This window comes from Lithobates pipiens, unplaced genomic scaffold (genome assembly GCF_037356315.1).
Source record: "Lithobates pipiens isolate NorthernLeopardFrog02 unplaced genomic scaffold, aLitPip1_a1.2 Scaffold_16, whole genome shotgun sequence".
In the NCBI taxonomy this organism is placed as follows: Eukaryota; Metazoa; Chordata; class Amphibia; order Anura; family Ranidae; genus Lithobates; species Lithobates pipiens.
In genome coordinates, this window is record NW_027507748.1 from 320,061,405 (window position 1) to 320,349,762 (window position 288,358).

At 43.5% G+C, this 288,358-nt stretch overlaps 1 protein-coding gene across 1 annotated transcript; it reads right to left on the reverse strand.

Moving 5' to 3' along the window:
* Window positions 1–32,824: 32,824 nt before the first annotated feature.
* SH3D21 (SH3 domain containing 21) lies at window positions 32,825–205,834 on the reverse strand. Its single transcript, XM_077481693.1, has 18 exons — window positions 205,631–205,834; window positions 175,809–175,969; window positions 173,970–174,036; window positions 160,719–160,831; window positions 151,026–151,116; window positions 150,778–150,860; window positions 149,399–149,462; window positions 129,685–129,791; window positions 109,344–109,442; window positions 103,388–103,433; window positions 97,857–97,937; window positions 66,718–66,826; window positions 61,274–61,335; window positions 57,422–57,537; window positions 53,248–53,313; window positions 52,114–52,283; window positions 43,464–43,527; window positions 32,825–36,492 (listed from the first exon to the last, which is right to left on the reverse strand). The coding sequence occupies exons 1-18, from the start codon at window positions 205,641–205,643 to the stop codon at window positions 36,454–36,456; spliced, it is 1,551 nt and encodes a 516-aa protein (XP_077337819.1). The 5' UTR covers window positions 205,644–205,834; the 3' UTR covers window positions 32,825–36,453.
* Window positions 205,835–288,358: the final 82,524 nt, after the last annotated feature.

Consider the following 288,358-nt stretch of genomic DNA (forward strand, 5'->3'; position numbering starts at 1 on the left):
CCATCTTGGCATTTTATGGCCTTCAAAACTGTAACGCCCTTAGAAAGCCTGAAGGCGGTGCTTGGTTTTCGGGGCCCCGTACGCGGCTAGGCTCCCAAAAAGTCCCACATATGTGGTATCCCCGTACTCAGGAGAAGCAGCAGAATTTATTTTGGGGTGTCATTTCACATATGCCCATGGCATGCATGAGCAATATATCATTTAGTGACAACTTTGTTAAAAAAAAAAAAAAAGAAAAGTTTGTAATTTTCCCGCAACTTGTGGCAAAATATAAAATATTCCATGAACTCAACATGCCTCTCAGCAAATAGCTTGGGGTGTCTACTTTCTAAAATGGGGTCATTTGTGGGGGTTTTGTGCCATCTTGGCATTTTATGGCCTTCAAAACTGTAATAGGTAGTGAGAAGTGAACTCAAAAATTTACGCCCTTAGAAAGCCTGAAGGCGGTGCTTGGTTTTCGGGGCCCCGTACGCGGCTAGGCTCCCAAAAAGTCCCACATATGTGGTATCCCCATACTCAGGAGAAGCAGCAGAATTTATTTTGGGGTGTCATTTCACATACGCCCATAGCATGTGTGAGCAATATATCATTTAGTGACAACTTTGTGTAAAAAAAAAAAAAAATTTTTTTTTTTGTCATTATTCAATCGCTTGAGGCAAAAAAATAAAATATTCAATGGGCTCAACATGCCTCTTATCAATTTCCTTAGGGGGTCTACTTTCCAAAATGGGGTCATTTGGGGGGGTTTTGTACTGCCCTGCCATTTTAGCACCTCAAGAATTGAGATAGGCAGTCGTAAACTAAAAGCTGCGTAAATTCCAGAAAACGTACCTTAGTTTGTAGATGTGACAACTTTTGCGCAAACCAATAAATATACAATTATTGACTTTTTTTTTACCAAAGACATGTGGCTGAATACATTTTGGCCTAAATGTATGACTAAAATTGAGTTTATTGGATTTTTCTAATAACAAAGTAGAAAATATCATTTTTTTTCAAAATTTGCGGTCTTTTTACGTTTATATCGCAAAAAATAAAAATCGCAGAGGCAATCAAATACCATCAAAAGAAAGCTCTATTTGTGGGAAGAAAAGGACGCAAATTTTGTTTGGGTACAACATTGCATGACCGCGCAATTACCAGTTAAAGCAGCGCAGTGCCAAAGTGTAAAAAGACCTCTGGTCATTTACCAGCAAAATGGTCCGGTCTGAAAGTGGTTAAAAAGGGGAATTTAGCCCTTTACATTGAATGGAGAAACCTTAAGGAAAGACATGCTTTACACTGGTAAAAACAGTAATGCCCCATACACACAATTGGACTTTCTGACAACAAAAGCGTGGATTTTTTTGTTCAAAGGATGTTGTCTCCAACTTGTCTTGCACACAAACGGTCACACAAATGTTGGCCAACATTTACAAACGTGGGGACGTGGTGACGTACAAGATGTACGATGAGCCGATAAAATGGAAGTTCAATAGCCAGTGTGCCACCCTTTGGGCTCCTTCTGCTAATCTCGAGTTAATTTCATGTTAGAAGTTTGTGGAGACGATTCGTACTTTTCAGCCTCGTGCTTTTCAGTTCGTTTCTGCTTTTCAGTTTGTGCTTGTGGGTTCATATGTGTTCTTCGGTGTGTGTTGTCAGTTCATTCCTGTCTTTCAGTGCATTCTATTTATAGATTGCTTCTGATTTTCAGTGTGTTCTTGTCTGCTAGTTTCAGATTTTCAGCTCATTCTTCTCACGTCCTTTCTGATTTTCAGTGCTTTCTGTCAGTTTGTTCTGAGCAGCAGTTTGTTTTCTAGCCATGTTGCGGTTATGTACTTGTCGTAGAGTTCATGCTGTTGTTGGGCTTGGTGTTGGAGTTATTGCTTTGCCCCAAGTGCAGTCCATGAACAGGGGGAGGAGGAGTTTTTGGACCAATATTTGGTTGCTTAATTGTGACCAATTCTCTCATATGCCCTTGAGCTCCAGGAGAATAATCCTGACCCCGTCTTTCACGGTCTGTTGGCTTTGCTGTCCCCTTATATTACGAAGCAGGATACCTGCATGCGGCTTAGCCATCACTCCAGAACAAAGGCTCGTCGCCACCTTGCGGTACTTGGCGATGGGGAGAAGTCTCCAGGATATCAAGTTCACGATTGGGATCTCCCCCCAGGTTCTGGGAATAATTATTCCAGAGACCTGTTCTGCCATCCTTCAGGTCCTGCAGAAGGACTATATTAAGCAAGTTTTAACCCTTAAATTACATTCTGTGTATTTAATGTTTGCTAATGTATTTTATTGATTTCATCATTCCATAATTACCATGCCTGTAATATGCTGTGAATGTCCTTTGTCCTCATGCATGCTCTAAGCTTTTAATGCTCCTTTTTTGTTCTTCATGCATATTTGCCTTAACTAACCTCCCCAGCATGCTGTCCTGGACCCATACACACCTAGCCTAGTCACTTAACAATGTATTTTGTCGGCTCCATTGTAGTGCTTACCCTAAACACCCCATAAAATGTGGGCAAATCTTATTGTTGTCCTTAAACTCAGACAAGTGCAAGAGGTTTTTTTGGGGGGCCAAAACTCATTTTAAACCCTCCCTCCCCCCAACCGCGAAGTCAACCGATACCAATATTCTATCTGCTGACTTTGCCAAACCCATACACACTATACCTACCTCTTTTGTGGTCAGATTTATGGATGAATTCGCCAAAGCATGTGGTGCAAGTGCCTGCCTGAATACTTTCAAATGGTACTGTTTAAAGTTTTGTTCTCCTATTATCTTGATAGGTCATTGCAGAATGTCAAAATGTGCTTTCATTTAGACAGTGTGTATTCATATTTTTGGATTATGATACTTCTTACCTGTCCAGTGGGCTGCCAGTAGTGTAAGTAAGGAGGGGCCACACATTGTTGAGTATAAAACATTTTACTCCAAGCACATTCACATGTGCATTATAGAAGAGTTTTTTAACAAACCAACATCTTGGTGTATAACATGTCTGAAATGATGGGAAGCTCTGCTCATTTTATCATCCAATCATGTACAAGCAAAAATGCTGTTTTTTATTTTCCTTGCATGTCTCCCTCGGATCTACAGTAACTGCACTTTCAGTGCACTTGTAGTGCAAAGTGGATTTGCCTTTAGTAAATAACCCCCAGTGTGTCAACATTTTTCATATCTGCCATCATGGGATATCAATGTATGCGTTTTGTGCGTTTTTAAAAAATGTACAATAACGAGAAAATTTGAATTTGGTTTATATTTTGCCTAAAACATCAATGATGTTGCTCAGTATTTTTTGAACATCATTGATATTTTGCTTGACCTTTTCTAAATCCCGATTGCACACCATAATCTCACTGATGAGTACTTGTGCACTTGCGAGTTTCTTCTTCCATAACATCCACATCACCTAAAAAAAAACAAAAAAAAAAACACACCAGGTATTATAAATATGCAGGCATCCATCTATTACCTGAAGCTGTGGTCTCAGACATTGACCAGTTGTCGACACAGTTTCAACCACTTCCTGAACTTTTGCATCCACATTCTCAGTTTGTGTGCTGAGTTCCCCTTCTTTAGGAGGTGTGGGGTTACTGATGTCCTCAGATGTCAATTCTTTTTTCCCGTATGTGAATACAAAAAGGTATGCTTAGCAGACAGATATTTATCCCACACTAGTGCTCCTGAGTCCAGGTGTGTAAACAGCCACTGAGTGTCCTCTCCTTACACCAAATGAAGTTGTCATTTCATTATAGTTTCAAACACATCTAGACAACAATGTAATAAACTTCTTTTAAGCAAAATAGGCATGAACAAATAGTTAACCTGCATCTGCCAAAAATGTTGTATTAGTAGTCGAACGAACTAGGTTTAATATGAACGATTCCTGTGCCCATGAACCTCAAACTTGGCACATGTACCAGTGTGAAAATACTAATAATAGGAACACACAACAAATACTTTTTTGCAGCACTTTCCTGATCCTTCTATACTGATCCTGCTCCCTCAATTTCAGATCTGACCAGCGTTTCCTCAATTGCTCCTTGGATCGTCGTAACCCAAAAGTCCTGTGCAGATTTCTCACAACTTTAGTCATGAATTTGGCCTTTCTCACATTAGGGTTTCTGTACGGTCCATGACTCCCATCATAGTCTGTCCTCTTTAAGATGTCCACCATCTCCACCATCTCTTCAAAGGACATATTTGAGGGCTTATATCTCCTCCTGGATCTGGAACTGCCTTGCTCCGGGGTTTTCCTCGTCATTGCTGTTCTCTGCAGGCAACTTCTGTGTCTCCGCCGTGTGCTCGCCCTCTGCCCCGAAAGAGAAGAGGCGGGGAATACACTAGAAAGAAGGACAGGGGTGGAGTTTCACACATGTGCAGTTTATATAAAGCAGAACACGCTGGCGATGTATGTTTGATCTGTGAGTGGAGGACAGAGGATCTTTAGCGCTGATCGTTCAAACTAAAGTACAATTGTAACTTCAGGCATCAGTGGTTAGTGGCCTATACTGCTTATCGAATGAGACCTATATTGGAACAAGGTTAGGAGAGTTTAACCTGACATTAGGGTTTGTCTTGTGTTGTGTCCTGCAGATAAAATGGTGGATATATTCACAGCCCCTGACATGTCTCTGGCAAGTCCAATGCAGGGACTCTTCGAACAAGCAAAAGAGGAAGGCAGTGCTGGCTAAACTGTTGGAATTGGTGAAGCCTGTGTATCCCATGGCAGACATCGACTATTTCAAAGGCCAAAATTGGTAGCCCGAGGAGCGCATATAATAGGGAGAGCAAGAGGGTCCAGGATTCCATGAGATCCGGAGCAGCAGCAGATGACGTATATGTCCCCAGGCTGTGGTACTATGACAGCCTGCGTTTTTTGTCCGACCAGACGGAACCCAGGTCATCGCAATCAACACTTTAACATTTCCTTCCACATCAGCTGAGGCTCCTGAAGTCCAACCTGGGCCTTCCACCCAGGAACAAGATGTGGAGGAGCCCAGCTTGGTATAGCATTGTTGAACATATTTCTTGTCAAAAATCGAATGATGTTATTGATCACAAATTTTAGATTTAACAAAGTGGTTTACACATCAATAGACAGTAGTAGCTAAAAATTATTGGGACAAGAATGAAAAATGCTGGGGTCAGAATGATAGTCTTTTCTATTTGTTAACATTCAATTTGCAACAGTTATGAGCTCAAAATTGTGTGTGATGACCAAAAACCTAAAACTATGTACCATTTAAATATACAGGAAAGTCTGAGCCAGGAGGAGGCTGTGGAATGCAGCCTGACAGAATCCCAGGTTCCTCCCCTCTGCCCTCCAACCAAAAGGACCAGGAAGGCAAGGAATCTTGAGGCTGCTTTCTTAAAACATGCTAATGCGGCACTTAACATGACCCCTAGTGGCCACGAGGCATTTGGATGCATCACTGCAAGCAAACTAAAACACATGGAGGGGCAACGCACGATCTGTGAAGAACTTATTCTGAAGGCCCTAAACAAGGGGATGAGGGGTGAACTCACTACTCAAACCCACCTCTGTGAGTTGGACAATTCTCCTCTACCACCTCCAGCAACACCACCAACACCAAAGCCACCCAACCCACCAGAGCAGCATGGAAGGAAGCATGGAAGAAAGTGTTGAGAGTGATGACCTGGGTTTGGTGTGGTCTGGCAAAAAATGCAGGCTGTTTTAAGACCACAGCCTCGGGACATATGTCATCTGCTGCTGCTCCCGATCTCTCGGAATCCTGGACCGTATTGTGCTCCCTATTAAATGGACTCCTCAGGTTACCAATGTTGACAGGCAAATAATTGATGTCTGCCCTGGGTTACAAAGGCTTCACCAATTACAACTGTTTCTCCAGCTTTGCCTTCCTCTTTCTTTTGTTCTGACCTTGTGCTCCCTATTAAATTTCAAATTTTGGTTTGGACAAATACTTGGCTAAGTGTTTTACTTCAAAAATGACAGTTTGTTTGTGAGTAGGCAGGTACATTTAAAAAATACAATGTCAAATTAACAAGGGGCACCAACATAGTTGTATCTTTGAGGTTAAAAAATACAACATAATAATGGTTTTGTGGTAACTTGACACACAAAACGAAAATTTTAATTATGGAGATAGGAAAAAAAAAGTAGTCTGGAGATCACAAGAAAAAAAAAATGTATTCTGGAGATCATGAGAAAATAAAAAGCATCAAAAACAATTATTCAGGAGATCACTAGAAATAATAAAAAAGTTTGTCAGAACTCTGAATATCAGCAGCAAAGCAACTCCATTATTATAGCATTATAAAGAAGAGAATGCGCTGCATTTCTAGATTCCATAATTTGCCGCATGATATCTCCATTATGAACGCTAGTGCTTTCAGCTCGTACTTGATTCCGAGTATGCGTGAACTTTTGAGCGACAAACTTGCGTACACACAAATCGGAAAGTCCGACAACAAAGTTTCGTTGGTGAAAAATTTGAGAACCTGCTAGCCAACATTTGTTGGCGGAAAGTCCGACAACAAATGTTTGATAGATCATACACAGTCGGACTTTCAGCCAACAAGCTCACAACCAACATTTCCCATTGGAAAATCTGACCGTGTGTACGGGGCATGAGATTTAAAGATGAGCTTTTGGCCAAGATAGAGGCGGTGCGTGGGAAGATAGGTGCTGAAAAGGGGCCCCTGCCCCCCCCCCCGTCCTCTGGGGAAAGCTCTGACGCAGACTCGGGTCCTGCTGAGGCCGGTGAACCCTGATCTGTCTTGTCAGATGACGCTGACCAGGACCGTTCGGACAGTGAGGATGAGTCCCTGTCCGGGTCCATGCACTACAAATCGCTTGTTGGGGCACTTATCACAGCTGTGAGTGATACCCTGAAGATTCAGGAGCCAGCGGATCCTTCTGCTGATGTACCGGTCCCTTTTGGGTCCCGCAAGCCAGCACGTTCACCTAAGGTATTCCCGTATCTGACTTATTTTGACAAGTTCATTTACAAGGAATGGGGTCGCCCGCAACTGACCTTTTCGGTCCCCAAATACATGGCGGTGTGTTACCCCTTTGAGGAAAGCCTTCTCAAGAAATGGTCGGCTCCTCCGGTCGTGGACCCCCCAGTATCCAGGTTAAATAAAGTAACCACGGTTGAGGGGACTCCTGCATTCAAGGATCCCACGGACAGGAAGGCCGAGGCGGTGGCTCGTTCCTTGTTTATGGTTGTAGGGTCAGCCGTGCCAACTGTACTGGCATCCGCACTGGTGTCACAGACACTGACTGAGTGAGCAAAACTTTTGCACTGCGATTTGGGAGAGCAACAGGCTTTCCCTGTCTGCGTGGAACTAGCAGACCAACTAGTGCAAGGCCTTAAGTAAGTCTGTGGTGCTGAGGCGCCCGATTTGGCTAAAATGCTGGTCTGCTGACCAGGCATCCAAAAAAGCTCTGATGGACCTGCCTTTCCTTGGCGACCGGATTTTTGGAGCCTCGTTAGATGACATTATTAAAAATTGTGATGTTCCCTCCACCATACTACTTCAGTTGGGATGAGGTTTTGATGTTGGCAAGCTGTGCCCTTTTTGTGTCATACAGTGATGAGTAGTCTTTCTGAACAATTCAACTTTTGTTTCATCGGTCCACAAAACATTTTCCCCAATAGCGTTGCACTTTGTTAATAAGCTTTTGTCTGGTGCTAATGCTTCACAAAAAAAGAATGCCTACATTTTTTATGCCAACTTTTTTTTTTTGGAGCATATATACGGTTTATGTAATTCTGCAAAACATTTGATCTTGGCCGCCAAACAGATTCTTCCCCTTCAACATACCCATATCCCCGGTTCGCCGGGAGGCCCTGTTGGGGGTGGTAAGGGATTTGCTGAATCGCGAGGTGATTGTACCAGTTCTGGAATCGGAACGCTTCCAGGGATTCTACTCAAATATGTTTGTGGTTCCCAAGAAGGAAGGGGTACGTCCGATCTTGGACCTAAAGGCCCTCAATCACCTTGTAAAAGTGTAGTGGTTCAGAATGGAATCAGTTCGCTCAGTAGTCGCTGCACTCCATCAAGGTGACTCCCTGCCATCCTTAAACATCCAGGATGCGTACCTGCACATACCCATATGCCTTCGGCATCAAATATTTCTGTGGTTTTCAGTCGGGGAAACCCATTACCAATTTGTGGCTCTTCCCTTTAGTTTGGCATCAGCCCTCCGGGTCTTTACCAAAGTACTGGCATTGCTGAGACAACGTGGGAGCACGATCGTGGGCTACCTAGACTATCTCTTCCTGAGAGCATCTTCCACGTCAGAATTAGAGGAGGATGTGGCGATCACCATGCAGACCCTGCAAGAATTTGGATGGCTGCTGAACCTAAAGAAGTCGGTGATTGTACCGACCCAGCGTCTGGAGTACCTAGGTTTGCTGTTGGACTCCAGGGAAGTGAGAGTTTTTCTCCCTTCAGACAAATTGCAGACTCTCAGATCCGTGGTCAAACTACTGATGAACCGCAAGTGGTTGACGCTCCGGTTTTGCATGCGAGTACTGGGACTCATGGTAGCCTCCTTCGAGGCAGTACCCTACGCCCAGTTCCACACTGGAGTGCTGCAGAAGGAGATCTTGCTAAAATGGGACAAATCTCAGCTATCCCTAGATTGACAGATCCAGGTGAGCCAGCCAGTCAGGGACTCTCTGATCTGGTGGTTGAGGTCCCTCGTGATTCAGTCCAGAAAATCGTTCCTTCCTCTGAAATGGACGGTGATCACTACGAACGCCAGTCTATCCGGCTGGGGTGAAGTAATGGGGGTTCAGTCGGCTCAGGGCCTCTGGTCGACCAAGGAATCTGAGTCAATCTGCTCGAATTGAGAGCAATCAGGCTATGTCTCCACACATGGTCGGTGTGTCTTCAGGGCGTCCGATCAGGATACAGTCGGACAAAGCCACGGCTGTAGCGCACGTAAATCACCAAGGGGGAACAAGAAGCTCAGCTGCTGCTCGGGAGGTCGCTCACATACTTCGGTGGGCAGAGCAACACGTACCGGCCCTGTCAGCCATTTACATCCTGGGAGTGGAGAACTGGCAGGCGGACTATCTGAATCGACAGATCCTGGACCCAGGAGAATGGGCATTGCATCCAGAGACTTTCAGGCTGCTGTGCCTGAAGTGGGGAACACCAGATGTGGATCTACTGGCCTCCCGTCTCAATCAGAAGGTGCCAAGATTCGTGTCCAGGACAAGAGATCCATGGGCAGACGCATTGGTGGCTCCGTGGGATCAGTACCAGCTGATCTATGCCTTTCCCTCACTGAAACTGTTGCCACGTCTGCATCGCAGAGTGGAAGCCGAGAGGATCCCAGTGATTCTGGTTGCCCCAGACTGGCCTCAGCGTCCTTGGTACGCAGACCTGGTGCGTCTGGTGGCAGACGCTCCCTGGCAACTGCCGTTGCGAGAGGACCTCCTATCTCAAGGTCCAATTTTTCATCCTGCTTTACCATCGCTGGCTTTAACAGCATGGCTATTGAGAGCCAGGTGTTGAGGAACCGAGGTCTGTCGGACTTGGTGATTCTGACTAGGTTAAGGGCATGGAAATCTTCTTCTTGGAAGATATACCATCGTACCTGGAAGGCCTACATCTCCATGTGTGAGGAGAAAGGATGGCATCCGCAAACCTTTTCCATATCCAGGATTCTGCTGTTTCTCCAGCAGGGAGTGGACCAGAGGTTGGCATTAAGCACCATCAAAGGGCAAATCTCAGCCATAGCTGTCTTTTTTTTCCAACGACCCCCGGCATCACACTCTTTAGTGAGTACCTTCGTTCAGGGGGTACAACACGTAGTCCCTCCGGTGCGTCCTCCGTTACCTCCATTGGATTTCAACCTGGTGTTGTCGGCGCTTCAGAAACTGCCATTTGAGAATATCAGGGAGATTCCCCTGTTGACTGTTTCCCAGAAAGTGGTCTTTCTAGTGGCCATCACATCGGCCAGGAGGGTTTCGGAACTGCGGCCTTGTCCTGCAAGTCACCCTTTCTGGTTATCCACAAGAATAAGGTGGTGTTGCGTCCGCAACTGTCCTTTCTGCCGAAAGTGGTCTCGGCTTTTCATATCAATGAGGACATTGTATTACCATCGCTGTGTCCTAAGCCGAAACACCCCAAGGAGATGGCCCTTCACGCTCTGGACGTGTCTAGGGACCTGAAGGTGTATTTGGCTGCCACGGCTCCCTTTCAGAAGTTAGACTCACTGTTTGTTTCGGTGGCTGGTCCAAAGAAGGGCATGGTGGTGTCGGCCACCATTTCTAGGTGGATCAGACAGATTGTAGTACAAGCCTACGCCCTGAAGGGGCAGGTGCCCCCCTTTCCGGTCACGGCCCACTCCACAAGGGCAATCGGAACATCTTGGGCCTTTCGACACCAAGCGTCGGTTGCTCAGTTGTGTCTGTCCATACGTTTACCAAGTTCTACAAGGTAGACGTCAGTGCATCAGTGGATGCCTGTTTTGGCCGCAAAGTTTTGCAGGCGGCCGTGTAGTTGCAATTGAATATGCAATCAATATTTTTTCCTGGGTTTTCAAAAAAAACGCAGCATTGTTATGTTGATGCACTGTTGCATTACTTCCGCAGTTGGTTGCGGTATTGGGGATCACTCCTGTTGAGGTGGTGGTTTTTCCACTCACTGCTGTTTTTTTGTGGGTTTAGTTTCACTAGTTCCCACTTGCCATGGTGGATGAAGTTTTTTTATGCTGTTTTTACCACCCCCCGTTTGGCACTGCTTGGGGACGTCCCATTTTGTTAGAGAGGAGCTGTGTCGGTCGGTGAATATAAGAGAAAATAGGATTATTTGTACTCACCGTAAAATCCTTTTCTCTGTAATTCACCGACCGACACAGCACCCACCCCTCCTCCTTTTTTTTCTCTTTACTTTATACTGCTTGTTTATGTACTGAGTCTGCTAGGGCAGACTGTGGGGATTGTAGCTTAGGATCCGCCCCCTGGGCGGAACTAAAAATCCTGAAGTGTTGTATTACAAGTTTGCCTAGTAATCTCCAGTGATAGGGCTAACAACCCATTTTGTTACAGAGAGGAGCTGTGTCGGTCGGTGAATTACAGAGAAAAGGATTTTACGGTGAGTAGAAAAAAAATCCTAATTTTTCTTTCATGTGACTTTCTTATTCATAACTTACCTGCTAAGTTATATTATAGAACCCATGTTATGTATTGCATATGTATTTATAGCTATTTTGCTTGATGCATAGAATGTAACATTGTTTGGCTTTGTGCTAAATTGGTCCCTTAAGCACTGTATAACATTTGTCTCCCTGAAAACTTAAGGTGTAACAGCAGGATAATTTCTAAGTAAACATCTTGTGTAAACCACAGGCAGGAACATGATGTACAATTTGCTTGGCTGTCTAGCATATGCCATTCTCTGCTGTCTAAAGATAATGTCTTTAAAGTGCTCAAGTATTAGATAAATGAGGATCCTGTACCAATGTTCTGCTTTTTTCCAGGTTAAGAAGAGGAAGTGGTGTGAGGCAATGATTGTGTTTCCCTCAAACAAGTTGCAAAAGAAACACCAATGTTGCTCATCTGGCTGGATCCTTCAGAAAGTCACAGAAATGAAAATCTCACACGTGAATGTATAGCTACTGTCAATTATTGTCATATGCACTTCTAGGGTATGAAGAGTAATTCCACTTTTTTTTATTTTCCCATTGCCATTTTCTGTTAGCCAATGATTTGTCCACACCTTTATGATTCTCCAATTCCACAACTGGAATGGTAGATCATTTACCTTGCTTGGCCTTAAAGCCTAACCCATGATTCTAAAATGAATAATAAATCTATTGCTAGGTAGATCTGAAATGAAAAAAATACTAAAACCCAGTATCATCCAACCTTGTGAGCCGAGGGCATCAAAGCCCTACCGTTTATTTTCTTCATCAAACCGGCTTGGAATCATAAGTCTCATGGACATCAAAGTGCTAACAAGTCATTCCTGTGTCCCTGTAGAGCTGTTGGAACTGTACATGGTGCTTCCATTTGTCTTCAAATCCAGATTAAAGTAGAACACACAGGGGGCGCTTAGTGCATTACCCAAGGTTTATTAAAGGAAACCAAACAGCCAAATAAATACACACAAACAGAAGCAATGCACACGACACTCTCTGATGGTCAATCTACTTTGCAACAGATCACCGAGCAATTGTGTTCTTTTGCAGTTCTTAATTGGATTCCCCTGTCTGAGGAGGGCTGCACCGCTGTAGCATTGTCCTTGAGATTACATACACCTATCCCTATCTGTCTATCACCTGTCTATCCCTGACTGGTGATTGTCCTTTTTGAGCGTTTGTTTTACGTAAGGGATCATAACCCCATGTCAGTTTCTTTTTTGACATCCGTATCCTGTTGGAGCAATTTTCTTTCATTTCCTGTCCCACAGCCTAAACAGGAAGTGAGGGAATCCTTCCAAAATGAAGGAATCCCTGGTTGTCACCATGGTCACTAGTTTCCACATTGGAAGACTTCCCCTCTATGCCTGTTCTGGTGTCAACCCAAAATCTGGCATTTTCTTTTACTTTCACTCCATCTAATCCGTGGTACTGAAAAGAATAAAGACGATGGAGGTCAACATTATTTCTTGCTGTGAGCAAAATATTGAAGTAGATTAACCACTTCAGCTCTCCCCCCCCCCCCCCCCCCCTCTTCATGAGCAGGCTGTTTTTTGCGATACGGCACTGTGTCACTTCAACTGACAATTGCGCAGTCATGCGGTGCTGTACCTAAACAAGATTTATGTCCTTTTTTTCCACACAAATAAAGCTTACTTTTGGTGGTATTTGATCACCTTTGCAGGGTTTTTTTGTGCTATAAACAAAAAAAATGTCAGTTTTGGAAAAAATATATATTTTTTACTTTCTGCTATATATACCCAATAAAAAAAAAATGTAAAGAAATCAAATTTCTTCACAAATTTAGGCCAATATGTATTCTGCTGCATAATATATAAATATATTTTTTTACTTTCTGCTATATATACACCCAATACATTTATTTTTTTTTTTTAAATATAATTTCTTCACAAATTTAGGCCAATATGTATTCTGCTACATATTTTTGGTAAACAAAATCCCAATAAGCATATATTGATTGGTTTGTGCAAAAGTTATAGCATTTACAAATTATAGGATATATTTATGTATTTTTTAAATTTTCTTTTACAAATAGTGGCGATCAGTGACTTATAGTGGGACTGCAACATCAGACACTAAGGGGGTTATTTACGAAAGCCAAATCCACTTTGCGCTACAAGTACAAACTACAATTGCAAAGTGCACTTGAAATTGCACTGAAAGTGAACTTGGAAGTGCAGTCGCTGTAAATCTGAGGAGTAGATCTGAAGTGAGTGGAAGCTCTGCTGATTTTATTATCCAGTCACGTGCAAGCTAAAATACTGTTTTTTTATTTCCCTTGCATGTCCCCCTCAGATTTAGTGTCTGCACTTCCAGGTGCACTTTCAGTGCAATTTCAATTGCACTTTGCACTTGTAGTGCAAAGTAGATCTGCCTTTAGTAAATAACCACCATGTGACACTTTTAAAACTTTTTGGGGAACCAGTGGCACTAATACAGTGATCGATGCTATATATATGCACTGTCACTGGAGTAATGACACTGGCTGGGAAGGGGTTAACATTAGGGACGATCAAAGGGTTAACTGTATGCCTAAACTGTGCTTGGTTACTATGTGGGGGGTGCTTGGACTATGGGAAGGAAGAGATCTGTGTTCCTGCTTTGCAGAAACACAGGATCGATACCTTTCCTACTGACAGAACGACAGTCTGCCTTGTTTACATAGACAGACTGTTTTACTTGTGTCCTATACGGCCTGCTGATGTCCAATCCAAATGTTCAATCACAGTGGGAGTGGGTCGCCGGTGGCACACGTGCGTGCCCCAGACATGGAATTGCAGGATCACGTACTAGATACGTGATCCTGTGCAGGATTGGTTGGCAAGCGATTAAAATGGACCTTGCAAAATCTGCTGCTTGTGTTGTCTCTCCTCCTTGCTAAAATGCCCAGAAAAAATGTTTAGAAACCACCTGTAGGGGAAAAAAAGATTAAGCTGGCCTTTTCTTTTAGCTTCCGTAGTGCAGAGGGTGATGTTATCTCTTGAAGAGATCCCGGGGGAAAGAAGAGTACTTCAGATTTGATGAGAAAATGCTGCAGAACAGTGCTGGGAGTGTCACACTCACCTCATGTCCATCATGGGGGCGGACTGTCAAGGGAAAGGCAAATATACTAACTTTTTTCTTTTACAGGTATCAGTTCAGCAAAGGGGAAGATAATCTTGGGCTCTGCATTTTAGGTGCCAGGGTATTTTTTTTTTTTTTTTTTTTTACAAAGAAAGCCATTTGGGATAAGGTGTGTGCCACAGTTAATCCTAGAAAATGTACTAAAGAACAACTAATCACAATGACAATCAGATGTGCGGTGTAATTGTTGCAACCTTTTCTAACTAAGCAGGTATGCATGTTTGTAAAGAAATTATAAAGTATAACTTAAAGCGGAGTTCCACCCTAAAGTGGATCTTCCACTCATCGGAACCCCCCCCTTCGGTGCCACAGTTGGCACCTTTCAGGGGAAGGGGGGTGCACATACCTGTATAAGACAGGTATTTGCAACCACTTCAGGGCATAGACTCCCAAGGGAGTCTATGCCTCTTCCTGTCCCGACACACTGTCTGCTGGGACACACATGGGTCCCAGAGACAGCGCAGAGCATTTTCCATTGCGCTGCGCGACTTACGCATGCGCAGTAGGGAACTGGAAAGTGAAGCCGCTTCCTGATCCCCTCACCGAGAATGGCAGCGGCAGCAGTCGAGAGCCGAGCGATAGATTGGCCTCGGCTGCCGACATCGCTGGACTCCAGGAAAGATAAGTGTCCATTTATTAAAAGTCAGCAGCTGTAGTATTTGTAGCTGCTGGCTTTTAATATTTTTTTTTCGGGTGGACTTCCCTCTTTAACCACTTCAGCCCTGGAAGGATTTACCCCCTTCCTGACCAGAGCACTTTTTGCGATTCGGCACTGCGTTGCTTTAACTAACAATTGAGCGGCCGTTGTTGTACCCAAACAAAATTGACGTTCTTTTTTTCCCACAAATAGAGCTTTCTTTTGGTAGTATTTGATCACTCCTGCAGTTTTTATTTTTTGTGCTATAAACAAAAAAAAGTGACAATTTTGAAAAAAAAACATTATTTTTTACTTTTTGCTGTAATAAATATCCCCCAAAAAGATATAAAAAAACATATTTTTTTGGTAAAAAAAAAAAAAATGCAGTAAGCGTTTATTGATTGGTTTGCGCAAAAGTTATAGCGTCTACAAAATGGGGGATAGTTTTATGGCAATTTTATTAATAATAATTTTTTACTAGTAATGGCAGCAATCAGCGATTTTTATCGCGACTGCAACATTATGGAGGACACATCGGACAATTTTGACAAATTTTTAGGACCATTGGCATTAATACAGAGATCAATGCTATGAAATTGCATTGATTACTGTAAAAATGTCACTGACAGTGAAGGGGTTAACCACTAGGGGGCGGGGAGGGGTTAAATGTGTCCTGGGGGATTTTTTCTAACTATCTGGGGGACAATCAGCAGACAATCTGTGTCCTGTCACTAGGCAGAACGGGGAGATGCTGTTTACATCTGCATCTCCCCATTCTTCTGCTCCGTGACGCGATCGCGGGTATCCCCACGGACATCGAGTCACGGAGCTCGCGGCAGGCGCGCGTGAGAAATTCAAAGTAACGTATGGGTATGTTACTTTGCCCAGTCGCGTCATTCTGCGAACGTAAAAGTACAGGAGTCGGTCGGTTAAGGAAAAACTTTTTTTTGTTTTGGCTAGAGAGGAGAGGCTTTAGAACACCTGTCATGTTTTTATTGCTGTCAAATTCTCCCTTTCGGTTTGTCCTGTTTACTGTTATCCCCAAAGTGAAAAAAAAAAAAATCAAATTTTGAGTTGTCACCAGAACAGATACAGAAAGGAAATCTTCCAATGGGGACATGGTTCTGGTGAAACCCGGGGATTTCCTTACTACTTGTTTTAAATATGGGACAGGAAGTGAAGATAAATATCCCCAATGGGACACAGATGGTAAAAAAACAGGAGTTATACCCTCTCTTACTCTATACAAAAAACAAAAAATCCTTTCGTTTTTCTTTACCTATAATGTGAACACAAAATACAGGGATATTGGAAGTGGGAGAGACAATAAATATAAATATATATATATATATATATATATATATATATATATATATATATATATATATATATATATATATATATATATATATATATATATATATATATATATATATATATATATATGGACTGAAGGCTTTATTCAACCTTATCCACTATGAAACTATGATTTCTCTCCTCACAGTAAGGAATATGTGAAGATGCATAGGAAATGCACCACAGCCAAGCTTTAGCTCACCAACTATGGGCCTCAGAGGTTTGAAACTCTGATTGGCAAAGTACAATATCTTAAAGCGGAAGTAAACCCATCGATCTAACAGTTTGCCGGAAATGCTAACTGTCACATTGGTTGTGCTCTCAACCAAACTGTCAAACTATCCAATGGCTGGTGTCATAACTGATCACATGTGCAGCTTCATGGCAGTTAAAGATTAAACGGAGGAGGTTATTTATAAAAGGGGTTCGGCGCCACTGTAAATTTGCTCAAATGGGGTGTGTACATAAAATAGAGGTACGCCTCCACCATTAGCCTATCACAAAGCCACAAGAGGTGTCGTATAGATATCAGATCCTATCCAGAGGAGTGTATATATGAATTACACAGGAGGAGAGAGGGAAGGGAAGTACATATATAACCCCCCTAAAGCTAACTACTACTAATATGCAGAATATAGAAAATAGAGACACACTGCCAACAATATTATACAACAATTCCTGAACACAGCCAATCAGGTACCACAAAAGATGGCTATAAATTAGGCCAAGCTTGACTACGTAGACACAAAACTAGGCAACTACGTAAGCAGCAGGAATTAGTAATATGGTAAATAACATATGCATAGCGTGCAGCAGTGATAAATACGTGGTAAATAATAAGATATTAATATGCCACTAAATTGATAAGTGTGAAAAATTAACACAGTGAGGTTAATTGCATGAATAAAAATAAGTAAAGTGAAAATACGGTGACCATACAGTGTAATATACCCTCAAATAAATATGTGATAATACCAGGAATGTAAATCCATAAAATAGGAGATATTACATAAATAAATAAATAAATATTAAATAAATCAATGTGATAATTATTACCCAAGAAAATGCATATAAATCTCAAAGTTAGCCCCAGATAATCTATTAAGAGCTATAAATGCAGTCCAAAAAGTGAAAAAATATATTACTAGAAAAAATTAAAAAATTTGTAATTAATAAGTCCACAAAATCTTCACAGCAAAAAGAGTGCAGTAGGTGGAAAAGTGACTGGTGCCCAGGAACAGATTTTCAGGTGACTTTCGTGCTCGCCCCCTTTAGCTCCCCACTCACCGAAACTATGAGCCCACACAGGGCAGTCAGGCCCGTAGATATCATACTGCTGACGTAGGTGCGCTGATAGATTATTTGCAGAGATTGTAGTCCACTCAAGTCCTGATGAGCAGGTGAGACTGATATTTGTATTCAGAGTTTCCTCAAGGAAAAAAGAAGGGGGGAGGATTCCATAGTGTAGTAATTCCAACAAAGGTGTGTAGTTTTAAAAAACCATAAACTTTTATTCACACATCGGTATTCAGACAGAGATGTGTTTAGCAAAAATAAAAATATAATAACAAAAAATGTAATAACAGAAGGTAAATATATAAAATGAGCTAAACTACAAATTTTTTTTTTTATGGCATTCACAGAAAATACCACACAGAAACCCCTTTGGGGGGGGGGGGGAGTATATAATGTACCACCCCAGTATGACACAAAGGGTAAGTATCGGTACCAAAGGAATAAAAAATATATATGATTAAAAAAAAACTAAAATCTATATAATAAATTTGAAAAATAAAGCGGAAAATAAAAGTCAAAAATGCAGAAAAAATGCAAAATGTAAAATATAAGTCTATATATATAAAAGACTCATACTGTGCAGAGTGTAGGTGGCTAAACGTATATGCACCTCTCCAAAACCATAAGCCCTATAGCGAGCCCTGGTGAGAAGCTTTTTAAAGCGCTGATATTAGAGGATGTTAAATATAATACTAGGCAGCAGGGTTGGATGGACAGGGGGATTCAGTGCATCCGACCAGTCCCCAAGTCAACAGTCCACTCCGTTCAAACAGGCTAACAACTGGGGGGATGGAGATAGCTCTGCCGTCGGTCCTCACACGGGGGTGTAGCGCTACCACCTGTATGAAGGCTCACAATGCCCAGCTTTAGCACGGGAGCAAGCACGTAGGCAACCGTACCTAGCGTGCGTTCCGTCCTGCGTTCCACCTAACACACGTGACAATGCGGAAGTGGCGTGCGTGATTGCGTCATACGCGTTTCATCATAAGACGTCCTCAGTGACGATAACACGCACCCACACAGCCACACTTTATGAATCCTAGAACAGACCCGCCTATAGATTACGATAGGGCACTCTATTTTGTAGTCCCGCCTCCCTCAGGTGTTCCATCCTACAGTGCCATTAATGAACAGTGTTTGTCAGTTAGCCGCTCGGGTGGGAGACCAGACGGCATATTGACTCCCTATACCCTGCTTCTGTAACCAAGTACTACACAGGGACGGGAAAGGCTGGAGAGGAGAAAGTGAAATCAAAGAATATATATATATATATATATATATATATAGAGACACCAAAAAGATATATATATAACAGTAAAATAAAAATAAAAATGAAAATAATTGGGATTAAAACATGCTTTCCTCGGGACACGTGTTATTATAGCTGATTTAAATTGCTAAATACATGCAAGATATCCTAGCCCGCTGAGGCAGCCATCTAGTGGCTAAACCCCAGAGTACAGGTACAAAGGTTAAAACCAATGCAAACCCAGTTAGTACCTGGTAAAACTATTCAACTACACAGAAAATGGGCAGAACCCTATTATAGAGGGGTCTCTATGATCATATAATCTTCACAAGGAATCTGAACCAGGACTTTTCAGACTGGATAACTAGAAGTTTATATCGGAGAACCTTATTTAGAAAAACAGGGAGAAAAGGAAAAAGGAATTTACTAGGAACGAGATAGTTAGTTAGAAAAACCAGACATACCAGAAGAGAAGGCCATAATTGTATATATACACAGATTTGTCTTATACAACAACACCAACTCCACCTCCTAATAATTTAAGAGAAGGATGAGTATCGGTGCATCCAATAGGTCCTATTTGCATGTTAACTTGAAAAGGGCCACCAGAGGGTCAGGTGGGTTACACGTAGTGGGGCAAACAAAGGGGATAGAGGCAGCTTGTCCCACCTTTTTATCTGAAAAGATTTTTTGGGGGTTTTATTTAGAAAGAGAGGTTCCTGTAACCAGGGAGCCCCTATTTACCGAGAAAGACCCCTGTGATTGAACTAATTAAGGATTAGCTATGAAACAGTTTAGATCAATATCTAAATTCAACCCCTTAGGGGCTATAGTGTCAAGGCAATATATCCAGGCTGTTTCGTTTTGGGATATAAGTGTAGTATTATTGCCGCCCCTCAAATTGTTCATAACACAGTCTATCCCATAAAAGATAAGTTGTGATGGGTCTCTGTGGTGGAACTGGTCAAAATGTCGGGAAAGGTTATGGTTAGGGAAGCCTTTTTTGATGTTATTAATATGTTCCCTTATCCGGACAAACAAGGGGCGAGTAGTTCTCCCCACGTATTGTAGTTTGCATGGACATTCGATCACGTATGTGACATGTGTACTTCTACATGTGATGAGCTTACGTATTTTATGCTCTATTTGATTCGTCCGGGATTTAAATAGGTCCCGTTTGCGGGGTTGGGCCTTGCTGACTCTGCACGGAAGACACCTGTTACACCTATAAAAGCCCTTCAAGTCATCGAAAATTTTAATGGGCTTAGGGGGGTCAATGACATTGTGTACCAACAGATTACGCAAATTCGGCGCTCTTCTGTATATAAAGGAAGGTCTCTTAGGAAGGATATTGGCCAAGGTTTTATCTTCTTGCAATATGGGCCAGTACTTTTTTACGATTTTCTCCACATCACGGTATTGTGTATTGAAACCAGTGATGAAAGATAAATCTTTTGTTTGTTCTTTTTTATTTTTAATAAAGAGATTTCCTGTCCATAGTTGCAATTTTATCTTTAAGTTTGGTCAATGTCCTTCGGTCATACCCCTTTTCTATGAATTGTGCAATTAACCTATCTGCCTGTGCATTAAAGTCCACCAAAGAACTGCAGTTCCTACGAATCCTTTAAGTTGACCCTTGGGGACATTTTCTTTCCATTTTGGATGATGGCAGCTTGATTTAGGGATATAGCCATTTCGATCCGTACTTTTAAAATAAGTTTTAGTACTCAGTGTCTCCTTCTTTAAAAATTTCAAGGTCGAGAAACTCAATTTTTTGTATATCGGACTTTCCACTAAAAGTTAGCCCATACTTGTTCTGATCCAGACTCTGGAGGAATTGATTAAAGGACTCAATGGTGCCCTCCCAAAGCACAATCAGGCCATCTATATATCTTCTCAGGTATTTCAATTCCGGTATGTTTCGGGTATAGATATATTCCTCCTCCCATAGATCCATGAGCAGGTTTGCCACACTTGGGGCATACCGTGCTCCCATGGCAACCCCCTTTGATTGCACATAGTATTGTTGCTTGTACCAAAAATAGTTACATTCCATGGCTAAACGTAGGCCCTCAATTATAAAATGTACTTGGTCTTGTTTCATGTCAGTACGTTCGTGCAGAGCTTTTTCCACACCAAGTAGCCCATCCCGTTGTACAATACTCGTATACAGGGAATTCACATCAATGGTTGCTAGTAAATAGTTCTGGGTCCCGGAAATAGTCTGGAGGTCTTCAATGAGTTGGGAACTGTCCCTAAGATGTGATCTCCCCATAGGCACCATCGGTTTCAAGAATTTATCCAGGTATTCACCTAGCCGTGAGAACACGGAATTGATTCCACTTATAATTGGCCTGCCAGGGGGTTTTATCAAGCTCTTGTGGATTTTGGGGGTATGATATATGACGGGGGTCTTAGTTGAATTAGATACTAGATATTCCGCTTCCTGGGAGCTAAGAATACCAGCATCTTTACCCTTTTGTACAAACACCCTCAATTTCTGCTCATACTCCCATTTAGGCCGCGTACACACGCGGGGACTGTTCGCCCAACTTTGTCCGTCAAACAGTTTCGGCAAACAGTCCGCTCAAAATTAGCATGGACGGACATGGCCACACACGACGGACGAACAGTTTGCTGAAACCGTGCGCGATGACGTGAACGGCACGTACGACGGGACGAAAAATACGACGTCCTATACACTGCATTATAACTTTCGGCGTGTAAATCCTTTCTGAGCATGCGCGGAACTTAGTTTGACGAACAAGCCTACACACGAGGGGACTGTTCGCTGAAACAAGGTTTCAGCGGACAGTTTTTCGGAATTTCCGAAAAACCTTGTTCAGCGGACTGTTCGCTGAAACTGTCCGCTGAAAGCCCACACACGAGCGGACTGTTTGCCGAAACACTGTTCAGCGGACAAAGTTGGGCGAACAGTCCCCGCGTGTGTACGCGGCCTTAGGGTTTTTCTTCAGTACCCTATAGGTATCCTTGACACTCAGAAGGTTCTCCATTTCCTCTTGGTATTCTCGTTTGCCCAAAATGACAAGGCCTCCCCCCTTATCAGCTGGTCTAATGACCACGTCCTTTTTCTTCCCTAGTTCTTTAATTGTCTTCCACACTGCTTTTTCCTTCTTTTCTCCCTTCTTTTCAAGCTTCCTCAAATCGTTTTCCACCATTTTGGAGAAAGCTCCCATACATTGGTTCCCTGGGGTGTTTGGGTTGAAAGTGGAGTTATTTTTCAAACTGGTTTGAGCATAATACGTAGTAGAAGGTTCCCTAGTATCTATGTTAAGCGAAAAATGTTTTTTGAGGTTAATTTTCCTCAGGAATTTTTTAAGGTCAATATAGGTTTCAAATTTGTCCAATTCTTTTGTAGGGGCATATTTCAGCCCTAAATCTAAAATCTTCATTTCCTCTGTGGAAAATTGGGCTTGGCTGAGATTATATATGCGCCTTGTCCCAATTTTGAACGGAGTGGACTGTTGACTTGGGGACTGGTCGGATGCACTGAATCCCCCTGTCCATCCAACCCTGCTGCCTAGTATTATATTTAACATCCTCTAATATCAGCGCCTTAAAAAGCTTCTCACCAGGGCTCGCTATAGGGCTTATGGTTTTGGAGAGGTGCATATACGTTTAGCCACCTACACTCTGTGCACAGTATGAGTCTTTTATATATATATATAGACTTATATTTTACATTTTGCATTTTTTCTGCATTTTTGAATTTTATTTTCAGCTTTATTTTTCAAATTTATTATATAGATTTTTGGGTTTTTTAATCATATATATTTTTTATTCCTTGGTACCGATACTTACCCTTTGTGTCATACTGGGGTGGTACATTATATACCCCCCAAAGGGTTTTCTGTGTGGTATTTTCTGTGAATGCCATAAAAAAAAATTTTTGTAGTTTAGCTCATTTTATATATTTACCTTCTGTTGTTACATTTTTTTATTATTATATTTTTATTTTTGCTAAACACATCTCTGTCTGAATACCAATGTGTGAATAAAAGTTTATTGTTTTTGTAAAACTACACACCTTTGTTGGAATTACTACACTATGGAATCCTCCCCCCTTCTTTTTTCCTTGAGGAAACTCTGAATACCAATATCAGTCTCACCTGCTCATCAGGACTTGAGTGGACTACAATCTCTGCAAATAATCTCTCATCAGCGCATCTACGTCAGCAGTGTGATATCTACGGGCCTGACTGCCCTGTGTGGGCTCATAGTTTCGGTGAGTGGGGAGCTAAAGGGGGCGAGCACGAAAGTTACCTGAAAATCTGTTCCTGGGCACCAGTCACTTTTCCACCTACTGCACTCTTTTTGCTGTGAAGATTTTGTGGACTTATTAATTACAAATTTTTTAATTTTTTCTAGTAATATATTTTTTCACTTTTTGGACTGCATTTATAGCTCTTAATAGATTATCTGGGGCTAACTTTGAGATTTATATGCATTTTCTTGGGTAATAATTATCACATTGATTTATTTAATATTTATTTATTTATTTGAGGGTATATTACACTGTATGGTCACCGTATTTTCACTTTACTTATTTTTATTCATGCAATTAACCTCACTGTGTTAATTTTTCAACACACTTATCAATTTAGTGGCATATTAATATCTTATTATTTACCACGTATTTATCACTGCTGCACGCTATGCATATGTTATTTACCATATTACTAATTCCCGCTGCTTACGTAGTTGCCTAGTTTTGTGTCTACGTAGTCAAGCTTGGTCTAATTTATAGCCATCTTTTGTGGTACCTGATTGGCTGTGTTCAGGAATTGTTGTATAATATTGTTGGCAGTGTGTCTCTATTTTCTATATTCTGCATATTAGTAGTAGTTAGCTTTAGGGGGGTTATATATGTACTTCCCTTCCCTCTCTCCTCCTGTGTAATTCATATATACACTCCTCTGGATAGGATCTGATATCTATATGACACCTCTTGTGGCTTTGTGATAGGCTAATGGTGGAGGCGTACCTCTATTTTATGTACACACCCCATTTGAGCAAATTTACAGTGGCGCCGAACCCCTTTTATAAATAACCTCCTCTGATTCTGGTTGCATCCCCTTAGGGGGTAGTAACTTCTAGGGTTGGCGACATTGGTTGTGAGTCCTTCTATTCACGCCTACATCTCATTTGAGCCTCCGTAGCGCGGCTTGGGATCTGTAAGGTCTGAGCACACATTCTTTTAAAGATTAAACGGAGGCCAAGATGGCAGCTTCCTTGGCTGAAAACGATAGGAGGGTTTACTTCCACTTTAAGTACCTGGAATGAGGAACAGAATGCCCAAATAACAGGTAATACATGATAACAATTATGTTTAGAGGAAACTTTAGGGCTAAATAGCTTATCTCTCATCTGCAGAAAGTGAGGTCCGGAACGGTGGAGAGTGAAAAGATACTTAGTGCAGGGGCGGGCATGACAGTGAGTCTAGTGAGAAACAAAGATTTAAATGGAAGTGAGGAAGGGGAGCAAGGAGAGGGGAGGAGGCAGCAGGAGAGAAGTTTGGGGGAGTGGCACTATGAAGGGTGAGGCCAGGATCGAGGCAGAGTGCTGAGGGAAGAGAAAGGAGGAGGCAGTTTTTTCCCACCCTCTCTCCCTTATATATTTATATTGTTGGTGTTTTGTTGTGTGTGTGTATTTTCTTTCTTTCAGGAGCGGGGGAAGACGGTCGTCATGACAACTTGGGGTGGGCTGTGTTTTCTGTTGGTCTTTGACGGTGGCAGTAAACAGATGTGATAAAAAGGGGTGGGGGGGGGGGCTCATCGGTAGTATGTGCCAATCCGGTATATTCCAGCAAAAAAGTTGATGGAATACTGTAATGGTTGCACAATGGGAAGGGGGTTGTCTCTGAGCGGTTACAGCTGGATGCCTATCATGTTGGAAAAGGTCCCGCAATGCATTGGTGGTATATGTGGTGGAATGTGGAGCTCCGTCATTGATCAACAGATTGGGGTTGAAACAAGTTGCTTCACTGAGGTTATATTTTGTTATGTTTAATGTTATATTGGAGTTATTTATTCAGATTGTTTTAATAAAAAGGCTGTTATGGCCATTTATACTCCAAAATCAAGGTGTGGTCTCATCATTTTAGGAGGTTAAGATAATGGGTTGTTGGAGTACAAGTGGTATAGCAGTAAGAGGTAAAATGGGTACATTTGGACTACACTGGTCATGCAATCCGAATTAGGTCCCAAGAATGCTACTTTTTTCTGACTGACAAATCCTGTAAAGAAAAAAAGTTTCTTAGAACTTTATTGTTCCCATATAGTGTATATGGGCACTTTGCACATTAGTTAACAGCTTACAGTCTTTAATCCACTTCTAAGGTTAAAAGGTGGGCTGCTATTTTCCTTTCTACTCTAAAATAAAAAGATACAAATAACTTTCTCAATTTCACAACTCTTTTATGGGCTGTGCCTTCTTGCAGAACACCAATATTAACTTTTAATGGCGCCCACTTAGCCTGGCCCTCTGTGATCCCAACATTTTTTTACCTGTAGTTTGCCTCTCTAACTTGCATCATTTTACATTACCTATTACTATTTCTTCCTCCTGTATTTTCTATATTCCCTCACCAGACTTTACCTTCAGAGTTCCACAAATTACCCTACAAGGCATGAACCAAGTAAAGGGAAATTGTAGTGGAGTCAGGTGTATTATGCTTGTGTTTGAGTATGTAGGCAGGCGCAGTCTACTTTCTCCCCTGCAGGTGGCACCTTTCCACAGCTACACTGCAGTTTCAGGGAAAATCAGGATGAACATGGTTCCTCTATGGTTCCTGGGTCACTGGGGAAGCAATCCAACTTGATGCTGCTGCTTCATGTGGCTTGAGCAGCCATCGTGGGCCAGGAAGAGCCTATTTAAGTCCCTGGCTCCCAGGCTTGGTGTGCATTTTGTGAGTTGGCAGAGTAGGGAAAGGTACCCCATCTGTTAGGGACAGTACTAGCGTCAGGGAAAGGATCTTGATGAGGAGGGAAAGCATAGGGTTGCATCTCTTCTGAACACCTTTCTGAGATGGTCAGGAGGCATTCTGTCCCCTCTCAACAGACACCGTCAGTCCGGCTAGAATCTGCTTCTTTCATGTTGCTGAAAAATTGTGAGTGTACCCGGCTAGGTAGTCTTTCCACCATAAATCAATCTAAGCACTTGATGAGGCCAAATTATTATGGAAACAGGACTCATCGACAAATTAAGGTAAAAGTATTATTTTTTTAGAATGTCAATAATATATTGGAATCAAGAAGATTTAAAACCTAGAGATCATCATACTCTCTACTGTTTAAGTTTTATCCTCTTCCAAGGTTGCCAGCTGGTTACATACAATTTATTTAAGTACATAGGATTATGGCACAGCTATGTTTTTTGCCCACATGCTATTTGTTAATAGTCGTCCCTTTTTCTCAAAAAGTTGTGAAGTATGCACATCGTACCAATAATCTTCAAGTAAGGGTGAAAGCCTATCCCTACAACAGGGTATGCATGCACAGTTTTTTTTTTTTTTCTCATTCAACCAGTTATTTGAACGGAAAAAATGACATCCCTGCATACACACAAGCGATGTGAACCAATCAATATACGCTTATTGCGATTTTTTTTTTTTTTTTTTTTTTTTTTTTTTTTTTTTTTTTTTTACAAAAAATATGTAGAATACATATTGGCCTAAACTGATGAAGAAATTATTTTTTTTAATTTGGGGGATATTTATTATAGCAAAATGTTAAAAATATTGTTTTTTTTTCAAAATTGTCGCTATTTTTTTGGTCATAGCGCAAAAAATAAAAAACACAGAGGTGATCAAATACCCTCAAAAGGAAGTGCTATTTGTGGGGGAGAAAAGGATGCAAATTTTGTTTGGGTACAGCATTGCATGACCGCGCAATTGTCAGTTAAAGCGACGCAGTGCCAAATTGTAAAAAGTCCTGGTCAGGAAGGGGGTAAAAATCTTCCGGGGCTGCAGTGATTAATGGAGAGCTACAGCCTGGTCACAATGTAAGGGAAGGGAATAGTTAAGTGAAAACAAGAATGAGGTCCATGCTATGTGCTCAGTGGCATCCCATTCTGTTACTGGGAGTAAGGTAACAGAGGTGCGTTGGACTGGTGGAGGGGACTCAGGTGCAGCACCTCTCTCCTAATGCAAACATACAAGTTACAGTTGGGGGGATTTACTAAAACTGGAGAATGCAAAATCAGGTGCAGCGCTGCATAGAAACCAATCAGCCTCCAGGTTTTATTGTCAGTTTAATTGAAGAAGTTGAAGTTAGAAGCTGATTGACTAGCATGCACAGCTGCAACAGATTTTGCACTCTCCAGTTTTAGCAAATCAGCACCAGTATGTAGAGACATGAGACAAGTAGTTTTTCAGAGGAAGGCTGTATTTTATTAATGAGTGAAAGCTCATCTCCAAGTCGGGGAACACCCTTAATGTTAGATTCTTCAATGCCTGGTCCCAGGCATTGAAGAGAACTCTCTGCACAACAGGTATCTTCACGTGCATGGGCGCAGATGACCCTGCCCTCCAACAAGCACTGCAGCCATTAGCTGCAACTGCTGATCCAATGCTAGTTTTCCAGCAGGACCGTTCGACAGAAGACGGTCTAATGTTCAGCCCTTGGTATCGGCAAAGGACTTTTGAGGCACAACATTCCTTTTCTGTTAAAACAAATTTTATTAATTCATTTTTTTTAAAAGAGTATATACTCTTATTGCACAGAAGATTTGTTGTGTATCCTAATAAGATACAAAACCATCAAAAGGCCACAATTGACAGTATGATTTATCCGGATGTAGTAGTCTGTAAGGCTCAACGCATTTCCTGGACATTATACGTAGTGATGTGGCACTCAAATTTCACAAATTACGATTGGATCTAATCAGGGGTTTTTTTTCTCAGAAAATAGGTGCAGGAACTTAACCACGACATCTCAAAAAACCCTCCCCCAACCCACACAAACCCTTCAAACTGCATCAAATAGTGAGTGTGGTCAGATTTCACTAACTGTAGAAGGGGCAATAAATACCAGGAGTGCAATATGTATAGAGTGCAGAGTTCAGCCTTCTTCAGCTGGTTGCCTCTGCATCCCCTATCCTCCTCACTTTCACCACTCTTCAACTCTGCATGCATCTTCCACATGTCACACTATAGGTGGCTCTGCCTCTCTCACTTGCAAGGGGATCATTCAGTTGGGGTGTTGGGATCTGCACTTGCATCTCCCTTGTCCCCATCCTACACTCAGTGGCAGTCACTCAGGAGATCAGATCTATGGGAACCGTTGGGAGACAAACTTTTATTTGTAAACACATAAGCCGGACTTCTGCGTTTGCAGGAGATAATGATGAGCAGGGAACAGAGGGCCTGAGCCAGAGGTGGTTGAACTGAGTTCCACCAAGTTCCAGCTGAAAAAAAGCCCTGGATCTAATGTTCAGCTTCTGTTGAACAGATAGTGGTCCAGACTGAGCCAAATTCAGCAGGTCTCTTTTGTATCGACCGATTTCCGGTCCGTGTATACCAGCCCTAACTTAGTTGAAATTTTCCTGAGAACATTCAATGAGGATATGTGAAGTAAGACATATAGAAAAGAGACCAGTTGTCGAAGACCCTCTTTACAGCACTGGTTAAAGCGGGATTCCACCCTAAAGTGGAACCTCCGCTGATCGGATCCCTCCCCCCCTCCGGTGTCACAATTGACACCTTTCAGGGGGGAGGGGGGTGGAGATACCTGTCAAAGACAGGTATTTTCACCCACTTCCGGGCATAGACTCCCGTGGGAGTCTACGCCATTTCCTGCCCTGCCGCGCTGTCTGCTGGGACACACACGGGTCGCAGTGACAGCGCAGAGATTTTCTATTTGCGTGGCGCGGCTCGCGCATGCGCAGTAGGGAACCGGGAAGTGAAGCCGATTCGCTTCACTTCCTGATTCCCTCACCTAGAATGGTGACTACAGCAGCCGAGAGCCGAGCGATCGATCGGCCTCGGCTGCCGGCATCGCTGGAACCCGGGACAGATGAGTGCCCATTTATTAAAAGTCAGCAGCTGTAGTATTTATAGCTGCTGGCTTTTAATATTTTTTTTTTGGGTGGAATCCCTCTTTAAGGACAAGCAAATGGCAGTGGGATGCAGTCTGAGGACTGATGATTTTGAACATTGTTCCTTAAAAAACATCTGTTATCAGCTCTGATATCTGCTTAAAATTTTTCTTCGGCATATAAAGAGAGATCATACCTCAGAAATATATCATAGTTTCTTACTAGAATTAGATCCACATTTTTTGTAATAAAATAGATAGTGGCAAAGGGCTTTCTTCATGCTAATGATACATATTACAATCGTTTTCTGATGGAAAAAAATGAGGAAACCTTTAATTATAAAAAATAAAGACTAGTGTCTTTATTTTTTACTCTGTATCGAGCAGACATGATATACATTGCATAATTGACATGCAAACTTATGATTTGAAAAGAGACTGCAATGTTAAAAGTTTTCAGTAGGTGTCCACGCCAATGCCGTACATAGTTAATATTACTCTGTATATTATAGCTGATCTTGTCTATTTGTAATATATGTTTAGCATACTTTTTTTTTTTTTTTCTATCAGACTTTCTTAAAGCAGATTTGTGTTAAACTAAACTATAAAATCACTGTTATATTCTGTAGTTTGGTGCCATTTCCCAGTTTCACAGTATTGGGAGTGACATACATACAATATCTCCCACCTTCACACCATATAAACGTGCTCACTGCTTGATCAACCATTTGCCAGGCCCAAGGAGTCCCCTGTGGGGTTGTGTCTCAGCTAACAAAATAAAGACTTTCAGAAAGTCTGTACAATTCTTCTTACATGTATGTTCTGACACTTGTTGTCCACATAATGGTAGGTTTTTGAACAAAAATATACGTACCAAAAATGTCATCAGTATAATCAATACTCCCAACAGAGTGTTAATAAATGTTGTTTCAAAAGTACTTCATTTTTTATTTTTTTTTAACAATTGATATGGGCATGGAATTTCCTGGATGAAAATGCAATTTGCTGTTAGAAATTCATTGATTTGAGAAACATTTTCCATCCTGCTCCTTCCAATATTTTTCTTTATGGTCAAAACCGAACATCAATTTCACCTTATTAACCATTAGAAAATAAAACGAGCGTTTGAAAATTCTACTAGTGTAGTGATACTAAACTCATATTTTATATAAAATAAATTACTTTATATAAATATTTTATATATTTTATATAAAATAATATATAATATAAAACAAAATAAATGCAATATGACTATGTATAGTTAAACAAATATAAAATAAATGCAATATGTCTAAATATGTCTAAATATAGTTAAACAATACATTCTATATCTCTCTGTTCCTTTGTTTCATCTCAAATGCAGCTTACATCACAGAGCTCTGCTAGGATCTGGATGTATCCAGACAATATTGTCAGGATTCACCCAGCTGCTTGACTGACAGCTGACTTCAGCTCTCAGCACACAGAGAGCAAGAGCCAGCTGTTCCCCTCCACAGTTCGGTGCTCCAGTGATTGCTGGAGTGACAGAGTAGAGAGCGGTGACTGTCTTTGCTCAGAACCGAGTAACCAGTGGTCATGTGATTGCCCAGTTCTCAGGCTTAGAGCTGATGTGTGACAGCTGCAGCATCAGACTGATGATTTAGGTAATTGTTTGCTTTTCTATCTACCCCAAACTTCTCCTTTAATAAAGACATCATTTTTAGCAATTAAATATTTTAATATACTGCAAGACCACTATGATCCCACTAACACTAGCCTACCAAAATAATAAACCACACCTTAAAATTAGCCCCTAATATTTACCCCCCCCCCCCCCAGCATTTTTTTTTCGGGAATAATTTGTGCAACTTTTGCAGCTACAGCCATGATCCTGGTACTGGTTTAGCCAGCGATCCGCTGTTATGTAAAAGTGGTTCTTTCACCTACCCAAAGCTATCACAAGGGCCTTGTTTGCCCCCTTGTGATGGTAAAAAAGTTAAATGAGTTGAAAAATTTAAAAGTGTAAAAAAAAATGTAAATAAAATTAATTTAAAAAAATGTAAAAGCACTCCTATAAGATTTACAAGCACCTACTGCCATAATTCACATTTAATGCTAAACTGATAACCTGCAAAGGCTTTTAAAGTGTCACCTATAGACCGTTTTAGGTACCATATTTTGTCACCATTTTACAGTGCAATTTTTAACCTTGTTTTGGTATTTATTTACTTGACACAACATCATATTTTATATTTGATCAAAAGTTGAGTATTATATTGTGTTTTCGTACACTTAAATTTATTTGATTGTATTTTTTCCTGAAAATTTGCGTTTGATAAACAGCTGCAAAAACATAATTTGACTTAAAAAGTTGCAACAGCCACCATTTTATTTTCCAGTGCATCTGCTTTTAGAAAAAAATATATAATTTGTAAGAGTTCTAAATAATGTTCTGGCAAAAAAAATGCTGATTTCAACAAGTATGTGAAAATTTTTGAAATTTCCCCAGAGTGCTAGTGGTTAAGCAACACGCTTGCATGCTTTGTAAGGTTTTGTGCACACTGTGATGTTTTGGGTGGGGTCTGAAATATCCTTCAGATTTTAAATATTTTGTCATCTTAATGTGTATGTAGGGTGACAATGTTGCTCCTCCAAAGATAGATTACAGTGAGCGAGCATTGGAAGTAGGTACGGGCAGAATACCCAGGTAAAATAAAGCCCAAAAAAAAAAAGAGAAAGTGATTGCAGACAATGGACATCATGTATAAGCACTGGTAAACATTCTTGAGTTTAGATACATTTTAAAGTGTTACTAAACCCACAACAGTAAAATCAATGTGTATATGCAGTAAAGCATGCTTGTTATACTCACGGTGGAACCTAAGGGGTTAATCCTCCGCTTGTGTAAAAGGCTATTTGATCCTGTCTTCTCTGATCCTTCTCTTCTTCCACTGTCCCCTGATAATTTCCTGATAACATAAAGCCTATGGAGTCAGGCTGCACATGCTCAGTTTAGTGTGTATTGCTAGAGAGTTTTTTTGTTTTTTTCTTGGGAGGATGCATGTGATCAGCACAGGGCTAATCAGCACTGTCCAGACAGAGAGTCAGGGGTCTTGAGATCTCATAGGACAGTCAGAAAATTCCCCCTACAGGCTTTGACCAGTGCTTGGCTGGACACTGATGGAAGTCACAAGACTATATACTGCTGATGAGAAAAGGTATTTAGCAGTTTATATTTACTAAAATAATTGCATTTCCACATTCTGTGTACTGTGGGAGACCAGATATAGTGAATGCAGGGTCCTTAGTTTAGTAGCACATTAAGGTTAAAGTGGAGGTCCACATAAAAATGGATCTTCCTCTTTTCGGAACCCTTCCGCCCTCCGGTGTCACATTTGGCACCTCTCAGGGGGAGGGGGTGCAGATACCTGTATAATAAAGGTATTTGCACCCACTTCCGGGCATAGACCCCTGCGGGGGTCTACGTCACTTCCCGCCCCCCCCCCCCCCCCCCCATGCTGTCTGCTGGAAGACACACGGGTCCCGGAGACAGCAAGGACCATTGGGATTGCACTGCGCAACTCGCACATGTGCAGTAGGGAACCAGGAAGTGAAGCCGCAAGGCCTCACTTCCTGATTTCCTTACCGAAGATGGCGGCGGCAGCATTCGAGGACCGAGGGACGGGCGGCCTCAAGTGCCGACATCGCAGATGCCCTGAACAGGTAAGTGTCCTTCTTTTAAAAGTCAGCAGCTGCAATATTTGTAGCTGCTGACTTAAAAAAAAAAGAAATTTGGCGGACCTCCGCTTTAAGTTGCCCTTTGCATCTCGTTTCAAGTCCAGTAAGAACTTGAATTTGTTTTTCAGATTCAAAATATTACTCTTTTGACAAACTGTAGCAAATACATTAATGTAAGCTTACATTTAGCTTTACAATACTATTGAAACATACAAAACACTTAACCACCAAATCTAAATAAATAAATGTACATTTATTGAAAATATTGCACATTTTACATTGAATTTGTGAGGGGTCGAAATTCTCAGTTCAAATAAAAATATATATTTTTTCTTATATGGCACACTTGCAATTGCCTGCAGTCTTTGGTTACCATAATTTTAGGCATGAATGGTTTACTAGCCAATGCAGCAGCAAATTGGATATTACAAAAAAGATTACAAAAACAAAAAAACAAAACCATAAAAACCTCATTTATAAATGATTCAACATATCTTCCGGAATGTTATGCATACTCTCGAACCAACCATAAGCAAGCCAAGGCCATTGTTTTCTATGACTCAGTGTATGAATAACTTTTTAGAGGGTGGATGGGAACACTGAAAGATGTAAACCGGGGGGGTGTCCAACCTTTTGACCATCCTGGGCCATGCATAAAATACACTAACAATAAGGACAGCTGATGAGCAGAAAATGTCGGGCACATAACAATTTAACAATTACTGATATAGATAATGTACCTATCTAAGTAAAACTAATACAAAATTTGACACTGTTTTTGAGAAACTAACGCATCAATATCTGGTTTAATGGATGTAGTAGCAATTCTCAAGGTGCTCATCACATGTTTTGGTTCTAATTTTGCCCTTCGTGTGCTTCATCCTTGAAAATAGTTGCTCACAAATATAGGTGCTGCCAAAAACTGATGATATGAACAAGGCATGACTGTGAAGAGTGGAAGATTTTTCTTTGGGAACATAAAACGTATTAAATCGGAGTTCCACCCAAAAATGGAACTTCTGCTTTTCGGAATCCTCCCCCCTCTGGTGTCTCATTTGGCACCTTTCAGGGCGAAGGGGGGAGCAGATACCTGTCTAATACAGGTATTTTTCTCCCACTTTCAGGCATAGATAGCCAAGCTGCCTGCGGGTATGCACACCACTTCTGGCGCCTTCTACACCCCCCCCCCCGCGTCCGCTGCCTTCTGGAAGACACACAGGTCCCAGAAGACAGCAGGGACCAGTGGGATCGCGCAGCATGAGTCGCTAGTCGAGCCTCCACCTGAGAGCCAAGGAACGTGTTAGCTTGAAGTCATTGCGGGCGCCCTGGACAGGTAAGTGTCCTTATTTTAAAAGTCAGCAGCTACAGTATTCGTAGCTGCTGGCTTTAAAAAAAAATAATAATAATTAGGCGGAACTTTAAGCTTTAAAATCCATAACGAGACACTGTCAGATTTTTCTTTGGCCGAAAAAAGTGTTCACTAAGTGTAAAGTCATTTTTAAAGCAAGTTTACGATTTTGAGTTGGGCCACAGGTTGGACACCCACAATGTAAACACTGCTTACCACTGGGCAGATCACAGCAGTGAGAGAAGGGCAAGGAGGCAATAGGATTATCCCAGAGAGAGTAACTCTAAGCCCTTGTACACACAGTCGGAGAATCTGTCGGAATGAGTCTTATCGGACCGTGTCGTCAGATAATCCGACTGTGTGTGGTATGCATCGGACTGATTCCGTCCGACTCTCCATCCGACCCAATTTTCCAACATGTTGGAAATATTTCCCGACCAACTGGGCCGGACGGACCTAATCTAATCATGTGTAAAGCATTTCCATTGGACCAAGTGCCACGCATGCTCAGATCAAATTCCTACATCAAAGCTATTGGCTACTAGCCTGAATGTAGTCCAATCGTAACGAAATTACGTCATCACGTTCTGAAAGATCGGATTTTTCGCCAACTTGGCCCGACCGTGTGTATGCAACAGTTTCGGACACAATCCGTCGGACTAAATCCGACGGAAAAATCGGACGGATTTGGTTGGCAAAATCTCCGACCGTGTGTACGTGGGCTAAGATAAAGATGATAGACATGTGCTGTATACAACAACAACAAAAAAAGAGAGAAAAAAGCAATGTATTTTTAAAAATAGGTTATTGCAAGAGTTGCAGAAATTAAGATTAAGCGTTCATTTTTTTGATATTTTTGTACTGGAAATGTAACCAAAAAGCATACAAAATTTTATTCTATAAGGCAGTACAGAAATTAAAGATAAGATAATTGACGATAAGCAAAGTACAGTAACACAAAGCAAGCAATCAGATTTGAATTTATGGAGACAGAACAGTTCAAGATTATTCTGATAGGAACTGTAATCTGGTGCACCTCTGCATAGAAGCCACTCAGCTTTCAGGTTACTTTGTTAAAGTTTAATTGAACAAGCTGAGGTTAAGAGCTGATTGGCTGCCATGCACAGCTGCACCAGATTTTGCACTCTCCAGTTTTAATAAATCAACCCCTGTGCGCCCACTGGGGGGGAGGATTTCCACCTCCCGTCCTGTTTTGTCTGACATCTGACAAATAGGCAAGAAACAGAAAGCTTATAATTCACTTTTTTTTCTGTTAAATAGACAGGAAGGAAGGAAAATTGCTGCATACTAGCACATTATGCTTTACTTTGCAGGGAAGGGGTAATTTTTTTTTGGCAGAGTTTATTTCCTCTTTAAAGGCTGGCCTTACATTATACAATTTCCTTCTGATTTATCTTTAACAGTGTAATGGCCTGCCTGATTGCACACAAATTCAAAGTGTTTAGGTTTGACCTCAAATCATATGGTTTTGGTAAATCTAAAGGAAAATTGTACAAGAAAATTGGATCATGTATGGCCAGCCTTACTATCAGGCAGTGGGTCTAGGCAAGAGTATGCTCACAAGTGTGTATTGCATGGCATGGGTTTGCTAACTTAGATATATACATTGGAGTGGCTTAACTAAACACCTGCAAAGCATTTGTATAGCACCGGAAATCATGTGACAAGTCATGTGCAACAAATACATTAAAAATAAAGCTTCCATTTGGCCTTACAATACCAAAACATACAAAAATACTTGACATAACAACTTCACTTGAACATGCCACTTCTATATTAAGCTTTAGATATGTGACATGGCACTCCAAATGTAGTCTAATATTTAGGTGCAATGTCAATACTAACCATACATAAATAAAATGACCTTAAAACTTGCAAGAGAACACAAACAATCCATTTAGATAAAGGGAAAGCAGAACATATTTTATTTCTTTGTCGGTGGACAGTGGTTTATCTTGTGGTTGGTACTTGGTCTTGCTGTGGAGTTTGAACCAACACTTTTTAAAGTCTTGATGGGTCATGGCAGCAGGTAGAGTTGCCACCTCACCCCTTTAAAACCGAACACATATTAATTACACAGGTTCTGAGGCAGATTAAGGTGGTAATTAAACTCACTTATCCGCATTAAATTAGCCTCAGAACCTGTAATTAATATGTGTTCAGGTTTAAAGGGATGAGGTGGCAACTCTAGGAGAAGGCCAAGAACCAAAATGGGCCATTATTGACATGTGGCTTTAGGAAATACATAGAAACAATTAAATCAAATATACTAAACGACTGTAATATGTGGTAAACATTTGGGGGGCAATGCTATTCGTTTTTCATTTCTGAGGTTTCACATGTTCTGATCTCAATACGTCAAATAGTGTCATTCCTCTGAATAAAGCATACAGAAGTGCTGTATGTATCTTGTATAGTTGTATAGACCTGACACCGGTGACTGATGTCAACAGACCATTTTGTATGCTTGCGGGACCAGCCCAAGAATTCAGCTAGGATGATGATATTTTCTTCAGGTTTTCAACCTCTATCTGCAAAAACAAGACAAAAGTTACAAAAATTACACGCTTTGTTACCCTAGTCCAGGGGTGTCAAACTCACTTTTATTATGGGCCGCATCAGCATTATTGTTGCCCTCAAAGGGCCAGATGTACAGATCACCGCCATTACTAGTAAAAAAAATAAAAATGATAAAAATGCCAAACTTTTGCGCAAACCAATCAATATACAGCTTATTGTGATTTTTTTTTTACCACAAATATGTAGAAGAATACATATTAGTCTAAACTGATGAAGAAAATCATTTTTTTCAAATTTTTTCTTATATATTATAAACAAAAGGGGTATAAAGTAGGCCCACAGTACCCCACTCAGCGCCTATTTCAGCAGACCAAAAATTCAGAGAAATAGTAAAAAGATATATATAATAAATATGACCTATCGAATTAATCACAAAGGTCTATAGGGCAGCAGCTATTTAAAATTAAGAGAATCATAAAACAAATAGTACACAAATAAAAATCAGTTCATGTCCTGAAAATATCAGTACTAAAACAGCGCTAAACAATAAAAATAAAGTCCCAAATAGCAGCATATAGATCAAAAAAATTGTGCAGAAAGGGTGATAATGATGTTCATCAAAAAGTGCTGTAACTACTCCATCCACCAGGATTGCACTAGAATTTCACCGCGTGAAGCTCGTATCCCCTTAGGGGGTTAAACTCACCAGCTACAACCGTAACAAGCGCCTTTAAGGGAATAATCCCCCTTTTGTCTACCGCAATTCAAATGTCCTCCACCAGGGTTCGTCTGCCAAAAACGCTTCCAAAACGTCATAAAATATAAAGAAATTCGCACATGGCGCACATTTTTTGATCTATATGCTGCTATTTGGGACTTTATTTTTATTGTTTAGCGCTGTTTTAGTACTGATATTTTCAGGACATGAACTGATTTTTATTTGTGTACTATTTGTTTTATATTATATATTGTAGCAAAGAGTAAAAAATATTGTTTTTTCTTTTTCAAAATTGGCGCTGTTTTTTTGTTTATAGCGCAAAAACTAAAAACCACAGAGGTGTTTAAATACCACCAAAAGAAAGCTCTAGTTATGGGGAAAAAAGGACATCAATTTTGTTTGGGTACAGCGTCGCACAACCGCCCAATTACCAGTTAAAGCGTCACACTGCTGTATTGCAAAAAATGGCCTGGTCGTAAATCCTTACGGTCCTTAAGTGATTAAAGATTGGGAGTGAACAACTTCACCTCATAATCTGCCAAGTGATTTCATTTAACCACTTGACCACTGGGCACTTAAACCCCCCTTCCTAACCAGACCAATTTTCAGCTCACACTTTGAATGACAATTACTCAGTCATGCAACACTGTACCTATATGAAATTTTTGTCCTTTTTTTTTACAGAAATAGAGCTTTCTTTTGGTAGTATTTAATCACCGCTGGGTTTTTTATTTTTTAGCTTTAAATCAAAAAATACTGAAAATTCTGTAAAAAAAAAAAAGTCTTTTTCTGGTAAAATTGAGCAAATTAGTAATTTTTCTTCATAAATTTTGGCCAAAATGTATACTGCTACATATCTTTGGTAAAGAATAATCAAAATTGGTGTATATCATTTGGTCGATGAGAAAGTTATAAAGTCCGCAAACTATGGTGCTGAAAATTGATCACACCTGAAGTACTGACGGCCTATCTCATTTCTTGAGACCCTAACATGCCAGGAAAGTACAAATACCCCTCACATTACCCCTTTTTGGAAATTAGACATTCCAAGGTATTTAGAAAGAGGCACGGTGAGGTTTGAAGTTGTACATTTTCCCACAATTCTTTGCAAATTCAAGTTATTTTCTTTATTTTTTTCACAAAATTGTCCTATTATCAGGTTACCGTATATACTCGAGTATAAGCCGAGATTTTCAGCCTCTTTTTTGAGGCTGAAAGTGCCCCCCTCGGCTTATACTCGAGTCATCGCCGTCTGACTGCTCGATCAGCGTATCGAGCAGACAGACGGCGGACATACTACAATTTGAAAGCCGCGCCTCCTTCTCCGCCTCCGCCTGTGATAGGCGGAACACTGAATTTCCCAGCAGCCTGTGTTCCGCCTATCACGGACATCGTCTCATCCTCGTCCGTAGTACGAGGATGAGACGATATCGGTGATAGGCGGAACACAGGCTGCTGGGAAATTCAGTGTTCCGCCTATCACAGGCGGAGGCGGGGCTTTTGAATTTTAGAATGGCCGCCGAGGCGATCCTGGCAAGGCACGGGACGGAGGCAAGGCAAGGCACGGCACGGGACGGGACGGAGGCAAGGCACGACACGACACGGGACGGAGGCAAGGAGGCAAGGCACGGCACGGGACGGAGGCAAGGAGGCAAGGCACGGCACGGGACGGAGGCAAGGAGGCAAGGCACGGGACGGAGGCTCGGGACACAGGTAGGCTGGACACACACACACACACACACACACACACACGGACACACACACATGGACACACACACACAGGGATGGATGGATGGAGACACACACACACAGGGATGGATGGATGGATGGAGACACACACACACAGGGATGGATGGATGGATGGAGACACACACACACAGGGATGGATGGATGGAGACACACACACACAGGGATGGATGGATGGATGGACACACACACACACAGGGATGGATGGATGGATGGACACACACACACACAGGGATGGATGGATGGATGGACACACACACACACAGGGATGGACGGACACACAGGGACGGACACACACACAGGGATGGACAGGCATATCTCACCCTCGGCTTATACACGAGTCAATAAGTTTGCCAGTTTTTTTGGGGGTAAATTGGGGGCCTCGGCTTATATTCGGGTCGGCCTATACTCGAGTATATACGGTATTTTTCACACACAGCATATGCATACAAGAAATGACACCCCAAAATACATTCTGCTACTCCTCCTGAGTATGGGGATACCACATGTGTGAGACTTTTACACAGCCTGGCCACATACAGAGGCTGAACATGCAAGGAGCACCAGCAGGCATTCTAGGGGCATAAATTTCAAGTCTAAATCGACTATCTAATTACACTTTGAGGCACTGTAGTAGCATGGATGCAAACTGATGTGGCATGGATGAGCCATGGATGTGGATGGCTGGGTATGGATGGGTGGGTATGGCTGAGTGTGGGTGGGATGACTGGGTATGGCTGAGTTTAGCTGGGTATGGCTGAGTATGGATGGATGAGTATTGCAGGGTATAGATGAGTATTAAGGTGAGTAGAAAATTCTAGACAGCCGCACTCCAAATGAGACTTCTCATGCCTTTATTAGAACATCAGGATCACACTGTACATGTCACAGCAAAGTAATACAGAACCAAAAACAGCTGACGCCTTTCACGCTAAATGTAGTGCTTACTCATAGCTAATGATCACTAAAAATGCTAACAAATATATACTATTTGTGATAAAACATGTGACTGGTTGATTAATTAGTTGATTGGCTAACTCACTGGCTGAAAAAAATCAGTTCTGCCAGATGATACCAATCTTGTGAGGTCTCAGCACATGTTGCAGAACCATCAATCCCAGACTAAACCAAATTGTGATCATACAATATGTAAGCACAAAGATATAGTGAAAATATATATTTTCACTATTTATTTGGGCATAGATACTATATCTTTGTGCTTACATATTGTATGATCACAATTTGGTTTAGTTTGGGACAGCTCTTGCATACAGTATGTTTTTCACATGTGTATTTAGGCGCTCGCCAGAAGTTTAAAGCGGAGGTCCACACAAATTACTCACTTAAACTTAACCCCATTAGTACATTGAACAGATGTGCCAATGAACAAAAAATTTTTTTTGCTGCTGTATTTACCTTATAATCGGTCTTTTTAGTGGCACTTCCTGCTTGTTACCCCTCACAGGAGTAGGCGTGTCTATCCTTTTTCCCCGGCAGTGCACTGTCTCCTGGGAGCTAAGTGTCAGCCTTCCCAGGAGTCAGTGCGGATCGCCGCCGAGAGAGATCAAAAACAGGAGAGATCAAAAACAGTAAAACAGGAAGTGATGCGTGACGCTGCTCTCTCCCTGTACTGAGCTTTGCATCATCTTGTTTTTTTTTTGCCATCACAACAGGGTGGGAACTTCCGACGCCGCCGCCCATGGCAACCTGGAAGGTTATGGCGCTTCCCCCGTCAACACTGAGCATGCGCGGGAATGAGCGGTGAATGCTGGGAGCTCAGCAATCACCGCATCCAGGAAATAAATGTTTGTGGGCTTCAAAAGCCCACAAGCAAGATGGAACCAGCCATCATCAATTATTATTACTTCATTTTTTTTATGCCAAACCAGACATTGGGGGAGATATTACAGCTAGTAAGTGAGTGTAATATTGTAACTATGAAAGTGTATGAATGGCTGAAAAAAATAAATGAATGGTCGGTGGACCTCCGCTTTAAGGAGGTCACAGGTTCATGTTAAATTATTATATTATTATATTGGTTTGTGTTTTGCATAACTCCCAACTGTCCCTGATTTTGAGGGACTGTCCCTGATTTGGAGCAATGTCCCTCTGTCCCTCTTCCCCCCCCTCATTTGTCCCTCATTTTGGTCTGATCCATATAGCTGTATATAAAATGCACTTTTTAGCTTTCAAAAAGTGTTTCCCGGTGCTAAACCTTTCATCCAAATTCTAAATTGCTGCATTTGTACATTTTAAAAGCCAATATAAAGGCATAGTGGTAAAAAAAAGCCCTTGTGGATTTGATTAACTTTTTTGGGGGTTAATTCTCCTTTAAGGGGGTGTACCAGGGGGCGTGTCCCATGCCTACATACATTTGTTTGTAGATGTCCCTCATTCCCATCTCAAAATGTTGGGAGGTATGGTGTTTTGTAGTGTCCCACTGAAATGAAGGCTTTGCTTGTTGCTTCGGTGTCATTATTTCCATTCTTAGAAAGCTGGAAGGGTTGGTGTTGTGTCATGGTGACCTCCTTTGCGATGATGAAGTACAATAGAGCTGCTCAGAAAATGGCAAATACAGAATATCTGGGAGGGCTATATAGAGCCTTTAACACTGATGAAGAAACATGGATAGTTCAGAGTTACTATACTGTGTTATTTTATATGTATTTATGATATAGAAATATCTATATAGATAATCCTGCAAAAGCATGTTTGTTTGGGCACAAGGGAGATGGGATAAAGTCTGGCCTAATCTGACACACATAATGCAGAATATCAGTGAAAACTCCAATGTTACAGGAACACCATTATTCACACCAGAATGTTCCAGAAAATGTACCCATGAAGGAGCATTGCATGTAGTGGCAGATTAGGTGCACCTTCGGACCGGTCTGTTTTTAGTTCAGGACCTTTAAGTTGCACTGTTAGTTGAGTCTCTGAGCAGGGGGTGCGTACATTTTAAGTAACACCGACCAATGTATTCTGTGTTGTGCAGCCACGTGATGCTCCTGTACATTAGTAGAGAATATTTTAGCCTTTGCTGCAGCAAATAGTAATCAAAAAGTCCCCCACATACATTTTTATGTATGTTGCCTGACTGTATTATGCTAAATAATAATATACAGTGCTTCAACTGGGCTTTAAGCTACAGTTTTGACAAGTAAAAGATAAGTGGAGATCACGTACAAATTCGGTATAAAATACAAGAAAAAAGTGAACACTTGCTTTGTTTGGCCCTCAACATCATAGTTCTTTTATATCCCTGTATACCTTGACGTGGATTTTCTCATTCCAAACCTTGAAAATTAAAAACAGGGCAGTGTTGCCAACTGGCAGTATTTTTACTGGCAGTCAGTAAAAAATGGGCACGTTTCTTCTGCCAGTAAATGCCAGTAAGAGGAAAAGTTTGGCAGTAAAAAATATGGCTGTGATGCTTGGCTCGAAACTGGGCATGCGCAGCTTGGGTCCAAAGCCAGCAGAGACCATCAAAGTGTCTGCTACAGTGTGTTCTGGTGGTACCGGTGTGGGGCTGGTCTGGCAGAGACGCTGCCTGAGCGTTTGTAGTGATGTCATGATGCAAGGGAGCCGAGCGGCCAGAGCCTCATGTGCTGGGCTGTGGGACTGGAGCAAGGCAAGCCAGGAGCCGGACTTTCAGTGCTGTTTGGACTGGAGGGGACTGAAGGGACCACATGGCGTTAAGAGAGACTTTCCCTGTGACTCAGGAGGGACGCATTGTGTCTGATCTGTGCTGCTGCACACTGCTGTCAGTGTCACTATGAGAGTCAATTTCATGTGTGTGTGGCCATTCTAATTTCCTGTCCCTGAGACACTTATTTACTATATTGAAAATGAAATAAGAATTATGCTTTTTGCGTGAATTACCTTAAATCACATTGCTAATTGCATATTATACTTATTTGTGGCCCAAATACTGAAATTTGCACTTAAAACTGTAATTTTGGAACTTTTGGAAATGCCAGCAAAAACTTGGCTGTGCCAATAAATGTTGGTTGTCGTGTCAGTAAATTTCAGTCTGGTAGGTTGGCAACACTGTAACAGGGTGATTTGGAAGCAGTTTTTGGAAAGCATTTACCATCATCAAACATATGCAAATGCTAAATCTGCTCAAAATTCATTATTGAGTTTGACTCTGTGTGCCAGTTGCCTTATTCTTGTTTGGGATCCTAGCGACAAGTCGCCCACATGAGTTTTCAGACTGCCCAGGCCACTCATTGGGAAGCTAATAATGTCACAATAACCAATATCAGTGGGGTCCTTTTCAGATTATGTAATCTCATCTTCATAACACAATAACATAAACACACCTGATGGTCAGTTTACCACATGGTTTTGGAAAGTGTCACAAAATTAGAGCATTAGCTGGCCTGGAAACCACTATAACTGCCTGCAGAGCAGCTTCCTGTTAAAATTAAAATGAAGTAGCTGGCCACTATAAGGAAGGAGTAGTAAACACTACCCTGTCCGTGACATAGCAAAATACAGCATCTTATCACTTACCTGCAGTGCTAGTCGCTTCACTCTCTCTTCACTTATTTCTGATCTAATCTCTTGCATATCTGACCTGTAAAAAAGCAGGAACAACAACAGTGGTCATTTCTGGCATAATATAATAGCTGAAAGTCAATACTATTGTGTTTTTTTTTCTAGATGTTCAAAAAAAAATAAACTCCTGGATATAGGTGTGCACAGGGGGTGTACCCTAATCACTGCATGTGGTGCAGATTCCCCCTATTGCCTGGGCTCCCCCCCCCTGTGTTGCGCCCCCCCCCTGAAGTGCTGCTGGCTTCCCTCCTCTCCTCTCCCCCTGGCTGCTTCGAGGGATGTTTCAGAATGGGGAGTGGGGGAAGGGGCTAGTAAATATGTATTTACTGGCCCCTTCCTTTTCTAAATGAAAACAGTAAATCCACACTCACTCACTGTGTTAATTCATAGCTGAAGCATAGTAAAATGTGTTTACTATACTTCCATTTGTGAATGAACAGGAAGCCGCTCAGCACAGAGCACTTCCCATTCATTTATTGTCCAGAGCTGAAGCTGCAGAGAAAGGCGTGTGTGTTTGAGCTTTGGAGTGCACGCGCTAATGCAATAGGCTGCGCACACCTATGCTCCTGGAACAAATAACAGTGGTCAGACGCTCACATTCAGCATAGTAAGGCCCTTTCACACTGCAGGGTTTTTCAGGCGCTAAAAATAGCACCTATATAGCGCCTGAAAATATCCGGCCCCTTTCACTCCAGTGTGAAAGCCGGAGGGCTTTCACACTGGAGAGGTGCGCTGGCAGGACGGTAAAAAAAGTCCTGCTAGCCACATCTTTGGAGCGGTGAAGTAGCTGTGTATTCACCGCTCCTAAATCGCTCCAACCCATTGAAATCAATGGGGCATCGCGGCTATACCGCCGGAAAAGTGCCGCTGCAGCGGCGCTTTGCGGGCAGTTTTAACCCTTTTTCAGCCGATAGCAGGTGGGTTAAAACTGCCCTGCTAGTGGCCAAATACCGCCGCTAAAGTGACGGTAAAACGCCGCTATTTTTAGCGCCGCTTTACCGCTGACGCCGCCCCCACCCCAGTGTGAAGGGGGCCTTAATGTGGATTGAAAAACTGTGCTTTATCTCTTTTATTGTGAGATCATGTGCATCTGGTAAGAAGCTTGGATGTGGGGAAGCACTTTGGCGCACTGAAGCACTTTAATGGTTTTAGTCATCACTGAGCACTTTAAGGCACTTGGAGATTAAGGAGCGTCTGGATTATGTATGGACATTATTGTTTCACCTATGACAATTGTTTTTTTTTTGGTATGAATATTGATTTTATACTTAGATTGCACAAGTATATTAGAGTTGATTATTCATTTTTGTTTCTACTGCACAAGTATATCTGTATTTGTATATGTTTAGCATTTAAAGAGGCCTGCACACATTTTTTTTGTACATTTTTAATGTTGTAGTCATAGTTTAGTGTAAGCATTCGATCAAGTAACGCTCAAGGGGCTATAGCAGCATAACACTGAAAAATGTCTGCAAAAATTGTCAGAATAATAATATTAAAGGATTAGTTAATTTTACTTACTTTTCCCAAATCTTCCCTATGCATTAGGCTTCATGAACACAGGATGTAAATAATGCAGCTTTTACAGGCTTTGCTTTTTTTTTCAACCTCTAAATGCACCTCTAAGTTTGCCTATTTTGCTGTGCACATTTAGGCTCTGTTCACACCTGAGCATATTGTTTTCAGGCAGAAAGTTGCGTGATTTTTACCGCAATTTTGGTCAGAAGGTCTTTAACCTCCCTGGCGGTACGATTATTTCGGATTTTAGGTGCTAAAAGCGGTACCATTATTTTGCATGAAAATTTGGCGTTTTATATTGTAGTCCTGTAATTCTTAGGAATAACTCTCTTAAATCTGTCCAAACCAGAGTCTAGCAGACATCCCGGGTATGATAACATTTGAAAAATGAAATCATAAATTATAATATAATAAATAACTATAAATAATTGTACCAAATAATAATCTAACAATAATAAAAATTATTCAATAATATAATCAAATCAAAAACACTGAAATTTTCTCAGTTGCAGAATTGTCACTGTCATTACTTTTCAGTATTTGATGACGGATCTCCCCACAAATCGCTATCGCTCAATTCTGCGAGTGATTACAATTTATTATCGCTGTTTTCTAGCTGATCTAAAACCATTTTTGATGTAAAGTGACAGTTTGGTTGCTGTGGACAATCTCCAGTTTCCAGGCAGAAAGAACAGTTTTTATTATATAAAACTGCATGCAGGACACTGTGCAGACCACTAGGGACAAAGGGGATGTGAAATATTTACATACAGCAATGTAATCTGTAAGATTACATTATACTGTATGTATACTGTGTGTTTCACTTTTTTGAATTTGGCACCAATCTCCGTCCCCGTGCGTCGCAACGCTCGCTCGTACAGCGGGGAGACAACGCTGGATCCGAGTGAGAAGGTAAGTAAACATCCTCCTGGATCCACCGATGCGGTCCCGAGTCTGGCTCGGGGATACCGCTTTTGGTATAAAAATTCCACCCCGAGCCAGACCCGGGAATACCGTCAGGGGGGTTAATGTAAAAGAATGAAAAATGCCCGTAATCAGCCAAAAAAGAAGCTTCTGTACTTTTTTGAGCAACAGGCGAATTGCTTAAGGTGACAGAACGCTCAGATGTGAACAGGGGCCATTGAAATGAATGGGATTTGCCTTGTTGGGCGTTTTTAGAGCTGAGGCTTAGAGCAGAAAAACACCCAAAAACACCTAGGTGTGCACAGAGCCTTAGGTACACACGGGCGGATTGTCTGTCCAACTTAGTCCGCTGAACAGTGTTTCAGCGGACAATCCGCTCGTGTGTGGGCTTCAGCGGACTTTTTCAGCGGACAGTCTGACGAACAAAGTCTTATGGAATTTCCGTAAGACAGTCCGTTCAAACTTGGTTTTGTCCGTCCAAACTTGGTTTCAGCGGACAGTCCGCTCGTGTGTAGGCAAGTTGGACGGACTAAGTATGGCGCATGCTCAGAAAGGGTTTACACGGCCGAAGGTTGCATTGCAGTGTATAGGACATCGTTTTTCTAGTCCCGTCGTACGTGCTGTACACGTCATCACGCACGCTTTCAGCGGACTGTCTGCTCATCGTGTGTGGTCAAGTCCGTTCATGCAAATTTTGAACGGACTGTCTGTCGGATTGTCTGCCGAACTTAGTTGGGCAGACAATCCGCCCGTGTGTACGCGGCCTTAGGCATTCATAGGTGTATTAGAAGAGCAGCATTTAGGAGCTGGAAAAAAAAAAAACTGGCACTAGCGTGTTCAGGAGAGGAACGTTTGGGCAGAAAAAATGCTGAACACGCCTAAATAGACCTAAATTGTATGTACAGTGGTGTGAAAAAGTGTTTGCCCCCTTCCTCATTTCCTGTTCCTTTGCATGTTTGTCACACTTAAGTGTTTCGGAACATCAAACCAATTTAAACAATAGTCAAGGACAAGACAAGTAAACACAAAATGCAATTTGTAAATGAAGGTGTTTATTATTAAAGGTGAAAAAAAATCCAAACCATCATGGCCCTGTGTGAAAAAATTATTGCCCCCTAAACCTAATAACTGGTTGGGCCACCCTTAGCAGCAACAACTGCAACCAAGCGTTTGCGATAACGTGCAATGAGGCTTTTACAGCGTCCTGGAGGAATTTTGGCCCACTCATCTTTGCAGAATTGTCCTAATTCAGTTACATTAGAGGGCTTTCGAGCATGAACGGCCTTTTTAAGGTCATACCACAACATCTCAATAGGATTCAGGTCAGGACTTTGGCTAGGCCACTCCAAAGTCTTCATTTTGTTTTTCTTCAGCCATTCGGTGGTGGACTTGCTGGTGTGTTTAGGATCATTGTCCTGCTGCAGAACCCAAGTTCGTTTCAGCTTGAGTACACGAACAGATGGTCGGACATTCTCCTTCAGGATCTCTTGGTAGACAGCAGAATTCATAGTTCCTTTTATCACGGCAAGTCTTCCAGGTCCTGAAGCAGCAAAACAGCCCCAGACCATCACACTACCACCACCATATTTTACTGTTGGTTTAATGTTCTTTTTATGAAATGCAGTGTTCCTTCTACGCCAGATATACTTGGACACACACCTTCCAAAGAGTTCCACTTTTGTCTCATCGGTCCACAGAATGTTGTCCCAAAAGTCTTGGGGATCATCAAGATGTGTTGTGGAGAAATTGAGACGAGCTTTGATGTTCTTTTTGCTCAGCAGTGGTTTTCTCCTTGGAACTCTGCCATGCAGGCCATTTTTGCCCAGTCTTTTCCTGATGGTGGAGGCATGAACGCTGACCTTAACTGAGGCAAGTGAGGCCTGCAGTTCCTTGGACGTTGTTGTGGGGTCTTTTGTGACCTCTTGGATGAGTCGTTGCTGCGCTCTTGGGGTAATTTTGGGCGGCCGGCCACTCCTGGGAAGGTTCACCACTGTTCCATGTCTTCGCCATTTGTGGATAATGGCTCTCACTGTGGTTCGCTGGATTCCCAAAGCTTTGGAAATGGCTTTATAACCCTTTCCAGACTGATAGATCTCAATTACTTTCTTTCTCAATTGTTCCTGAATTTCTTTGGGTCTCGGCATGATGTGTAGCTTTTAAGTATCTTCTGGTGGACCTTACTGTGTCAAGCAGCTCCTATTTAAGTGATGCCTTGATTGTGAACAGGTGTGGCAATAATCAGGCCTGGGTGTGGCTAGAGAAATTGAACTCAGGTGTGGACAACCACAGTTATAGTATGTTTTAACAAGCGGGGCAATCACTTTTTCACACAGGGCCATGATGGTTTGGATTTTTTTTCACCTTTAATAATAAACACCTTCATTTACAAATTGCATTTTGTGTTTACTTGTGTTGTCCTTGACTATTGTTTAAATTGGTTTGATGTTCCGAAACACTTAAGTGTGACAAACATGCAAAGGAACAGGAAATGAGGAAGGGGGCAAACACTTTTTCACACCACTGTAAATGCAACTAAACTCCAAGTATGTTTAGCCCTTGAGCATTCATTTATTTTAAAGGCCAGAATTAATATTCTGCCCAAATTAATGAATGAATGCCCAATCAGACATTGAGCCTTACAGTGTCCTTAACCTCACTAGCGGTAATCCCGAGTTTTTTTCACCACCAAAAGCAGTAACCCCAAGCCACACTCAGGATTGCATCGCAGGATCCAGGCAAAGCTACTTACCTTGTCCCCAGGATCCTGCAATGTCTCCCCGCTGTGTGTGCGGGGAGACATTCTCCACTTGACCTATTACTGTGCTGGGCACCGTTCCTTGTGAGCGTTGCGACGCACAGGGATGGAGAACGGCGCCAAATTTAAAAAGTACAAAACACATAACACATACAGTAAACTGTAATCTGTAAGATTACATTACTGTATGAAATTATTTCACACCCCTTTTGTCCAAAGTGCTTTGTCCAGTGCCCTGCATGCAGTTTTATATTATATATACTGTTCCTTGTGCCTGGAAACTGGAGATTGTCAACAGCGGTTTTAGACCAGCTTGAAAACAGCGATAATAAATCAGAATCACTTGCAGAACTGAGTGATAGTGATTTGTGGGGAAATTCGTCATCAAACACTGAAAGTAATAACAGCGACTATTCTGCAACTGAGAAAATGTCAGTGTTTTTGATTTGACTACATTATTGAATACATTTTATTATTATTAAATTATTTTTTGTTATAATTATTTATAGTTATTTATTATATTATAACTTATGATTTCGTGTTTCAAACTTTATCATACCCGGGATGTCTACTAGACTCTTATTTGGACAGATCTAAGTGAGTTATTCCAAAGAATTACAGGCCTACAATATAAAATAGAAAAATTTCAAAAGCTGCGCCAACAAAGAAACAATTATTAAAATATAAAAAATTGTGAAAGTTATAAATAACCCTCTTAGTCTGAACACATGAGGGGAGCCACTGATAGCATTTTTGGGATCGCTGAACGAGATATACATTTATGCGAACGCTGCCTTTCACTGTGGTTAGCTGATCTATGAACACAAGTTGTAAGGAGGAGGATACTGAGGATTTGCATACAAGGCTTTGATTAAGCTTCCATCTGGTAAGCGCACTCACTTCTTGGTGACGGGCACTTGTGTGCAATTTTTTGAGTGGAATCACCGTGGTGTTCTGATAAGGATCGCAACTGATGATTTCTTATGGACTTTTGATGAACTTTGTTTGTTCCTTACTCTTTAGTTGAGGAATCACAATATTCGTTATTCTTTTTCATTGAATGTATAGTGAATGTGATATTTATTTATAACTTTCATAATTTTTTATATTTTATTGGGGTAGCTAATATAAATTGTTTTTGTTGGCGCAGCTTTTGTAATTTTTCTATTGCTTTTGGGTGTGTGTATCTCACCCAAGCTGCGGCCTTCATTTTAGATTATTGTGCATTTTTTATTGTTTCACTCAAGCGCGGTTTATTTTCTTTCTACAATATAAAATGCCGCTTACAGCATCAAAAATCTGACATAATCATACTGACAGGGAGGTTAAAGAAGAAGTAAGTCCTACTTTTCCTGTGGGTCACAGGTGATCATTTGGGTCTGAACTTCTGTGACCCATATTCAGCCCACAGTGTGCCACTGGGAGTCTGAGCCAGCCCCTCCCTCATCGACACTTCAATGGGCATGCAGAGCAGAGAGGGCCAATGAAGGGCAGAGCAGGGTGATTGACAATAACTGGCTCTCTTCTCACTAAAGACCAAGAACCAAGAGACCAGCAGTCAAGTGATCACTCAGTTCTCGAGCCGAAAGGGTGGTTATAAATCTTTGTTTTTTTTTTTCATTCCTATACTTCTCTTTTAATACATTAAAATGCTGTGCTCAGTTTTGGGGGAAAAAAACGCTTACTTTTTTAGATGCACATATTATTGCTCTCCCCTCTCCATCATGCAGATGGCAGGACATACAGGGGTTGCTTAACCTCCCTGGCGGTATGATTATTTCGGATTTTAGGTGCTAAAAGCGGTACCATTATTTTGCATGAAAATTTGGCGTTTTATATTGTAGTCCTGCAATTCTTAGGAATAACTCTCTTAAATCTGTCCAAACCAGAGTCTAGCAGACATCCCGGGTATGATAAAGTTTGAAAAATTAAATCATAAATTATAATATAATAAATAATTATAAATAATTGTACCAAATAATAATATAACAATAATAAAAATTATTCAATAATGTAATCAAATCAAAAACACTGAAATTTGCTCAGTTGCAGAATTGTCACTGTCATTACTTTTCAGTATTTGATGACGGATCTCCCCACAAATCACTATCGCTCAATTCTGCGAGTGATTCTAATTTATTATCGCTGTTTTCTAGCTGGTCTAAAATCATTTTTGATGTACAGTGACAGTTTTGGTTGCTGTGGACAATCTCCAGTTTCCAGGCATAAAGAACAGTTTTTATTATATAAAACTGCATGCAGGGCACTGGGCAGACCACTAGGGACAACGGGGATGTGAAATATTTACATACAGCAATGTAATCTGTAAGATTACATTATACTGTATGTTTACTGTTTGTTTCACTTTTTGAATTTGGCGCCGATCTCCGTGCCCGTGCGTCGCAACGCTCGCAGGGCACGGAGATCGGCGGTGTGATGCATCGAGCGAGACACGGCTCGCTCGTACAGCGGGGAGACATCGCTGGATCCGAAGGAGAAGGTAAGTAAACCTCCTCCTGGATCCAGCGACGCTGTCCCGAGTCTGACTCGGGGATACCGCTCTTGGTATAAAAAATCCACCCCGAGTCAGACTCGGGAATACCGTCAGGGGGGTTAATAAAGGCAACTAGACTCTGCAAGTACAATTTCTCCAGAGCTTAGTAAATGAGGTAAAGCTTCACTTTTGCAAAATGCAGAGTCAATTTGCCTTTAGTAATTCAATCGCAAAGAGTGTTGGATGCGTGGCCCTAGAAACTCACAAATGAGCACACCCAGCTGCCTTCCCTACCAATGCATGGGCATGTGCAGTCTGCTATCTCCCGCATTTCAGTGCTCTGGAAGAGTGAAAGAGAGTGGACTGAGCATCTGTGGGTAAAGTACAAAGCCAGGAGTGCTTGTTCACAAGGTTTTTTAGCGTCCCTTTAGCATTCAGAACCTGCGCAATGCTTGAGGACATGTGACATTATGATACCAGAGAGAATAATCATGGAGAAAAGGGTATACATATTAAAATGTTTTAAATAATAAGGGGCATGGGGAGTGCTTTGTGAGAACCTTACCCTGGTGCCGGGCTTTACACTGTAGGTTAACTTTGAAGATTAGGTTCAGATAAAAGGTTATAATGATGGTTTTTTGTTTTACTTTAAAGGTAAAGTTTTTAAGGGTTTATAAGTTATTTTCAGGTTGACGGTCAAGAAATTACTTTTTTTTTTTTGGTATGTTCTAGATTTTTGTGTGTGTTTGTTTGTTTGTTTTTTTTTTTTCATATTGTTTGCACAAGTTAACTGTATAACACATATTGTAAGATGTGTTTGTATGATAAGGTTCCGCAGTAAAAAGTATATAAATATATTAATTACTATTGCAACTATAACTTAAGAATAAAGATAATAAAGAAAAATAACTCACGTGTGCTTGTTTTTAAGTATTTCCAGCATAATTTTAAGTGTTTTGATTTCCTCTGTAAGCGCTTCTACTTGAGCATTCTGTGCAGGTTCTGGGCTCTTCTTGGATATTTGAGCATATGTACTGCTCTTTGTAGTTGGAGTGGCTGATTTAATAGTGATTTTTGGGGTACTCTGTGGATGAAAACACAAGTGACTGCATTTACTGTGAAAAAAATAAAAGGTGGACATTTATCAAGCAAATCAGCGACACAAAAGCAATTGAGGCTGTTTCTTATTTAGCATAGTGTGTGTATATATATATATATATATATATATATATATGTGTGTGTGTGTGTGTGTGTGTGTGTGTGTGTGTATATGTGTTACCCTAACAACTAGAATCCTGGGCATCAAACTGAGACAAAGTTTGCTATGGTCTGATAGATTTACCAGTGAATGTGAATCAGATTTTATTCTAAACAGACACAAAATGAAAACGTGGTCAGGGGTAAGGGCGGGCTTTACTCTGTTGGAACTACTTAAAGTGGTTGTAAACCCTTTTTGGTGACTTTTACCTATAGGTAAGCCTAGAATAAGGCTTACCTATAGATATTTCCACTATCTCCTAAACGTTCGCCGTTTAGGAGATATTTCACTTGTAGTGCGCCAATGCCATCAGCATGTGCCATTACTGATGGCTCCCGCGTGCATTCGCAGGAATGACGTCATGCTGCTCCGGCCAGACACAGAGCCGGAGTTCGTGGTTCCAGAAGGAACGTGGGACGTGGCCTGCTCGGGACAGCGTGGGCTTCATTTGCAGGTAAGTGTCGTATAATGAGCTAGTATGCGATGCATACTAGCCCATTATGCTTTTCATTTCCAGGCCTTGCAGAGCCAGAGCAAAAGAGGAAGTATAACCCATTGGGGTTTACTTCCTCTTTAAGAGCAGTAGAGGGAAGAATATATGAAATCTGTCTCGATGCTCCTGTTTAGCATTGTTTCCTGTTGGACAGAGTTGATAACTGTCCCTCAAGGCCGTTTAAGGACATACATCCAACAGGTGTTACCTGTATGTATGCCCTAAAGGTAATGTTATATCATGTCTATTTTCAATACAGGTGTATACAGGTTAGAGCAGGCATATATAAGGCTGTACCTTAGCTGGAGGGCTTTTAATGTGGGAATTCAACTGATCTTCTTCTTTACTGCTTACAGAGTCAGTCTACAAAAAATAGAAGATTCCAAAAAGTAAACGACTTCTAATAATGTCAAACAATTTCCTAATTTCTATATATACAGAATTTTACAGTTTTCCCAAAAAAGGTGATTTAAATTAAGAGGTGTATCACTCTGAATGTATATGGGTTAAAAAAGATCCCAACATACGCACATTATCATATGAGGCAGGTTTTCAAAAAGTCTAGCAAAACAAACTGACTCCTAAAGCCCCGTACACACGAGAGGACTTATGTCCGACAGACTTCCGAAGGAGTCCTGCCGGAGTCCTGCCGGAGTTCTGCTGGAGTTCCGACAGAGTTCTGATGGACTTTTCGACTGAGCGGACTTGGCCACACACAATCACACCAAACTCCGACGGATTCAAACGTGATGACGTACGACTGGACTCGAATAAGGAAGTTCATAGCCAGTAGCCAATAGCTGCCCTAGCGTCGATTTTAGTCCGTCGGAATAGCATACACACGAGCGAATTTTTCGAAGGGACCGGGTCCGGCGGAGTTCCGTCGGAAAAATTTGAAGCATGTTCCATTTTCTAAAGTCCGTCAGACTTTTGCGAATCAAAAGTCCGTTGCAGCCCACACACGATCGAATAGTCTGACGGAATCATTCCGTCGGACTTTGGATGTTGAAAAGTCCGCTCGTGTGTACGCGGCATAAGAGTTCTTCTTAAACACAAACACATGGCAAGCTTTATTAGCCTATAATGGAGGTGTAGGGACCCTACCTTAAAGCCCAACTCTGGACACATGAAAAAAATCCTTGCGGTGGACTCCTATGAATGCCAATGGTGAGATGCTCATTTAGTTTAGAGGGTTGAAGAAAAGGCCGTATTACTCATCTAACTCCCTGCTCATCTCCTTTCTCTTAAAGCGGAGGTCCACCCTAAGGTGGAGCTTCCGCTCATTGGAACCCCCCCCCCCTCCGGCGCCACAATTGGCACCTTTCAGGGGGGAGGGGGGTGCAGATACCTGTACAGTACAGGTATCTGCACCCACTTCCGGCATAGATATCTGCAGAAGGTACGCCCCTTTCCGCAGAATCTACGCCCCTTTCCGAAGGTCCCCCGCTGTCTGCTGGGAAACACACGGATCCCAGAGACAGCGGGGACCATCCTTATTGCGCAGCACGACTCGCGCATGCACAGTAGGGAACCGGGAAATGAAGCCGCAAGGCTCCACTTCCTGATTCCCATACCCAAGATGGCGGCAGCAGCACCCAAGAGACGATCGAGAGATCGGCTTCGGGTGCCGACATCGAGGGCGCGCTGGGTGGGTAAGTGTCATTATTTTAAAAGTCAGCAGCTGCAGTATTTGTAGCTGCTGGCTTTAAAAAAAAAAAAAAAACGGCGGACTCCCGCTTTAAGCTCCCATCTGTAGGTGGGGCCTTTGCATCCTCACATACAGTGTAGGGCTATTATATAACCCTATATTGAATGTGGTAGAGGCCGGAGTGCTTGCAGAGTAGACATCTGAACTCTGCACAGATCAAGGGAGCCGGCTGGAGTGGGGAGTAAGATAAGTTATTCACACTGTTCTGCGACCCCCTAGAAATTTTTAACCCTTGCAGTGTGTGTGTGTGTGTGGGGCCACCCAACTGCAGGGGTGTGTTTTTTTTTTGTGCCTGCAGTTTAAGCTTGCGTGTCAATATCTAAATGTAATGTTTTCAGCTAGGCTATAGCAAAGCAGAGCTTTGTTTATGTTATCAGTATTCGTTGGTTTTTAGCCCTTTCTAAACAGGGCTCTTACCCTGGGGTATGAGCATTGGTGGCGCTGGATTTGGGCTCCTCTTCCCAGTATATGACCCCTCTGGAAGGGGACATTGGTGTGATGGGCCCTTGGGTGATCATCCCCTTTGTTTCTTGGGGGACTTTCTCCCATGTTGACTTGCTGTTGCCCCCTGGGTACACATCAGCACACCTCCCTGATGAAGCTTTACAGTGAAACGTGTTGAGAATTCATATCTGGATCAATATGTTATGACTACAATTTATCTGTATTTTCTAGTATTGACGATTTCTAACATTTAACTGATTTATTAATCAGTAATGAGTAATCATTGGATGTGACATGGTGCCTGATAAATATTAAGCAGGTTTTGAGGCAGTAATGCTCTTTTTATACCTTTTTTTTTTTTAAACATTCAGGGCCAGTTTACATCACATGCAGTGCATAAAAATTGCAAGGAAAGTAGATTATATGGTTTTCAGTGGCATAGTTTACACCAGTGCTTGCAGTTCCAGGAAAAAAAAGTAGAACCTGCTGCATTTTCCTGCACTGGAACACTGTAAAACGCATCAAAAATGCACCGGAACGCACTGAAATGCACCAAAAACGCAATGGAACACACATGTTCTTATTTAAAGTTAAGAACAAAGAGGGGAAAAATTCACTGGACTGCATCAAAAATGTGTCATAAACGTGATGCAGAAAAGCATCTGGAACGCATCTGGACTGCTTTTCTATGGTGTGAACTGGCCCTTATACTCAATAAATAATGTTTTTATATTGTGAATCTGGTCTGTTCCTGAGATTTGCACCTTAAAATTCCCATCTTTTTGCTATATTTCTCTCCTACAATGCAAATTAAGGCAAACATACAAAATTATCAATATTTATCAGTTACCCATGAAAAGTTTTCAATAGTATGAGCTGAAGTATTAAAAGTATCCCAGATATTGTCAAAGCTGTTTACACAACTAGATGCCAAACAAACGAATTTGTAGAGGAAATATATAAAACAATGTTAACAAATTCCAAAAAGGTGACGTGGAATGCTTCCTATATGGAAAATTTGTTATGTTTATTGTAAATTCTATGCACCAAAATTGAATTCCCAAGTTTTTCCTTCCATAACCTTATCCACTTATGTTTAGTTGTGTTAAGAGTAAGACCTATAAATCCTAAACTTCTAGTGGGCTGCTTTGGCCTATCTAGCTTTAATTTTCACCAAACTAAAACTATTTACTAAAGTTATAAACATGCTGGACTAAAAGCATACAAAAGAATACATTGTTTACACCACTTCATTACTTAAAAACAGTGGCGTAACTAGAACCTTCAGGGCCCCGATGCAAGAAACCATGAAGGGCCCTTCCCTCTGAGTCCTTGGTGGAACTCCAGGGCGTGGTCACAGGTATAACCTTTGTGAGCCCTGTAGTTCCACCACTGGCATCAGTAGTTTTTTTTATTTTTTTTTGGTGCCCCATTGGGGGACTGTCCCTAGGCATGGTGGGGTCCCCGTCCCCAGAAGAGATGATGTCCTTTTCTCCAGGGCAGATGAAGTTACCGCCCCTAGGTGAGAAGGAGTCCCTGTCCCCAGGGGAGATGGGGGTCCCTGTCCCCAGGTGAGAAGGGACCCCTGTCCCCAGGGGGAGATGGAGGGGGTAAGTAATGGTGTGTGGGGGATGGGGTCCTCTCACTCACTATGACCAAGCTGCAGGCCGTGCACTCATCCATGTTGGCCTGGGCTCCATCCAGTGTGCTGGACGGGTGATCAGCATATCTCCCAGAAAGACCTTTCATCATCTGTGTATGACGGGGGAGGAGGGGGGCTGGCAGACAAGCCTGCAGTGTCCTCCGGGGAGCCAGCTCTCATAGGGCTGCACTGCATCTGTGTGCTTAAAGTTTGTTTACCCGGGAGAAGTATGCAATGCAGTGTGGGCCGGACTCGTGGGGGGGGGGGGGGGGGCGGGACTCTGGCTGGGGAGAACAGACATCAGACTGAGCGGCAATGCATGGAGCAGGAGAGAGGTACTCTGTGGAGCCAGCCGAGGATACAGGTCATGCGGAGAATGCACAACTAAAGAGCAGCCAGTGCGATAGTCGAGCATGGAGCTCTGCTAGTCACCCTCCACCTCCAGCCACCCGTGTGCATGGTGCTCTGGTACCCCTAGCTGCCTATGCTGCTGCCGGCCATATGTAGAGGGAGCTGCATGGGCCCCCTGCAGCACAGGGCCCAGTTGCGGTCGCAACTGCTGCACCCCCTATAGTTACGCCCCTGTTTAAAAACATCATGTGTATCATGTATATTAAGAACAGATTGTATATACTTTACAGGGAATTTAAATACACTCTAAAACTATTAAAGTTCACCTCTGAAGACATGACCTTGGTCTTTGGTGGTCGTTTACCCTGCATTTTTGGTCTGTCTGCTGTGGGATGTGCCAGTTTCATTGATGACACTTTAAGTCCATCTAAGGTAGAGGTGTCTACAGGGTATGGAAAAAAAAAAGATCAAAAGAATGGTCGGCCTAAGTTAGAACTAGTTATTACGTTATAAGTTACACTGACATTAACCAATGACCCATGTAAAAGACGGGCGGCCTTTGCTCAGGACTATCTTGATGGCCAGTTTGATGTAAAATCGAATATAAATCAAATAAATCAAGGACATGCAAAATTGGAAAGCGAAACCAGATAACAGACTAACCAGCACGGATTCAAATATTTAAACAGTCATTCTCTTGTCTAAGAGGGTTCTTAAAAAATGGAGCAATAGCAATGCAGCATTCTAGGAGGTGAAGGAGTTAAAGTGTTACTAAACCCACAACAGTAAAATCAGTCTGTATATGCAGTAAATCATGCTTGTTAAGCCTCATACACACGATAGGATTTTGTACAAACTTCCCCGTGGAAGAGATCAGACTTTTTCAGCCAACTTTCACCAAATGCTGTTTACCGCCACCTTTGGTCAACTTCTGTATTGTTGTCTGATCTTTTGCATTGGTTCTGAGCATGCGTGTTTGTAAAGTCCGATGGTATTCTGTACACACGATCGACCTTTGCTCCATTGGACTTATGTTGTCAAAAAGTTTGTCCGTTCGCACAGCCAACAAAAGTCCAATAAAAGCTGAAAAAGTTTGTCCGATGGATTGTACACCCGGTCGGATGTTGCCTTAAAAAAGCTAATTTGCATGTTTGTTTTCAAAAAGTCTGATCGTGTGTATGGGCCTTTATACTCATTGTGGAACCTAATTAATCCTCCACATTGTGTAAAAAGGCTATTTGATCCTGTCTTCTCTGAGTTCATCCTTCTTCCGTAGTCCCCAATATATCTCCTTATACAGTACAGAGGCTAAGGGACAAGCTGCACACACTCAGTTTGGTGTGTATTGCTAGAGGGTTTTTTACTTTTTTTAGGGGCGTACATGTGATCAGCACAGGGCCAATCAGCACTGTCTGGACAGAGGTGCAGGGGTCCTGCAGCCTCATAGGACAGTCAAAGTAGAAAGAAAACTCCTCCTACAAGCTTTAACCAGACATTGATAGAAGTCACAAGACTGCTCTAACTACTGATGAGAATAGGTACAATCCCCCCGTGTGTAGCCTCCGGCGGACTTTTTTTACCCGAGAGTACGGCGAAAGTACGGCGGACTTGGAAAGTAGTTTTGCACTCCAATCTTCCCGCCGGACTTGCATTTCGGTGGACAATCTGGCCGTGCGTATGCCAGTCCGCCGTACTTTTGAAATGAACTGACTTTTCCCGCCCGGAGAAAAGTCAGCTCATTTTGAGCACGTCTCCAGGTAGGATGGAAGGATGCGCCGCTGGCCCCGCCACCTGGTATGGACTTGGTATGGCTCCGCCACCTTGTATGGACTTAAAGGGGAACCCCAACGCCCAAAAAATCGGCGTGGGGGTCCCCCCAGGTCCACATCAGACCCTTATCTGAGCACGTTACCTGGCCGGCCAGGAAAGGGGGGGGACGAGCTGAGCTGTACCAGGCCGTGTGCCCTCAACATGGGGGGTGCCTTGGGGAAGGGGGGGCCGCGCGCCCCCCCCACCCCAAAGCACCTTGTCTCTATGTTGATGAGGACAAGGGCCTCTTCCCGAGAACCCTGGCCGTTGGTTGTCGGGGTCTGCGGGCGGGGGGCTTATCGGAATCCGGGAGCCCCCTTTAATAAGGGGGCCCCCGGATACCGGCCCCCCACCCTATGTAAATGAGTATGGGGTACAATGTACCCCTACCCATTCACCTGTAAAATAAAGTACAAAAAAACACAACACACAAGGGTTAAAATAGTTTATTGCACAGCTCCGGGGGTCTTCTGTCTTCGGGGGTCTTCTCGCCGGACTCCTCCGCTATCTTCTTCTAGCTCTTTTACTAGCGGAGAAGCCCAGCTTTCTTCCTCGCCGCTGCCCTCTTCTTCCGACTTCGGGGGTCTTGCCCCCCTCTTCGGTTCTTCTGCCGGGCCACCGCGCCTTCTTCTAGCTCTTTTACAGGCGGTGGCCCGGTCTTCCGTCGCTGCTGTCGCCACCTTCTGTTCTTCTCTTTTTCTCTTCAGATGTTGCCTCAGGAGGGGGGGCGGCTGCTCGCTCGTCCCCCCCCTTTCCTGGCCGGTCGGTTAGCGTGCTCGGACAAGGGTCTGATGTGGACCTGGGGGGACCCCCACGCCGATTCTTTTCGGCGTTGGGGTTCCCCTTTAAGTCCATACCATCCTTCGCTGGCCCCGCCTACCTGGAGACGCGCTCAAAATGAGCGGACTTTCCTCCGCGTGTGTGGGCGAGTCCGTTCATTTCAAAAGTACGGCGGATAGTCCGGCGGACTTAGTACGCTGTATTAGTCTGCTGAAAAAGTGCCGTGTGGGCAAGTAGCCCATTCGGAAAGTCCGGCGGACAGCCCGGCGGGAAGTCCGCCGGATAGTCCGCTACGTGTGTATGCGGCATTAGGCTGGCCATGCATTAGACAATTTCCTTTAGATTTACTTTCCACTATGTAGTGTAAGGACCTGCTTGATTGCAAACAAATTGAAAGTGTTTAGGTTTGACCTAATGTTATATGGCAGTGATGGTGAACCTTGGCACCCCAGATGTTTTGGAACTATATTTCCCATGATGCTCCACTATACTGCAGAATGCATGAACATCATGGGAAATGTAGTTCCAAAACATCTTGGGTGACAAGGTTCGCCATCACTGTTATATGGTATTGGTAAATCTAAAGGAAAACTGTATAAGACAATTGTAAAATTTATGGCCAGCCTAAGCCCCTGTACACACGGTCGGAGATTCTGCCAACCAAATCCGTCGGATTTTGTCTGTCGGATTTAGTCCGAAACTGTTGCATACACACGGTCGGACTAAATTGTCGAAAAATCCGATCTTTCAGAACGTGATGACGTAATTTCGTTACGATGGGACTACATTCAGGCTAGTAGCCAATAGCTTTGATGTAGGAATTTGATCTGAGCATGCGTGGCACTTGGTCCGATCAAAATTCGCTGCACATGATCGGATTACGTCCGATCGAACCAGTTGGTTCGGGAAATATTTCCAACATGTTGGAAAATTGGGTTCGACGGATATTCGGACGGAATCAGTCCGATGCATACCACACACAGTCGGATTATCCGACGACACGGTCAATAGGACACATTCCGACGGATTCTCCGACCATGTGTACAAGGGCTAAGAGGCGGACTCTCAGATGTAAAAAATAGTACTATTTACATTTATGATCACTATGATTGGTCATCACAGCAATCACACTGTACAGGGTTGCTCAGATTGAGTCTATTGAGTTTAATACTCCGAAGCTTAACAATTCTTAGATATTTTGGCTGCACTCATTTTCTTTTTTTAGGCCTTCTTGACTTTATTTTCAGCTGGTGATCTAGCCAGTAAGTCTGTTATTTTTGACAGAAAAAAAAACTGTCCTGTAGATGTAGAAGTTTGAAGGTTGAGACAAACCATTTACCACTGACCCCAAAAGGGATACAACTGTTGCTGTAACTGCTTATAAAGTATTAGCTGGAGTTTGGCTTCAGTTTGCCAGTGCATTTAAATCTTCTAGTGCAGCTACAGAAACAGGTGGAAAAAATAGAGGGGAAAAAGCTTAAAAAAAGGGAGAAAAATGCAGGCACCACATCCAAGGATTGATAAAATGCAATGTATTACAATTTGATTTTGGGATAACGCTTTAATGTACATTGGACATTTTAACTTACTTAATTCTTTGCTCTTTTCTTTCTTTTCCTCTGTTAACTTTGTCTGGGATTCTGTAGTGGACCTGCGGAATATTGATAAAGCATTGACAGTAAAGTAATCTACATTTATCAAAGCGTTATTCAAGAGAATTGTGGGCATTTCCCCATAGTTAGCAATCAGAATCAAACTTCAATTTCTCCTGCCACTATCCAATGTGGGCTAAAGGTTATATGTTTCTGTTAGTCTACAAAACAGGTTTTAGCATTCTCATAAAAAGTATGCCTTGAAAATTAGCTACATACAGAGACAGTATCTGTATTGTTAACAAGCTGTGTGTGTTATATGTCGACCAAGGTGGAAGGCTTCTGTTTTTATCATATAAATGGTGAAAGGCCTTAAAATGCACTATACAGGGTTGCCACTTGCCTGGGATTCACCCGGACAGTCTGGGTTTTGAATCATGTGTGCAAGTTTTCAGTCCACCTGAAACCTGGACACATTATTCAGACAGGAATTTAACTCGGAACAGGGCCTGACACAGGAGGGTGAGGGGGCACTATGTGTGCCGCATTACTATTCTCTTTAGAGTGCCCAAAAGTGCCCCAGGTCTGTTACAATCCTATAGTGTATATTAAAAATAGGAAAAGATTGCTGGGCAGCCTAAAGTGTTCGGGTTTGGCTTGAAAAAAAAGTGCCAACCCTAACTTTACATAAATAATGTTTAGGTAAAAGGAGGATATAACACGATTCATATATTATGCACAAGAACTTTTAGAACATCTGTTTAAAGTGGTTGTAAACCTCAGACATGAAATATGAAAAAAGGATATCCCTCAGTAGTGTGTACTTATCTCATTCCAGACCACTAAGCTCTGTCCCTATGTGCTGTGTAAAGGAAGGGTGTCCCTTCCCTCCAATCAGGACTCAAAGCTCCCCTCACTGAGCTCTGCAGAGTGTAACTTCAGTTCCCCACCCCCTGCTTTTCAGAGCTGAGAGATTCTGTGTAAATTCTGCACTTTAAACAGATGTAGAGAAAAGAGGGCTGCAGATAAACGGGTACAACTTTTGTGGGAGGATAATTGGTTTCATCTCTATACATCATCTCTATAAGGGTTTACAACCACTTTTTAAAAGATCAACACCAGGCAGATATTTCAAAAACAACAATAAGTGCAGATATAGTGTTTAGGTGTATTTAACCACTTAAGTCAATTACGCGGTCGGGAGACGTGGCTCCCAAACAAAATTGGCGTACTTTTTTTTCCCACAAATAGAGCTTTCTTTTGGTGGTATTTGATCACCTCTGCGTTTTTTATTTTTTGCGCTATAAACAAAAATAGAGCGGTAATTTTGAACAAAATGCAATATTTTTTACTTTTTTCTATAATAAATATCCCCAATATATATATATAAAAAACATTTTTTTCCTCAGTTTAGGCCGATACTTATTCTTCTACATACTTTTGGTAAAAAAAATTGCAATTAGCAATTATTGATTGGTTTGCGCAAAAGTTATAGCGTTTACAAAATAGGGGATAGTTTTATAGCATTTTTATTAATATATTTTTTTACTAGTAATGGCGGCGATCAGCGATTTTTATTGTGACTGCGACATTATGGCAGACACATCGGACATTTTTGACACATTTTTGGGACCATTGTCATTTATACAGTAATCAGTGCTATTTAAAGTGGAGGGCCACCCTGAAAACAAAAAAAATATAAAAAAAAAAAAAAAATATATAAAAAAAAAAAAATGAAAAACATTTTTTTTTTTTACTTACCAGAAATGCCTGTTGCTAGGCACTTTCTCCTAATCTTCCTCTTCCTCCTCCGCGGAGATCTTCTGTCTTCTGTCTTCGTCGCGGCGTCTCCTGGGTAATGAGTCGCGCTGTGTTCTGGGAACTGTGTGTTCCAGAACACAGCGCGTCCCATTCAGAAAGCGCTGCGGGACTCGCACATGCGCAGTAGCTACGGGACTCGCGCATGCGCAGTAGGAAACGGGCAGTGAAGCCGAAAGACTCCACTGCCTGTTTCCCTTACAAGGAATGGCAGCACCGGGACCCGAGAGCCGAGGGACGGGTCGGCCTCGGGCGGCCGACATTGCGGGCACCCTGGACAGGTGAGTGTGTTGATTAAGTCAGCAGCTGCAGTGTTTGCAGCTGCTGACTTTTTTTTTTTTTTGTATAACCGGCCCTCCTCTTTAAATGCACTGATTCCTGTGTAAATGACACTGGCAGCAAAAGAGTTAACCACTAGGGGGCAGTGTAGGTGTTATGTATGACGTTATGTGTTTTTTTTATTGTAGGGGGCGTGGTCTGGCTTGTGACGTCACTGATCGTCTTTCCCTATAAAAGGGAACAGACAATCGGTGACAGCCACAGTAGGAAGCACGGGGAGAGGTTTGTTAACACAGACCTCTCCTCGTTCTTCAGCTCTGTGACCCGATCGCGGGACACCAGCGGCGTCGGTTCCGCTGGTCCCGCGGCCATGGTCACGGAGCTCAGGACCAGGTTGGGAGCGCGGCGGCGTGCTCCTGACCCACGGCTGGGCACTTAAAAAGCAACGTACAGGTACGTGCTTGTGCCCAGCCGTGCCATTCTGCCAACATACATCGGCGTGAGGCGGTCCTTAAGTGGTTAAACGCATTGAGGCAGACCTAGCGTTTTTTCTGCCAATTCTGCTTAGGTGTGCAAGGACACATAGGTTAACAAAGATGGGCATTTAGAGGCCGAAACCCCCCCCCCCCCCCCCATCAAAGCATCAGAGTGATGGTGTGCATTCCAGTCACTGCTACAACTATAACACAACAGCCTCCTGGGAGATGGCCCGACCCCCACCAGGTAATTCATAGGGCTTGATTTACTAAAGGCAAATAGACTATGCACTTTTGAAAGTGCAGTTTCACTCTGCAAGGGCAGTTGCCCCGAAGCTTAGTAAACGAGGGAGAACTCTACTGACTTTCACCATCCAATCAAGTGCAAGAAAAAATGCTGCTCTTTTAATTTTCCTTGCATGTGATTTGGTGTTTTGTGTAAAGTGAAGTTTTACCCCATTTACTAAGCTCTGGAGCAAATGCACTTACAGAGTGCAACTGCACATTCAAAAGTGCACAGTCTATTTGCCTTTTCAGCTGCATAGACGTGGATTTAAGCAAAGCTACAGTATCTCACAAAAGTGAGTACACCCTCACATTTTTGTAAATATAATATTATATCTTTTCATGTGACAACACTGAAGAAATTGCACTTTGCTACAATGTAAAGTAGTGAGTGTACAGCTTGTATAACAGTGTAAATTTGCTGTCCCCTCAATATATTTCAACACACAGCCATTAATGTCTAAACCGATGGCAACAAAAGTGAGTACACCCCCAAGTAAAAATGTCCAAATTGGGCCCAAAGTGTCAATATTTTGTATGGCCACCATTATTTTCCAGCACTGCCTTAATCCTCTTGGGCATGGAGTTCACCAGAGCTTCACAGGTTGCCACTGGAGTCCTCTTCCACTCCTCCATGACTACATCACAGTTAGAAACCTTGCGCTCCTCCACCTTCCATTTGAGGATGCCCCACAGATGCTCAACAGGGTTTAGGTCTGAAGACATGCTTGGTCAGTCCATCTCCTTTACCCTCAGCTTCTTTAGCAAGGCAGTAGTCGTCTTGGAGGTGTGTTTGGGGTCGTTATCACATTAAAATACTGCCTTGCGGCCCAGTCACCGAAGTGAGGGGGATCATGCTCTGCTTCATTATGTCACAGGACATGTTGGCATTCATGGTTTCCTGAATGAACTGTAGCTTCCCAGTGTTAGCGGCACTCATGCAGCCCCAGACCATGACACTCCCACCACCATGCTTGACTGTAGGCAAGACACACTTGTCTTTGTACTCCTCACCTGGTTGCCATCACACACACTTGACACCATCTGAACTGAATAAGTTTATCCTGGTCTCATCAGAGATTATTAGTATATTAGTATGCTTGTCTTCAGCAAACTGGTCAGCAAACTGGTTGTGGGCTTTCTTGTGCATCATCTTTAGAAGAGGCTTCCTTCTGGGATGACAGCCATGCAGACCAATTTGATGCAGTGTGTGGTGTATGGTCTGACCACTGACAGGTTGCCCCCCCCCCCCCCACCCCTGGCAGCACTCATGCGTCTAATTCCCAAAGACAACCTCTGGATATGACGCTGAGCACGTGCACTCAACTTCTTTGGTTGACCATAGCAAGGCCTGTTCTAAGTGGAACCTGTCCTATTAAACTGCTCTGTGGCAACCATGCTGCAGCTCAGTTTCAGGATCTTGGCCATCTTTTTATAACCTAGGCCATCTTTTTTTTTTTTTTTTTTTTCTTTATGTAGGAGCAACAGTTATTTTTTTCAGATCCTCAGAGAGTTCTTTGCCATGAGGTGCCATGTTGAACTTCCAGTGACCAGTATGAGAGAGTGAGAGCGATAACATCAAATTTAACACACCGCCTCCCCATTTACACCTGAGATCTTGTAACACTAACGAGTCACATGATGACCAGGGAGGGAAAATGGTTAATTGGGCCCAATTTGGACATTTTCACTTGGAGTGTACTCACTTTTGTTGCCAGCGGTTTAGACATTATTGGCTATGTGTTGAGTTATTTTGAGTGGACTGAAAATTTACACTGTTATACAAGCTGTACACTCACTACTTTACATTGTAGCAAAGTGTCATTTCTTATGTGTTGTCACATGAAAAGATATAATAAAATATTTACAAAAATGTGAGGGGTGTACTCACTTTTGTGAGATACTGTAGGTCAGACACCGTTAGGATACAGTAATCATTGAGGGGCATTGATCAATTCTGTCGCACAGCTAGGTATTGCTAAACAGGAGCAGTGAGGCAAATTTGAGACAGATTTATTATACTTATTATACTTAGGCAGCAACAAATGCCCTATCAGCTGCTCTAAAATAGCACTGCCACAAAATAAAACTTACCCCTGACCATTTCTTCATTTTGCAAAACTGCATGTTACAGTCATAAATATTGTTAAAGTATAATTTTACAAAACCTTTTTTTTTTGGTTTAGGATAGAATAGAGAAATGCAAGAAACCCTATCAAGCTAAAAGTACTGTGACCTATTTTGAGACCTTTACTACGTACTTATCTCGGTGACAACATTGTTGCCTTGACAGGAAGTGATGGTAAATTTCTCTGTCAATGGCACAACAGTAGTTTAACACTTCAAAACAGTCCAAAAGGGCCATCAGCATTTTTATTCTAAATGTGTCTAAAGTTGGAGATGACCGCTCACTTTTAGACCTGGTCACAGCATACTCACAGGAAGTGAGGTGAAATCTTCTCAACAGTTCCACCGAACCGAATGTAGGTTCACCATTCCCTATGCTATCCAAAACAAGCAAAAACAAAGGTTTTGGTTGCAATTGTACTTATTACTACTGCTGACATATAAAGCACATCTCACTTGCTGGCATTAGGTTTGCTCTTGACTGGCACTGGCGGAGGAGGTGCTGGCTTCCTTGCAGGTTGATGGGTCACTTTACTGGTTGGCTCTGCTTTGGTCTCTTTTGGCTCTAAAACAGATGGACATTACATTATCAACACAGCAGAATTTCTCCATATGATAATTTCAGGAGATTATACTGTTTATAATAGGACTTATTTTTTTTAATTAAAAAATGCTATTTAACAAATAGTTAACCCAATGAACTTTATGTCACCTTCAGGATCATGGCCATGTTTTTCATTATTTACAGATTGATCAAAACCAGATAGTTTTGAAACCGTAAAACTCTTGCTATACTTCAGGTGGTGGGACCATTAAAGTTGCAGCTCTCATACACTAAAGCCATACTGTTGTTTATCGGCCCCCTCCTCTCCCTATATCCATTCACAGGAAGCCTTGCAGTCTATGAACCTAATATAAGTTCTGTGAACAGACAAGGGGAGAGGACAGTAGATCTTCTGTGTATGAGAGCGGCAGCCCTCATATTTGCAGAGCTGACACTATAATGCAAGCTATACTACCTGGCATCATTGAACCTGTAGGGGGTCATGCACACAAAGTTAAATGCAGGGGTATGAGTGTACTGTATAAAGTACACCTGTATTTACAGTGCCAGCTGCTGTTCCAGTTGCTGTGTATTTCTGTCCATATTACTATAATACAAAATACACAGCGCTCCTGTAATCCCAAGTAAACACACATGCTCACTATTACACATGCATATCTACCGTGAGAGTGGGGTGCCATGGAAAATACTGTCATGCGCATGTAATTGCAAGCTCCCATGTATTACGTATTTTGTAAAACAGTAGTATGGACAGAAAATAAACCCCAGCTGCGGCTCCCAGGCGCTGAAAATATAGCTGTATTTTATGCTGTGTGGCCATATGTCTGCATTTACATTCGTGAGCATGAGCGCTAAATAACAAACAAAGGGTTAAAACATAGCGACAAGGTCTAATCTATACAAACTTATATATCCTTGAAATCTCTGCTAATCAACATTTTTTTGATAAGTTGTAAAAAATGATGTGCCAAATATTGAGTCAATCCAAGTCTGACTGAAGTTTTAAAATAAAAGTGCAGTAGCCAATAGCAACCAAGTCCAAATAACCTCTTAAATAAAAGCAATTGTAGCCTAAAATCTGGATGGTATGGGCAGTTGTTTTTTTTTTCATCCACAATGCTTTTTACAGTGTCTTATCAGATATACCAAAAGAGCCGATTGCTAACATGAGCTTAGACCCTAAAAAAACAATTGGCGAAAAAGAGAGCATGTAGATATTCATTCATATAGTTTTGGTTTGACTTTATTTTTGTCAGCATTGACATTCCTGTATCTCTTATGCAATTACACCAAATATGCAAATTTGTACTAAAGCAAAGTCGGCCACAAGAAAAATATTTGGTGCCCATTGTTATCCTCCTTTTGAAAATGCAAGTTTACTGGCATCCAGACAAGTAGTATTTTTGTTAGAATATCAGTAATGTTTCTCTCACAACTCTCAAGTTACCTTGAACTACTGCTCATCTCACAGATTATCCGCGCATATTTCACAATACAAGTCCATGACTCAACTCATAACTGTTGTGTACGTGAGCAATCACCTAGAGTCTCTCTCTACCATGCTGACTTCCTGTTGGTAATTTCATGGAAACCTCAGAAAATAACTGCAGTTTTTTTTCATCATATCATGTATTTGGTTTTCCCTTCATGAAGATGTTATGTAATTTTTGTAAATGGGGTCCCTAATCACTGATCAGAAAAGAAGATATAAAAGTTACCGTATGTCCTATTTGCGTGGGGCTATAATGTTTTTCTTTTTTGCAAACAGGACTGCTTTAAATCAGCTGTCACAACTTTCCTCAAAATGCATGTGCCATGATAAAAATATGGGGCTACCATTGTTGACCTTCAACTAGTTTGCCTGGTTGCCATACTGACCCTTTTGCTTTAATACTTTCCAAATCATGCACTCAGGAAAAAGATACAGATCAATAAAGTCAAAACTTCTGATCTGTATACTTGTTCCTAGCCAGGATGTACTGAAGCCCAAGGACAAGGAGAATCAAGTAACTAGCATTTTTGGGTGTTTTTTTTCTTCTGCATTCTGAAGATTTTACAAAGGTTAACAAAATATACAAAATGTGATCACAAAAAGTAAGGACAAAAAAGATATACAAAAATTCAGGCTGGCCTGTAGACTGAATCTCATCAGATGGGGCATGCCAAGAAAGGGTTACATAATTGCATATAATACATGTCCAGAACACATTCATTATACTTTGTAAAACAGCAACTGATATGGACTCTATAATAGTGCAATAGATACCTTATACCAGAATTCCCTGAACTTAAAGCATCCCCACCCACTCCGTCCCCTGTATTCCACTAGCTTCCACCCACAGTGTAAGGAGTATTTAGCTCAGCATCACAGGCCAGAGTATACAGTAGAGGTCGACCGATATGGGTTTTTCTCTGGCCGATGCCGATGCCGATATTTAGAAATCATGGCGGCCGATAGCCGATATATGATGCCGATTTTTTTTGGGCCGATATGTTAGGCCGATTTTATTTTATTTATTTATTTTTTTCCTTTTTTATTTTTTATTTTATTTTTTAATCCCCCTTGATCTAACACACCTTTCCCACTGGGGCGTTTTTCAGGCGCTTTTGAGCTAAAAATAGCGCCTGTAAAATGGCTCCCCTGCAGTCTGTGTGAAAGACAGAGTGCTTTCACACTGAGGCAATGCGCTGGCAGGATCTTAAAAAAAAAGTCCTGCAAGCAGCACGTTTGGAGTGGTGTATACTGCTCATCCACCACTCCTGCCCATTGATATGAATGGGCACCACTGCCGAAGCGCATGCAATGCGATTTGGCAGCAGTGCTTCATGGGCGCATTTAACCTCTTCCTTGGCCGCTAGCTGGGTTATATGTGCCCCACTAGCCAAATAGCACCGCTAAAATGATGGTAAAGAGCCGCTAAAACTTGCGTTTTACCATCAACGCCTGCCCGCTCCAGTGTGAAAGCAACTTCATAAGTGATACAGAAAATTTCTTACATTTAAACATTTATTAAACAAAACAAAACCCCCAATCAGTTTACTTGTATGTATGATTTAGATAAAAAAAAAAAAAAAAAAAAAAAAACCTATATATTAAATAAAAACAGGTAGTCAAAACTTTTGGACGAAAAAAAAAAATGGGCTAACTTTACTGTTTTTATTTTATTTTTATTTTTTAAATAGTGTATTTTTTTCCTAAAAAAATGCATTTGAAAGACCTCTGTGCAAATGCCGTGTGACATAAAATATTGCAACAACCGCTATTTTATTCCCTAGGATCTCTGCTAAAAAAATATATATCATTTTTGGGGGGTCTAAGTGATTTTCTGGCAGAAAATACAAGATTTTTACTTGTAAGCAACAAGTGTCAGAAAAGATTTAGTCTTTAAATGGTTAAACTGAGAACTTCTACACACAGAGATGACTTCATTCATTGAAGTGTAAACATTGTATCATTTAGTTCTTTTCTTGGCAGCCTGCCCAGAGAGGAGGAAAGGGTTGCTATGATGACTCAGGCAACTTACACTGACTGAAATGACTTCTGTAATAGAAAAGTCCCACTGTAGTTCTAAATCGGCTTTTTATCAGCTCAAATCGGCCGATGCCGATTATTTAAAAAACGGCAAATATCGGCCGATATATCGGTCGACCTCTAGTATACAGCCCCAGAATCACAGAACAGGAGTATACAGCCCCAGCAGCACAGGACAGAGTATACAGCCCCAACACCACAGGACAGAATATACAGCCCCAGCACCACAGGACAGAGTATACAGGCACAGCATCACAGGACAGAGTATACAGCCCCAGCATCACAGGACAGAGTATACAGCCCAAGCATCACAGGACAGAGTATATTGCCCCAGCACCACAGGACAGAGTATACAGCGCCAGCACCACAGGACAGAGTATACAGCCCCAGCATCACAAGACAGAGTATACAGTCTCAGCATCCCAGGACAGAGTATACAGCCCCAGCACCACAGGACAGAGTATACAGTCTCAGCATCCCAGGACAGATTATACAGCCCCAGCATCACAGGACAGAGTATACAGTCTCAGCATCCCAGGACAGAGTATACAGCCCCAGCACCACAGGACAGAGTATACAGTCTCAGCATCCCAGGACAGAGTATACCGCCCTAGCACCACAGGACAGAGTATACAGCCCCAGCACCACAGGACAGAGTATACAGCCCCAACATCCCAGGACAGAGTATACAGCCCCAGCACTGACTGATGATTATCGATCTATATCCACTTCCCCCATGGTGTCTTTTGGTATGGGTCTGTGGAGAGGATGCAGTCAGTGCAGAGCTTGCTAATAAAGGTACCAAACATAAACATATATTTTTCTCTAACATTGCTCTAGAACAGAAGGGGGACAGACTCCTCAGTTGATATTTCAGTTGGTTTTAGCAAACAAATCGTAATGCAGCATAAACAACTTTACTTTTCCTAAGAGTCTACCAATTCTGGATTCTGTAAAAATGCACCGCTCGGGCCGTGTGTTCCATCCACAGAGCCGTGGTGTCACTTCCGATTTTTCACTGGCACAGAGAAGCCGGAAGTGGTGCGTGGCTCTGAGCTAAAGCACCGCCCATGTCTTACGGTGGTACCAATCAAAAAAAGACATCGACATGAATGAAGGAGTGTTCAGGCACATAGCATTGTGCCACAATGCAGCAAAAAAAAAACAGGCAAATGAAGCGTCTTGCCTGCAATCACGTGATTGCATAGACGTCACGCTTCCCATAGAGCACTGTGTCCGGCGACCGAACACAGTGCACTTAAAAGGGCCTTTTTTTTTTTTTAAGGGACTTTTTTTTGTTTTTTGTGATTAGCTTTGGAGGGATGGCTCCCATGTGCGTACGGGAGGCAGCCAAGGCATATTTACGAGCTCAACTTATTAGAGAAATTTCACATATCAAAACTAAAGAATGGGAAAATCTAGTTCTAGCTGAAGAACAGAGGTCAGGGACACTCTATGTAACAGACCGTACTGATGACACAAAGAGAAAATGGCTTGCTGCCCAGTCCATGCGCAAACATCTATTCCTACAGAAAGCAGAAAACAATAGATTCTTTTTACAGCAGAAACATTTCGAATAAGGGGAAAACACGGGTCATATGTTGGTCCTACTAGCGAAGTCTCAACAAGGCCCCTCGCACATAGTGGCAGTGGCAGACGCGGGGGGCATACCCTGTTATTCCACAAAGTCCATTATAGACGTCTTTAAAAATTTTGTTCAAAATGTCTATACATCCAAATTCCACCCTCCATCTGAAAACATCTACTCCTTACTAGATAAATAAACTATACCCTGCTTGTCCACTACAGATGCAGAGCAATTGAATGCCCCACTGACTGAGGAGGAGCTCCTGGAGGTGCTGGCTCATGCAGAAAATGGAAAAGAGTCTGGTGTCGATGGCTTGCCAGTGGAAGTTTATAAACACTATGCAGCACAATTAATTCCAATACTCCTGCAAGTCTATAACAAGGCATTTGAAACTGGGAGGCTACCCCCTCTATGAGTGAGGCACTTTTTGTGGTGCTCCTAAAACCTGGTAAGGGCGCCCTATATCTAGATGCATACAGACCTCCTTGCTCACATTTGATATTAAACTGTTGGCCAGAGTTCTGGCTTACAGATTGGCCAAATGTATTCAAACTGTGATCCATAGCGATCAGTCGGGCTTTATACCAACCAGATCCACGTCTCAAAACCTATGCAGACTATTTCTCAATCTACAACTCCCTACGGATAACCCAGGTAATGGGGCCATCTTCTCTTTGGATGCTGCTAAAGGGTTTGATAGTGTTGAATGGCCATATTTGTGAGAAACACTGACAAAATTTGGGGTAGGACCCTTTTTTTTAAATGAGTACAACTGTTGTACAATAATCCGACAACGAGAATGCATCTCAATGGTGGTGAGTCATTCAGACATCAAATTGCGATGGACAGCAATTCCTCCATCCAGGTGATGTAAACCTCAGCTATGCCAATACACCATCCAATCTCAGGGTATCCAATCCGGGATGTTTTTTGGGGCAGTTGAAGCAAGTTTATTGCGAAACATGTCGGGTACATAGCCTGCAGACTTTCTACGATTTTTTTTATTGATATCTGTATTTTTGTACCCTTCTTCATTGAGGGTTTGTACATACATGTATCTTGTTTTTTTAGATTTGTTTTAATAAAACATTTCCTATCGGATTAATAAGAGGCTTTTTGTTTTTTCCCTCTTTTTCTGTTTGCATTTTTTACGCACCTATTTGGGGTGTGATTGTCCTTTTTACCATCTTGGAGCCGAAAAAACTTCCCGGATTGGATACCCCGAGATTGGATGGTGTATTGGCATAGCTGAGGATTACATCACCTGGATGGAGGAATTGCTGTCCATCGCAATTTGATGTCTGAATGACTCACCACCAAGGTGTGTGGGTCCACATCTTCGGGTAAGCGTATCCATTACCTTTCCTGTTTATAACGTGGTATCTGTATGAAGGATGACATCCAGCTGCTGTCTTCACCTCTGGGGTATTTTGACGTGTGGCATTGCAACAGATCCTGATTACTCTCTACCATGAAGTGATCATCTAGGATTATAGAGACTATTGTCTTTTCTTATGTAGGGTCTTGTTATAGTCCCAGGCCACTTGGTACATCCATTATTTGAAATGTTTTCATTTTTTCATGTCACGAGTCACAAAGACTTTTTCACACTTGTGTAGTTATATTAAGTGCACTTGCCTTTATTTAGTGTAGCTGGGCTACGCTATCTATTACATTTATATTTTTTGTGTGTTATAATAACACTTCTCTCCAGGAGGTGTTTTCTATTTTAAGCGCTACATTTTTTGGTTTTTATGTTTTATGCAATTGTACTATTGTTAATGTTGGCTGCTTGTATTGTGTTTTGAATTTCTGGTAGCGCAGTTATATTTTATTTTAGTCTCACAAAGTTGTCGGAAAATCCAATCGTTCAGAACAAGGTGACGTACAACACGTACAACTGGATTAGAAAGAGGGCAGTAGCCAATAGTTTTCGTCTCGTAATTTATTCTGAGCATGCGTAGCACTTTGTCCATCGGAATTGTCTACACACGATCGGAATTTAAATGATCTGATTTTGTTGTCAGAAAATGTTAGATCCAGCTCTCAAATTGTGTGTGTTGGAAATTCCGACGGAAAAAGCCCGATGGAGCCCACACACGAACGGATTTTCCGACAACACGATCCGATTGCACATTTCCTGTCGGAAAGTCCGACCGTGTGTACAGTGCATAAGTTTAATGTCAAATGTTGATGTGAAATTATGCTTCATCGTCGAAACCATCAGTATTATATTTGTACAGTGAGTTGTTTACATATGTCTATTTATATTTAGAAGCAGTATGATAATGCTAACAATTACAATTACCGGTAACTGGTGTAAATGTATTGAACCTGACTGTATGTCTATTTGTTTTTGCACAATAAACCTTTACCTGATTTAAAAGAAAACTAAAAAAATATCCCAGGTGGTGCAGGGAGAAACAATGATATCCTTTACAGGAATGATAGAGTAAAGTTATGTGTTTAGATATATGCAGCTTGCCCATACTCTTTTTGCCCAATTTCCTCAAGGTTTTCCGCAATTGACAGAATCAGGTTTAGAACAAATAACTAGAAGGAGATGGGAAAATAAATCAATATCAACTTTATATACTTATTTAGTGAAAACTGTATTATTAGATATAAGTAATTTAAAAGTATGTTGGATGAGAAATGTCCCAAAATTAGAGGAGAACTGGGAGGAGATATAGGGATTCTCTTTACATATATTAGTCTCACTTCGAGACAAGGTTATACAATTCAAGATAACACATAGAATATATTATACACCTTATAGATTAGAAAGAATGTGCCCATTCAACCCTCAGAATGGTTGAAGATGTGGATATACTCCAGGAGATTTTATCCATATATTCTGGTTTTGTCCCGCTATAGCGCTATTTTCAAGAGAGGTTATAAGGTAATCACTACAGTTGCATCAGTGGCTTTAGAACAGGATGCAGAGATTTGTCTTTTGGGTTTGGTAGGAAATAATATCCCCACTAGGGAAAAGACAGCACAAGTATGTCTGTTGCTTTTCTACATGAGAAAGGCAATAGTACTGAATTTGAAAAAAAACAGAAGCTCCCTCATCAGCCTTTTGGAAATATTTAGCAAATCACAACTTCCTGCTGTATAGAGAAATATATTGTAATAGAGGATGGAAAAATATGAGAGAGTTTGGGCAAGCTGGATAGTGGAACCCACAATGGCTTCTGGGAAACCCAAAGAGTGAACAGCTAGAATAATAAAAAGAAAGTAATGTGAAGTTGGATCAACACAAAGGTTTAGGAGGGAGAATTAATGTCTTTATTTGTTGTAATTAATATTAAGAAAAGTTATCTGAAAGCTCCTGCCGGAGTGGGAAAATTGAAGATTGAAAGTATATGTTGTAACATGTTTTTCTATTGGAAAATGAATAAAGAGTTTTAAAAAAAAATAAAAAAAAGCTTGTACAGCCCACTTCCTGTTTCTTGTCTGGTCATTAGCCTAGGCTTACCACATCACGCACAGCTCACTCTCGTGAGAGTTTGCCAGGGTGGGGTGGTGGATGAGTCATAAGAGGGCCAATAAAAGTTGCAGGGCTGCAGAGCTGGAGGTGTGCCTCAATCTGTGCAAACCCAGGAAGTGAACAGGCAGCAGCTTCAGATGCCCACAGTTAAAATGGATACAGCCAGGCTTAGTGGAGGGAGATTTCTGCAGCATATTTGGCAAGTACAGATACACAATATATATATAAAAAATATGCAAAGTGGTTGGAGGGAAGCTTCAAATGGGCAAAGATGTTTTTATTACAGATTATGTTAGCAGACTGCATTTCCTCTTAAAAATAGAGGTGGGTGGGGGATAAGGGAAGGGGAGGGGGGTTGCTCTCCACCCTTTGCTTGGCACCGGACATGAGGAACACTATAGGGTTGATTTACTAAAGGCAAATAGACTGTGCACTCTGCAAAGTACAGTTGCTCCAGGACTTAGTAAATAAGGTAAAGCTTCACTTTGAAAGGAATATCCAATCACATGGAAAAAAAAACAGCTTTTTTACTTGCACATGATTTGATGATGGAGGTCAGCAGAGCTTCTGCTCAATTACTAAGCTCTGGAGCAATTGCTCTTTCAGAGTGCAACTGCACTTTGCAAGGTGCACAGTCTATTTGCCTTTAGTAAATCAACCCCTATAAATCTGACTTAGCATAGGGAATAGCTATCTTGCTTCAGAGTGTGTTGCAACTTCACAAGCATCAAGTGCAGGCCTCCAAGCCACCAATCACTTCACAGGGCAAAACAAGAACCTCAATACAAATTCAGCCTGCATAGATTTGCTAAAATTTTGTAGTGTGAGAATATACTGTCAATTGAAACCACATTTTATGGGTTTTCTCCTCTGTACCTTTCAAGACATTCATCAGATGCTAAATTGTCGGTATGTCCTCAATCTTGCACAACCAAAATGACAGCGAGGCTGAAGTAGATTTCCATAGTGTAGGGATACAGGAGTAGACAGTGTTAATCAGATATCAAACAATTGATCATTTGTATACTTCCTGTGGAAGGTTATAGTGGTGTAAAATGTGTCCATAGGTGTTGCCTATGTCTCCACCACATTACCAGCAGGTGTCCAGCACAGAAGAATACATACGGTGAAGGACAACTGGGGTGTGGTACCATTGCATTACAATTTTATAGCCAGTTTATTGATATTTACTGAAAATAGAAGACTCGTAGGAGAGGGTTAACATTTTTGTCCAGTCTGGTCGTCAAGGGGTCGTCAAGGGGTGAGGGAACCCCTTACGCCCCTGGAACCTAAGGGGTGGAAGGGTGGACTCTATTGGCAAAAGTTTATGGGTGAAAGACAAGGCGTGTCTAGTTGGGCATTCAATTTCAAATAACATCAAGGAACAGGAAAACAAAGATGCAGTTGGTAAAGATTTTAGGGTTTTTACAAGGTCAGCATTGGCAGCCTTTTCATAATTTTCTTTTTTCGGTTCACTTTAGATGTTATCACTTAACCACTTGACCACTGGGCACTTAAACACCCTTTAATAACCAGACCAATTTTCAGCTTTCGGTGCTCTCACATTTTGAATGACAATTACTCAGTCATGCAACACTGGACCTATATGAAATTTTTGTCCTTTTTTTCACACAAATAGAGCTTTCTTTAAGTGGTATTTAATCGCCGCTGGGTTTTTTATTTTTTGTGCTATAAGGCTGGGTTCACACTGCTGCGGGGGGAGATCCAGATGTGATTCGCACCGCAAATCACATCCGATCTCCGTAGCGATGCGAGTTCAGCCATACAGATAGTATGGCTGAATTCGCAGCGCTCCCGCAGCAAACTCGCACGGGACCCTTTTTTTGGTCCGCAACAGAATCGGATCGCATGGGGGTTCACACCATGCGATCCGATTCCTGTGCGAGTCGGCAGATCGCACTGCGATATGCGGACGGATCTGGGGGTGTCATTAACATAACATTGACACTCCCAGCCGTCCGCATAGGGCAGTGTGAACTGCCGGCGGGAGTAATGCGATGCGGGAAAACGCCGCGGATTCGCGGCGTTCCCGCATGGCAGCGGTGTGAACCCGGCCTAAAAGGAAAAAGACCGAAAATTCTGTAAAAAAATGAATTTTTCTTCGTTTCTGTTATAAAATTTAGCAGATTTGTAATTTGTCTTTATACATTTTGGCCAAAATTTATATTACTACATATCTTTGGTAAAAATAAGTACAAATTGGTGGATATTATTTGGTCTTTGTGAAAGTTATAGAGTCCACAAGCTATGGTGCCAATATCTGAAAATTGATCACACCTGAAGGACTGACGGCCTATCTCATTTCTAACAAGCCAGAAAAGTACAAATACCCCCCAAATGACCCCTTTTTGTAAAGAAGACGTTGACGTTGTCATTTTTTCCTACAATTCTTTGCAAAATCAAGATTTTTTTTTCCTTTTTTTTTTCTTCACAAAATTGTCATATTATCAGGTTATTTCTCACACACAGCATATGCATACCACAAATTACACCCCAAAACACATTCTGCAATTACTCCCAAGTATAGCGATACCACATGTGTGAGATTTTTACACAGCGTGGCCACATACAGAGGCCCAACATGCAGGCAGCACCATCAGGCGTTCTGGAGCACCCAAGCCAATTCTGACATTTCTCTCCTACATGTAAAAATCATCATTTATTTGCTAGAAAATTACATAGAACTCCAAAACATTATATATGTTTGTTTAGCAAAGACCCTAGAGAATACAATGGTGGTTGTTGCAACTTTTTATCACGCACGGTATTTGTGCAGCAATATTTCTAACGCTTTTTTTTTGGAAAAAAACTAACTGTTTTGTGCTTAAAAAAACAAAACAGTAAATTTAGCCCAATGTTTTTGCATAATGTGAAAGATGAAGTTACACTGAGTAAATAGATACCTAACATGTCACTCTTCAAAAATGCACACGCTCGTGGAATGGCGCCAAACGTCGCTACTTAAAAATCCCCATAGGCGACGCTTTAATTTTTTTTTAAAGGAGGAGGAGGTATAGGGCCAACGTTCGCAGCCATACCTCACATGTGTGGTTTGAACACCGTTTTCATATGTGGGCGGGACTTGCATATGTGTTCGCTTCTGCATGCGAGCACATGGGCACAGGGGCGCTTTACATTTTTTATTTTTTTTTTATTGTTCATTTTACTTTATTTATTTAGTTTGACATTTTTTCCCCCAAAAATAAATTTTTTGATCACTTTTATTCCTATTACAAGGAATGTAAACATCCCTTGTAATAGGAATATGGCATAACAGGTCCTATTTACAGTGAGATATGGGGTCAATAAGACCCCGCATCTCACCTTTAGACTGGGAAGCCTGAAATAAAAAGCAAAAAATGGCAGAGTATTGGCAGGGTAATGCAGAGTGTTGGCAGGGTAATGCAGAGTATTGGCAGGGTAATGCAGAGTATTGGCAGGGTAATGCAGAGTATTGGCAGGGTATTGCAGGCTATTGCAAAGTATTAGCAGGGTATTGCAGGGTATTGCAGAGTATTGGCAGGGTATTGGGTATTGCAGAGTATTGGCAGGGTATTGCAGAGTATTGCAGGGTATTGCAGAGTATTGGCAGGGTATTGGAGAGTATTGGCAGGGTATTGGGTATTGCAGAGTATTGCATGGTATTGCAGAGTATTGGCAGGGTATTGGGTATTGCAGAGTATTGGCAGGGTATTGCAGAGTATTGGCAGGGTATTGCAGAGTATTGGCAGGGTATTGGGTATTGCAGAGTATTGCAGGGTATTGCAGAGTATTGGCAGGGTATTGGGTATTGCAGAGTATTGCAGGGTATTGCAGAGTACTGGCAGGGAATTGAGGGGTTAATTTTTGGTGAGCAGTGATGTGGGCACTGCAGATGCAGCCCACAGCGCTGTTGACACCGATCTCTTTCCCCTTCGCTGTACCGATTGGTACAGAGAGGGGAGGGAGGAACCGGTGTCATAACATTTGACCGAGCGATCACGTGTTAAACGGCCACGATGAGGACCCGGCGGGCATGGATGCTCTCGAGTGCATGCCCCATGGGGCGCGCGAGAGCGGAATTCTGGGAGGACGTCATATGACGGCCTCTCAGAGTTAAACAACCGCCCTGTAGTTGTCATTCGGCTATGGGCCGGTTGTTAAGTGGTTAAAGGGTAACTCCAATTTTGTGGGGAAAAAATAATATAGTGCATATAATTGAATGTTATCAAAAATTACCTTTCTTTTTCAATATGCAGCCATTGTAACTTTGCATTGCAATATGGCTACCTGGAGTTGTTCAGTACACAGTGTGTGTACTGACCACTCTCCACAAACATAATTTCCTGCTCGTGTGATTGGCTCACCAATTTTCCCAGAAGTCTGCCTAAGATAAAAGTCATATTTCAGGTATCCCCTGTAACAAAAAAATTATTTTTGGATAGGAACATATCTAAAGGGATGCAGGCCCAGCACATTTCCTCATTAGTGCTCTGCAGTTGCACACCTGACAGTTAATTATGAAACCTCTCCCATTAGATCCACTCAGAACAGAGGCACAGAGAAACACAGAGAGATTTCTTCAAACAACAAAAGGTAGGAATCTGCAAGAAAGTTTGTTATAATCCTTGCAATGTACATTGATCAATGGAGAATGTTTTTTTTTTTTTGTTCAACAAAAGTGGAGTTACGCTTTAAATACATTTTTTTATTTTATTTTAAAATCACTTGAAGGAATTACTTAAAAATGCAATTTTGCATCTTTAAAATCATTGGTATTCAAGACAGGAGTGTTCAGCTACTTTGTGCTCTCCAAAGCAGCACTTAAAGAGACCATCATAATGGAAACACGGAGCTGGATTTGTTTTAAAATGTGTCACATAAATATGGAATATTGGATTTATTTGAGCTAGCTTTTCACACTTTTCAGCCTCGCCTGCTACTGTTTACAGACTTCAATAACTCAAACTAAAATTCACACACATACACACAAATATTTGACTCATCCCTTATTAGACCTCTCAGTTCAAAGATTGTGCCTCAACACAGACAGTACTGTTGCAAAGTTAAAGCGGGAGTAAACCCAGTTTCAAAAAACACTTACATTCCCGGCATGCTAGAAATGCTAACTTTCACATTGGTTGTGCTCTCTTTTTTTTTTCTTTTTTTTTTTTTTTTCTGTTTTTTTTCTTCCTTTTCCTTGCCCACTCCCACCCCCCCCCCCCCCCTCCCTGTCTTGCAGAGGGTTTGGAGAAATATCCTGCCTCGTCAACCCTATATTTATCTTACCCAGACTTATTTTACCATTTCTACCACATACCTCCAGGATTTTTTAAACTTTATCCATGCTACCCATTTATCCTTACGCCCCTCCCCAACTACCCAATCTTCCTCCTCTCCCTCTGTACATTCTATGTTCTGTATTTCATTTACCTTAAGTATCCAGTCCCGTATTTTGGGACTGTCCGTCTCCCCCCATTCTTTAGGGATTAAACTTTTTGCGGAACTGAGCAGTATGGGAATTAAAGAAGACGTATACTGTCTCACAGAGCCTTCGGTCCCGTGAAACAGTACCGTCCAGGGGTCTTCTACTAGTTCTTTATTTGTCACAACTTTTATTAGCTCTAACACCTCCTTCCAATACTTTTTAATTTTCGGGCAGTCCCACCAGATGTGAGCCATGGTCCCTATTGTCTTACACCCTCGCCAACACTCTGAGGATTGCGCGGTTACAAATTTACCTAATTTGTCTGGGGTCGCATACCACCTTGCGAGGCACTTATAGTTTAATTCGATCAGCTTGTGGTTAACCGTCGCACTATGTGTTAGTTTCATTATTTTCTCCAATGTCTGAGTGCCACATCGAGTCCCCAGTTCTCTTTCCCATTTTTTAATGTAAGGCGGGCCCTCCCGTTCTACCCCCGCAGATAAGATTTTGTATATTTGACCTATGTTATTTTTTGATTTCTCTCTACGGCAAAGCCGCTCGAGAGGTCTATAGTCTTCCTCGCTTCTAATTGGATGGGGCAATTTTAATATAAAGTGTCTTAATTGAAGATACCTCCAAGTGTCTATACTCATAAGTTCCGTGTTCATTCTTAGTGCTGGAAACGTGTTTATTTTACCTCTATAAATAATATCTTTTACTTGTGCATTGTTGTTTATTATCCAGTTTCCCCCCACCTCCTGTTTCCCCGGCATAAAAAAATCATTGTTTTTTAAAATAATCAAAGGTGAATTATAACTCCATTTATTTTGTGCATGTGTCCTGTCCCATAATCTAAGAGCAATCCGTGTTATTACGTGTGTATTTGGCCCTATTGACCTATATTGAGGGGGGTTCCAAATAATTCGTCCTAACTGTGCTTGACTCATTGCCTTTTCTACTTTTACCCACCTTTTATTGTTTACCTCTTTTCCCCATTCTACCACTCGAGTAAGTACTACCGCGTTGTAGTATTTTTTGAAATCCGGGACGGCCAGGCCCCCCTTTTTTTTTTCTCTACTCAATACCGCGAAGGCTATCCTTGGTTTTTTATGTTGCCAAATATACCTTGAAATCAGTCCCTTTAAGGTCCTGAAGAAAGCTGGGGGGAGCGATATAGGCAGCATTTGAAATTTATATAGAATCTTTGGGGTCAAGACCATTTTGACCGCATTGATCCGCCCTAACCAGGAGAGGTGGCTAATTGTGATTTTTTTTAATTCTCTCTTCATTTCCTCTAATAGGGGTATATAGTTATTAACATATATTTTCTTAATAGTATTGGAGAGGTAGACTCCTAGATATTTAATCTCCTTTCGCCATGGAAATCTAAATTCCTCCTGGAGTCTAATCTTTTCCTGTCCTTCAATATTGATACTTAGGACTTCGGACTTGTTGAGGTTTATTTTTAAATTCGAGACTTCCCCATATTTTTCCAGTAGCCTCAACATGTTCGGAATCGTGATCCTTGGGTTGGAGACATAGAACAGCACATCGTCCGCATAAGCTGCGAGTTTGTGCTCTTCCTCCCCAACCGTGACCCCTTTTATGTCTGGGTTCTCTCGGATAGAGGCCAGTAATGGTTCCATAGACAGGACAAATAAAAGAGGGGACAACGGACACCCCTGTCTGGTGCCATTCTCCATTTGAAAAAGGGAGGAAGACAGCCCATTCACTTTCACTGAAGCCTGAGGGTGATTATATAGCGCCTTGATCCATTGGATCAGCCTTGGGCCCAGGCCCATCACTCTTAGAGTTTCAAACATGAATCCCCAGTCTACCCTGTCGAATGCTTTTTCAGCATCTATCGACAGGAGTAGTCCTGGGGACCCATTCGTTTTTAAGGCCTGTAGCAGGAGCAGCGAGCGTATTCCGTTGTCCCTACCTTCCCTCTCAGGGATAAATCCGACCTGGTCCGGGTGCACCAGGTCGGGCATCTTATCCTTCAGCCTCGATGCTAAAACTTTGGCGAATAATTTGGTGTCAGCGTTTAGTAAGGCTATTGGCCTATAACTAGAACACAATGTACTGTCCTTACCCTCCTTTAACAGTACCGTGATTGAAGCCCGCAGGGCCTCACCTCCCAGCGCAAAATCTTTACCTATACCATTCATGTAATTACAAAGCTTAGGGACCAGCGTCTCTTTGTATTTTTTCAGATAAGAAATCGTGAAACCATCTGGTCCCGGGCTTTTCCCAGTGGCAGTATCTTTCAACGCCTTGTAAATCTCTTCTTCTGTAATGGGTCTGTCTAGGTTGCTTCTATCATTCTCGTCTAAAGTCGGTAATTTCACTTTGTTCAAAAATTCCTTGGTTTTATCTTTTTTCCCTACATCTTTTGCCCCTTTCTGGCTTATATTGTACAGAGCATCGTAGTATTGCTTAAACACTTCCGATATCTCCCTGGATGTGTGGGTCATCTTACCGTCCTTATCTTGAATTTTATCTATAAAATTATTCCCACTCTTCCTATTCAACTGCCTAGCTAGATATCTACTTATTTTATTTCCCTGATAGTACCTCTCTCTGATTCTCCTATCCAATGTCCTTTTTGAGTCCTGTTCCATCATATCTTTAAGTTCCTCTCGTTTAGTCACCAGGGGATGGAAATATTTCTGCTGTTGCCCCCCTGTTTTTTTATGGGCCTGTTCTAGATTGTAGACCTCTTCTTTTAGACTTTCGATTTTTTCTAGTCTTTCTTTTTTTTTTCTTGTGCCCATGGAGATGAGGATACCCCTAATATATACTTTGTGTGCCTCCCATAGAGAGGCACCCGATATTTCTTCTGTATCATTAACAGAGAAATAAAATTCAATTTCCCTTAGTACTGCCTCCGCAATTTTCTCGTCCTGCAAAAGGCTCTCGTTCAAGCGCCACGTGAACGGAAGCCTCTGCATATCGAGTATCCTCATCCTCACTGACACCGGAGCATGATCTGACAGTGTAACTATTCCAATCTTGGATTCTATTACAAGATCCATCAATCTGTGGTCGACTAGTATGTGGTCCAACCGGGAGTACGTCCCGTGTACGTGGGAAAAAAAGGTGTAATCTTTTTTTTTTTCGTGTTGCAACCTCCATACATCCATCATTTGGTGTTGTTTCAGGCAGAGTTTAATCATCTTCCGAGCCTTCATGTTTAACCCCCTAGCACAGGACGTACTATCCCAAGATGGATCCATACAAAAGTTGAAGTCTCCTGCAAGGACCACATCCCCCATCTTAAATTCCTCTAACTTCCCCAGCACTATCTTCAGATATCTTATAGGGTTTTTGTTGGGGCAATATACATTTGCTAGGGTAAGAATCTTGTCCCCTAATTTTCCCTTTACAAACATATAACGGCCATCGGGGTCTGTCTTCCTGTCAATCACTGCAAACTTTATGCCTTTCTCGAACCCGATTGCCACTCCCTTAGCCCTTTTTATCGGTGAGTCCCCATATAACCAATTTGGATAGTTAGCCGAGTATAGTTTAATGTTTGTATCTTGCGACAGGTGAGTCTCCTGTAAAAATACCACCTCTGCTCTGTACAGCTGTAGTTCCTTTAACAATTTGTGCCTCTTACCCGCAGAATTCAGACCCTTTACGTTATACGACAAAAAATTTACATCCGCCATTTAAAGTTTTCCAGATAAGATGAGAAAAGAGAGAGGCATGATCTATAACTCCTTGGTTGACCCTTGCAAGACACCTCCCCCCCCCCCTAGCCTCCCCCCATCCCTACCTTCCCTCATCCCTCCCTCCCAACCTCCTCCCCTCCCATCCCCTGGCCAATTTCTGGCTTCTTTTCTGCAGCTGTGGATCTCCTCCATTCTGCAGACTTCTCCCGCTAGGGTGTGACTCCGACTAAGGCCCCCCGTGTCTGGGTCCCCCCTGCCTCCTTCCCCTAAGGGGGCAGGGGGTCCCCCCGCAGGTGGGTTATGATATCCCGGGGTCCCACATGATCCTTCCACCACCCTCACCTCCCACCCCTCTCACCCCCCTCCCCCTTCCACCCCACAAAAGAATAACCATCCAAAAGTCATACTCCCCCGTCAAAGACCCCCATGTAAGTCCTCTAGGGAACTTTGATATTCGTTGGGACAGGGATCCCTAGGTTATTACAGAAAACCTCCAACTCATCAAGAAATTTTAATCTAAATGTTCGTCCATCTCTTTGAACCAATAGGGCCGTAGGAAATCCCCAGCTGTATCTAATATTTGCCGCTCTCAATAGTTCTAATAACGGTTTTAGAAGTCTCCTCCGGGCCAGTGTACCCGCCGACAGGTCAGAGAAAATCTGTATAGGGACCCCTTCGTATATTAACGGGGGCGACCCCTTGAGCCTGCTCCATATCTTAACTTTGTCATCATAGTGACTGAATTTGATGATTACGTCTCTCGGGACCTCTTCCCTCAGTCCTGGGGGTTTCCTCACCCTATGAACCCGATCGATCTTTAGGACCTCTCCTATTGCTTTTCCCAAAATGGGGTTAAAAATTTTTCCCATCTTAGCCTCTAGATCCTCCCCTTGTTGTTCAGGCAATGCTCTGACCCTCAGGTTTTGCCGTCTGTTCTGATTTTCTTGTTCATCCAATTTGTATAGGGTATCCCGCTGATCTGTTTGCAATTTCTTTACTTGCGTTTGCAATTCTAATATTTCGTGGGCCTGTTTTCCTGTTAATTCCTCTGCCTCTTCCACTCTCCTCAGCAAATGGCCCATGTCCATCCTGACATTTGAGATTTCAACTTTGATGGAATTTTCAAGTTTAGCGAACATTTCCAACATTTCACTTTTAGTGGGGATTTGGGCGATATCCCCCTGTCCCCGCAAATTACCATCTGTTTCCAGATCCGAGTCTTCCCCTGAATTAACTCCCGGGGCCCCTGCTGTCTTGGATCCTTCTCTCTTTTTCTCCTTTACCCCCTGCTGTTTTTTTTCTATACCGGGGCTTTTTGAACTGGTTTCCTTCAGGTATTTCTGAATCGTGCTTGTATTCAGGTTCTCTTTTGGATCGTTCGCCTTTTGATTCCTTCCCCTCATGTTTACCCCCTTTGTCTTTTGCCTCCCCAGGTTTATAAGGGCAGAGAGACCAACTCACAAAAACAGGTAAGCCACAATTCTTTGTATAGTCTCTCCTTAGTTGTAGCGCCTATCCTGTGCAAAAGGCTCCAACCTCGATTCCGCTTTCACCTGCTCAGTGAATTTAGGCGGGGAGAGCTCTCCTATGTAGCTTTTGCTGCGATTTCACCCGCTCTCAAGATAAAAATTGCGGTGTAATTCCACGGCAAGTGCCACACAATATCCCGCTTAGCCTTCCGGCAATTAGCCACTGTACTATGTGCTCAAAACAGTCACGTCAATTTTTAGGTAAATTACCTCTTGCACATCATTTGTAGTAACATTCCGTTTGATCCTGTTTTACATTTTGCTCTTTAATATGTGCTCCTCTGGCCTCAGTTCACTGCACCCCTGCTGATCCTCTCCTCATTCCCCAGAGTCTCACCAGCCCAAGTACCGCAGGCATTCAGCAGATTTAAAACTATCAGGAGCAGGATCAGGTAAAGTTCAGCAAGTATTCAGCAACTAAAAATCATACTGGGTAGAAATCCGAAAAGTAAATACCTGGGGAGACAGGGGGGATCTTGTCCAAAAGGAGACACGCCGCATGTGTCCACTCGGGGCTCCGCTGTCTTCCGCCGCTTCAGGGTAAACTTGAGGCTTAGGTTTAATTTACTTTACCATCTGGTCCTGGGGCATGGCAAATCTCTTTTCCTCTTCATGTGTGTGCAGCGCACGCTTTACGGGGAAGAGGAGGGGGAGATCGGCGGTTTCCTGTCGGTCCGTGGCTGAGATCCTCTGCTCATGCCCGCCGTGTGCTTCGGGATGCGGTAGGGATGGGGTGGAACGGCCCGGGCGGCTTCATGCATGGAGCTCGGCGACCTTTCCCCTCGCGCCGCTCCAGCTGATCGTTAGGACCGCCCCCATCTGCTCACGCTGGCGCCGTCATCGGGTCCCTCCCCTCACTCACGGACAGCACTCCATCCGGCCGCCGGTTGTGCTCTCAACCAAACTTTCAAACCATCCAATTGCTGGTTTCATAACTGATCACATGTGCAGCATTATGGCAGTTGAAGAATTATTAGAGGCCAAGATGGCAGCTTCCTTGACTGAAAATTATAGAATGGTTTATTTCCACTTTAAATTCTACTGCTTTTTTTTTACAGTAATTCCAGGCAAAAAGTCAAACCAATCACAGAGCTGCAGATATTGAAGCTGTGTACCATAAGGAAGTTCAGTAAACACCCCACAAGGTCACTGGAAGCATACTTCCTGAAGTCTTGTTGTGCAATTCACTTACCTTCTGCCTCCTATATCACCATTCCTTTTAAACTTTCTAGTCAGATTTAAATTTCAATAACTGTGAGAAAACATTGCTTACATGATGCTGTCTGTATGTGAGAGACTGCAAGGTGTTTGCTGAGTGTGTGTTTAGGAATAGCTTTCCTGACACTGCAAGCAGGGGTTCCAAAATAACAGGCAAAAGGAAATATGGTGGCGAAATGCAGTAAAACAATGCCCTAAGGAAACACGCTGGCTATAGACTAGTAGAATTTTCGTTCAAAATTTTCTATTTATTAGTGGGGTCAAATCAGCATTCATTTTTGATCATAGTGATGAGGAAATTTAAAGAGTTTAAAAAAAAATGATCTGGTTCCCCCATCCACATCAAATCCTTCCTGCTGTGTCATTATATTCTGACAGTGGGGAGCCTTCGCCGCCATCAGAATACAATAATCGGTGTTGCCAGCTATACACGACAGCACTGATCGTTTGGAAAAGGCCCAACAGGCTGGTTGAGCAGAAGTTATTTGATAGATCGACTTGCATACAACCAGCCTGTCCATACATGTATTTAAATTCAGCCGGTTCCTACTAAACCAGTTGACTTTCAATCCACGTATGGCCGGTGAATGTGGTTTTTGTTTGGGAAATTCCATTTATTCCAAAAGTAAAATATACTGATGAGAATTTTCAGATGAATGTTTGTACAAAAATCTACTAGTGTATGGAAAGCTTGTATGCAATTAAACCTAGAGTGTGAAAAACACAACTCTTGAAATCATAGAAAAATAAAATAAAAAAAAGAATATCTCAGCGCTCACATGGAACTTCCTTGTAATGCCTCTAATAATTTTACACTCTAACCACAATCACAAGCATCTGACCAATTCTGACAAATGATAAAAACTGATTTGTCACTGTTACAAAACAAATGATTGTAATGTAATGACCATTACATAAAGAGTTACATTAACCATCATAGACCACAAAATAACCGATTTTAGATATCATAACTGTAGGACAGCCTCGTAGAAAACACATGCACAAACCATTAAATAAAACAAATACATAGAAAAAAGAAATACAATATTTGGCTTCATGCAAATGGCCACATTACCATATCTGCCAACCATTCCTGATTTCGAATGGGACTGCCCCTCATTCAGAAGAATGTCCCTCTGTCCCTCTTTCTTCTTCATCTGTGCCTTATTTTGGTCTGTGCTAAACCTTTAATCCAATTTCTAATTTGATGCATTTGTAAAAAAATATATAAAGGAATAGTAGTGGTAATAAAATGCACTTGTGGGTTTAACCAATAGTTTTTTTGTACAATTCTCCTTTAACCACTTTCAGACCGGACCAATTTGCTGGTCAAAGACCAGACCACTTTTTGCGATTCGGCACTGCGTCGCTTTAACTGACAATTGCGCGGTCGTGCGACGTGGCTCCCAAACAAAATTGACGTCCTTTTTTTCCCACAAATAGAGCTTTCTTTTGGTGGTATTTGATCACCCCTGCGGTTTTTATTTTTTGCGCTATAAACAAAAATAGAGCGACAATTTTGAAAAAAACGCATTATTTTTTACTTTTTGTTATAATAAATATCCCCCAAAAATATATAAAAAAACATTTTTTTCCCTCAATTTAGGCCGATACGTATTCTTCTACATATTTTTGGTAAAAAAAATCGCAATAAGCGATTATTGATTGGTTTGCGCAAAAGTTATAGCGTTTACAAAATAGGGATAGTTTTATAGCATTTTTATTAATAATTTTTTATTATTTTTTTTTTTTACTAGTAATGGCGGCGATCTGCGATTTTTATTGTGACTGCGACATTGTCGGGGACCCATCGGACATTTTTGACACATTTTTGGGACCATTGTCATTTATACAGTAATCACTGCTATATAAATGCAGTGATTCCTGTGTAAATGACACTGGCAGTGAAAGGGTTAACCAGTGGGTGGCAGTGTAGGGGTTAAGTGTTCCTAGGGGTGTGTTACTAACTGTGGGGGGGTTGGGCTTTCATTTAGTGTACACTGATCTCTGCTCCAATCACATGGAGCAGAGATCAGCGTCACTAGTTGCTAGGCAGAATGGGAAAATGTTGTTTATACAGCATTTCCTCCATTCGGCCGCTCCGTGAGACAATCGCGGGGATGCCCACGGCGATCGAGTCCGCGGGTCTCGCGACCAGACTCACGGGGGTCCCGACCAGCGCGGGAGCGAGCCGCCGGCGGCGCGCTCCCGATGGCACGGCGGCTAACGAATATTGGACGTACATGTACGCCAATATGCCTGCCCGTGCCATTCTGTCGACGTACATCGTCGTGCGCTGGTCGGGAAGTGGTTAAGGGGGGTGTGGTAGGGAGTGTCCTATGCCTACATACTTTTGCTAATAGGTGTGCCTCATATATATCTCAGAAAGTTGGGAGGTATGGCATTAGCCTGTGCAGCATGAAGACATTGTATATTTCTGGTGCCTGAGTTGTCACGGAGCTGTGTTCAGCTGCCGATAGACATGAATGCAGAAAGTGGATCCAGCAGCGATGGCTGCAGACAATCCCTAGCTGTATGAATAGCCACAAATAGCTGCAGCCGCCGACAACCTGTCATCGAAGTGTATGGGTTTGGCGGCTTAAACCTATCAATCGCAGCAGCAGGAATTCCTGCCATTCACTTTGTGGCAAAATGCCCACGCAAATGTAACTTCAGGATGTGAGCCATGAAGTGATAGTATAAGATTTTTGGACACATAGGGGTCGATTTACTAAAACTGTAGAGTGCAAACTCTGTTGCAGCACTGCATGGTAGCCAATCAGCTTCTAACTTCAGCTTGTTCAATTAAGCTTCCATTAAAAAAAAAAAAAACTGGAAGCTGATTGGCTATTATGCAGAGCTGCACCAGATTTTTCACTCTTCAGTTTTAGTAAATCAACTCCATTTTGTCTGGTGGTGGAAGAAAAATATATCAACTTTAATATTTTTTCACAAGAATGGACTTGAGTAATTACTGGTAATTATTGGTGAATGTGTATAATAATTCTTTGAATGTATATATAATTATAATGTATATATATATATAAATATATATATATATATATATATATATATATATATATATATATATATAGCTGTGAAAATGTAAAAAAATGAAAGATTAATTCCTCAATTAATCGTTAATTTTTTTGATCGATCAAAATTCTTTTGATTGGTACTCACCTCTCCGCCGGCTTCTGGGTCTTCAAGGAGTTCCGTCGGAGATACGGTGATGTCACGGACATCGACGTCACCGGACTCCTCCCCCAAGTGCCTCCGTCTGCTAACGAAGGGAAGGGGGGAGGAGTCCGGTCATGTCGATGTCCGTGACATATGGATGTGGTTAACTGGGATAATTCAGTGAGCTAAGTGTAGGCAAATTTGATAACATCCGTTTTTAACATTGTTGTAAAAAACAAAACAAAATGTAAATACTGGTATGTCTGCGCGACTGGCTAAAGTGATGCCTACTTGCCTACTATAAAGTGACTGACAGTCAATATACTAGATACATTTTATAATTAAAGTTAAACTAACTTTCTACGTTTTTTCTTAAAGTTTAATTTAAAAAAATTACTGACGTCAGTGCTACAGTTTGAATTTAAAACGTATTTGTGTGAACTGTGAAGTTAAGTCATGGATTGTGGAAACGAACTAGTGTCGGGGGGATTGTATATAGTGTATACCACATTTACCACTGACTAATGCAGAGTTGCAATGCAAGGAGATCATCTAAAAGTAGTTGGATCTGTATGTGCGTTATAATTAATCGAAATTAGTCAATTAATCGATTAAAAAAAACAATTAATCGAATAAGAAAATTTTAATCAGTAACAGCCTTAATATATATATATATATATATATATATATATATATTCACACAATATCTCACAAAAGTGAGTACACCCCTCACATTTTTGTAAATATTTTATTATATCTTTTCATGTGACAACACTGAAGAATTGACACTTTGCTACAATGTAAAGTAGTGAGTGTAAATTTGCTGTCCCCTCAAAATAACTCAGCATACAGCCATTAATGTCTAAACTGATGGCAACAAAAGTGAGTACACCCCTAAGTGAAAATGTCCAAACTGGACCCAATTAGCCATTTTCCCTCCCTGATGTCATGTGACTTGTCGGTGTTACTGGTCACTGGAAATTTAACATGGCACCTCGTGGCAAAAAAACTCTCTGAGGATCTGAATAAAAGAATTGTTGCTCTACATAAAGATAGCTTAGGCTATAAGAAGATTGCCAAGACCCTGAAACTGAGCTGCAGCATGGTGGCCAAGACCATACAGCGGTTTCAGAACAGGCCTCGCCATGGTCGACCAAAGTAGTTGAGTGCATGTGCTCAGCGTCATATCCAAAGGTTTTCTTTGGGAAATAGACGTATGAATGCTACCAGCATTGCTGCAGAGATTTAAGGGTTGGGGGGGGGGGGTCAGCCTGTCAGTGCTTAGGCCATATGCCGCCATATGCCGCACACTGCATCAAATTGGTCTGCTTGGCTGTCATCCAAGAAGGAAGCCTCTTCTAAATATGATGCACAAGAAAGCCTGCACAGTTTGCTGAAGACAAGCAGACTAAGGATATGGATTACTGGAACCATATCCTCTGGTCTGATGAGACCAAGATAAACTTATTTGGTTCAGATGGTGTCAAGCATGTGTGGCAGCAACTAGGTGAGGAGTACAAAGACAAGTGTGTCTTGCCTACAGTCAAGCATGGTGGTGGGAGTGTCATGGTCTGGGACTACATGAGTGCTGCCGGCACTGGAGAGCTACAGTTCATTGAGGGAACCATGAATGCCGACATGTAATGTGACATACTGAAGCAGAGCATGATCCCCTCCCTTTCGGAGACTGGGCCACAGGACAGTATTCCAACATGATAACGACCCCAAACACACCTCCAAGATTACCACTGCCTTGCTAAAGAAGCTGAAGGTAAAGGTGATGGACTGATCAAGCATGTCTCTAGACCTAAACCCTATTGAGCATCTGTGGGGCATCCTCAAACGGAAAGTGGAGGAGCACAAGTTCTCTAACATCCACCAGCTCCATGATGTCTTCATTGAGGAGTGGAAGAGGACTCCAGTGGCACTGTGTGAAGCTCTGGTGAACTCCGTGCCCAAGAGAGTTAAGGCAGTGTTGGAAAATAATAGTGGCCATACAAAATATTGACACTTTGGTCCCAATTTGGACATTTTCACTCAGGGGTGTACTTACTTTTGTTGCCAGTGACTTAGACATTAATGGCTGTGTCTTAACCACTTGTCGACTGCCGCATGTACATTTTGGCAGAATGGCATGGCTGGGCAAATGGGCGTACAGGTAAGTACCTTTGAATTTGGCACGCCAGCATGCGCATGACCCTGCCGCGAGTTCCGGGAGTATGATCCTGGGTCCAACGGACTCAATGTCTGCGGGGATACCTGTGATCGTCTCACGGAGCTGAAAAATGGGGAGATGCAATGTAATGTAAACAAGCATCTCCCCGTTCTCCCTAGTGACACTGTCACTGATCATAGCTCCCTGTGATCGGGAGCGATGATCAGTGATGTGTCACTCGTAGCCACGTCCCCCATTAGAATCACTCCCTAGGACACACTTAACCCCTTCCTAGCCAGCTAGTGGTTAACCCCTTCACTGCCAGTGTAATTTTTACAGTAATCAGAACAATTTTATAGCACTGATCGCTGTACAATGCTTACAATGGTCCCAAAAATGCATCAAAATTGTCAGATGTGTCCGCCATAATGTCGCAGTCACGATAAAACTGGCAGATCCCCGCCATTACTAGTAAAAAAATGCCATAAAGCGAACCCCTATTTTGTTGACGCTATAACTTTTGCGCAAACCAAACAATAAATGCTTATTGCGATTTTTTTTTACCAAAAATATGTAGAGGAATACGTATCGGCCTAAACTCAGGAAAAAAACTTTTTTTTAGATGGGATATTTATTATTATATAAAAAGTAAAAAATAATGCATTCGCTCTATTTTTGTCTATAGCGCAAAAAATAAAAACCGCAGAGGTAATCAAATACCACCGAAAGAAATCTCTATTTGTGGGAAAAAAAGGATGTCAATTTTGTTCGGGAGCAACGTCGCACGACCGCGCAATTGTTAGTTAAATCGACGCAGTGCCGAATCCCAAAATGTGCTCTGGTCTTTGGCCAGCCAAATGGTCCGGGGCTTAAGTGGTTAAGTTATTTTGAGGTGACAGAAAAGTTACACTGTTATACAAGCTGCACACTCACTACTTTACATTGTAGCAAAATGTCATTTCTTAAGCGTTGTCACATGAAAAGATATAATAAAATATTTACAAAAATGTGAGGGGTGTACTCACTTTTGTGAGATACTGTATATGTATTTATAACTTATTGTAGGTGTTGATATATGGGATATTTTGTTCATTATTATTAGGTGTATGTATATAGGGGGAATGATTATGAATTAATTGCATGAATTATCAGATATTTTTTATTAATATTTTGATATCAGAAGTGATACACTGTGTCATGTAAACACCTTATATAATCTACAGTACAAATTGTTGAAATACACAAAATTGGATTTACAAAATAATGAGTTCAAAACATTCCTTTTTTATTTTTCACCCTTTATCCATACTTTCCAGCTCAGGTTTGTGTATTTCAGAATTTCAAGGCAAAGTGTGTGAAGTATAAATATTGAAAAAAAAGAACACTGGTTATTTAACATAAAGATCAATGACTAGAAGTTGAAAAGGTGAGTTGCTGGAGGTTTCTGAGAACCAGGCCAGGAAATAACACCCTGAGTGCAACCAAAGGAGCCATGCAGACAGGCTGGCTCAAAACCGTCACTGAAAATGCTAATATACAGATACGGTTTAAGAAAGAAGTACATTGGAGCAAAATGATGGTGCAGTGGTCAGCACTGATGTCTTACAGCACAGAAATCCTAATTCCAAATAATACCAGGGCCTATATTCATATAGCGTACAAGTTTTCTGAGGTGAGAAGGAGGTGAGGGATTAACTGGGGTTGCTTTGCTAAAGATAAATGGGCCGTGCACTTTGCAAGTGCAGTTGCAATCATTTACACCAGAGCTTAGTATATGTGGTGAAGTTCTGCTGATCTCCATCATTCAGACTAGCAAAAATCCTGTTTTTTTTTATTTATTTTTTGCACCTGATTTTGTATTCCTCACCAAGTGAAGCTTCACCACGTTCACTAAGCTCTGCGGAACATAAGCGCAACTGCACTTGCAAAGTACATAGTGTTTTTGCCTTTAGCAAATCAACCCCTGTGTCTATAGAGTCAGGATAGTCCTAGGGATTTCATAATTGGCAATGGACTTTGGACAATGGTCTTTGCGTTGAAAGAGCAAATAATTCACATTTGTGATCTGGAGAGGACAACAACCAAGTACTGACTAGACTGGTGCAATAGAAGGTGGCCAAGAAAGTTAGATGTATCTAAACCCAAAACCAAAAATGTCAAATATTGCAGATTACTTGAGCTTGGTTTGGAGGCTCCATATGTTTTCTCTTTTCAAGCTTCTTTAACCACTTAAGGACTGGAAGGATTTACCCCCTTAATGACCAGGCCCTTTTTTGCAATACGGCACTGCAGCTATTTAACTGACAATTGCGCGGTTGTGTGGCGTTGTACCCAAACACAGTTTATGTCCTTTTTTTCCTACAAATAGAACTTTCTTTTGGTGGTATTTGTTCACCTCTGCGGTTTTTATTTTTCTGCGCTATAAACAAAAAAAGATCGTCAATTTTGAAAGAAAAAAAAAACAATATTTTATCATTTTTGCTATAATAAATATCCCAAAATCAGTTTAGGTCAATATGTTTTCTTCTACATATTTTTGGTAAAAAAAAAAAAATCGCACCATGCATATATTGATTGGTTTATGCAAAAGTTATAGCATCTACAAAATAGGGGATGGATTTATGGCATTTTTATTATTTATTTATTTTTTACTAGTAATGACGGCAATGTATGATTTTTAGCTGGATTGCGGCGGACAGATCACTTTTGACACTTTTTTGGGACCATTGAAAATAGCCACTGATTACTGTATAAATGTCACTGGCAGGGAAGGGGTTAACACTAGGGGATGATCAAAAGGTTAGGTGTTCCCTGGGGAGGTGTTTCTAACTGTGGGTCAGCGCACTGGCCCTGGGCACGCACGCTCCCTATCACTCTTAAAGCACCTGATGTAAAACTACAGCGATTTGCACAGCTGTGCCAACCTGCCACAGTATAATGGCAGCGGCTGGTCAGCAAGCAGTTAATGAAGGCTTTGTTTTTAACCAGTTATTCAGCTTCCTGTCCCTGTTTGGCTATGTCACTTCCCCACTGTATCTATGGATGAAGTCATTGTTGTCACCCTAGTCTGCTCTCCCTATATGGACTATGAACATGTCCATATCTCTTAATCTCCATTACATGGGGGACATGGCAATCAGTAGTTTATAGAAGAGCAAGACTTTTTTTCTCCTTTTTGCATCTTCATTAATATTTATTTATTCATAAGAGACTTTATATTTTTGAACTTTTATATTGATTCACGAGAGACTTTATATTTGGATGATTTTTTATGTTGACACTTATTGATGAATTTGATTATTTATTGATTTTATTTATTTACGAGAGATGAATTTTTACACCTATTGATTAATTTTTTGCACGTATATATTTATATACTGTATATCAAGGTATTTTCTGAATTTACGGAAAATGTTCTTAGCATGAAATAAAACAATATAAAAATAGTGAGCCGAAAAATGTTGCAGTTTGTCCTTGGATACAGATGTTGGATTTCAGTTTTCATTAGTGCTCAAGGATGTGCATTTTACATGCACTTTAGAAGCGGTGCATTTAAAAAAACCTTCTTGCTGAATCTTTGATGCGTTTTAATCAAAATGCACATTATATAAAGTTCAATGGTAATGCAACTAAAGCCAACTCTATCCAACTACAAACTTAAAAGGTTGTTAACAAATGTTACTTTTTAATTAAATAAAAACTTGGCTGGCTTCCATCAATTCATTTATCACCTGTATGATGACTTAGGTGCTTACTGCGATATAGCAACCTGAAAGCACATCTAAACCAGAAAAGAAAAATGTAATAAAATGCGGCTTAAAAGTCCTTAGATGTAGTGGCTACATTCGATTTTTTTAGTATCTTTTTTATTTTCATACTCATTTCTCCACTGTATGTACAATAGGGGAGTGATAGCTCTCACAATAGATAGACTTCAAACAGAACAGCCTTTGTTCATTTTTTTGTATATGGTAGTTGAGTTGATGGGACTAATAGTTTACACCTGAGAGATATTATTGTTTTTGCTGTCTTTTTAGCTCACAGGAAGTGACAAGGACACAACAAGGAAAATGCTCTTGACCTGAAAAAATGTAATTAATCCAGCCACCATGTCTAAGGATTTTTACTAAAAAATATATAAAATATTGTTTTTTTTTCTTTTAGATATGCCTTAATGGTTATTTTTGGTAATTAGATATTGCTAGTTGTGTAACCAGGTCTGCATTCACAAAAAAATATCACAATGAGCTCTACTTCTAGAAGCAAAAAAATATAAAAGAATTGCAAACAACAAGTGTTTGCACGTTTACTAGCAACATTCTGGCATTTTACACTGCTGTTAAGACTAAGAAGAGTGCCGAAATGTGTAAGCATTTATGTATTTTTATTCTTCTGTACGACTGTTAATGACTAAAAGAGGGCTGATATTACATGTGCTGCGCTAGTCACACAGACATATTGTGATCAATTAGCTTTGGTGTAACAGCCCGTGGAGCGAAATGAAAAAAAAATGATAATCTCTGCATTTTTTTCATGACGCTCACATACTTTATAATGCATCATTATATACTTCTTACTACTCTGCAAGGTAAATAATTAGCAAAACCCTATATTTTTAGTAAAACTCACAAATGTTCCTTTTTTTATCCTGTTTGCGTTGCACACATAAAAATGTTGGTAATTATATGATCCATTTTTTCAGGATACATATGGTTTAATTTCTAACTTTAGAAAAATGATTTATTGTGGACAATGACAATATACTTTTTTTATTTGCACCAACATACATGGAAGAAGTCTGCAGCAAGATTAAAACTGCATGTACAAGCACAACTGTTACTGAATTTCGTTAGAACGTTCTTGCGTAAATTCTGCCATAGGTGAATCAACTAATTTTATTCAAAGGCCCTTAAAATTTTGTCCAGACTTGCTACTTAAATGGAATTCCATTGCCTAGAACATGCACATCATAATATGTACAAATATTCCCCTACAAGAACATCATTTACAGTTATAAATGTGTGTGCTTAAGAAAAAGTTTCCATCCTGCTCCTTTGAATTTTCTCATCACTATGCTTGAAAGGGAATATCAAATTGATTTGACCACTAAGCATTGGAAAGTTAAATAAACATTCTAAAAATTAATTTTTACTAGTGTATGGCCAATTTTAGAATCCCCCAAAAAAACAAACAAATAGCAACCAGAATGTCAGAACATTTGCATTACCTTTCTGTGCTGTGTCAGCAGGAGACTGCGGCCTGTTTACAGGTGACTTGAGGTCCATGTTGGGTGGATCTTTTTTAGCCACTAAAAATAAGCAGAAATAAGTTATTTGGGAATGTGTGTGAAACCTGGCTAATTAGCAGTTAGCAGTTTATAAGCTATAAAGATGACTATGTATTCTATAATGCTTCCTCCTCCCGCCATAAATAGAGCTCTATATACCTAGTAGAGGAGATAAGAAATGTTGAAAATATTCTACTGCTTCGTTGCACATGTGGGAGCTCCAACCTGTACTGCTGTATAAGTTATGAATGTTTTACTGAACATTACCACTTTAGAATCATAGTTTCTTTCCTGTGTGGGTTGAAAGTGCCTGAAGCTAATGCTCAGAGGGTATGTGTTTCCATTGATAATATCTTATGTATCATCAAAGCGTGATGAGTCTTGTCTATATATAACAAACTATATGTACACACGTTGAAAAAGTATCCATACCCCTTGAAATTTTCCACATTTTGTATTATTACAATTTTAAACATAAATGTATTTTATTGGAATTTTATGTGTTAGACCAACACAAAGTCGCACATAATTGTGAAGTGGAGGTAAAATGATAAATTGTTTGCCAATTTTTTTACAATTAAATATCCTAAAAGTGTGGCGTGCATTTGTATTCAGCCCCCACTACTCTGATACCCCTAACTAAAATCGAGTGGAACCAATGCATCTTGGTTCCACTCAGAAGTGGAAGTCCACTCAGAAGTGCCTTCAGAAGTCACCTAATTAGTAAATAGATTCCACCTGAGTGTAATTTAATCTCAGTATAAATACAACTGTTCTGTGAAGCCCTCATAGGTTTGTTAGACAACCTTATGAACAAACAGCATCCTGAAGGCCAAGGACCACACAAAACAGCTCAGGGATAAAGTTGTGGAGACGTTTAAAGCAGGGTTAGGTTATAAATAAATATCCCAAATTTTTAACATATCACAGAGCACTGTTCAATCCATCATCCAAAACTGGAAACATTATGGCACAACTGCAAATCTATCAAGACATGGCCGTCCATCTAAATTGACAGGCCGGGCAAGGAGAGCATTAATTAGAGTAGCATCCAAGAGACCCATGGTAATTCTGGAAGGGCTGCAGACATCCATAGCTCAGGTGGGAGAATCTGTTCACAGGACAACTATCAGTCGTGCACTCCACAAATCTGGCCTTTATGGGAGAGTGGCAAGAAGAAATCCATTGTTAAAAGAAAGCCAAAAGAAGTCCTGCTTTCAGTTTGCGAGAAGCAATGTGGTGGACACAGCAAACATGTGGCAGAAGATGCTCTTAACAGATGAGACCAAAATTGAACTTTTTGGCCTAAAAGCAAAATGCTATGTGTTTGGCGGAAAGTGTACACTGCACATTCCCCTTACGAACACACCATCCCTACTGTGAAACATGGTGGTGGCATCATCATGTTGTGGGAATGCTTTTCTTCAGCAGATACAGGGAAGCTGGTCAGAGTTGATGGGAAGATGGATGAAGCCAAATATAGGGCAATCTTAGAAGAAAACCTGTTAGTGTCTGCAAAAGACTTGAGTCTGGGGTTGAGGTTCACCTTCCAGCAGGACAACAATTCTAAACATACAAACATCCCTGATGTTCCATTTTTATATATAGAAGAAATCCTTCTCTTGGTGATTGTGTGGACAAAAAAGTGCTGGATCCACCTATCAGACCCCAGATGTTCTGGGACAAGGCAGGCTTCTATGCGTGCAGAAAGTGTAAGGCCTGCCAGCAGGTAAATACCCATATTATGGGTTTGATTCATTTTAGATCCACTGCAAATATTAGGGAGTTTGAAATAAAAGAGTTTATTTCATGTATGTCAACCAATGTAGTGTATGCCTTGGAATGCCCATGTGGGCTAATGTATTTTGGCAGGACCAAAATAACCTTAGGAAAACGTATTTCAGAACACATATACAATATAAGTATTGGTTATAAAGATCATAGATTGTTGCTCCATTTCAGACTTAAACACAAAAGAAACCCTGCTGGCCTGCAATTTTGGGGGATTGATAAAATCCATCCAATATGGAAGAGAGGTGCCAACCTTGTCCATGAAAAATCAAAATGTGAGACTAAATGGATTGTTCTTACTAACACATTGAAGCCCAGTGGAATGAATGGGGAGCTGGACCTAAATTGTTTTATCAGTGATTTTTAAATGTTTATGAATGTCCTACTATTTATGTAATGTTTTTGTGGTTTTATTCTATTTTAATCATATTTATTAATTTCCAATTATCTTGTGATATATGTGATATGTTTGTATGGTAAGCCAGACGTGTTTTTTCCGGGTACCAAATTTTTTATTTGAGACTTACATTTTTAATATGTAATGATTAATATGTTAATTACATTTTAAAATCAGGTATGGGTAATTTGCAGGCCAGTATGCATGCAGTGAGAAATACATTGGATAAGAGATCTCTGGTATGAGTGACATTGTCCTTAAGCCCAATGTGTCAATTAAGTGATCAGAGAGCTATGTTCCTTTTTGATCATAATTAGATTTGATCGGTGTCTCATTGCATGTATTGTCTAGTGTTAAGTTGATCACTGACAGCGGTGATTTCAACTGTTGTGACTTATGGGGGTGTCTGCGGGGTTAATGTCCTGGGATGCCTCTGTATAAAAGGATTGAGCCGTGCTGCGTGGCCATACTCTCTGTTGAAGACGTGATGATGGAACACGTTAGGGCATGACCATGCAGCTTTTTCTGACTGACAGTGGCTTGTGGCTCGTCCCGTGAATCACCGCGGGCAGGTTATCCAGGAAGCGGTGAGAGTACACAGGCTGTATTCGATCAATGCAAATTGTTATCTTTTATCTTGTAAGTGCATTTTAATCCTGGGGAAAGTTTGGAAATAAAATGTGTACAGGATTACGCTATGTGCCCTGTTCCTTTTTCTTTTATGTATTACTAGGTATGATGAGAACGATCTAGGAGATTGCTGATACATGGCTTGTCTGATTAGACCTTGTGGTGAGTATATTATCATAGGGGTGAAGTACATGCGGTGTGGTGGTGACGGCATTAGAAGAGATTCTTCCAGTTTCCTCACCCTGGAGTGAATTAACTGTTTCTTAATGTTACTACATGTATTCCCTTGTATGTTCCGTTGCTAGTGGCCACACTTACCATTATTCACGTATGGACTTGATATTTCAGTCTATGAATTTAAAGCATACAGTACTTATTTGTACTGAGAGCGCTGTTTATGCTAGATTGATTTTCAAGCATTTTTTGTGATTATAATTTTTTTTTTAACAGCTGCACTTATTTGCATAATATTAGTCTATCTTATTCCTTGAGCGCTGGGATCAGGAGCTTTAAGTTGCTAATCTTAGAAGAAAACCTGTTAGAGTCTGCAAAAGACTTGAGACTGGGGCGTAGGTTCACCTTCCAGCAGGACAACGATCCTAAACATACAGCCAGAGCTACAATGAAATGGTTTAGATTAAAACATATGTATGTGTTAGAATGGCCCAGTCAAGGTCCAGACCTAAATCCAATTGATCTGTGGCAAGACTTGAAAATTGCTGTTCACAGATGCTCTCCATCCAATCTGACAGGGCTTAAAGTGTAACTCCACATTTGTTGAGAAAAAAACATTCCCTTCTGCGTGTTCTATGTAAATTCCAAGGATTTTAACAAACTTTGTTGCAGATTCCTACCTTTTGTTATTCTGAAGTTACCCCTGTGTGATTGTATCCATGTGGGAAAGTGATTCTAATAGGAGTGGTTTTATAATTATCAATCAGCTACTGCACCTGCAGGGCTCTAATGACGAAAGCTGCTGGGCCTGCATCCCTTTAGACTCGATTTCCTATTGGAAGTATCTCACCAAATATGAAATTTTTGTTGCAGGGGATGCCTGATATCTTGCATCTTAGGGCAGACTTCTGGGAAAATTGGTGAGCCAATCACAAAAACAGGAAATTATGTTTCTGGGGGGGTGTTCTGTACACATTCGGTGTACAGAACACCTCCAGGTAGCCATATTGCATTGCATATTACATAAAATTACAGAGCTGCAAATTGATGAGGAAAGGTCATTCCATGACAATGTGATTTGTGTCACATTTATATACACTATATTAGCTATTTTTTTTCCATCATGAAAGTGGAGTTACCCTTTAAGCTATTTTGCCAAGAAGAATGGGCAAAAAGTTTACTCTCTACATGTGCAAAGCTGGTAGAGACATCCCCAAAAAAGACTTGCAGTTGTAATTGCAGCGAAAGGAATACAAATGTAAAGCCACACTTTTCACATATTTATTTGTAAAAAAATGTTGAAAACCATTTATCATTTTCCTTCCACTTCACAATTATGTGTCACTTTGTGTTGGTCTATCAAATAAAATCCCAATAAAATCCTTTCACGTTTTTGGTTGAAACAAGACAAAATGTGGAAAACTTCAAGGGGTGTGAATACTTTTTCAAGGCACTGTGTGTTTATGCATATATATATATATATGTGTGTATGTGTATATATATATATATATATATATATATATATATATATATATATATATATATATATATATATATATATATACAGTTTACTGTATGTATGTTATGTATGTAGTTAGCACTGTGGTGTATGAAGATTAATATTAATATATTGTATGCAACAATTTTGGTTTCATCAAATGCAAAGCTAATCCAGGGTCTTCCAATATGTGTCTAAATGCAATTCAACCATTCAGCAAAAAAGTGACTTGGATAAAAGCACAGGCTCTGCCAGTACCCAATGATGGGAATGGCGTACTGGATTCAACAGCAGCACCGGCAGACATATGTGGCATAGCATTTAGGTAGTATCACAGACAAGCCCAAAAAAATATCCATCACTCAATCAGAGCAAAGAGCCAAAGTAGAGAAAACAGTCAGTCAGTGAGCAGTGACAAACAGGAGAAGAAGGTATATTACAAAAAAATCAAGGGCAAATAATCTTAACCACAAAGCTAACAGATGGAGCTCAATAATTGGCAATGTAAAAAGACTGAGGGGTCTCTTTAGGACCACAGCAGCCAATCACATTAGTAAGTGCCCCCCTCCCCAATCCCACTCATACAAATTTGTTCTCACACACAATGAGATCAGTAATCATTGTGCATGTAGAGTGCCCACAGACTTGCAAAGTCAGGCAAGTACGTGTTCAATATATGACATGGGCAAAGATGTGAGTGGAGTGCTTGGAGCTGCTTAGTCTTGTTCAGTGCAATGCAGCTTCAATACAAAAATGTATTACTTATAGTGGTCCACAACACTGGCCAAATGGAGGGGCATTCAACTGCTTTACTAATACTTCTAAAAAAAATTCACAATTTAAATTAAAAATATCTATTTCAAGTACAATGGATTTATGGGTAAGCTCTGCATACCTTAATCCGACCTCAGAATACAATTCTAAAAATAAAAAAAGATATACATGTATCATGTTGATAGAAATAAGAATCATCATACAAACCTGGTCTTTTCACAGTTGCTATTCTTTGAGGAGGTTTATTTGCTTTCTAAAAGTATTTATCAGGAGAAAAAAAAAAAGACAACTATCAGAATATATTATTATGGACAAAAGAATCTTGCGTTTCTATGTGATTTAGCTATAAAAGCCAGTTGTGTCCACTGATTATGTATACTGATTGTATACTGATTCAGTGTTGAATAAAAATATATAAATACATGGAGTTGGTAGAGAATATGACAGCATTACCAAACTATATACTGTATATGTGTATATAAATATATATATATATATATATATACAGTGCATCCGGAAAGTATTCACAGCGTTTCACTTTTTCCCCGTTTTGTTATGTTACAGCCTTATTACAAAATCAGAGTAAATTAATTATTTTCCTCAAAATTCTACAAACAATACCCCATAATGTCAATATGAAAGAAGTTAGTTTGAAATCTTTGCAAATGTATTAAAAATAAAAAAGGAAAAAATCCCATGTACATAAGTATTCACAGCTAATGCTCAATACTTTGTTGAAGCACCTTTGGCACCAATTATAGCCTCAAGTCTTTTTGAGTATGATGCTACAAGCTTGGTACATCAATTTTTGGGAAGTTTCTCCCATTCTTCTTTGCAGGACCTCTCAAGCTCCATCAGGTTATAAGGAGCGTCAGTGCACAGCCATTTTAAGATCTCTCCAGAGATGTTCAATCGGGTTCAAGTCCAGGCTCTGGTTGGGCCACGCAAGGACATCCACAGAGTTGTAGCCATTCCTTTGTTATCTTGGCTGTGTGCTTAGGGTCATTGTCCTGTTGGAAGATTAACCTGTGCCCCAGTCTGTGGTCCAGAGCGCTTTGAAATAGGTTTTCATCAAGGATACCTCTGTACATTGTTGCACTCATCTTTCCCTCGATCACGACTAGTCTCCCAGTTCCTGCCACTGAAAAACATCCCCACAGCATGATGCTGGCACCACCATGCTTCACTGTAGGGATGGTATTGGCCAGGAGATGAGCGGTGTCTGGTTTCCTCCAGACAAGACGCTTGCCATTCAGGCCAAAGAGTTAAATCTTTGCTTCTTTAAACCAGAGAATATTGTTTCTCATGGTCTGAGTCCTTCAGGTGCCTTTTGGCAAACTCCAGGTGGGCTGCCATGTGCCTTTTACAGAGGAGTGGCTTCAGTCTGGCCACTCTACCATACAGGCCTGATTGGTGGAGTGCTGAAGAGATGGTTGTTCTTCTGAAAGGTTCTCCTCTCTCCACAGAGAAATTCTGGGGCTCTGTCAGAGTGACCATTGGGTTTTCCATCACCTCCCTGACTAAAGCCACTCTAGGAAGAGTCCTGGTGGTTCTAAACTTCTTTCATTTATGGGTGATGGAGGCCACTGTGCTCGTTGGGACCTTCAATGCTACAGAAGTTTTTTGTACCCTTCCCCAGATCTGTGCCTCGATACAATCTTGTCTCGGAGATCTACAGACAATTCCTTTGACTTCATGGCTTGGTTTGTGCTCTGACATGCACTGTTAACTGAGGGATCTTATATAGACAGGTGTGTGCCTTTCCGAATCATGTCCAATCAACTGAATTTACCACAAATGGACTCCGATCAAGTTGTAGAAACATCTCAAGGGTGATCAGTGGAAACAGGATGCACCTAAGCTAAATTTTGAGTGTCATGACAAAGGCTGTAAATGCTTATGTACATGTGATTATTTTGTTTTTTTTATTTTTAATAAATTTAAAGATTTCAAACTTCTTTCAAACTTCTTTCACATTGTCATTATGGGATATTGTTTATAGAATTTTGAGGAAAATAATGAATTTAATGCATTTTGGAATAAGGCTGTCACATAACAAAACGTGGAAAAATGTAAGCGCTATAAATACTTGCTGGATGCAATATATATCTTTATATATGTGAGCTTACTGGTGCTCGTGTCTCTCTCTCTCTCTCTTTCCCTCTCTCTCATAAAAACCTGCTGCTGGGCGAAAAGGAATAGCTGGATAGCCGCACTCCGAATTATTCAACTTTATTTCAAAAATGTAATTAAAATCATAGCATCTAGGCTGGAAACACCTGTTTTTAGGGAATATTTTTTGTGTGTTTTTCTCTGGTGGTTTTTTTTTGTGTGTTTTTCTCTGGTGGTTTTGACATTTAATGAGCCCCATGCATCGGCATGCAAACACATTGAGAGTTTGTTTCTTTCTCTCTTTTTTTGTGTGTCTGCCAATGCGTGTGAATATATAAAAAAAATTTACATACAAAATGAAAAATGTTTTTACTTATGTCATTTTTTATTTCTTTAGGTTACACCTATACCTCTTCACCTAAGGATAAGATTTATCATGTCATTCATTTATTACCATTATGTATGCTTTCAACGTGTCAGCTTGATTTTGGTGTTTTAGGTGAAAAAGGTTTTTTCCTTTCATCCATTTAAATGTTAATCTTCAGACTTTGGATGTTCACAGGTGTTTCCTTAATTGCTATCTTGTTATACACGTATTTTATTCATTTGTCTAATTGCTTGTGTGTGTGTATATAGCTCTGTATGTATATTCTGCTCATTAGCTATGACTAAGCACCGTGTTCGGTGTGAAACATGTCAGCGGCTGTGCAGTTAGTCTGTTTACCAGCCTAGATGCTATGATTTTAATTACATTTTTGAAATAAAGTTGAATAATTCGGAGTGCGGCTATCCAGCTACATCTTTTCTACTTCAGTTCCTGTTGCAAACAGAGCCAGCACCCTGTGGGACTGTGGAAACAGCTGTTTTGGGAGAAGTCATTACCTTAGAGCGGTAATTCTTTGTATTTATGCTGGGCGAAAAGGCTGAGTGCTGACAGAACACTAAAAATGTACAAATGTTGCTTGCTTGTTTTGAAAAACCCCTTAGCCCTTGTACACATGATCGGACATTCTGACAACCAAATCCGTTGGATTTTGTCCGACGGATTTTTTCCGAAACTGTTGCATACACACGGTTGGACAAAGTTGTCGGAAAATCCAATTGTACATAACGTGATGACGTTATTTAGTTACGGCGGGACTACTTTCAGGCTAGTAGCCAATAGCTTAGGTCTAGGAATTTGATCTGAGCATGTGTGGCACTTTGTCCGTCGGAGTAGGCTACACATGATCGGAGTATTTCCGATTAGAGCATTTTGTTGGAAAATTTTACCGGCAAGTTAGAAAAGTTGGTCCGTCGGATATTCCGGCGGAAACAGTCCGATGGAGACCACACACAGTCGGAATATCTGACAAAACGGTCCGATAGGACACATTCCGTCGGAATCTCCGACCGTGTGTACAAGGGCTTAGAGGAAAAACTGTTCAATCAGAAGTAACCTGAGTTTAGTTTGTTGCTCAGTTGTGCTCAGCTGTGCAGATTTTTTTTGTTTTTATGCTACAGACTTGCTGTACAAAGCCCTCATGCATTGAAATGATTATTTGCTGCCTTGCTGAATAAAAGTGCAGTTTTCATGGTGTAAATTCCTCCTCCTGAGAGCTGCCATTGTAAATATTTTTCTGAAATTCCGATTTCCTAGTCATTAATTCAATGGCTTTAATACTTTCTGAACCCAAAACAAGTAAACATGGTATTCATATGAGGAAATTCAGAGAAAAGTCAGAAGTCCTTATTTCCATACTTATTCTAGGATAGTGACTGGAAGTTTTGATGCCAGAGGATGAGTTTGCCAGCCAGGTAGCTAGCATTTGGAAAATGAGGAGTCAGCAGCTTTAGTTTCTATACTTTTCTTAGCAAACATTTCATTTAAAAACAATACCAGTGAAGAAATAAAAATATAAGGGAAATTGACAGCCTTGAAACGGGTTTGATTATGTACTGTACAATAAAGGTCTAGTCTAAACAAATGGTCTGTGGATCCATGGATTCACAGACAACAATGCAATCCTGATTGAGGTTCTAATGCTTCTTTTCCCTATCAAAAACGAAAAAAAAAAAAAAAAACAGTTGGGGTCTGGAGTTTCTTCAATGCCTTTTTTGCCTTATTCTGAAGTTGCATGAGGGTTTTGTTAGATGGCCAGGTTAGATGCAAATATCACTTTGTGGCACTGTTCTTCAAATTGATAGACTAAATATAATAATATGGAGACATGTAAAAAAAAAGTTATTAGCTATATTACAAGATATGTTGTTTCAAAAATTAGCCCCATATTTTAGAATTATGGAATATTATGGAAAGTATCTAAAATGACATAGGTGTGAATACCATTACTATGACTACAAAATGATTCATGTGTATATTGTAATGCACTAAATATAAATTTAAGTAAATTTTACCCTTCTGATGTCTGAAATCCGCACAGTCTGCTACACAGGAATGAATATGTAGGGCAGACAGCAGAATTGCTGTTCTTTGGTATATAACAGGAAACGTGCACTTTGATGATAATTTATTTCAGACACAGGATGTGAATTGCTGTTTCTTAGTTTTTCATAGTAGTATAAGAAAGGGTAGAGTACGAAAACCTTACGTATTTAAAGCATAATAATATGTGCATCCACTTGAATGGCAACACAGCATTTCTTAACATGTCTTTAAGCACACGTGTGGCCATTTTTAATTTATTTTATTTTATTTAAGTAAAAACTTTCTTTAAGGGGAAATTCCCAAAATTTTGTAGAAATTCCTTCTCACTTCCTGTTGCATTTCTGGGACAGGAAATAAAGGGAAATCTTACCAATTAATCCCAGGCAGCAAAAATGAATCAGAGGTTTTAACCCCTCTCTGTTACTGGAGAACTACCAGGGCTATCATCCCTGACCAATCCCTCAAAAATGTTCATTCTCTAGCTGTTTTTGCTGACCCGCTTCTCCATCATGAACTATCTCGTGCAATAAGAGAAAGTAGTGGTGCGCCTTGCACTAACACAGCAGCGTATGTGCTGAAGCCAGCCTTTTGAGAAGTTTTAACAGTCATATGTGGGCATGTGGCAGTTTACCAAGTAGACACTTATGTAGGGGAATGAGAGTCACATAGTAATTAAGGGACTGCATAAAGAGGGTTGTCTAGCTAACACCACCCCCCCCAGCCTGTATGTAATTGCAGGAAGTCACTGAATTAATTGCTTTGCTAGTTTTAATAAGGTCAGATATGACCATCCTTACATATAGAAACTATGATGGTTCCTATAGCAAGAAATCAAAATTGAAATATCTTTCTTTTAGAGCTGTTTATAATATCGGGCATTTAATTGGTGTGCGTTGAATGTTTTTTACATTTCCTTTTCTTCATATTGGAACAATTGGGGTTGATATTAAAGACAAATATGCTATTCAATTTTAAAGGGATATGTCCCAGAGCTTGGTAATGAGGTGAAGGTCTGCTAACTTCCATCATTTGATCATGCAAATAAACATGATTTATTTATTTATTTATTTCTAATTTTGTTCGCACATGAAAAAGTTGGCTTCACTCAGAGTTAGTTTTAAATACTCCATCTTGTATCAGTTATATATGAATAGTGCCTTTTTAAAGAAGTCCTTGTCCAGCTGCTTTCTCACAGGAATACAAAAACAGTGTTTTAGTCTTCCCGGGCATACAGCCAGCTAATTGACACATGATCTAACCTTATCACTTAGCTTTAGAAAAGTCTTTGTCAATTGTAGAATAAACTGAGAAGTCTTTCCGACTATGATTGATTGTATGATTTCTCCCTGTGTGCACAGTTTTCAACATATTTTGGATACATTTTTAATTTTGTATACTGAAGACAGCTTCTAACTTCACCACACTTGATTTCGTATTCTTTGCAAAGAGAATATTTAGCCTTTTTGCTTTTAGTAAATCAATAAATCTTTTGTGTGTTTTTTGCAATTATCTGGAAATTATTAGTTATAAATATCATTATCATATTTGGGTAAAGCAATCCTAAAATAGTATGCATGCTACAATCAGCACAGCCCATATGCCATTTACAATGCAGGGACTTACAATGTGTGAATTGGAAGGCAGTAATAATACAAAGTTATCTGGAAACAGGCCGGTTTTTCCATGTAGTTCTCCTTTCCACCAGCCCTCATCTTCTGTCTCCTGCATGACATAATCACAACATAGGTCAATGCTGAGGTTTCTAATACACCACTGATAAATTCATACAAAGTATTCAGCATATTTTTAAGATGCATAATACGGTGAAAACAGAGTTAAAGTAATAGAAAAGGCTGTTTTTTGTTTTGTTTTAAAATAACAAACATGTTATACTTACCTGCTTTGAGTAGTGGTCTTACACAGAGAACCCCCGATCCTCTTCTTCTTGGATTCTTGGATTCCCCACCAACACTTCTTGCTTCACCCCCCTGCTGAGTGCCCCCATAGCATACCACTTGTTATGGGGGCACTGCTTGTGCCTGAACCTCATTCTTAGACACACAGAGCGGCACTTGGCCCTGTCCCCGCTCCTGCCCCATTGGCTCTGATTGACAACAGCGGGAGTCAGTGGCTCCTGCTGCTGTATCTGCTGCTGGGACCCAAGAGAGCCTGGGCTCTCACACACATCCCTGGATCCAGATCATGCTCGGGTAAGTATTTGGGGGGGGGGGGGCTGCGGGGGAAGATGTATGCAAAAGGATATTTACCTTATTGCATAGAATGCAGATAATAATGAACATACAGGAATATGGGAAATGATTATAGACACTGACACACATACACCTACACAGGTTGAACTGGATGGACTATTGTCTTTATTCAACCTTACCTACTATAATACTATATGTAGAATTGCGGAATCAGGCGCTCAATCAGCAACTAAACAATTCTTGTTTACTTAGAAACTATGCAAAACTATAGGTAAATATTATAAAAGCTATGCTTTTACATACATCTCACTATGTAAAGCGTTATTAAAACAGTTGGCACTGCATTATAACACAAATAATAATCATCTAGTATCAAGATCTGAACCTATACTTATGTCAGCCTCCTTAGATACCCCTTACAAAAGACTGTGAAGACCTTTTAACCATTTGCAGACCATCCCCTGTATATACACTGTGGCAGGGTGTCCAGTTTGCACTGGATAACGTATCTGGTTACAGCACAAGCTGATCAGCAGGTCCCAGCCAATGATTGATCCCTGGGACCCACTGGTCGGCTCCCCCATTCACGGAAGAGAACTTTGTGTTGTTAGCAACACATAGCTTTGCACACTGACAGGTGATCTTGTTGTTTTTTTATTCCCTGCAAAGCAGGTGGAAAAAACAACAAGATCGCTAATGTAAACAAGCATTTCCCCGTTCTGCCTAGTGACAGTGTCACTGATCTCTGCTCCCTGTGATCAAGAGTCGAGATCAGTGACATGTCATACTCAGCCACGTCCCCCACAGTTAGAAACATGCCCCAGGACACACTTAACCCCTATACTGCCACCTAGTGGTTAACCCCTTCACTGCCAGTATCATTTACTCAGGAATCAGTGCATTTGTATAGCACTGATTGCTGTATAAGTGACAATGGTCCCAAAAATGTCTCAAAAATGTCCGATGTGTCAGCCATAATGTCACAGTCACAATAAAAATTGCTGATCGCAGCCATTACTAGTAAAAATAAATTATTAATAAAAAGGACATAAAACTATACCCTTTTTTGTAAACGCTATAACTTTTGCGCAAACCAATCAATAAACCAAAAATATGTAGAAGAGTATGTATCGGCCTAAACTGAGGGGAAAAAAATGTGTGTGTATATATATATATATATATATATATATTTGGGGGATATTTATTATAGCAAAATGTAAAAAATAATGAATTTTTTTCAAAATTGTCGCTCTTTTTTTGTTGATAGTGCAAAAAATAAAAACTGCAGGGGTGATCAAATACCATCAAAAGAAAGCTCTATTTGTGGGAAAAAAGGATGTCAATTTTGTTTGGGAACCACATCGCATGACCGCGCAATTGTCAGTTAAATGATGCAGTGACGAATCGCAAAAAGTGGTCTGGTCCTTGGCCAGCAAAATGGTCCGGGGCTTAAGTGGTTAAATAATTTATCTCTCTCTCCAATTGTCATGTGGAGCAAAAAATGTATCATAAAAATGCTAGCCCCTGCATGGGTGTAACTTTTGCGTGTTCACTATTTGTTAAAACAAAATAAAAACTATGGAAACAGAAAAAAATGTACCATAAAGACACGCGAGTGATTTCAATTTACCAGACTGAAAATCCAGCTTGATTCAGAGTAACAAAAACAATGGCTGAAAAAAACAGCCCATGTCCCACCACTCAAAAACCAGCTAATGTATACATTTACTGTATACACTTGCATAGGGGTCTGTATGGGACTGTGTGTAACTAAAGTGGGGCATCTTATGCATATTTAACACTAAGTTGAAGTGGATCAAGGGCTGGTGTGAACAAAGGGTGTTAACAGCAGTTGTAATAAAAATAGTACAAGAATCTGCTGCCCTCTACTGATACCTGCTAATATCACAGTGTTATTATAATGTATTAGCACTTCCTGTCTCTGGGGGAAGGTTTAAAAACCCCAGAAGAACGAAGTGGAAAGACAGAGAGAAAGAGCTGACACCACATGTTTACATACAGGAGCTGCATTACTACAATACTGTAATTTATATAGACCAGAAGCAAAAACTAGGTCATTGTTCTGGCTGTTTAACTGTAGCTACCCATAACTTATTGATCTGAATCCGAGTGACAGACAAATCTCTGTACTATTGTTATTATCTCACATGGACTGTATCAGATAGCTAGGTCTGTGCTACTGTGTGTATGTAGTAGTCACCTTCCACTATGTTGGTAATTAACCTATTTATTGCAATACATTTTATATACAGCTCCTGTTATTTTAGTTAAATATAAATGTAAAGTCAGCAGCTACAAATACTTCAGTGCTGACTTTTAATATATGGACACTTACCTGTTCAGGGAGCCTGCGATGTTGGTACCCGAGTCGATCTTCAGATCGGCTGTTGGGTGCCGCTGCTGCCATTCCTGGTAAGGGAACCTGCCAGTGAAGACTTTTGGCTTCACAGCTGGCTCCCTACTGTGCATGTGCGAAGTGTGCTGCGCTTTCTAATTGGCCCGGCGGCGGAGGAAGGAGGAGGTGGGGCCGAGCTTCTGAGAGACTGCACCACGGCGCTTTCTGCAGAAGTGGGGAATAGTACCTGTGAACAGGTATCCATTGCCCCCTCCCCCCTGAAAGGTGCCAAATGTGGCACCAGAGGGGGGGAGGAGACGGATAAGCAGAAGTTCCACTCTTGAGTTAAACTCCACTTTAACTCTGTGCTTTCTCGTCTGGGATTCTATAGCGAGTTTTAGCTTAGGGCTTGATAACCAGCATATTCTAGAGCCAGGTTAGGCATCTGATGGCCACTGGTACTTAGAGATGCGGTTGCATGTCAGATTAGAAATTACTAGGGAGGGATTAAAGTCCAGAGTAGATAGGTGACTCTGGGATCCAGTGCCACAAAATGGTTTCTGCCAGTGAGGAGCTGCATTCAAAGTTGGTTGGACAACAGCTGGAGAATCTTACCATCATCACCGTCAGTGTTTTCAGGTCTCCAATACAAAGATGAACACCACATCACGATTATTTTCCTCTGTGAGTGAACATTGGATGTATGTACTATTGTTAATCTTTTCTTATATAAAGCTTGTATTATTTCCATACTGGTGTGCATCTATATACCCCAAAACAGGTCTACAAATTAAGAGATGTTAAGGCAATTACTGTATATATTCTAAAGCAGGGGTTTCCAAACTACGGACCCACATAGCTCACTGCACTCAGATAGGGACTCCAATAAAAAAAGGGACATTGATGGTAACTCCAATTTAACCACTTGCTTACTGGGCACTTAAACCCCCCTCAGTCCCAGACCAATTTTCAGCTTTCAGCGCTGATGCACTTTGAATGACAATTGCGCGGGCATACAACACTGTACCCAAATGAAATTTTTATCATTTTTTTCCCACAAATAGAGCTTTCTTTTGGTGGTATTTAGTTACAGCTCGGAGTTTTATTTTTTGCTAAACAAACAAAAAAAGATGCAAAAAAAAAAAAAATCATGTTTTAATAGTTTGTTATAAAATTTTGCAAACGGGTCATTTTTCTCCTTCATTGAAGTGCGCTGATTAGGCGGCACTGATAGGCTGCATTGGTGGGCACTGATGGGCTGCATTGGTGGGCACTGATGGGCTGCATTGGTGGGCACTGATAGGCTGCACTGGTGGGCACTGATAGGCATAGTTAAGGCGGCACTAATAGGCACAGATAAGGCGGCACCGATGGGCACAGATAAGGCGGCACTGATGGGCAAAGATGGGCACAGATAAGATGGCACGGATGGGTGGCACGGATAAGTGGCACGGATGGGTGGCACGGATGGGCACTGATAGGTACCACAGATAGATGGGACTGATGGGCACTGATAGGTGGCACTGATAGGTGGCTCTGATAGGTGGCACTGCTGGGCACTGATGGGCGGCACTGATGGGCACTGATGGGCGGCACTGCTGGGCACTGATGGGCGGCACTGGGGTGCAGCACCTTTGAGGCAGATTTTGGGTGGCACTGTGGGTGGCACTGCTGGGTGGCACTGTGGGTGGCACTGTGGGCACTGCTGGGTGGCACTGTGGGCACTGCTGGGTGGCACTGTGGGCACTATGGGCACTGCTGGGTGGCACTGACAGGGGGGCACTTACTTTATTTCAGGATGGCACTGCGGGTGGCAGGTGGGCACTGGCAGGGGGCAGGTGTCCGTTTAAATTGCTGGCCGTGATCGGGACTGATGTCCTGAACACGGCCGCCGGCGATCGGCTTTTTTTTTTTCTCCTCGCGCTGTCAGCGCGAGGAGGAATACTAGCCGATTACCGGCTCCGTTTTATCACATGATCAGCTGTCATTGGCTGACAGCTGATCACGTGATAAGGGGTCGGGATCGACCCCTTACACGGATCGGTGATCAGGCGAGTCTCACGGACTCGCCGATCACAGAGCGCGCCGCGCGCGCCCCTCAGGGGGCGCGCAGGCCGCTCGTATCCGGGATGACGTCAATAGACGTAGTCCCGGAAATGTGGGTCCGCGCTATTGCCGTCATTTTGCAATAGCGCGGTACCCAAGTGGTTAAAGGGTGACTCTGATGGGCGCAAGTTTATTTGGAATGTCTTTATTTTGTTTTACTGATTTTTTTTTTCTGTTGTTCTAAATCATATCATGCTCTAAATTAGACTTATTATTTTATTAATTCAATTTAATTTTTAAAACTGATTCTTTTTTTAGCCCATGAATCTTTGTAAAATATATGATGTGGCCCCCATACTGGATAGTTTGGAGACCTCAGTTCTAAAGGACATTTTGTATTTGGATTCATTTTGGATAGAATAAGTGAGGTGTAAAACCCCTGTCATTATTTTTCTTTTTTTTGTGCCATTTTTGTCCCACGGGACATCTTCTCATTTCCTGTCCCATAGCCAAAACAGGAAGTGAGAGGATATCCCTCCAAAGTGAGGGGGTCCTTGGTTGTCACCAGGGTTACCAAAACTAGTGTCCCCATTGGTAGATTTCTCCTTATCTCACTGTCATCCTTAGTGATAATTGTAAACAAGGACAAACAGAGAGTGAATCTCTGAAATTGGGACACACACAGCAATACACACCTGACAGGTATTCTGACCCCTCAAAAAAGTTATACTTTAACGGGTATAAATGAGATCTTCCAATTAAAAAGATAACCACAAATTTTAAAAATAGCATTGTTTTCAGAGTGGCACTATATTTTTGTTAAATGTATTCATTTATTCAATAGAACATTATTTATTTCTTAAAAATAAAAAATATATTGTATTGACAATTGAAACAATTTATTGTCTAAGTAATGACGTTTAAAAGAAGAATATGGTAATGTATCTTTAAGCATGGTTACAAGTTTGTATTAACAGATTAGTAGTAGATAAGAGATAGTATTACTTTAAGATCTACAGCTGCTTTTTCTCCCCGTTTCAAGTGCTCATGATTTACACTCACCATTTGACATACACCATTAAGCATTTGACATTATGGAGTGTTGGCTGCTTCCCTGGCCTATATTAAATACTGCACTGGAATACCAATTTGCAATGGCTCCTGGTAGGACAATCCAAGAACTGGTATTATCATGTTTCACCCTGATTGTAAAAAAAGGTTAGACAGAAATCAGCAGTTCTGGATGGAAGTTTGGATGGCTAAAAGGGCAAAAAGGAATGATTTGTATGGCTCTGTCCACTTACCCGTGAGCAGAAATTGAGCTCCTCGTTTTTTGAGCTTTGTGCTGCAATTGAAGATTTGTAAATTCCTTCCAAGATGGCAATGCTGCATCTCACAGTACTTAAGAGGTGGGCTTTTTGATTCCTTTTGTATGGCCTCACCATGTTCCTTATTGTTTTACTGCTCCCCTGGACTAAGCCATACACCAGAGATCAGGTAAAACCAATAATGAGGGCTAAGAAGTCTAAAACAGCCATATGCCATTTAAGAATATTGGCTATGTATAATTGTGGCTATATTCTTACAGAGATCATGGTTCAGGATGTTTGGTTGGCTAAAAGACCATAAAGGAATTATCTGCATAATTCCACCCACTTACCTATATGCAGAGACTAAGCTTTCTGTTTTAGGAACTTGTTTTTGAAGTCAGGACATGTAACCTTCTGTTATAAGAAGGCATCCTTCTAGCTCACAAATATATCCTAAAATGCTGTTTTCAAATCAAAGTTCAGTTTGACAAGTTTTTGAATGTACTAGTTTGAATGCACTTTTTGTAATCTATTCCATGTATTCCATGTATGGACTTTAGACTGAATACAACTACCAGGAAACTTTTTATTTATGTGCGTTCTCATTCATTGACTTACACCTCTATGCACCTTAGTACTAGCACTGAGGGCTGCCACAATTATGCCAATTACACTTCTCAGCAGATGCATGCTCAGTTTGCTTAGCCTTTAATCTATTCCAAACTTTTCCAAGAGATTGCCATCTTGTGTTAAGATGACCATACAGGGTCGGTACGCTCACACCCCTCCTCACACCTGTATGCTCATGGCCCCCCTCACACTTGTACGCTCTCAGCACCCCTGATACTTGTATGCTCTCAGCCCCCCCCACACCTGAATGCTCTCAGCCCCCATCACACCTGTACGCTTATAGTCCCCACACACCTGTACGCTCTCAGCCCTCCCTCACACCTGTACGCACTGAGCCCCCCCACACCTGTACGCTCATGGTCCCCACACACCTGCACAACCTCAGCCCCCCTCACACCTGTACGCACTCAGCCCCCCCACACCTGTACGCTCATGGTCCCCACACACCTGCACGCTCTAAGCCCCCCTCACACCTGTACGCACTCAGTCCCCTCACACCTGTACACTCATGGTCCCCACACACCTGCACGCTCTCAGCCCCCCCACACCTGTACACTCTCAACCACCTCACATGTGTATATATGACACAGACAGACATGTACACACACACATACACACGTACACACATGTACACAGACACATACACACATACAGACACATGTACACACACACACAGACACATGTACCCATTGAACACACACATGTACACCCCCCCCTTCACTTGGAGAACAGCCCTTACTTGTAAGGTGGTGTTCCAGGTCCCAGCTTTTGTGCACACACGATGAGTGCACATGCAAAGAGTCCAATACAAGCTCAGTGATACAGCTGCCAACTCACATTCACTCCAAAAGCCAGTGCAGCCACGGAGCTCCCCTTCACCCGCCTCTGCCTTCTCCCATCTGGCCGGCCCATCCAGACGCTCGGGCCCCTTATTACAGGTGTATGGGCTGTACCCCCCCTGATGTCGGTCCTGGTCCCGGATACCAGCATGCCCAGGATGATTCCCTGAGAGTGCACTGCAGCCACCAACATGCCGAGCGGGAGGAGGGGAGAGGAGACGTTAAGAGGAGAAGCGGAACCCTGAGGCTGTCGGGTGGAGGGAGCCAGAGAGAAAGTGCCAGTGATGTGATTCTACTATATATGCCCCAAGGTAAGAACTTACCTCTAGGTGGGGGGATAGAGGGAGCAGTGATCATTGTCATGTGTGGTGAAGCCCATCCCCCCAAAGTTAGAATCACTCCCTAGGACACACTTAACCCCTTCACTGCTACAGTCATTTACACAGTAATCAGTGCATTTTTATAGCACTGATTGCTGTATAAATGACAATGGTCCCAAAATAGTGTCAAAAGTGTCCGAAATGTCCGCCATAATGTCGCAGTCACGATAAAAATAGCAGATCTCCTCCATTACTAATAAAAAAAATTATTAAAAAAAATGGCATAAAACTATCCCCTATTTTGTAGACACTATAAATTGTGTGCAAACCAATCAATATAGGCTTATTCAGTTTTTTTCTTTACCAAAAATATGTAGAAGAATATCGGCCTAAAATGAGGAAAAAAACATGTTTTTTATATATTTTTGGGGGATATTTATTATAGCAAAAAGTAAAAAATATTTTTTTCCCCAAAAGTTGTCGCTCTTTTTCTGTTTATAGTGCAAAAAAAACAAAAACGCAGAGGTGATCAAATACCACCAAAAGAACACTCTATTTGTGGGGAAAAAAGGACATCAATTTTGTTTGGGTACAATGTCGCACGATTGCGCAATTGTGAGTTAAAGCGACGCAGTGGCGAATCTCAAAAAGTGCTCTGGTCAGGAAGGGGGCAAATCCTTCCGGGGGTGAAGTTTTAAAGTGCTATCAAAGGCTTTCTTTAAAAAGAAAAAAACATGTCATACTAACCTGCACTGTACCATGGTTTTGCACAGAGCTGACCCAATCTTCCTCTCACGGGACTCTCTCTCCTGCCGAGTGGCCCTAGCGCAAGCAGCTTACTATGGGGGCACCAGAGCAGGTGTCCATTTGCACACAAAACAGTGGCTCGGCTCCGCCCCCTCTCTCTCCCCATTGGCTCACTGGCTGTGATCAGCCAATGAGGAAGGAGAGTCCCTGGAGAGCCAAGGCTCTCATAGACATCACTGGAGGAAGATCGGGCCCAGGTAAGTATTAGGGGGGCTGCTGCACAGAGAAGGTTTCTTTTTTTACCATCTTGCATTTTGAGCCTTTAGAAACACTTTAGTACATGTACATGAGAAATTTCTATTTTTTCTTGTTAATAAATTCACAGACATTTCTAAAATTCAGTTTTCACTTTGTCATTATGGGGATACTGAGAGTAGATTTATGAGAAGAAAAAAATGAATTTAAATAACTGTAGTATAAGGCTGCAACACAACAAAATTGAAAAAAGTGAAGGGGGTCAGAATACTTTATGAATGCACTGTGTATAACCCACTTGACTATATTTCAGGATCAGCAGGTGGTGCTGTTTTGTAACAGCCGATGTTCTCTGAACGCTGTTTTATTGGGTTATGGCTTATATTTATTCACTTGATTGCATTTTCCATGTTGCGTCACACATTTTAAGTATATGGCAACAGGTGCAGCTAGGGAAAGCAACTGCTCTTGGACCACAATGTTCAGCTCTAAATTCACTGACAGATGCTTTTACTCTATTATTGTACTAAAGGAGGCATCGTTACGATAAGCTTATCAGAATTTGTTGTATTATAGTGTTACTAATACCCTGTATAAATGGATTTTATTAAAGTCAATTTCTGGGGGGTGGGGGGGAACAGTGGCGTAGCGTGGGGTGCTGTGGCCCCGGCTGCAACATTTAGGAGGGGTGCAATTTCATGTCACAGTGCTGCCTCCTAATTTTATTTTCCCGTGTCCCCCATACTCCGGTGTCCGGCGCCCCGTAATTGGGCGTATGGGGGTCATGTGCGGCGTGAGGCTGGACTTTCCGTGATCGCAGTAGCTCCTGAAGTCCCGCCTCTGCACACGACCCCCATGCGCCCAAAGTGCGCTTGGAAACACTGAACATGGCGGCCAGAGCACGGGGGACACAGGAAACAAGCACTGGAACATGTGAGCCGCCGGGACCGCTGTCTCTTCCTCCTCCTCCTCATTCTATCCTCTGGAGTCCGGACTGATGCAGGACAAGAAGGTGAGGAATGGATGGACTTGGGGGGGGGGGGGGAGGCACCGTATATGTCAGTATAGGAAGACTATAGGCAGGACAGTATTGTGGTCAGTATAGTGTAGTGGTCAGTGTAGTATAGTGGACAGTATAGTATAGTGGACAGTATAGTATAGTGGACAGTATATTGCAGTGGACAGTATAGTGTAGTGGTCAGTATATTGCAGTGGTCAGTATAGTGGAGAGTATAGTGGTCAGTGTAGTGTAGTGGACAGTGTAGTGGACAGTGTAGCGTAGTATAGTGGACAGTATAGTGTAGTGGACAGTATAGTATAGTGGACAGTATAGTGTAGTGGACAGTATAGAATAGTGGACAGTATAGTGTAGTGGACAGTATAGTGGTAAGTGTAGTGTAGTGGACAGTTTAGTGGTCAGTGTAGTATAGTGGTCAATGTAGTATAGTGGTCAGTATAGTTTAGTGGACAGTATAGTGTAGTAGACAGTATAGTGGTCAGTGTAGTATAGTGGACAGTCTAGAATAGTGGTCAGTGTAGTGTAGTGTAGTGGACAGTATAGTGGTCAGTGTAGTGTAGTGGACAGTATAGTGGTCAGTGTAGTGTAGTGGACAGTATAGTGGTCAGTGTAGTGTAGTGTAGTGGACAGTATAGTGGTCACTGTAGTTCTCAGTGTAGTGGTCAGTGTAGTATAGTGGTCAGTATAGTGTAGTGGACAGTATAGTGGTCACTGTAGTTCTCAGTGTAGTGGTCAGTGTAGTATAGTGGTCAGTATAGTGTAGTGGACAGTATAGTGTAGTGAACAGTATAGTGGTCAGTGTAGTTCTCAGTGTAGTGGACAGTATAGTATAGTGGTCAGTGTAGTTTTCAGTGTAGGGGACAGTATAGCATAGTCGTGAGTGTAGTGTGTAGTGGTCAGTAAAGGAATCAGGATGGTCAGTGTTGAAATCAAGTAGGTTAGTGTAGTGGTCAGTATAGAAATCAGGTAGGTCAGTACTATTGTACTGGAAGGGACTCTGGGAGTGCCAAAAGTCCGCAGGTTAGGGGGTGCAAATTATTTGCCTTGCCCCGGGTGCTGACAACCCACGCTACGCCATTGGGGGGGGGGGAATACTATGGGCTAAATACTCACTTATGTCTAGGGTACCAAAAAAAGCACTTTTTCTTATCTGAATCCCCAACTTGCTTGTCGGATAGCGATATTCTCTTTTTTCCTATGCTTTGGCTTGTTGTGCCTCAGTATCTTCATGCCCATAGCAGAGCTATGATCCCTGCATTATACATGATGACATCAAAGGACCCATGACCACTGAAGCGTACAGGAAAAGAGGCTGTGCCTACTGGTCACACACCCTTGCAAGAGTGGGAAATCATGTAAGAAAAAGGTAAACCTAATTAAACCCCTGCAGTGGGGCTTCCTTCTAAACTGCAAGGGTTAAATGCACATTTATGTCTAGGGTAACGCAAAAAGCACTTTTTCTTACCTGTTCCCCCAAAGATGTTTTCCCTGGAATTCAGCTGTAACATTCAGAAGTGCTTTTCCGCCCATATAAGTCAATAGGAATGCATTCAGATGGAACTCATAAGCGTCTTGGGCTAGGTTCACACATGTTCAGCTACGGTTTACAGTCCAATTTTAAAAAGGAGTCTGGGGCAGTTTTGTTCACCAGTTCAGGTGCAATTGAGGTGCAAATTTTTACTTGAATTACACCTGAAATGGACCTAAAACCACACAGGACTCTTTTTAAGAAAGGACCACGGCTGCCCCAGACATGTGTGAGCCGGCTCCATTGCAAGCAGGGCCAGTTCACATGTTCGGATGCAAATCGGATGCAGTTCAAAATGCATCCAATTTGCATATATGTGAACCAAGCCTTAAACTGTTCTTAACCACTTCATTTCTGGGCACTTTCACCCCCTTCCTGCCCAGACAAATTTTCAGCTTTCAGTGCTGTTGCACTTTAAATGACAATTGCATGGTCATGCAACACTGTACCCAAACTACATTTTTAACCCTTTTTTCACACAACTAGAGCTTTCTTTTGGTGGTATTTAACCACTTGCTTACTGGGCACTTAAACCCCCCTCCTGTCCAGACCAATTTTCAGCTTTTAGTGCTGATGCACTTTGAATGACAATTGCGCGGTCATACAACACTGTACCCAAATGAAATTTTTCCCATAAATAGAGCTTTCTTTTGGTGGTATTTGATCACCTCTGCTGTTTTTATTTTTGTTAAAAAATGTAAAAAGACTGAATTTAAAAAAATATATATATTTTTTTATATTTTGTTATAAAAGTTTGCAAACAAGTAATTTTTCTCCTTCATTGATGTATGCTGATGAGGAGGCACTGATGGCCACCGATGGATGTCAGTGATGGGCACTGATGGGTGGCAATAATGGGAACTGATTGGTTACACTGATAGGCAAGCTAGGTGGCACTGATTGGCACCACTGGTGGGAATTGATAGGTGGCACTTGTGGGCATTGATAGGTGGCACTAATGGGCATTGATAGGTGGCACTAATGGGCATTGATAGGTGACACTGGTGGGTATATGAGGCAGATGTGCCTCCTTCCTCTTCTGGACCAATGTCCCTTGCAGTTAAGCAGGTGATCGGCTTTTTTTTTCTCCTCATGCTGTCAAAAAACGATTAATGAGCTTTTGTTTAGATCATGTGATCAGCTGTCATTAGCTGACAGCTGATCATGTGGTAAGGGACCAGGACCGGCCCCATACTCTGGTCTGTGATCACAGCAGGGCCGGACTTACCATTGGGCTTGACTGGGCTCAAGCCCATGGGCCCCGCCCAATAGGGGGCCCCTCCCAGATGCTTAGCCGAGTGTACTCGGCTTGGCTCACAGTCACGCCCTATGATGGACATAACACAGTGACTGAGTGTGACTGTGAGCCGAGCCGAGTACACTCAGCTACTCTCGGGTCCACTCAGGACTGCGAGCGGCCCCGAGAGCCACCAAGATACACAGTACTCTGTATCTCGGCAGCGCCATTTTTAAACTTCAAGACTGCAATGACAATACTGCAATAACAAGGCTGCAAATGACACTGGACAAGGATGCATTGATGAGCATTTAAATGTAAGTTTTTTCCTTAAACTTCCCTCCAAAAATGTTTTTTCCTTAAAATTCCCTCCTAAACTTGGGGTACGTGTTATACGCTGACACATGTTATACGCCGATAAATACGGTAATGTATAGAAGGTAGGGCCCGAAAGTGACTCAAGCCCAGGGGCCCCCGCCACCCTAAGTCCTGCCCTGGATCACAGCATGCGCCGCTTCATATGACGGCATCCCGGAAATTCAGGTCTGCGCTGCGGCCGTCATTCGGCTATAGCGCGGATGTCAAAAGGTTAATCACCACTGGGTTTTTTACTTTTTGCTAATTAAATGAAAACATTTTTCTGTTATAAAATTTTGCAAATAAATAATTGTTCTTCATAAATTTAGGCCAAAATGTATGCTTCTACATTTCTTTGGTGAAAACAACCCAAATCAGTGTATATTATTTAGTCTCTAGGAAAGTTCACAAACTACAGTATAGAAAAAGTATTCATACCCCTTGGAATTTTTGTCATGTTATAACCAAAAACGTGAATGTATTTTATTGCCATTTTATGTGATAAGCCAACACAAAGTGGCACATAATTGTGAAGTGGAAGAAAATGATGATAAGTTGTTTTCATAATTGTTTACAAATGAATATGTGAAAAGTGTGGCGTGCATTTGCATTCCGCCCTCTTTTCTCTGATGCCCCTAACTAAAATCTAGTGGAACCAATTGCCTTCAGAAGTCACCTAATTAGTAAATAGAGTGCACCTGTGTGTAATTAAATCTCTGTATAAATACAGCTGTTCTGTGAAGCCCTCAGAGGTTTGTTAGAAAACCTTAGTGAACAAACAGCATCATGAGGGCCAAAGAACACACCAGACAGGTCGGGGATAAAGTTGTGGAGAATTTTAAAGCAGGGTTAGGTTATAAAAAATATCCTAAGCTTTGAACATCTCACAGAGCACTGTTCAATCCATCATCCGAAAATGGAAAGAGTATGGCACAACTGTAAACCTACCAAGACATGGCCACCCACCTAAACTGACAGGCTGGGCAATGAGAGCATTAATCAGAGAAGCAGCCAAGAAGCCCATGGTAACTCTGGAGGAGCTGCAGAGATCCACAGCTCAGGTAGGAGAATCTGTCCACAGGACAAATATTAGTCGTGCACTCCACAAATCTGGCCTTTATGGAAGATAGGCAAGAAGAAAGCCATTGTTGAAAGAAAGCCATAAGAAGTCCCATTTGCAGTTTGCGAGGGGCCATGTGGGGGCACAGCAAAGGAAGAAGGTGAAAAGAAGGTGCTCTCGTCAGATTAGACCAAAATTTTACTTTTTGGCCTAAAAACAAAATGCTATGTGTGGTGCAAACCTAACACTGCACATCACCCTGAACACACCATCCCCACCGTGAAACATGGTGGTGGCAGCATCATGTTGTGGGGATGCTTTTCTTCAGCAGGGACAGGGAAACTGGTCAGAGTTGATGGGAAGATGGATAGAGCCAGATACAGGGCAATCTTAGAAGAAAACCTGTTAGGCTGGATTCACACCTATGCAGTTTTAGTGTTTTTTGCATTTTGCAGATTTGCACTGCAGTCCCTTTAACATGGTTTCCTATGGAACACGTTCTGTAGTGCAAATCTGCAAAATGCAAGAAGCACAAAAAATGCATAGGTGTGAATCCAGCCTTAGAGTCTGCAAAAGCCTTGAGGCTGCAGCAGAGGTTCACCTTCCAGCAGGACAATGACCCTAAACATACAGCCAGAGCTACAATGGAATGGTTTAGATCAAAGCATATTCATGTGTTAGACTGGCTCAGTCACAGTCCAGACCTAAATCCAATTGAGAATCTGTAGCAAGACTTAAAAATTGCTGTTCACAGATGCTTTCCATCCGATCTGACAGAGCTTGAGCTATTTTTGCAAAGACGAATGGGCAAAAATGTCACTCTCTAGATGTGCAAAGCTGGTAGAGACATCCCTTGTAGCTGTAATTGCAGCAAAAGGTGGTTATACAAAGTATTAGCTTGTGGGCTGAATATATATATGCATGCAACACTTTTCACATATTTATTTGTAAATAAAATTGAAAACTATTTATCATTTTCCTTTCTTTCCTTTAAAATCCCAATTAAATACATTTATGCTTTGTGACAAAATGTGGAAAATGTCAAGGGGTATGAATACTTTTTCAAGGCACTGTATAGAGAGAGTGTAAGTATAATGTGAGGTGGTGTAAATGCATAATGTTCTTGTACTTATTTTTTTTTCCTTTTCTTTTAAATGATACAACAATGTGCTGCAGTTTCAAGAACAGGTGGTCAGTAGGGATGAGCTTCGAGTTCGAGTCGAACTCATGTTCCACTCGAACATTGCCTGTTCAGTGAATAGTGAACAATTCGGGCTGTTCGCAGCAAATTCGAAACACCCTATACAAGTCTATGGGAGAAATCTAAAGTGCTAATTTTGAAGGGTAATATGCAGGTTACTATCCTAAAAAGTGTTTGGGGACCCGGTTCCTGCCCCAGGGGACATGGATCAATGCAAAAAAAAAGTTTTAAAAAGGGCAGTTTTTTCAGGAGCAGTGATTTTAATAATGATTAAAGTGAAACAATAAAAGTGTAATATTCCTTTAAATGTGGTACCTGGGGGGTGTCTATAGTATGCCTGTGAAGGGGCGCATGTTTCCCATGCTTAGAACTGTCCCTGCACAAAGTGTCATTTGTGCAGGAAAAAAAAAGTCTTTTAAAATCACTTGCGGCTATATTGTCGACTCCCGTAATACAGAGAACACTCAATGAGTGTTCTCTGTATTAGCCGACAATTCATTCATTCATTGATAAAAAAATAAAAAATAAAGCGTTGGGGTTCCCCTGAATTCAATTACCAGGCCCTTCAGGTCTGATATGGATATTAAGGGGAACCCCGTTTCAAATTTAAAAAAAAAATTACGTGGGGGTCCCCCTAAATATCCATACCAGACCCTTCAGGTCTGGTATGGATATTAAGGGGAACCCCGCATCAAATGTAAAAAATTTTTTACGTGGGGGTCCCCCTAAAAATCCATACCGGAACCTTTATCCGAGCACGCAACCTGGCCAGCCGCAGGAAAAGAGGGGGGGATGAGAGAACGGCCCCCCTCCCTCCTGAACCGTACCAGGCCACATGCCCTCAACATTGGGAGGATGCTTTGGGGGTCTGTGACCCCTCAAAGCACCATGTCCCCATGTTGATGGGGACAAGGGCCTCATCCACACAACCCTGAGCGGTGTTTGTGGGGGTCTGCGGGTGGGGGGCTTATCAGAATCTGGAAGCCCCCTTTAACAAGGGGACCCCCAGATCCCGCCCCCCCCCTGTTTGAAATGGTAAGGGGGTACAAAAGTACCCCTACCATTTCACTAAGAAATTGTAAAAATGGTTAAATAAGACAAACACACTTTTGAAAAATTCCTTTATTAAAAATGAAAAAAAAAAAAAAAAGATTCCAGCGGTGCTAATCCACTCTTGCTATCCAGCGATGGATGATCATATCCAGCGTCAGAGGGGGCGGGGTCAGGTGGCCACGCCCTCTAATATAAGAAACGTCAGCGCTGGGATCCCCGCAGTGTCTCCGCAGTGGAGACAGAAGATGGATGTATGGACAGCGCTGGACTGAGAGATCCCCCGTCGCTGGATATGATCATCCATCGCTGGATAGCAAGAATGGATTAGCACCACTGGAATCTTTTTTTTTATTTTTTTTTATTTTTAATAAAGGAATTTTTAAAAAGTGTGTTTGTCTTATTTAACCATTTTTACACTTTCTTTGTGAAATGGTAGGGGTACTTTTGTACCCCTTACCATTTCAAACAGGGGGGGCTGGATCTGGGGGTCCCCTTGTTAAAGGGGGCTTCCAGATTCTGATAAGCCCCCCCACCCGCAGACCCCCACAACCACCGCTCAGGGATGTGGGGATGAGGCCCTTGTCCCCATCAACATGGGGACATGGTGCTTTGAGGGGTCACAGACCCCCAAAGCATCCTCCCAATGTTGAGGGCATGTGGCCTGGTACGGTTCAGGAGGGAGGGGGCTGCTCTCTTTTCCTAAGGCCTGCCAGGATGCGTGCTCGGATAAAGGGTCTGGTATGGATTTTTAGGGGGACCCCCACGTCAAATTTTTTTTAAATTTGATGCGGGGTTCCCCTTAATATCCATACCCGACCTGAAGGGCCTGGTAATTGAATTTAGGGGAACCTCCACGCTTTTTTTTTTTTTTTTTATCAATGAATGAATGAATTGTCGGCTAATACAGAGAACACTCATTGAGTGTTCTCTGTATTACGGGAGCCGACAATATAGCCGCAAGTGATTTTAAAAGAATTTTTTTCCTGCACAAATGACACTTTGTGCAGGGACAGTTCTAAGCAGGGGAAACATGCACCCCTTCACAGGCATACTATAGACACCCCCCAGGTACCACATTTAAAGGAATATTACACTTTTATTGTTTCACTTTAATCATTATTAAAATCACTGCTCCTGAAAAAATGGCCGTTTTTAAAACTTTCTTTTGCTTCGATCCATGTCCCCTGGGGCAGGACCCAGGTCCCCAAACACTTTTTAGGATAGTAACTGGCATATTAGCCTTTAAAATGAGCACTTTAGATTGTGAACGTTCGAGTCCCATAGACTTTAATAGGGTTCTAAAGTTCACACGAAGTTTAGGTCTGTTCGCAGGTTCTGGTGCGAACCGAACAGGGGGGTGTTCGGCTCATCCCTAGTGGTCAGTAACAAGTAAATGCTGTGCTTTGAGCAGCCCAAACAAAAAAAAAAATCTATCAATATAAAATTAGAAATATTTTTATGAAAATACCTAAAACAAAAGCCCACTTTATTTTAAATGGACCATTGCAGCAAAAAAAATAAAATAAAATCTGTTTAACCCCAAAAAAAGCCCTATCAACACTCAACACATAATAAAACAATGTATTACCAGTATTACAGTAAATGATTCCTTGTTGCAAAAAAGCAGTTTAACCTAAAATAAACATACTATTGGCATAAAATAATAAACAAAATACACCCAAATAAAAATGAAAAACACAAAATACCACCCCTGAAACAAAAACCCATTTTCAAAGGGAACCCTTGCAGCAAAAGAAAAAAGTTTGCTATGGACCGGGCAGCAGCTAAAAGTAACCACAGATCTCAAATCATTCACAAAATAAAATGAATAAAATAAAATCATTTTGTGTTTTGGAGGTAGGTCCCCAGCACAGCCTCTTTTTACTTTTCTTCCCAGGTTTACAGTCAGCCCCTGTTCTGCCCAATGTTCCATGATCAGATGTCACTCTAACCTCCATCCCTTCCTATGATGAACATATACTCTGTCTTTCTATACACCCACAATCAGCTGCCATTCTGTTTCTATCCCTGAGTTAACGATCAAGTGTCCTCCTGCCTCTCCACCCTCCCTACCCACTGCCTTCCAATCAGTGGAAATGATATATATGTGTATGTGATATGCAGTGTAGGGAAGATTTGGATTCCTAGCTTGTTCTCACTTTCAATGATATATGTTCCACCACTGATAGAGAGAGAGAGATAGATATAGATATAGAGAGAGATAGATATAGAGAGAGAGATGGAGAGAGAGAGAGAGAGAGAGAGAAAGAGAGAGAGAGAAAGAGAGAGAGAGATAGATAGAGAGATAGATAGAGAGATAGATAGATAGATAGATAGATAGATAGATAGATAGATAGATAGATAGATAGATAGATAGATAGATAGATAGATAGATAGATAGATAGAGTGAGAGAGAGAGAGAGAGAGAGAGAGAGAGAGAGAGATACAGATAGATATAGAGAGAGATAGATAGAGATAGAGAGAGATATAGATATATATATATATATATATATATATAGAGAGAGAGAGAGAGAGAGAGAGAGAGATAGATATATAGAGAGAGAGAGATAGATATAGAGAGAGAGAGAGATAGATATAGAGAGAGATAGAGATATATATATATAGAGAGAGAGAGAGAGAGAGATGGAGATAGATAGATAGATAGATAGATAGATAGATAGATAGATAGATAGATAGATAGATAGATAGATAGATAGAGAGAGATATAGACTACTGAGGGTCCTTGATGCCATGTGTAACTTTCATATCTATTTGCAAATGTATGCAACTTTTTAAAATAGAAATGTTTTAAACAAGTATTTTTTTGTTGGTTAATAGGATTGAGGGCTGTGCATTAAAATAGCTCATATCTCGGCTTGCTGGTGTCCTAGGATAAGAGACCTCTAATTTTAGAGAAAGCAGTCTCTTGTTTCATGCTGATAGTAAACACAGACCAAAACTGATGTAAGCTTACCGTAAGCATAAGCCCGACACAAAATCTCAAGCATTTCTGAGCCCTACTAAGAGGTGATTTTTTTTCTTCAGGCTGGGTTCACACTGTCTTTGCATGCGGCCCATGGCAGGGGTCTGGTGCGTCCCTGTTCTCCGTATCAGGGACAAATCACACCCAGATTTTTTCCTGATTTCGGACCGGAAACAGCCCAAAGAATACACAGGACTCCTGTGCAATTCGCACTGGAGCACAAAGATATGTGAACCGGCTCCATTGAGAGCCGATCACAATCTCCTGTCATGCAAATTGGATGTGGAGAAAGACGCATCCAATTTGCACTAGTGTGAACCCAGTCTCACAGGTTCTAAAGGTCCAAGTATATTTTCTACACAAAAACACTGCTTGTGTGCTGGTCATTTTCTAAATATGAAACATATTTCTGAGATACAAATACAACTTGGATTGGTAAATGTAGAGCGAAGAAGTTTAGCACAGTGGCTAAGTGGGTAGCACCGCTGCCTGCCAGCTCTAGGGTCATGAATTTGAATTCCAAAACACAGCACTACTATGCTTGGAATTGGATGCTCTCACTGATGCCAGTATGGGTTTCCTCCAAGTACTCTGGTTTCCTCCCACACTCCAAAGACATGCTGGTAGGTTGATTGGATCCTGTATAAATTGGTTCTAGAATATGTATGTATAAGTGAGACCCTAGATTGTAAGCTTCTTGAAGGCAGGGACTGATGTGAATATAAAATATATGTAAACTATTCCATAAAATGTTGGCACTTTATAAATACATGTAATTAATAGTTACATCATCTAAACATTATTTTCACTGTACCTTGCTTATAACTGATACAACATCTCCCTTCTTCAGAGAAAGCTCATCTGGCACAGCAGTAATGTAATCGAACATAACTCTGGCATATTCATTACAAGGTGATGGGCCTAGGAGTAAAATACATCAACATAGTTAAAATGATTTACAAGGTAAATACACATTTATACTGCCTTTCAGGTTCTTCAGTATTAAGATTAAAAATGAATACTAGAAAAATGATTAGAAGCACAGTTGAAATTCATGATCCCTATAAGTGAGAGTGCACAAGTCTAGTGCAGTATAAGCAAACAATGTATTGTAACACATAAGTAATATCTTGCACTTATAAAAGTCAGACATAATAAAGAAGGTGAATGCCTGAAATGCATACCCACCCACATTCGGAAACTGCGGGAGGAGGAGTTCAGCCCCATTGAACCACGTGGTTCCACACAGTTTGACCGACAAGAGAAACGCTGCTGCCCCGCTATCCAACACTTGTAGACTGGACAGCCATAGAATGGCCATGGAAGGCTCTTTCTGAATCCTCCATAGGGACACAAGATTTTACCTACGTAATTGAATACATTTTTTGCTTTTGTGTTCTCTAAGTATTTTTCACTGAGCATTTTGCATTAATTCTGTTGTTCTGAGACTGGTAGAAATGCTAAGAAAGTCCAGTTGTTGTAAGGTAAGAATGGAGAAACTGACAAAGAGCACGAATGTTAAAAAGACTAACTATATAGTGCAGTACCTAGGCGTGCACAGGGGGTGTGCCAAGTGTGCCTGGGTACACCCTAATAACCAAGGTTGCCAACCATGCAGTGTCTGTAAAAAGCCAGAGACTACATTTGCTTTGTGTCTCTGCTGCCTCCTTATCCAATGAGAATGACACTGTACTCACCCCCTTCCCCAGCGTGCCTTATTTGACTTTACAACAGGAGGTACTGGCAGCTGGAGTGGGCAGGAAAGGGAGGAGTAAACACAGCCTGCAGTGTGGGACGTACTTCAGCCTACCAGGAGAAGTTAAGCTGGGCTGAGCACAATGTAATCAATACACATACATACAGTATACACACACATGCATGTGTGCTTGAGCTTTGGGGTGCACACCCTAATGCAATAGGCTGTGTACACCTATGTGCAGTACATTGATCTTTTGTTCCTAATGTCGATGGGTTTTTAGGTCTGCATGGACATACCATAATATAGCTGACAAGGGCAAGAACACAACAGGCAGTAGAGAAACACAGGCATCCAACCTATTTGAATCTTTTGGATGCTGAAGATTCTAGTGGTGCTTTCAGCTTTGCAAACAAGTAAAGACTGGAGGTGGTAATAGTAAGTAATAGTAAGTATTGAACATGTATAATAAAAATCTTTATTTAAATAAACATTTTGAGTGTCATGATAGTGTCTCTTTAAAGTAAGTTATGATGCTGCTTTCTCATGTTTAAAAGCTCATTCTTTTTTTTATTGTATTAAGTATAGATATTTGTAGATTAGCCACTATAAGAAACTTTGGCTCAACTTCTCAAAGAACTTAGCCATGTTATAGCCAGACCATTGTTTCTAAGGACAGCTTACTGACTGCAATGGTACCAACAGATTGATAAAAAGCAAATATGGTACCATTATTCAAATAGGGCTGATATATATATACCTGGGAACTACAGACCGGTCAGCCTAACATTAACAGTATGCAAAAGATTGGAAAGAATGATAAGGGACCATATCCAAGAATTTGCTGATGAAAATACTATCATTAGTATTAACCAACATGGACATATGAAAGACTTGCCAGACCAATCTTCTAAGATTCTATTAGAAGGTGAGCTTTAATTTGGATAGAGGAGGGCAGGTAAATGTAGTGTATCTAAATTTCACTAAGGCATTTGATACAGTATTCCACAAATGATTAATTTACAAATAAGGGTATTTTGGCATCCATGATATTGTACAATGCATGTTCCTGGAAAATTGGTTGCAGGCGTGCGTCAAGAGAATAGTGATCAGTGGCATATTTTCTGATAGTTTAGAATAAATAGTTCAATATTGGTGTTTTCTGATAATATAAAGCTAAGCAAGGCAATCACTTGACAACAGGATATAGCAAGAAGATCTAGTTAAAATAAAGAGGAGGGCAACTATATGGCGGATGATGTTTAATATTAACCCCTTCTCACCTAAGGGTAAAACAAATATTAATGCCTTAGCACAATTTTACAACTTTGACATGTGTTAGTAAAACTGTACATATCATCAAAACTGTGCATCCAAGTGGATTATACCATGTTTTTTTCAGGACAAATTGAGCTTTCGTTTGGTGGTAAATGGCAATGGATATCTCCTGATTTTTTTTTATTATCAAAGAAAAACTTGCTCAAAATAGTAAATAAAAACAATTTTTTTTTTTAAACGTAGCTGTATATATAACATAACCTTTCACCAAAGAACAATCCAAAATGAATTCTCCTCCTCCTGACGGTCGCAGAGATACCACATGTGTATGTTGTTTGTACCCGTAGTACAGAAACAATTTTGCTATTTTTTTTTTTAAATCCTACCTCAAACACGCTGACACTGATACATATACAATCCCATCCAAAAAAATACTGACCCTGACATTGACCCAAACACTAACCCTGGTACCTTGATCTAGTAATTTTTTTGTATTTTTAGTATTCTATTTTTTTATTAATATTATTATTTTTTTTTACACAGTTTTTTTTCTCTGCAAAGAGAGAGAGCAATACGATGTATCTCTCTCCTCAATTCTGAGAGAGGAAACATGGGGGCGGGCTTCACAGTGACTGGTCATTATGATAGCCAGTCAGAGACTCTCACAGCAATCAGGTGACCTGGAATTGGGAGTTCTGGATTTCAATCGTCAGTACGGGGTCCGGGGCTCTTGGTGAGACCCTGGTCTCTGTGCTGGGAGTGCCCCGTGCAGTGTGTACCCAGCACAAGGACAGATACGCAAATATGCGTCCCCACAAAAAAAAGCACAGTCCGATGGGGAGCACCGGAGCGTCAAGGGGTTACAAAAATTTTAAGTAATGCACTTGGGAGCTAAAAATATGCATCAGGATGGAAAAGGATTTGGTTAGTAGATCACAGACTCAGCAGTAGTATGCAGATCTTCAACTATAAAGGTTTACAATATCCCCCCAAAAATCGTATGTATGATGTGACAGCAATAAGAGTAATTATCAGCAACGTAAGTATCAGTACATGCACAGAAAAAAATTACATTTTGCTTTAGTAGGGTAAAGTGGGTCACTTGCAGGTAATTAGTGGATAGTAGTGCGGTCATTTGTCCTGCACATCTAAAAGCTGAGTATTTCTTTCTCTTGTATTTTCCAAAATAGCAGGAGTAGCTACAGGTTTTACATTAACAACATAACTTGCATAACTTCTTCTGTGCAAAAGTTCACTTCTCAGGTTAAACTCATACACAAAACTAGAAATAAAGTTCCCAGTAAGCATGTACTGTATACTAATATGTTAATGCTTTGTAAAGGGCTGTATGCCCATAGCTATTGACCATTTACATCCCTTGGATCTAGCTGATCACCATTGGTCTCGAGCAGGGGTCTCCAAACTTTTCAAACAGGGAGCCAGTTTACTGTCCCTCAGACTTTAGGTGGGTGGAGTGTGGCCATTGGGAGTAGAAAAGGTCCCTACATGTATGGGAATAAACAGTGGCCCTTCTTTAGTGTCAGTGGGAGGAATTGTACCCCATCATTGGTGCCTTTTTGACTAATTGTTGGTGTCAATGGGAGGAATTGTGCCCCATTGTTGGTGTAATTGTCAGGAATTGTGCCCCTTCAATGGTCTCAGTGTGGGGAGGGGGGATAAATGTTGGTATCAGTGGATGAAATGGTGCCCCAAGGGCCTGATAGAAGCAAGCAAATGGCCGCATCTGGCGCCCAGGCCAGGGTTTGGAGACCACTGGTCTAGAGTAGTTTCCAAACCTTCTAAACAAAGGGGCAGTTTACTGTTTTTCAGACTTCAGGGGGGCCAGAGTGTGATCAGTGGAAGTAGAAAATGTCTTTACATAAGTGGGGGTAAACTATGCCCCATCTTTAGTATTAGTGTCAGCAGGTCAGTGGGAGGAATAGTGTCCCATCATTGGTATTAGGGTTGTTCCGATACCACTTTTTTGAGGCGGAGTACAAGTACCGATACTTTTCTTCAAGTACTCACCGATACGATTACCAATCATTTTTTTTAATGTTACGTGACAGTGGCACTAAAATGCAGCACTGATGGCCACTGATAGATGGCACTGATGATGAGGCGTGGACTGTCAGTAGCTTTTTATTTTTTTACAATTTAATTTTTTACAATTTTTTTTAATTAATTTTTACAATTTGTATATATATATATATATATATATATATATATATATATATATATATATTTTTTTTTTTTTTTACAATAATTTCTTTTTGGTGGGGGAGGGGGGGTGGACAGTCAGTGTCAGTGTTTATTTTGTTATTTTTACAATTTTACTTTAGAATATTTATTTATTACAATGTTTTCATTTTTTTTTATTCAACCCTGTTGGGGGTAGGGGGGCTTTGGTGAGATGTCAGTGGGAGGAATAGTGCTCCATCATTGGTGTCAGTGAGATGAATAGTGCCCCATTATTGATGTCAGTGGGAGGAATAGTGCCCCATTATTGGAGTCAGTGGGAGGAATATTATCCCATTATTGGTGTCAGAGGGAGGAATAGTGCCCCATTATTGAGGTCAGTGAGAGGAATAGTGTCCCAATGTTGGTGTCAGTGGGAGGAATAGTGCCCCATTATTGGTATCAGTGAGAGGAATAGTGTCCGAATGTTGGTGTCAGTTAGAGGAATAATGCCCGGAGATACAGATAAGGGCGAACAACAGTCACCCATGTATGCATGAGATATGCCATGTTACTGGGCACAAGTACATCTGCTTAAGCTGGGCATACATTGCTTGGATTTCAGACAATTTCTCCTGGCTTGGTAGAAATTCAGCAGCTTGTGGCCCTCCTGGAACTGCTCTATTCAACAGAATCCGACTGTTTATTTAGCTTCTGTCAGAAATTTGTTGGCCAAACAGCTTTGCATTCACTCAGATGTTCAGGTATTCTGGCAGCTGGTGGTGCTGGCTGTCAGAATACAATAGGCCAGCAGAGGGGATTCGTCACCACACCATCATCGTGGATTGGGAATCTGTTTGATTTCTAGCCTGTGGTCCCAACAAAAGAAACCTGTATGTACAGTGTCTTGAAATAGTATTAATAAATAATAGTATTTATTCACGTTCCGAACGATCGGATTTTCCAACAACTTTGTCTGACCGTGTGTATGCAACACCGGTTTTGTTGTCGGAATGTCCAACCGCGTGTACAAGGGCTAACAGGTTTTCTTGTAAGATTGTCCTGTATTTGGCTCCATCCATCTTCCCATCAACTCTGACCAGCTTCCCTGTCCCTGCACCACCATGTTTCACGGGGATGGTGTGTTCAGGGTGATGTGCAGTGTTAGTTTTCCGCCACACAGTGTTTTGCTTTTAGGCCAAAAAGTAAAATTTTGGTCTCATCTGACCAGAGCACCTTCATCCACATGTTTGTGTCTCCCACATGGCTTCTCGCAAAAGGTGACTTCTTATGGCTTTCTTTCAACAATGGCTTTCTTCTTGCCACTCTTCCGTAAAGGCCAGATTTGTGGCGCGCATGACTAATAGTTGTCCTGTGGACAGATTCTCCCACCTGAGCTGTGGATCACTTAAGCTTCTCCAGAGTTACCATGGGCCCCTTGGCTGCTTCTCTGATTAATGCTCTCTTCACCTGGCCTGTTAGTTTAGGTGGACAGCCATGTCTTGGTAGGTTTGCAGTTGTGCCATACTCTTTCCATTTTCGGATGATGGATTGAATAGTGCTCCATGAGATGTTCAAAGCTTGGGATATTTTTCGATGGCCTAACTTTGCTTTAAACTTCACAATTTTATCCCTGACCTGTCTGCTGTGTAACTTGGCCCTTTCATGATGCTGTTTGTTCACCAATGTTTTCTAACAAACCTCTGAGGGCTTCACAGAACAGCTCTATTTATACTGACATTAAATTACACACAGATGGAATGTATTTACTAATTAAGTGACTTCCGAAGGTAATTGGTTCCACTATATTTTAGTTAGGGGTATCAGAGAAAAGGTGCTGAATAGGGATGAGCTTGGTGTTCGACTCGAATGCATGTTCGACTCGAACACCGGCTGTTCGCCCGTTTGACGAATACCGAATATTATGGGCCGTTGGTGCCAAATTAGTGTGGCACTCACGGCCCACAATGCACTGCGCCATCGCAGTGCATTGCTGGCTCGTGATTGGCCAAGCATGCACTGTGACCCTGCATGCTTGGCCAATCACAGCGCCGGCAGCGAGGAGAGCCATAATTGGCCACAAGCAGGATGCCTGTGGCCAATTATAGCTCAGGGGGTTTAGTACACGCCCCACACTATATAAGGCCGCCAGTGCGGCAGCCTTGTGTAGTGTGTTCTGGCATGCAGGGAGAGAAGAATAGGCAGGGACAGTGTGTTCTTTTCTCCGGCATCTGCAGGAGTTAAAGTGGGTGTTGTGTGCCTCCAGCACAGTTTACACCTGTAGCTTTATTGTTGGTGTTCTCTAATACAGGCATCCGCAGGAGTTAAAGTGGGTGTTGTGTGCCTCCAGCTGTTCTGAGTATATAGAGCCCGGGGGCCCCACGCCTTTCCTTTTTTTAATTTAGGTACGGGGTTCCCCTTAATATCCGTACATGACCCAAAGGGGCTGGTAATGGGCAGGGGGTGCTACCCATGCCATTTTTTTCTCAATTATTTTCATCCGTATAGCCGATACCAGACATGACATTAAAAACGCAAGCAGTTTTAAATGACTTTTTTTCCGTTAAATGTCATTTTGTGCAGGGACTGTTCTAAACACGGGAAACATGTGCCACTTCACAGGCATACTATAGACGCCTCCCAGGCATGATATTTAAAGGAATATTTCACTTTTTTTTTCACTTTAATCGTCATTAAAATCAGTGCTCCCGAAAAAAACACAGTTTTTAAAAACATTTTAGGCATTGACCCATGTCCCCTGGGGCAGGAACCAGGTCCCCAAACCCCTTTTAGGACAATATCTTGCTTATTAGTCATTAAAATTAGAATGTTCGAGTCCCATAGACTTAATGGGGTTCTAAAGTTCGCACAAATTTTCGGTCTGTCCGAAAGTTCTGGTGCGAACCGAACCGGGGGGTGCTTGGCTCATCCCTAGTGCTGAATACAAATGTACGCCACACTTTTCAAATATTTATTTGTAAAAAATGTTGAAAACAATTTATCATTTTCCTTCCACTTGACAATTATGTGCCACTTTGTGTTGGTCTATCACATAAAATACATTTCCGTTTTTGGTTGTAACATAACAAAATGTGGACAATTTGAACGGGTATGAATACTTTTTCAAGGCACTGTTATTGCCAGCTCTAGCAGTAAGGTTTCCAGTACATTGTTTTCATGATATTGAATGAGAACTGGTCAGATATTGCTTTACCATATAAAGTATGTTTATATTATGCATTCTAATATGCTTTACAACATTTCATAAAAAAAATAGGTAAGCCTAGTAAATGTCTGACATAGTTGATTTAATATGCATCCTTATTCATGAGAAAACTCAGAGACCACTTAGTTACAAGTCTGTTCTTGCTAAAAGGAACAGACAGATTGCTTTGAGATAGTCCCTCCTACAAGCCAAGCCTTATTTTATTAATAGTATAACAGTGCACACTAACACACAAGAAATAGCTTGTCTATATAATTTATGTCATATGTCACTGCTGTTGCATTGAGACTAGTAGTTCCTCCTCTGGGCAAAAATGATCACAAATATAAAAGCAGCATACAGATTGCAGCATCCCAAGTCACTATTCAGAAATGATCGTTCACTTATTTACATCATACAGTATTGGAAACAAATATCTCATCTGCAGCACATTGATAGAGTGTTGCAAATGAGTTTAATGCCACCAAAAAGCTAAAGTGACACTAATGATACTCTTATTCTCCAAAAAATTATCTATGCACATCTTCCTACCCAAGCGCTTGCCGTGACTGGCGGCTCCGGCGCGAATCAGTGGGAGTGACGTCATGCGTTTCTGGCCAGCCACACAGCCAGATTATAACCCTGGGAAGTGGGGCGTGGCTTAAGATCATGTGACCGCTGTGACTTGCTGTCACGATGGTCACGTGGTCCGAAAACTACCAATCGCAAAGAGTAATGGGAGCTTTTGTTTAGTTAACAGTAACTGTGCTGGGAGCGCGCAGCAGAAAGTGCATAGGCAGCAATTCACACAAATATGTGACTTCTTGGTGATAAGGACCAGGCACAGAGAGGCCGCATATTTGCGTATGGCAGGCTCCACGGGATTAAAGGAGTTGTAAAGGCAGAAGCTTTTTTTATCTTATTGCATTCTATGCATTAGGATAAAAAACCTTTTGTGTGTAGCAGCTTCCCCAGCACCTTCCTAATTACTTACCTGAGCCCCTTCTCTCTCCAGCGATGTCCATGAATGTCTAAGCTGTCTGGGACACTCCTCCTGACTGGCAGAGACACAGCAGAGGTGCCATTGGCTCCCGTGGCTGTCAATCAAAGTCAGTCGGCCAAGGGGAGGGAGGGGGCAGGGCCGGGTCGGGCACCATGTCTGAATGGACACACAAAGCTGTGACTCGGCTCCAGTGCCACCCTAGGAAGCTGCTGACTGTGGGGGCACGCGATAGGAGGGAGGGGCTAGAAGCAGCAAAGAGGGACCCAAGAAGAGGAGGATCTGGGCTGCTCTGTGCAAAACCAACTGCACAGAGGAGGTAAGTATAACATGTTTTTTTTGGTTTTTTAACAAGACTTTACAACCACTTTAAAGTGTAGCTAATATCTAACATAAGTGATTTAAACCTTTATTTATTATTCTTCTAAAAAAATAAACATGTTATACTTACCTGTTCTGTGCAATAGTTTTGCACAGAGCAGCCCCAATCCTCCGCTTCTGGGGCCCTGCACCAGCGCTCCTGGCTACTCCTCTTCGAGAAAATGCCCCCCTAGGAACCTGCTTCCTATAGGGCAGTGGTTCTCAATCGTTCTAGCGCCGTTACCCCTTGATAACATTTCCCAAGTTGTGGGGATACCTACAGTAAAATTTTCGTAGTGTGGGTTATCAGCACCCAAGGCAAGTAATTTGTGCCCCTAACCCACGGACATTTAGCACTCCCTGAGTCTCTTTCACTCATACAGTATTGAATCCCCCTATGGCACATTTTAGGATGTACCCCCTCCTTTTCTTTGTTCTTCTTTCCCTTTTATCTCTTGCTATCCTAATGTCTTGTTTTTTGTTTTGTTTTTTGTTCTTTGTTCCTCCCCCTTTTTTCCTCTCCTTTCCATGTATTCTCTATTTTTATTCCTTCTCTTACTCCTTGGTAGGGGGGTGGGGGGAATGGGATGAGTGGCAGTGCTGGCGGAGATTTGAGATGAGTGGCAGTGCTGGTAGGGGGTGGGATCAGTGGCAGTGCTGGGGGGGGGGAGTTCTGATCAGCCAACTTAGGTGCTCTTGATCAAGGTTATATTCTGATCTGAGAACTGTAGTGGGGACTTTTAATGGCAACTATAATCACTGGTAGTATTACTCACTGTGTCTCTGACTTTGTGGTGTCTCGCAGCAGTGACACCTAAGCCAACATCAGGAGATAGGGTCTCCTCCAGCCCCTCCCACTTCACATTCTTCACCAGTCAGCTGACCTCTAGTCTCTGCCCCCCACCCATGCCGTGAACTGAATGGGTGGCAACGTACAGGCTCCAGGGACAGCCCTACTGGGCTGCCGCGAAAAGGCTGGGAGAGTGGTGGGGGCTCCAAGAACAGCCTGTGATTCGGTGACCCCTGGCAAATTGTCAATCAACCCCTGAGGGGGTCCCGACCCCCAGGTTGGGAACCACTGATATAGGGGCACTCATGTGGGCTGTATCCAAAGCCACCTTGTCTGCATCTACTGTATAGAGAGCGTGGCTCGACCCTGCCCCAGCTCCCTTGTCACATGATTTGGTTGACAGCAGTGGGAGCCAATGGCTCCTATTGCAATCTGCCCTGTGAAGATTGAGAGAGCAGAGAGAGTTGTTGTTCTCATGCACAGTGCTGGATTGAGATCACGCTCAGGTAAGTATATGGGAAGGCTTGGGTGATCCTGTGACACAGAAGGTTTTTACCCTAATGTAGCCAATGCATTAAGTTAAAAAAAACTTGAGCCTTTAGAACCACTTTAACTTCTCTTATTTGCTACATTTTGGTTGAAACCATATCTGTTGATCCATCCCAAAGTCTTGTCAGCTAATAATTTCCTTTGCTGCACTCTTATCTTATTTCTGAGGGTTGCAGAGCTTTATCCCTCATCTTATGTAGAAGAGAAGAGCATGTGGTCTTGTATTCCTTTCAGACGGTGATAACACTGCTCCTCCATAGATACAATGCAGTGAGTGAGCATTGTCACCCTAGGAATGGATTATGTTACTAGCAGGATCACCAGGTGAAAAACTGAAAAAGAAAATACTTCAGCAACCACATCTAAGAATGGGTAAGCTGCAATTTATTAAATGTTACTTTTGGGGTACAGACACCAGGTCATTATGTGATTCTGTATTCTCATGGCGTTGGAAAGAAAAGAATAGACACTAACGCACAATCTCAAGGCCATGCTATGAAAGAACAGGACGTTGGTTGGCAGTCCAGCCCTAATAACCACACTACTTGTGTAATGACTTTGCTGCATTGCCGCAGATGACACCACTGATCCGTCATCTTAAGAAAGGCATGTGGCTTTGTTACATAACTGTACAATAGCTAAAAACAGAAATCTTGAAATGATAAAGTCAACCCGAATATACAGACTGGAAATAAAAAGAGTATTCTAAACCATGCTTGTGTTTATAATGCCGCGTACACACGACCAGACTTTTCAACATCAAAAGTCCGACGGAATGATTCCGGCAGACCATTCGATCGTGTGTGGGCTGCAGCGGACTTTTGATTTGCAAAAGTCTGACAGACTTTAGAAATGGAACATGTTTCAAATTTTTCCGACAGAACTCCGCCGGACCCAGTTCCTACTGAGAAATCCGCTCGTGTGTGTGCTAGTCCGACGGACAAAAACCGACGCGAGGGCAGCTATTGGCTACTGGCTATGAACTTCCTTATTCTAGTCCAGTCCTACGTCATCACGTTCGAATCCGTCTGACTTTGGTGTGATTGTGTGTGGCCAAGTCCGTTCATTCGGAAAGTCTGTCAGAACTCTGTCAGAACTCCGTCGAAAGTCTGTCGGACCTAAGTCCGGTCGTGTGTACGCGGAATAAGACTTTTCTAGCCTCCTATGACAGTAATACTGACACATCTATAAAATCAGTGAGCATATAAAAGTCACTCAACAAATGTAATTTTCATTGTGGTCACATACAGACATTTTTCCTATATGGGTGATTTCAATGAAAACAAAGAGAAGATGCTCAGCCATGGGGCCTTCTGGCCAGCTCTTTCACTATTGCTCCACCTTGCACCTAGCTCTTTTCCTTCTCTAGCACACGTCTATTCTTAAAGTGTATATATAGACTTTTAGCTTTTTGTCCCACTCGGTTTACCACACTTTTCTGCCTGGTTTGTGTTGTAGACCGCGCTGGACTTACTGAATCAATCACTAGGCAGGGGTGAGTGATTGTGTGGGCAAATGGGAAGCAATCCCTCCCAGTGGGTCGGAATCTTGCCCAATGATGGATGGTGGTGGTGGACCCACTTAGTGGCTTGGGCTGTTACTGTTCTGATAAAGCCTTGTAGTCATTTGAGCAGGAAGACTTGGGTAGGAAAGAAGGAGCACCTGGTCTCTAGAAAACTGCAACATTAGATGTATGGTTTAATTACTTGGCACCCGCCATAGTCGAAAGACGGCTGCAGCACGGGCCTTAATTGCTGGGGGCCGTCCCTGGACATTCTCCAGAGCAAGCGCAGCATGCTCTGTGATCACCGAGTCTATGAGACTCGGCTGATCACAGATTCGAGTAAGGGGTCGATCCCGGCCTCTTACCATGTGATTAGCTGTCAGCCAATGACCACTGTGCCACCTACCAGTACCCACAGTGCCACCTGCCAGTGCTCACAGTGCTGCCAATCAATGCCCATCACTGTCTAATAATCAGTGCCACAGATCAGTGCTGCCTATTAGTGTCACCTACCAGTGCCTACCAGTGCCACCTATCAGCGACGCTTATCAGTGCCACCTATCAGTGCCCTTCAGTGCCACCCATCAGTGGTAACCATCAGTGCCCATTAGTGCTAACCATCAGTACCACCCATCAGTGCCACCTCTCAGTGCCGCCTCATCAGCACTTATCAGTGCCACCTATCAGTGCCCATTAGTGCCGCCTTATCAGTGCCTATCACTGCCCAGCCGTGCCCATCATTGCAGCCTCATCAGCGCACATCAGTGAAGGAGAAAAATAGCTGTTTTCAAAATTTTATAACAAACTATGAAACTGTTTTTTTTTTTTCAAAATTTTGGTCCCTTTTTGTTTTATTTCGCGAAAAATAAAAAACCCAGCAGCAATTAAATTCCACCAAAAGAAAGCTCTATCTGTGTTAAAAAAAAATGATAACAATTTCATTTGGGTAAACTGTAGCATGACCGCGCAATTGTCATTCAAAGTGTGACAGCGCTGAAAGCTGAAAATTGGTCTGGGCAGGAAGGGGGTTTAAAGGCCCAGTAAGCAAGTGGTTAAAATACATTTATTGAAGGTGTAAAACATATACATCAAGCCAACTCATTTATCGCTAATCCCATCCCACCTCCAGTAGGTAACAATGAACAACTTTTCTTGCCACTCAACTCTGCCTTATCCTTCTCCCTCCCAGCAGCCCCCATCTCGACCATCCATCCCTCCCCCCCAGCTAGCTCCTTACTCCTAGCAATTCCCCATATCAGTTCCTACATTCCACTAAGGTCCCTTCTTTTCATCAACTCCCAACACCCTCCCTCCCCAATTTGGGGACCCCCCACTGCCCCCAAGCTGATAAATGTACGACTGAAAATATACAATATTTATGTAACGTTCCCTCTTTATTTCTCCTCACAGAAATCTTGTAAGCATATTTTTTTATTTATCTATTGGTTATTATAGATCTTTATTTATCTATTGGTTTCATATTTGTTATAATTTATCTTATATATGTTTTTTCATGTTTTTATGTTATTTAGTAGTATTTTGTTTTAATTACATATACACACACACATATATATATATTATATATGTAGCGCCCCCTACCTTTTTGGTAGGTGCTTAGTGGTGTTTTTCATAGTGTAGGATGTAGAAATAGGTAAATTTGGCCAGGGCCATGTCTTTTTGTTGGGCCTGGTTGTGAATTTGGGGTTGGAAGTGTTAGAGTAGAAGAGGGTGTGGTAGCCTACAGGGATACCTCCTCTGCTTGACAGTGGACAGAGAGGATGGGCTGAGTGGCAGGAAACCCCATGTAAGAAAATTAACCAATGGTTAATTTTGTGGTGAATGAGGGAGGTCTCTCATAAAAGGGGGGTCACATGTCCTCAGGAGATTCTAGGATGGGGCTCGAGGTCCTGAGGTTCGGGATCAGAGGCCCGGGGGCTTAGAGACCCCGGGACTTCCGGGAGGAGGCTTGAAGGCCCGGGAGTTCAGAAATCCTGGAGCCAGATAGCCGGAGGTGATTTCAGGGAGGCCGAGGTCGGGTCCCCTGGAGCAGAAGTCATCATGTAACACTAGAGAAATACCAGGACGTCCCAGACGGGGATGTACTGGATTGCGCAGGAGGAGGAAGTAGGAACAAAGAGGAAGAAGAAGACTGGGAACAACCTTCTGTGAGTAGAACATGGACTGTTGTTGGGAGAGTGCAAAATCCAGAAATTCTATGCTGTGTATGAAAAGGACCACAGTATTAAACGCTTCTCGGGGCCAGTGAAGAAGGTTGGACAATGCAATTCACGGAGATAGGTGGTGAGGCCTAGGACTTTGAGTTTCAACATCCACAGCATTATTCAGAGTGATGGTCAGCTGCCCATAGCGAGAGTATGCTAAAGAAATCAGAGAAGGATCACTCACAGGGAAAATCGTCCTGGGCCTGCTGGTATCTGGGACTACATGTCCCATAGTCCTCTTGGTGTTAGTTTCCCAGCCAATGGCCATGAATGTAGCCAATAGGATCCAATATCCCGGATGACACTGCAACCCCCAACATGCTGAGCGGGAGGAGGGGAGAGGAGGACTGTGGGAGGAGAAGAGGAACCACGAGGCTGTCGTGTGGAGGGAGCCAGAGAGAAAGTGCCAGTGATTCTACTATATATCTCCCAAGGTAAGAACTTACCTCCAGGTGAGGGGATGAGGGGGGCGGGGATGCAGGCTTCCATACAGGTACAGGACCTTATCATTGGCTGCTCCCACTCTGTCCTCCCTTCCACCTGGCTGCTCCTACCCTGTCCTCCCCTCCACCTGGCTGCTCTCAATCTGTCCTCCCCTCCACCTGGCTGCTCCCAATCTATCCTCCCCTCCACCTGGCTGCATCCACCCTCTTCTCTCCTCCACCTGGCTGCTCCCACTCTGTCCTCTCTTCCACCTGGCTGCTCCCACCCTGTCTTCCCCTCCACTTGGCTTTTCCAACCCTGTCCTCCCATCCACCTGGCTGCTCCCATCCCGTCCTCCCCTCCACCTGGCTGCATCCAACCTGTCCTCCCCTTCGCATGGCTGCTCCCACTCTGTCCTCCCCTCCACCTGGCTGCTCCCAATCTTTCCTCCCCTCCACCTGGCTGCATCCACCCTGTCCTCCCCTTCACCTGGCTGCTCCCACCCTCTTCTCCCCTCCACCTGGCTGCTCCCAACCTGTCCTCTCTTCCACCTGGCTGCTCCAACTCTGTCAGCTCTTCCACCCGGCTGCTCCCATCCTGTCCTCCCCTCCACCTGGCTGCATCCGTCGCGTGGCTGCTCCCACTCTGTCCTCCCCTCCACCTGGCTGCTCTAAATCTATCCTCCCCTCCACCTTGCTGCGTCCACTCTGTCCTCCCCTCCACCTGGCTGCTCCCACCCTCTTCTCCCCTCCACCTGACTGCTCCCACCCTGTCCTCCCTTCCACCTGGCTGCTCCCACTCTGTCCTCTCTTCCACCTGGCTGCTCCCACCCTGTCCTCCCCTCCACTTGGCTTTTCCCACCCTGTCCTCCCATCCACCTGCTCCCATCCTGTCCTCCCCTCCACTTGGCTGCATCCAACCTGTCCTCCCCTTCACCTGGCTGCTCCCACCCTGTCCTCCCCTCCACCTGGCTGCTCCCAATCTGTCCTACCATCCAACTGTCTGCTCCCACTCTGTCCTTTCTTCCAACTGGCTGCTCCCCCTCTGTACTCCCTTCCACCTGGCTGCTCCCACCCTGTCCTCCCTTCCACCTGGCTGCAACCACCAATACTTTTTCAAGACACTGTGTATTTATGTGTGTGTGTATATATAATTGCATTTTATAGTTGCCCCCCTAATTTTGTCCCTGTCACCCCATCTGCCCCCACTAAATATGAAAGCCACTGTCTATCACCCCCCCCCCCCCCGCATCACCACATTTCTGCATCTAAAAGAAGACTGCCATTACTGTGCAGGCCTAGGCAGCAGAGAGATGACATCATCTCTCACTGCCCGCCCTCACTCTGGGACAATGGGGACACTGTCACTGGCCAATGGCAATGACAATCTGCATCTGGTGACAGGCAAACGTGGCAAGTAACAAGCTGCATCTGATAACAGGCGACATAGCAAGTAACAATCCCCATCTGGTGGCAGGCGACGGTGGCAAGTGACATGCTCAGGGCTCCCACTGATTCTGCATTATGGTGAGTTGAACTATTTAATTTTATATTACAATGTAATAATAGAAATAATGTGCTTCAATCATCCTGACTCCATTTTAACCATGGTGCTGTGATGATTGAAGCGCCAACACCAGCCATTGCCCCGACAAATTGCCCGCCAAATTTTTGGCAATGCCCCTCCCAAGATTAGACTCTGGATCCACCCCTGATTGGGACAACCGTTCTTGTGACAACTGTCTAAGAATGAAATTCCACTCACTTTATAGATATTCTTTTTCTTACTTACTGTTGTGTCACCAAAAGCTCCCCAAAGGGATTAAGACAGGAAAAAGAACTACATTTTTCAGTGGTTTACAACCTTCCTCTTTCTATCCAAAACAACATAAAGTTTTGACAGTACAAGCTTTTAAGCAAGGTGAAATTCTGGCCTGGATCTCTAGCCAGGTATCCCACCTTCTCTGAGTGGGAGATGAATAATGCTATAAGGTGGATTGGGGGGTAGAGGATTTCTGCTGGGGAGATGGGATTTGGGATAGGAGAGTAGAGTTAGGGGGGGTCGATATGTGATAAGAGGAAGGATTTAAAGGGAGAGGATTTGTGCTGGGAGAGGGTGTTTGGAGGAGGGAGAATTAATGTTGGCAGGGGATATCTGGCAGGGGGGGGGGGGGGGTGACAGGTTTGTTTTGGGGAGAGGATTTGTGTTAAGAGGGGGAATTTTGGGGAACTAATATTTGTGCTAGAAGGTGAGATTTGGTAGAGGGAGATGATTAAATCCTGCTGGGAGGGGAGATTTGGGGGGGGGGGATTTGTTCTGGGCGGGAAAAGGTTTGGGGTTTGAGAGGATTTGTGCTGGGGGGATGTAGGATAGGAGAGGATTTGTGCTGGGGCATGTAGGATCGGAGAGGATTTGTGCTGGGGGAATGTAGGATAGGAGAGGATTTGTGCTGGGGGATGTAGAATAGGAGAGGATTTGTGCTGGGGGGATGTGGGATAGGAGAGGATTTGTGCTGGGGGGATGTAGGATAGGATAAGATTTGTGCTGGGGGGGGGGTGCGGTATAGGAGAGGATTTGTGCTGGGGGGATGTTGGATAGGAGAGGATTTGTGATGGGTAGATGTAGGATAAGAGAGGATTTGTGCTAGGGGATGTAGTATAGGAGAGGATTTGTGCTGGTGGGGTGTAGGATAGGAGAGGATTTGTGCGCGGTAGGGTGTAGGATAGGAGAGGATTTGTGCTGGGGGGATGTAGGGTAGGAGAGGATTTATGATGGGGAGATGTAGGATAAGAGAGGATTTGTGATAGGGGATGTGGGATAGGAGAGGATTTGTGCTGGGGGGGATGTGGGATAGGAGAGGATTTGTGCTGGGGGGTGTAGGATAGGAGAGGATTTGCGCTAGGGGGGTGTAGGATAGGAGAGGATTTGTGCTGGGGGGATATAGGATAGGAGAGGATTGGTGCTGGGGGGGTGTAGGATAGGAGAGGATTTGTGCTGGGGGGTGTAGGATAGGAGAGGACCACCGCTATAATTAGAGATCTCGGAGTAGGCAGCAACACCGGGGACCAACCTCCTTGGGCTGATCTGGGTACTGTCGTCAGACTGCTGAGTGGCGGTTGTTGCTACCTCCTCTTCCTGATCCAATGCCAATAATGGCTGCGCATTGGCAATGTCTTGTGATGGATCGGAAAATAATTCCTGTGACTAAAGCGGAGGGTATATGGTGGTGGTGGTGTTGGTGGTAGTGTCTTTGTGCACACAGCAGAGAGTGAAGAGGGTGCAGATCGAGAGGATGAGGAGGGTGCAGAAGAGTAAGGCTGAGTGAGCCACTCAACCAAGTCTGGTGCGTCCTTTGACGTAATCGAACGCACCTTCTGCAATTTGCCACTTTGGCTCAAGCCTGTTGCTCCTGCCCTACCCCTACCACCCCTGCGGAAGGGCCTGCCTCTTCCTCTGCCTGTCATTTTTTAAATGACCCTGTGACAAAAGTCTCTAGAGAAGTGCAGTATGTATGTGGAAGAAGGTATATAACACCCCGTTTCAATCTGTCGTTTTGGGGGGCCACTGGTCTATCACACCAGTTATAATACTTTTTTCTAATTGCGTTTGTCACTCTTTGTAGTATCGCTGCAGAACCGCTCAGCAGTCACAATGCAGCACAGTGGAAATGCACTATACTATGCTTTCTATATTTGAAAGTATTTTATACGTGTATTACACAACTATATACTGCACACCAAATAGTACACCTATACCCGTCCTTAAAGGACCTTTGTGGACCTAATTGTAGCTAGCTAGTAGCTAGTGAATTGCAGACTGTCCCTGCTCCAAACACCAAACTGTCCCTACACTGAGAAACGACAGAATCGGTCAGCGCTGTATGCAGTGCACTATAATATGCTTTCTATATTTGAAAGAAAGTATATTATAAGTGTATTACAACCCTATATACTGTACACCTATACCAGTCCTTAAAAGGACCTTTGTGGACCTAGTAGCTAGTGAATTGCAGACTGTCCTTGTTCCAAACACCAAACTGTCCCTCCCTACACTGAGAAAAGACAGCTGCAGAATCGGTCAGCACTCAGCAGCACAGCAGTGCACTATAATATGCATTCTATATTTGAAAGAAAGTATATTATAAGTGTATTACAACCCTATATACTGTACACCTATACCAGTCCTTAAAAGGACTTTTGTGGACCTAATAGTAATAGCTAGTGATTAGACTGACTGTCCCTGCTCCACACAGCGTCCTTTCCCTACACTAACAAAAGACAGAAAGTAAAATGGCCGCCAGATCAGGTCTATTTATAAGGTAGGGGGTATGTCCATGTGCTGAAATGTCTCAATTGGCTGTCCTGTACCCCATGATGGATGTGTCATGGGTCAAAGTTCTTCACAATGTAAACGAATATGTCCGCAGTGAACAGCGCCAGAAGTCCGCCGGTTTGGCGAACGAGCAAAGTTCACCGCGAACCGACCGCCGGGCGAACCGCAACGCCATCTCTACACTTGTAGAATTTTGTGTGAAAATCTTTGTTTTCAAAATGCTGTTTGATTTACTTATCATTGGTGGGGAAAAATTGGTGTTTTCCACCATAATGTCAATGAGAAAAAAGATGAAAGATAGCTGAATGGTTTTCGTTCAGAAAATTCCATTCATTCCAAAATCAAATGTTAAAAGCAAACAATTTCTAAGTATATTTGAATGATATTTATCATGTCTCTGATGGCATTATGGAAGGACTTACAAGAGGCAGCTGCAATGTTTACAAACTAGGCACTCCCCTAGCCTTTCAAGAAATAAATAATAAATATAATAATAATAAGAGTGAATACAACTTGCTGTAGTTTTTTTCATGTGGACAACAGATTCCTTCATCCACACAAAAAAGGTATATGGAGCTTTCCCCTGCTGGGACATTGAATTACGATACACTGATCAATGGCTGAAGATGCTGACCATCTGAAATTTCTGCAAAGCAGGGCAGGCCAAAAACTGATGGAAATGTGGCTGGGCTGGTCCCTGTTAGATCAGCCAAATTTTGACCAGTATATGCCCAGCTTAAACATGGCCAGATTCCTCCATCTACACAAATTAGGTGGATAAAGAAATATTCGCCACCCTTGCTGGGCCACTGTATTTTGACAGCGGCCCAGCAGGGTTGGTTGGGGGGATTGAAATTCTACCGATTCAGCAGCGACGGCCACACAATGACAAGTCTCTGCTGAACCGATAAAATTGAAATCTGTCTATGGCCAGTTCACCAGTTTATGAGTTGAGCTGGGTTTTAATTTTACACATTTTTTTATTCTTTACCTTTTTCATTGTTTACTTCAGCTTTATCTACTTGTTTCACTTCAGCTTTATCTCCTCGTTTCACCTGAAACAAGATAAGCAATCTTAATTACATACTAAAATCCACCCATTTTAAAAACACATGAGACTGCAAACCTTGTAATGGCAAGTGAAATTAATATTTATCTTTAAACAAAAAAAATAAAAATAAAAAACCCTTTTCATTTTCATCAGCGTTAATTATGACATCAAATTTTGATTTAGTTTTTGTCATTCTTTTAACTAAAATGCCACTTTAGTTTTAGTCTTATTTTAGCCATCTGAATTGTTTTAGTTTAGTCATATTTCAGTTGACTAAAACCTCCGGTACATTTTAGTCAACTAAAATCTTCATTATTTTAGTTGACTAAAATCAAATGGGTTTAAATTGTAATGTATTATTTAAGCATTTCTCTAGAATTTCCAAATTCATTATATACTCTTGGAATAAAAATCGAATAACATGTTATTATATATGGTATTAAGGTTTGAACATGCACTACAGACACAGATACATTTTTTATTTGTACTTACAGTATCGCACAAAAGTCACACTTTTGTAAATATTTTATTATATCTTTTCATTTGACAACGCTGAAGAAATTACATTTTGCTACAATGTAAAGTAGTAAGTGTACAGCTTGTATAACAGTGTAAATTTGCTGTCCCTCAAAATAACACACGGCCATTAATATCTAATGTCTGTTGAATAAAAGTAAGCTGAGTCATCTTCCAGCTACCATACCAAAGACTTAGCCTGAGGCATATTAAAGGGAGGTGCAGATAGCAGATCGGAAGGGGAACCAAAACTGTGATCAGGAACAAGGGGGAGCAGGTACAAAGCAGCAAGGTACAGGGCAGGAATGGGATCAATGGCAAAAAGAAACTGGCAGCAGCAAAACACTGTAGTTAGAGGCACTAGTAGGGGAAGGCCTAAATACCTTCCCAGCAGCCAGTATCAGGTGGAAACTTATAACTGGGATCTGCTGGCTGCTGAGAGACACCCTCTGGTGCACACCAAATCTACAAACTTCTGCTCTGGGAAGCACACTTCCACCAGCAGGTGGTCCAGGTCCTGGCAAACTGATTACATTATGTTTGTCAGTTTTGATTTTTGCTCATAGTCCCACTTTAAGTATTGTATTAGTTAAACTTTGCCAGTTAAACAGTAGTGAAATAACTTCTTCATGATGAGTATTTGGGCACTTGGAATTTGACTATACTTGAGAACAATGCATGTTTTTTACGATGACAACTGAAAACAAGGCCACAGTTTTAGAAAAAAAATCTTTAAAAAATAATTACTTCATACCCATATTAAATATATTTACTTCTAGGTAGGCACTTCTGGACTGTCTTACCGTCTCTTCTTCCTTAGGACTAAAATTTATATCAGTCATCTTCGGTCTTTGTTTATTGTTTTTCTTAAAATTTGCAATCTTCTCTACACAAGATAAAAAAATGGAAATTTTTTAAACATGTTAAAAAAAAAAGCTGCATGCTCTAAAATGTAAAAGTATGTATGTCATGTAATTTTTTCTCCTTGTTCGGCGATAAAAGTCTGTTCAACAATTTTATGGAAATACCTTATTTTGGGTAAAACCCTTACCTGGTGGTGGTTCAGAAAGTTCCAGCACAAAGTTGGATGGAAAAGCTCCTACTAGCTCTCCATTTTTACCCAGCCACCAACCATCTTCAATCTGTGTAATGTAAGTCACAGGAAAAAAACAAAAGGTGATTATCTCAAATATGTTTTAAAGGGAAAGAAAACGTATTGTATTTCTATTAGGCACCTACAGTATTTTGAGCTATTATTGTAGTGTACATAAAAAGTATTTTTTTTACATAAAAAGTATTTCTATTGTAGTTTATTTTTTTAAATGCTTGTCCTAAATTATTTTTTATATTAAATTTAAATATTTGTAGAGTAAGCTATATTTAAAGCTAAAGTTTAATCTAATATTTAGCCTTCCCTGATTCCCTTGCCCACCCCTTCCTCGTTTGGGAAGAGCTATGCAAATATGAAAATGCCTTCATGGGTGGATATCAGATTGGAAGAGTAAGCACTTCTTAGCAGACTACACTACTGAATCTCCATTATTTGAAAGATATGAAATCCAATGAATAAAAGTGTCAGGTCAATAACTGTCACACTCGGGAGAAATGAGTTATTAAATGTTAGTCATCCTCCAGCCAGGAAATGAGGCAGGGCCTATCTAGCTTGCTTTAGTTTCTAAGAAACCTACAGTGTGCAGTTATATCAGAGTAAGCAATGTCAGTACTGGGGAGGAGCTTGTATAACTATACAAAACTAAAGGTAAGACTGGATTTTAGGATTAACCTTTTTTCTGCCACAGGTGTTGTACTTACGTTTGCAGCAGTGGGGGATTTTACACACACTCAGATGCTACAGCAGTTGGTAATGTGTGCACACTTCACAAGCTGACTGTTGGCTTTCATGTGTATGTGATCTGGCTCATTCCCCGCCAGTTTTCTTGACCCCTGTAGGAGTCATCAGGTAGAGAGGAGAGAGACCAATGATCCTCCATTTGCTGATCTATCCTATCTAGTAAGAACACAGAAGCGATATGTATCACTTCCAGTTTCCACTGTCACTTTTGCCAGCAGCTTTGGCAAGGGAAACAGCTACTGGAGCATGATTTGTGCGTCATTAACTTCAGTGGAGGGCACGGGAGACAACAGGGGTATAATAGACCCCTGATGTCGCAATAAAAATAACTTATGTGACAGCAATAAAGTTGATTAAAAAGAAAAGTGTAAAAAACTAGTGACACCCAAGCAATCCTTCTCCCACCAAAAAAGTTAGAACCTTGACTTTAAAATGTACAGTATGTGGTGCCTTTAAAATGTATGTAGTGTTATAGAACAGTAGGATTGTTCTGGTATCACATATTTTGGATGTGTAATTGATTTTTTTATCTTTTACCCTTAGCTTGACCAAAATACAACAGAAACACCCCAATCTGATTCATTTCAAAGTGAAAAGGGCTTTTTAGGTAGTTTTCTCTGCACCACCTGATTCTTTTATCAACCATAGATAGACATGAGTTGTCTGGTGGAAGTAGCGGCCATATCAGTTCTAAACACTTTACACAAGTTGGCCAGCAGCACAGCAGTTCAAATACAAAACAACCCAAACTTTTTAGGACTACCAATTTGCATGTGTCAACAACAACTTGAACCCTAATGCTACCTAAGCCTAAGCCCCCAACCTTACAGTCCCTTAATCCATTTAAAGTAAAGAAGTAAGCCTAACCTTTAAAGTCCTCAGCAATTAAACCTGCTAAATAAAATAAATATTTGATTATCTGCTCTAGCAGAGTTTATCCTGATAGCGATCCTCTATTTGCCAAATATTTCTGCTAATCTGCATGAATGCAATAATGATCCATCAAAAAAAAAATACTTCATTGTATGGGCTTTAGTATATTTTTATATTATCGCAGAGCTATTTCCTGTCCCGATGTTGACTTCAAACCCTCTCAAGTTCAGCACTTCTGTAGTTCCATAGACTACAGGGGTGATGCAATTATGTGACTAAAGCCTAGTAAACAAGGGCCAAATGTTGGGTGACATCGGTCAGTTCAATAAAAACCAGCTGACATTCAGCCTGTATGTATGGCAGCCGTTCTAGGTGAAGACAGCCTTTCGGCGCTCTTAGCCAATGGCTGAGAGCGCTTACCAGAGTGTTCTGGCGGGGGGGGGGGTTAGAGCACAACAACTCAGCAGGGAAGATCGATGTACTAACGTCAGATCGTTAGTACAGCGACCTGCGCTGTCAGGTTTTTTTTCATTCAATTCTCGGGGTTGTACGAAAAAAACAAACCTTATAGTGTGTACCAGGCTTAACACAGCTTATGGGTATTCCTGAAGGCAGTGTCATCTTTGAGTTCCACCTAGTAATGCCTACAAACACTGAATGATTGCTCTGTAGCTCCCTGTCCACAACCAAAGATAGGGGAGAGGAAGGTAAATGTAGTAATTATGCGAGTGTGCAGTTCTAGGACTTTAATTCATTTTAGTAATCGGTTTTGATTAAAAGTCAAAAGCCGGTTATACATTATATAATGTTCTTGTTCAATTTCCTTTAGATTTACCTTCAATTAAATAGTGCAAGGCAGTGCCGTCTACAACCTCTTGCCGATCAACTGCCGTCATTATACTACGGCAGGTCGGCTCTCCTGCGCAAACTGCTGTAGGTGTACGCCGGTTTGTGCAAGGAGGATAGCGGGACTCGATGTTCGCCGGTGACCCGCGATAGCTGTGTACAGAGGCAGAACAGTCAACTGCCTATGAAAAGTAGGTAATTCCCTGTTCTGCCTAATGATATTTCAGAGATCTTCTGTTCCCAGTAATAGGGAGCAGTGATCTCTGTCATGTCCCAGTGAGCCCATCCCCCTTACAGTTAGCACACACCCAGGGAACACATTTAACCCCTTGATCGCCCCCCCATGTTAACCCCTTCCCTGCCAGTGTAATTTTTACATTGATCAGTGCAATTTTAGAGTCTATTTGTGGGTAAAAAAGGACTGTCAATTTTGTTTGGGTACAGCGTCGCACAACCGCGCAATTGTTGTAATTATTAAGGGGGCAAATACTTTCAGGACTGAAGTGGTTAACATTGATTGGACCCTGGGAAAACATTTTCTTGCCCCCCCTGCAATATTGTTTTCCACCTCATCATCCCAAAAAACAAACACACGCACAGATAGACATATCTAAAAAAAAAATTAATAATGTAAACATAAAAACTGGTCCACACTTGCTGATTGGCCCAGGCTCACTAACTGGTTGCTAGAGGTTACTGCATATACTTACCACTCACATCATTACTGTTAACTGATTGGTTGCTATAGGTTGCTGCTAATCATTACCGTTCACTGATTGGTTTCTAGAGGTTACAATACATCATTACTGCTAACAGATTGGTTGCTAGAGGTTCCTGCTGGTTTATGCTCATCTGGAAAATGCAGTTCAGTTTTGGTCAGCAGTCCTCAGGAATGGCTACTTCAATTAGAAAGAGTTCAGTGAAGTGCAAGCCAAGGAAACCATGGATCTGCTAGGGTGTAGAAGCTGCCTGTCTGGGAACCAGATCATTTTCACCAACACCAACATGTTAAGATAAAATTATTACTAAGATAACACTATGGGTCTGGTGCTATTTGTTTAACTTTTCAATAAAGAGTAAGGAAAACATGAAGTAATATTAGCAAAATGTAATAATACAAATGTCACTGTGAGGCTGGGTTCACACGGATGCAGCCTGAGCAGTTAGGGCAGTGTACAGAGGTCACTAGCATGTACGGAAGTGTACAGAGGTGAGTAGGATGTAGGGCAGTGTACAGAGGTCAGTAGCATGTAGGGCAGTGTACAAATGGCAGTAGTATGTAGGGTAGTGTACAGATATCAGTAGTATGTAGGGCAGTGTACAGAGGTCAGTAGTATGTAGAGCAGTGTACAGAGATCAGTAGTATGTAGGGCAGTGTACATAGATCAGTAGTATACAGGGCAGGGTACAGAGGTCAGTAGTTTGTAGGAAGGTATACAGATGGCAGTAGTATGTAGAACAGTGTACAGAGGTCAGTAAGATGTAGGGCAGTGTACAGAGGTCAGTAGTATATAGGGCAATGTACAGAGATGAGTAGGATGTTGGGCAGTGAACAGAGGTCAATAGTATGTAGGGTGGTGTAGAACGATCAGTAGTATGTAGGGCAGTGTACAGATGTCATTAGTATGCAGGGCAGTGTACAGAGGTCAGTAGTATGTAGAGTAGTGTACAGAGGTCAGTAGTATGTAGGGCAGTGTATAAATGGCAGTAGTATGTAGAGCAGTGTAAAGAGGTCAGTAGTATGCAGAGCAGTGTACAGAGGTCAGTAGAATATAGGGTGGTGTACAGAGGTCAGTAGTATGTAGGGCAGTGTACAGAGGTCAGTAGTATGTAGAGAAATATACAGAGGTCAGTCATATGTAGAGAAGTGTACAGAGGTCAGTAGTATGTAGGGCAGTGTACAAAAGGCAGTAGGATGTAGGGCGGCGTACAGAGGTCAGTAGGATGTAGGGCAGTGTACAGAGATCAGTAGTATGTAGGGCAGTGTACAGATGTCAGTAGTATGTAGGGCAGTGTACAGATGTCAGTAGTATGTAGGGCAGTGTACAGATATCAGTAGTATGTAGGGCAGTGTACAGAGGTCAGTAGTATTTAGGGCAGTGTACAGAGGTCACACACCGAAAAAGGTCAAGAGGGCACACACCAGAATGGTAGGGAGGGCACACACTGGGAATGCTTTAATGAGCCCAATTTCTCAGTGTTACATGAAAAGGAGATGCCATCCCATTTGTCAGCTAACAGCACCTCTGTGCTAAGCTGCAGTAACTCTTCCGACTTAGCACAGAGGTGCCTGTAAACAAATCCATGATGTACTGATAGATGATCTTAACTCCAGGCACATTTGCTCAATTCCTCTGCTCAGCTACTCACACCTCCCTTTTCCAGGTGGCCGCAATCTCAGAGGACAGGCACATCCCTATCCCACCCACTCAAGCAGCAGCCTGCAGGAGAGTGGCTGTAAAACTGCTGGGGGAGGTACAGGGGTGGGGAGTCCATTCCCGATGTGTCTGGGCAACAATTCCTAATACTGAGAATAGCTGTAAGCTGTCCTGACTCTAATTTCCAGGACGCAGATGGGGACAAGAGCATGGTGGTACAGGCAGCTTACTAGAATCTGTGACAGTTAGTAGCCTCTAGTTGTTTAGACCAGTGTTTCTCAAGTCCAGTCATCAAGGTGTCTCAACAGGTCATGTTTTCAGGCTCTCCATTATTTTGCATAGGTGATTTGATCAGTTTCACTGCCTTATTTATTACCACAGCTGTTTCATCTGAGGGCGCCTTGAGGACTTGAGTTGAGAAACACTGGTTTAGTCTACTAAAAAATGTCTACTGTACATTAAAATACCAGTTTGGATTATAAGTGAAGCACCCTTATGTTTAGGCAGGGTTGCTCTTAAATGTATTTGCCAAGTGATAGTTGACTTGGCCAATTGCTAGGAGGTCAACTGACTTCTCCCTAATTCTGGAATTGCTGCACTTCTCTCTTCTGTCGCTAGGTGGCTGAGTACCTGGTTAGATAAGACAAGGCCACTGCAAGGACAGATTAGGAGTATATGGGCTATCTCAGCCAATGGACAGGGATTTTATTGAGTCCCTTGGCCTGCTGGGAAAGCCTATTTATTTGAGGGGAATGAGGTGATCGGAGTTCTGTGCCACCTGAACGGCTGTCTGGGTTGATGTGTGTTGTACTACCCCGGACTGCTAGGCCATAGACCTGAGTCCTATCCCAGGGGCATCTGGCTGCTAGACTGTCTGAGGGCCTATCCAGGGGCATTAGATCAGCGTAGGGTTGGGACTGCGGCTTTTGGTCCAACCAGTCTGCCGGCCGGAGAACCTGTCGTGGTCAGAGGTAGAGGGGAAGCTGTTGCCACTAAAGGACCATCCACTTATTACCAGGGACCACTGTGAGTAGGTGAAGCAAGTACCAGAGCAGTGTTCTCACCAAACGAAGACAGTGAAGAATTGGGAAACTTCAGCAGGTGCCAAGCCAGGGACCCAGCCAGTGGGGGTTTTGCTTGCAGAGCAGTATTGTGTGTCAAGGCAGGAACTGAGCAGGCTAGCGGGGTGATGCTTGAGGAGTATCTGTGAGTGCCAAGCTAGGGACCCAGCAGGGATGTGGGGGTGACGATTGAGGAAGATTCTGTGCAAGAAGATTGGAAGAGCTCAGGGGGATCCAGTGGCAGTGGATCAGCAAGTCTAATGAGAGAGACTGAGAGCTCAGTTGAGTGAAGATCTACAAGAGGAGGTTGTAGAGGAAGTAAAGGAGTTTGTTACGACTTGTGTTAGAAACTGTTACAAGACTGTTGCCATAGGATATAACGGTTCTACTTATGCAGACGTAGTGTCTTGCTGGATGCCTTTCCCTGCGTGGCTGTCTACCTATAGAAGTCTCAGAGTCTGCCAATTAACATTGCAACTACTAAAGGGTGTCCTGGCCCTAAACCCTCTCTCCCACAGTTCTGTTTAAGAGACATTAAATCTCTTTGCATTCAAGAAGTGTCTGGCGCTCATGAATCCACCTTGCATTACACCCACCATACCTCGTAACCTACTCTACATAGTAGGATGTCAGCTGCCCCTAACTCTGAAGGACACCATTAGGCCTGGAGAGGCCCAGGACTTGGCTACATAAGGAAAGTCTAACTCAAATCATCAGTCATTGTCTATTTTAACAAATATTACCTTATTTCAGCTATACAAAAGTGTCTGAATTGAGTTGCCATTGAAGATACAGTCAGCGGCAGATCCAGGGGGGGGGGGGGGGCAACGGGGCAATTGCCCCCTCCGAGAATATGCCCAGCGGGTGCCAGCGCGGCCGGTTCCGCGGGTACAATCGCGGCCAGTTCCGCGGGTACCCGCGGCCGGTTCCGCGGGGACCAGCGCGGCCGGTTCCGCGGGGACCAGCGCGGCCGGTTCCGCGGGTACCCACGGCCGGTTCCGCGGGTACCAGCGCGGCCGGTTTCCGCGGGTGCCAGCACGACCGGTTCCGCGGGTGACTGTGCAGAGTGGACGGGTGAGGGGGGGCAGCTGGGAGGCTTAGGAGGGCTGCTGGCCAATCAGGAAGCCAGCGGGCAGGGGAGCAGAGAGATGACATCATCTCTCACTGCACTGCATCCCTCCAGTTCCGCCCTCACTGTGCAGGAAGCTGTGTGCAGCAGAGAGATTACATCATCTCTCTGCTGCCTATCTACACTCTAGACTCAACAAAAGAACACCTTAGAAGAAAAGTGACACAGTAGGTGACAATCCGCAATGTGTGGCAGGCTACGTGGCAATCCGCAATGTGTGGCAGGTGACGTGGCAAGTGACAATCCGCAATGTGTGGTAGGTGACGTGGCAAGTGGCAATCCGCAATGTGTGGCAGGCGACGTGGCAAGTGACAATCAGCAATGTGTGGCAGGTGACGTGGCAATCCGCAATGTGTGGCAGGCGACGTGGCAAGTGACAATCTGCAATGTGTGGCAGGCTATGTGGCAAGTGACAATCCGCAATGTGTGGCTAATGACGTGGCAAGTGACAATCCGCAATGTGTGGCAGGCTATGTGGCAAGTGACAATCTGCAATGTGTGGCAGATGACGTGGCAAGTGACAATCCGCAATGTGTGGCAGGCTATGTGGCAAGTGGCAATCCGCAATGTGTGGCAGGCTACGTGTCAATCCGCAATGGGTGGCAGGTGACGTGGCAAGTGACAATCCGCAATGTGTGGTAGGTGACGTGGCAAGTGGCAATCCGCAATGTGTGGCAGGCGACATGGCAAGTGACAATCCGCAATGTGTGGCAGGCTACGTGGCAAGTGACAATCAGCAATGTGTGGCAGGTGACGTGGCAAGTGACAATTAGCAATGTGTGGCAGACTACGTGGCAAGTGGCAATCCGCAATGTGTGGCAGGCGACGTGGCAAGTGACAATCCGCAATGTGTGGCAGGCTATGTGGCAAGTGACAGTTCGCAATGTGTGGCAGGTGACGTGGCAAGTGACAATCCGCAATGTGTGGCAGGCTACATGGCAAGTAGCAATCCGCATTTGGTGACAAGTGACGTGGCAAGTGACAATCCGCATTTGGTGGCAGGCGACATGGTGAAAGACACCCTCAGGGCTCCCATTGATTCTGCATTATGGTGAGTTGAACCATTTAATTTTATATTACAATGTATTAATAGAAATAATGTGCTTCAATCATCCTGACACCATAACAACCATGGTGCCGTAATGATTGAAGTGCCAATACCAGCCATTTCCCATATAAATTGCCCCCAAAAAAACATATTTTATAGAAGTGCCCCTCCCGAGACTAGACTCTGGATCCGCCCCTGGATACAGTATACCTCATATTTCATCCTTGTTGGTTCTTGAATCTCACATCATTCCCAGGTTATGCATTCAGACCAGAAACTATGTACCCTCCAATTTCATGTATTCAATGTTGGATGAAAATATTTTCTGCCAAGCTTGGTCTCAATTAAATTAGGCCTAGATTGGCTGACAGGATAAGAAGTAGTATTTTTGTGACTAATAGCATGCATTCCCTTAAAAAATATAATCTCCTTAGTTAGTTACTTCAGAAAAATGTGCAATCACTTAAAAATGTCAAAGTGGTATTTTGCCTACTAGTCATAACTGACACATATCATTATTCTTAATTTATGAACAAAAATCCCAATAAAAGGCTTTAGCAGTAAATATTAAGATGACCTGCTAAAAGAATAGTCAACAAAAGTTAAAGGGCAAATTGTTTAGGCTTTAACTACTTCAATACAGGGCATTTTCACCCCCTTCCTGCCCAGACCAATTTTCAGCTTTCAGCACTGTTACACTTTGAATGACAATTACGTGGTAATGCAACATTGTACCCATATGAAATTTTGATAATTCTTTTCCCCACAAATAGAGCTTTCTTTTGGTGGTATTTGATCACCTCTGCAGTTTTAAAAAAAAATTGCGCTATAAAAAAAAAGCACCAATTTTGAAAAAAGACAATATTTTTTACTTTTTGCTATAATAAATAGCCCATGAAAAAAAAAATCCCCAGTTTAGACCGATATGTATTCTTCTACATATCGCAAAATATCGAAATAAGCGTATATTGATTTGTTTGCACAAAAGTTATAGCGTCTACAAATTAGGGGATACATTTATGGCATTTTTTTTCCTACTACTAATGGCATCGATCTGCGATTTTTATCATGACTGCGATATTGTGGCGGATACTTCGGACACGTTTGACACTATTTTGGGACCATTCACATTTATACAGCGATCAGAGCTATACAAATGCATTGATTACTGTGTAAATGTGACTGGCAGGGAAGGGGTTAACACTGAGGGGCAAGGAAGGGGTTAAATGTGTATCCTAGGGAGTGATTCTAACTGTAGGGGGAGGGGATTCACAAGTGGAGGAGACCAATTGGTGTTTCTCTGTACTGGGAACACACCATCGGTCTTCTCTCCTCTGACAGGACGTGGATCTGTGTGTTTACACACACAGATCCACAGTCCTGCTGTGTTCACAGGCAATCGTGGGTGCCGATGTGGCGGGCACGCGCACACTTGCCCCCTAGGGGCTCAGGAAGTAAAAGACGTCATAGCCCGGAGCCCGGCAGCCCGGAGGCACAAAGGGTACCTGCCGGCGTCATATCACTATGCGCGGTAGGGAAGTGGTTAAATGGCCTCACCTCCTCCAGGACTTCGATCACTTCCCCTGCTACAAGCTCCAGTTCATCTGGCTTCCCTGGGTTGTACGAATACTCTGCCCGACACCATCGCTGCTTCTTCTTTTGAAGGGTAACTGTAAAAATATACATTTCAAGTTGAGAGATACTAAATTCAAAAGACCTCATTTAATATTCAGTTGCTGTGAAGCAATATATCCAAGATAAACTCCAAGCAAGCAGTAAAAAACACAGCTAAAATACTGTATATTGGAATACTTTCACCTTCTAAAGCAGCTTTTCTCAACCTTTTTTTAACATAAGGGAACCCTTGAAAGAACTTTATGGTCTCAGGGAGCCCCTGCTAACAGTTATTATATCTACAGCTCATGGTACATTAGCATGATGGTCCACAGCAAGAATGCTCCTTACATTTGTGCACAATAAGAAGAATCCCCCTTAACAGATACTTTAAAAAAATCATTGGTGTCAGTGTTTACATATTTGAGAGTCAGACATTTTTCATTGCTAAAGGAACCCTAAAATTCCACAGAACCCTGGCTGAGAAAAGCAGTGTCAAAGAATTTGTAATACAGGCATACCCCACTTTTAAGTACACAATGGGGTTTATTTACTAAAGCTGGAAAGTGCAAAACCAGGCTCACTTCTTCATAGAAACCAATGAGCTTCTAACACCAGCTTGTTCAATTAAGCTTTGGTAATAAAACCTGGAAGCTCATTGGTTTCTATGCAGATGTGAGCCTGATTTTGCACATTCCAGCTTGAGTTAATAAACCCCATTGTGTACTTAAAAGTGGGGCATACCTGTACTATTCAGCCAAACTTGTAATTCAGGAACCCCTGCTGCTGTAGGATTGCCACCTGTCCAGGATTCACCCAGACAGTCCAGGTTTTGAATCGTGTGTCTGGGTTTCATTCTGCCTTAAACCCAGACACATTATTCACACTGGACTGTGTCTGGGAAGCTTCACACTCCAGCAGCACTCAAAGTACAGAGTGCTAAACTTTTCAGGCGATTCCTTGCTAACTCCTTTAATAAGTGGCTTATGGACAGTATTTCATAATGAGCTAGTATGCACTAGCTCTGCACTGCATACTAGCTCATTATGCCTTTTGCCAAATGTTGGATGGCAGGATTAAAAATTTTCCACGGACCAATGTCTGTTGTCGGATTTTCTGAGTGTGTGTACACAAGTCAGTCAGACAAAAGTACGAAGTACAAAATCACATGCTTGGAAGCAAGGATGAGCCAGAAGCAGTCGGTCTTGTAAACTAGCGTTCGTAATGGAGAATTAACATTCGTGATGTGGCAAATTATGAAATCTCCAAATGCAGCGCACATTCTCTTCTTTAATGGGATGATAATGAAGCTGCTTTGCTGGTGATACTGATGGAGTTATTGCAAACACATTTTCAAAGGCTTTGTTTTCTAGTGATATCAAGAATAATATCATTATGCTTTTTTTTTTTTTTTTTGGGCAAGTTACCACAACATCATTATCCCATATTTTCTAAGATCAAATATACCTCTATGTCGGTGCCCCTTGTCAATTTTACATTGTATTTTTTTAAATGTAACTGCCTACTCCCAAACTATCATTTGAAGTAAAACTGTAGTATTATTCTACCCATTTTTTTTTTATTGTGCATTAAAAGAAGAAAACAAATAAAATTAGACAAGCTATCTGCCAACAGAACTTAACCCAAACGTGCATTCTATGCATCCAAAAATATAGAAAATATAAGCCTCATGCATGTGTCCTGCTTCTTAATATAGGGGGTCAACAATGCCAAGAGTTGGTGAAAGCAGGGGTCCGTCAACCAGAGATTATTCCGAAAATCATCTGGATTATTCTCCTGGAACTCCCGCAGCAAAGGCATATGACATAATTGGTCACGATTAATGAAGCAACCAATTTTTGGTCCAAGAACTCCTTTGTGTTTGTTGGCCAACAATTCCTTGTCGTTTGTATGCAAGACAAAATCCAGGCACACGCCTTAAGACAAAAGTCTGAGGTTTTGTCTGCTGAAAATCCGAGTGTGTGAACGAGGCTTAAGGCTTCATTTACACAGGCATTATGTATTTTCTGCACAGATTGCAGGTTCTAGCTGGCAGAGCTAGCAGAAGATCATAAAAATACTCGCACTTAGATCCATACAGGAGTTTAGACTCATACAGTTCTTCTTACGGCTTATGCATGGATGTAGTATGCATTTACATGCATTTATGCTCGTACATCTCTGAAATCTGGGTGGCCCTACTTTTTTTTGTATGCGGCTAAATGAGGCGCACGTTTTTGCATGTAGATGCAGCCTAAAAATCCTCCCTTGTACAGGGTCCCAAGCTGGTCATCTCCTCCAGATATACAAGTCAAGCTTCTGCATTGGGTCTATTATACCCCATTGATGCTTTCTTGGATGTACCTGGGGCAGGACTCTTTTTGTCCTCGCGGTCAGATACATGGGATCTTTTTTGCATATGTTCTGCATGTGTCCTAACCTCAATACTTACTCAGAGGTCTTTGAGTTGATAAATCTTTGCCTACAACTCTCATTACCTGTCTTGCCAGATTTAGCCTTGCTAGGACTTCATGATAATGCACAGCGGTCATATAATTTGAAATCGTTGATTTCCTACCTCCTGTTTTATGCTAAAAGAGAGATCCTGCTCAAGTGGACTTTGACAGAGTCTCCCACGGTGGCATCCTGGGAGACCATGGTAGATGCTTTGCCTCCTATGAATAGGCTTAGCTACATGAACAGATGATGTCCAAGTGTGGCTTCCTTGGACATCCAACTATTGGGGGTTACTGTTTGTGTAATAATGTGTAGTACTCCCTTCTGTACTTTGGGCTCTAAGCCAATAACTAATATGATGATGAAACCTTTCTCCCCCCCCTCTGCCCTGCTCATTGTGTGATCAAGACTAATTAGCTGTACATGCTGATGTATGTTGGCCGATCTCTTGCTTGCCTACGCTGTATACCTGAATGCAGTGGCGGCTGGTGAAGTTTTTGGATGGGGGGGCGCCAGACCCCGCCCATCATGACCCCGCCCACCATTTTGCCCCCTCCCACTTCTCATAAAACACGCCCCTTATGTAATCGGAAAAAAAATTTGACGTGGGTTACCCCTCCGAGAGCATACCAGGCCCTTAGGTCTGGTATGGATTCCAAGGGGAACCCCCTACGCCGAAAAAACGGCGTGGGGTTCCCCCCCAGATCCACACCAGACCCTTATCCGAGCACGCTACCCGGCCGGCCAGGAAAGGGGGTGGGGACGAGCGGGCGGCCCCCCCCCTCCTGAGCCGTACCAGGCCGCGTGCCCTCAACATGGGGGGGTGCCTTGGGGGAGGGGGGGGCGTGTGGCCCCCCCACCTCAAAGCACCTTGTCCCCATGTTGATGAGGACAAGGGCCTCTTCCCGACAACCCTGGCCGTTGGTTGTCGGGGTCTGCGGGCGGGGGGCTTATCGGAATCCGGGAGCCCCCTTTAATAAGGGGGCCCCCGGATACCGGCCCCCCACCCTATGTGAATGAGTATGGGGTACAATGTACCCCTACCCATTCACCTGTGAAAAAAAGTACAAAAAAAAAACACAACACAGGGTTAAAATATTTTATTGCACAGCTTCGGGGGTCTTCCGTCTTCGGGGGTCTTCTCGCCGGACTCCTCCGCTATCTTCTTGTAGCTCTTTTACTAGCGGAGGAGTCCGGCTTTCTTCCTCGCCGCCGGCCTCTTCTCCCGACTTCGGGGGTCTTGTCCCCCTCTTCGGTTCTTCTGCCGGGCCACCGCGCCTTCTTATAGCTCTTTTACAGGCGGTGGCCCGGTCTTCTGCCGCCGCCGCCCGTTCTTCTTCTTCTTCTTCTTCTTCTTCTTCTTCTTCTTCTTCTCCTTCTTCTTCTCCAGGAGATGTTGCCTCGACGATCTCCCTGGCCGGAATGCCAGGGACGCGCTGTGCTGCCACTTATATAGGGACAATGGGGCGGTGTCACATGGGTTGATGTCACATGGGTTGGTCACATGGGTTGATGACATCAACCCATGTGACCAACCCATGTGACATCAACCCATGTGACACCGCCCCATTGTCCCTATATAAGTGGCAGCACAGCGCGTCCCTGGCATTCCGGCCAGGGAGATCGTCGAGGCAACATCTCCTGGAGAAGAAGGAGAAGAAGAAGAAGAAGAAGAAGAAGAAGAAGAAGAAGAAGAAGAACGGGCGGCGGCGGCAGAAGACCGGGCCACCGCCTGTAAAAGAGCTATAAGAAGGCGCGGTGGCCCGGCAGAAGAACCGAAGAGGGGGACAAGACCCCCGAAGTCGGGAGAAGAGGCCGGCGGCGAGGAAGAAAGCCGGACTCCTCCGCTAGTAAAAGAGCTACAAGAAGATAGCGGAGGAGTCCGGCGAGAAGACCCCCGAAGACGGAAGACCCCCGGAGCTGTGCAATAAAATATTTTAACCCTGTGTTGTGTTTTTTTTTTGTACTTTTTTTCACAGGTGAATGGGTAGGGGTACATTGTACCCCATACTCATTCACATAGGGTGGGGGGCCGGTATCCGGGGGCCCCCTTATTAAAGGGGGCTCCCGGATTCCGATAAGCCCCCCGCCCGCAGACCCCGACAACCAACGGCCAGGGTTGTCGGGAAGAGGCCCTTGTCCTCATCAACATGGGGACAAGGTGCTTTGGGGTGGGGGGGCCGCACGCCCCCCCCCTCCCCCAAGGCACCCTCCCATGTTGAGGGCACGCGGCCTGGTACGGCTCAGGAGGGGGGGGGCGCCCGCTCGTCCCCACCCCCTTTCCTGGCCGGCCGGGTAGCGTGCTCGGATAAGGGTCTGGTGTGGATCTGGGGGGGAACCCCACGCCGTTTTTTCGGCGTAGGGGGTTCCCCTTGGAATCCATACCAGACCTAAGGGCCTGGTATGCTCTCGGAGGGGGAACCCACGTCAAATTTGTTTTCAGAAATTTGGCGTGGAGTTCCCCTTCAGAGCTCATTCTCTGATTGGCCACGGCAAAAGTCGCCTGGCCTGGGGAAACCTTTCTGGCTGTGAAAGCTTTTTGCATTCATTCAGCTAAATGCACGAACATTCTCCACAAAGTAGAGGCTAGAAAGCCTTTATGCGGTGACTCACCTCTCACTGTCTGGCAGCTCCGCTCGGACTAAGGAACGGAGCTGCCTACGTCACTTCCGGGTTTCGTGAAGCAGCCGAAAGCCGGAAGTGACTGCCTGTCTAAGAGTGACAATGCTCCCGCCCGTAGAATCACAGTGATTTTACGGGCGGAAGCTAGTCGGCGTTCTGCTGTGCGCCGCAAGGCGGGTTTTTAACCCGCAAATGAAGCGCCATGAATGCAATCTTGTGATTGCATGGACGTGGCGCTTCTCATAGTGCACTGTGACCGGCGCCACAGTACACTATGTTAAATTGTTAAATGACATTTTTTTTTTTTTTTTTTTAAATGTCTTAAAGGGCCCGTTTTTTTTTTTTTACTTTTTTTTTAACATTTTTTTTTTTTTTTTTTTACTTTTTTTTTTTTTTACACCTAGGGAGAGGGGGGGCGGCGCCCGGGCGCCCCCTATGGGCGGGCCGCCACTGCCTGAATGTACTGAACTCACCATGTCAAATGGTTTTTGCTTGATTTTTCTTTGTATTTGTATTGTTTTTATAATTTTTCAATAATCTCCTTTATCTCAAAAAAAATAAAAAAATAAAAAAGAAAAAGAAAAGCAACCTCCCTTGCAGTAGGCCCGTGCCCCCACTGCAAGGAATAACTGCTTGTTTATGTCTAGGGGACTTGGTAAAGCCCTTTTACTGAACTAAGCCTTCACCCCTTCAAGCTCTTATGCGCTGTTAGTCCAGTCCCTACAGCTTGTTCTTTGCTATGCTCTGATGGTGGCTGTCATCAGACTGATGCAGGGACAATAACTCAGCACTGGCTCCTGGGTTAGCGGGGCGAGCAGTTAGGCTGGATTCACACCTATGCAGTTTTAGTGCTTTTTGCATTTTGCAGATTTGCAGTACAGTCCATTCAGCATGGTTTCCTATGGAATACATTTTGCAGTGCAAAAATGCAAAATGCAAAAAGCGCTAAAACTGCATAGGTGTGAATCCAGCCTTAAACCTTGCAGTGCAGGCGCAGCCCCACTGCGAGGGAGGATTTCTAGGTTTTCTGGAGTTAAGCTTTAAAAATTACCAAAAAAGAGTGTGATGGCTGCAGCAGGCCTTCTAATTAGTCGGGACCTATGTTCAGTAGGCTGATTTTAGGAAATTTTTCAATCAAACATTGAAGTGAGTATGAAATTGGTCTTATGTAGACAAGACCTAAGCTATGAAGATTGTTGTCCTCCAGGCACATAACAATGGGATGTGAATGTTGTCATTTTTATTCTATGCTGTCTTCTAATCTCCTTAAATTGTAACCACACAATATTCATGCTTTCTTGTAACTTAGCCTGGCAGGAATGTATGGCTGCTGATGAGTCTTTAAAACCAATTAAAGGATAAATACACTGCTGCATAGCAATGATAAAACAGACCATGGCTCTGGATTATGTTGCCCAGCAGCAGCATATGCACTACAAATAGAGTCAAGGACAAGACTGTCAGACTGAACACTGCATCATGCCATATTTTGGTGGTACTGATGTGGGGAGATCCCAGAGCCACTCTGATCTGCCAGCCAGGAAGGATCTGAACCATGTAAGAACTGTTCCAATAATCACAAGACTCCCTTAACATCTTTTTTTCCTACCTATTAAGATTTTAGGGTCAGCTGTGTCAAATGCCACTGTGAGATCTAAAAGCACTATCATGGAACACTCACCCCATTCCTTTGTTACAAGCAGGCAATTAAAGCTGAAAATGAATCTACTTATATTTTGTCTTCCCTGGTTCATGCTTACCCCCTCATCAACAAGATGATCACATTTAAATAAAAACCTTTCTGTTTTTACTACATACCTTACTTCCTGCCTGGCAGAAGAACCAGAGAGCGTGGAGAAGAGGCCGGAGAAGAGACCGGAGAAGAGACCGGAGAGCGCGGAGAAGAAGGAAGAGACCCCGAAGTCGGAATAGACACGAAAATGCCTAATAAATTACTTTAAAAACTTGTGTAGTGTTTTTTATTTTTGACACTTTTCAAGGTAAATGGGTAGGGGTACAATGTACCCCATACTCATTCACATAGGTTGGGGGGCTGGGATCTGGGGGGCCCCTTATTAAAGGGGGCTCCCAGATTCCGATAAGCCCCCTGCCCGCAGACCCCGACAACCAAAGGCCAGGGTTGTCGGGAAGAGGCCCTTGCCCTCAGCAACATGGGGACAAGGTGCTTTGGGGTGGGGGGCTCAGGGCCACCCCTGCCCCGAAGCACCTACCCCCATGTTGAGAGCATGCAGCGTAGTACAGTTCAGGAAGGGGGGGGGGGGGCGCTCGCTCGTCTCCACCCCCTTTCCTGACCAGCCGGGCTGCGTGCTCGGATAAGGGTTTGGTATGGATTTTTGGGGGGACCCCACACCATTTATTCGGCAAAGAGGTTTCCCCTTAAAATCCATACCAGACCGAAGGGTCTGGTATTGTCCGAGGGGGGAACCCCATGCCATTTTTTTTTATTTTGGCGGGGGTTCCCCTCCATCCCCTCCCCTCCATCCTCAGCACACAAGTCGCACTGCAAGTCGGATCATGATGATCCAACTTCTGGTGCGACTTCTATTCAAATCAATGGGCTCCCATAGAGAACCATTGATTTTAAAATACAGGCAGAAAAACGCCGAAAGAGGCTTAACAAACGTTAAGCAACGTTAAAACGTTAACGTTTTTACAGCGTTAACCCTTGTTTAGCACCTTTTAATGGTGTCTGGCATTTCCAGTACTGCTCCTGAACGCAATTTTATGGCGTTCAGAAAACAGCCCATAAACTCCACTGCTGATAAATGTCCAACAACATCCATGCGTGCATGGACACATAGGATAACATAGAGTGGAGTTTATGGGCTTTTAAAAAAAGCTACCAAACTCCAATAAACAGCCTTTCATGAGCTCCAGTGTACATGGAGCCTTAAACTTACAAGGATAGTGTCTTATCTTATCTCCCCGACATTCTCTCCTTTCTCCCTCAGCAGGGGAAGCACTTTGAACTTCACTTTTCACTTTACATCACTATGAACTTTTTTACATACTCTTGTCAATGTTCCCTATCTCATCACCATAGGGTTGCAGGAAAGAAATTAGTTAGATTATCCTACCAACACAGATAGTGTTGATGCAGGAATCCCTCCTCCGGAGACAATGTGTTCTCCCTGCGGGAGGATGGAGGATGCCTTCCCCACCGGGACAACACAGTCATTATTGCTAGCGGCTGTAACAGCCTCTAGCAATAATCGCATGTAAAATCAATCAACTGCCCATACATGGTTTGAGTCAAACCATCTTTAACTGGCTTAAAGTGATTCTAAAGGCTCAACTTTTTTTACCTTCATAATGAAGAAATTCTTGCCATTGGCTCCCTCTGCTATCAATCACAGCCAGTGAGCCAATCAGGAGAGAGAGGGGGTGGGGCTTTTTTTTAAACAAGACTTAAGTAAGTTCAGCTGAATTTTCACAATTTCAAACTCGGATTTCAGTCCGACTTCGGGAGCTATTTCAGAGACATCTGTGCAGGTTCCTGCACAGATATCTATTGAAATTGCCCCTGACGTCACCAAAAGTAGTGCTACTTTTGGGAATTGGTGTGGCACCGCAAAGTCGGCGTTGCACTTATTTAGATGGCTCCGTGTCAAATCGCATGTCAAAATGGATTGATGTGAACATGGGCTTAATATCACTTTAAAACACTTAATTAGTAGCAGTGTTATCTCCATGCTGTATGTGCTCCTTTAGTTGGCTGCCTAACAGGTCTACCAGATAGGGAGCTCAACAGTCTACTGGGCAAGCACACACAGCATTCTGACAATTCTTCTGCTAATTGTGAAGCAGTAGCTTAGAATTGTTAAAATGCATCAGGAAGTGCAGTTCCTAGAAGGAGCTCCATCAGTTTTGGTACAAGTAGTGACACCTGCTCCAGATTAAGGAAGTTTGCTTTTAGAATCTGTTACTGTGACTGCAACAGATTCTAAAATAATTACTAATAAGCAAACTGGATGAAGGCCGTCCGTGTACTAGCAACCAAAGAGGTGGGTCACACTAAACTAACAGTGGGTGGAACCTGATGAGGAACTCTGAGAGAATAGTTCCCCATCAGGTCCACTTTGCCTGTGATTGGCATCGGGCAGATACACAGCTGATATGCAGTCCAATAGTAGCTTTGGAGTCCAGCCAGTGCCATCCGCTGTCAATCACAAGCAGGGTGACCCTGATGGGAAACTAGTCTCAGAGGTCCACATCAGGATCCACCCACCTGACCACTCAAATTCACAGCTGCTGCATCTGTTGGGTGGGTGGAGCCTGATGGGAATGCTAACGCTAGTTCCCCAGCAGGTCTTCCATGCCTGTGATTGGCAGCGCACAGCAGTGGGCAGATTCCAAATCTGCGATTGGAATGAATTTACGACGGGAAAATTGAGAACATGCATTAAATTTTTTGCTGGTGGGAATTCAGCCAGCTAAATTCCGATATAGCATACACATGGTCGCATTTTCCGTAGAAAAGCTCTCATCTGCCTTTTGCTGACTGAAATTCCGATCGTGTGTACGTGGCATTACAACTCACCAAAATTGGTGGGAAGAACTTTTCTGGGACCCTCCAAACCTCTTCTTGGCTTGAGTCACCCTGCAAATCTTTGATCTTTGTATGTTTCCAGAGGAGTTCAAACAGCAACTCTTTGCAAGGCACACAGGCCCCAAAGACTGCGTGTAATTTCTAGGCTTAAAACAGTGTCTCATGTCAAGAATAGTGCTCTTCTTAGACTCAGGGGGTTAAAGTTGGTTACACCTTTCTCTTTTTTCATTTTTTTCTTTCAGGGAAGCTGACAGCAGGCTTCAGAAACACATACTAGTGTTCTACTTACAGGCAGATGCAAGGCAAAATTTATCTCACCAGAACTTTCTGACTTCTCTTGGGCACATCCGTTTAAAATGGCTAAAAATACCAGCCAATCTAAAGCCTCAAGACAACTTTCAATTGGCATCATCATGTGCATGACAGCAAAATTGTGACAGGGTAATGGTGGTTTTTGCACCATGGTTCTAGATAGATGAGAAGTGTTAGGAATTCTATTCACCACAATTCTGATACATTACAACCCACCATACTTTCCTTAACAACAGTCAGGCTCAAACATTGTTTCATCCTGCCTCATGAGACAGACTCAAACTCGTGACATAGACTTTTTCATTCACTCTACATTTTCATAATCCATTAGAGATTCCCATCTCCATTAGCGATTCTCATCTTCACCAGTACATTCACAGGGCCCTAAATACAATAAACAGCCAATATCTTCTGTGTTCATCAAGTTATGAAGGCCTTACTGCTCTCTCTCCCCCTTTTTTGGCAATCAATTAAGATGCATCACACACTAAAGTCAGCCATAAGTTAAAGCAAAGAATATTCAGCTTTAGGCTTGGTTCATACTTATGCAACATAGGATCCCACTGGTGAGATGAAGTCCGATGAAATGTGAAATTCAGTGTTTCCCTATGAGAGCTGTCTTAAAGTGATTGCAAAGTCCTGTTTTTTTTTTCTATAAAAATAATAAACATGTTGTACTTACCCCCTCTGTGCAGTCGATTTACAAGAGCAGCCCCGATCCTCCTCTTCTCGGTGCCTCTTCTGTGCTCCTGGCCCCTCTCTCCTTTTGAGTGCCCCCACAACAAGAAGCTTGCTATGGGGGTAACTGAGCCAAGTCACAGTTCCCTGTGTTCATTCAGACACAAAGCTGCAGCCCGGCCCCACCCCCTCTCTCTCTTGATTGCCTAGCCGACTTTGATTGACAGCAGCGGAAAACCAATGGTCCCGCAGCTGTGTCTCAGCCAATCAGGAGGGAGCATCTCAGATGGCTGAGACACTTGTGGACATAGCTGGACAGAAATGGGGCTCAGGTAAGTATTAGGGGGACCAAGGGGGCTACTGCACATAGAAGGCTTTTTATCCTAATGCATATATTGCATTAACATTTACATTCGCCCACTCCTTCAAATCATCAGATGCTCAGATCTCTGCTTCCACTCTTACGCTGACGACACACAACTTTATTTCCGGATCAATGGAAAAAAAGATCACCAACAACAACTTGAAAACTGCCTCAAATCAATAGAGGACTGGATGACCACTAACTCCCTCCAGCTGAACGAATCAAAGACAGAGCTTCTTATCTTACACGCAAATCATAAGCCCGCAACCAAAACCTCCTGGTCTCCACCAACCGTCTTTGGGCAGACTATCTCCCCAAAGACCAAAGCGAAGAGTCTCGGGGTTATTTTAGATGCACAAATGTTAATGGATGCGCAAATAGGAGCAGTAGTCAGTGGATCTCACCACCTGCTGCGCAAACTTCGCAGACTCATCCCTTTTATCCCAAAGAATGACAAAGCAGTGGTAGTTGGAACAATCATTAATTCACGACTGGACTACGCAAACTCGCTTTACATAGGATTACCACAATATCAACTTGCGCAATTACAAATGATCCAAAACACGGCGGCAAGGCTGATAACAGGAAAGAAACCCTGGGAATCCATCTCTCCTTCGCTGAGGAGCTTACATTGGCTAACCGTAAAAAATCGGATCACGTTCAAGACCCTTTACCTCACCCACAAATGCGTGCATAGAGAAGCTCCGCAATACCTAATGGAGAAAATAAATCATTACACACCAAACCGCAGTCTTCGATCAGCCAACAAAAACCTCCTCCTCGTGCCCAAAGCCCGATATAAATCCAAGGGGCATCGGAGATTCGCTGTCCAAGGGCCTCGGCTATGGAATGCTTTACCAATCAACATCCGCCTGGAAGAAAATCACCTGGCTTTTAGGAAAAAACTCAAGACCTTCCTCTTTTAGCAGATGATCAAAGCTCACCACAGCGCCTAGAGGCGATTCAGTTCGCATTGTGCGCTATACAAGTATTTCATTCATTCATTCATTCATTAAGCTAGTAAAAGAGCTAGTAAAAGAGCTAGCAAAAGAGCAGAATATAGCGGAGGAGTCCGGTGAGAAGACCCCCCAAGACGGAAGACCACCGGAGCTGTCTAATAAATTATTTTAAAAACTTGTGTTGTGTTTCTATTTACACTTTTTTCACCAGGTGAATGGGTAGGGGTACAATGTACCCCATACTCATTCACATAGGGTGGGGGGCCGGTATATGGGGGGCCCTTATTAAAGGGGGCTCCCGGATTCCAATAAGCCCCCCACCCACAGACCCCGACAACCAACGGCCAGGGTTGTCGGGAAGAGGCCCTTGTCCTCATCAACATGGGGACAAGGTGCTTTGGGGTGGGGGGACCGCAGGGCCCCCTTCCCCAAAGCACCCCCCCATGTTGAGGGCACACGGCCTGGTACGGCTCAGGAGGGGGGTGCTCACTCATTCCCAGCCCCTTTCCTGACCAGCCAGGCTACATGCTCGGATAAGTGTCTGGTATGGGCTTTGGGGGGGACCCCCATGCTGTTTTTTCAGCATAAGACTTCCCCTTTAAGTCCATACCAGATGACGGGGCTAGTGAGGTGTCAATCTCGCCGATGGCAGTGGCGGCATTGACTTCCTGCACTAGTCCCGTCTACCTGGAGCCGCGTTAAAAATGAATGGACTTTTCTCCGTGTGTGGGCAAGTTTGTTCATTTCAAAAGTCCGGTGGACTAGCATACAGACGGGCGGATTGTCCGCCAGACAGCTGAGTACCGTGGACAATTTTGAGTCAAAACTTCTTTCTAAGTCCGCCGGACTTTTGGAAAGAAAAAGTCCGCCAGAGCCCACACAGGGGCAGATGGACCAAGTCCGCCGGATAGTCTGATCATGTGACTGGTCACATTTGACCAGTGAAAATTAGCTGGAATGCCAGATTCAAATCCTGTGACGTGTATGGTGTATAATTGGATTTCCTCTGGGAACTCCATTTTCCTTCTATCATTCAAACATATTCTGTTAGGTTAGATGATTTCTGACCAGCCTGATCCTAGTTTTAGTTAATACATCTAACTGTTCTTTCTTTACATGAATCAAATATATAAAAGGGGGTTCAGTGTCAAAAAGCTGGATAAAATGACATTGGCTTTTGATTGTATTTCATGGTTAAAAAGTTAAATCCACATAAATACACAACCTCTTACCATTAGGTTTCCTAACAGATCTTGGGAACCTCTGTCCATTATCGCTTAGAAAAAGTGAGGGTATTTCCTGCAGTAGAAACATAAAAACATGCTTGTAAGAAAATAGGCAAGCATATTAGCCTTTAATCTCTGCAAATGTTATTCAAGTGTGTGCAACAATAACTGGTATCAGGGGCTTCATCAACAAAAGCACATTCATAACGTTACTACTTGACTTGAATCATTGTGTGGTAGAACAATATGCTTTTCCTGTTTCACAAATCTCAATGTACCATAAGCAGGTCTGTGAAAGACCATGAATACAACTAATTGGAGCTCATTTATGAAAACTTAAACAAATGAAAATAGCCTTAGCTTTTTTTTTTCTTGTTTTAGAAAAGAATATAGATACTGTTTTGACGCTGTTCCCTTTTTCTTTGCTCAGAATGATACAAAGGAGCTGTAATATGTCTAGAGTAGAGATGAGTGTATCAATTTACCAGGTTTGAGATTCAACTCAGATAACCATGGTAAACTCAATAGGGCACTCACCAGTTTTTTTTTGTGTTATTTGTATATTATTATAATATTTCATGGGCTCCCGATGCTGTGCTGCTTTTTCTTTCACCCCCATTTATGCCCTTCTGCCATTTCCACCACCAGTCAGGGTTTGTGCCATTGACTGGAGCTCTTTCTCTCATCACTCATTATCATCCTATGATATCAGTCACAGCAAATTGTTCGTTTTTTTTTTTTTTTTTTAATTTAAATTGAACCTGTGTTTCAGAAACGCAAGACAAGACATTGAATTCACTTAGCTATCTCCCTCCTCAGTAATACATACTTTGCCCACTGCTCTGTTCAGGTGCTGAGAGTGAAGAGAAATTTGACTTCTGGGAAAAGGAGCACTTGCCTCACTCCTCCTCCTCCCATGGCCAGGCATGCAATTTCATATAGAGTCGCAACTTGGAACCTACGTAGAGCTACCTATCCTTGGACTCTCCCCATGATTAAACCTTGTGGGGGGGGTTTAAAATGAAGGCAAGTATGTAAACCGGACAGTGGCTCTATTTCAAAAAAGTTATAATTTAAGTTTTCATGTAGTGCTCCAGCCCAAACCATTTTATGTAATCTTCTAAAAAAACACCTGTTGGTGATGGTGAAACACCATTCTGGCTGCCTACCCCACTCAGAAAGACATAAGAAATTTACAGAACTAAAAGATTGTCATGGGCACCAATCAGATTCAGACCTACCTTGGAAGTTTAAATGTAATTGGTGGTTCGGGTAGCAGACAGAGGAAGTTACACAGTAAGCTTCAGGAGCTATATTCCTTCTGCCCTACATCTTATCCTCTATGTATTACAAAGTACTTAAATTGAAGCTATCCATATACAGAGTGATTTTCCTTGCAGGAAAGAAAATCGTTTGATTCCCCCATCAACACAATCAGTCTTGATGGGGAATCTCTCCTGCGGAGCCATTGTGTTCTTTCGGCATGGGAGCGAAGGGAGCCGTCCCTGTCAGGAGAACACAGTGATTACTGCTAGCCGCTATAATAGCCATTAGCAATAATCGCTTGTAAAATCTGACAGGCTGGTTGTATCCAAGTTGATAGATCAACTTGGGTAGATTCAGCCTGCCCATAGATGGTTCGAATGTTGGATGGTCCCTGCTGACCCGGCTGAGATTTGAACCATCTATGGCCAGCTTTAGATAAACTGAGTAAACTTTCTGACCAGTGCAATTGTGTTTGCTAAATAGCATTAGTAACATCACCCAGTATTTTTTCTTGTCTAAAATTGCTCCTAAAAAATAGACACACTTAAAAACATAATGTAATGATAATGATGTGTGTACCTTTACAAACAATTGCGGGAAAAGTCCCCTCCTTCCATTGTTCTCTCCTTCTAGCCATCCCTCTTCTGCTGTTTTCTTCACATTTTTTATTACGTCTCCAGCTTTGAGGTTTAGTTCATCTTCAAGTTGCCCTTGAAAGTCAACAAGGACAAGCATGTCCCCTACAAAAATGCAGAATTTGTTTATGCTAGTTTTTTTTTCAAACATGGTTCACAAAACATAATACATGAATCTTAAATGCCAAGTGTCACAACTCAAACAAATGTGAGGACAACACCTTAGAGAAATATAAACCAATACTAGCAATAGTACCAGAACGACTTCATAATTTGCCCAAGGCAATGAAAAAGTCAATATTTATTGTAGCTATAGGGTGAGGTGAAGAAAGCTAGAACAGACGAAAGGAATTATATCAGTTTATAGTGGAAGTAAACTCTCCTATTGGTTTCAGCCAAGGGAGCTGCCATCTTGGCCTTTGTTTAATCTTCAACTGCCATGAATTTGCCCATGTGGTCAGTTACGACACCAGCCAATGGATGGTTTACAGTTTGGTTGAGGCCACAACCAATGTGACAGTTACATTCCCAGCTCAGAAGGAAACTATTAAACCGATGGGTTTACTTCCACTTTAACATGTAATATTGGAGCTCTAAAATCTACAAGGCCACCTAGGCAGAAGTCCAGGATCCGATGGATGTCTGAGAAGCCTAGGTATAATCCTATTGCTTCGACAACAAACCAAGGTGAATAAAGAATTTGGTCAAAGCTGGGTATCTTCCTGTCACTTTATAAGGCAGTATCCACTTGTAGGCAGGTGATGTCTGAATGAGGGGGCTTTGCAAATACAGCAGCTTTTCTGTACCTGCTGCATTCCCAATCAATTTCAGCTGAAAGGATTGGAGTTAAACATCCAAGTTTTTTCCGACGGAAAATCCGCTCATGTGTACTGGGCATTACTTTGCTAAGAACCTAATACTTCACGCGGTAGATAGGCAGTAATGGGTGAACTGCAATAAACAGACCACCGCCTCCACTTTTCCAAGCTTCATAGGTATGGACCTTTACTAGAGGACCTTTACTAGAAAATTGCTAAAGTTTAATAGCAGTGCCATGACATTTAACAGGAATACCAAGGTCCATTCAAAGTGCAGTAGAAGATTTGGGTGGTTGTACATTACTTTCATATTAAAATTAGATTCCACTTGCAAATTAAGGTAAAGACAAATGAATATTGGTACTGGCTGTACTGCAAAGCTTGTCCTTATATGTATAATAGCACACATCGCAAAGCTCAAATATTGCTTAGTCAATACAAATGTTTGCTGACACAAAGTCATTTATAATGCTGCACCTCAAGCTCATGCACCTGTTTGTGCACAGCTCAAATACAAGCAAAATATGACCTTGCTTTGGACTGTAGGAAAATGAAATGCTTTCAGAGCTAAAACCAGGATACTAATTGTCTTTTCATTTTGGATGAAGTTGGGGGGTTATATTTTCCTGTACATTTTCTATTTCTGTCATTGTCCCCATTGGGGAAATGTTACCATCAATTCTCGACCCTGCTACACCGATACAAGTATGGTTGACACTTGGAAAGAAAAGCACAAGCAGCAATAAAAACATTATCATATGTTCTAATCTACTCTCACTATACTAAAAATATATTTTTGTTTCTGTTTGCCCCCCAATAGTGACACAAATGGCAATAAAAAACTAACTGAAAATGTTGCAACTATGAAGCAAAATGTCACAGCCATGGCATGTGTACAGCCCCATCTGGCTGTATTCAGACAGTTCAGATGGGTGGCTGGGGTGGTAAAACCATTACCACTCCCTGATGGTAGTGCACAAAAGATTTTAAAACTGAGCATTAAAGCCCGAAAACACGTTATCAAGCTGATTAGGCCCTGTTCACCGAAAGCAACACCTAATTGAGTTGTGTCTCTTGCAAATATTGGGCCATGTATGATCAGCAGCAAAAAGAAACAAGGCAATTCGGCAATTCAGGCATTTCTCTCCTACATGTAAAAATCAAATTTTTCTTTGCTAAAAAATTACTCAGACCCCCCCAATGACAAATATATATATATTTTAAGCAGAGGACCTAGAAAATAAACTGGTGGTATATTTCACACAGTACATTATTTTTCAAACACAATGGAAAAAATATATGTTAATTAATTTTAATGCAAAAAAAATATGAATATATATCCAATTTTTTTGTTCAAATATGAATTATGATATTAGGCCAAGTAAATAGAAACCTAACATTCCACGCTTTAAAAATCTCCATAGGTGACAGTTTACATTTTTAATAGGTTACCAGTTCAGAGGAGGTCTAGTGCTAGAAGTATTGCTCTCACTTACTTTTGTGGGAATACCTCACATGTGTGGTGCGGTTCACAGTTTATATAAGCACAACCTACCTATGCGTTCACTTCTACTTCTATAAGCCCTTGTACACACGGTCGGAGATTCCGAGAACCAAATCCGTCGGATTTTGTCCAACGGATTTTGTCCGAAACTGTTGCATACACATGGTCGGACAAAGTTGTCGGAAAATCCGACGTGATTAGGTTATTTCATTACTACGTTCATGCTAGTAGCCAATAGCTTTGGTGTAGGAATTTGATCTGAGCATGCGTGGCACTTTGTCCGATCGCAATTCTCTACACATGATCGGAGTATGTCCGATCGGAGCATTTTGTCAGAAAATTTTACCGGCAAGTTGGAAAAGTTGGTCCGTCGGATTCTTCCGACGGAAACAGTCTGATGCAGACCACACACAGTGGGAATATCCAACAAAACGGTCCGATCGGACACATTCCGTCGGAATCTCCGACCGTGTGTACAAGGGCTAAGACCCCTAATCTCTCCTCTACCCTGGAAAGCAAAGGGGTGCAGTGTTTTTTGTTGTCTTTTTTTCTCTTTCTTTGTCATTTCCCCTTCCTCTCCCCCCCCCCTTATTATTTTTTTCTCACCCCTATGACTTCTCCTTCAGAATTCTTTTTTTTCCCTTTTTTTCTTTATTCTTTTTTTCTTTTTCTTTCTCTCTTTTTCAAGCTTAACTGTCTCGTATTGATTTGCTTTGTAATTTATTCATATGTACTCCTATGTGGGGTCAGCTCTGTTCTCTGACTTTTACACGCCGTTATTTTTGTCTACAGAGTAAGTGATGCGATTTTGCTTTACTTGTTGTAATAGTGTTGTTATAGGTTGGATTTGTTATCTAGGGCAAGGTTTTTTACACATTTACCATATGACTAACTTTAAGTGGACATTTTTTGTATTTATCTCAATCCAGAAACAGCGCTACTAACCACTGTTCTTGTTTTGTATGGATTTGTTATCTATGTGCTCAGTATTTTGTTTTCATGCTTTATCTTGTTTATGTGAAAATCTTTAATAAATTCAGACTGAAAACATTCACAAAAAAGCCTTGTATTGTTTTCACAAAATGCAAGGTATTCTGTGAATGGACAAGGGGAATTCCTGTTATTTACCCAACTCTTCTCCCCTTGTCTGGATGCTGTCATGCTTGTATCAGGAAAGTTTATTTCCATTTTGAATATGTTGCAAGGTGCTAAAGGGCTCTTTGGATGACAATAGCAGTGCATGAAAATGAAACCACACATCAATTTGCCTTACAAATGTGCATCAAAGTAAAAGTTCCATAGAGATGAATGGCATAGCCCAACTTAACAAATATTACTATGAAATTTACAGCCACACCTGTGCATCAGGGTAGGGGAAAGCTGCACATTGTAAAGGGGAAAAATGTTGCATGTAATGTCTGATTTTTAGTATCACAGCAAGGGGTGGTAATAACTTTAAATAGGGGGGTAGGGGAACCCATTTAGGGTTTTTTGTACAAGGATAAAGCTATATAGGTCTAGATTTGAAAAAAAATTACAGTAGTAGTTGTATTATTAATAATCATTTTCAAACAGTAAAAATAGAAAAAAATTAGCATGTTAGTGCTTAGAAATAATAAATGGATGCCTATTTAACACAGCCCTGGCGAGTTAGCACAACCTGCATACCAGCCAATGCAATATCCTAAAAAAGCAGGTGACAACATGCCTGATGCGTGATACTAATTATATCTCTAAATCATGAGACTATGACTGATTGAACATCCATGTTTTTTCTGGAAGTGAATAATGAATGCTTATTTTTTGCTTCATGTGTAAGTACGTATTTTACTGTGTACGCTATACCCTGACTCAAGTTGTTATTTATGTAAGCATTACTAATTACATTCCAGCCACATACTCTTTAAAGGATAAGTGCATAGTGTTTGCATGTGTGGAAGATTCTGTGACTGTGATAAGGGATATTAGATGATCAAAAATAAATAAATAAATACATAAAAACAGCTGGGCTACAGGGGAAAAATTCTAAAGAAAGCACTACATTACAACCGATGAATTAACTACGACATAAATATAAGATAAAAATAGAAATAATGATACAGGCATTTCTCAAGCCCTAAATTATATACAGTTATGGACAAAACTAACTACATTCCATCGAAATTGTTGACTTGTTTTAACATATATGAAGAGGTAAACATTATCTTCATACATCGTCATTCAAAATGTGCCTACAGATAATATATAAAAAAAAGTAACACATAAAATAAACATGGTGTATTCATTCTTTTAATCTAAATTAATAAAAATGCAAATCAGTCAGGTTGAAAAACTAAGTACAACTCTACATTTATCACTACTTAGACTTAGCTTCTTAAGGGCAGGGACTGATGTGAACGTACATTATGTGAAGCATTGCGTAAATTGGTGTCACTATTAAAAAAAACAGCTGTTATAAAAACAAATAAATAAAGTGACCGCAGAAAGCTAAGCTATCTACAGTATTCACCTCCTTAGACGGTTTCATGTTTTATGTCATAGAACACTGAATCATTTCGGATTTCATTTAGATGTCAACAGAACTAAATTAAATGAAATGAAATGAAATTAAATTAAATTTAGATCAACAAAAATACAGTGCCTTGCAAAACTATTCACCCCCCACCCGTCTTTTTACCTATTTTGTTGCATTACAGCCTTTCATTCAATGTTTTTTTAATCTGAATTATATGAGATGGATCAGAACACAATAGTATAAGTTGGTGAAGTAAAATTAGAAAACAATTTTTCAGAAATTAAAAACTTATAATTGCCATGTGTGTATGTATTCACCCTGAAGCCCATAAAAAGCTCTGGTGTAACCAATTACCTTCACAAGTCACATAATTAGTGAAATGATGTCCACCTGTGTACAATCTAAGTGTCAATAGCTTTTTGAAAGGCCCCAGAGGCTGCAATACCTAAGCAAGAGGCACCACTAACCAAACACTGGCATGAAGACCAAGGAACGCTCCAAACAAGTAAGGGACAATTTTGTTGAGAAGTGCAAGTCAGGTTTAGGTTCTAAAAAAATATCCAAATCTTTGATGATCCCTAGGAGCACCATCAAATCTATCATAACCAAATGGAAAGAACGTGGCACAACATCAAACCTGCCAAGAGGCGGCCGCACACCAAAACTCACGGACCGGGCAGGAATGGCATTAATCAGAGAGGCCTAAGGTAACCCTGGAAGAGCTGCAGAGTTCTACAGCAGAGACTGGAGTATCTGTACATAGGATGACAATATGCTGTAAGCTCCATAGAGTTGGGCTTTATGGCAGAGTAGCCAGAAGAAAGCCATTACTTTCAGCAAGAAACAAAATGGCATGCTTTGATTTTGCGAAAAGGCAAGTGTGAGACTCCCAAAATGTATGGAGGAAGGTGTTCTGGTCTGATGAGACTAAAATTTAACTTTTGGCCATCAAAGAAAACGCTATGTCTGGCGCAAACCCAACACATCACATCACTCAAACAACACCATCCTCACAGTGAAACATGGTGGTGGAAGCATCATGCTGTGGGGATGTTTTTCATCAGTTGGGGACTGGTAAACTGGTCAGAGTTGAGGGAAAGATGAATGGTGCTAAATACAGGGATATTCTTGAGCAAAACCTGTACCACTCTGTGTGTGATTTGAGGCTAGGACGGAGGTTCACCTTCCAGCAGGACAATGACCTCAAATACACTGCTAAAGCAACACTTGAGTAATTTAAGGGGAAACATGTAAATGTGTTGGAATGGCCTAGTCAAAGCCTAGACCTCAATCCAAAAGAAAATCTGTGGTCAGACTTAAAGATTGCTGTTCACAAGCGCAAACCATCCAACTTGAAGGAGCTGGAGCAGTTTTGCAAGGAGGGATGTCCAAAAGTTCCAGTGGTAAGATGTGGCAAGCTCATAGAGACTAATCCAAAGTGACTTTGAGCCGCAAAAGGTGGCTCTACAAAGTATTGATTTTAGGGAGGTGAATAGTTATGCACATTGACTTTTTCTGTTATTTTGTCCTATTTGTTGTTTGCTTCACAATAAAAAAAAATATTTAAAGTTGTGGGCATGTTCTGTAAATTAAATGATGAAAATGCTCAAACAATCCATGTGAATTCCAGGTTGTGAGGCAACAAAACACGAAAAATGTGGGTGAATACTTTTACAAGGCACTGTATATTGATTACCCATTCATGAAGCAGGGTACAACAAATCCTAATGCCTGGACACAGTTTTGCAACTTTGACATGTGTTAGTAAAACTGTACATATCATTGCAACTAATAAAAGGCAGTGTAGTGCAACCACAATCTACCATATACTAAAAAAAAACCTATACTACAAAAATGTGAACGCAATTTTTGTTGTACAATGTATAATTTGAGTATATTGGAATAGTCAAATTTTTTGTAGTATAGTTTTTAATATATGGTAGATTTTGGTTGCGCTACACTGCCTTTTATTCATTTATTGTGCGTTAAAGTGGAGTTCCACTCATTTTTGTGTTTATTAAAAGTCACAAAGTTACAAAAAGCTACTGACTTTTAATAAACAGACACTCACCTGTCCCACGGTCCAGCAATGTGGCCGTATGAAGCCTCGCTCCTCTCCCCCTCCTCTCCGCGGCGCTGGCATTGTAAGTGTGGGCACCCAGCTGTGGCAGCTTGTGGCTTCACACCCAGGTGCACACTGCTCATGCACAAGTCACACAGTGCCTCCCCATTGGTCAAACAAACTTCTGGGACCTGTGACGTGTCCCAGAAGATAGGCACCTCGAGCAGAAGTGGTAGCAGGTACCTCTCTCCCCCCCAAACATGACATGTCAAATATAGCATATTTGGGGGGGGGGGGAGTACTTAAAGTGGAACTTCCCCTTTTGGGTGGAGTTCCGCTTTAATTGGTGTTAACTGGCAATATTGCTTTAAAATATTTGAAGCACCGGTCACATATTTATTACTGTAGTTGTGATAATTGATTTTGTATCATATCATTGCAACTGAATGACACTCCCACGCATCTCAGCACACAGCACGATGCGGGAAAGCAAGGAAACCTGCTTCCCTGTGGCCGCATTTTTAAAAAGGTGCACCTTTTTATGTGCGTTTCACATGGCACAGCAACCCATTCAAATGAATGGGCTGCCATGCCCAAGCAAACACAGGGCGCATGGCCCGCACTAGTGTGAACCGAGCCTAAAGCACACTGACACTAAATTTAAAAATGCTTGTTAAAGGCTGGGTTCACACTTAAATTGGATACGGCCCACAGCAGGGGTCCGGCGCATCCCAGTTTTTGCTTGAATTGATCTGAAATGGAGCCAAAGACGCACAGGATCCCTGTGCAATCTGCTCCGCAGCCGCCCTGGAGATATGTGCACCGGCTCCATTGAGAGCCGGTCACAGTATCCTGTCATGCGAATTGGATGCGGGGAAACCCACATCCAATTCACATAAGTGTGAACCCATCCTTAAAGGAGTTAGGATTGCAGATGCCGCAAAATTTGAAGTGTACGTGTGGTTTGAAGGACCGTTGGGGGCACATTTGAAGCAGGAAGTCCAGGACAAAATTTGTATGTGGAGATCTACTCTGTACTGCCTCAGGAAAAATTAGAAAAAATGGAGAATATGCTGGCAGTATAATGAGGGATCCTGCAAGTTTGGGGAGTCCTGCTGTTTCAAGCATGAGTGCTCCGGCTGTGGGGGTTCACATCCTGTGTCCCGATGCTTCAAAAAAAGTAAGCATGACGTTGAGTTTGCTAACAAGAGGGATGACACTGGTGAGGGGGAAAAGGATGCAACCTTTTCTAAATAGGTACCGTATAGGTAGAAGCGGCAAAACTTTTGGCCGCGGGATTCTTGGAAGGTTTTGGAATCCCATCAAATGTCCCACCTATGGCAAGGAATTTGCGATCTGCACTGAAGCATCCTGGGGTGGTTTCAGAGAAGTTGGCAAAGGAAGTGGCACTGGGTCGCATGGGCAGGCCATTCTTGGTGAAGCCTTTGCAGAATTTGGTTGTTTCCCCTCTGGGGGTAGTGCCTAAAAAGGAACCGCACAAGTTTCACCTTATTCACCATCTGTCTTTTCCCAAAGGGGGTTCGGGATAACAATTCAATAGACCCCGAAGCTTTAATTCTTTTGATGCGGCTGTTAGGTGGGTTAGGCAATATGGGCAGGGGCCGCTGATGGCGAAATCTGACACTGAATCTGTTTTTCGCTTGCTTTCAGTACATCTGGACACTTTTTGGCTGCTGGGGTGCTGCTGGCAAGAGGAGTTTTATGTTGATCTCTGCCCGCCCATGGGCTGCTCCATTTCATGTGCCATGTTTGAAATGTTCAGCTCTTTTTTGAACTGGGTGGTTAGAGACATGTCAGGCCTGGATTCCGTCATCCATTATTTGGATGATTTCCTTTGCGTGGGGCTGCCTTCATCTAATGTGTGTGCGATTCTCCTGTCCAGGTTGCAGCACATTGTGGGAAGGTTCAGTATCCCGTTGGCGGCGGATAAAACTGAAGGCCCGACTTCAGAGATCAGTTTCTTGGGAATAGTTCTAGACTTTGGCACCATGGAATGCAGCCTGCCGGAGGATATATTAATGGTGCTCAAGTTGGAGATTCGTGGGATCTTGGGAGAGCACAAAGATCAGCTATGGACTACAGTCATTGCTGGGGAAGTTTAATTTTGCCCGTCACATTATCTCGATGGTTAGGGTTTTTTTGCCAACGGCTGTCGGTGGCTACAGCAGGGATTAAGGCGCCAACCCATTTTATTCATCTTAATAAGGAACATCGAGAGAATTTGAAAGTGTGGCACATGTTTTTGGAATCATAACAGTCGATCGGTCTGGATGTCCGGCCCGTTCTACCGGGTGTGGGGCCTATTATTAGGGACACTGGAGAGCGGAACCTTGGCCAAGGTCCTGGGTGGAAGCAGTTTTCCTTTGTAACATGATGCTCCTGGAACTTTTTCCGATGGATATATCTATGGAGATAAGGGGTGAGTTTTGATGGGTACTTGAAGATTAGGTTGAACTGTCAGTGCCATCACAGCCAGCAATATGGCTGCTGTGCCACTTGGTGCTGCGGTGCTTGCAATTAAACATCTTTCTATATGCCGTTCATCTACCGGGTGTCGACAACACTTTGGCAGACTCCTTATTTCGGTTTCAGTGGGACAGGTTCAGAGAGTTGGCTCCGGCAGCAGAGAAGGTGGGCATTCCTTGCCCGGGTTGGCTATTGGAGATTGCCTTGGAGTTGCGGATCAGACGGTCGGTGAGTGAGTCCACGTGGGCAGCCTACGCCAAGGTATGGCAGGAATGGTTGTGTTTATTCGGCAAGCCGGGACGGAACAGGAGGGTGGGGAGGTGAGGCTGCTAGTTCTGTATTTCATGTCCAGAAACATGGAACGAGGTGGGTCATTGTCATTGAATGGAAGCTGGCTGGCTTAGCCTTTTTCCTCAAGCTACAGGGCATGGCAGATTTAACAAAGGATTTTTGAGTCCGCCAGGCAGTTAAGGGGTATCGGAAGCTACACAAGCACAAGGATACTAGGTGTCCCGTATCCTTTTCGAATCTCCAGGCCATTTGTAATCAATTGGAGTCCTTGTGTTCATCGGGTTACGAGGTCTCCCTATTTAAGGTAGCATTTTCATTTTTTGGGGGCATTTCGTATTGTGGAGTTAGTAAGCCCATCTAAGAGGGTAGCAGGTGGATTTATGGTATGGGACGTGAGTTGCAAGGAAGACAGGGTGCTGTTATGGTTGTGCAGGTCAAAGACAGACCAAGGGGCTAAAGGAGTGAGTGTGCCGCTGTTTCCACTGCCGAGTTCCCAGGTTTTCCCGGTAGGGGCGGTGAGGGAGTTCTTGGCGGTTCGCCCAGTCAAGGAAGAGCCTTTCTTTATACACAGAGATAGGTCTTATTTATCAACATTTCAGTTTGTAGCTGTTTTTTGGAAAAGCCTTCGAGCAGCGGGTTTGGACTACACACAATACACCTCGCACTCCTACCACGGGGTGGCCATGGAAGCCACCCGGTGTGGGTTGGATGAGGTGGCAGTAAAAAGGATTGGCAGGTGGGAATCTAAGAGATTCGGGACTTACAATCGCTCGCAACTGTTGGTGGATTAGATGTAGAATGTAAGGGGAGATGATAGTGGGAATGTCCATTTGTTCTTTGTTTATCATCTGTGGTACGTGTGCAGTGTTTTTCGTTTTTTTTATTTTTATTTCAGATGGAGTCTGGATTATTGGGCATTCCCATGTCTTTTGGGGGGCCAGAAGAGCAGATGTTGGACCAGATGGCAGACAGCTAGGTATTCTCTAGGAGGGAGGCGTGTATTTGCTGGCTAGGGATACCTGGGATGATGTGGAGTAGGGTCATGCCGGAAGTGCATCGCTATGCAAGGCTGGACCGGCCGCCAGATATTTTGGTGCTTCATGTGGGCGGAAACAATTTGGGGGTCAGGTCTGAAGTCAGGAGAGCTGGTTTTTGGACATCGAGTCCTATTTCTTGAGGCTCCACATGGATTTTCCTGACATACTGTTGTTGTGGTCCGACATCGTTGCTCGAAAAACTTGGCACATGGCACGATCGGTGGTGAAACTCAGAAAACATACGGGATGGAAGTGTTGGGGGGCTCATGGTGTGGTACGGCTGGAGGCATATCGTGGAGAAAAGGTCCCGCAGTGTAGTGATGGAAGATGTGTGAAGTTCGGGGTGCCGTCAAAGACCAACAGACTGAGGGTGGACAGTTGTCGTTACAGATGTTATATGGTAAAAGTTTAAAAATGCTGCTATGGCCATTTATACTCCAAATTCAGGTGTGGTCTTGTTAATTTAGAATGGTAAGAGGGGGATTGTGGAGTATGAGTGGTTGGGTAGTTTAAGAAGGTTGGGGACATCTGGGCTACACTGGTCAAGTGAAATGAGAAGCCAACTGACAAACTCATTATCTTTTAGCTCTTTCTTCATATCAGCATGCTACTTACGCTGCAGAACACCTGACTGACTCCTTGTGCTGCTTCTTCCTTCCAACATTCCAGGACTCACAGTGGTTGCATTAAAAAAAATACATTTCAATATGTATTAATGAATATAGGACTACATGAATGTGTGTCTTTTCTATCTGCCTGGAGTCAGCTTTAATGTCAAAGTGAAAACAGTTTTAAACAAAGTAATTTAAATAATTACAATGAAAAACACAACACAAAATAACTGGCTGCAAAAGTATACACCCCCTTTAATATTACGCACCTAAATTATGCCACACCTAACATTTATTTTTAAAGTCACATAGTTAAACAAAGATCACATGTATGTGGTTAAGAGGTTAAGAGGTTTAGAGTAATAATAGTAATGGCACTAGACAGGAGTCAGATACAAGAAAAGTCACTGAATAAACCATGGAAAAGAGTTGAAGTGTGTTTCCGCTTTTGTAGCCAAATTCGGATAAAGCCTACTCTATATTTGTTACATCTTGTCCCTATTAATATAGCACTTTACCTTGGTAAGTGCATTTTACTTTTATTTTATACATCTTTACATGCTCTTTCTGCTTTGTAAGATTTAGGAGGGGACTGTGGAGTATTGTTTAGCATAACTAACCCTGCCTGTAGGGTGTTTACAGTTCTTTATTATGAGCTGTAAACTAAAGTTTGTCATGGATTTGGAAACCCGTTCCGGCAAGGGTTAGAGTGGCTGAGAGGACTTATAGCAGTTGGGTGGATAGTGGTGAAAGCCACAGGGTGGACATGAGGAACCTGGCTGGCCATTCACGTGGCAGAGGTGAAAGCCCTGGAAAGGGCAAAGGCCAATCTAAGACACTGCCTGGTCTTCACCAGTGCTACTAGAGGTGGAGATGTTGTGCTGCAGGTGATATCATGGCTGCGGTTTTCTAAATCACCCAAGCAGGTTGCAACCAAGAGCAAGTGAGACTCTCTTGCAGCTCTGGGGTAATGGGTACATAGAGTAACAGAACTCACAGGAGTAAGTAACAGCCAAAATGTGCTGCTCTTTAGCAGATGCTTGGGATGACATTTATTTTTGATGGCACTGCCACGCATCTGAAAACACATAGAGTTTTCAGGTGCGAAAATCTGTGTGGTGCCATAGCACCATGCAGATTTGTGAGGCTGCCCTACTGGTGCATTTTGGAAAATGGGTCCTTTTCTCCTGCATTTCCTGCTGGCACAGAAGCCCATTCAAATGTAAATGCAGCTTAAAGGAACCACAAAAGTGTGAACCTAGCCTAAGAACACAACACACAGAGACACAAGAGAGGAACAAAGGCTGGGAGTGCACAGGTGCAGATAATGAGGGACTGACTGAGACACACAGAAAAACAGGCTTGTAGGCTGGGCCTACTATGCCTGTGCACGGGGGTGGATACCCCTCCTTTTCTCTTGTGTACACGCTCATCACTGCCCAGGACCAGGCAGGGCACGTTCATGTGAAAGCCAATGTTAAGGCGAAACCTTGGCTTCAAGATGAGCCGTAAACTAATGTGATGTACAGAGTTTCTTTGTAAACATAGTGTCCCATATTACTACACACGCTTGCTCGATGAATGTTGCATTTAGGAGGGATACCACTGAGTCTATGCCCTCTCCACCAGTCCAGTGTAACTCACTCCCAGTGACAAATCATTGAAATGAGCCCTGCTCTTGTTTGTCTGAAACATTCTACCGAAGAGCTTGTTGTTTTGGAAAACAACAGATTTACTGGCTGGATCAATAGACAAAAATAAAAGAAAGAAAACCTAAAAAAGAAAATGAATGCAGCCATCACATCTAATGCCGCATACACATGATTTGAAATGCCCCCAGCAAAAGACCGATGTGATGTTTTGGTCAGAAAATGTGACCGTGTGCATGCTCCATCGGACTTTTTCTGGTGGCATATCCACCAGCAAGAGATTGAGAGCAGGTTCTCAATTTCTCGGTCGGAAAAAGTTTCGTCTGTAAAAATCGTCTGTACAAATTCCGACGCACAAAATTCCTACGCATGCTCGGAAACAATTAGCCGCATGCTCAGAAGCATTGAACTTAATTTTCTCGGCTCATCTTAGGCCGCGTACACACGCGGGGACTGTTCGCTCAACTTTGTCCGCTGAACAGTGTTTCGGCGGACAGTCCGCTCGTGTGTGGGCTTCAGCGGACAGTTTCAGCGGACAGTCTGACGAACAAAGTTTTTCGGAAATTCCGAAAAACTGTCCGCTGAAACTTGGTTTGAGCGGACAGTCCGCCCGTGTGTAGGCTTGTTCGTCAAACTAAGTCTCGCGCATGCTCAGAAAGAATTTACACGCCGAAGGTTGCATTGCAGTGTATAGGACGTCGTTTTCTAGTCCCGTCGTACGTGCCGTTCACGTCATCGCACACGGTTTCAGCGGACTGTTCGTTCGTCGTGTGTGGGCAAGTCCGTCCATGCTAATTTTGAGCGGACTGTCCGCTGAAACTGTTTGACGAACAAAGTTGAGCGAACAGTCCCCGCGTGTGTACGCGGCCTTAGTGTTGTACGTCACAGTGTTCTTGATGGTCAAAAGTTCAGAGAACTTTTGTATGACCGCGTGTATGCAAGCCAAGCTTGAGCGGAATTCCGTTGGAAAAACCATCCAAGTTTTTTCCGAAAGAAAATCCGCTCGTGTGTACACGGCATTAGAAGTGGTAAGTTGCAATACAGTAAATTATTGCTTTTGGGTTTAACACCACTTTACGCCTCCATAGCTGAGATTGAAGAGGCTCTGCATACAACTGTTGCTTTACTAGTTGCATCTTTATGAGAGAAAGGTGCAAAATAGTCCTGTTAAGTATAACTAACCTGACATAGCGCATGCAACTGCAGGAAAGCACATGGGAGACTCTAAAGTCAACTGGAAGAAGGTTCTATGGTCTGAAGAGACCAAAATTTTCTTGGCCATAACACTAATGTTTATGTTTGGCATATTTAATACATTAACTACTTAAGGACCGCCGTATTGCCATTATACGTCATCAGAATGGCACAGGCAGGCACAAGCACGTAGATGTACGTGCCTGCCTTCCAGCGGGTGGGGGGTCCGATCGGACCCCCTCCCGCTGGATACGGCGGTCCGTTTCCCTCCAGCAGCGATCCGTGATGAGGGGATGGCCGTTGGTTTCTGGCCACCCCCTCTGGATCGCTCCTGGCCAATGACGAACTTCCTCCCACTGTGTATTGTTTACACAGGAAGGAGGAAGTGATGTCATTCTCCTCGGGGCGGTCTTTTTGACCGGACTACGAGGAGAAGACTAATAGTAAGTGTGCACCAACACTACACTGACATGTAGGTACACACAGGTACACAAACCCCCCGATCCCCCCCCCGCCCTCCCTCCCCCCCCCCCAGTCACAGTGTCACTGATTGCATTGATCATTTCTTTACTGATCAATGCATTCAGTGTCAGTTGTAAAAGTAAAAACTGTCAGGGCAGTTAGTGTTAGGTCCAGGGTAGCCCCCTATCACCCCCCAATAAAGATTTAACCCCCCGATTGCCCCTAGAGTTAACCCTTTCACCCCCTTTTGCCAGTGTCACTAAGCGATAATTTTTCTGATCGCTGCATCAGTGTCGCTAGTGTCGCTAGGTAGCTAGTTATTTTTTTAGGTTCACCGCCAGGTTTTATATCGCTAGGTACCCCGATATACTACCCAATAATGGTTTTAACATCCTGATTGCCCCTAGTTAACCCTTTCACCCCCTTTTGCCACTGTCACTAAGAGATCATTTTTCTGATCGCTGCATCAGTGTCGCTACTGTCGCTAGGTAGCTAGTTATTTTTTTAGGTTCACCGCCAGGTTTTTATATCGCTAGGTACCCCGATATACTACCCAATAATGGTTTTAACATCCTGATTGCCCCTAGTTAACCCTTTCACCCCCCTTTGCCAGTGTCACTAAGCAAACATTTTTCTGATCGCTGCATCAGTGTCGCTACTGTCGCTAGGTAGCTAGTTATTTTTTTAGGTTCACCGCCAGGTTTTTATAGTGCTAGGTACCCCGATATACTACCCAATAATGGTTTTAACATCCTGATTGCCCCTAGTTAACCCTTTCACCCCCCTTTGCCAGTGTCACTAAGAAAACATTTTTCTGATCGCTGCATCAGTGTCGCTACTGTCGCTAGGTAGCTAGTTATTTTTTTAGGTTCACCGCCAGGTTTTTATATCGCTAGGTACCCCGATATACTACCCAATAATGGTTTTAACATCCTGATTGCCCCTAGTTAACCCTTTCACCCCCCTTTGCCAGTGTCACTAAGCAAACATTTTTCTGATCGCTGCATCAGTGTCGCTACTGTCGCTAGGTAGCTAGTTATTTTTTTAGGTTCACCGCCAGGTTTTTATAGCGCTAGGTACCCCGATATACTACCCAATAATGGTTTTAACATCCTGATTGCCCCTAGTTAACCCTTTCACCCCCTTTTGCCAGTGTCACTAAGCGATCATTTTTCTGATCGCTGCATCAGTGTCGCTACTGTCGCTAGGTAGCTAGTTATTTTTTTAGGTTCACCGCCAGGTTTTTATATCGCTAGGTACCCCGATATACTACCCAATAATGGTTTTAACATCCTGATTGCCCCTAGTTAACCCTTTCACCCCCTTTTGCCAGTGTCACTAAGCGATAATTTTTCTGATCGCTGCATCAGTGTCGCTACTGTCGCTAGGTAGCTAGTTATTTTTTTAGGTTCACCGCCAGGTTTTTATAGCGCTAGGTACCCCGATATACTACCCAATAATGGTTTTAACCCCCTGATTGCCCCTAGTTAACCCTTTCACCAGCGATCACAGTATAAGTGTCACTGGTGACGCTGGTTAGCCAGTTAGTTATTTAGGTTCCCCGTCAGGTTTTTATATAGCGCCAGGGACCCCCATATACTACCTAATAAAAATGTGAACCCCCTGATTGCCCCTAGTTAACCCTTTCACCACTGATCACCGTATAAGTGTTACGGGTGACTCTGGTTAGTTTGCTTTTTATAGCATCAGGGCACCCACCATTTATTACCCAATAAAGGTTTAACCCCCTGATCACCCGGCGGGTGATATCAATTAGGTTTTAGGGTCAGGGTCTGCGTCGCCCTAGGCAGCGCTAGGTTAGTGCCAGTACCGCTAACACCCACGCGCAAAGCATGCACCTCCCGTAGTGGTATAGAATCTGAACAGATCAATATCTGATCTGATCAGATCTATACTAGCGTCCCCAGCAGTTCAGGGTTCCAAAAAAACGCATTGTTAGCGGGATCAGCCCAGATACCTGCTAGCACCTGCGTTTTGCCCCTCTGCCCAGCCCACCCAAGTGCAGTATCGATCGATCACTGTCACTTACAAAACACTAAACACATAACTGCAGCGATCGCAGAGTCAGGCCTGATCCCTGCGATCGCTAACAGTTTTTTTGGTAGCATTTTATATTTAAATCCGGAAGGCAGTGCTTGGTTTTCGGGGTCCCGTACGTGGCTAGGCTCCCAAAAAGTCCCCCACATGTGGTATCCCCGTACTCGGGAGAAGCAGCAGAATTTATTTTGGGGTGTAATTTGACTTCTGCCCATAGCATGTGTGAGCAATATATCATTTAGTGACAACTTTGTGCAAAAAAAAAAAAAAGTTTGTAATATTCCCGCAACTTTTGGCAAAATATAAAATATTCCATGGACTCAACATGCCTCTCAGTAAATAGCTTGGGGTGTCTACTTTCCAAAATGGGGTCATTTTGGGGGGTTTTGTGCTATTTTGGCATTTTATGGCCTTCGAAACTGTGATAGGTAGTGAGGAGTTAAATCAAAAATTTCCCTTAGAGAAATCCTGAAGGTGGTGATTGGTTTTCGGGGTGCCGTGCGCGACTAGACTCCCAAAAAGTCCCATACATGTGGTATCCCCATACTCGGGAGAAGTAGCGGAATATATTTTGGGGTGCAATTCCACATATAACCATGGCATGTGTGAGCAATATATCATTTAGTGACAACTTTTTGTAAAAAAAAAAATTTTTTTTAATTTTTTGTCATTATTCAATCCCTTAGGACAAAAAAAATAAATATTCAATGGGCTCAACATACCCATCAGCAATTTCCTTGGGGTGTCTACTTTCCAAAATGGGGTCATTTGGGGGGGGGGGTTTGTACTGCCCTGCCATTTTAGCACCTCAAGAAATGAGATAGGCAGTCATAAATTAAAAGCTGTGTAAATTCCAGAAAATGTACTCTAGTTTGTAGACGCTATAACTTTTGCGCAAACCAAAAAATATACGCTTATTGACATTTTTTTTACTAAAGACATGTGGCTGAATAAATTTTGCCCTCAATGTATGACTAAAATTTAGTTTATTCGATTTTTCTTATAACAAAAAGAAGAAAATATCTTTTTTTTTTCAAAATTTTCGCTCTTTTTCCATTTATATCGCAAAAAAAAAAAATCGCAGAGGCAATCAAATACCATCAAAAGAAAGCTCTATTTGTGGGAAGAAAAGGACGCAAATTTCGTTTGGGTGCAATATTGCATGACCGCGCAATTACCAGTTAAAGCAGCGCAGTGCGAAATTGGAAAAAGACCTCTGGTCCTTAAGGTGTTTATTGGTCCGGAGCTGAAGTGGTTAAGCCATCATCTCAACTGTGAAAAATGGTGGTGACAGTATCACACTGTGGAGATGTTTCTCTGTAACAGTAAATTCCAGTATATATATATATATATATATATATATATATATATATATACACCATAGTTTGTACAGGCTATAAATTTTGCCAAGCCAATTAATACACATGTATTGGGATTTTTTTTTTTTTACCACAGACATGTAGCAAAATAAATTTTGGCTAAAAAATGTACAGAAATTAGATTTTTCCATTTTTATTAAGTAGGAAATATAATTTTCAAAATTTTCGGTAATTTTTCATTTATATCACAAAAAAAATTAAAAACCTAGTGGTGATCAAACACCACCAAAAGAAAGCTCTATTTGTGTGAAGAAAAATGATAAAAATGTCATTTACATACAGTGTTGCTTGACTTAGCAATTGCCAGCTAAATTAGCACAGTGCTGATTAGCAAAAAATGCTCTGATGATGAAGTGGGTAAAACCTTCCGGAGGTCAAGTGGTTAAACTTTGAATAATATATTTCTGGTAATCAATGTAACCATTTTATAGGAACAATATGTTAATTATGCATACTGTATGTCAGGTAAAGCTATAGTTACAAAATTAATGTTGGAGTTACTAACACAGAGGGCTCATTGTTGCGTGATGAAACATCACTCATGTGGTACTGGCCAGCTTTGAATGAGTACATTAGTAAAAAGAGCAGAGGCCTCTGTATTATGGAAGTGTATGTAAGTCTGTTTTACTTGTAATAGATAATACTGCTCAGAGGATATATCCTAGGCAGTACACGCTCTAGTAATAATATATATAGCCTTTTCTAGTATAGCATAGCTCCCAACTGTCCCTGATTTCGAGGGACTGTCCCTGATTTGGAGCAATGTCCCTCTGTCCTTCTTTCATCCTCATCTGTCCCTCGCTTTGGTCTGATCTATATAATTGTATATAAAATGCCCTTTTTATCTTTCAAAAAGTGTTTTCCAGTGCTAAACCTCTCATCTAAATTCTAAATTGCTGCAGTTGTAAATTTTAAAAGCCAATATAAAGGATTAGTAGTGGTAAAAAAAAGCCCTTGTGGATTTGATTAACATTTTTTTTTTGGTTAATTCTCCTTTAAGGGGGTGTGGCAGAGGGCATGTCCTCTGCCTACATACGTTTGGTAGTAGGTGTCCCTCATTCCCATCTCAAAATGTTGGGAGGTATGGTATAGTAGCATAAGCAATTATGTAAAAGTCGTTCCCTGTTATACTAAAATATACTATTTTGTATAGCCTCTTCTATTATAGCCTCTCCCTGAATCCAGCAATTATAGCCCATTGGAATTATTAACAAGCCGTAAAATAAACTCCAGCCAAAAATAAAACACAAAATGCATAGACTATTAAAATAAAATAAAAAAAATAAACTTTGTTGCGGTATTCACCTACAATACAGAGCCACCACTTATACTTCTGCCACTTAATTTCCTCAGTCTTTTGGGTTGAATGACTAACTGCATCATTCAACCCATTTCTTCTGAGCCCAGGCTGTCATGGACCTGCCCCCTTCCAGCTTGTGCCTAGATAGTGAAAGAAGAAACAGCACACTGAAGAGCTTATCTCTGTCGCTCTGCTTTCTCTTCCTATCAGCATGCTTGCTATCAGCACATGAACTGACTGGCTTCTTATGCTGCTTCTCCCACTCTCACTCTGTTGTACACAGACTGCAACAGGTCTCCAGGTCAATTTCAGATACTACTTGCATTAACCACTTCCATACTGGGCATTTTCACCCCCTTCCTGCCCAGGCCAATTTTCAGCTTTCAACGCTGTCACATTTTGAATGAGAATTGTGCGGTCATGCGACATTGTACCCAAATTAGTTTTGATCATTTTTTCCCCCACAAATTGAGCTTTCTTTTGGTGGTATTTGATCATCTCTGCGGTTTTTATTTTTTGCGGTATAAACAAAAAAGAACGACAATTTAAAAAAAAAAAAACACAATATTTATTACTTTTTGCTATAATAAATATCCCAATTTTTTTTTTCCTCAGTTCAGGCTGATATGTATTCTTCTACATATTTCTGGTAAAAAAAGAATCGCAATAAGCGCATATTAATTGAATTGCGCAAAAGTTATAGTGTCTACAAATTGGGGATATAATTATGCCATTTTTTTTTTTTTACTAGTAATGGCGGGGATCTGCGATTTTTATCATGACTGCGATATTGCAACGGACATATTGGACACTTTTGACACTATTTTGGGACCAGTGACATTTATACAGGTATCAGTGCTATAAAATACATTGATTACTGTATAAATGTGACTGGCAGGGAAGAGGTTAACACTAGGGGGGTGATCAAATTGTTAACTGTGTGTCCTAGGGCATGATTCTAACTGTAGGGGGAGGGGACTCACAAGGAGAGGAGACAGATCGGTGTTCCTCTGTAATGGGAACACACGGATCGGTCTCCTCTCACCTGATAGGATGTGGATCTGTGTGTTTACACACACAGATCCACATCCCTGCTCTGTGATGAGCAATCGCGGGTGCCCGAGTCCCAAGTGATGTGGCGGGCGCGCGCCGCCGGCAATGCATGGGATCCCAGGACGTCATATGACGCCCGCCCGGAGGGACAAAGGGTTCCTGCGGGTGTCATATGACAATACAGCAGTAGGGAAGTGGTTAAGAAAAAAAATATATATTTTCTTATTTGGGCCTTAGCATCTCTTTCGAACATTGCTTAGCAAGCAGGTTCATCCCTTCATGAGACACACTTAGGTATTCATTAGTAATGATGAGCCATACTAACTAAACACAAACAGTGCTAAAAATGGTTGACAATAATGTTTAATAGTTTCTTAAGATGGTGAATGATTTCTTCATGAATAAGGGAGCTGAAGATGTGGGGACACATAGTTAGATTGTGTTTTAGATTTGATTTATTCTTCTATGAGAGTCTGCCTAAAATTGAAATTTGCTAAATGAAAAATTGCAGTGCATGTTACCGTGGAACTGAATAATCTAAGCCCTTGTACACACGGTCGCACATTCAGATGGAAAATGTCCGATCAGACCGTGTTGTCAGATAATCCGACCGTGTGAGGGCTTCATCAGACTTTTTCCATCGGAATGTTTGACCAACAAAGTTTGAGAGCTGGATATAAAAATTTTCCGACAACATGATCCGATCGGACTTTGTCCGATCGTTTGTAGAGAATTCCGATCGGACAAAGTGCCACGCATGCTCAGATCAAATTCCTAGACCAAAGCTATTGGCTACTAGCCTGAACATAGTCCCGTTGTAACTAAATAACGTCATCCCGTTCTGAACGATCGGATTTTCCAACAACTTTGTCCGATCGTGTGTATGCAACACCAGTTTCGGACAAAATCCGTCGTAAAAAATCAGACGGATTTTGTTGTCGGAATGTCCAACCGTGTGTACAAGAGTATCTTCAAATCAAAATAAAAGAAAGTGCCTGTGTGTGGCCAACTTTACAATTTGCTTGGATCTTATGTAAAACATTCTAATTCTTATTTCATGCAATATCTTTATTTTTAGTTTTAGAGTACAGTAGGGTTAAACTCTTTTTTTTTCCCCCTCTCTGTGTCCTATTTGGGAGATTTCTTTTCTCTTCTTGTTTTGACAGACAACAGGAAGTTAGAGGAACTTCTTCAGGGAAAACCTCCTTTAGATTGGAACTAGTATTCCCATTGGAAGATTTCCCCTCCACTCCAAACTCGGTGATAACTCAAAATTTGAGGTTTTCCTCCACTTTCAATCTATGTAACAAAAGACAGAGGGAAGAGAGGGTAAATCTACCCAGTGAGGATACATGCAACAATAAAAACCTGACAGGGGTTCTGAACCTTCCCTATATTATCCAGAATAAAAAATGTAATGAAAATGAAAAAATGGCTTAAGGAATAGCTTAGCAGCTAAGGTTCAGAAAATACCACTATTTAAAACTATTTAAGACACATGCATATCTCTGGTTGGAAAGCACTGTGTTGTATATTTCAGGGGTTTTATTTAGACCCCTTTCACACTGGGCCGCCTAGGGCATCAGCGGTAAAGTGGCGCTATTTGAGTTCACTGCTCCATTACCGCTCCAAAGAAGCTGCTGGCAGGACTTTCTCTGACACCCTACCAGGGCACCACTCCAGTGTGAAAGCCCTCTGGCTTTCATGCCGGAGTGCATGGAGCAGCTGTTTTAGGGCGTTTTGCAGACGCTATTTTTAACGCTATAGAATCTGCAAAATGCCCTCAGTGTGAAAGAGGTCTTAAAGTGGAGTTCCACTCAAAAGTGGAACTTCTGCTTATCTGATCCCCCCCCCCCCCCTCCGTGCCACATTTGGTACCACTTCCGGGAGCCTGGGCCACTGTGAATTATGTCACAGCTCGGCCCCCTCCTCCCTCTCCTTCTGCTGGGCCAGTGAGAGAGCGCAGAGTGCTTCGAGCATGCCATGAAACGGAAAGGCTACACTGCCAGGTTCCTTTACCCCCAATGGGGCGGCAGCACCCGACCAGCCGATGTAGACATTGGCTGCAGTGCCGACATCGCTGGACTCCAAGATAGAAAAGTGCCCTAATGTTAAATGTCAGCAGCTACGGTATGTGTAGCTGCTGACTTTTAATTTTTAAAGGGGCGGGCGGAACTCCGCTTTAAGTAGGTAGTATATGTTCTTGTCGTTTGAGAAGGTCTAACTCTATTAATATAATAATTATATTAGGAATACTTATTTTTGTTTATTTGGCGTACATTGTTCAGTAACTATGCTTACCAAAACTAAAGTGTATGTATAAAGCCAAACTTTTTTTTTCGTTTTAAATATGGAACAGTTAGAGCCTCTGTTTGATTCTTAACCTGGCCATACACAAATAGAATTTTAAACGTTTCCCAATGAACAGCCAACATTTGAGCAGTGGGTGGGCCTGTCAGCACCTTACTGTCCCCCTCTTTTTTCAGTCTGAAAATCAAAGGAGCTGGGTGGATAATTCTTAATGTGAGATTCATCTTTGAGTGTGGATGGAGGGGTCTGTTAGAACGAAAACAAAAATCTATTAGTGTACAGCCAGCTTTAATGCTGTCTGTGTCCCCAATGGGAAGATTCACCCTCTATACCAGTTTTCTTGTCATCTGGGCTGAAAGTCATGGAAAACCCAACATTTATGACTTGTCACAGGAACAAGTTAGTGGAAATCCATGTTGTTTGGTTACAGCTATCTAAGCCCTTGTACACACGGTCGGAAATTCCGACGGAGAATGTCCAATCGGACTGTGTTTTCGGATAATCCAATCGTGTGTGGGCTCCATTGGACTTTTTCCGTCAGAATGTCCAACCAACAAAGTTTGAGAGCTGGATACAAAATTTTCCGACAACATGATCCGATCGGACTTTGTCTGTTCGTTTGTAGAGAATTCCGATCAGACAAAGTGCCACGCATGCTCAGCTCAAATTACGAGACCAAAGCTATTGGCTATTAGCCGCAACGTAGTCCCGTCGCAACGACTGAACGTCATCATGTTCCGAACAATCGGATTTTCTGACAACTTTGTCTGACCATGGGTATGCAACACCACTTTCGGACAAAATCCATCGGAAAAAATCTGATGGATTTTGTTGTCGGAATGTCCAACCGTGTGTACAAGGGCTAAGAGGGGCTATCCCTTTAGAAAGATCTCTTCTTTCCTGCTGTGTCTATGGCAAAGAACGTGAGAGAAATTCACCTCCCCGCCCCCCTTTGAAGTGGTTCTAAAGGCTCAAGGTTTTTTATCTGCACGATTCTATATGCAGCAGCTCCCCTAGCCCCCCTAATACTTACCTGAGCCCCATCTTGATCCAGTGAAGTGCACGAGAGCAACTCTCTCCTCATTGGCTGTTGTCAATTACAGTGAGCCAATGAGGAGAGAGAGGGGGCGGGGCCAAGCCCCGGCTCTGTGTGTGAATGGGCACACGACTTTGGTGCCTCATAGCAAGCTGCTTACTCTGGGTGCCCTTGGAAGGAGGGAGGGGCCAAGAGTGCCGGTGGTCTTATCTTCAGTCTTGCACCATTGTGCATTATTTTATCATCTAACCCTTTCCTCTCCAGTTTTATGGTCTCTGATCTGCTCTGATAATACATAAGATTTTAGTTGTTTCAATCTTGGAGGCTCAAAATCACATTGGGGCCCTACCTAGGGTGGTCTGTATGCATATGCAGCTTACCTAGGAACATCCACTCTTCCAGACTGACATCCACCCATGAAGGCTTTTTTATATCTACACAACTCCCTGTAAAATCCAGATTTATCCTTTTTGCCTGCTATCATTGCATTTATATTTCCCAGTACATTGTTCCTTATTCACAATAACTTCTTTTTTTTTTTTTTTTTCACCAAGGCCTGTTGCAAATAGTTACATATAAATCTTGTCATACATTTGTACTTTATTTTTATATGGCACTGACGCAAGCTTTGAACTATGTAGCTGTGAATTTTAATGTAGGAAATGTGGCTTTTCCTGAAATGAATTGTTTCTATAGTTAGCCTGGAAACTGTCCTATAGAATGAATCTTTATATTTTACTATATTTCCATTGTTACATAAATTCACTAGACATAAAGTCAGTTAATTATAGGCGTCCTCTGTATATAAAATTTTTCTATAACCTCATAAAATTAAAATTCTGTAACATTAAGAACCAACTTTCACTTCTAGGGACCACAGTTTCTGTCTCCTGGTATCTATATGCCAAGTTAAAGCAGATTTAAAGAGGTTGTAAAGGCAGAAGGTTTTTTTATCTTGATGCATTCTATGCATTAAGATAAAAAAAACTTCTGTGTGCAGCAGCCTCCCCAGCACCCCCCTAATTACCTACCTGAGCCCATTCTCTCTCCAGCGATGTCCACATTCCAATCAGCCATCCAGGACTCTCCTCCCGATTGGCTGAGACAGAGCAGCGGGGCCATTGGCTCCTACGGCTGTCAATCAAAGTCAATCAGGGGAGAGAGAGGGCGGGGCCAGGTCAGGGTTCTGTCTCTGAATAGATACACAGAGCTCTGACTCGGCTTGGGTGCCCCCTGTAGTAAGCTTCTGGCAGAGGGGCACTCAAAGTAGGGAGGGGCTAGGAGCAGCGAAGAGGGACCCGAGAAGAGGAGGATCCAGGCTGCTCTGTGCAAAACCACTGCACAGAGGAGGTAAGTATAACATGTTTGTTATTTATTTAATTTTTTTTAAAACATTGCTCCTGTTCCTTTAAAATATATAGCGCTTGTGCCGTGTAATTTGTCCCATTGTATGATGTGAAATACCTGGTTGATTATGCCTGTTACCATGTCCCCCTGTGTGTGCTGACCATGGTAATCATGGCTGCTGATTCATGATACCATGGTCAATTTACATGCCTCCGTCATCCTGCTGTGAGTCCCTCCCACTCCCCCTCCCCCTCTCCCCCTCCCTCCCTGCCTGTCAGCTCAGTGTGGGATCTGATCTCCTTCCCACCGCTTTTTCTGTACAATAATATAATAAAATCCCCGACATCCCCTCTTATTTAGGAACATATAAAGCACTGTGTGTCTATTTTAAAAAAAGAATTATATTCCCAAATACCGTCTTGCACAGCTGTGCTGTGCGGTCATGTGGTCTCCCTCTGCTGGCCGACTGGCATCAGAGGGGAATCTCAGCTCCTCCTGCTGATCGGGGGAGGAACGTGGAGGGGGATCACGTGACTGCACAGATGAGCTGTGGAAAAAGGTATTTAGAAACATAATCTTTAAAAAATTAACACACAGTGCTTTATTTACTGTATGCCTGAAAGGATGCCAGCAACTTGTGGCTTAACAGCCTCTTTAAATGTAGTGATTTCAATTTTTAGTTTTTTTTTTTCCATTTTATTTTCACTTGGTGATTCTGGCTGTAACATACAACCTTAGAGTGGCTTCTCAGTCTATAAAGGAGCAATGGAGTCACCCTTGAACGGCAGCCCTGTCTGGAGAGGGTAGTTTTAGAATTTTTTTTATAGGTAATCAACAAATTAAAAAAAAAAAACTTATAGAATAAAAGCTGACTGTTGTAAGCACCCCTGGTATTGTTAAACAGTTTATCTCAACCCTCAAACTTCCACTTTTGATGCACAGCTTGGTCAGTTAAAGGAAGTTGAAAAATAGCAAGGCCAACAGGTAAAAAAACGAAGTTACAGGAACTGACAGCCTGCACAATATGACATTTTTGAGTTCGCTTTTAGCACCACTTTAAAATCCTGCATACAGCTTTATACATTTCTGTCTTCCACTTTTTTGTATTTTTCAGCTACAATAATTAGAAAATTATTTTTTATTTCACATGCATTCTCTAGAGCAGGGGTCCCCAAACTGCAGCCCTGGGGCCAGATGCGCCCCTTTGCTTGCCTTCATCCGGCCCTTAGAGCGCTATTCCATCCACTGACACCAACAATGGGGGTATCATTCTTGTTGCTGACACCAACAATGGGGCACTATTCCTCCAACTGCCACCATCAAAAGGGCAAAATTCTTTACATTGACACCAACGTTGGGGCATTAGTCCTCCCACTGACACCAAAAATAGGGTATTGTTTACTCCCGCTGGACATTTTCTACTCCCAATGGCCATGGTCTGGCCTCCCTTAAGTCGGAAGAACGATAAACTGGCCCCTTGTTTAGAAAGTTTGGAGACCCCTGCTCTAGAGCAGTTAAAGCATTAGACAAATAATCCTTCAAAAATTATATAAAATAATTCCAGATAGGAATTCTACTACATTTTTAGCAGCTGTCCCCATCTGAAAACCATTGAAACACATATGTCACAAACAGACAAACTTAAATCTAGAGGACAATCCTTTGAAATACCTGCTCCACAGCACCTCTCTCTTCTATAAAAGATACAAAACTTTTGAGACACCCAATAAACACAAGAGCCTGAAAATCATTCCCAACTATACTGCATTTGTTCTCCAGAGTGAACCAAAGTATGCAAATGGAGGGAAAAATTCTGAAGAATATGATTCCACTGGATAGTTTTTCAAACGGTAAAGTACACGATATTGTCAAAGGTTTTGGGACATCTGCCTTTACGTGCACACAAACTTTAATGGCTTTCCAGTCTTCGTCCATAGGGTTCAATATTGAGTTGGCCCACCCTTTGTAGCCATAACAGCTTCAACTCTTCTGGGAAGGCTGTCCACAAGGTTTAGGAGTGTCTATGGGAATGTTTGACCATTCTTCCAGAAGCGCATTTGTAAAGTTAGACACTGATATGAGAAAGCCTGGCTCACAGTCTCCGCTCTATGAATATCCTGAAGGTGTTCTATCGGGTTGAGGTCAGGACTCTGTGCAGGCCATTCCAGTTCCTCCACCTCATACTCATTCATTTATGTCTTTATGGACCTTGCTTTGGTTTTCCAAGCACACTTACTGTACCAGCTACCCAACAAAAATGCACTAACAATTTGGGTTAAAAACAGAGGATTTAGTTGCACAACATTTGCAAATATATGTGGAATCTGCGCTGGCTCGGTAAAACCGCTCTGTAAAGTGCGGTTCTTACTCTAATCTTTGAGAGCCCCATATTGAAGCATATATAGCAATGTATAAACTAGGGGCAGCTCATTCCTCTTTAAGACCCCTTTCACACTGCCAGTGTTTTTCAGGTGCTACGGCGCTAAAAATAGTGCCGGTATAGCGCCTGAAAAAAGCATCTCCATTCACTCCAGTCTTTCACAATGGAGCGGTGCGCTGGCAGGGCGACACAAAAAGTGCTGCCAGCAGCTTCTTTGGAGCGGTGAATGAGCTGTGAACTCCCCACTCCTCCACCGCTGCTCCCCATTGAAATCAATAGGGCAGCACTGCAAAACCACCAGCAAAACGCCGCTCCGGTGGCATTTTGCGGGCAGATTTAACCCCTTTTCTGCGCTAGCAGGGGGTTAAAACTGCCCTGCTAGAGGCCGAATAGTGCCACAAAAATGATGGTAAAGCGACACTAAAAATATTGCCGCTTTACCGCTGATGCCCCCCGCGGCTCAGTGTGAAAGCCCTCTTAAGGTCCTAGGACAAATTGGAAGCACAGCAAAGCACAATGACAGATGAAGGAATCCAATGCATCCCCATGCTAAATCCTCATGTTTTAAATTCTTCTTTCTCTCTGGGGAGCAAGATTCTGTTGCATACTGGCCAGCAAAGGAGTAACGAAGACAGGATCACTAGTGTGACATGGCCTCTTATGCCGTGTACACACAACTGGACTTTCCGTGAGACTAGGTCCGACGGTCTTCCTGACGGACTTTCGGCGGACTTCCGACAGACTTTCCACACAAACGGACTTGGCCACACACAATCACACCAAAGTCCGACGGATCTGACCGTCATGACGTACGACCGGACTAGAATAAGCAAGTTCATAGCCAGTAACCAATAGCTGCCTTAGCGTCGGTTTTTGTCCATCAGACTAGCATACAGACGAACTGATTTTTCGACCGGACTTGAGTCCATCGGAAAGATTCGCAACATGTTCTAAATCTAAAGTACATATGATTTTTCGACAACAAAGGTCTGATGAAGCCCACACACGACCGAATTGTCAGACGGATTTGTTCCGTTGGACCTTTGCTGTCAAAAAGTCCGGCTGTGTGTACACGGCATAAAAGGCTGTAACACACCAGTCATAGTAAATGTCAACTCATGAAGTATGGAGGCCTCGGTTGTGGCCCATGATGTCACCAAAAGGCTCTACATATTTTGTATTTGTAATGCTACTGAAGAATGTCAGAGACTGCAGACTTGGTAGTGAGAACTGCCGGAAACTGCAGACATGCCACAGTTGTCGGTAAGCACATTCCATAAGAGAATAGGAACGTGTTATAGTAGACTGCTAGAGATCACTTCCACTACAGCCCTTTTACAAAATCAACATCATCAACTGCTGACTCCTGGGGCTCAAGGACTGCATGGCAAGCACAAAAGGGCCACAGATTGTGCACCAGGGGACCACAGCATGCTTCTCTTCCAGTTATCAGTCACAACTGAGGCATTTTTTATGATTATGGCATTATTTTGTAACTCTATTGATCTCCAAAAAGAAACCTCTTCCAACAAACAAACATACTGCTAGCTATATTTAATTCTCATTGGTGATTTACTTTTTGGAACACTTTCACTTTTCATCAGCGGTTCATGTTCAAGTGAGTTATTGTTTGTAAAATGAGGAAAAGGAGCTAGCCACAAGATACAATGAACCTGTCGGCTGTTTTTTTTTTTTGTTTTGTTTTTTATTCTGCTCTCATGCATTTTTGACAAATTGACAAGTTTTACTTGCAGAAAAAAAACATCTGGGGCAGAGGCACTCGGCTAAACAAAACTTTGAAAAGGTGAACTTTTTGGCGAGGATTTGTGAGTGAATGAGTATCAGTTTGCCTGTCCTATTGGAACAAGAATGAAGGTTATCTGCTATTGACACAGAGATAGGGTGAATAAACAGGACCCTGCCCTATAAAACTCATGACATGAGAAACAATTTGCAAATGCATTTTCATTCTACAACATAAAAGCTCTACAAAACGTATGCAAACGCATATACAACCCTTTGAACTAAATGTTATAACACAAACATATTCCTAAATTTGTTACCCTTTGCATTCATTTAATTCAAACTGTTTGCATGGTTTAAAAAAATATACATAGACATTGACTCAACTCCCTATACTACAATGCAGCTGTACAATATTAAAACAAAGAGATTCCTTCCACCTTCTAGATTCTGCACACAAATACCTATCAGAGTACACTTGTTCACAATCTCTACTAGAAGACATAGCAGCTCAAAATATCCACACTTACCTAGCGAGCTCATTCTGTGATTCGAACTTATGACTGTAGGTCTGAGAATATGACATGCAGATATGTGTGATAAGGCCTTGCACTGGCCCTAGCTTCCTGCTTTTCACAATCAAGAACAACTTTCTGAAGAAGCAGTTCCTTAATCCTGTAGTTTTACGAGAGGGAAAAGAAGAAAAAAAAAAAAAAACTTGCCTTAACACGAGCAAAAGGATTGGTTGCTAAAAAAAAAAACAGGAAAGGCAAGTTAAAGGAGTGAAGTTAAGGGGAAACAAATACTAAGTCTGATACACTTTATATACTGCAAAAGAGGCGTGAACAGGTTTTACAAGTGCCAGCACTGTGTAACACTGGCTGCACTACAGAAACTGGTATGTGTTCATAATGCGGCTGGAATGTTCACAAGGTGAGCATGCAATGTTTAAAGCAATAAAGAAAAAAAAGGTGTCACTAAAAGAGGGCATGTGAGATAATAAATTACAAAGCTCTATCCTTAGACGGCAACATATATACAGTATATATATAAATATAAATATAAATATATATATATATATATATATATATATATATATAAAGGAGAAATGAAAAATACAGAATCTCTGATATATAGTTATCTATCCTTAGACGGCAACATATATACATATATATATAGTATATACACACACACACATATATATATATATATATATATATATATATATATATATATATATATATATATATATATATTTAGGTGGCGCAGCCGAACTGTGAAAAGGAGAAATGGAGAATACCAAATCTCTCATATATAGTTAATGGAAAAGTTATCGAATCTGCAGCACCTGGTAAATTTATTTGAGTTTCATGCCTGTATCCATATAACATTTTCAGACCTGTGAAGAGCCTTTCTCAAGTACAATTAGAAAACATAACTGATAATTGAAAACATCACTCTTATAAGTGCTGTTACTTGTATACATATGTAATAAAAGCTAAATTGGAGTTCAAATTGACAAACTCAATAAACAAATCATGTGACTAAGTGAAAAAAGGCCACAAGTAATGATCATGTATAACCCCCTTTCACGACTAAGCCTATTTTTGTCATTTGGTGTTTACAAGTTAAAATCCATATTTTTTGCTAGAAAATTACTTGGAACCCCCAAACATTATATATTTTTTTTAGCAGAGACTCTAGAGAATAAAACAGCGATTGTTGCAATATTTTATGTCACACGGTATTTGCGCAGCGGTGTTTTAAACATCACTTTTTGGGAAAAGGGACACTTTCATGAATTTTTAAAAAAGGAAACAGTAAAATTTGCATAATTTTTTTGCATAATATAAAAGAGAATGTTACGCCGAGTAAATAGATACCAAACATGTCACACTTAATAATTGCACGCACTTGTGGAATGACAACAAACTACGGTACCTAAAAATCTCAATAGGTGACGCTTTAAAAAAAAATTCTGGTTACCAGGTTAGAGTTACAGAGGAGGTCTAGTGCTAGAATTATTGCTATCGCTCTGACGATCGCAGCAATACCTCACATGTGTGATTTGAACACCGTTTACATATGCGGGCACGACTTCCGTATGTGTTTTCTTTGCTGCGCGTGCTCGCAGCAACGGGGGGGGGGGGGGGGGCGCTTAAAAAAAATGTATTGTTTCTTTTATTTATTTTAAAATTAAAAAATTAATACATTTTTTTTGATCACTTTTATTGCTGTCACAAAGAATGTAAACATCCCTTGTGACAGTAATAGGTGGTGACAGGTACTCTTTATGGAGGGATCGGGGGTCCATGACGCCGGTTCCTTTCTCCCCTCTGTGTACAGATCTGTACAGTGGAGGGGAGAGATCGGATGGCAGCAGCGCCGTGGGCTGGATCTGTAGTGTCCACAGCACTGGTCTGTGACAATTGCAGTCACAGCCATCCCTCCATACCCTGCCAATACTCTGCAATACCCTGCCAATACTCTGCCAATACTCTGCAATACCCTGCCAATACTCTGCAATACCCTACTTTACACTTCAAAGTATTCAGATCGCCATTTTCTGCGTTTCTGAATAGTGTATATATTTTTAAATCCGGCGTCATTGGCAGCCGAGTAAACCGGAAGTGACGTCATTACGGCTTCATACCAGTCCTTCCCTAGCCGCTGGAAGCGGCGGATCGTGCATCGGTGCTCCTGATTGAACGGGAGCCCCGGTAAGAGCGGCAGGAGGTGGTGGGAGGGGGGACGTCCCCTCCCGCCCGCTCTGAAAAACGGTACTGGGATGATGCCTGCAGGTGCGGGCATCATCCCGGTATAACCCCCGGAAGCCGAGTACGCACATCTGCGTACGCTCGGCAGCAAGGGGTTAATAATCAAAAACCAAAAGGGAGGAAGAGCGACGTACTGACGTCACCGCTATACGCTTAGTCTCGGAAGCCACGGGCTGTTTGCGAGGCCGGCCCGCTCGTTTTTTATGCTGAATTATTTCTACATTTTGTAAGTGTCCATTTGTCTATTATTATTATAATAAATGTAAAAGGGTTTTACGCTATGTGAGCCTTTGTTATTTTATGGGGAATTTACAACGAATTTGAATTGACCTACCTGCGGACTATTCTCATTGAGGCTGAGGAGCCCACTGTGTGCCAGAGAGATCCCAGGCTGGGGTTACAGCCATCTGCTTGGTGTGGTCCCCTGTAGTAAGGGACCACCGTGTTCTGGTAAGCAGCAGTGATTTGTGTGGATGTAGGCTTTTTTCACATGTCACTTTCTTTGGAAAATTCAGCGCTATATCACCATTGAAGAGTCACAGTGTTTTACACGGATTTTGGTTTTCACATGTTTTGGTTTTTGATTATTATATATTATCATCGCTTGTGGCCTTTTTTCACTTAGTCACATGATTTGTTTATTGAGTTTGTCAATTTGAACTCCAATTTAGCTTTTATTATATATGCATACAAGTAACAGCACTTATTTATTGATGTATATCATTATTAATTATTGACATTTCATTATTTCACTATTCCATCATGGTTTGTATTTATTTGTCAATTTATCACAGCACATTTTTTGTTTGATTTTAGGATATTGTACAGGATATTGTGCAGCATTATATTTAGCGCAGCTCCGTTTATGTGCATTTATGTTGGTGTCGTCGTATAACATCTTGAGCCACAGCTTCCAACTTAATTAAATAGCACAGTATTCTTATCATATCACTCTTATAAACCTTATAATCAATGACCAGAAACAAGTATCACCTGAATAAATTAACCCAGTATTAATCTTGATTACAAGGTTAAACCTGCCATTTAGCAGATCAAATGTGCAGAAAAAATGCGGGAAAAAAAATTAGGAAAAAACAATACGGAGGAGCTGTTTAAGTATAATTGGTTTCTGTACTCTGCCTCCCAACCCCAAGAACAGTCTCAGCCCCTCTGGCACACCTGGAAATAGTGTAAGTGCATGGAGAAAGCAGTAGTACAACAGCTTCAACTCCACCTGGACACACACAAACAGACTTTAGAAATGGAACATGTTTCAAATTTTTCCGACAGAACTCTGCCGGACCCAGTTCCTACTGAGAAATCCGCTCGTGTGTATGCGGACAAAAACCGACGCTAGGGCAGCTATTGGCTACTGGCTATGAACTTCCTTATTCTAGTCCAGTCGTACGTCATCACGTTCGAATCCGTCGGACTTTGGTGTGATTGTGTGTGGCCAAGTCCGTTCATTCAGAAAGTGCGTCAGAACTCTGTCAGAACTCTGTCAGAACTCCGTCGAAAGTCTGTCAGACTTAGTCCCTCGAAAAGTCAGGTCGTGTGTACGCGGCATTAGAGCAATAAACCTCAATATATTATATCGGGCTGCTTTCAGGGGATTCCACAACTGCAAATAACCCCAAAAGCAGAGGCAAACACTTCAATAACAGCAAATCAGAAGATGGCAGCTTTAAACTGGATTGGTTACCTCTGCTTAAATTGGATCTATGAATCCAGGCAGGAGGAGAGCAGAAGAATGACCCTCTCTTATGTCAGACTTCTCTCTTCTGTTTCCGGACACTGCAGGCCCAACTATAAACACTGTACCTAGCTCAGTGTTCAGTGGCGTAACTCTCAAGTCAGACTACCCTCACATACACTACATATACAGAGTCCTGAGTATGTGTGTACGTACCCGTTTGGCACCAGTAACTTCAGACCCTTGGAAAAAGAATGAGGCTTTTGATCTTCGGCTAGCTACTTTAGTTGGTGCACTTAGAACTCAGTGGTGGCTGGTTACGTTTTAAGATGGGGGGGGGGGTTCTAGACCCCGCCCACCCTTTTTGAGCCCTCCCACTTCTAATAAGCCCCACCCCTTATAAAATCCACCCACTCCATCCCCTGTAGTACATCATATACCAGGCTGTATATTATACACGGGACTCTGCACATCATATTCCAGGGTGTACATTATACACAGGGCTCTGGACATCATATACCAGGCTGTATATTATACACAGGACTCTGCACATCATATTCCAGGCTGTACATTATACACAGGACTCTGCACATCATATTCCAGGCTGTACATTATACACAGGACTCTGTACATCATATACCAGGCTGTACATTATACACAGGACTCTAATGACACATCAATTTGTCTCACAGCCCATCAGGGACAGGGGGATGGTGGTGGGGTGGGATCAGGGACAGAGGGATGGTTGGTGGGATGGGATAAGGGACAGAGGGATGGTGGGTGGGATGGGATCAGCGACAGAGGGATGGTGGATGGGATGGGTTCAGGGACAGAGAGATGCGATCAGGGACAGAGGGATGGTGGTGGGGTGGAATCAGGGACAGAGGGATGGGATTAGGGACAGAGGGATGGTGGGTGGGATGGGATCAGGGACAGAGGGATGGTGGGATGGAATCAGGGATAGAGGGATGGTGGGTGGGATGGGATCAGGGACAGAGAGATGGTGGGTGGGATGGGATCAGGGACAGAGAGATGGTGGGTGGGATGGGATCAGGGACAGAGGGATGGTGGGATGGGATCAGGGACAGAGGGATGGTGGGTGGGAAGGGATCAGGGACAACGGCGACCGGACACAGTGTACATAGTTAAATAGTTAAAGGACTTTTTGTGGAATTTTTTTTCTTAAAGGGGCCGTTTAAAAAAATGTTTTGGGTGATTACAGGGGGGGGGGGGGCAGCACGCGGGCACACCTAATGGACAGGCTGCAACTGTTAGAACTCCTGCTTGGCAAAGTGTAGTTGACAGTATCCGGATAGCAAGGCGGACACTGTGACTGCTTAACAGGGTTACCTAGGTTCTGGTAAGTGTGGGCAAAGTGAAGTAACTCTATCTGTGTTCGATGTCCTTGTTTCCTGCAAATAGGCAAGTGCCCTCTCACCAATCATGCAGTCAAGGCCCAAACAAATGTCCTGGAAGAGGCAGACTTTTCTGTTAACCCGACTGGTCACCTCACATGGATATGCACATGGGATCCCCCTCTCTCAGGCTGGATGTGCCTGACCTGCCATGGATGCCTGTAACAATTCAGTGGACTGACTCAGGAGGCAACACCTCTCCCCTGGGTCCAGTCTCTTCTCCTGCCTTGTGGTGACTAACTTCTCCTCAGCAGACAAGATAGTGTGTAGTCCTGTCCCCATACAAGGCTATGGGACCATTTTTTTGGGGGGGGGGGGAACTACATGTCCCAGAATGCTTTGCTGCTGCTGATGATTGGCTTCCTCCTCCCTGACAATAAGGATGCAGAGGAAGGTGTAAAACAAATGGAATCAGTGTCAGTGAGGAGGGGGGAAATCCCCCACAGGGGCTGACATACACACTCTCCCTCAGTGAGAGCCTCGAGCAGCTTGACATGGTTGTGGGAGATGCAGGCCTCGATCAGCTTGGCATGGCTGTGGGAGATGCGGGGCACCCGCTACACACTTCCCCACCAAAGGACCTTTGGTCTTCCAAAGTAAGTGACAGTCCTTTACCTGGTACATGCTTTCAAATACAGGCAGAGACAAACAGGTTAAATGCAACAACAAGCCAATAATTAACGTTTTCATGAACTTGAGCTCAAACTCAAACAGCTAATTTCATAGCACAGAGTAGACAGAGAATTTTCCCATCAATTATCATGAGAGGTGCGGTTGTCCAGCCCACAGGCCACTTTCATGGGGATGGCCTTGCCAGTTGTGCCAAGGGGTGAGTCAGCGTCGCCCTTCACCAAATCTACGTTGAATAGGTCAGGCATGTCAAGAGTCCCTTAAGGAGTGAGGATAACTTCTTCGAAGCTCTCACCCAACACATCACAGATTGGTCTCTTGAAATGGGGAATAAATCTTGGCTCTCCCCGTGCTCTAGATCCAGTGATCCACTAGCCTCTTCTGCCCGTCTGACTACTTCTGCCTCCTGCAGATCAGCTTCTTCCTTTACTTTGGAACAGTGAGAGAATTCTGTCCCTCCTCCTGGCAGGGAGGATAAGGGATCACATCTGGGGACAACAGGGGCTAACAGCCGCTTCACTAGATCTGTGTTTGTCCCTATGATTAGCAGACTTCCTGTGGATCCTGGCAGCCGAGGACACACAATGCCCAGTGTGTTGAAGTCCTGAGACTAACCAACCTTCAATGGATCAGACAATAACTTGATCAATAGCCATCAAAAGGGAAATCTTCCTTTTGGACACCCTGAATCTCAATATCTTCCAACTTCCTCAGGGGTATATACAGTATCTCAAAAAAGTGAGTACACCTCACATTTTTTTTACATATATTATTATATCTTTTCATGTGACAACACTGAAGAAATTATACTTTGCTACAATGTAAAGTAGTGCGTGTACAGCTTGTATAACAGTGCACATTTGCTATCCCCTCAAAATAACTCAACACAGTCATTAATGTCTAAACTGCTGGCAACAAAAGATAGTATAACTCTAAGCAAAAATGTCCAAATTGGGCCCAATTAGCCATTTTCCCTCCCTGGGGTCATGTGACTCATTAGTGTTACAAGGTTTCAGGTGTGAATAGGAAGGAGGTGTGTTAAATTTGGTGCTATTGCTCTCATTCTCTCTTACTGGTCACTGGAAGTTCAACATGGCACCTCATGCCAAAGAACTCTCTGAGGATCTGAAAAAAAGAATTGTTGCTCTACCTAAAGATGGCCTAGGCTATAAGAAGATTGGCAAGACCCTGAAACTGAACTGCAGCATGGAGGGCAAGACCATACAGCAGTTTAACAGGACAGGACAGGTTCCACTCAGAAAAGGCCTCGTCATGTCGACCAAAGCAGTTGAGTGCATGTGCTCAGCGTCATAAACAGAGGTTGTCTTTGGGAAATAGACCATGAGTGCTGCCAGCATTATTGAGGAGGTTGAAGGGGTGGGGAGTCAGCCTGTCAGTGCTCAGACCATACACCGCACACTGCCTCAAATTGGTCTGCATGGCTGTCATCCCAGAAGGAAGCCTCTTCTAAAGGTGATGCACAAGAAGATTACAGATTATTGGAACCATGTCCTGTGGTCTGATGAGACCAATATAACCTTATGTGGTTCACATGGTGTTAAGCGTGTTTGGTGGGAACCAGGTGAGGACAAGTGTGTCTTACCTACAGTCAAGCATGGTGGTGGGAGTGTCATGGTCTGGGGCTGCATGAGTGCTGCCGACACTGGAGAGCTAGAGTTCATTGAGGGAACCATGAATGCCAAGGTGTACTGTGACATACTGAAGCAGAGCATGATCCCCTCCTTTCGGTGACTAGGCCGCAGGGCAGTGTTCAAACATGATAACGACCCCAAACATACCTCCAAGATGACCACTGCCTTGCTAACGAAGCTGAAGGTAAAGGTGATGGATTGGCCAAGCATGTCGCCAGACCTAAACCCTATTGAACATCTGTGGAGCACCCTCAAACAAAAGGTGGAGGAGTGCAAGGTCTCTAACATCCACCAGCTCTGTGATGTCGTCATGCAGTAGAGGAAAAGGACTCCAGTGGCAATCTGTGAAGCTCTGGTGAACTCCATGCCAAAGAGTGTTAAAGCAGTGCTGGAAAATAATGGTGGCCACACAAAATTTTGACACTTTGGGCCCAATTTGGACATTTTCACTTAGGGGTGTACTCATTTTTTGTTGCCAGTGGTTTAGACATTAATGGCTGTAAGTTGAGTTATTTTGAGGGGACAGCAAATTTACACTGTTATACAAGTTGTACACTCACTACTTTACATTGTAGAAAAGTGTCATTTCTTTAGTGTTGTCACATGAAAAGATATAATAAAATGTTGACAAAAATGTGAGGGGTGTACTCACTTTTGTGAGATAAGGTATGTGCGATGCGGGAAACTCAGTGAACCCTGAGCGTTTCCCGCACTGCACTAAAATCTGACTCTTTTCATACGATCAGCCACCAGTGTCAATATTATATTAATGACATCCCAAAAGAGATCGCAAAACTCTTGCAATCGCGCTGTGTTTACGGAGTGATTTCAGTGTGGCAAATAAAAGATGCCTGCACCTTTTTTATGCAGTGCCTTGGGAATTGAGCCCATAGGAAATTAATGGGCTTAAAATGCACTGCAAAGAATTGCATGTGATTTAATTATGAATGTGGTGCGATTCCTATCCAAATCACTTGCAGTGTCCCGCACCGCATATATATGAACTCCTTAGTCCAAGATTGCAGGGTCCACTACCGGAGCAGACCATATTTTTGTGAATTTTTTATCAACTGGACAATGATTTTCTGGGGGGCAGGAGTGAAAATATTTCATCATAGAGTGCCAATAGTATTTATTTATGAACAGGAAATGTCTATTTCGATTTAGCAGGTCTCTTAGTACCCAAGGAGCATGATGTGATGGAGAAGAATCAAGTATGGCAATACCGAGGCTTTTTCACAGAGCCCAAGTAAGCATATAAACATTGGCAAGAATATTGCATGAAGCAGTAATGTCAGGTGTATAGGAGCCTGGGGAAGAGAACTCTTCAGTGGCCACCTCTAACAACGCTTCTGGGTCCTCTTCATATTCTCTTCTAAGTCTGCAAATCAGGATCTGACCCAGGTAAAGATCGTGGAGCTGGAGAAGGAGTCTGTTTTTGAGCTCTCGTCCAAGAAATTGTAATAGTTGCAAAAAAGGTCAGCCTTAGTCAGGTAGGCTACTTGTTCTGTGCATGAAATAGAGTTAGTATAGGATGCAGGGACTGATGTTGAAATAGGTTCCTACTTCAATGCAAGGGAAGCATCATCACTATGAGTTTAATGTTCAGCGGGTCTTTGGAAGTGCAAATTTTGTCCTGAGCTTTGGCTGCAGCTCCCTTGCATTTGGTTTTCACCATTGCTATATGTGAGGGTAAGTTGGAGCACTCACGGAGTAGGGTGAGGAATGTGGGTAAGCATGTCCAAGAAGAAGTATGCAGTAACCCGGGTGCAGACCATCCAATAACAAAGTCCCTGTGGCAAAAGGGCAGGAGAAAGCATCTGAATAACTTTTAAGGTCTCTATTTAGAAGAGTCAGTGAAGTATGTAGTCATTTTCTTGATAGTTATTATGTGTGAAAAACACAAACTTTTCACAATAAAGATAATATAGTGTAAGGCAAGTAAAGGAGGCTGCAGTAACAATCAGAGATAAAGGGTGACCCAGTCTTATCTGTCCATGTTGCTCGTCCCAATAAAGGGTCCAGGCTTTGCCCGTTATGGTGGGCATATCCTGAAGGGGTCTTCAGTAACTGGGTACCATAGGGATGTGCCAAGGTGAACACCCAAATAGGTTCCAGTGTCCGAAGCAAAATTACAGGCCATATTTAAAGCTGGGGACTGAGTATGATTCCCAAGGTTACCAAGGTCCTACCAATCCAGATACACTGCTTCTATTGTTGTATTAGAAGACAGCAAGGTGTTGAGTCAAGAGTTGTTCAATCAGAAGTAAAATAATAAACTAGTGAAGCTAAGTATGATTTCTCCATAAGGGAGAAGAGGTAAAAAAAGATGATGTACTCCAAAAAGTAAAACTATAATCCTGCCATTTTATAAAACTCTGGTAAGGCCACATCTGGAGTACTCTGTCCAGTTCTGGTCACCAGTCCTCAGAAGGGGGAGCTGGAGAGAGTCCAAAAAAGGGCAACAAACTTAATAAGGGAGGACCTCAATTACGAGGAACGACTACAAGCACTAAATGTATTCTCACTGGAGAAGAGACGCCTGAGAGGGGACATGATAGCGATTTACAAATACCTCAATGGTGACTCTAGCGAAGAAAAAAAAAAAATTCAGTCTCAGGGAGTGTAAGAGGACACAGCGCCACATAATGAGATTGGAAGAGAAGCGGTTTAATCTTAAGCTGCGTAGGGGGTTTTTCACTGTTAGGGCGAAAAAAATGTGGAACTGTCTTCCACAATTGCTAGTGTCAGCGGCGAATACTGTACATATACTGCGGCAGGGCAGCCCTTTAGGGAAAAATCACCTACCTGTAAGTGATCTCTACCACTGGCTCTGGGGGGGGCGCGAGCATGGCACCAGAGCCGTGCTCCCGCTGTGTCCAATCAGCGGGTTCGGTGGCCACGATGACTGCCAACGATCGTAAAAAATATTGAGTTTTTTTCAAAATTGTAGTTTTTTTGTTTATAGCGCAAAAAATAAAAACCGCAGAGATGATCAAATACCACCAAACGAAAGCTCTATTTGTGAGAAAAAAAGGACGTTGATTTTGTTTGGGTGCAACTTCGCACGAGCGCGCAATTGTCAGTTAAAGCGATGCAGTGCCGAATCACAAAAAGTGCTCTGGTCAGAAAGGGGGTAAAATCTTCCGGGCTGAAGTGGTTAACTGCCCCTGATGTAAACCCCCTGCCAATGTCATATATACAGTGCCAGTGTATTTTTTTTTAGCACTGATCACTGTATTGGTGTCACTGGTCCCCAAAAAGTACCACTGAGGCCGCGTACACACGCAGGGACTGTCTGCCGAAACCAAGTTCGTCAAACAGTCCGCTCAAACTTTTGAATGAACGAACACGCCCACACACGGCACTTTTTGAGCGGACAAATACGGCAAACTTTGTTCGTCGTACTAAGTCCGCGCAACTTTTGAAATGAACGGACTCGCCCACACACGAGGCAACAGTCCGCTCATTTCGAGCGCGTGTGCAGGTAGGCGGGGCCCACGACGGAGACGTCGCGGGCTCCGCCGCCTGGTATGGACTTAAAGGGGAACCCCAACGGGGCGGTGTCACATGGTATATGTCACATGGGTTGGTCACATGGGTTGATGTCACATGGGGACTATGACATCGTAAGGGGGCGGGGTCACCATGTGACCAACCCATGTGACATATACCATGTGACACCGCCCCATTGTCACTATATAAGTGGCCGCACAGCGCGGCTCTGGCATTCCGGCCGGAGAGAGCGACGTGTCAACATCTCCTGGAGAAGAAGAAGAACAACAAAAAGAAGAACGGAAGGCGACCGGAAGGCGACAGCGGCGACAGAAGACCGGGCCACCGCCTCTAAAAGAGCTATAAGAAGGCGCGGTGGCCCGGCAGAAGAACGGAAGGCGGCGGCGACAGAAGACCGGGCCACCGCCTGTAAAAGAGCTATAAGAAGGCGCGGTGGCCCGGCAGAAGAACCGAAGAGGGGGACAAGACCCCCGAAGTCGGGAGAAGAGGCCGGCGGCGGGGAGGAAGAAAGCCGGACTCCTCCGCTAGCAAAAGAGCTACAAGAAGATAGCGGAGGAGTCCGGCGAGAAGACCCCCGAAGACGGAAGACCCCCGGAGCTGTGCAATAAAATATTTTATCTCGTGTGTTGTGTTTTTTTTTTTGGGTACTTTTATTTTACAGGTGAATGGGTAGGGGTACATTGTACCCCATACTCATTCACATAGGGTGGGGGGCCGGTATCCGGGGGCCCCCTTATTAAAGGGGGCTCCCGGATTCTGATAAGCCCCCCGCCCGCAGACCCCGACAACCAACGGCCAGGGTTGTCGGGAAGAGGCCCTTGTCCTCATCAACATGGGGACAAGGTGCTTTGGGGTGGGGGGGGCCGCGCGGCCCCCCCTTCCCCAAGGCACCCCCCATGTTGAGGGCACGCGGCCTGGTAAGGCTCGGGAGGGGGGGCGCGCTCGCTCGCCCCCCTTTCCTGGCCGGCCGGGTAGCGTGCTCGGACAAGGGTCTGTTGTGGACTTTGGGGGGACCCCCACGCCGATTTTTTTCGGCGTTGGGGTTCCCCTTTAAGTCCATACCAGGCGGCGGGGCCCGCGACGTCTCCTTCGCGGGCCCCGCCTACCTGGAGACGCGCTCGAAATGAGCAGACTTTCCTCCGAGCGGGAACAGTTTGCTCATTTCGAAAGTGGCCTACACACGGGCGGACTGTCCGCTCAAACCAAGTTTCAGCGGACAGTTTTTCGGAATTTCCGAAAAACTTTGTTCGTCAAACTGTCCGCTGAAGCCCCACACACGAGCGGACTGTCCGCTGAAACACTGTTCAGCGGACAAAGTTGAGCGAACAGTCCGCCCGTGTGTACGCGGCCTTAGTGTCAGATTTGTCTGCCACAATGTTGCGGCCCAGCTAAAAATCGCTGCCATTACTAGTAAAAACAATAATTAAAAAAAAATCCATGAATCTATCCATAGTTTGTAGATGCTATAACTTTTGCACAAACCAATCAATATATGCTTATTGGGATTTCTTTTACCAAAAATATGTAGCAGAATACAAATTGGCCTAAACTGATAAAGACATTTTTTTTTTTTTTGGATGTGTTTTATAGCAGAAAGTAAAAAAAATATTCTGTTTTTTTTTTCAAAATTGTCAGTCTTTTTTTGTTTATAGTGCAAAAAATAAAAACCACAGAGGTAATCAAATACCATCAAAAGAAAGCTCTATTTGTGGGGAAAAAAAGGACATCAATTGTATTTGGGTACAACAACCGTACAATTGTCAGTTACGCAGTACCATACGCAGTACCATATCCCAAAAAATGGCCTGGTCGGGAAGGGGGTAAAACCTTCCAGAACTGAAGTGGTTAAAGAAGACAACATAGAAGCGATATGGGAAATCATTATGGACGCTGACACATGTACACCTACACAGTTTGAACTGGATGAACTATTGTCTTTCTATTCAACCTTACCTACTATGTAACTATGTAGAAATGATAAATAATGTAGCGCTAGGGAGTGAACTCATATATCAATATGTGAGTGAATAATACAAAAAACATTAATACAGAAATAACACAAATGGAAATGTGAAAAAGTCGCTGGCAATGTCCAGTATAGGATGCATTAGGGATGGTACATCTTAAACCAAAAAGGGGAGGAATATCTACTCTTACCGGAACAGGTGGACTCGAATGTCAGATCGACAGAACTCTAAGAAACCCAGGGCCTCCAGACACGACTCCAAAATGTGTTAGGGACCATCACCATGCTGGGGCTGCACCTTAGGCATGGAAGGACCGACTGGGCCACAAACGAACTCTCATCCGGAAAGTTATGAAAAGAAAAAATGTCTCCATATGGTGTAAGTCAACAAAATTGTTTTTTTTATTTCTAAAAACTGGCATGCATCAATGAGAATAAAAACTGTGATCCCAGAATAAAAATTAGGGGCAATGTGAGAAGCAGAAAGCCAAGCCTGATGCGTTTCATCTCAAAGGACCAATAATCGAGAACCAATTGGACCTCAATGGTTCCAAGGTCAGTGATTGGAGGAAAACCCGTCACCTGACCGAATGGGCTCAAAGCCTCAATATGAGAACCAATAATAAAGGGAGACATTGGGTCAAATCACCGGCTTCACGGTGACCCGGAAATGTATGAATGAATGAATGAAATACTTGTATAGCGCACAATGCGAACTGAATCGCGCTATGTTAAACCTAACCCTCTTCCATCTCCAAGAAGCCAATGAAAAACGACCAGGTCCGAACAGATGATCGTAACCGGATGCCACTGACCACGTGGCCGCAAGTCAAATCCGCCAGAAACAGAGTCACATGTCCAAACAAGTCACGTGACGTAAGGTGAGTCAGCTGACAAACCTGCCGATGATGATCATGTGACCAACTGTAGGAAATACTGTCACAACTAGTGACGTAGGGCTAAGTCAGCCGCATGGCGTCAAACTCTGCGTCACCGTGGCCAATGCGCTCCCACTGGACAGTCTTAGTAAAAGCTTGGCTAGCCCAAATAGACATGATGAGAGTTCCTTTGTGGTCCAGTTGGTCCTTCCCTGACAAAGGTCCAGCCCTAGCATGGTGGTGGTCCCTAACACACAAGTTGTGTCTGGAGGCCCTGCGTTTCATTGAGTTCTGTAAATCTGCCGATCCCGGCATCTATGCCTTTATGACTGTCCATCTCTGATTAGTCATCTTTTGGTGGTTGACGCATATGGCCCTTCTTAGGACCTTCACACTTATTTTTCACATTTCCATTTGTGTTATTTCTGTATTATTTTTTTTTGTATTATTCACTCACATATTGATATATGAGTTCACTCCCTAGCGCTATTTATTATAGAAAAAAGTAAAAAATATTGGGTTTTTTCAAAATTGTCGCTCTACTTTTGTTTATATTGCAAAAAAAAAAAAAAAAAAAACGCAGAGTTGATCAAACACCACCAAAAGAAAGCTCTATTTGTGGGAAAAAAAAGGACAACAATTTTGTTTGGGTACAGAGTCGCACGACCGTGCAATTGTTAGTTAAAGTAACGCAGTGCAGTATCGCAAAAAATGGCCTGGTCATTAAGGGGACAAATCTTCTGGGGCTGAAGTGGTTAATCAGGGCTGGGCAAGGCAAGTCCCTCTCAGGTTCTCATGTCTCATACAACTTGTGATGTGTGACAGTGTACTTACAGTACTCGGATTCGGACTCCTGCAGACAATGCTGCTATGGGGAACTCACTGGTGGCAGAATGGACAGTGTGAGGGTCAATGACGAGCCTCCAGAACATGGACACAGTAACATGCTAGAACACCTCAGGCAGCATCAGGTGCTGTGCAAGTGGACTGTGGACAGGTGTTCAGCTCACACTCAGTCACAGGCAGCTCTCTTCAGACATGCAGAAGGAGATGGAAGATGGAAGAGGTGGGTGGGTGGAGGGGGAGCTAATTGACTAGGCACAAAGGCTGAGAGATCGGAATGCTGGGGCAGCCGCAGCCTCTGACTTCACTAGTTGCTAGACGTAGGACGGCATGTAATTCTAGCAACCAGTACAGCTGACTAGGATCGGCCTTGCTTCTGCTGACTGATACGACCTCCTCCTGACAGGCAGGGTATGGCTACTATGGTATGGGCATAGGCAAGCGTAGCCTATTGCATTAGGGTGTGCACAGGGCCATCTTTAATATTGATTGGACCCTGGGCAAAAAAAAAAATTGCCCCCCCCCATGCAATTTCACTCTTCATCTGCTCTGAGACATACAATAAATAGCTTCTATACTTAAAATCAGTTTACTGTATCAGATCCGGCAGCAATTACGATTGGTTGGCAGAGGTTACAGCATATCATTGCTACTTACTGACTGGTTGCTAGAGGTTACAGCACACATTAAGGCTCACTGATTAGTTGCTAGAAGTTACAGCACATGATTCGTGCTTATTGATTGGTTGCTAGAGATTACTGTACAGCAATACTGCTCACTGATTGGTTGCTAGAGGTTACAGCACATCATCTCCTCACTGCAGGGGAGCATGATATACATATGAATGCTGCCTTTATTTACATATCTATGCCGCCGACCGCAGCTATTTACATATGAATGATGGTTATTATGTAAACACAGGGCCTGCAGGTGAGTTATCTGTACACAGCAATAGGGCAGAGCTGGGCAGCATTAGTAGCAGCACTTCACACTGAGATATCAGGACACAGCACGGGACTAAAACTTCAAGGGACAAGGGAATTTAAATTGGGATAGTTGGCAAGTATGAGGCAGCTGCTTTGGGCTCCACAACAATCACAGGACCCAGGGCAGCTGCCCCTTTTGCCCTGCCTTAAAGATGACCCTGATGGTAGTCCCACTTAAAATATTCAGGGTTATTAATTCCCTATCATAGGCCTTTCTCTGGTTTAATAAACTGCAGAGGATTAGATTGGAACAGCTTCAGAAACCTAAGGATGCGGGGGGATTGGCCCCTCCCAATCCATGGCTCTAATACTTGGCTGCCCAGCTACAACATATATCCCGAGCTATACCTAGTGGGCCTGGTACAGGGCGAGGATGTGAGGATCCAACTACAGCCCTTTTAATACACAACACGGGCTCACACAGTGTGGCTATGGGGCTTGAGGCTCTATCCTTTTCCAAGTTGAACAAACTCTTCCCCACGCACTGATCCAAAAAGTTTGGAATAAAGCCTGACAGTTATAGGATATTAATGGCTATATGGAACAATAAGTACTATGGGGAATTGCTTGTTCTGACTTGTTCAGAGCGATGGAAATTGCATGGTGTTACACATCTGGTTCACATTTTTTCTAATGGCAGACTGCTCCCCTTTGCGGAGTTGCAGGGAAAATTTGGGTTGCCCCAATCAATGTACTTCCCTTATTTACAGTTACTACATGCAGTTAAGACACAAGCAGGAAATAATCTTTGGACACAATGCCCTGCCCCCGTCTTCCATTATATGACTGAGGTATCCCATTTCAAGGGTTTCATATCCAGGTCATACACTATGTTACTATCGATATTCTTAACTAGCTTTCCTACCAAAGTGACAACCCCATGGGAGAGAGATGTGGGTACTTTCGAGGAGGACCAGTGGGAGGAGGTATTACAGGCAATACAGGGGTGCTCGCTTAACGCAGCACAACGGCTGTCACGGTTATACATTGTGCTGAGAGTCCACCTCCACCTGCCAGGCTGCACAGGATCGGCATAGGTGATAGCGCTGAATGTACGTGGTGTTCTAGAGAACATGGGGAACTCATTCATCTACTGTGGTGATGCCCAAAACTACACCTATATTGGAAGGGAGTTCTCACAACCATAAATAAAGTATTCCTGGTCAATGTCCCACAGGACCCCAAAGTATGTATCTTTGGTATTCTTGATGATCTCCCAATTGAAGACATTCCAAAAAAGGCAATTGGTAGAACTCTTTTCCAAGTCTGTATGCTTATTTTCCAACATTGGAAGGTGAATGAACCTCCTAAGCTACGGGATTGGATAGCCCACTTTAAGATTAGAGAAGTATATATTTCAACACCAGGGCCAACCAGGTAAATTTGACCTGTTGTGGGCTCCCTGGTGGAATACCTCAGGATTATCCCTGTTAGAATTAGTATTGGACAGATTGCTTCTTTAACTCATATGGTAATGTGTTGAGAGAACCGTACTCTTTCATAGAAACAGATAACTGTACCAGATTTGTATAGGTGAAAGGTTTCAAGGCCTATCTGGCATTATATCTATTGAATGTCATGCTGCTGTATGTAAGAACACTTAGCCCATTTATTCCTTAACTTTATCCTGGAATGAATAGTTCTTTGAACATGTACCTTACCTTTTATGCAAATAAAATCCTTTTTGATAAAAAATAAATAAATAAATAAATAAAGGTGCACTTTAACCAAATATGTCCCAGGTGCCATTTTAAAATGCAAATGGACAACAGTCATTTGTCCTGGCGCTGATTTAAAATAGTACCAGACATCAGCTCTGTCCAGTGTCCTCGTGCAGCAATAGGTCACTTCTAAAGTTATCCCTGGCATCGGCCCCTCATGCATATGTAATCAGCGATCAGACCACACATGTGAGGTATTGCCCCAAACGTTAAAGCAAGAGCAATAATTCCAGCACCAGATCTCCTGTGTAACTCTAAACTGGTAAACTGTAAAGACTTATACAGTGTTGACTATAGAGATTTTTACCTACTGTAGTTTGGCATCGTTCCACGAGCATGCACTATTTTAACCACTTCTGGACCAGCTCACGCTGATATACATTGGCAATTTGAAGAGAGATATCTTTGTTATGGCAGCAGCTAGCTAGCATAACCCTGGTATCCTCTTCTTCAGTGAGCGGTCTGGTTTCACATAAAAGTGGTCTCTGCGGCAGATGCACCGCAAGATCATTTTTATCGGTGGCGGGACCCCCTTCTCCCGCTGCTCTCTGGTGCCCTCCGCAGCTTACCGGAGCCGTCGGTAGCGGTGCAGGCGATCGGGTCCTCTCCCTGGCTTGGTATGGATATGAGTAAGGGGAAGATGGCCCCCACCCGTCTCCATACCATTGCAGGGCAGAAGCAACGTCAAAATGTCACTTCAGCCCATAGCTCTTAAAGCAAAAATTTTTAATGACATTTCATTTTTCTCTTCTTTTTTATTGCATTTTAGTGTAAATATGATATCTAAAGTCTTTTTGGCCCCACATCTCATATTTAAGAGGTCCTGTCTTGCTTTTTTCTATTACAAGGGATATTTACATTCCTTGTAATAGGAATAAAAGTGACACAATTTATTATTATTTTTTAAAAGAACAGTGTAAAAATAAAAAGGTAAAATAAATAAGAAAAAAAACGTCAATTTCGCCCTGTCCCCGCTGAGGTCACGTGCAGAAGCGAACGCATGCGTGAGCCATGAAAATGGTGTTGAAACCACATATGGGAGGTATCGCCAGGATCGGTAGAGTGAGCACTGGACCTCCTCTGTAACTCAAGACATGCAACCTGGAGATTTTAAAAAATTTCGCCTATAGAGATTTTTAAGGGTAAAAGTTTGTCGCCATTCCACAAGCGGGTGCAATTTTGAAGCGTGACATGTTGGTATCAATTTACTTGTCGTAACATTATCTTTCACAATATGAAAATTGGGCTAACTTTACTGTTTTATTATTTTTTAATTAACCACTTGCCGACCGCCGCACGACGATGTACGTCGACAGAATGGCACGGGCAGGCATATGGGCGTACATGTACGTCCCTGCCTTCCCGCGGGTGGGGGGCCCGATCGGGCCCCCCCGGTGCCAGCGGCGGTCGGTATCCGTTCAGGAGCGATCCGGGATGAGGCGGCGGCCATTCGTTCATGGCCACCCCCTCGCGATCGCTCCTGACGAATGGAAGTGAAGCGTGACATCACTTCCTCTCCTGCAATGTAAACACAGGCAGAGGAAGTGATGTAATCTCTCCTCCGTGTCGGTATTTTTCGTTCCGGCACCGAGGAGAGAGGATCGGTGAGTTGCACCAACACTACACAATACAGTAGAACATGCCAGGCACACTCTAACCCCCCCCCTTCACCCCCCGATCACCCCCCCAATCACCCCTGCACCCCCAGTCACAGTGACACCAATTGCATTTTATTTATTTATTTATTTTATTTTTTATTTTTTGCATTGGTGTCATTTGTGACTGTAATAACTGTTAGGGCAGTTAGGGTTAGCCCCCTTTAGTTCTAGGGTACCCCCCTAACCCCCCCAATAAAGGTTTAACCCCGTGATCACCCCCCGTCGCCAGTGTCACTAATGCTGGGTTCACATTGCAGCGGTTTATGAGAACGGATGTGATTTTGCACCGCACTGCAGTGCAAATCACATCCGATCTCTGTACGATTCAAGTTCAGCCATACAGATAGTATGGCTGAATTTGCATCGCACCCGCCGCACCCGCCGTAAACTCGCACGGGACCCTTTTTTTGGTCCGCAGCAGAATCGGATCGCATGGGTGTTCACACCATGCGATCCGATTCCTGTCCGAGTTTGCAGATCGCACTGCGATATGCGAACTGATCTGGGGGTGTCATTAACATTTCACTGACACTCCCAGCAGTTCGCATAGGGCAGTGTGATGCGGAAACCCGCCGCGGATTCGTGGCGTTCCCGAATCCCTCCAGTGTGACCCCATCCTAATAATCGATCGTTTTTCTGATCGCTGTATTAGTGTCACAGGTGACGCTAGTTAGGCAGGTAGGTATTTAGGTTCGCCGTAGCTTTTTATAGCGCCAGGGACCCCCATATACTACCGCATAAAGCCCCCTGATTGCCCCCTAGTTAACCCTTTCACCAGTGATCACCATATAACTGTTACAGGTGACGCTGGTTGGTTAGTTATTTTTTTATAGTTTCAGGGCACCCGCCATTTATTACCTAATAAAGGTTTAACCCCCTGATCACCCGGCGGGTGATATAAGTTTGAGGGTCAGATAAGGTCTGCGTCGCCCCAGGCAGCGTCAGGTTAGTGCCAGTACCGCTAACACCCACGCGCAAAGCATACACCTCCCTTAGTAATATAGTATCTGATCAGATCTATATTAGCGTCGCCAGCAGTTTAGGTTTCCCAAAACGCATTGTTAGCGGGATCAGCCCAGATACCTGCTAGCACCTGCGTTTAGCCCCTCCGCCAAGCCCAGCCCAGCCCACCCAAGTGCAGTATCGATCGATCACTGTCACTTACAAAACACAACATACATAACTGCAGCGTTCGCAGAGTCAGGCCTGATCCCTGCGATCGCTAACAGTTTTTTTTGTAGCGTTTTGATACAGTCGCTGACAGCCTAGGTGCTTTTTTACCTGTGAGTCTCACTAGTGTACCCCTAAATTTAGGGGTGTCTACTTTCCAAAATGGGGTCATTTGGGGGGGGTTTGTGCCATCTTGGCATTTTATGGCCTTCAAAACTGTAATAGGTAGTGAGGAGTGAAGTCAAAAATTTACGCCCTTAGAAAGCCTGAAGGCGGTGCTTGGTTTTCGGGGCCCCGTACGTGGCTAGGCTCCCAAAAAGTCCCACATATGTGGTATCCCCGTACTCAGGAGAAGCAGCAGAATTTATTTTGGGGTGTCATTTCACATATGCCGATGGCATGTGTGAGCAATATATCATTTAGTGACAACTTTGTGAAAAAAAAAAAAAAAGTTTGTAATATTCCCGCAACTTGTGGCAAAATATAAAATATTCCATGGACTCAACATGCCTCTCAGCAAATAGCTTGGGGTGTCTACTTTCTAAAATGGGGTCATTTGTGGGGGTTTTGTGCCATCTTGGCATTTTATGGCCTTCAAAACTGTAATAGGTAGTGAGGAGTGAAGTCAAAAATTTACGCCCTTAGAAAGCCTGAAGGCGGTGCTTGGTTTTCGGGGCCCCGTACGCGGCTAGGCTCCCAAAAAGTCCCACATATGTGGTATTCCCGTACTCAGGAGAAGCAGCAGAATTTATTTTGGGGTGTCATTTCACATATGCCCATAGCATGTGTGAGCAATATATCATTTAGTGACAACTTTGGGAAAAAAAATAAAAATAAATAAAAGTTTGTAATTTTCCCGCAACTTGTGACAAAATATAAAATATTTCATGGACTTAACATGCCTCTCAGCAAATAGCTTGGGGTGTCTACTTTCTAAAATGGGGTCATTTGTGGGGGTTTTGTGCCATCTTGGCATTTTATGGCCTTCAAAACTGTAATAGGTAGTGAGGAGTGAAGTCAAAAAGTCAGAAAGCCTGAAGGCGGTGCTTGGTTTTCGGGGCCCCGTACGCGGCTAGGCTCCCAAAAAGTCCCACATATGTGGTATCCCCGTACTCAGGAGAAGCAGCAGAATTTATTTTGGGTTGTCATTTCACATATGCCCATAGCATGTGTGAGCAATATATCATTTAGTGACAACTTTGTGAAAAAAAATAAAAAATAAATAAAAGTTTGTAATTTTCCCGCAACTTGTGGCAAAATATAAAATATTCCATGGACTCAACATGCCTCTCAGCAAATAGCTTGGGGTGTCTACTTTCTAAAATGGGGTCATTTGTGGGTGTTTTGTGCCATCTTGGCATTTTATGGCCTTCAAAACTGTGATAGGTAGTGAGGAGTGAAATTACAAATGTATGCCCTTAGAAATCCTGAAGGCGGTGCTTGGTTTTCGGGGCCCCGTACGTGGCTAGGCTTCCAAAAAGTCGACCACATGTGGTATCCCCGTACTCAGGAGAAGCAGCAGAATGTATTTTGGGGTACAATTCCACATATAACCATGGCATGTGTGAGCAATATATCATTTAGTGACAACTTTGTGTAAAAAAAAAAAAAAGTTTGTAATATTCCCGCAACTTGTGGCAAAATATAAAATATTCCATGGACTCAACATGCCTCTCAGCAAATAGCTTGGGGTGTCTACTTTCTAAAATGGGGTCATTTGTGGGGGTTTTGTGCCATCTTGGCATTTTATGGCCTTCAAAACTGTAATAGGTAGTGAGGAGTGAAGTCAAAAAGTCAGAAAGCCTGAAGGCGGTGCTTGGTTTTCGGGGCCCCGTACGCGGCTAGGCTCCCAAAAAGTCCCACATATGTGGTATCCCCGTACTCAGGAGAAGCAGCAGAATTTATTTTGGGGTGTCATTTCACATATGCCCATAGCATGTGTGAGCAATATATCATTTAGTGACAACTTTGTGAAAAAAAATAAAAAAAAAATAAAAGTTTGTAATTTTCCCGCAACTTGTGGCAAAATATAAAATATTCCATGGACTCAACATGCCTCTCAGCAAATAGCTTGGGGTGTCTACTTTCTAAAATGGGGTCATTTGTGGGTGTTTTGTGCCATCTTGGCATTTTATGGCCTTCAAAACTGTGATAGGTAGTGAGGAGTGAAATTACAAATGTATGCCCTTAGAAATCCTGAAGGCGGTGCTTGGTTTTCGGGGCCCCGTACGTGGCTAGGCTTCCAAAAAGTCGACCACATGTGGTATCCTCGTACTCAGGAGAAGCAGCAGAATGTATTTTGGGGTACAATTCCACATATAACCATGGCATGTGTGAGCAATATATCATTTAGTGACAACTTTGTGTAAAAAAAAAAAAAAAAATTTTGTCATTATTCAATTGATTGAGGCAAAAAAATAAAATATTCAATGGGCTCAACATGCCTCTTATCAATTTCCTTAGGGGGTCTACTTTCCAAAATGGGGTCATTTGGGGGGGTTTTGTACTGCCCTGCCATTTTAGCACCTCAAGAAATGAGATAGGCAGTCATAAACTAAAAGCTGCGTAAATTCCAGAAAACTTACCTTAGTTTGTAAATGTGACAACTTTTGCACAAACCAATAAATATACAGTTATTGACTTTTTTTTTACCAAAGACATGTGGCTGAATACATTTTGGCCTAAATGTATGACTAAAATTGAGTTTATTGGATTTTTCTAATAACAAAAAGTATAAAATATCATTTTTTTTCAAAATTTGCGGTCTTTTTACATTTATATCGCAAAAAATAAAAGTCGCAGAGTCAGTCAAATATCTTTAAAAGAAAGCTCTATTTGTGGGAAAAAAGGACGCAAATTTTGTTTGGGTACAACATTGCATGACCGCGCAATTACCAGTTAAAGCAGCGCAGTGCCAAATTGTAAAAAGACCTCTGGTCATTGACCAGCAAAATGGTCCGGTCTGAAAGTGGTTAAAAAAAATTTACTTTTTACAAAGAATGTGCGCTTGTAAGTCCACTGAGCAAATACCGTGTAGCAGAAAGTATTGCAATTACTGCCATTCTATTCTCTAGGGTGTTAGAAAAAAAAAGAAAAAAAGAAAAAAAAAAAAATATATATATATATATATATATATATATATATATATATATATAATGTTTGGGGGTTTTAAGTAGTTTTCTAGAAAAAAAAAACACCAAATCTCAGAAAGAGGCTCAGTCCTTAAGCGGTTAAACATGACATATTTGGTATCTATTTACTCAGCGTAACATAATCTTTTATATTTCAAAAACCACTGTGCAAATATTGCGGGACGTAAAATAATTGCAACACCCACCATTTTATTCTCTAGGGCAGGGTTTCTCAACCAGGGTTCCGTGGAATCCTTGGGTTCCTCTGGAGGTTGATAGGGGTTCCCTGAGCAACGTTCAATTTCTGCCTCTCAGGTAAGTTCTCAAGGACACCATTGATCTTTTTAGTTATCTGTAAGGGGGTAATTCTTCCCAATAACCACAAGTGCAAGAAGCATTCTTCTCATTGCCCATCACACTAATGTATAATGAGTTGCAGAATTTTCATTTTTAACAAGGGTTCCCCAAGACCGGAGAATTATTTCCAGGGTTCCTCTGTGTTGAAAATGTTTAGAAAAGCTGCTCTAGGGCCTCTGCTTAACATTTATATAAAATTTGAGGGTTTTAAGTAATTTTCCTGCAAAAAAAATAGATTTTTACAGTGATTTTGAATGATGTGAATTTTACAGTGAAGTGATTAAGCAAAATGTCCAGACTTTGGTCAAATTTCAAGCTTGGCAATTCCAACCACTTGTTACTATATGATTGAACTGGGGCAATATAGAAGAAATCACATAACACAGTCAACTTTATTTCTGCATTCTCCAGCTCCTGCTGACCACCAGTTGATAAAATGGTGATCTATATAGAAATAAAAAAAATAAAAACTGAAGTCTGACCTCAGTGTTATCACTTACCTGCATACCTGACTCCAATCATAAAAACTTCCAATCTTTGAGATTTAGAGAAGATAACAAATAGACAGATGTTTTCCCAGAAGTATTTCTCATGTGTGAGTGATCATCCTGCATTTCTCAGACAGAAAAATAGCTACGAGGTTTTGAAATGCATTTGAAATAGATTTTATCAGAAAAAAAACAATGAACGGGGAATGTAAACTATAACTCAGCTCTCAGCTTCACATTTTCTATGTCTGTTATAAAAAATGGTAAAGGTACTCCAGACAAGTCAAAAAATACAGCCTTTCAATGTATATCAACAGGGCTTTTTTTTTCAGCAGGAATACAGGGGAACACAGTTCCGGTGTCTTGTCAAATAGCGTCCACCATCAGATAGTGTCCCCTGCGTACTGCGCATGCGCAGTACACAGGAACACAGATTTCGAAAATTGCCGAGGATGAACGGCGCCTGCGCCGTGAGTCCAGGTTCTATCCCCACTATCCAAGTGGACATAGAGTTAGAATAAAAAAGAGCCGAGCGCAGCGAGGCCGAGCCCGAAGCGTGGCGAGCGAAGCTCGCCCGCGAGGGGCCCTCTAAAATTCACAACCCTATGTCCGCTTGGATGGTGGGGCTATCACCTCCACTCACGGCGCAGGCGCCATTCAGCTTTGGAGATTTTCCGAAGCTTCGTCTGCTCCGTACTGCGCATGCGCAGTACGGAGTGGACACTATGTGATGCCCGGACTCTATACGCCAGAACACCGGCACCTCCAGCACTGAATGTATGTAATGGTAAGAGGTGCTGGGGAATGCTGGAAGTCCTATTGAGGCTGGCTGCAGGGATCTATTTTTGCTGGGGTGCTCCACTGTTGCTGGTGGGGGGGGGGGGGGGCTTTTGCTGCTGGGATGTCTATTTTTGCTGATGGAGGATCTATTGTCACGGGGGGGGGGGTCAATTGTTGCTGGAGTGATACAGTTAAGTAAGAGGTCTATTAATGCTGGCTAATGGCGAACCTATTAATGCTAGCTGCTGGGAGATCTATTGTTGCAAGGGTGGATCTATTGTTGCTGGGGAGAGGTGGTATTTTGTTGTGGGGGTCTATTGTTGATGGTGGGCCTATTGTAGCAGGGGACCTACTTTACTGCTTTTCTTGCTATCATTAACACATTTCATACAAATTATATAGCACCACAAAATGATACATGGTTCTGTATTCTCTAAAAGGGGCGGTACTGAGCAGTGAGTAGGAGGCGTAGACAAGGGGTGACTTTGAAGGGTGGAGTACCTGCACCTATTCCTTGAGAAAAAAGCCCTGTATATGATATTTATATATCATATATGATATGACTATAAGATAATATAATCTTTCAAAACCCTTTGCTAAACTCCCATCTACTTCTTGTATAGATGCTTTCGAGCCCCGCCCTTTTCTTACCTCTACACTTTTCTGCTAATGACCATGCTCTTTGATATACAGGTACATAAAAAAGTATTTTTTTCTTTTCCAAAACTTCTTTTGAGGAACACGAGTTGTGCGATTTTGTTTTTGCAGAGCGATTTGTCACTGACAATCGCAGCATCATCACACCGCATTTGGGGTGCCATTAAGAAATAATGGCATCGCAAACACTTTCCACACTTTGCCATGATTCTGGAACTGCGGGAAAGAATCTCGGCAATTATACCCACTATTCAAATCGCCTATGTGTAAGGCTTTAGGCTACATTCACACATGAGCCGAGCGTTTTCAGGCATTTTTTCAAGTGTTTTTTTTTTACCCAGATGCTTTTAAGCTTTTTTTTTTTTTTTTTTTTTTTTTAGCAGATTTTTTAAATATTATAAGTGTTTTTTTCAGGCGTTTTTCAATTAGGCGTTTTTGCTGTGGCCAATAGAAACCTGTGTAAGGTGTGGAATGATGCTATAAAAGGAAAGAGTAGCTGCTGTTTGAGCTGAAAACGCCTGTAAAAAAAAATGCTGAAATCTACCTGGAAAGTAGCTCATGTACTTTTTTGAGTAACAGGTGTTTTGCTACAGGAGACAAAACGCTCAAATAAGAACTGGGGCCTTTGAAATGAATAGGTTTTGATTGTTTCTAAAAACGCTCACGTGTAAACGGGGTCTTATATTATTCAGTTTGTATTATGCCCACTCTTTCTTAGAGAACTAGTTTCATGTAAAGCATGTAGGATTTCAAGCAAAATTCCTAATTTGTATGCCATGGCATGTCTTTTGGCTCATAGTTAAGGCCAGTCTAAAATTAAAAAATAAATATTTATTTTATGCAAAGAGAGAGAGAGGGGTTTTTAGGGACTTTCAGGAAATCATGGCCTGGTAAGGTCACACATTTCCATCCCTAGGGACTTTTATTGAAATAATGGCCCGGTAAGGTCATATTGAGTGATTGTCTTGCTTTACCCATTATTATCTCTTGTTATTATTGTTTATCATTTACACATTGATATGAACATTACGATGTATATTTATCTACCTTATGACTTATTTTTGTATTTCATGCATAATTATATGTAAATTGTCATTACCAATTGTATGTTTTAGGATCACGTTAATAAAATTCCCTTATGATCACCTATTTACTTTTTTGCAGTCACGTGCTTCATGTAAAGTCCCACCCCCCCCCTTTTGGGGGCTGAAAAAGCCCCCCCTCTCTTCATCAAATATTTATTTTAGCCGTTGCGTCATGGATTTGCCTTTGTATTTCCAATCATTTCTTTTCTGCATGTTACAAATACTTTTCAGCTTTTAGCGCACAGAAGGCCAATTGGATATTCTTAAGAAATTTTATGATATGGTGTATAATTCATGGTTTCTTCAGTTCATCACATACACAGACCAGAGGAGTAGCTTGAAGCTTGTGGACCGCGATACAAAAGTTGACCTGGGCCCCTACCACACTTCCGCCATGTGTGCAGATACACCCTCCGCACACCAAGATACTCAAAGTGACTTAAAGTGGAGTTCCACTGATCAAATTCCTCCCCCCTCCGGTGTCACATTTGGCACCTTTCAGGGGGGAGGGGGGAGCATATACCTGTATAAGCCAGGTATTTTCTCCCACTTCCGGGTATAGATTACCGCAGGCTCCGAGGTGATCTACACCATGTCCAGCACCAAGTCTACCCCCCCCCCCCCCCGCAGTCTTCTGGGAGACACACAGGTCCCGACAGCAGGGACCAGTGAGGATGCGCAGTAGGGAACCAGGCTGTGAAGCCGAAAGGCTTCACTTCCTGATTCCCTTATTGAAGATGGGGGTGCCTCCCTCTGAGAGCCGAGGGACAGATTGGCATCGGGTGAGAACATCGCAAGCGCCCTGGACAGGTAAGTGTCCATATTTTAAAAGTCAGCAGCTGCAGTATTTGTAGCTGCTGACTTAAAAAAAAATGGCAGAACTCTGCTTTAAGAGTTTAGCATTCCTCCTAAAATTAGAGAACAGGGATCACCCCTGGAGAATCAGAGGAAAGGGATCACTGCTGGAGAATCAGAGGACAGGGACCCCTGGCAGGTCATTTGGCAGAGCTCCTTTCCCATTCCAGTACTGTAAACAACTCCTCCCCCCCCCCCCCACAATACACAGGGCTGAAATCACATTCCTTTACACACAGTCTATCAGCCTTCACAGGGTGTATCTGGCTTTTATGTTGACGTTCTGACATGTGAAATTCCCTGGTTGGAATGGCAGTGTAGTTTCAGTAGGCAAATAAACCTTATGCAAATCATGGCTGACTGGCTGTGTTGTAAAGGAATGTGATTTCAGCCGTGCGGAGGAGGAGGAGCAGTCAACGCTGTATCCAGGCCTATGCCAACAAGGCCCAAGCCTAGGGCAGCACTTTGCAGGGGGGCAGCACAGAAAGAGTCCCCGCCGGCTTGCGCTACACTGTTAGTGTAGCGCCAGTCTTATGGGGCGGACTGGGCTGAGAGGCAAATTAGTCTGGCCCCCCCATAAAGTGGCCACATTGCTTCCGATATGTGGGCAGCCGGCATTCCACAGCTGGGGGGGGGGGGGGCACCACTTCTAATTTTGACTGTCCTATCATCCTGGACCACAAACCTTTCTCGTTGTGCTGTTTTCTGCTGCACCATTGGCATGATTATATCTTCTTAGTCCTCTCCATAAAATTATAAGAAATTTATGCTTAAAGTAGAGCATATATAGGCACTATAGGCAACACTTTTTTAAATTTTGGATAGAGTAAGGGAGGGTTGTAGCCCCTGTCAGTTTATTTTTTACCATCCCTATCCCATTGCAGAGATTTCCCTTCCCTTCCTGCCCCATAGCCAAACAGGAAGTGAGAGGAAATCTATGCAAATTAAGGAAATCCATTGCTCCCCCCCCTCGCCCTCAGAACTAGTGTTCCCACTCGAAAATTTCAGGGCAGGTCTTAAACAGCAAGGGGTGTGGCCTTGACATGAAGGGGTGGGTCATATTTAAATTAGGAGGTACACGAGTTTAGTCAGACCTAGGGAAACACAAAACCTAAATACACTACTGGGAACAGTATAGAGTGCAGTACTGGGAAAAAGCTACGCAGCGGGCATAGCATCCAGGGCGGAGGGGGTGGTCAGGGGGCTTTAGATCTGGGGGGCAAAGCCATGTGCATGAAATCTGGAGCCTGCATCAGGAGGTGTTAAGGGATTTGTTTTAGCAATTTCTGAAGGTTTCACTGTCAGTGTTGGCAGGTGTTGAGGAAAGGTCACCTCCCGGAGGTGTGTGTCTTTTCCCTAGTTGTCAGGGAAGTAGGGTAAGTGGACATCCCCGAGTGGGGGGGTACAGAGAATTCACAGCTCTCAGCTTCTCCCCAGCCAATGGGAACAGAGGGGTGTGGACTGTGGAAGGCAAAGTGGAAGCCCAGTACTGGAGCGTGCCTGTGGGGCCCTAGGGCAGATCAGAGCTGGACTTTGTGGAGGATATTATAACATGACAGGGAGGCTGCAGGGGCCCTCTGGAACCCCTTATTGTGACCCTCTGCAACCCCTTATGCTACACCCATGCATTTGACTACTGGCATTATGATTTTACAGCAGATTGCTGTTAGCTTTACATCAGCATTAATGAGACCCATTGGATAAATAAATAGGATTTTTGACTTACTATAAAACCCTTTTCTTAGAGTACTAAAGACCCACTTTTGATCACAATACCTCACTCCTATGCTCCTCTAACACCTAACCCATTCTTCTTCCCCCCACCCCCCATTTACCTAGTGAAGGCAAATATACTCAGCTATGTCCCCAATACACGTCCCTCAGTGCAGGGAATTGTTGATTCAGTGCTGCAATGGCATCATGAGAATACCAGTCGCCGCCTGTGTATCCCTTAACTACCTCAATACAGTGCACTTATACCCCCTTTTCAGCTTTCAGCGCTTTCACGGTTTGAATGAAAACTACTCAGTCATGCAACTCTGTACACATATGAAACTTGCGTCCTTTTTTTTCACACATATAGAGCTTTCTTTTGGTGGTATTATTCACTAGTGGGTTTTTTATTCTTTGTGCTATAAATAAAAAAATGCTTTTTTCTTTGTTTCTGTCATAAAATTTTGCTAATTTGTAATTTTTCTTCATACATTTTGGCCAAAATGTATACTGCTACATATCTTTGGTAAAAAATAACCCAAATTAGTGTATATTATTTGGTGTTTGTGAAAGTTATAGAGTCCACAAACGATGGTGCCAATCACTGAAAATTGATCACATCTGATCAGGCATTCACTACATCAGGTCATCAGGTGTATTTCATTGCTTGAGACACTAATGCCCCATACACACAATGAGATTTTTCGGACGAATGATCGTCCATTTTTTTTTGCATGCTAATCTCAGATCGAATCTGATGAGTTTACTAAAGTCAGGACAAATTCCCGCACAACAGAAAAAGAATTCCGAAGTGATGTCATGTGTTGTAATGCATTTGTATTGCATTTTCGAAAGATAGCTGTACTGATTAAACGAAAATTGTACGATCTGGCATCGAACGTAAAAAAAATGTCCGATAGATTAATATTAGATGAACTGTCCTGATCGGCTCTCAAAAGCTCTGTAGGAACGATCCGATTATCGTGCGATCGCTTCGAAAGCGGTATTTTCCGTACGATTTTCTGATCGTGTGTATGGGGCATTACAAGTCAGGAAAGTACAAATAACTCCCAAATGACCCATTTTTAGAAAGTAGACATTCCAAGGTATTAAGTAAGTAGCATGGTGAGTTTTTTAAGTTGTGATTTTTTGCCACACTCCTTTGCAAAATAAAGATTTTTATTTTATTTATTTTTTCCAAAATTGTCATATTATCAGGTTATTTCTCACACACAGCATATGTATACTACAAATTACACCCCAAAATACATTCTGCTACTCTTCCCGAGTATGGCAATACCACATGTGTGAAATTTTTACACAGCCAGGCTACACACAAAGGCCCAACATTGAAGTGGCACCTTCAGGCTTTCTAGGAGCATAAATGACACATCTCATTTCTCAACCACCTATTACACTTTTGAAGGCCCTGGAGCACCAGAACAATGGAATTGCCCACAAAATGACCCTATTTTGGAAAGCAAACACCACAACGTACAGAATGAGTCTTTTGAACGGTTAATTTTTTTCCAGAAGTTTTTGGAAGATGTGGAAAAAAAATTAAAACGCATTTTTTTTTTACACAACGTTGTCAATTTATAAGATATTTCTAACACATAGCATGTATATAGCAAAAATGACACCCCAAAACACATTCTGCTACTCTTTCCGAGCATGGAGATACCACATATACGAGACTTTTACACAGCCTGGCCACATAAAGAGGCCCAACATTGAAGTAGTACCTTCAGGCGTTCTAGGAGCATAAATTACACATCTCATTTTATTCCTACACATCACACTTTTGAAGGTCCTTGAGCACCAGGCCAGTGGAATTACCCACAAAATGACCCCATTTTGGAAAGAAAACACCCCAACATATATTCTATGAGGCATGGGCTGCAGATAGGTACTCGGGTACTCTGATGGGCTAGAGACAGGTACTCAGGTAACTTAATGAGCTGGTGACAGGTACTGGGTTACTCTGATGGGCTGGTGACAGGTACTCGGTTACTCTGATGGTCTTGTGACAGGTACTTGGGTACTCTAATGGGCTGGTGACACGTACTTGGTTGCTCTGATGGGCTGGTGACAGGTACCCAGATACTCTGATGGGCTGGTGACAGATACTCAGGTACTCTGATGGGCTGGTGACAGGTACTCAGGTACTCTGATGGCCTGGTGACAGGTACTCGGGTACTCTGATGGCCTGGTGACAGGAACTCGGGTACTCTGATGGGCTACAGATAGGTACTCGGGTACTCTGATGGGCTGGTGACTGGTATTCAAGTACTATTAAGGGCGGTGACAGGTACTCAGGTACTCGGTACTCATATGGACTGTGACAGGTACTCAGGTACTCATATGGACTGTGACAGGTACTTATATGGACTGTGACAGGTACTTGTGTACTCTGATGGACTGTGACATGTACTCGGGCACTCAGATGGACTGTTACAGGTACTCGGGTACTCAGATGGACTTTGATAGGTATTCGGGTACTCAGATGGGCTGTGACAGGTACTCGGGTACTCTGATGAACTGTGACAGGGACTCGTGTACTCTGATGGACTTTGACAGGTACTCGGGTACTCAGATGGATTGTGACAGGTACTCGGGTACTCTGATAGACTGTGACAGGTACTTGGGTAATCTGATAGACTGTGACAAGTACTTGGGTACTCGGATGGACTGTGACAGGTACTTGGGGACTCTGATGGACTGTGACAGGTACTCGGGTACTCTGATGGACTGTGACAGGTACTCTGGGACTCTGATGGACTGTGGCAGGTACTCGGGTATTCTGATGGACTGTGACAGCTACTCAGGTACTCTGATGGACTGTGACAGGTACTCGGGGACTCTGATGGACTGTGACAGGTACTCGGGTACTCTGATGGATTGTGACAGGTACTCAGGTACTCTGATGGATTGTGACAGGTACTCGGATGGACTGTGACAGGTACTTTGATGGGTTATGAAAGGTCCTCTTTATAAGGGGGACAATCAGTGTGATTGGTGTACACTGTAGGCGGTAACAAGATTTTACCACAATCTCCTCCTCACACACGATCTGTATGTGAGGAGGAGAACAAGGTAACCAGTGTCGGTGACAAGCAGTGTTCCCGGGAACACGCCACCACCGACGTGCACGCTCCCAATCACGCGCATGCGATGTGCAAAGCGGGGCGGTACCACCTGTGATTGGCCGTGACTTCATCACAGCCAATCACGTGGTAAACAACCATGCCTGTTCACCCTCCTCGGTTGCGAGCGGTGTCTCCGTGACAAGCCACCACCGAAGGAACAGGGATGCACGCCCACGATCAAGTGCATACCCTGTTTAAATTGAGGGACGTCTCATGACACCCTCCCAGAACGAGAGCCGCTCCACCTGGCCGCCATATGACAGCCCGTGGGCGGCAAGTGGTTAATCTTGATTTACCTGTAAATTCCTTGTCCTGTAGTGCAGTACAGGACACAGAACTTTGTATTTATAGACCATGGGTTATAGGCTGGAAGGTTATGGATAAATCCGCGCACAGAAAGAAAGTACAAAAAAGCTTGAAAATTAATTGCTGACCCCAGCAGATATGCTATCACCTGGGTGGAGTATACTTAGATTGATTAAAAGAGAGTGTAGGTGTGGCGCTGTTCTGATTGGAAAGTACTTAGATGTTTGGTAAGGTTTAAACCTAGTATAGTAATACTTCTGTGTTGCACCCTCTGCAGGGTGCAATACTAAAAAGACTTCAGAGAAAACAAAAAATGAAGAAAAAATGATAAAAAATTTAATATACACTAGCTTGTTGTGTCTATATTCAGTATATACACACTCTGCAAGGTACAATACCTTGTAATTTGTGTGCTGGTGTTCAATGTGTTATAACCTCTGCTAGATGCAACAATTCAGGACAGAGGCCTTTAGGAGGGTAATTGGTAATATCACTTAGTGGGATAATTCAGGGTGATAGGAGAAGAAATAAGAGAGTGCAGCACCTATAATATAGATATGCTACTGTGCTACATCCTCTGCATGGATACGGTGCTTTTAATGTTAAAACCCCACAATTTGCTGGTGAGACGCAAAAAAGGGGAAGTGTAAACTAAACCTTAATGTCAAATAGTGTTAGTGTTGTACCCTCAGCCAATCTGGGGAACACTGTGAAAATAAACCATCTATCTCAATAATGCTATAAACAAAACAACTCTATAAATGTGTTGCACTTTCAAAGATAAAAGATAATAATAAAAATATGATGCTGAAGTGAATTGAATAAATGCTGGTGCAAATGAAATTTATGAATTGTCAATTCATGTTTTATGCCCTCTGGCAGGTGCTTTCACAAAATTGATGTTTGCAACCAATTAAGAAAATATTTAACCCAGAGGGATTAGATGCCCGTGATGTGGTGATTATATTTGACTTGATAACATAAATACCATTGGGGTGATGAATATACAAATTGCATGTGACAATATAAACCAATATAAAACTCAATATAAAAATCCAAAACAAATAAATAAAACAAACAACAAATTACAAGGTATTGTACCTTGCAGAGGGTGTATATACTGAATATCGGTACACCAAGCTAGTGTATATTCAATTTTTTATAATTTTTTCTTAATTTTTTGTTTTCTTTGAAGTCTTTTTAGTATTGCACCCTGCAGAGGGTGCAACACAGAAGTATTACTATACTAGGTCTAAACCAAACATCTAAGTACTTTCCAATCAGAACAGTGCCACACCTACACTCTCTTTTAATCAATCATGGGTTATAGGCTGTTACCTTCAGTTGAGTGGACACTGGCAAAAACTCCTTCTACGGTTGCTGCCTGGCCAGAGTACATTTACTGCGGCAGGGTGGCACGGGCAGGCTGGATCATGTACATGTATGTCACCCAGCTGAGATCGCTACGCGATCACATGAGCACAATGTCAGCTTTATTCCTTTAGTGATACTGTGATTGGCCCACAGCTATCACATGGCACCTGGGCCAAACACAGCGCCCTGTACCATGTGAGCTGTAGGCTACAAGAAATTAGTAAGGCCATCAGTACATCAGGACTGATCAATTTTTAAATATAAGAAACAAAGGGCAGCAAGTTTGAGGCAACTTTGGACTTTCATGGTACAGTAAAGACTCTTTACCCTAACATGAAAGTCCAAAGTTGTCTCAAACTTGCTGCCTTTTGTTTCTTGAATTGATAGGACGACGGTACATTATTATATATTTATTTGATCAGCAGTGATAATTAATTTTTAAATATTTATACACCATAGTTTGTAGACGCTATAACTTTCACACAAACTAATTAATATACAGTTAGGCTGGGTTCACACCGCTGCGGGGGGAGAACCGGATGTGATTCGCACAGCAAATCACATCCGATCTCCGTAGCGCTGCGAGTTCAGCCATACAGATAGTATGGCTGAACTCGCAGCAGTCCCGCAGCAAACTCGCACGGGACCCTTTTTTGGGTCCGCAACGGAATCGGATCGCATGGGGGTTCACACCATGCGATCCGATTCCTGTGCGAGTCGGCAGATCGCACTGCGATGGATCAAAACTTTTATGCCGCTTACACACGAGCGGAATGTCCTTCAGAAAATGTCCGATGGGAGCTTTTCATCGTATATTTCGATTGTGTGTACGATCCAGACTTTTTCTGTCGAAAATTCTAAGGGACTGACGGATAGTGAACATGTTTTAAATTTTCCAGACGGAACTAATTACTATCGGGAAACCCGCTCATCTGTATGCTGTTCTGACGTAAAAAACGACACATGCTCAGAAGCAAGTACGAGACGGAAGCGGTCGGTCTGGTAAAACTGGCGTTCAAGAATGGACATTCCTCACGCTGCAAATTCTGTGATAGTTTAATGCAGCGCATTCTTTGGTGCTTTACAATGCTAGAAGAATGAACTTGTTTTGCTGCTGATATTCACACAGAGTTCTCACAAACTTTTTTCTTTATTATTTTTCGTGATCTCATCTTTTATTATTTAAAAGCCAGAGTTGAGAATAATTTTTTAGAGTCATATTTATTTATTTTTTATTTTTTCATCAAGATATCCTTTTTTTTGGATTCTTGCAAAATTCTTTTCTAGTGATCTCCGTATTTAAATTTTTTATGGTGTGTCAAGTTACCACAATAACATTATTATCTTGTATTTTGTAACCTCAAGGAGGCTGGTTGGTGTCCCTTGGTAATTTGACATTGTCTTTTTGAAATGTTCCTGCATACTCACAAACAATCTGTCCTATTTTTAGAAAAACACATAAAGGCAAGTATTTTCTCAAAATCAAATATCCATTTATTCTGGTTAAAAAAATAAAGAGGAGAGCAAGGCTGGATAAACTTTTGGAATTTGCAAAGCCTTTTGGCCCCAGGGCACACATCAAGTCTGTTGAAAAAAAAATTGTTATCTTGAGGAGTCCATATAATTTTGAGCCCAATCTGGTCCAGGACTCCCAGAGATCAGGACCAGCAGCAGATGACATATATGTCCCCAGGCTGTGGTACTACACCAGCCTGCGTCTTCTGTCAGACCAGACTGAACCCAGACTATCACCTTCTTCTGTTTGCTGCAGCCTTCCCTTCAAGCTTCTCTGCACCCTTCCCTGCAGCCTTTCTTACAGCCTTCCTTGGAGACTGTACCTCTGGTGGTGGACTTGTGGCAGGAGGAGGAGGATGAGCAAGCTCAGATATATGGCTGTTCTCTGTCAGCTGGCCCCTCAAACCCTTCTGAAGGCCGTCAAAAATAATTCGCTCACAGAGTAAGCGTTGGCCCTCCTCCAATTTCATTAATCTTGTGGCTATATAGCAGCCATAGGCCTCTTCTGCATGGGGGGGGGGGGGGGGCTCTGAACACATAATTCGCTTCCCTAATGAGGCCCAGTGCTGCCTCCTCCGTGATTGTTCCCTTCCTGGGCCTTTTTATTTAAAGGCAGAGGGGAGGCACCTGCGATTGGGTGAGGCTCCTACTGGGGCCAGCCAGCTGTCCCTGGGCACGGCCACCTCCTGGCTGACACTGGGCATGGCATCCTCCTGCCTGCCACTTTCCAGACCCTCCTCCTGGCTGAGCTCATCCTGTGTATAAAAAAGAGACATAGTTTTAATTTTTGCTTCATCAATCACACACAATTTTTTCTTCAAATAACAATTTTATTTTTCGTGGTCGTAAAACAGAGATATTAGTGCAGGCATACAGCAAAAGCAGCAAGGCTCCCAAAATTTGGAGGGCCCATTGCAGAGATACAGCATAAAATAACATGGTATAGGGTGGTATAGCAAAAACAGGCGGTTCGACCAGGGGTGCAGAGCGGTATGAGAGACACAGAGAGTCAAGCATCCGCACAGGAAACCACGAAGCCACCCAGGGTCTACTGCTCAGCTCATATGCCACACGGAAAACAGGACAGAGACCATCAACAACATACGCAAAAAAGGCGGAGAAGAGAAGAAGTGAGAGAGACAAGGAAGAAGAAACAGAAAAGGAAAAGGAACTAGAGCGCCAGCGGTCTACATCACCACATCCATACCGGTTCGCCATCAATATTCCAGCAGCCGCCATCTCCTCCAGACCAGGTCATGCTCCTCCAGCCTATCCCTCATTCTGGCTGTCATCTTCTCCATGAGCTCAACATCTTTGATCCTGGCGTATAAGGCCTCCCTTGATGGGGGCACTGGGCTTTTCCAGTTTAAGGCTATCAAACAACGGGCCGCTGTTAGGACATGTCTGAGGAGCTTCCGACCAGGCCTGGCCAGTGTGGGTTGGGACAGGCCTAGTAAAAATAATTTAGGGGAGTGGGGTACTGGAACGTCAAACAAGCGCTGGAGCAGCCTTCGGACCATTAGCCAGTACGGGGCGATCAAGGAACAGGCCCAGTAAATGTGGAACAGGGAGCCCCGCTCCTTCAGGCATCGCCAGCAGCGGTCTGAGGTGGAGGGGTATATTTTGTGGAGTATGTCTGGGGTCTGATACCAGAAAAAAATAATTTTGTAGGAGTTCTCTTTGTACAACGTGCACAAAGAGGACTTGGCCTCCTGGCCCCACACCCCCTGCCAAGCCTCGAAGGAGAGCTCCTCACCCAACTCCCTCTCCCAGCGTCTCATATAGGAATGTTTGCCCTTCGTTAGGAAATGGTATGTGTTAAGAATGCGATAGATGTCCGAGATCAAGCCTCTGCGATGTCTGCCTTCCAGAATTATCTGTTCAAAAGGAGAGGGCGGGGAGAGACGTAGGTGAGGGGCTTTAGACTGCACAAAATGTCGAATTTGTAAGTAGCTGTAGAACATTTGTCTGAGGAGGTCGTGCTTGTCCTGGAGCTCCGAGAAGGACAAAAGCTTTCTTGTTCTGGGATCTACCAGGTGCCCTAGGTGGAACAGGTCGCGCGAAGCCCAGGGACATCTGATGAGTCAGGCCAGCCGGCAGGAGCGGGTTATACAGAAAGGACGTCAGTGGGGAGAACTCCGAATGGAGACTGTGCTCGCGGGAGTGCTTCCGCCAGAGCAGACGGAGCTGAGCCATCGGCCCTAGAAGCCGACCCGAGTCTATCTCAACACTCGCACCCCAGAGAAAACTGTTCGGATGTACCGGGGCTAACCAGATTTTTTCGATCTCCGACCACCTATTAAACGATCTCTGTGGGAACCAGGAGGCTATGGCCCGCAGCTGAGTGGCCTGGTAGTAACGAACCAAATCAGGAAACGCCAGGCCGCCGTCCAGGCGTGAGGCCGTCATAACAGAACTCGGGACCCGGTGTTTCCTGTAGTTCCAAACAAATTTCAACAGGTCCCTCTGGAGTGCGCGTAACTGAGCATATGGGACTGGGATTGGCAATGTCTGAAACAAGTATAGGAGTTTGGGGAGGACCACCATCTTAATGGACGTAATCCGTCCCAGGAGAGAGATGTGGTGGGTCTTCCATTTACGAATCAGATCCCTAATCGTCCGATAGAGGGGAGGGAAGTTGGCTTGGTACAGGGTATGAAATGACGGTGTAAGGAGGACCCCCAAATATTTAAGGGAGGAGCTTTCCCATTTGTATGGGAACGCGGAACGTAAATGGGTCGTCTCAGCCGTAACCATATTTAGTGGGAGGGCCACCGATTTGGAAGAGTTAATTTTATAGCCCGAGAGCCCTCCATAGCGGTCCAGCTCTGAATGGAGATTGGGTAGTGAGATCCTAGGCTGAGTCAGGGTGAGGATAATATCATCCGCGAAAAGCGAAATCTTGAATTCTCTACCCCTGACTGGGATCCCACGGATATCAGGATTACTTCTAATGGCAGCCGCCAGAGGCTCCACGTACAAGGCAAAAAGAAGAGGAGAAAGCGGACAGCCCTGAAGAGTGCCATTAGCGATGGAGAAGGTGGAAGATGTGGCGAAGGGGGTCCTAACTTGTGAGGAGGGTGTAGTGTAGAGGTGTTGTACCACGCGCAGAAATGGGCCCGGAAAGCCCATACGGTGCAACGTGGCCTCCATGAAGGGCCAACTGAAGGCGGTCGAACGCCTTCTCGGCGTCTAAGCTTAATACCAAAGACGCCTTGTTATCTCTGTTCGCCACGTCAATGAGGTCAATGATCTTCCTGGTGTTGTCCCCCGCCTGTCGCAGGGGGACAAAGCCCACCTGATCCTTATGTATTAGGGAAGGGAGGATCGTGTTTAAGCGGTTTGCGAGGAGCTTCGTGAAAATTTTAAGGTCAGCATTCAGCAGAGCTATAGGCCGGTAGCTAGTGCAAGAGGTTCGGGTCTTTGTCTGGCTTGGGAATGAGGGAAATAAATGAACCCAGCATGTCGGTCGGGACCGGGGTTTGGCAGAGAAAGGAGTTGAACAGTTTGGTCAGATGTGGGCTCAGGAGGGGTAAGAACGTCTTGTAATACTCGTAGGGGAGCCCGTCCGGTCCCGGGGACTTGTGGGCTGGAAGAGCCCTCACAGTCTCGAGGAGCTCTTCCTCAGTAATAGAGGCGTTCAACTCCTGGAGGTCCGTGTCCTGCAGTCGGGGTAGTACGATGTCTTCCAAGTACTGGGTAATACGGGTAGACAGGCCCGGGGTCGGGGGGTTGTGGGGGATGTCAGGCCTATTGTACAAGTCTGTGTAGAAGTCCGCGAACGCGTCCACTATCGCTTGGGGGTGGGTCAAAAGGTCTCCCCCCCTGTTTTTAACTTGGGCCGGAGTGGAGGACACTGTGCGGTCTGCCAACTTCCGGGCCAACAGTGACTGTGCTTTGTTTCCCTTGTCGTAGTAGAGTTGTCGTAGGCGGACCAGTGCTTTCTCTACCGACCCCAACGCCAGGTCCCGAAGCGTCTGCCTAGCCTGGACAATTTGCTTAAGAGTGGATAGGGAGGGGGATGCCGCAAGACGGGCCTCTAAGGTCGCGAGTCGCTTCTCGGCCAGTAACCCAGCGGCCCGTGCGTCCCGCTTCAAGGCCGAGGACAGGGCAATACAACGCCCCCGGATGATCGCCTTGTGAGCGGCCCAGAGGGTAGTGAGGGAGATGTCTGGGGTATCGTTCTCGACAAAGTAGTGCCGGAGCGAGACCTCCAGCTCCGCCTTTGCCGGAGCATGCTGCAGGAGATAATTGTTCAGCCTCCAGGTGCAGGGCATACGGAGGGGGAGGTCCAATTCTAGGGATAGAGTTATGGGGGCGTGGTCTGACCAGGAGATGGGGAGTATATGTGCAGAGTGGACCACCCTAAGCGTCGCGTTGTTGACAAAAAAATAATCGATACGTGAGTGTGTGCTGTGGGGGGCCGAGTAAAAAGTGTATTGGCGGTCCTGTGGGTGCAGGGCACGCCAGGCGTCAAAAAGGCCCCGCCTTCTGGTGATCTGGCGGAACAGCCTAGAGTCTCTGAAGGTCCTGGCCTGGGGTGCCCGAGGGTCCACAGCCAGGCGATCACGGAGTGCGGATTGAGTAAGGTTGAAGTCCCCCCTATCACCAGAAGCCCGGGGGGTGTCTTGAACAGGCGGGAAAACACCCTGGACAGAAATTGGTGTTGACGGACATTGGGGGCATAGATGACGCAGAGGGTCAAGGCCTGCGTGCGCCACAGACCGTGGAGAATGATGTAGTGGCCTCGTGGGTCTAGGTATACGGAGGTGCAAGTAAAGGGGGTGCCCTGTCGAAAAAGAATTGCGACTCCTGCCCTCTTCAGTGGGTTAAAAGCCTGATAAACCTGAGGAAAATATCTGGAGGCGAATGTAAAGGAGTCTCCCCGGTCAAAGTGCGTTTCTTGGACCATCACTATATCTGCCCCTGCCTGCCGGAACTCCCTAAGCGCTAGGTGTCGTTTTTTGTTGGAGTTCAGGCCGTGTACATTAAGGGATAAAATCTTAGCCATGATCAAGTAAGGGTGGGGTATAGGGCATACTTAACTTACTTAGATGGAGGCCTAGATGCCTCGGAAGGAGCTGCGACCACTGGAGGAGGGGCGGCGACCGGGAGAACCGCTGGCAGAGCGTCACAGGTAAGACCAGAGGGGGAGAAAGCCTAGAAAGAAGGGAAAGAAGAAAAACAATAACACAATACAAAAAAAAGGAGAGCATTATTAAACAACAGGTCCAGAGGTCCTATAGGGACACCGGATCTGTACAGTTCCTTATCGACTCCCTGACCAAAAAATCCAGGAAAAAAGAACCCGGGTCAGGGAGGCACCAACAGTCCACACCACAAAAGGAACCAACTAGTGCAAAACCACTGGGGGGAGGGGGGCAGAAACCGTCCTGGAACTCAACCTGAATCAGCCCGGGGAAAGAAAAAGCAAGTTAAACATGTAGCTTCGGCAATCGGGGGGGGGAAAAAAGAACCCCCAAAAACAGGGGGGAAGCTAAAACTGCAAAGGGGAGACGTCCACTGGACTGGGCTCATCCATGTCACTGGTGTAAAGGTGATTTGCGAGCCGGCTCTGGTCCTCTGTGCCGTTTGGCTGAGGGAACTTTCTGCCAGATCACCGGCGGAGGTGGCGGAGAAGCAATCAAGTCCCAGTCAGGGAGCTTGGGGACTGGCAGGCCCAGGGTGTCACAGAAGGGGGCCAGGTCCTCTGGGAATCGGAGGGATGCAGATTTCCCCTGGTGTCTGGCCGTAAGACAAAAGGGGAATCCCCAGCGGTAGGGTATGTCCTGGTCCTGCAAGGCTCGGAGAAGGGGCAGCAGCAGCCGTCGTTTTTGAAGGGTTATCCAGGAGACATCCGGGTAGATCTGGATCGGAGCATTGTCGAACATGAGGTTGCGGATGGAGCGGGATTTACGCATGATGTCTTCCTTGAGGGGGAAAGAATGGATCCGGCAAATAACATCTCTCGGCTTGGAGGCAGGACCTTTGGGTCGGAGGGCGCGGTGGGCCCTGTCCATTTCTATGGGTTTGGCTGGGTCTTCCCCCAACATCCCGTTGAAGAGAGCTTGCAAAGAGGCCTGCAGATCCTCTGGGCCCTCGGCTTCGGGGAGGCCGCGGACGCGGATGTTGTTCCGCCGACCCCTGTTGTCGAGATCTTCCACATGGCGCTGCACAATTTTTAGCTCATGACTTGTAAATTGAATGTTAATAAATAGAAAAGACTATCATTCCCAGCATTTTTCATTTTTGTCCCAAACATTTTGGCCACTACTGTCTATTCATATGTAAATCCCGTTGTTTAAAAAGATGAATTGGTTATCAATTATAACATCTAGTTAACATCATTAATATTAGGACAATAAATATGTCTACAAATAATATACCTGATTCCAGCTGTGCGCATACACTTCTTCCAGGATGGAAGGCCCAGGTTGTTCCATGTCAGCCTCTGGAGGGTGGAGGGAAGGCTGCAGGGAAGGGTAGATTCCCTGGCTTGAGTCTGGTCATCCAGAAACCACAGTTTGTTGAAGTACCACAGTCTGGGGACTTGCGCTGCTGATGGTCCTGATCTGAGGGGTTTCTTGATTTTATTATGCTTCTTCTTATACATTTTCCTCAAGATCCCAATTATTTTATTTTCCACAAACTTGATAGTTGCATCAGGGAACCGAGTCTTCACAAATTTCCGAAGTGTCTCCAGTGATGACCTCCTAGCTTGTTTATTATAATATAAGCTGTTTCACCTCCCACAAATTCCTCCTCTCCCTGTATCTGTCTATGAAACTGCCCATAAATTCTGGGTCCTTAACCTCCCTAGCGGTGATCCCGATTCTGACTCGGGATCGCATCGCTGGATACAGGGAGGACACAGGGAGAGTTACTTACCTTGTCCCCTGGATCCAGCGATGTCCTCCACGCTGTGTGATCGAGCTGTCCTCCGCTCGATTCACACAGTGCCCGAATGCTGCCGAGCTCCGTTCCCTGCAATGTTACGGCGCACAGGAGCGGAGATCGGCGCCAAATTCAAAAAAGTTAAAACACACAAAACACATACAGTACTGTAATCTTACAGATTACATTACTGTATAAAAAAAATTACACACCTTCTTTGTCCCTAGTGGTCTGTGCAGTGCCCTGCATGCACTTTTATATTATAAATACAGTTTTTTCTGCCTGAAATTTGGAGATTGTCCATAGCAACCATAAAGTGTCCCTTTTTCAGTGTTTTAGGATTTGATTACATTATTGAATATTTTTTATTATTATTTATTATATTATAAACTTTATCATACCCGGGATGTCTGCTAGACTCTGGTTTGAACAGATTTAAGAGAGTTATTCCTAAGAATTACAGGACTACAATATAAAACGCCAAATTTCCATGCAAAATAATTGTACCGCTTTCAGCACCTAAAACCAGAAATAATCATACCGCCAGGGAGGCTGTAAGCCCCTGTACACACGGTCGGAGATTTCGACAACCAAATCCGTCGGATTTTGTTCGTCGGATTTTGTCCGACGGATTGTGTCCGAAACTGTTGCATACACACGGTCGGACAAAGTTGTCGAAAAAATCAGATCTTTCAGAATGTGATGACGTCAGGGGCGTAACTAGAGATCACAGGGCCCCATAGCAAAATGTTGTATGGGCCCCCCCCACCAAAAAAAAATGAACTAATGCTATTAAACAACAGACTACCACACCCATGTGGCACAGTACCCAGGCAACAGCTTATATTAATTTTGAACAACAAAGTATGCAGTATACTGTATGCAGCCCCTGAAGGGAACACATTGCTGACCTCCAGGCCTTTTAACCAATTTCTGTTCTGTTATACAAAATGAAATAGTTCAACTCACCATAATGCAAAATCAGTGGGATCCCTGAGCGTGTCACTTGCCATCATCGCCTGCCACCAGATGCAGATTGTAACTTGTCAAACGTTGCGGAATGTCACCTACCACATGTTGCGGATTGTCCATTTGCCACATCCCAGATTGTCACTTGCCAAGTCACCTGCCACACATTATGGATTGTCACTTGCCACATCCTGGATTGTCACTTGCCACACATTATGGATTGTCACTTGCCACGTCCTGGATTGTCACTTGCCACGTCACTTGCCACACATTATGGATTGTCACTTGCCACGTCCTGGATTGTCACTTGCCACGTCACTTGCCACACATTATGGATTGTCACTTGCCACGTCCTGGATTGTCACTTGCCACACATTAAGGATTGTCACTTGTCACATCACCTGCTACACATTGCGGATTGTCCACTTGCCACGTCGCCTGCCACCAGATGCAGATTGTCACTTGTCACACTTTGCAGAATGTCACCTGCCACATGTTGCGGATTGTCCACTTGCCACGTCCCGGATTGTCACTTGCCACGTTACCTGCCACACATTACGGATTGTCACTTGCCATGTCCTAGATTGTCACTTGCCACGTCTCGGGTTGTCACTTGCCACGTCACCTGCCACACATTACGGATTGTCACTTGCCATGTCACCTGCCACACATTACGGATTGTCACTTGTCACGTCACGGATTTTCACTTGCCACGTCACCTGCCACATGTTACGGATTGTCACTTGCCACATCCAGGTTGTCACTTGCCACGTCACCTGCCACACATTACGGATTGTCACTTGCCACGTCCTAGATTGCCACACATTACAGATTGTCACTTACCACATCCTAGATTGTCACTTGCCACACATTATGGATTGTCACTTGCACGTCCCGGGTTGTCACTTGCCACGCCACCTGCCACACATTACGGATTGTCACTTGTCATGTCACGGATTTTCACTTGCCACGTCACCTGCCACATATTACGGATTGTCACTTGCCACATCCAGGTTGTCCCTTGCCATGTCACCTGCCACACGTTACGGATTGTCACTTGCCACGTCCCTGGTTGTCACTTGCCACGTTGCCTGCCACACATTATGGATTGTCATTTGCCATGTCATGGATTTTCACTTGCCACATCACCTGCCACATGTTACGGATTGTCACTTGCCACATCCAGGTTGTCACTTGCCATGTCACCTGCCACACGTTACGGATTGTCACTTGCCACGTCCCGGGTTGTCACTTGCCACGTCGCCTGCCACACATTATGGATTGTCACTTGCCATGTCACCTGCCACACGTTACGGATTGTCACTTGCCACGTCCCGGGTTGTCACTTGCCACGTCGCCTGCCACACATTATGGATTGTCACTTGCTCTGCCACTTTCCTGCTGTGTCACAGAGTTAGGCAGCAGATTATCAGTCAGGCAGCAGAGAGATAATGTCATCTCTCTGCTTCCTGGCTGCCTGCACAGTGAGGGGGAACTGCACTACAGGGATGAGAGGGCAGCGAGAGATGATGTCATCTCTATGCTCCCCCGCCCGTCAGCTCCCTGATTGGCCAGCCCACTCATGCCCACTCTCATCTGCCTCCCAGTCCCACTATCACCCGCGGAGCCGCTCGCGGACCACCCGCGGAGCCGCTGACTACCCGCGGACCACCCGCGGAGCCGCGGACTACCCGCGGCCGCCCGCGGACCACCCGCGGACTACCCGCGGACCACCCGCGGAGCCGCGGGCCGCCCGCGGACCACCCGCGGAGCCGCGGGCCGCCCGCGGACCACCCGCGGACAGCCCGCTCTCACCCGCTATCTCCCGCGGAGCCACGGAGCCTATCCTCACCGGGCCCCACTTGACTGCGGGCCCCATAGCGCCCGCATGTGTTGCTATGGCGGTAGTTCCGCCACTGGATGACGTAATTTCGTTACGATGGGGCTACATTCAGGCTAGTAGCCAATAGCTTTGATGTAGGAATTTGATCTGAGCATGCGTGGCACTTGGTCCGATCAAAATTCTCTACACATGATCGGAGTATGTCCGATCGGACCAGTTGGTTGGAAAATATTTCCAACATGTTGGAAAACTTGGTCCGACTGATATTCAGACGGAATCAGTCCGATGTATACCACACACAGTCGGATTATCCGACAACACGGTCCGATAGGACACATTCCGACGGATTCTCCGACCGTGTGTACAAGGGCTAAGACAATACATAAGACAAAAACACTAATGTCAGCCTAAACTCTCATTATCTTATTCCAATATAGGCCTTAATCTTGAAGCAGTATAGGCCACTGTGATGGGCCAAGTTAAAATTTTACCTTCGTTTAGCACGCTTGCCACTTCCGTTCGTTTTTCCTCCACACACACACACCCAGATCGTACGTACGACACATGCGTGTTAGCTTGATATACACTGCGCATGCGTGAAACTCCACCCGCATCATCCGTATCCGTAAGTACTTGTCATGTGTTCATATCACTATTATTTTCTTGCATGCTGCGCCATGTGCTTTTCTTTACTGTTGTACATTTTAAAATGGCTATTTTCATGTTCGTGGGCACAGTAATCGGTAATCAGTAATTGTACCGCTTTCAGCACCTAAAACCAGAAATAATCATACCGCCAGGGAGGTTAAAGTGATTCATCTTTGCTGTAAGCCCCTGTACACACGGTCGGAGATTTCGACAACCAAATCCGTCGGATTTTGTCCGTCGGATTTTGTCTGACGGATTGTGTCCGAAACTGTTGCATACACACGGTCGGACAAAGTTGTCGAAAAATCCGATCTCTCAGAACGTGATGACGTAATTTCGTTACGATGGGACTACATTCAGGCTAGTAGCCAATAGCTTTGATGTAGGAATTTGATCTGAGCATGTGTGGCACTTTGTCCAATCAAAATTCTCTACACATGATCGGAGTATGTCCGATCGGACCAGTTGGTTGGAAAATATTTCCAACATGTTGGAAAACTTGGTCCGACGGATATTCTGACGGAATCAGTCCGATGCATACCACACACAGTCGGATTATCCGACAACACGGTCCGATAGGACACATTCCGACGGATTCTCCGACCGTGTGTACAAGGACTAAGACAATACATAAGACAAAAACACTAATGTCAGCCTAAACTCTCATTATCTTATTCCATTATAGGCCTTAATCTTGAAGCAGTATAGGTCACTGTGATGGGTCAAGTTAAAATTTTACCTTCGTTTAGCACGCTTGCCACTTCCGTTCATTTTTCCTCCACACACACACACCCAGATCGTTCGTACGACACATGCGTGTTAGCTTGATATACACTGCGCATGCATGAAACTCCTCCCGCATTATCCGTATCCGTAAGTACTTGTCATGTGTTCATATCACTATTATTTTCTTGCATGCTGCGCCATGTGCTTTTCTTTACTGTTGTACATTTTAAAATGGCTATTTTCATGTTCGTGGGCACAGTAATCGGTCATAGGAAACATTGTTCGCTGGTTAAATGTGATTATTTTTTTGGGCAGATACAGGTTAAATACATTTGGTCATGCCTATTTGTCTAAAATTTATTTTTGTACATTGTTGTCTAGATGTGTTTGTAACTAGAATGAAATACAAGCTTAATTCAGTGTAATGTAAGGAGAGGATACTCAGCAGTTTTTTACACATCTGGACTCAGGAACACTAGTGTGGGAAACAAGAACAAACTTTTTAAGGTGTTCCACACATGTCTTCAGCTTTTTGCCCAAAACAGAAAATTGTACCCCACTTCCCAGCAATGTTTCATATTCATATTTCTGGACTGAAATATCTGTGTGCTAAGTATACCTTTTGTTTCATTCTCATAGGGGAGAAAAGACTCGGAGGACACCACTCATCAGAGGATACCAGGGACCCCCCACATCAACAAGAAGGAGAAGTCAGCCCTAGACCCCCCAAGGATCTTGAGGAAGGATAGGTTGAGGAAATGGGCCTGTCACGTACCTAGTGGTGAGCCCGGAATGCAGAAGGAGACCTCTCTTGCGTCCCCGACTCACGGCCCCTGATGATGGTGACAGGAGGCACGGGAGTCAAAGGTAGCATGAGTGACTGGCAGGATCAACAGCCGGTGGATGGATCAGGCTGACTTCAGGAACTGTAGCTGGACAAGCAGGCCCCAGTGGCAGCGGACAGGAACCAGTAGACAGCAGGAGACCAACAGGAACAGGTGGATCACTCAGGGGCAGGCACGCAGAAGAGTCAGGCAAGCCGGGTCAAACCAGACAGTCAGTACAGGAACAGATGCAGCAGGCAGAGGCAGGAACGTGGAACAGGCCGGGCCAGTAACGGGTGAACACGGATGGACCAGAGGATGAGACAGGTGCAGAGTCATAGACAAGCCGGAGGTCAGAGGCAGGCAGAAGGCAGGGAAGGTCACAGGTCAGGCCGGGTCAATACACAAACAGATCAGATTCAGGTAATAGTCTCAGGAACGCTGTAGATCAAGCAGCAACATCTGAAGGGAGAACTGGGTTTAAATAGCCCACCTGGCGCCTGTAACCGTGCGCCCACGCGCACGCTAACGCACGCACCCAAGGGATCGCGCACAACCGCGCGACCGCGCACACGCGCACCAGGCACCCGCAGGCGCGCACAGACAGGTGACGGACCACTGTCCCCAGCCAGCCTTTCCTGACATTGCCCCCTCCCAAGGGGCAGCCTCCGGATGCCCAACCTGGCCATTTTCTCAGGATGGGATCTCTTGAAGGCTTGTATCAGAGGCTTGGCATGTATGTTGCTTTCGGGCTCCCATGAGTTTTCCTCGGAACCGTACCCCTTCCATTTAATGAGAAATTGGACACAGTTATTTCTCTTCCTGCAATCCATTATTGCCTCCACTTCGAACTCCTCTTCACCATTAACCAAAATAGGAGCAGGGGGATCTGTGGCTTGTCCTGGGAAAGGATTAGAGATGGCGGGTTTCAGGAGAGAAACGTGAAAAACGGGGTGTACCCGAAGTGATTCTGGCAGTTCCAGTTCGTAGGCCACCTCATTGATTCTCCTCTTGACTGTGAAGGGACCCAGAAACTTAGGGCCCAATTTCTTTGAAGGGCAAGCGAGTCGGAGATTAACTGTAGACAGCCAAACCTGGTTTCCAGGTTTCAGAATCAGTTCCCCCCGTCTGTTTTTATCAAAAGTCTCTTTGTTTAGCGCTTGTGCTCTGGTCATGGTTTCCTGCAACAGTTTATTGTTGGTACTGAAAAAATCCACAGTCTTGAGAACGGCTGCCACAGAACATTCAGGAACAGAGTTAGGTAGAAATGATGGGTGGTAACCATAATTGGCAAAAAACGGGGTCTACTTGATGGTAGAATGGATGGAATTATTATAAGCAAACTCGGCCAGTGGCAACAGAGAGAACCAGTCATCCTGAGAAAAGGAGGAAAAGCAGCGAAGATACTCCTCAAGAGTCTGGTTAGTTCTCTCTGTCTGCCCATTTGTCTGAGGGTGGTATGCAGAAGAAAAAGATAGCTCGATGCCAAGGGAACTGCATAGTGCTTTCCAGAAACGAGAGGTAAACTGCACCCCCCTATCTGATATGATGTTGGCTGGAACTCCATGAAGTCTGATGACTTCCCTGATAAAAACTTGTGCAGTTTCCGGTGCTGATGGTGTTCCTTTCAAGGGGATGAAGTGTGCCATCTTGGACAGCCGATCCACTACCACAAAGATGGCCGTATGGCCTTCTGAAGGGGGGAGCTCAACAATAAAGTCCATGGAGATTCATTTTCAGGGTCTCTCTGGAGCAGGTAGAGGTTTGAGCAGGCCCCAAGCCCTGGCCTTATTACCCTTGTTGCGATTACAGATGGTACAAGACTCCACGTATCTTTTGCAGTCCTTTGCAACTTGCGGCCACCAGAGCGTGGGTTGCACGAGGTCAGACGTCTTGGAGACACCGAAGTGGCCGGCTAGTACATGGTCATGGCAGAGCTCGAGTATGGTGGCCCGAAGATTTTCTGGAATGAAGATTTTGTCCTCAAGCCAGAACAGACCGTCTTTCGCATGCAGCCTTGCTTCTGCCGGAGGGGGGTCTTCACTGGAAGCTTGCTTAATCCGACTTAAAATATCTTCCTGAAGAAGGAGAAAGTTTTTCGCCGACAGAATAGTATCCGGAGAGGTAGGTACTTTGGGATCATTGAACATGCGGGACAATTTGTCCGGTTTGGTATTTTTTGAACCCGGTCTGTAGGTGACATGGAAGGCAAACCTGGAAAAGAACAGCGCCCACCTGGCTTGACGCGGCTTCAACTTTCTAGCAGATTTCAAGTACTCCAGGTTTTTGTGATCCGTATAGATCAGGATCGGGTGAGCTGCTCCTTCCAGAAGGTACCGCCACTCCTCCAAAGCCGCTTTTATTGCTAATAGTTCTCTGTCTCCCACATCATAGTTTCTTTCAGGAGCAGAAAGCTTGCGTGAAAAGAAGCCAACAGGGAACAGAAGAGACTTGGGACCTTGTCGTTGTGAGATTACTGCCCCAACGGCGACTTCGGATGCATCAATCTCCAGAACAAACGGGAGAGCCGGGTCAGGGTGTTTCAGTACAGAAGCGGAAGTAAAAAGTCTCTTAAGGGTGTCAAAAGCAGTTTGGGCTTCGGGAGTCCAATGAAATCGAACTCCCTGCTTGGTCAGCTGGTTAATAGGTGAGATGATGGCTGAGAATCCTTTAATAAATTTCCGATAAAAGTTCGAAAAGCTCACAAACCACTGAACACCCTTTTTATCCACAGGAGCAGGCCACTCAAGGATAGCGGAAATTTTTTGCGGGTCCATTTTAATGCCCTCAACAGAAATGATTAGTCCCAGAAACTGTAGGCTCTGTTGTTCAAATTCACATTTCTCAGGTTTTGCATAAAGGCCATGCTGACGGAGTCGCTCTAACACACACTTGACATGTTGACGATGGCTACTGATGGAGGCAGAAAAGATCAAAATGTCATCCAGGTAGATGATGACGAATAGGTCCAGGAAGTCTGAAGATGTCATTTATAAAATGCTGGAAGGTGGCAGGGGCGTTGCAGAGCCCAAAAGGCATAACTAGGTATTCGAAATGTCCGAATCGGGTGCGAAAAGCTGTCTTCCATTCGTCACCCTCCCTTATGCAGACCAGATTATAGGCCCCCTGTAGGTCTAATTTAGTAAAAATGACTGCTGCCCACAGTCTCTGGAAAAGTTCCGGCACAAAAGGGAGAGGATATCGGTTTTTAATGGTCACCTTGTTTAGTTCCCGGTAATCGACACATGGCCGAAGGGTATGGTCCTTCTCTTCCACAAAGAAAATGCCAGCTCCTGCAGGGGATGTGGAAGAGCGGATGAATCCTTTCTTAAGATTTTCGTCAATATAGTCCTTAAGTGCTGCCAGTTCCAGTTCAGTTAAAGGAAAAATTCTTCCAAATGGTACTTCGGCCCAAGGGAGGAGCTCAATAGGACAGTCATAGACCCGGTGAGGGGGAAGAGTCTCTGCACCTTTCTTGCTGAAGACATCCATGAAGTCGTGGTATGCCTCTGGAACTAATTGGCGAGCTTCCATATCCAGGCACATCAGAGCTGTGGGCTGGTTGAAAGTCCTTGGTAGACAATGTTGGAAGCAATAAGGTGAAGGAAAGGTAACATCTCTGGTAGTCCAGTCAATGCAGGGGTTGTGGGCCTGGAGCCAGGGCATTCCCAGGATAACTGGAAACAAGGGTGAAGTGATGATGTCAAGACATAAAAGTTCATGGTGAAGATTGGATATGCTGGCAGAGATGGGGATGGTTTCCTGGGTGACAGGACCAGACCGGATGGCAGATCCATCGGCAAGATGTATCAGTAGTCCTTGGGTCTTGGCGCGTAGTGGTATGTGGTGTTTCGCTGCAAAAGAAGAGTCCATAAAGCAGCTGCATGCTCCCGAGTCAACGATAGCGGGAACCTGGATGTTCTTTCCGGGGAGCTGCAACAAAACGGAAAGAGCAAGATGAGGGGAAGCATTGGTGATTGCAAGGACTTGATCAGCAGAAGGAGGAAGCCACTTACGGATCTTGGTTGGGCAGGACCTCACGTAGTGCCCAGGCTCCCCACAATACATGCACAGATCATTCATGCAGCGACACTGACGTTCTTCAGGTGTGAGCGTTGGTCGTAGCAAACCCAGCTGCATAGGCTCCGGCACATCAGTAGTAGTAGTAGGAGTAGACTGAACTGGTGGCATAGTACTTGAGTAACTGGGCACTCTCGGCAACATCCAGGTGGGCCTTGATGAACCTGCGGCTCTCTCCGACCTGCGTTCACGTAAGCGCCTGTCAATCTGTATGGATAGATTGATTAATTCATCCAGAGTCTGAGGAACGCCTACACGGGCGAGTTCATCTTTAAGGGGATCAGACAGACCCAACCGCAACTGGTAGCGGAGAGCAGCATCGTTCCAATTGGTGTCTGCACTCCAACGCCTGAACTCTGCAACGTAGTCCTCTGCGGCCCTGCGACTCTGCTGTAATGCATGGAGAGCGGCTTCGGCTGTTGCTGAGAGCTGAGGGTCCTCATAGATTCGGGCCATCGCGTCAAAAAGGGTGGTCAAGTTGGAAAGTTCGTCAGCCTTTTGTTCAAGAAGGCAATGTGCCCATATCTGGGGTTCGTTCTGGAGCAAGGAGATCACAAAGCCCACTTTGGTGGCTTTCAAAGAAAATGTCCGTGGCTGAGGAGCAAAGTATAGCTCGCAGGATTTGCAAAAGGCCCTGAATTTGCTGCGTTCACCAGAAAATCTTTCAGGCGTGGGCACTCAAGGTTCAGGGGGTTACATCACCACTGCTGGTGGAGCAGGCATGCTGGCAGAGGCAGATGGTGACCCCTGGGTAGTAGCTGGCGGAGAGAGGGCTTGAACACGTTCCTCCAAATGGGAATAGCTTTCTTGAAGACCTTTAACTGCCTGGGTCAAACCCGCCAAATGCAAACACAGTTCATCCAAAGGAGAGGCTCTCTGCCCGGGCTCGGTCATGGCTGCTTGATACTGTCACGTACTTAGTGGTGAGCCCGGAATGCAGAAGGAGACCTCTCTTGTGTCCCCGACTCATGGCCCCTGATGATGGTGACAGGAGGCACGGGAGTCAAAGGTAGCAAGAGTGCCTGGCAGGATCAACAGCCGGTGGATGGATCAGGCTGACTTCAGGAACTGTAGCTGGACAAGCAGGCTCCAGTGGCAGCGGACAGGAACCAGTAGACAGCAGGAGACCAACAGGAACAGGTGGATCACTCAGGGGCAGGCACGCAGAAGAGTCAGGCAAGCCGGGTCAAACCAGACAGTCAGTACAGGAACAGATGCAGCAGGCAGAGGCAGGAACGTGGAACAGGCCGGGCCGGTAACGGGTGAGCACAGATGGACCAGAGGATGAGACAGGTGCAGAATCGTAGACAAGCCGGAGGTCAGAGGCAGGCAGAAGGCAGGGAAGGTCACAGGTCAGGCCGGGTCAATACACAAACAGATCAGATTCAGGTAATAGTCTCAGGAACGCTGTAGATCAAGCAGCAAGATCTGAAGGGAGAACTGGGTTTAAATAGCCCGCCTGGCGCCTGTAACCGTGCGCGCGCACCCGCGTGACCGCGATCAACCGTGCGACCGCGAACACGCGCACCAGGCACCCGCAGGCGCGCACAGACAGGCGACGAACCACTGTCCCCAGCCAGCCTTTCCTGACAGGGCCAGATTGACAGGTGAGTGTTTGACACCCCAGGTAATCTATGTATGACTGCATATTTATAATACATGTTTTTTAACCAATTTTTAGGTGATGTGCTGGTTGTTGAAACACAAGCTGAACCTTTCACCAGTGACAGCGCTCAAAGGCTCATCCACGACACCATGATGTGCAATGGGGAAACCGACATTATAAGGAAGAAACTGAATGTTATGGAACAACAAATGAAGAACATGATCAATGTTTTGGGGAGAATATAATTGTTTTGCAAATCCAATACATTTTCCCATTTGTTGGATTTAAACATATTTCGTTTTTCTACATTTTAAAAGCCAAATTTCGAAGATGCACATGGTGTGTCAACATGTGCTGTCTGCCATCAGGGAATCCCAATTTACGCATTTTGTGGGTGCAACCCCTTCCTCGTAACTCTAGTAGGAGGTGAGAGGAAGGGGTTGCACCCCCAAAACACCTCCATTGATCCCCCATGATGGGAGATAGCACATCTTGACATTAGGCATGGGATCAGGAGGGAAATACCCATTTGTACTCACATTTTGTGTGCATCTTCAAAATTTGGCTTTTACAGGGGTGACATAACCCCATCTGATGAAGGCAATATCAAGACATTTTGACTGTTTCTAAAATAAAATAAAAAAAAAAAAAAATTGCGAAAAAAAAAATATTTTACCAAAAAATTGGGAACGCACATGTGAATGTTCACAGAGTAAAATTTTTGGGATAATCAACAATGTGTGGCTTCTTCTTTCAATGCTCAATACTAGTTTTGTAAGTAATTTTTTATTTACAATGACAATGGGGCTTATTTACTATAAAGGAAAATCCACTCGGCACATGCAAGTGCACTAGGAGAACCTAGGAGACAGCCAAAAAAGAAACACAACCAATAAACAAAATGGAAGATTTTATCAGATCTAATTTTTTTATTTGTTAAAAAATATTTAGACATTGTCTGGCATTGCAATGGCCCCCCTATCTGTAAAATAATTAACATATTTCTCCCAAACTTCACAGGCGCTTTGGGGTGCCAAGCCAAGACGGCCAGTATTCAGGCCCGTCAGAGGATTGGAAGTAATAAGTCCCGCCTCAGACCCAACTGAGGGTGATTGTGTGAAGTTTTACGTAAAAAGTTGTGCAAAATGCAGCAGCATAAGATTATGTGGTTGAGTTTATATTCTGCTATGTGTATGGCTGTCTGAAACAGGCGGAACCGGCTGCCCATTATCCCGAAGGCATTCTCCACGACTCTTCTGGCTCTGGCCAGCCGGTAGTTAAAAACCCTCCTCTCTGGGGTGAGGGTCCTCTGGGGGAATGGCCTCATCAGGTGCTCGCCCAGACTGAACGCTTCCTCAGCAAGTTAGACAAATGGGAGTCCAACATTGTCCCCATCAGGTGGCAATCCCAGGCCACCACTCTGGAGCCGTTGGTAAAACTCCATCTGGCTGAAGACTCCTCTATATTAGTACTTTTGTACATGACATTGTAGGCAGATTAGACACAAACATTCTTGGCCAACAACAGTATCAATTTAATTTTAAGGAGTATTTAAAGACAAAAATATAAGGCCCACTTATCAGATTAATCCCCCCTCTGATGGCCCATTGTAAAAAATTTAGGGGGGTAGGGTTTGAGATGAGTTTGGCCCCCCAAAAAAGCCTGTGGCACGCTACCTAAATTTAAGGACAAAAATAACATTTGTACACATTTTAGGGGGTGTTTGGGGTAACTACAATGGAGCTGACAAAATACATTGTTAAGTGACTAGGCTAGGTGTATATGGGCCCAGGATAGCATGCTGGGGAGGTTGGTGAAGGAAAATATGCAGGTAGGCCAAAAAAGGAGCATTAAAAGATTACAGCGTGCATGAGGACAAAGAGGACATTCACGGCATATTACAATCATGGCAATTTGGGAATGATAAAAGAAATACAAAACATTATCAAACATTAAATACATAGAATGTGATGTTAAAGGAGAAAACTTACCTTACTATAGTCCTTCTGCAGGACCTGAATAATAGCAGAACAGGTCTCTGGGATAATGATCCCCAGAGCCTGGGGGGAGATGCCTGTTGAGAACTTGACGCCCTGCAGGCTTCTCCCAGTCGCCAAGTACCGCAAGGTGGCGACTAGCCTCTGCACCGGTGTGACGGCTTACCGCATACAGGTATCCTGCCTGCTAATATAAGGGGTGAGCAAAGCCAACAAACAGTGAAAAATGGGGTCCGTCATCCTGAGAAAGTTCCTGAAATCATCAGAATTATTCTCCTGGATCTCACGAAGCAAAGGCAACACCAAGCCTCCACACAGCACGAACTCTACAACAAGTACGTACACTCAATATGGCTTCAAAGTGGTCAGCTGGTCAGAACGCACCGTGAAGAGCGAGCTGAAAATAAGAAACGAGCAGACAAGAACACACTGAAAAAACAGATACAAACTGTCTACATGCTCTGAAAAGCAGATACAAACCCACATGCACAAACTGAAGAGCATTAACGGACTGAAAAGCGGGGAGTTCAGACACCCAATTTGGCGTGATGAGAATAACCAGGACCCTTTCCTCCTCTATCTTGTCTATCTTGTCCAGCAGTTGAAGGGGGATCTTCATCAGAGGGAAAGCATAAACAAGTTAAAATTGAGTCTAAGGAATCTAGAGAATCTACTGCGAAGCTAAGAGAACCCCTGGTCATGAGACACAAACTTGTTCAGCTTATTGTTGAATAGGGATGAGCCGAACACCCCCCGAACGGACCGAAAATTTGTGTGAACTTTAGAACCCCATTGAAGTCTATGGGACTCAAACGTTCGAAATAAAAGGTGCTAATTTTAATGGCTAATATGCAAGATATTGTCCTGAAAAGGGTTTGGGGACCTGGCTCCTGCCCCAGGGGACATGGGTCAATGCCTAAAATGTTTTTAAAAACGGATGTTTTTTCGGGAGCACTGATTTTAATGACGATTAAAGTGAAAAAAAAGTGAAATATTCCTTTAAATATCGTGCCTGGGGGGTGTCTATATTATGCCTGTGAAGTGCCACGTGTTTCCCGTGTTTAGAACAGTCCCTGCACAAAATGACATTTAACGGAAAAAAAGTCATTTAAAACTGCTTGCGCTTTTAATGTAATATCTGGTTCCCGGCAATATGGATGAAAATCATTGAGAAAAATGGCATAGGTAGCCCCCCCTGCCCATTACCAGCCCCTTTGGGTCTTGTATGGATATTAAGGGGAACCCCATACCCATATTAAAAAAAGGAAAGGTGTGGGCCCCCAGGCCCTATATACTCAGAACATGAGTATACAGGCGGTGCAAACAAGACAGGGACTGTGTAGGTTTGTTGTGTTAAGTAGAATCTGTTTGTAATTTTGAACTGGTACATTTTTTAAAGTGGAGCTCCAGTCAAAAAATCTATTTTTAAGCTTTTTGGAAAACATAGGGAAGGGTTATCACCCCTGTATAATTTGTTTTGCCGTCCGTCTTTTTTCATCTCAATTCCCATTGTCTCCTTCAGTTTGCAAGTAGGAGATGTTTGTAAGTTGGATGTTTGAAAGCAGGGGCCTGCCCTATATGCTCTGCAGAAATGGTGGAACAAGGTGTTGGTGTTGCCACAACACTGTAAGCACTCAAAGTGACTCTTGGTGGGCGCTGGAGCGCCCTGCTGTGAACGATTATATCAAGAATTGTAACTACATGCCATTGTTCAACAGTGGTAGAAAAATTGGGCCTTTGGTGGTTGTGGTGCTGGTGCTGGTGCCACAACACTATAAGTCCTCACAGTTACTCTCAGTGGGCACAGGAACAGGCCCTGTTGTGAAATATTATATCAAGAATTGTAATTACATGGCCCTGTTAAACAGGGGCTGAAAAATTGGGTCTTAGGCACTGCTTGCTGGTGCAACAACACTGCAACCTCTCCCAGATACTTTAGTTGGATTGCAGGAATGAGCTCTGCTGCAAAGCATTGCATCAAAAATTCTATTACATGCCCCTGTTAAACAGGGGCTGAAAAATTGGGCTGGTGGCATCACCTAGAACCAAAAATGTTCTTCCAAGATATCAGCGGAGGAGGAAGAGGATAGACAGACAACATAACAGGACAGTCACTCAGCATCAACATAGGCAGCCTTGAAGGGATGTGATATTTCCAAAAAAATTATTTGGTTACATCAGCTTCAGATGCTTGGTAGCTGGTGGTGATCCAAGACTGATTCATCTTTATGAAGGTCAGTCGATCAACCGAGTCAGTGGACAGGCGCACCCAGTGATTGGTTACAAAGCCACCAGCAGCACTGAAGGTACGTTCCGAAAGAACGCTGGATGCAGGACAGGCCAGTAGCTCAATTGCATACTGTTCAAGCTCTGGCCAGTGATCCATCCTCAAGACTCAGTAAGCCAGAGGATTTTCGGTGGGAAAGGTGTCCAAGTCTGACCTTGCCCCTAGGTATTCCTGCACCATGTAAATCAGACGCTGGCGATGGTTGCTGGAACCAATCATATCTTGGGGCTGTGGACTAAAAAATTGTCTGAACGCATCGGTCAGACGGCCACCTTCTCCACCGCTCCTTCTGACCGAAGCCTCAGCAACACGTTGTCCAGGACCAGGAGTTTGTAACCTCCCGGTCTCTGGGAACGCGTTGCACAGACCTTTCTGCAAGGCCTCCCGGAGATGTCTCATCCTCTGCTCCCTCTGCGACGGCAAGATAAGGTCGGCAACCTTACCCTTGTACCGTGGATCAAGGAGAGAGGTGTGTCATAACCAGTAGTTGCATTTTGGAGGTGTGGTGGCGGAACAACCTCCAACACTACTGCACCTTGCCCTGTATCCTTCCCAGCTGTCAGAAGAGTGACCCAATGGGTCATGAAAGACAGGTAACATCCCTGTCCATGCCTGCTGGATCATGAGTCAGTGGTAATATGCACCTTACCGCTGACCGTCCTGTCCAGCGAGGCAAGGACATTGCCTTCCACATGCCGTAGAGAGCCAGAATCGCCTTCCGTGAGAAAAAAGTGGCGTTTGGGGACCTGCCACTGAGGAACCGCACATTGCACAAACTCACGGAAGGGGGCTGAGTCTACCAACTGAACAGGCAGCAGTTGAAGTGCTAGCAATTTAGTCAAGCTAGCATTCAACGGCTGGGCATGTGGATGGCTGGGAGTGAACTTCTTTCTACGGTCCAGCAGCTGGGGCAGGGAAATTTGCCTGCTACAATCGGACATGGGTGTACTGCTAGCAGAGTGCCCGCAAGCACTTGGTTGTGACACACCTAATTCTACACCTTCATTCCTCTCAGTGCAGGTTTCAGAGAGGACTGAAGGTCTAGTGGGGTTGGAGATCCCAGCTGATGAGGAGCAAGGAGAGGTCCGCTTTGTTCTTTGGTGTGGGTCTTTGAGGTACGCTTGCCAACGAGCTGCATGGCAGGTCAACATATGTCTGCTCAAGCATGTGGTGCCCAAGCGGCTGATGTATTGGCCACGCGAGATACACTTGAGACATATGTTGCAAATAGCAGCGGTGTGATCTGATGCACTCATCTCAAAAAGGCCCACACCAAAGAACTTTTAGAATAACGCGCAGAGGCAGCGCCCTGCACAGGCGTAGCTCTGCGGTGTGATTCGGTCAGTGTGCTGCCCCTAAACTGGCCCCCGGAGGGAATCCTGCCTCGTTGGAGATGTGCCTCCTCCTTCTCCTCCTCTCTCCTACCAGGTACCCACGTGGAGTCAGTGACCTCATCATCCCCTCCCTCTTCATCACTGGAGAAAACCTGGCAGTATGCTGCAGCTTGTGGAACATGACTGCCAGATTGCTGTCCTTCTTGAGCATTCCCTCTCTCTGCGCTCACGCTACTGCCTTTCTCTAGCTGAGTATTTTGTACAGCCTACAAAACACTGGGCATCCTCCTGGAGCATGTACCCAACACTATGCTCAAACAGTTTGGGGGACTCCTCAGGAGGACATGGTGGGTCTAGGGAAGGAGTGACTGATGATGACATTGAGACGAGGGAAGAGTATGCATTGGCAGCTGCTTTGCTAGTACCCTGAGCCTGGGTGAGAGAGGATGAGGAGGATGAAGAGGGCTTGGTCATCCACTCTACCAAGTCTTCGGCATGATGCGGCTCAACGCGTCCAGTTGCCGAAAATAAGGACAAGTGTGTCCCATTGGCCATGTGCTGATGACGATGCACCGTGTCCACGACCAGCACTGTTATCTCTAGATACAGAGCCTGCTTGCCCTCTTTAATTGGCTCGAGCCTGTCTGCCTCTCCTTGTTGGCTTTCCAGACATGGTAATGGCCTGCGGGGAGATGGGAAAACCAGCAATTGGGTAGTGTATATTGTGCTGGAGGCAAACAACACCCACTAACTCCTGCAGATGACTGTATGATAGAACATCAGTAATAAAGGGTAGATACAGGTGTATACTGGGCTGGAGGCACAAAACACCCACTAACTCCTGCAGATGGCTGTATTAGAGAACACCAGCAATAAAGGGTAGATACAGGCGTATATTGTGCGGTGCTGGAGGCACACACCACCCACTAACTCCTGCAGATGGCTCTATTAGAGAACAGCAATAAAGGGTAGATACAGGTGTATACTGCGCTGTAGGGACACAACACCAACTAACTCCTGCAGATGGCTGTATTAGAGAACACCAGCAATAAAGGGTAGATACAGGTGTATATTGTGCTGTGCTGGAGGCACACAACACCCATTATCTCCTGCAGATGGCTCTATTTGAGAACAGCAATAAAGGGTAGATACAGGTGTATACTGCGCTGGAGGCACACAACACCGACTAATACCTGCAGATGGCTGTATTAGAGAACACCAACAATAAAGGGTAGATACAGGTGTATATTGTGCTGTGGGCACACAACACCCACTAACTCCTGCAGATGGCTCTATTTGAGAACAGCAATAAAGGGTAGATACAGGTGTATACTGCGCTGGAGGCACACAACACCCACTAACTCCTGCAGATGGCTGTATTAGAGAACACCAGCAATAAAGGGTAGATACAGGTGTATATTGTGCTGTGCTGGAGGCACACAACACCCACTAACTCCTGCAGATGGCTCTATTTGAGAACAGCAATAAAGGGTAGATACAGGTGTATACTGAGCTGGAGGCACACAGCACCCACTAACTCTTGCAGATGGCTGTATTAGAGAACACCAGCAATAAAGGGTAGATACAGGTGTATATTGTGCTGTGCTGGAGGCACACAACACCCACTAACTCCTGCAGATGCCTTTATTATAGAACACCAGCAATTAAAGGGTAGATACCGGTGTATACTGTGCTGTAGGGATGAGCCGAACACCCCCCGGTTCGGTTTGCACCAGAACTTTCGAACGGACCCCAAATTCGAACGAACATTAGAACCCCATTGAAGTCTATGGGACTCGAACGTTCGAAATGAAAAGTGCTAATTTTAACGGCTAATATGCAAGATACTGTCCTAAAAAGGGTTTGGGGACCTGGCTCCTGCCCCAGGGGACATGGGTCAATGCCTAAAATGTTTTTTAAAATGGCCGTTTTGGCGGGAGCACTGATTTTAATGACGATTAAAGTGAAAAAAAAGTGAAATATTCCTTTAAATATGGTGCCTGGGGGTGTCTGTAGTATGCCTGTGAAGTGCCACGTGTTTCCCGTGTTTAGAACAGTCCCTGCACAAAATGACATTAAACGGAAATAACACCATTTAAAACTGCTTGCGGTTTTAATGTTATATCTGGTTCCTGCAATATGGTTGAAAATCATTGAGAAAAATGGCATGGGTAGCCCTCCCTGCCCATTACCAGCCTATTTGGGTCTTGTACGCATATTAAGGGGAACCCTGTACCCATATTAAAAAAAGGAAATGCGTGTGGCCCCCAGGCCCTATATACTCAGAACAGCAGTATACAGGCGGTGCAAACAAGACAGGGACTGTGTAGGTTTGTTGTGTTAAGTTGAATCTGTTTGTAATTTTCAACTGGTACATTTTCAAAGTGTAGCTCCAGTCAAAAAAACTATTTTTAAGCTTTTTGGAAAACATAGGGAAGGGTTATCACCCCTGTATAATTTTTTTTGTCGTCCATCTTTTTTCATCTCACTTGCTGTTGTCTCCTTCCGTTTGCAAGTAGGAGATGTTTGTAAGTTGGATGTTTGAAAGTAGGGGCCTGCCCTATATGCTCTGCAGAAATGGCGGAACAAGGTGTTGGTTTTGCCACAACATTGTAAGCCCTCAAAGTGACTCTTGGTGGGCGCTGGAGCGCCCTGCTGTGAACGATTATATCAAGAATTGTAATTACATGCCATTGTTGAACAGTGGTAGAAAAATTGACCTTTGGTGGTTGTGGTGCTGGTGCCACAACACTATAAGTCCTCACCGTTACTCTGGGTGGGCACAGGAAGGGGCCCTCCTGTGAAATATTATATCAAGAATTGTAATTACATGTCCCTGTTAAACAGGGGCAGAAAAATTTGGCCTTAGGCACTGCTGCTGGTGCCACCACACTGCAACCTCTTCCATATACTCTAGTTTTATTGCAGGAATTAGCCCTGCTGCAAAGCATTGCATCAAAAATTGTACTTAAACGCCCCTGTTAAACAGGGGCAGAAAAATTGGGCCTTAGGCACTGGTGCTGGTGCCACCACACTGCAACCTCTGCCATATACTCTAGTTTTATTGCAGGAATTAGCCCTGCTGCAAAGCATTGCATCAAAAATTGTACTTAAACGCCCCTGTTAAACAGGGGCAGAAAAATTGGGCCTTAGGCACTGGTGCTGGTGCCACCACACTGCAACCTCTGCCATATACTCTAGTTTTAATGCAGGAATTAGCCCTGCTGCAAAGCATTGCATCAAAAATTGTACTTAAACGCCCCTGTTAAACAGGGGCAGAAAAATTGGGCCTTAGGCACTGGTGCTGGTGCCACCACACTGCAACCTCTGCCATATACTCTAGTTTTATTGCAGGAATTAGCCCTGCTGCAAAGCATTGCATCAAAAATTGTACTTAAACGCCCCTGTTAAACAGGGGCAGAAAAATTGGGACTTAGGCACTGGTGCTGGTACCACCACACTGCAACCTCTGCCATATACTCTAGTTTTAATGCAGGAATTAGCCCTGCTGCAAAGCATTGCATCAAAAATTGTAATTAAACGCCCCTGTTAAACAGGGGCAGAAAAATTGGGCCTTAGGCACTGGTGCCACCACACTGCAACCTCTCCCATATACTCTTGTTTGATTGCAGGAATTAGCCCTGCTGCAAAGCATTGCATCAAAAATTGTACTTAAACGCCCCTGTTAAACAGGGGCAGAAAAATTGGGCTGATGGCATCAACCAGAACCAGAAATGTTCTTCCAACATATCAGCGGAGGAGGAAGAGGATAGACAATCAACATAACAGGACAGTCACTCAGCATCAGCATAGGCAGTCTTGAAGGGATGTGGTATTTCAAAAAAAATTATTCGGTTACATCAGCTTACATCAGCTTCAGGTGCTTGGTAGCTGTGGGTGATCCAAAACTGATTCATCTTGATGAAGGTCAGTCGATCAACTGATTCGGTGGACAGGCGCACCCTGTGATCGGTAACAAAGCCACCAGCAGCACTGAAGGTGCGTTCCGAAAGAACGCTGGATGCAGGACAGGCCAGTAGCTCAATTGCATACTGTGCAAGCTCTGGCCAGTGATCCATCCTCAAGACCCAGTAAGCCAGAGGATTTTCGGTGGGAAAGGTGTCCAAGTCTGACCTTGCCCCTAGGTATTCCTGCACCATGTATATCAGACGCTGGCGATGGGTGCTGGAACCGATCATACCTTGGGGCTGCTGACTAAAAAATTTTCTGAAAGCATCAGTCAGACGGCCACCTTCTCCACCGCTCCTTCTGACCGATGCCTCAGCAACACGTTGTCCAGGACCAGGAGTTTGTAACCTCCCAGTCTCTGGGAACGCGTTGCACAGACCTTTCTGCAAGGCCTCCCGGAGATGTCTCATCCTCTGCTCCCTCTGCGATGGCAAGATAAGGTCGGCAACCTTACCCTTGTACCGTGGATCAAGGAGAGTGGCCAGCCAGTAATGGTCCCTCTCCTTGATCCGAAGAATACGAGGATCCAGGCTTTGCAGGATCAGGGAGGCCATGCAGCTTAGGTTAACTGAGGCATTCGGTCTGGAGTCCTCTGGGTCACTAAGGACAACATGATCCGCAGCTCCTCCCAGCCACGTACAAGTCCACGTGTTTCTTGGGACTGTAAATCATCCCTACAAGACTGCTGCTGCTGATGCTGAGTGCCAGCCTCCACCTCATCCTCCTCCTCCTCCTCCTCATCCTCTTCCTGTGTGATGGGTGGCACAGCAGGAACACTGTCTGGATAAAGGGGGCCTTGAGAGGCAAGGAAGTCCTCCTCTTCCTGCCTCTGTTCTGCCTCAAGTGCCCTGTCCATTATTCCACGCAGCGTATGCTCCAAGAGGTGGACAAGAGGTACAGTGTCACTGATGCATGCACTGTCACTGCTCACCATCCTTGTGGCCTCCTCAAACGGTGACAGGACAGTGCATGCATCCCTGATCATGCCCCACTGGCGTGGTGAGAAAAAACCGAGCTCCCCTGACCCTGTCCTGGTGCCGTAGTCGCACAGGTACTCATTGATGGCCCTCTGCTGTGTGTGCAGCCGCTGCAGCATGGCCAATGTTGAGTTCCATCTGGTGGGCATGTCACATATAAGGCGGTTCTTGGGCAGGTTCAACTGCTTTTGGAGCTCAGCCAGCCGAGCACAGGCATTAAATGATCGGCGGAAATGCACACAGACTTTCCTGGCCTGCTTCAGGACATCCTGTAAGCCGGGGTACCTGCCCAAGAACCGCTGCACCACCAGGTTAAGGACGTGAGCTACACAGGGCACATGGGTCAGTTGTCCCTGTCGGAGGGCGGAGAGGAGGTTGGTGCCATTGTCGCAAACCACCATTCCTGGCTTAAGCTGGCGTGGCATCAACCACCTCTCGGCCTGCCCCTGCAGAGCTGACAAAACATCCGCCCCAGTGTGGCTCCTGTCCCCCAAACAAACCAGCGCAAGCACGGCATGGCATCGTTTTGCCTGCGTACTTGCGTAGCCCCTGGAACGCCTACGGAGCACCGCTGGTTCTGAGGACAGAGCACTGGAAGAGGCCATGGAGGAAGAAGAAGAGGAGGGGGTGGAGGAGAGAGGTGTGTCACAACCAATAGTAGCATTTTGGAGGCGTGGTGGCGGAACAACCTCCAACACTACTGCACCTTGTCCTGCATCCTTCCCAGCTGCCAGAAGAGTGACCCAATGGGCCGTGAAAGACAGGTAACGTCCCTGTCCATGCCTGCTGGACCATGAGTCAGCGGTAATATGCACCTTACCGCTGACCGCCCTGTCCAGCGAGGCAAGGACATTGCCTTTCACATGCCGGTAGAGAGCCGGAATCGCCTTCCGTGAGAAAAAGTGGCGTTTGGGGACCTGCCACTGAGGAACCGCACATTGTACAAACTCACGGAAGGGGGCCGAGTCTACCAACTGAAAAGGCAGCAGTTGAAGTGCTAGCAATTTAGCCAAGCTAGCATTCAACTGCTGGGCATGTGGATGGCTGGGAGTGAACTTCTTCCGCCGGTCCAGCAGCTGGGGCAGGGACATTTGCCTGCTATAATCGGACGTGGGTGTACCGCTAGCAGAGTTCCCGGAAGCACTTGGCTGTGACACACCTAATTCTACACCTTCATTCCTCTCAGAGCAGGTTTCAGAGAGGACTGAAGGTCTAGTGGGGTTGGAGATGCCAGCTGATGAGGAGCAAGGAGAGGTCCGCTTTGTTCTTTGGTGTGGGTCTTTGAGGTACGCTTGCCAACGAGCTGCATGGCAGGTCAACATATGTCTGGTCAAGCATGTGGTGCCCAAGCGGCTGATGTTTTGGCCACGTGAGATACGCTTGAGACATATGTTGCAAATAGCAGCGGTGCGATCTGATGCACTCGTCTCAAAAAAGGCCCACACCAAAGAACTTTTAGAATAACGCGCAGAGGCAGCGCTCTGCACAGGCGGAGCTCTGCGGTGTGATTCAGTCGGTGTGCTGCCCCTAAGCTGGCCCCCGGAGGGCATCCTGCCTCGTTGGACATGTGCCTCCTCCTCCTCCTCCTCCCTCCTTCCAGGCACCCACGTGGAGTCAGTGCCCTCATCATCCCCTCCCTCTTTATCGCTGTAGCAAACCTGGCAGTATGCTGCAGCTTGTGGAACATGACTGCCAGATTGCTGTCCTTCTTGAGCATCCCCTCTCTCTGCGCTCACGCTACTGCCTTCCTCTAGCTGAGTGTCATCATCAGAGCCCACAAAACACTAGGCATCCTCCTGGAGCATGTACCCAACACTGTGCTCAAAGAGTTCAGGAGACTCCTCAGGAGAACGTGGTGGGTCTAGGGAAGGAGTCACTGATGATGACATTGAGAGGAGGGAAGACGATGCGTTGGCAGCTGCTTTGCTACTACCCTGAGACTGGGTGAGAGAGGATGAGGAGGATGAAGAGGGCTTGGTCATCCACTCTACCAAGTCGTTGGCATGTTGCGGTTCAACATGTCCAGCTGTCGAAAAGAAGGACAAGCATGTCCCATGGCCACGTGCTGATGACAATGCACCGCGTCCACGACCAGCACTGTTGTCTCTAGACACAGAGCCTGCTTGCCCTCTTTTATCGGCTCGCGCCTGTCTGCCTCTCCTTGCTGGCCTTCCAGACATGGTAATGGCCTGAAGGGAGTTGGGTAAAACAGCAGTTGGGTAGTGTATATTGTGCTGGAGGCACATAACACCCACTAACTCCTGCAGATGCCTTTATTATAGAACACCAGAGATAAAGGGGTATATACAGATGTATACTGTGCTGTGCTGGAGGCACACACAACTTCCAATAACTCCTGCAGATGGCAAGTGGTCTCAAATAGAGAACAGCTATGTAGGTGGATATAGCGGTATGTACTGGGTACAGAGCACGCAGACAGCACGCACTCTCTCCTATCACTACTGGGTACAGAGCACGCAGACAGCACGCACTATCTCCTAACACTACTGACTGCAAGCTCTATTATAAAAGATAGATCACTACTACTAGCTATATAGGTGAGGTGAATATAGCGGTGTATACTGCGGTCAGGGCACGCAGACAATAACCAGAGAACACCAGAGATAAAGGGGTATATACAGATGTATACTGTGCTGTGCTGGAGGCACACACAACTTCCAATAACTCCTGCAGATGCCAAGTGGTCTCAAATAGAGAACAGCTATGTAGGTGGATATAGCGGTATGTACTGGGTACAGAGCACGCAGACAGCACGCACTCCCATCTCCTAACACTACTGACTGCAAGCTCTATTATTAAAGATAGATCACTAGCTATATAGGTGAGGTGAATATAGCGGTGTATACTGCGGTCAGGGCACGCAGACAATAACCACTACACAACAGCAAGATAGAAAATCGGCCGAAAACTATCGGTGTGTACTGTGTTGAAGGTACACAGAACACCCACTGCTTCAGACGCCAACACACTACACGAGGCCGCCGCGATGGCGGCCTTATATAGTGTGGGGCGTGCACTACACAGCCTGAGCTATGATTGGCCACAGGCATCCTGCCTGTGGCCAATCTTGGCTCTCCTCGCTGCTGGCGCTGCGATTGGCCAAGCATGCGGGGTCACAGTGCATGCTTGGCCAATCATGAGCCAGCAATGCACTGCGCCATCGCAGTGCATTGTGGGCCGTGAGCGCCACACGAATTTGACGCGAACGGACCAAAATGTTCGGATTTCGCCGAACGGACGAACAGCCAATGTTCAAGTCGAACGTACGTTCGACTCGAACACGAAGGGATAGATACAGGTGTATATTGTGCTGTGCTGAAGGCACACAACACCAACTAACTCCTGCAGATGGCTCAATTAGAGTACAGCAATATAGGTAGATACAGGTGTATACTGCGCTGGAAGCACACAACACCCACTAACTCCTGCAGATGGCTCAATTAGAGAACAGCAATATAGGTAGATACAGGTGTCTACTGCGCTGGAAGCACACAACACCCACTAACTCCTGCAGATGGCTCAATTAGAGAACAGCAATATACTACAGGTGTATACTGCGCTGGAGGCACACAACACCAACTAACTCCTGCAGATGTCTCAATTAGAAAATAGCAATAAAGGGTAGATACAGGTGCATACTGCGCTGAAGGCACACAACACCCACTAACTCCTGCAGACGCCGGAACACTACACAAGGCCGCCACGCTGGCGGCCTTATATAGTGTGGAGCGTGTCAGCCTGAGCTATAATTGGCCACAGGCATCCTGCCTGGGGCCAATCATGGCTCTCCTCGCTGCCGGCGCTGTGATTAGCCAAGCATGCGGGGTCACAGTGCATGCTTGGCCAATCATGAGCCGGAAATACACTGCGATAGCGCAGCGCATAGTGAGCCGTGAGCGCCACACGAATTTGGCGAAAACGGCCCACGGATTCGCTAAACGGGCGAACAGCCGGTGTTCAAGTCGACCGTGCGTTCGACTCGAACCTCAAGCTCATCCCTATTGTTGAACCTAGAACAAAGAACAAGGATGTGCTTCTCTCATACATCAAGCCCACTATGGCCTAAAACTTAACTTTTATTAGATATATGTAGCAAGGTCCCAGGCCTCCTTCGGTCTAATGAGAACCTCAAGGGCCAGGAATAGCTGATATTCTTATGTATGTAGTTGGTTGTGAGGCATAGTGGGTGCAAAGATGGTGAAAGTCATTGGGCGCCAGACACTTCTTGGATGTAAAAGATGCTTTATTTCTCTTAACAGTCCTTTTAGTATTTTGGAGGAAAGAGGGTTAGGGCCAGGACACCCTAAAGCCGCTTACACACGATCGGAATTCCAGCCAGAAAAAGACTGATGAGAGCTTTTCATCGGAAAATGCAACCGTGTGTGTGCTCCATCGCAATTTAGCTGTCTCTGAATTTCCGCCAGCCAAAAATTGATAGCATGTTCTCAATTTTCCCGACGGAAAAACATTCTATTGGAAATTCTGATCATGTGTATGCAATTACGACACACCAAAAATCACGCATGCTCAGATTCAACTACGAGACGGAAGCTATTGGCTACTGGATATAGAACTTCCTTTTTCTAGTCCCGTCATACGTATTGTACATCACCTGGTTCTAAATGATCGGAATTTGGTGTGACCGTGTGCAGGCAAGACAGCTTGAGCAGAATTCCGTCAGAATTTCTTTCGGGAAAACCATCAGAGCTTTTTCCGACGAGAATTCCGATTGTGTATACGTGGCATTAGATAGCTGCAAACTCAATTTGTAAACTCTGAGACTTTAGTAGAAGGACAGCCGTGCAGGGAAAGGCCTCCAGCAAGACACCAAATCTGCACGTGCAGGAATTCTGTCTTCTATGGAAAAAGTCTTAAGCCCCATACACACTATCAGATTTTCTGCTGATTTTTTCCATCAGATTTACCAAAACCATATAATATGAGGTCAAACCTGTGTATGCAATCAGGCAGGCCCTTGTACTACATGGTTTTGGTAAACCTGAAGGAAAAAATCAGCAGACAATCTGATAGTGTGTATGGGGCTTTACAGTTCCTAATACAAAGCGTAACAGTCCTTTCAGCTTCACGTCAACTTCTCCTTGTAGTTCTTCCATACACTGAGTTCCCGGTCTCTCACTAGACCCACTGATTCACTGCCACTGAATCCCTTGAGCTCCTCCAATCTTTACAGTAGTATCTTTCTGAAGTGTCACTCCTGCTTCTCTGCTGGGTCCCTAACTTGGCACTCTAGATACCTCTCAAGCTTCACCCACACTGGCCACTTGGTCACTAGCTTGACACTCAAGGCTGCTCTGCAAGTGTCACCTCCACTGGCTGGGTCCCTGGCTTGATTCCCTTTGAAGTTTCCCAATTCTTCACCGTCCCTGATTGGTGAGAATGTTGTTCTGGCACTTGCTTCAGTTACTCACTGTTGTCCCTGGTAATAAGGTGGTTGGTCCCTTAGTGGTGTCAGCTTCCCCTCTACCATCGACCACGACAGGCTCTCCGGTCAACAGAACCGTCACTTTTGGTTGCAATGCAAGTCCCAACCCTGGGCTGCTCTCTTGCTTCTGGATAGGCCCTCAGACAGCCTAGCATTCAAATGTGCCCAGGATAGGCCCAATCTCTGGCCCAGCAGCCTGGGCAATACAACACACGTAAACCCAGACAGCCATCCAGGTGACACAGTACATAGATCACCTGACTCCATCCGAATATATAGGTTCTCCCAACAGGTCAAGGGATTCAAGAAAAACCCTGCCCTGGCAAGGAAATTTGTGAGGAGCTCCCTGCCTAAACTACAGGGTCCTACATATACACTACTCTGCAAAAGCTTTATGCAGGTGTTAAAAAATGCTGTAAATTAAAGGGATTGTAAAATCTCAAGGTTTTTCACCTTAATGCATTCTATGCATTAAGGTGAAAACCCTTCTTTGCTCCAGCTGCCCCCAAAGCCCACCTTTTCTTGCCAGAGTCCATCTTTTCCAGCGATGTGCACGAGCCCAGCGGCCCCAGCCACTGTCTCTGTCCTCATTGGATAGATTGATAGCAGCAGAAGCCAGTGGCAATCAAATCCAGTGACATGGGAGTAGGGGGGGGGGGGCTGAGTCCTGTTGTCTGTATCAATTTAAGCAGCAGCGGGACTCGGGAGTAGACCTGAATGTGTGCCCCCATGGAAAGCAACACTCTGTGAGGGCACCGGATGAAGGAGAGGAGCCAGGAGCGCCAGCGGGGCACCTCAGAAGAGGAGAATTGGTGCTGTTCTGTGCAAAATCACTACACAGAGCAGGTAAGTATGGGCATGTTTGTTATTTTTATTTTTAAAAAAATCTGTACCTTTACAACCCCTTTAAGAATGCTTTCAGAAATAGAAGTGGTAATAGTTTATTTTTATCAATTAACAAAATGAAAAGTAAATGAACATAAGAGATCAATATAAAATAAAATCAATATTTTGTGTAACCACCCTTTGCCTTCAAAAGAGCATCAATTCTTCTAGGTACATTTTGCACACAGTTTTTGAAGGAACTCGGCAGGTAGGTTGTTCCAAACATCTTGGAGAACTAACCACAGATCTTTTGTAGATGTAGGCACTCTCAAAGCCTACTGTCTCTTCATGTAATGCCAGACAGAGTCAATGATGTTGAGATCTGGGGTGTTACCTCCCTGATGGTATGGCATGAATGATAAGTATTTGTCTGTATTATTTAGCATTGAAGACACCATTGATCCTGAGAAAATCTCAACTCCATTTGCAGAAATGCAGCCCCAAATTTGCAAGGAACCTCCGCCATGCTTCATTCTTGCCTGCAGACATTCATTATTGTTATGCTTTCCAGCTCTTCTGTACCCCATTTCCTATGTTTTTGTGCATAGTTGAGTTGCTTAGCCTTGTTTCCATGTCGGAAGAATGGCTTTTTGGCTGCAATTTTTCCATTAAGATCACTTCTGGACAGACTTCTATGGACAGTAGATGGATGTACCTGGGTCCCATTGGTTTCTGTCAGTTCTGTGCCGATGGCACTGCTGGAAATCTTTCAATATCACAGGGAAGTAAGCATGATGTCTTTCATTTGTTGCATTGTTTCCTTGGTCGACCACTGTGTATACAGTCCTCAACATTGCCCATTTTTTTAAGTTTTTTTAAAAAAGCTTGAACCCCCAGTCTTCTTTGAAATTTTTGTCTGGAAGTGACTTTGCTGATGCTGTATAAATATCTTGGTTCTTGTTGCTGTGTCATGATGTATACCTGAGACATGAAACTATCTTCCACGACTTCACCTTAGTATCAGAGTTTGGCTGCTCCTCATCCAGTTTTAAGCCTCCTGCACAGCTATATCTGTTGCAGTTAAGGACTGCGTTTCAACCCACATATGAAATTGATGACCGTTAGCACCTGCTTGGTATAATTGATTACTCATAAACCTGACTCTAATTCTACAAAATCCTTGACTTTGTAAGAACTGATGCTGGTTTGAAGCCAAGGGGTAGTCACAGCAAATATTGATTTAACTTTTTTCTTCTGTTCCCTCACTTTGCATTTTGTAAATTGATACCATTGATACCATTTTGTAAACTGAGTACCAGGAGTCAGGAGGGCTCCATGGGGGAGCCAGTGCAGCAAGAGGCTGCTAGCTATATGCACCAAGGTGGTTGGTGAAACAGTCTGTATGAGACAAACAAAGGCATTGCGTGTAAGGCCAGAGCAGCAGTGCTGCAAGTGAGAGCCAACTAGGCTGAATGTTGTTTTGTTGATGGAAAAAGGAATACAAAAAACGATATATAATTGTAAGTTGAAGTACAGATGCCATGCAGGAGCAACAGTTAAAGTGTAAGTAAACCCCCACTATCATTTTCAGCCAAGGAAGCTGCCATCTTTGCCTCTGTTTAATTTACAACTACCATGATGCTGCACGTGATCAGTTATAACACCAGCCATTGGATGGTTTGACAGTTTGGTTGAGAGCACAACCAATGGGAGTGTTACATTTCTGGCACGTGCCGGAAATTAAACTGTTTTATGGATGGGTTTACTTCCGCTTTAATATTGCTGGAGGTTATTAGCCAAAGTATTTCCCCCGACAATGGAAGATCTTGCTATTTCTCACTGCAGTCCCATTCTATGTTCACAGAGGGAATTACCATTGCTAAGGAGGAGTGTATAAAGGGTGGTCTGTATATTGACCTATCCTTACTAAATACAGGCTTGGACTAATACTACGGGGTACTGTTCCAGAAAGTGAATAGAGCCACTGTGGAACACAAAGGTAGGATGTCATGTCACACCTGGGGCTGGCAGGTTGCTACGGTAACACAATTTGGAACTCCTATTTGCTCCTTATCCTAAACCCAATGTTCTTTCTGGAACATTGGACTTGCTTTCTTCACTGGCAACACGCTGCTTGCTGTCACAAGTAGCTCTTCTCGTGAACAGCTTCCATCCAATGTGGCATGGCTGTAAATAAGCTCTTTGATTTTATATTTCTGTGAGTTTGCATTTGGATTTTTAATCATAATAAATCCATCGATGCTGCACTTAGAAATGTACAAATAAGATGTCTTATTTTTTTTCTTATCCATTGAACAACACAAGAAGATGTAAACCTTCGTGGAATTCAAAAGCAGTCTAAATGAGAGGTGGGCAACACAGCAACAATCGCTAACAGGCTCAAGATAAACACCAGACAGCTAGAGACTGACTGTAACTCAAAGAGCCACCTGAAGGACCTTGCACCTGAAGCTGGCATTAGGTGAGGCAGAAGTATCTACCTGGTAAAACATCAAGAACATGTGAACAGAAGACCAGGTGGCAGCCTTGCAAAATGAAGAAACCGATGCTTGATTATGAAAAGCCCAAAATCTAGGAAAGTGCACCATGACAGCAAAAGGTGCCGCGTACACACGACCAGACTTTTTGACAGCAAAGGTCCGACTGAACGAGTCCATCGGACAATTCGATCTTGTGTGGGCTCCATCGGACCTTTGCTTGCCAAAAATCTGGTGGACTTTAGAAATAGAACATGTTTTAAATTTTTCCACCGGAACTCCGCTGGACCGAGAAATCCGTGTGTATGCTAGTCCGACGGACAAAAACCGACGCTAGGGCAGCTATTGGCTACTGGCTATGAACTTCCTTATTCTAGTCCAGTCGTACGTCATCACGTTTGAATCCATCGGACTTTGGTGTGATTGTGTGTGGCCAAGTCCGTTCATTCGGAAAGTCTATCGGAACTCCGGCAAAAGTCCATCGGAAAGACCGTCTGACCTAGTCCCTCGAAAAGTCCGGTCGTGTGTACGCGGCATTAGTCTAACTAGAGATGGTGACAAAAAGGGAATCACCCTTTCTGAAAGAAGCAGTGGCTGACAGGGACTCTCACTGCTCAAACCACCTCTAGACGATGGGGGGAAAGCAGAAACTAGGCATGTGCAATTAGTTTCATACGAAACAAAAATTCCTATGCATTTCCATAAAACAAGAACACGATTCAAGTCCCATAGGGTCACTGGGGCATAGGCAGGGGGAGCTACATAAGAGACCTGCTCGAGGCCAACAATCTCAGAAATGGGATAGAAAGAATAGAAACCTGACCCTGATTGTGCCGAGTGCCAAACACTGTATCAGACTCAGCTGCAGACTCACAAGTGAAAAATGGCTTTGACATCTGATGGTAGACCTTGCAGGAAGTAGACTTCCTAGCTTTGAACATCAAAAGAATCATGGATTTAAATGCACTTGTCCCTCAGGACTTGGGCTTCCAAAGCAATACTGTTAGATCCAGACACCAAGAAGCAGGATGGCAAATTTTTCTTTAGGACTGAAAATCCTGTTGTTCAGCCAGGAATCTTACCAGGTTGATGTACCTCATCCATCCAACGATTCCGGTACAAAGATGATCATTGGAATGTCCTCTATTTCCATTCTGTGAAGCAGCAAAGTAGTTTGAGGAGAGGAAATGCATAAACAAGGGGTGTACTGATGGAAACAAAGAAGAATGGCAGTACATCCAGAAGTAAAATCAGAAGAACTTATTGAAAGTCCATAAAATCAAGTGAACATGACCAACATCAATCCAAAAAAGGTGCTCAGTGGGCGTGTTCCACACAGACGTGTTTACACATCATATGTCTGTCTGTGTGAAACGCGTCCACTGAGCACCTTTTTTGGATTGATGTTTGTCATGTTCGCTTGATTTTATGGACTTTCAATAAATTCTTTTGGAACACTTCTGAGTGTAAGGACTGTTACCATGTGTCCAGGCACTGCTGACTGAGGAAGTCTGCCTGCCAACTGTCTACCCCTGGAATTTACACAGCTGACAAAGTTCTGCTCAACAGAGGATTGTCACAGCAAGATGTGTGTTTTCCTCCCTGGTGGTTGATGTACGCCACTGCTGTGGTGTTGTCTGACTGAAACTGGATTAAATGACTCTTCAGGAGGATCTTCCAAGTCCAAGAAAGAAAAGGCTTCTCTGGCTTCAGGGCCAGATTTCTCAGCCATCAAGCCAGAAACAACTTGGTCCATGGCATCAGCCAGGTCAGTTTGTCCAGAGTCCAGTTAATCCCACAATGTCAGAATGTTACATTGTAGATGTATGGAGTGAAATGGAGCAATGCCAACTGCTTCTAAGAAAGGTACCATTAGGCCTATGACTATTATACGAAATCAGAGAGTCTGCTTTTGTACTGAAGAGTTTGAGCCTGGGATGGGAGAGTCTGAAGTTTCTCCCATGGAAGCAGCACTCTGCCTTTTGGCTTTGGAACTGTAAAAAAGTTTGAGTAAAACCGGAAACCTTTGAACTCTGGAACTGAAAGGATCACTCCTTAACCACTTCCCGACCAGCGCACGACAATGTACGTCGACAGAATGGCACGGGCAGGCATATTGGCGTACAGGTACCCCCGTGGTCCGTGAGTCCGGTCGCGGGACCCGCGGACTCGATCGCTGCGGGCATCTCCACGATCGTCTCACGGAGCGGCCGAATGGAGGAAATGCTTTGTAAACAACATTTTTCCATTCTGCCTAGCAACTAGTGACGCTGATCTCTGCTCCATGTGATCACATGGAGCAGAGATCAGTGTTCACTAAATGAAAGCCCAACCCCCCCACAGTTAGTAACACACCCCTAGGAACACTTAACCCCTACACTGCCACCCACTGGTTAACCCTTTCACTGCCAGTGTCATTTACACAGGAATCACTGCATTTATATAGCAGTGATTACTGTATAAATGACAATGGTCCCATAAATGTGTCAAAAATGTCCGATGGGTCCCCCACAATGTCGCAGTCACAATAAAAATCGTTGATCGCCGCCATTACTAGTAAAAAAAAATAATAAAAAATTATTAATAAAAATTTTATAAAACTATCCCTATTTTGTAAACGCTATAACTTTTGCGCAAACCAATCAATAATCGCTTATTGCGATTTTTTTTACCAAAAATATGTAGAAGAATACGTATCGGCCTAAACTGAGGGAAAAAAATGTTTTTTTATATATTTTTGGGGGATATTTATTATAACAAAAAGTAAAAAATAATGCGTTTTTTTCAAAATTGTCGCTCTATTTTTGGTTATAGCGCAAAAAATAAAAACCGCAGGGGTGATCAAATACCACCAAAAGAAAGCTCTATTTGTGGGAAAAAAAGGACTTCAATTTTGTTTGGGAGCCACGTCGCACGACCGCGCAATTGTCAGTTAAAGCGACGCAGTGCCGAATCGCAAAAAGGGGTCTGGTCTTTGACCAGCAAATTGGTCCGGTCTGCAAGTGGTTAAGACTGAAGATTATCAAAAGCCTGCAAAAATAGGATTTTTGTACTCAGTGTAAAATCCTTTTCTCTGTAAGTGACCGACCGACACAGCTCCTCTCTGTAACTAAATGGGTTTGTTAGCCTTCCACTAAGAGAACTAGGCAAAATTGTAACACAATACACAGAAATTTCAGTACCGCCCAGGGGGCGGACCCTGTGCTAACAACCCTCCCTGCTGCCCCAGCAGCTTCAGTACGTCAACAAGCAGTATAACGTGGAGAGAAAAGGAAGGGAGGGTGCTGTGTCGGTCGGTGAATTACAGAGAAAAGGATTTTACGGTGAGTACAAAAATCCTATTTTCTCTTATATTCACCGACCGACACAGCTCCTCTCTGTAACTAAATGGAACATCCCCAAGCAGTGCCAAACGAGGGGTGGGAAAAAAACAGCATTAAAACTTCATCCACCATGGCAAGTGGGAACTAGTGAAACTAAACCCACAAACAAAAACAGCAGTGTACAGAAAAAACACCACCAGATAACCGGGTATTCTCAACAGGAGAGATCCCCAACACTGCAATCATTTGCGGAAGTAATACAACAGTGCATTTACAAAACAGTACTGTGTTTTTATAGAAAAAACAGGAAAAAATCTCAATTGCAACTACACGGCCGCCTGCAAAACTTTGCGGCCAAAGCAGGCATCAGCTGATGCACTGACGTCTACCTTGTAGAATTTGGTAAACGTATGGACAGACGACCAGGTCGCTGCCTTACACACCTGAGCAACCGACGCTTGGTGTCGGAAGGCCAAGAAGTTCCGATAGCCCTTGTAGAGTGGGCCGTGACCAGAAAAGGGGGCACCTGCCCCTTCAAGGCATAGGCTTGTACTACAACCTGTCTGATCCACCTGGAAATGGTGGCAGATGAGACCGCCATACCCTTTTTGGACCAGCCACCGAAACAAACAGCGAGTCTGACTTCTGAAAGGAAGCCGTGGTAGACAATTACACTTTTAGAGCCCTAACCACATTGAATGCGTGAAGGGCCACCTCTTTGGGGTGCTTCGGCTTTGGACGCAACAATGGTAATACAATGTCCTCATTAATATGAAAGGCCGAGACCACCTTTGGTAGAAAGGATGGTTGCGGACGCAACACAACCTTATCCCTGTGGATGACCAGATAAGGCGACTTGCAGGACAATGCTGCCAATTCCGAAACCCTCCTGACCGATGTGATGGCCATTAGAAAGACCACTTTCTGTGAAAGAGTCAACAGGGGAATCTCCCTGATATTTTCAAATGGCGGCTTTTGAATCACCGACAACACCAGGTTCAAATCCCATGGGGGCAATGGTGGACGCACCAGAGGGAGTACATGTCGTACCCCCTGCACGAAGGTACTCACTAACGAGTGAAATGCCAGGGGCCACTGAAAAAAGACAGTCAGGGCTGAAATTTGCCCCTTAATGGTGCTCAGCGCCAATTTCTGGTCTACTCCTTGCTAAAGAAACAGCAGGATCCTGGATTTAGAAAAGGAGCACGGATGCCAACCTTTCTCCTCACACATGGAGATGTACGCCTTCCAGGTACGATGGTATATCTTCCGTGAAGATTTCCGTGCCCTCAACATAGTTGGAATCACCGAGTCCGACAGACCCTGGTTCCTCGGCACCTGCCTCTCAATAGCCATGTCGTTAAAGCCAGCGATGGTAAAGCAGGGTGAAAGATTGGACCTTGAGATAGGAGGTCCTCTCGCAGCGGCAGTCGCCAGGGAGCGTCTGCCACCAGACGCACTAGGTCTGCGTACCAGGGCCACTGAGGCCAATCTGGGGCGACCAGGATTACTGGAATCCCCTCGGCTTCCACTCTGCGAAGCAGACGTGGCAACAGTTTCAGTGGAGGAAAGGCGTAGATCAGCTTGTACTGATCCCACGGAACCACCAGCGCGTCTGCCGCGTATGACCACGGATCTCTTGTCCTGGACACGAATCTTGGCACCTTCCGATTGAGAGAGGAGGCCAATAGATCCACATCTGGTGTGCCCCACTTCAGGCACAGCAGCCTGAATATCTCCGGATGCAATGCCCATTCTCCTGGGTCCAGCATCTGTCGACTCAGATAGTCCGCCTGCCAATTTTCCACCCCCAGGATGTACATGGCCGACAGGGCCGGTAGGTGTCGCTCTGCCCACCGAAGTATGTGAGCGACCTCCTGAGCAGCGGCTGAGCTTCTTGTTCCCCCTTGGTGATTTATGTACACCACAGCCATGGCGTTGTCCGACTGTACCCTGATCGGACGCCCTTGAAGACTCAACGACCATGTGTGTAGGCACAGCCTGATCGCTCTCAATTCGAGCAGATTGATCAGCAACTTGGATTCTTCCGTCAACCAGAGGCCCTGAGCCGACTGAACGCCCATCACTCCACCCCAGCCGGATAGGCTGGCGTCCATTGTGATCACTGTCCATTGGAGAGGTAGGAACGACTTTCCCGATTGAATCACCGGGGATCTCAGCCACCATAGCAGGGAGTCTCTGACTGACTGGCTCACCTGGATTGAGCGGGACAACGGAGATTTGTCCCATTTTGACAATATCTCTTTCTGCAAGACCCTGGTGTGGAACTGGGCATATGGTTCGGCCTAGAAGGCGGCCACCATGAGCCCCAGGACTCACATGCAAAAGCGAAGTGACGACCGCTCGCGATTCCACAGTAGTTTTATTGCGGCTCTGAGGGTCTGCACTTTGTCTGAAGCGAGAAAGACTCTCACTTCTTTGGAGTCCAGCAGCAAGCCTAGGTACTACAGACGCTGGGTCGGTACAACCACTGACTTCTTTAGGTTCAACAGCCACCCAAATTCTTCCTGCATGTGATCACAACATCCTCCTCCAACTCTGAGGTGGAAGATGCTCTCAGGAGGAGATCGTCTAGATATCCCACGATCGCAATCCCGCGTTGTCGCTGCAACGCCAAAACTGTAGCCAATACCTTGGTAAAGAATCTGGGGGACTGATGCCAGGCCAAATGGTAGAGCCACAAACTGATAGTGGGCTTCCCCAACTGCAAATCGCAGAAACTTTTGATGCCGCAGACATATGGGTATGTGCAGGTACGCATCCTGGATGTTCGAAGATGCCAAGGAGTCCCCTTGATGGAGCGCAGCGACTACTGAGTGAACTGATTCCATTCTGAACCTCTGCACTTTTACAAACTGATTGAGGGCTTTCAAGTCCAAGATTGGACGTACCCCTTCCTTCTTGGGAAACACAAACAGATTTGTGTAGAATCCTTAGAAGCACTTCGATTCCGGAACTGGTACAATCACCCCTCGACTCAGCAAGTCCCTTACTGCCCCCAACAGAGCCTCCCGGCAAACCGGGGACACGGGTATGCTGGAGGGGAAGAATCTGTTTGGCGGCCAAGAGAGAAATTCTATCTTGTAGCCCGTGGAAATCAGATCGCAGACCCATTGGTTGGATAATCGGGAGGACCAGCGGGCTGCAAACTCCCGAAGGCGACCCCCCACCCGAGACATGGGTGGGGGCAAACCTTCATGCGATAGTTCTTTTTGTCGCAGGCTTGCGATGCCAGGGACACTTTTGTCCGTCTGCGGCCGTCCTGTTGGGCTGGGGACGCTTCGCCGAAGCTCCGGTCGGACGAAAAAGCCGTTTGTGAGCAGAAAAAGAGGGCCCTTGCATGGCTCCTTAGGCTTCCTGGCTTGTGGGATTAAGGTACTCTTACCACCGGTGGCATTTTTAATAATGTCATTAGTGTTGAGTGAACCCAAACTGTAAAGTTCGGGTTCGTGACAAACGTTTGTTTTTTTTGGTCCAGTGTTCGGCAACGTAATGGCGCATTTTAAAAAGCCCTGCAGCAGCCAATCAACAATCGTTTAACTGGTGTGCCCTTAGAAGCCATCACAGCCATGCCTACTAATGGCATGGCTGTGATTGGCCAGTGCAGCATGTGACCCAGCCTCTATTTAAGCTAGAAGCACACAACATAGCACGTCACTCTGCTTTAGACAGAAAGGTTCCTGTCTGCTGTTAGGGATAGTATAACATAGGAGTCCTGATTCTGAAATCTATTCTAATTAGTCAGCGATTTTACACTGCACTGAGAGAAAAGATAGACAGTGTAGGGCAAGGTTCCTGTTAGTGCTTTTGAGGGAGAGAGAATTATCTAGGAGTCCAGATTCAGAAATCTATTCAAATAACTCAGCGATCTACACAGATTTACCTGGTTGGGTTGCAGTGCAGTCTTTTTACACTGCCATGAGCACAGTGCCAGAGGAGGTGTGTGTTACACAATTTATATATTTTTTTTCTATTGTGCTATTCAAAAAAATTTTTTTAGGGCAAAAACATTTTTTTTTAATAGCATTTTCGCCATTTCTGCAGCTCTAAGATACACGTTTACATACTCTGGGTGTATTCTTCTATTGCAAAAACACCCATTTAGGGCAAGATCCTAAATTTGGAAAATATGAGGAGAACGTCAAAGAAAGGACATGGCTCCGGTCGTGGTGCTGCTGATGGAGCTCCTGTTGCAGGGAAAGGAAGTGGTCGATCTGTGCCAGCTACACACACAAGTGAAACATCTTCCTCAGGTGCGAGTAGACGACAGAGCCTGCAGCGGTATTTGGTCGGGCCTAATGCTGTACGAATGTTGAGGCCAAGTACAGGTGGGTTATAGTAGATTGGGTTGCTGACAGTGCCTCCGGTTTCTTGACATTGTCTCCCACCCAGTCTCCTGATGAAAGATCAGAGTTGGCACCTGCAGCCGATGTCCATCAGTCTTTCACATCACCCCCTTGCAAATCAGCCAAGTAGTCTGAGCCCCAAATCGTGCAGCAGTCTCTTCTGCTTTTTGATGACTCTGTTGGCAGGGTTTCCCAGGGCCATCCACCTAGTCCTGACCCAGAAGTGGAAGAGATTGAGTGCAATGATGCCCAACCACTTATGTTTGAAGATGAGTACATGGGAGGACCATAGCAGCACGTCTCGGATGATGACGAAACACAGGTGCCAACTGCTGCTGCTTTCGCAATTGTGCAGACCGACAAGGAGGCCAGGGGTGAAGACTGGGTGGAAGATGATGTGGAGGACGATGAGGTCCTGGACCCCACATGGAATCAACGTCATGCAGGTGACCAGTGTAGTTCAGAGGAAGAGGCGGTGGTCGCACAGAGCCACCAGCACAGCAGAAGAAGGAGCAAGGTGCAAAAGTGGAGCGTACGTCCCCTAGACAGTACGCCTGCTACTGCCCAACACAGCAAGGGACCAAGCACACCAAAGCCAGGTCCAAGGAGTTCTCTAGCGTGGCAGTTCTTCAGACAATGTGTTGATGACAAGACACGAGTGGTTTGCACGCTGTGCTATCAGATCCTGAAGCGAGGCATAAACGTTCTCAACCTGAGCACAACCTGCATGACCAGGCATCTAAGTGCAAAGCACGAGCTGCAGTGGAGTAGACACCTCAAAAACCAAGAAAGGTCTCTGGCTCCTCCTGCTTCCTCTTCTGCTGCAGTCTCGGCCTCTTCATCCACCTCCGTAGTGACAGTGGCACCTGCCAACCCGCAAACAGAGGATCTGCCAGCAACACTACCACCTGGGTCACCAACCATCTCCACAATGTCCCATGGAAGTGTTCAGCTCTCTATCTCCCAAACACTGGAGCGGAAGAGGAAGTACCCCCCTAGCCACCCGTGATCCCTGACCCTTAATGCCAGCATTTCAAAATTCCTCGCCTTTGAAATGCTATCATTCCGTCTGGTGGAGACGCAGAGTTTTAAAAGCCTGATGGCATTGGCTGTCCCACAGTACGTCGTGCTCAGCCGCCACTACTTTTCCAGGCAAGCCATCCCTTCCCTGCACAACCAAGTGGGGGACAAAATCAGGTGTGCACTACGCAACACCATCTGTGGCAAGGTCCACCTAACTACCGATGCGTGGACCAGTAAGCACGGTCAGGGACGTTATATCTCCCTAACAGCACACTGGGTAAATGCAGTGGTGGCTGGGCCTGAGACGGATAGCAGTTTGGCACATGTCCTTCCACCCTCGAGGATTGCAAGTCGCTTCAGTTTGCCTCCTGTTTCTAACTCCTCCTACTCCGCTTCCTCATCCTCTACCACCTCCTCATCCAGTCAGCGTAACACCTTCACCGCCAACTTCAGCACAGCCAGGGGTAAACGATAGCAGGCAGTTTTAAAACTTTCCTGTTTGGGGGAAAAACCACACACCGCGCAGGAGTTGTGGAGTGACATGGAACAACAGACCGATGAGAGGTTGGTGGCAGTGAGCCTCAAGGCCCAGCCTGGTGGTGTGCGATAATGGGCGAAATCTCACAGCAGCTCTGGGCCTAGCCAGTTTGACACACATCCCTTGCCTGGTGCATGTGCTGAACTTGGTGGTCCAGAGGTTCCTTAAAAATTACTCCCATATGCAAGAGCTGCTGCAGAAAGTGCGGTCCGTCTGTGCCCACTTTTTAGCATTCTCACCCTGCTGCTACACGCCTGTCAGCGTTGCAGCGTAACTTCGGCCTTCCTGCTCACCGCCTCATATGTGATGTGCCCACAAGGTGGAACTCCACTTTGCACATGCTGGCCAGACTGTTCGAGCAGCAGCAGGTGATAGTGGACTTTCAGCTGCAGCACGCACGCGTGAGTCGCTCTGCGGAACAGCACCACTTCACCACCAATAACTGGGCCTCCATGCGAGACCTGTGTGCCTTGCTGAGCTGTTTTGAGTACTCCACCAACATGGCCAGTGCCGATGACGACGTTCTCAGCATTACTATCCCAGTTCTATGCCTCCTTGAAAAAACGCTTCGGGCGATGATGGAAGAGGATGTGGCACAGGAGGAGGAGGAGGAGGAGGAAGAGGGATCATTTGCAAGGCTTTCAGGGCAGTCATTCACAAGTGGCTATGAGGGTGGGTTCCTGCACCAACAAACGCCAGGTACACAATTGTCCGGCAGCAAGGGCACAATTTTGGAGGATGACGATGTGGA

Bases quoted from the DNA above. Each gene is read 5' to 3' on its own strand.
- SH3D21 (XM_077481693.1), bottom strand. The intron at 103,434-109,343 runs GTAAGTCCCTGC...AAATACTTTTAG, and splicing joins TGCCTTCCAATTCACACATT to AAAGCAAATAAACCTCCTCA. The intron at 61,336-66,717 runs GTGAGATGTGCT...AATATTCCGCAG, and splicing joins AGCAAACCTAATGCCAGCAA to GTCCACTACAGAATCCCAGA.